The sequence below is a fragment of the Engystomops pustulosus genome, chromosome 6 (genome assembly GCF_040894005.1).
Source record: "Engystomops pustulosus chromosome 6, aEngPut4.maternal, whole genome shotgun sequence".
In the NCBI taxonomy this organism is placed as follows: domain Eukaryota; kingdom Metazoa; phylum Chordata; class Amphibia; order Anura; family Leptodactylidae; genus Engystomops; species Engystomops pustulosus.
In genome coordinates, this window is record NC_092416.1 from 181,811,724 (window position 1) to 182,100,081 (window position 288,358).

General features: G+C 49.6%; 2 protein-coding genes across 7 annotated transcripts; one reads left to right on the forward strand and one right to left on the reverse strand.

Moving 5' to 3' along the window:
- Window positions 1-26,746: 26,746 nt before the first annotated feature.
- METRNL (meteorin like, glial cell differentiation regulator) lies at window positions 26,747-37,457 on the reverse strand. Its single transcript, XM_072112655.1, has 4 exons — window positions 37,145-37,457; window positions 35,650-36,038; window positions 28,295-28,354; window positions 26,747-27,582 (listed from the first exon to the last, which is right to left on the reverse strand). The coding sequence occupies exons 1-4, from the start codon at window positions 37,240-37,242 to the stop codon at window positions 27,266-27,268; spliced, it is 864 nt and encodes a 287-aa protein (XP_071968756.1). The 5' UTR covers window positions 37,243-37,457; the 3' UTR covers window positions 26,747-27,265.
- A 10,814-nt stretch (window positions 37,458-48,271) lies between these two features.
- On the forward strand, window positions 48,272-237,763 carry B3GNTL1 (UDP-GlcNAc:betaGal beta-1,3-N-acetylglucosaminyltransferase like 1). Of its 6 annotated transcripts, none has more exons than XM_072112656.1 (14): window positions 48,272-48,348; window positions 48,469-48,523; window positions 52,087-52,203; window positions 52,330-52,429; window positions 59,566-59,630; window positions 77,463-77,528; window positions 100,950-101,045; window positions 187,146-187,241; window positions 191,084-191,208; window positions 211,495-211,630; window positions 230,857-230,925; window positions 234,053-234,127; window positions 237,352-237,455; window positions 237,552-237,763. In XM_072112656.1, the coding sequence occupies exons 2-13, from the start codon at window positions 48,473-48,475 to the stop codon at window positions 237,430-237,432; spliced, it is 1,077 nt and encodes a 358-aa protein (XP_071968757.1). In that variant the 5' UTR covers window positions 48,272-48,348; window positions 48,469-48,472; the 3' UTR covers window positions 237,433-237,455; window positions 237,552-237,763. The 6 variants fall into 6 exon arrangements, with proteins under 6 accessions (XP_071968757.1, XP_071968758.1, XP_071968760.1 ...); XM_072112657.1 differs by having other exon boundaries at window positions 48,315-48,339; XM_072112659.1 differs by lacking the exons at window positions 48,272-48,348; window positions 48,469-48,523; window positions 52,087-52,203; ... (2 more) ...; window positions 77,463-77,528; window positions 100,950-101,045 and adding an exon at window positions 118,211-118,285.
- The last annotated feature ends 50,595 nt before the right edge of the window (window positions 237,764-288,358 follow it).

Sequence of the window (288,358 nt, forward strand, 5' to 3'; positions counted from 1 at the left end):
TTTCCAGGAGGAGCACTCAGGCTGATGTCACTTGCCTTGATCTTCTGTGTTCCGGAGACCTTGCGGCTTCCCTGGGTCTTGGGGGTGGCAGCCGAGGTCACATCGCTGCGTCCTTGGCTCCGGGCAGATCTTCTTACACCCTCCGATTTGGCCGGTAACTGGCTTCTCCTGCCCCCCGCCGGCCTGGTCCGGGAGACAGGAGCCTGGGACTTTCCTGCAGGATTCATCCCACAGAACCCACTCCCTCCCTGGGGAGGAGAGAGCAGGCCTGGGTGGATGGAGATTGCTCCAGGTGGTGCAGGAGCTCAGCAGCACACAACCACACCCTTCAGTAGCTCACAGCAAAATGAGTCAGCACGAACTATTCTGCTGGTGCAGTCACTGTGTACATACATGACATTACTTATCCTGTACTGATCCTGAGTTACATCCTGTATTATACCCCAGAGCTGCACTCACTATTCTGCTGCTGGTGCAGTCACTGTGTACATACATGACATTACTTATCCTGTACTGATCCTGAGTTACATCCTGTATTATACTCCAGAGCTGCACTCACTATTCTGCTGCTGGTGCAGTCACTGTGTACATACATGACATTACTTATCCTGTACTGATCCTGAGTTACATCCTGTATTATACCACAGAGCTGCACTCACTATTCTGCTGCTGGTGCAGTCACTGTGTACATACATGACATTACTTATCCTGTACTGATCCTGAGTTACATCCTGTATTATACCCCAGAGCTACACTCACTATTCTGCTGGTGCAGTCACTGTGTACATACATGACATTACTTATCCTGTACTGATCCTGAGTTACATCCTGTATTATACTCCAGAGCTGCACTCACTATTCTGCTGCTGGTGCAGTCACTGTGTACATACATGACATTACTTATCCTGTACTGATCCTGAGTTACATCCTGTATTATACCCCAGAGCTGCACTCACTATTCTGCTGGTGCAGTCACTGTGTACATACATGACATTACTTATCCTGTACTGATCCTGAGTTACATCCTGTATTATACTCCAGAGCTGCACTCACTATTCTGCTGCTGGTGCAGTCACTGTGTACATACATGACATTACTTATCCTGTACTGATCCTGAGTTACATCCTGTAAATCTTTTATTTTATATATAAAAATGAAAAACATAACAATCATAAAAATAAATCAAGCCATAACTTCTGGCAAAATAAAACAATAATAATAATAATAACAAAACAATAATACAAACTAAAAGAGTCTTACGAAAATCTCCTGGCCCAGCCACACACACACCACACAATCAGCATTATAAAACAAAACCTTCACCCAATCCCACCACCTAATAATTTTTTATTTTTTTTTTTTAATAATTTTTTATAAATAATTTTTTTTTTTTTTTTATGAATAACTAAAGAATACACAAAAAAAGACATAAACAGGAAATAAAAACATTAAATATAACTAACTAAATCCCACGCCCATCACCCTCCCACCCAGACACTGGTCTAACGTCCAAAGTCCGCGCTATATAGTCCAGACCAGTGCCCAGGATCGTATAGTCCACATCCCGTCCACCCCCCTCCCAACCTAACACCCTAACATCAACACCCCAAAACCAACCAACCTATATACACAAGAACTATAACTACATAAATACACAATGTACACAAAATACAAACACATTAAACAAATCAACATAACAAATCCAAACCACATAAAGCCCAGGTTCGGCGCCTGCAAGCCCAACATCACTATAACCTCAGGACACAAAACAAAAATCTACAGTGCAACATCAGCCCAACACCAGGAGAGGAGATGACAGACTAAGGGACACTAAAGGAGAACCCCCTCCAAAGGAGAGAGGCCCTCCCCGTGCCCAGCCTCTCATACTCCAGAGAGCGCACCTTCACCAGGTCACCCAGAATGTTCCTAACCACCTCATCCACCGGGAGGATTTTACGCTGCGTCGACACTAAGCACCGTGCGTTCCACGTGTGGTACCTGACCACTAGACTGACTAGGAATAAAGTGCAGCGGTCCCGGCCACCCAGGCCTCTGAATGCTCCATAGGCCCACTCCGCATAGGAGAGACCGGCCAACCCGGGCCAATGGATGGAAGCGCCCACCCGGTTGTACACCTCTGTGTTAAAGGGGCACTGAAGCAGGAAGTGGTCCATGCTCTCCAGCAGGCCACCGCACCCCTCCCGGGGACAACCCCTTTCCTCAGAGCTCCTACACTTCAGATTGTCCCTCACACACAGCTTTCCATGGAAGCAGCGCCAAGTCACGTCCCAAAACTTCAAGGGGATCCTGATAGAATTCAAAAGACCTAAACCCACCCCCAGATCCCGACTTGGGCAATCCCTGAGGGCCAGAGGCTTCTGGAAACGGGCAAACAGAACCCTCTTGTCAAGGAGTTTCCTCGACATGGTCCTGATCTCCCACATTCCCAGACCCCACCGGCGAATCACCTTCAGAACCGGGGTAGCGTAAGCCGGAAGATGCCCATGTGGTGTACGGAGATCCTTCACTCGCCCTCCTGTCTCCCATTCCTGGAAGAAAGGCCGAATCCATCCCCTGCAGGAGTATACCCACGGAGGAGCCCTCTCTTTCCAGAGGTTGGCGATATTGATCTTAAGAAAGGTATTCACTAGGAACACCACAGGGTTGACCATACACAACCCTCCTTGTCTCCTCGTGCGGTAAGTAACCTCCCTCTTGATTAGGTTCAGCCTATTCCCCCATAACAGCTGGAAAAACAGACTGTACACTCGAGTCCAGAGGGGTTCTGGCAACATGCACACACTGCCCAGATATATCAGCAATGGGAGCAGGTAGGTTTTGATCAGATTAACCCTTTCTCTGAGGGTCAAAGACCAACCCTTCCACTGGTCTACCCTCTGAGCGGCGATCTTAAGCCTGCCGTCCCAGTTTTGCATGGGGTAATCCCCCTGGCCAAATTCGATGCCGAGAACTTTGGCAGAGTCCTGGGGCCCTGGAAGAGTGTCCGGGAGATCAAAGCCTGGATCCCCCTCTCCCAGCCAGAGACTCTCACACTTATCCCGGTTGATCTTGGACCCAGAAGCCTCTGAGTAGCGGTCAACCTCTGACATCACCCATTGCGCCTCCCCTCTCGAGGACACAAAAACAGTGACGTCATCGGCGTACGCTACCACCCTTAGAGTGGCTTCCGGTGCTGCCCGGTCCATCCCGACTCCCACCAACGGCCCACGATCAACCCTCCTAAGGAATGGGTCAATCGCGAACACGTACAGTAGTGGGCTCAGAGGACAACCCTGGCGAACACCAGACCCAACCTCAAAAGAGCGGCCAATCCAACCGTTCACAAGCGGGAAACTCTCTGCCCCTGCGTACAAAACTTTCAGCCAATTGACAAACCCACCCGGCAGGCCATACCTCAGAAGGACAGACCAGAGGTACTCGTGGTTAACCCGATCAAACGCTTTTGCCTGATCCAAGGACAGCAAGTACCCCTTCCAGTTACCAGCCCTGCCCTGCTCCACTGCCTCCCGGACACACAGCACAGCACTAAATGTACTGCGGCCTGGAACAGAGCAGTGCTGGGTCCCCGAAAGGAGCCGGGGCGCAAACTGCACCAGCCGATTAAACAGCACCTTTGCCAAAACCTTTCTGTCCGTATTGAGAAGCGCTATGGGACGCCAGTTCTCAATACGAGATCGGTCCTTACCCTTTGACAGGATGATCAGGGCAGACCTCCTCATTGACTTCGGCAGAGTGCCCGAGGAAAGACACTCATTGAATACCTCAGTCAAGAGGGGAACCAAGGCGTCCTTAAAGGTCTTATAAAACTCGGATGTTAGGCCATCCGGACCCGGCGATTTCTTGAGGGCGAGCCCTTCAATCGCCCGGCTGACTTCCTCTTCCCTGATCATCTCTGTCAAAACATCAAGAGAGGGGTCTACTCCTGGCTCAGGGACAGTTTCAGCCAGGAAAGCCGACATCACATCCCGATCTAGATCCTTCCTGCCCAAGAGGTGTGAGTAGAAGGATCTGACGACCTCCAGAATCCCTGATCTGGACCTTTTCAGGGATCCCGTACTGTCAACCAGTCCCGTGACAACTTTACCATTCACTGACATCTTACAGTTTCTGTAAGGGTCGGGCGAGCGGTATTTCCCGTAATCCCTCTCAAAAACCAAAGATGCGTGTCTATCGTACTGACACCTCTTCAGCAAGGATTTCACTCTGGAGATGTCCTCACGACTACCTCCAGTCGAGATGAGATGCTCGAGTTTCCTCCTCAGGCCCTGATACAGGCGGTACCTGTCCAGGCTCCTGAGGCTCGAGAGCTGGCGGAAGAATCTCGCCACCCTTTTCTTGAGCATCTCCCACCACTCTGACTTACAGCTACAAAGGCCCAGCAAAGGTACCTGGCTCTGAAGAAAGTCCTCAAAGGATTGTCTGATCTCCGCTTCCTCCAGGAGAGACGAATTGAGCTTCCAGTAGCCTCTTCCCATCCGGGGGGTCTCTGTAACATTCAGAGAAAACAAAATTAAACAGTGGTCGGAGAACTCCACCTCAACAACGGACACTGCTGAAGAAATGGCTTCCTCCTTTAAATAAAACCTGTCTATTCTAGACCTGCAGCTACCCCTATAATAGGTGAACCCCGCGTGGCCTGGGGTGTGCCGGATGTGGACATCCACCAGGCGAGCCTCACTGGCTATGCTATTAAGAGCGACGCTATCATAAGTCAGCTTGTCTCTGGAACCTCCCCTATCCTGGGACCTCGTGACAGCATTGAAGTCCCCTCCAAAGACCACCTGCCGACTTGTAAAAAGGTAGGGCTTGATCCTCATAAAGAGACACTTCCTGTCCCACTTGGACTGGGGACCATAGATGTTAATAAGACGAAGTTCTTGTCCCTTCATGAGGACATCCAGGATCAGGCACCTCCCCATTTCTAACTCAATAACTCGTCGGCATTCTACCGGTGCGGTAAAAAGGACCGCCACTCCGCTATACGGCTCGGCCGCAAGAGACCAATAGGAAGGCCCGTGTCTCCATTCCCTCTTAGCTTTAAACACGGCCGCCAAATCTGGCAGCCTGGTCTCCTGCAAAAATAAAATGTCGGCTTCAACACGGCCGAGAAAATCAAAGGCCGCAAATCTAGCCGCATCAGACTTAATGCTGGCGACATTAATGGACGCCAGTGTCAACGGAGTGGGTGCCGCCATCATGAGTGATTGAGTTAGACGGCTTTTTTCTTACTATTCCCCTTCCCTCTACTGTCCTCTGAAGATGATCCCCTTTCTTTTTTACTATCAGAATTGGGGCAGCTTCTCTTTAATGAAATTGTGGTGTCCATATTGTTATTGGCCCCCAAGGACCCACCCGGACCACCCTCTCCTTCGTCCTTGTCTCCTGACTCTGAGTCAGTCTCCCACTCTGAGGACCCAGCATCCCCAGAGGATAGAGACTCGGCGACCCCTGCAGGCTGCTCTGCCGCCACCTCCAGAACCCCACCCTCAGCCTCTCTTCCCGAGGAGGCGATCTCATCGAGGGTGAGGAACCGGTTGGAAAGCTCAACCAGAGGGGAGGAAGTTTTCCCTTCCTTAGGTACCTTAGATAGGCCGCGTCTTTTCTTTTTCTGCTTGCGCTTATTTTCTAGCCAAATCCTGTTATCCTCATCCATACTCTCATAATGGGAGGACGTGGAGGACATGGCACCTTTCTCGCGCTCCATCCTCCTGACCTCCTCATCCAACTCATCATCCCTCAGGGCCTCAGTAGCATGACCAGCCTCTGAGGAAGGACCAAGGGTCACCCCAGCAACCTGAGGCTTCCCCAGTTCTCTCCCTTTTTGTCTGGCTTCAAGCCGCCTCAACTGAGAAGGTGACTTATTCTTGCTTTTCTTCACAGGCCCCTCAGCTCCTCCACCTCTGCTGGTACCTTCCCCAGCAGAAGCAACCTCATGGCTCTCCTCCACTGGGGTCACAACCGCATTGGCAAAGGAGCGAGGACAACGGCTGAAAGGGTGACCGAGCTCACCACACAGGTTACACCTAATGTCCTTACAGGATGCAGCGAGATGACCTAGCCCACCACACAAAGCGCACTTCTGCACTTGGCAGCTGGCGCTAAAGTGGGTGGGGTCACCGCACCTGTGACAGACCTTCGGCTGCCCCTGGTAGAAAATCAGGATTCTGTCCCGCCCAAGAAAGGCTGAAGAGGGAATGTGGGCGACTGTGCCGCCTGAACACTTCAACTTCATCATGAAGGTCCAGGCTCCAGACCAAATGCCAAATTCATCACGGTTTTTCTGCGGTACCTGTACAACCTCACCATAACGACTGAGCCAAGTCATGATGTCCATGCAAGAAAGTGACTCATTACGGGTCAAAACGGTCACCTTCTTGACTGTGTTTTGGCGAGACACTGCTTGCACAGCAAAGTCTCGCCATGCGGGCTCGTTCTTTGCCAGCTCATAATTCGACCAGAAGAGCTCTAAGCCCTCCGGCCGAACAAAGCTGACATCGAACTCCAGAGTACCATAAGGATGTATCAGGGCAAAGATGTCACTAGCCCTGAAGTTCATCTTCAGGAGGAGCTCCACCACCCTTGACCTGGGTGGGCATGCGTCACTGCCCCTCCAGCGAAGACGAACCACATTCCTACGGGCAGCTCCGGGCCCGGTTGTGGGTAAAGACCATACAGTCTCCCCCCCCCTTTTCTCTTGGAAGGCTGCCAGGCCATGCCTGTCTGTCCAGAAGGACAGATCAACCTCTCTCCCCTCTACAGTGATTGACTTTTCCCCTCTCCTGAGAGCCTCCAGAAGACGCCTTTGCAAAACGCTGTTCCCAGAGCCAGGAGACAAGGAGTTAACCCCACTTGCCCCAGCGGTGACACTCGCATAGCTCCTTATGGGAGCGGCCACCACTGGGGGTGCAGATGGTCCAGCACTCTTACCAGGATCACCCCCCTCAGCACCATTCACCACCCCCACATTCACCACACTATGTAGAGTACTGCCTCGCTTCCTTGCATCACTCACACCAGCTGGGCCAGGAGGACCAGGGGTTGCCTCGGCGTCACTGGGCACTGGGGGTAGAGCCACCTCCATAGCTGATTCAGCCTGAGAAGAGGCAGCTCCAACCCCGATCTTACTTGTGCCCTCTGCCTCATTGGCATTAACCCCTTGTTGTCCAGCAGTTTTTATGATGTTTGAGCATCGCTGCTCGATTGGTGGTAGAGGCCTCTTGTCCTTACAGACTCCAGACAGTTTTTTTGCCCCTTTCATGTCTTCAGAGTTTGATGCACCAATACAGAATAACACTTTTCCTGCGACTTTCTCTGCAGGCTGCACGGGATGTTTGGGAGGCGCCGCACTACAAGCCCCAGCAGCCCCATCACGCTGCCGCTGCTCACCGGAGCAAGCAACAGCGCTAGGGGCCACAGGAGCCACCGCCACTGCCCCTGGCACTGGGCCACCCCCCCCTCCCACTGGGGGGCAGCGCACAGTACCAGGACCTGCCGGATCGCCCTCACTGTCCGGCCTTTCAGCCGATGCCTTCCCTGCACCATCCTTGCTACTACAAACAAGGCTGGTGCTCTGCGCCATGATGGAACGTGGCTTTGCAATCTCCCCGCACCCTGGCACCGAGTCCACTGCAGGATTCGTGCTGGGCTGGGCAACGGGGCCTACACGACAGGCTGGCACTGCTGCCCGCCCGGAGGAAACAGGGAGGGGACGAAACACCAGATTCACCTCCTGAGACGCCTTGATCTTCTTGGGTCTCTTCTTTCTCTTTAGGTCGTCATCTGGCATATCATCGCCGAAGGAGAAGTTCTGGAGGTGAACTGGGGACTCGAGCTGTCGGATCTGAGCCATTAGCGCCCCCCCCTGGCCGCTGTCATCACTTTCCTCCTCCAGGTTGGCAGAGCCGCAGCCTGATGGTAATGGCGCTTGCTCTGCAGGCAGCCTGTCGTGCGAGGCCTGCTGGTGTTGGCGCAGGCCACCAGACGGACACGGCTGGTCTTCCTCATCCTCCTCATCATCGCTATCATCCGCCTGGATCTCAAGCCCCTTTTGCTTTCTCAGCTTCTCCTGGCGCATATCATCAAACCGGGCGTCGTTTTCTAATTTCTCACGAAACGGACCGCTGTGCTCACGGATTAGATGACGCTTTTCTTCCAGAGCGGTGACCTCGGCTTTTAGTCTGTCTATGGTGTTAAGAAGATCAGACTTTTTCTTCTGTGTAGCCACCCCCGCTAGGGCCACGGTCTCCCTTATCTCCTCCTGGAGCCTCCTCAGCGCTTTTCCAGCTTCCTTGTACTCACGGAGGTGCTCAGCAATCCGGGAGCCATAGATGGAAGCAGACTCCCGGGCCTTAAGATCACCCCATGCTTTTTGCACACCTCCGTGAGCACCCAGCTTTCCAGCTGAACCACCCAGCTTTCCCGCACAGTCACTCAGCTTTCCAGGAGGAGCACTCAGGCTGATGTTACTTGCCTTAATATTCTGTGTTCCGGAGACCTTGCGGCTTCCCTGGGTCTTGGGGGTGGCAGCCGAGGTCACATCGCTGCGTCCTTGGCTCCGGGCAGATCTTCTCACGCCATCAGTTTTGGCCGGTAACTGGATTCTCCTGCCCCCCGCCGGCCTGGTCCGGGAGACAGGAGCCTGGGACTTTCCTGCAGGATTCATCCCACAGAACCCACTCCCTCCCTGGGGAGGAGAGAGCAGGCCTGGGTGGATTGGGTTTGCTCCAGGTGGTGCAGGAGCTCAGCTGAACACAACCACACCCGTCAGCAGTTCACAGCAGAATGATCCAGCACGAGCTATTCTGCTGCTGGTGCAGTCACTGTGTACATACATGACATTACTTATCCTGTACTGATCCTGAGTTACATCCTGTATTATACCCCAGAGCTGCACTCACTATTCTGCTGCTGGTGCAGTCACTGTGTACATACATGACATTACTTATCCTGTACTGATCCTGAGTTACACCCTGTATTATACCCCAGAGCTGCACTCACTATTCTGCTGCTGGTGCAGTCACTGTGTACATACATGACATTACTTATCCTGTACTGATCCTGAGTTACACCCTGTATTATACCCCAGACCTGTACTCACTATTCTGCTGCTGGTGTAGTCACTGTGTACATACATGACATTACTTATCCTGTACTGATCCTGAGTTACATCCTGTATTATACCCCAGAGCTGCACTCACTATTCTGCTGGTGCAGTCACTGTGTACATACATGACATTACTTATCCTGTACTGATCCTGAGTTACACCCTGTATTATACCCCAGACCTGCACTCACTATTCTGCTGCTGGTGTAGTCACTGTGTACATACATGACATTACTTATCCTGTACTGATCCTGAGTTACATCCTGTATTATACCCCAGAGCTGCACTCACTATTCTGCTGCTGGTGCAGTCACTGTGTACATACATGACATTACTTATCCTGTACTGATCCTGAGTTACACCCTGTATTATACCCCAGACCTGCAGTCACTATTCTGCTGCTGGTGCAGTCACTGTGTACATACATGACATTACTTATCCTGTACTGATCCTGAGTTACATCCTGTATTATACCCCAGAGCTGCACTCACTATTCTGCTGGTGCAGTCACTGTGTACATACATGACATTACTTATCCTGTACTGATCCTGAGTTACACCCTGTATTATACCCCAGACCTGCACTCACTATTCTGCTGCTGGTGTAGTCACTGTGTACATACATGACATTACTTATCCTGTACTGATCCTGAGTTACATCCTGTATTATACTCCAGAGCTGCACTCACTATTCTGCTGCTGGTGCAGTCACTGTGTACATACATGACATTACTTATCCTGTACTGATCCTGAGTTACACCCTGTATTATACCCCAGACCTGCACTCACTATTCTGCTGCTGGTGTAGTCACTGTGTACATACATGACATTACTTATCCTGTACTGATCCTGAGTTACATCCTGTATTATACTCTAGAGCTGCAGTCACTATTCTGCTGCTGGTGCAGTCACTGTGTACATACATGACATTACTTATCCTGTACTGATCCTGAGTTACATCCTGTATTATACTCTAGAGCTGCAGTCACTATTCTGCTGCTGGTGCAGTCACTGTGTACATACATGACATTACTTATCCTGTACTGATCCTGAGTTACATTGTGTATTATACTCCAGAGCTGCACTCACTATTCTGCTGCTGGTGCAGTCACTGTGTACATACATGACGTTACTTATCCTGTACTGATCCTGAGTTACAACCTGTATTATACCCCAGAGCTGCACTCACTATTCTGCTGCTGGTGCAGTCACTGTGTACATACATGACATTACTTATCCTGTACTGATCCTGAGTTACATCCTGTATTATACCCCAGAGCTGCACTCACTATTCTGCTGCTGGTGTAGTCACTGTGTACATACATGACATTACTTATCCTGTACTGATCCTGAGTTACATCCTGTATTATACTCCAGAGCTGCACTCACTATTCTGCTGGTGCAGTCACTGTACATACATGACATTACTTATCCTGTACTGATCCTGAGTTACATCCTGTATTATACCCCAGAGCTGCACTCACTATTCTGCTGCTGGTGCAGTCACTGTGTACATACATGACATTACTTATCCTGTACTGATCCTGAGTTACATCCTGTATTATACTCCAGAGCTGCACTCACTATTCTGCTGCTGGTGCAGTCACTGTGTACATACATGACATTACTTATCCTGTACTGATCCTGAGTTACATCCTGTATTATACCCCAGAGCTGCACTCACTATTCTGCTGGTGCAGTCACTGTGTACATACATGACATTACTTATCCTGTACTGATCCTGAGTTACATCCTGTATTATACTCCAGAGCTGCACTCACTATTCTGCTGCTGGTGCAGTCACTGTGTACATACATGACATTACTTATCCTGTACTGATCCTGAGTTACACCCTGTATTAAACCCCAGAGCTGCACTCACTATTCTGCTGCTGGTGCAGTTACTGTGTACATACATGACATTACTTATCCTGTACTGATCCTGAGTTACATCCTGTATTATACCCCAGACCTGCACTCACTATTCTGCTGCTGGTGTAGTCACTGTGTACATACATGACATTACTTATCCTGTACTGATCCTGAGTTACATCCTGTATTATACTCTAGAGCTGCAGTCACTATTCTGCTGCTGGTGCAGTCACTGTGTACATACATGACATTACTTATCCTGTACTGATCCTGAGTTACATCCTGTATTATACTCTAGAGCTGCAGTCACTATTCTGCTGCTGGTGCAGTCACTGTGTACATACATGACATTACTTATCCTGTACTGATCCTGAGTTACATTGTGTATTATACTCCAGAGCTGCACTCACTATTCTGCTGCTGGTGCAGTCACTGTGTACATACATGACGTTACTTATCCTGTACTGATCCTGAGTTACATCCTGTATTATACTCCAGAGCTGCACTCACTATTCTGCTGCTGGTGCAGTCACTGTGTACATACATGACGTTACTTATCCTGTACTGATCCTGAGTTACATCCTGTATTATACCCGAGAGCTGCACTCACTATTCTGCTGCTGGTGCAGTCACTGTGTACATACATGACATTACTTATCCTGTACTGATCCTGAGTTACATCCTGTATTATACCCGAGAGCTGCACTCACTATTCTGCTGCTGGTGCAGTCACTGTGTACATACATGACATTACTTATCCTGTACTGATCCTGAGTTACATCCTGTATTATACTTCAGAGCTGCACTCACTATTCTGCTGCTGGTGCAGTCACTGTGTACATACATGACATTACTTATCCTGTACTGATCCTGAGTTACATCCTGTATTATACCCCAGAGCTGCACTTACTATTCTGCTGCTGGTGCAGTCACTATCTACATACATGACATTACTTATCCTGTAATGATCCTGAGTTACATCCTGTGTTATACTCCAGAGCTGCACTCACTATTCTGCTGCTGGTGCAGTCGCTGTGTACATACATGACATTACTTATCCTGTACTGATCCCGAGTTACATCCTGTATTATACCCAGAGCTGCACTCACTATTCTGCTGCTGGTGCAGTCACTGTGTACATACATGACATTACTTATCCTGTACTGATCCTGAGTTACATCCTGTATTATACCCCAGAGCTGCACTCACTATTCTGCTGCTGGTGCAGTCACTGTGTACATACATGACATTACTTATCCTGTACTGATCCTGAGTTACACCCTGTATTATACCCCAGACCTGCACTCACTATTCTGCTGCTGGTGTAGTCACTGTGTACATACATGACATTACTTATCCTGTACTGATCCTGAGTTACATCCTGTATTATACCCCAGAGCTGCACTCACTATTCTGCTGCTGGTGCAGTCACTGTGTACATACATGACATTACTTATCCTGTACTGATCCTGAGTTACACCCTGTATTATACCCCAGACCTGCAGTCACTATTCTGCTGCTGGTGCAGTCACTGTGTACATACATGACATTACTTATCCTGTACTGATCCTGAGTTACATCCTGTATTATACCCCAGAGCTGCACTCACTATTCTGCTGGTGCAGTCACTGTGTACATACATGACATTACTTATCCTGTACTGATCCTGAGTTACACCCTGTATTATACCCCAGACCTGCACTCACTATTCTGCTGCTGGTGTAGTCACTGTGTACATACATGACATTACTTATCCTGTACTGATCCTGAGTTACATCCTGTATTATACTCCAGAGCTGCACTCACTATTCTGCTGCTGGTGCAGTCACTGTGTACATACATGACATTACTTATCCTGTACTGATCCTGAGTTACACCCTGTATTATACCCCAGACCTGCACTCACTATTCTGCTGCTGGTGTAGTCACTATGTACATACATGACATTACTTATCCTGTACTGATCCTGAGTTACATCCTGTATTATACTCTAGAGCTGCAGTCACTATTCTGCTGCTGGTGCAGTCACTGTGTACATACATGACATTACTTATCCTGTACTGATCCTGAGTTACATCCTGTATTATACTCTAGAGCTGCAGTCACTATTCTGCTGCTGGTGCAGTCACTGTGTACATACATGACATTACTTATCCTGTACTGATCCTGAGTTACATTGTGTATTATACTCCAGAGCTGCACTCACTATTCTGCTGCTGGTGCAGTCACTGTGTACATACATGACGTTACTTATCCTGTACTGATCCTGAGTTACATCCTGTATTATACCCCAGAGCTGCACTTACTATTCTGCTGCTGGTGCAGTCACTGTGTACATACATGACATTACTTATCCTGTACTGATCCTGAGTTACATTGTGTATTATACTCCAGAGCTGCACTCACTATTCTGCTGCTGGTGCAGTCACTGTGTACATACATGACATTACTTATCCTGTAATGATCCTGAGTTACATCCTGTGTTATACTCCAGAGCTGCACTCACTATTCTGCTGCTGGTGCAGTCGCTGTGTACATACATGACATTACTTATCCTGTACTGATCCCTAGTTACATCCTGTATTATACCCAGAGCTGCACTCACTATTCTGCTGCTGGTGCAGTCACTGTGTACATACATGACATTACTTATCCTGTACTGATCCTGAGTTACATCCTGTATTATACCCCAGAGCTGCACTCACTATTCTGCTGCTGGTGCAGTCACTGTGTACATACATGACATTACTTATCCTGTACTGATCCTGAGTTACATCCTGTATTATACCCCAGAGCTGCACTCACTATTCTGCTGCTGGTGCAGTCACTATGTACATACATGACATTACTTATCCTGTACTGATCCTGAGTTACATTGTGTATTATACTCCAGAGCTGCACTCACTATTCTGCTGCTGGTGCAGTCACTGTGTACATACATGACGTTACTTATCCTGTACTGATCCTGAGTTACACCCTGTATTATACCCCAGAGCTGCACTCACTATTCTGCTGCTGGTGCAGTCACTGTGTACATACATGACATTACTTATCCTGTACTGATCCTGAGTTACATCCTGTATTATACCCCAGAGCTGCACTCACTATTCTGCTGCTGGTGTAGTCACTGTGTACATACATGACATTACTTATCCTGTACTGATCCTGAGTTACATCCTGTATTATACTCCAGAGCTGCACTCACTATTCTGCTGGTGCAGTCACTGTACATACATGACATTACTTATCCTGTACTGATCCTGAGTTACATCCTGTATTATACCCCAGAGCTGCACTCACTATTCTGCTGCTGGTGCAGTCACTGTGTACATACATGACATTACTTATCCTGTACTGATCCTGAGTTACATCCTGTATTATACTCCAGAGCTGCACTCACTATTCTGCTGCTGGTGCAGTCACTGTGTACATACATGACATTACTTATCCTGTACTGATCCTGAGTTACATCCTGTATTATACCCCAGAGCTGCACTCACTATTCTGCTGGTGCAGTCACTGTGTACATACATGACATTACTTATCCTGTACTGATCCTGAGTTACATCCTGTATTATACTCCAGAGCTGCACTCACTATTCTGCTGCTGGTGCAGTCACTGTGTACATACATGACATTACTTATCCTGTACTGATCCTGAGTTACACCCTGTATTATACCCCAGAGCTGCACTCACTATTCTGCTGCTGGTGCAGTTACTGTGTACATACATGACATTACTTATCCTGTACTGATCCTGAGTTACATCCTGTATTATACCCCAGACCTGCACTCACTATTCTGCTGCTGGTGTAGTCACTGTGTACATACATGACATTACTTATCCTGTACTGATCCTGAGTTACATCCTGTATTATACTCTAGAGCTGCAGTCACTATTCTGCTGCTGGTGCAGTCACTGTGTACATACATGACATTACTTATCCTGTACTGATCCTGAGTTACATCCTGCATTATACTCTAGAGCTGCAGTCACTATTCTGCTGCTGGTGCAGTCACTGTGTACATACATGACATTACTTATCCTGTACTGATCCTGAGTTACATTGTGTATTATACTCCAGAGCTGCACTCACTATTCTGCTGCTGGTGCAGTCACTGTGTACATACATGACGTTACTTATCCTGTACTGATCCTGAGTTACATCCTGTATTATACTCCAGAGCTGCACTCACTATTCTGCTGCTGGTGCAGTCACTGTGTACATACATGACGTTACTTATCCTGTACTGATCCTGAGTTACATCCTGTATTATACCCGAGAGCTGCACTCACTATTCTGCTGCTGGTGCAGTCACTGTGTACATACATGACATTACTTATCCTGTACTGATCCTGAGTTACATCCTGTATTATACCCGAGAGCTGCACTCACTATTCTGCTGCTGGTGCAGTCACTGTGTACATACATGACATTACTTATCCTGTACTGATCCTGAGTTACATCCTGTATTATACTTCAGAGCTGCACTCACTATTCTGCTGCTGGTGCAGTCACTGTGTACATACATGACATTACTTATCCTGTACTGATCCTGAGTTACATCCTGTATTATACCCCAGAGCTGCACTTACTATTCTGCTGCTGGTGCAGTCACTATCTACATACATGACATTACTTATCCTGTAATGATCCTGAGTTACATCCTGTGTTATACTCCAGAGCTGCACTCACTATTCTGCTGCTGGTGCAGTCGCTGTGTACATACATGACATTACTTATCCTGTACTGATCCCGAGTTACATCCTGTATTATACCCAGAGCTGCACTCACTATTCTGCTGCTGGTGCAGTCACTGTGTACATACATGACATTACTTATCCTGTACTGATCCTGAGTTACATCCTGTATTATACCCCAGAGCTGCACTCACTATTCTGCTGCTGGTGCAGTCACTGTGTACATACATGACATTACTTATCCTGTACTGATCCTGAGTTACATCCTGTATTATACCCCAGAGCTGCACTCACTATTCTGCTGCTGGTGCAGTCACTATGTACATACATGACATTACTTATCCTGTACTGATCCTGAGTTACATCCTGCATTATACCCCAGAGCTGCACCCACTATTCTGCTGCTGGTGCAGTCACTGTGTACATACATGACATTACTTATCCTGTACTGATCCTGAGTTACATCCTGTATTATACCCCAGAGCTGCACTCACTATTCTGCTGCTGGTGCAGTCACTGTGTACATACATGACATTACTTATCCTGTACTGATCCTGAGTTACATCCTGTATTATACCCCAGAGCTGCACTCACTATTCTGCTGCTGGTGCAGTCACTGTGTACATACATGACATTACTTATCCTGTACTGATCCTGAGTTACATCCTGTATTATACCCCAGAGCTGCACTCACTATTCTGCTGGTGCAGTCACTGTGTACATACATGACATTACTTATCCTGTACTGATCCTGAGTTACATCCTGTATTATACTCCAGAGCTGCACTCACTATTCTGCTGCTGGTGCAGTCACTGTGTACATACATGACATTACTTATCCTGTACTGATCCTGAGTTGCACCCAGATTTTACACTTAACTACAATCAAAGCCTTATGGTCTAAGGTCGGACCACAATGTAGGGCCATGTGGTTGCCACATTCAGAGAAGACCCCATTTCCTCTGCACCATATAATATTCGGCCACTATGTACCACACAAACTATGAGGCTTTAATTGTCATAGCTCCCTGGCAGGAAAACAAACCATGTCGCCATTAACACCCAATCACAACGCAGGTCTCATTTTACCTGAGCAGTTTACAAAATGGAAGCTGCTCTGTTATTGGTAGCTATGGGCAACAGGACGAGTTTTTCCAGTGAGGCCTAGTATTGTATGTATAGGTGAATAATGGCGGACACACGGCCCCGGCCAGGTAGGATTTCACTCGATGGCGTCTTATAACACAGACTGTATTGATAGTTGGCCCCGGGTCTCTCCACACAGAGCCTCGATTCTCCATCATAATGAATCCGGCTCATTCCAGCCCCCAAAATATCCGTCCTTCATCACCAAATAATATCCAGACGCCGCCTGCGCCAGGTAATCAACATTAAATCTTGCTCCTTCAACAACTCATATTAGATTTTGGGAGGGGGTCAGACAACATTTACCCTTGTCCTGATAATGGGAGGACAAGGTGAGGGGGGGGGGGGGGCAGGGCGATGGCGGCCACAGTCACCGGAGCATGGCGTCCTACCTCAGACACGGCTGAGTGCTCGCGCCGGAGGCTGCCGTCACCTTGACATACCTCACAGGTCACCTGGATTGTAAGAGAGGTGACTAAAATACAGCAGAAAGGTACAAAATAGTAAAATACAACATACACAATATAATAGAGGGCAAAACATCACACAATATAATAGAGGGCAAAAACATAACACAATATAATAGAGGGCAAAAACATAACACAATATAATAGAGGGCAAAAACATCACACAATATAATAGAGGGCAAAAACATCACACAGTATAATAGAGGGCAAAAACATCACACAATATAATAGAGGGCAAAAACATCACACAATATAATACAGGGCAAAAACATCACACAATATAATACAGGGCAAAAACATCACACAATATAATAGAGGGCAAAAACATAACACAATATAATAGAGGGCAAAACATCACACAATATAATAGAGGGCAAAAACATCACACAATATAATAGAGGGCAAAAACATCACACAATATAATAGAGGGCAAAAACATCACACAGTATAATAGAGGGCAAAAACATCACACAATATAATAGAGGGCAAAAACATCACACAGTATAATAGAGGGCAAAAACATCACACAATATAATAGAGGGCAAAAACATCACACAATATAATAGAGGGCAAAAACATCACACAATATAATAGAGGGCAAAAACATCACACAATATAATAGAGGGCAAGAACATAACACAATATAATAGAGGGCAAAAACATCACACAGTATAATATAATGCAGCGTAATGTAATAGGATATAGTATAATAATAAAATACATCCCGGTATTATATGCTACATTATATATATAATAAATTAATTACCACAGTAGAACATTATGAAGATAACATTTACATAACATGGAGTATACAGATAATTTTAGAGATTCTCTACATTGGACCAACCCTTTTTGTTAGAAAGGTCCCTAATTACAAAGTTAGGGCAGGTAGCGATCAGCCGTAATCTTTAGGGACACCAGGAAGTAGCGTTTCCATTTCCCTACAGCACTCCCGCAGGTGAAAAGGAGTATTACACAGTGTTCATTCATATCAATGAGGGTTGTGGTCCTCCAGAGCAAGAAACTATGACCCTTGTACCCACTGTCAGAGCTGGGGGTCTTCATGTCCTGGGCTGATGTCATGCAGACTAGTCTCGGACGCCCCGTAGCAATCTGGGTAATTCCCTTTGTAGTTTTCAGGGCAGGAGCCCACTTTAACCCCCGCCATGTTCTGCCTCGGCTTGCCGCTTGGTATTTGTCCCTGATGTCATCTCCATGACCTATTTTTAGCCCCGGCTTTAATATCCGCCTGCCCTTTGGCTGCTGATAAGGCTGATGTCTGGACACAAAGGGCCCTTTATAGTGCGCCCAGCCGAGGGCCCGGCTACTGGGAGGTGGTGGTGGCCGGACGAGGTTTTACTAATTGCAGATAAGATGGGAGCAGTGCGGGAGGGGGTGATGTGCTGGTATGGAGGGGGGGAGGTGCACAGCTACAGGGAGAACAGGTAGATGGAAAGAGAGGGAGATGGGAGATAAGATCCTGCACCTGACTGACAGGAAGATGGAGGGAGAAGGCTGCTGCAGCGTATAGCAAGAGCAGCTGGTGGGCGGTATATATATACAGCCCTGAGTGATGTCACAGTACAGGTATAATACACACAGTGATGTCACAGTACAGGTATAATACACACAGTGATGTCACAGTACAGGGATAATACACACAGTGATGTCACAGTACAGGGATAATACACACAGTGATGTCACGGTACAGAGATAATACACACAGCGATGTCACGGTACAGGGATAATACACACAGTGATGTCACAGTACAGGGATAATACACACAGTGATGTCACAGTACAGGGATAATACACACAATGATGTCACAGTACAGGATAATACACACAGCGATGTCACAGTACAGGGGATAATACACACAGTGATGTCACAGTACAGGGATAATACACACAGTGATGTCACAGTACAGGGATAATACACATAGTGATGTCACAGTACAGGGATAATACACACAGTGATGTCGCAGTACAGGGATAATACACACAGTGATGTCGCAGTACAGACATAATACACACAGTGATGTCACAGTACAGACATAATACACACAGTGATGTCACAGTACAGGGATAATACACACAGTAATGTCGCAGTACAGGGATAATACACACAGTGATGTCACAGTACAGGGATAATACACACAGTGATGTCACAGTACAGGGATAATACACACATTGATGTCACAGTACAGGGATAATACACACAGTAATGTCGCAGTGCACATTTTCTTGTTAGTTTTCAAGAAATTGTGACATTTTGGGACGTTTGGATGGCTCTGTCCTGTACTAGAGGTCTGGCTGTTAGGTCTTTCCTCTGTGAATGGAGGGCGCTGCCTCTTGCAGGAGTTAAGCACGTGGCAAATTAGGAACAGTAGCCGTACACAGCACCTATTATTACAGAGAAACATCAGGCGCGCCGCACATCTGGGCCGCACTTCATAAATACTGACATCAGTAGCAGCCGCTCTGGAACACGTCCCGGGGATACATGAGGACCGGAGAAGTCATCATGGAGGCTAATCACGTTTTATGGTTGGAGGCCGGCTACATTCCTGGCCACCGCTTTGTTTTTCTGGCTGGAAAGTTTCAGTTTTCAAGGTATATATTTTTAGAGGATTACCATAAAGCGCAGCAACTCAGCCTCAGCTTTTTATGTGGAAAATATGATTGTGTGGTTAGTATGAAAGAGCCATAGTGTGCGGGGCACAGGGAGGCCGGGGCTGGGGGAGCACAAGATGGTCACGGCTGGATTTCTAGATTGGAGGGAATCAAACTTGCAGGACTTTATGGCCAGGTCTGTTTTCTAGGACCAAGGAACACAAAATGTACAGTTCTAGATGAGTGGGACATCCAATAGCCAGGTTTGGATTTTTTTTTAGGACCAAGAAACACAAGATGGAAGGTTCTAGATAGGAGGGCACCAAATGGCCAGGTCCGGTGTTCTAGGACCAAAGAAAACAAGATGGAGCATTCTAGATGAGAGGGCATCCAATGGCCGTGCCTGGTTTTCTAGCACCGAGGAACACAAAATGGAAAGTTCTAGATGAGTGAGGATACAATAGCCAGGTCTAGTTTTCTATGATGAAGGAACAGAAGATGGAACGTTCTAGATGAGTGGGCAACCAATAGCCAGGTCTGATTTTCTAGGAGCAAGGAGAACAAGATGGGAATGTTCTAGATTAGAGGGCATCCAATGGCGAGGTCTGTTCTTTTAGGACCAAATAGCCAGGTTTGGATTTTTTTTAGGACCAAGAAAAATAAGATGGAAGGTTCTAGATAGGAGGGTATCAAATGGCCAGGTCTGGTGTTCTGGGACCAAAAAAAACAAGGTGGAACATTCTAGATGAGAAGGCATCCAATGGGCAGGTTTGGTTTTCTAGGACCAAGAAACACAAGTTGGAAAGTTCTAGATGAGTGGGCATCCAACGGCCAGGTTTTGTTTTCTAGGATGAAGGAACAAGAGATGGAAAGTTCTAGATAAGAGGATAGCCAATGGCCAGGCCTGGTTTCTAGCACCAAGGAACACAAGGGACACAAGATGGAAAGTTTTAGATGAGTGAGCATCCAATGGCCAGGTCTGGTTTTCTAGGAACAAAGAACACACAATGAGGGAAAGTTCTTGATTATAGGGCAGTGGTGGCGAACCTATGGCACGGGTGCCAGAGGCGGCACTCAGAGCCCTTTTTGTGGGCACCCAGGCCTTCACCCCAGCGCACCAGACAGGACTCAAAGAATCTTCCTGCAGTTCCAAGCAACTTAAAAGACGCTGCTTTCAGTCCTATTTTGATACTTACTTCTCTACTTGAGACTGTAGGAAGAAGGAGAAATAGACAGGGCCAAATTCTCTGTGTACAGAGGGACTCTGGAAAGAAGCTAAAATGATGAAAATTGTCCATTTTTCTACTGTGTTGCTGTCCTCAGGAGGCCAATATGATTGAAAGTTGTTGAAAAGGGAGCAATAAGTTACTGCTTTAATTTTTGGGTGGCACCTCGCGGTAAATAAGCGGGGTTTTGGGTTACAGTTTGGGAACTCGGCCTCTAAAAGGTGCGCCATCACTGTTATAGGGTATCTAATGGCCAGGTCTGGTTTTTTAGGACTAAGGAACACTAGATGGGCAGGTCAGGGTTTCTAGCTTAGAAGGCACACACTTACCTGGTATCATTGTTTACAAGCTACTAGATAGCCAGACATAGGGGCACATTTACTAAGGCCATAATTTTTCCCATTTTGCGCTGAATTGCCCCGGGTTTTTGGTGCACGCGATCGGATTGTGGCGTATCGTCGCCGGCTTGCATGCGACACAAATCGGGGGGAGCGGACGTCGGACAACCCGACCGATTCGGACAAACCGCGGAATTTAAAAAGCAAATTGTGTCGAAAGATCAGCACTCACATGCACCAGGAAGAAGAAGGTGAACTCCGGCGGACCTCAGCGGGGGAAGCAACACATGCAGGAAATTGGACGCATGATCTTAGTGAATCGCAGCAGATCCGAATCCTCGCTGGACATTCCGGGTCGTCGGCGTCAACGGGACTGGTAAGTAAATGTGCCCCATAGTCTCCTACCATGCAGGACATATAAGGGCCAGATGTGGACCAAGCTTACATCAATGGTCAAACACGTTGCTAGCTTGCAGAGCAGGTCTTGCTTTCTAGCTTAGGGAGAATAAGATAGTTGCTTGCTTACAGACGCCAGACCATATATTAGGCCTAGTCTAGTCTGTAAACTTGTACAGCATACAATGGTCACAACAGGCACATCTTCTGCCCCATATAACATTGGGGTCAATGCGTCTCGTCTTGTAGGACTGTTGAAATACAAGAATATAAGACTATGGGTACTAGATGACCATGTCCTGCACACAACAGCACAACATGGCCATGTCTTGTCTCCAAGGCTTGGGGGAGGAGAAGGTTTTGCTGCAAGGTCTAGTGACTTCTTTCTAGCAGACAATGCGGTCAGCAGGTGGTTCATTCCTCCACTTCTCCGGCTTCCTCCATCCCTCCCCCTACACTTCATTCCTGAGGCCCAAAACCTGCGGAGGAAGATTAGTTGCCTCTCCACTCCAGTGACTGTTCACACACAATGACATTGTTACCATCATCCCTCTTTAATTACCCCAGAGAATCCTTGGTGATGGCAACAATGGGTTAAATCCGCTGTCATTGTGGACCTGCTCATATAGACAAGCACCTCGTTACCGGAGTCTGGGGGGTGACCCATGACGGGGGGATGCGTTACCAGAGTCTGGGGGTGACCCATGACAGGCAGAGGAGTTACCGGAGTCTGGGGGTGACCCATGACGGGCAGAGGCGTTATCGGAGTCTGGGGTTGATCCATGACGGGCAGAGGCATTACCGGAGTCTGGGGGTGACCCATAACGGGCAGAGGCGTTACCGGAGTCTGGGGGGTGACCCATACCAGGCAGAGGTGTTACCAGAGGCTGGGGGTGACCCATGACGGGCAGAGGCGTTACCGGAGTCTGGGGGTGACCCATAACGGGCAGAGGCGTTACCGGAGTCTGGGGGGTGACCCATGATGGGCAGAGGCGTTACCGGAGTCTGGGGGTGACCCATGACAGGCAGAGGTGTTACCGGAGTCTGGGGGTGACCCATGTCTGGCAGAGGCGTTACCGGAGTCTGGGGGTGACCCATGACGGGCAGAGGTGTTATCGGAGTCTGGGGGTGACCCATGACCGGCAGAGGCGTTACCGGAGTCTGGGGGTGACCCATGATGGGCAGAGGCGTTACCGGAGTCTGGGGGGTGACCCATGACGAGCAGAGGTGTTACCGGAGTCTGGGGGGTGACCCATGACGAGCAGAGGTGTTACCGGAGTCTGGGGGTGACCCATGATGGGCAGAAGCGTTACCGGAGTCTGGGGGTGACCCATGACGGGCAGAGGTGTTATCGGAGTCTGGGGGTGACCCATGACCGGCAGAGGTGTTACCGGATTCTGGGGGTGACCCATGATGGGCAGAGGCGTTACCGGAGTCTGGGGGTGACCCATGATGGGCAGAGGCGTTACCGGAGTCTGGGGGGGTGACCCATGCTGGGGCAGAGGCGTTACCGGAGTCTGGGGGGGTGACCCATGCTGGGGCAGAGGCGTTACCGGAGTCTGGGGGTGACCCATGATGGGCAGCGGCGTTACCGGAGTCTGGGGGTGACCCATGATGGGCAGAGGCGTTACCGGAGTCTGAGGGTGACCCATGACGGGCAGAAGCGTTGCCGGAGTCTGGGGGTGACCCATGACAGGCAGAGGCGTTACCGGAGTCTGGGGGGTGACCCATGATGGGCAGCGGCGTTACCGGAGTCTGGGGGGGTGACCCATGCTGGGGCAGAGGCGTTACCGGAGTCTGGGGGTGACCCATGACCGGCAGACGCGTTTCCGGAGTCTGGGGGGGACCCGTGATGGGCAGAGGCGTTACCGGAGTCTGGGGGTGACCCATGACGGGCAGAGGCGTTACCGGAGTCTGGGGGTGACCCATGATGGGCAGAGGCGTTACCGGAGTCTGGAGGGGTGACCCATGCCGGGCAGAGATGTTACCGGAGTCTGGGGGTGACCCATGATGGGAGGAGGCGTTACCGGAGTCTCGGGAGTGACCCATGACGGGCAGAGGAGTTACCGTAGTCTGGGGATGACCCATGAAGGGCAGAGGCGTTACCGGAGTCTGGGGGTGACCCATGACGGGCAGAGGAGTTACCGGAGTCTCGGGGGTGACCCATGACGGGCAGAGGCGTTACTGGAGTCTGGGGGGGTTACCCATGACGGGCAGAGGCGTTACCAGAGTCTCGGGGGTGACCCATGACAGACAGAGGCAGGGCCAAAGATACGTTGTGTACAAAATGTGACGAGATGGAACCAGAGCATGTGACCTCCCCCCTTAGAAATATCCCAAAATGAATACAGCCACAGGCAAGACCCCAAAGTACAAACGTAAGCGCCAGACCCATAACCACCAGTCCAGGGGATACGCACAACATGTCTGAAAAGATGTGTGAACAAGGCTCTACTTACACACAACCACAAACTACAGCCCCATACACACTCACAGTTATATACACATACAGAACCACAGCCACACACACACATGTACACACCACACACACAATCACATGTACACACACACACACACACACGTACACACCACACACACAATCACATGTACACATCCCAGCCTCACATACACACAATCACATGTACACACCACAGCCTCACACACAATCACATGTACACACCACAGTCACCCACACATAATCACATGTACACACCACAGTCACCCACACATAATCACATGTACACACCACAGCCTCACACACACAATCACATGTACACACCACAGCCTCACACACACACAATCACATGTACACACCACAGTCACCCACACATAATCACATGTACACACCACAGCCTCACACACATAATCACATGTACACACCACAGCCTCACACACAATCACATGTACACACCACAGCCACACACACACAATCACATGCACACACCACAGCCTCACACAAGGACATTCCCTGGCATATGAACTGTTATTCCTGGACCGATGTCACCAGACAATGGGGTCTTTCTTCGGGGCTGACATCACTGACAGGAAGAAGGCGTCCCGAGGTCTCAATTCTCTCATCTGTTCTCATTGATTTAGTGCGGATTAAAATGATTAACTGGAAATTAAGAAACGGCCACAGAGAAAGGACTTTGTATCCGGGCTGAAGGCTTGTGCGGACTCTCCTGCCGACCTTCCACCACCGGACACACGGGGCGCTGGACTTGGCAGCCATATTGTATAGCAATACAGCGTGCCTCACACCTCACAGTCATGGAGAAGGGTTTATGACTACCAAGCAGCTGCAATGTGTTTGTCTTCATGGAGAGGAAGCTATTTTACCCCCGGTAATGGCCCTTCTGCCCTTCCCCCAGCTTGGAGCTGGCTAATATCACACCCGTCTCTCACAGAAGGGCAGCACCATGACTTGGCACCTACTTACAACATGCTGTATGGGGGGGGGGGGGGTTGGGTGTTGAGACTCTCAAAGTACGCTGCCTAGTCTTGTATTAGAGAAACCTGACCAAGAGGCTGGTGGACACCCTACTGGCATTGAGCATGTGCCCCAGATGCTCTTCTGCATACAGTAGGATGTATGTATGTATGTATGTATGTATGTATGTATGTATGTATGTATGTATGGAGGCCAATCCACACAAACTGCAGTGCATAGACCAGCCACACCAGAAACATGTCAACCCTGGGCTCAGCCCAGGACTTGGGGTGGATCCACCAGAGAACCCAGGGAGATCTTACAAGGCATGAGATTGCAAAACCTTCAAAAGGGTCCCGACACAAGATAGCCCACCTGAAGTTGGCTTTCAGCCATGTGACCTGCCACCAGTCTCTATCATTTTTGAGTACTTTCATATATACTAGTCCTAATGTAGTACCTGGCATCTAGAAGGTCTACTGGGCCTCCAACACAAAGACTACATGTCTAAAAGTCTACTAAAAAAAAGTATGTATAAGTAACAATGGGTTACAACCCCAAGATTATCTGATTGGTAGGTAGGGGGGAGTAAAATTATGATAAATTAAGCATATTATTGCACCCTAGTGTATGGCAGACCCCTTAGGTCCACCCAAGCAAGAGTTACCTCTCCAAGTGGCCTCATATATGGGCACTGCCTCTCCAGACCAAGAAGTCACTATATGACAATGTATAGGATACCGGGAATCTTAAAATGATCATATTAAACTTTCAAAATGCTAAAGTCTGGCAAAATTACCAGGAATAACCTCAAGTAATTCCTCGGGGGAGGAGCTTTCTATAGCAGCCAATCAGATCACAGTTCTCATTTTCAAACTTTTTAACTGTCAACGTGAAGAATAGATTGGGATTAGTGGCCATGGGTAAAACTCCTCCCACTGTAATGGGAACGTAAAACCCGTGCTCCATCCAGAGGGGGGGTTACATTTAGTATACAAGAACTGCAATTTATCAAGACCGTTTTGTGCACACCTCCCGAGCCGTGCAAGGGGGCACCAGATCAATAAAGACTCCAGTGCTCCAGTTTGGATGAATCTGGCGCCCCCTGCACACTCCACAGGTAACTGCACTTATTTTAATAACTATGGCCCATTATGTACATGGGAAATCCCTTGTGATCGGGGAAGATCATTCCTCCTACAGTGGCCACTACAGGAGAAACTTGGTATTACATCACCCATTGGAAAACATTTACAGGACCCACCAACCTCTAACAAGGCAATTAAATTGACAACCTACATAGGCGGCCATATTTAACAATCATTCCTGAAAAGGGAAAAAAAAAATTTAAAAAAAAATTGACATAAGAAAAGACAACTAAAAACGTAACTTAAATTCCAGAGTATTTTATTTCACTGGAACATTAAAAAAAAAAAAAATCCCAACAATTCGTCAGCCTGTGCAAAATGGCAGACCACGATTGTACATTAGAAAAAAAATTTAATAAAAACCAAAAAAAAAATAAAATAAAAACAAAGATTCTCTTCAGTCATTTCTTTCATAAGAAACATTCTCAAAAGAAAATTTACACCGGAGCTTTTTACAAAGCATGTTATTAAAAAAAAACAAAAAAAAAAATAAAACTCAAACAACATTGTCCTCATTCGCGCCATTTGTACACATCCGCCCCCTCCCAGTCCGCTACATTTACACAGGGCAGTTTTTTTTTTATTCTTCTTAAGAATCCAGTCCAAAAAGTTAAAAAAATAATTTAAAGTTTTTCAGTAAGACTTGTGCAGCGCGGCTCGTACCTCCAACACGTTAGTGTAACAGTGTCCGCTGGTTTCTGCGGAGGACCCCCTCCCCTACAGTCCTGACCACAAGTGATAAATCCTTCTGTACTGATCATCGCTCAAGTCCCGATGTCCGAAATTAATGAGGCAGTGACGTCCTTCAGTCCGTGATGATGTGACAAGGGTTAAGTCCCTTATCCGTCGCGTCTTGATATATCCTTTGGAAGTCCCTATATCGGGGAGCGCATCCGAGTCGGGTCTCCCCAAAGTGCATCCGTCCGGTGAACAAGAAGTCCCCCGATCCAGCTTTGACGCCGCACTCCTGCGGGGTCCTTATATGTCCCTCCCAGCCCGGACCTTCTCTGCTCGGCTGAAATATCCTCGTCTTCTGTCTATAAAGTTTATCCACCGAAATATTGATGATCGATTCCTGCTGCTCGGGATCGGCCGTTACCTCCGAGATGGAACCTTTGACCACTGCAACGAAAAAAAGATCTATTGTTAATCCACTGACAGCAAGTACGCAAAATCAGCAAGAATTTTAAAGAAAATATGACACCCCCCAAATGCTTAACATCGAAGCCCTGATCATAAATTAAAAAAAATATATATTATAATTTAAATGTGGTATACAAAAAAAAAAAAAAAAAAAAAAAAAAGTATTAAAAAAAGTTTAAACATTTTTTTTTTCATTTTTTAGATTTTTTTTAAATACTTTTTTTGTATACCACAATGATAATTATATATTTTTTTTAATTTTTAATAAAAAAATCTATTAAAAAACATAAAATATTAATTTATAACATATTTAGATAATAAAATGGCATAAAAATATTCATTATAAAATAAAATAAAAAATTAGACAAAATAAAAAAACTTTTACATTTTATAAATTTTAATAAACCAAAACACTACAATAGAAAAAAAAAATTACAAAAAAGTAAATAAGAAAACTACAAAATATATTAAAAAAAAATATATTAATTTATAACATTAAGATAATAAAATGGCATAAAAATTTTCCATTATAAAATAAAAAAAAAATTTGACAAAATAAAAAAAAACTTTTATAATTTATAAATTTTAATAAACCAAAACACTACAAATCACAAAAATGTAAGTAAATAAGAAAACTACAAAATATATATAAAAAAATAAATAAATATTAAATGATATATAAAATCCTCACCAAAGTCGCTGATGCACACGGCTAGTAGGACCTCGGTGTCGCTGCACGGCCGGCAGGGATCTGGAGGGAAAAACAAACAGACACGATGAGAGGACGGGAAATAATGGCGCCTTTCATCACAACTTGCAGCTACAGCAAAAAATGTTCTTATTCCGCATTGTATTTCACAGCTCGGAGCGTGGAATTCTGGGGACAGAGGCGCAAAACAATCACAAGATTTGTAAAAAATTATTGATGCAAGTTATTTTTGCCCACGCCGGGCCCCAACACAAAATACGCATTGTAATATTACACAAACCGGAGCGGGACCGCAAAGATAACTACAGAAATAAAAAGGATCAAATATTATAGTGAACATTTTAAATTATTTTTTGCGTTATTCCTAAAAATTAAAAAAAAAAAAAATTTTTAAATAAATTTCAGATTATACCCTTAATAGATTAACACGAAAATTCCTCACAATATATTATATAAAAAATTATTGTATAAAGTATCCAGGCCAGACATGAGCTTGTTGTCACTTCCTATTCCCCACTATAATTTGGCACAGCGCAAGTAGGTAAAGATAAAGCAAATGAACAAAGCTCCGCCTCCCAAAGAGAGGTCAACTTAATACAATTTTTCCTAAAAAGTTTTTACTATGAAACAAAAAGATTGGGGGTTATTTATTACTCCTGAAATAATCGCTATTCCGTGTGAAACACCAGGAGTTGTGATTTCCCCCTCCCCCTACCTTTTACGGGTGTGTAGGGGGCGTGTCTGGCGGCGGAGGGGGCTGGACTGGGGCGTTCCAGCTCTGCACCAGCACACTTGCTATAGGCTGAACAGTCGTAGATAGAAGCGCAATTCTACACCAGGCTGACGACTAATAGACCTGTACAGGTGCAGCCACCCACTGGATACAGCGGAAGGCTCCATCTGGCGCGACAAAGGGGAGGGGATAATATTTATATGCAGTCCCCAGGTTACGTACAAGATAGGGCCCATAGGTTTGTTCTTAAGTTGAATTTGTATGCAAGTCGAAACTGTATATTTTATAATTGTAGAAAAAAAATATATATATGTGTGTAATATATATATTTTTTCGTAAATCCCCCCCCCCCCCCCCATTTCACTGTATTACATAGATGAATATCCGGGATGAGTGGAGTTGCCCTCTAAGCCTACGATTTATATAACATTACTCAATTCTTACATCCAAACACAGATTTATCCAGGGGCAAGAAAGTTTAATCTGAGAAAAAAATGTTTTATGCAAGTAAAATCGAGAGGATTATGTTGTGAAATCACGTAACTATTGCAGTCAGCTGACGATGGCCGGACCGCATTACACACAATGCGCCCGGTGCTCCGGCTGACGGCTCCGTGGCAGATGAGTCAAAAAGATTTTCAAAAAAATAAAATTTTTTGGGCGGAGGGCGTAGAGGCAGCCAGGGAAATATATTCATTGACTTTGGCTTTTTCTTTTTGCAGACTAGAGCAGGTTCCAGGAGCGGCAGGTCATGACTCGCAGCGCTTGTTGATCAATTAAGCGACAAGTGACTGAGCCTCGGGGGCTCCAAGCTCAACTTATTTGGAGTAATGCATCAAAATCTTAAGTTGTGTCAATAGAGGGCGGACTGAAGAGCCCCGGGGCCCGCTGTTATCCACTTGCCCTTCTAAAAAGTTCAACCATGCTAAAAATGAGGAGAAAAACACCTGTCGTGTGAGCACCGGAGGCGGCCATTTTGGGTGTAGAAGAATCCCGTGTGTTATAGTATGACCGATGGCTCGGCACCACAATAATGGGCTACCGAGACTATGCTGCCCCATTACTAGTAACCGGACCAGTATGACCGATGGCACCGCAGTAATGGGCTACCGAGACTATGCTGCACCATTACTAGTAACCGGACCAGTATGACCAATGGCACCGCAGGAATGGGCTACCTAGACTATGCTGCACCATTACTAGTAACCGGACCAGTATGACCGATGGCACCGCAGTAATGGGCTACCTAGACTATGCTGCACCATTACTAGTAACCGGACCAGTATGACCGATGGCACCGCAGTAATGGGCTACCTAGACTATGCTGCACCATTACTAGTAACCGGACCAGTATGACCGATGGCACCGCAGTAATGGGCTACCTAGACTATGCTGCACCATTACTAGTAACCGGACCAGTATGACCGATGGCACCGCAGGAATGGGCTACCGAGACTATGCTGCCCCATTACTAGTAACCGGACCAGTATGACCGATGGCACCGCAGTAATGGGCTACCTAGACTATGCTGCACCATTACTAGTAACCGGACCAGTATGACCGATGGCACCGCAGTAATGGGCTACCTAGACTATGCTGCACCATTACTAGTAACCGGACCAGTATGACCGATGGCACCGCAGTAATGGGCTACCTAGACTATGCTGCACCATTACTAGTAACCGGACCAGTATGACCGATGGCACCGCAGTAATGGGCTACCTAGACTATGCTGCACCATTACTAGTAACCGGACCAGTATGACCGATGGCACTGCAGTAATGGGCTACCGAGACTATGCTGCACCAGTACTAGTAACCGGACCAGTATGACCGATGGCACCGCAGTAATGGGCTACCTAGACTATGCTGCACCATTACTAGTAACCGGACCAGTAGGACCGATGGCACCGCAGTAATGGACTACCTAGACTATGCTGCACCATTACTAGTAACCGGACCAGTATGACCGATGGCACCGCAGTAATGGACTACCAAGACTATGCTGCCCCATTACTAGTAACCGGACCAGTATGACCGATGGCACCGCAGTAATGGGCTACCGAGACTATGCTGCCCCATTACTAGTAATCGGACCAGTATGACCGATGGCTAGGCACCGCAGTAATGGGCTACCGAGACTATGCTGCACCATTACTAGTAACCGGACCAGTATGACCGATGGCACCGCAGTAATGGGCTACCGAGACTATGCTGCCCCATTACTAGTAATCGGACCAGTATGACCAATGGCTAGGCACCGCAGTAATGGGCTACCGAGACTATGCTGCACCATTACTAGTAACCGGACCAGTAGGACCGATGGCACTGCAGTAATGGGCTACCTAGACTATGCTGCACCATTACTAGTAACCGGACCAGTATGACCGATGGCACTGCAGTAATGGGCTACCTAGACTATGCTGCCCCATTACTAGTAACCGGACCAGTATGACCGATGGCACCGCAGTAATGGGCTACCGAGACTATGCTGCCCCATTACTAGTAACCGGACCACAATCACCAAAATGTTAAACCTGGTCCGAGCCAAAAACAGTACTAAGAGAGTCAACAGATAATAAGACATGGCCACCCCTGGCGCAGATGGAAGAATCGCCCGCTTGCAAATAGGAAGACACTTGGAAGCAAAAAGGTTCACGTCGGAAAGGCGGCATGCAAATTTTCCCTGGAAGTGGCCAAAACCTCCACACGGGGTTATCCCAACAAGCATCTATTCATGGACACTGAAAAGAGCGGAGCTTTATTACATCTCCCGAAAGCTCAGGAGACCGTAACTCCACCACCGGCCGCATAATACCAGCATTGTGCCCATCAGCTGCCACAACCTACAGGGAAATTCTCTACAAACATCCCAAATGTATCCTCAGGTAACCTGAAGCAGCCTCCGTGTAGGCCTCTAATCACCGCTCAACCCAGGAGATGTAATTACAGCATTTTTCGCAACTTCCAGCTGCTACAAGAGACTTGGCCTCTGATCCTGGAGGTCGTCAGGAGGAACACGGCCGCTAGACCACACAGGGCAATGACTGTCCCATATTACAGAGCTGCACTCACTATTCTGCTGCTGGTGCAGTCACTGTGTACATACATGACATTACTTATCCTGTACTGATCCTGAGTTACATCCCGTATTATACCCCAGAGCTGCACTCACTATTCTGCTGCTGGTGCAGTCACTGTGTACATACATGACATTACTTATCCTGTACTGATCCTGAGTTACATCCTGTATTATACCCCAGAGCTGCACTCACTATTCTGCTGGTGGTGCAGTCACTGTGTACATACATGACATTACTTATCCTGTACTGATCCTGAGTTACATCCTGTATTATACCCCAGAGCTGCACTCACTATTCTGCTGCTGGTGCAGTCACTGTGTACATACATGACATTACTTATCCTGTACTGATCCTGAGTTACATCCTGTATTATACTCCAGAGCTGCACTCACTATTCTGCTGCTGGTGCAGTCACTGTGTACATACATGACATTACTTATCCTGTACTGATCCTGAGTTACATCCTGTATTATACCCCAGAGCTGCACTCACTATTCTGCTGCTGGTGCAGTCACTGTGTACATACATGACATTACTTATCCTGTACTGATCCTGAGTTACATCCTGTATTATACTTCAGAGCTGCACTCACTATTTGGCCTCTGGAATAGTGTCAGGGGTCACCCGACCCCAAATCCACATGGGTGCACATTGCACTGATCTTCTTTGACATGATGGGAGATGATGCGTTCAATGGTTCCTCTCTAGATGAAGAGTCACAACCCCAGGAACAGACAAGTCAGATTACACAGTACAGGAGGAGGGGGATTAGGGAAAAGCTGCAACTTGTCAGATTCCTCTAACACCAAAGGGGTATTGTGGCTTAACCCCAGCCGCCCCCCCTACAAGCACCTGACGGCTTAGGGCCATTGAAATCCTTAAGAGGGTGCAATTCATGGGCAGTCTACCAAAAAAATGGCCCCTTTTACTTTTAATCCGTGTGTGGTGGAGCCGGTTATAGACACAAAATGATGATCACACATTCCGACATCCTGGCAGAACCCCTGGGCGCAAGGGCGAACCGGGCAAAGAGGGCGAACCGGGCAAAGAGGGCGAGGTCTACAGGTGCAGGACAATTCTCTGCACAAAAAGGATAAAATGAAACATTCTAGAAACAAAATAAACAAACAACTTCAGCTCAAATGATTCTGATAAAAGCCCTGCAAAAGTGGAAGCAACGTGAAAACCTTCCTGCACATTATCCAATACACCGAGCTTCACCCCGCAGGACACTATGTGCACAATATACGAAACCAAATGGGGGGTATTAGGGGGCCGTCCCCTTGAGTTTCAGTGTTTGGTCTCTTTAACAGGACAATTGCAACAAAAAAAGGAAGGTAAATCCCCCTCTCTCTGCCCATACAATGACACAAAGAGACCACAAGGACGTCACATTGTATCCTAATTAATTACCACTACAGCCCACAATGGGGGATTAGCACCTATTCACTGGAGACCCCCCCGCCCCTCACTCCTGGGGGGGGTCATCACTCACTCTATAACACCCCCCCCCCCTAACCTAATCAAAATTTTCTCATTTTATAGCCCCTCGTTATAAATGTAATCTCAAAGAATTAATGACTTGTCACAAAGTGGAAGGAAATAGAAGATTCTTATCGAAGGACGTTGGCGACAACGACAACCGGCTCCTTCCAGATCTGCAAAAAAAAATACCCAGACCGCCCCCGGGGAGCGACACTCAAGATTTAATCAAGATAAGACTCCGGCTCCGATACTCACACTAAAGGGTCACTCACACTCATACACGGGGCATGCTGGGGCTTGTAGTGTGGAGGGGGAACACGTTACGAAGCCTCCTTTCTATGACAACTAGAGTACACCCAGACCTCGACATCAGATCCCAAGTGCTATAGGTCACCCCTAACAGTTATTACTTTGTAACAGATATTGTGCTTTTTTTTTGGGTGCAGTACATAATCATGACCCCCCCCCCCCCTCCCTAAAACTTTTTTTTTTTTTTGCATATTTTTTTTGTTCAGTGGGGTGCACTTCATAATCACTACCTATAGGGGAGGCCATTGCACTTTTATTTTTACATTAAAAAAATAATAATTTTTGGATTATTTTGCTCAGCTTTTCATATGCATTTGCGGTGCACTAAAAAATTTTTACAGAACTTTTTTTTTTAATACAATTTTTGGAATTTATAGATTTACAATTTAACTTTTCAGATGTAATTATTTTTCTTCTTCTTGCAGGTCAGAGTCCTTCGCACTTTGACCGCCTCCTGTTAAGGTGTCAAAGAAACTCAAGATCCCTAAATAAACTTTTTGTCACTTGGAGGGGGGAGGGGAGGGGGGTAGCACATTCCTGTTGACACTACTGGACCATAAAATCCTGTGTAAACCCTCATTGAGCCATTTCCTCAGGTAGGAAAATAAGCAACAGCAAATTTTCCACCATCAGGTTAATCAGTCACACAGTAATGCGTTACCAATACCAATCTGCTAAGGAAGTGCCCTGAGGGCTAAACTCCCCTCCCCCTAAATTTTTTAGATTATTACCTCCCCCCCCCCATCTGAACTTTTGTGCAAACAAATTTAAGATAAAAAAACAATCAAAATAATTAAATGTCACTGCATTTCCACAACTGGCCATCGGGGGCAGTGTTGCCAAAGCTAAAAATCCAGTAATCGTGATTGCACCGATTAGAACTTCAAATATAGGAATTTCAGGCTCAAGTTAAGAAAGTACCAACCAAAATGAGAAAATTAAAAAGTTAAAAACAATCCGAAGCAAACAAACAATCTCAACATCGCGACGGTGAACTTGTTCGAAAATGTCACTCCACGTCTACAACCAAGGGCGTGTCGCCCCAAGCAGGGATACACACCCCACTCGTTTTGTTTGGATTCTGCAAAAAATTACTACGACTCGGCTGAGTCAGTCACTCCCCCGACAGGTCCTGCCACACACTCATCTGCCAGAATAATCAACCTGCTGCGGGGACACACTACACTCACACTCCGCAAGCCCAAATTACTACCATTATGGTATTTGAAGACTGGGTGTAGGCCATGTTGTACACAGCATCAACAACAATTAAAGGGATCAGCAGAAAGTTAATGGTGCCAGTCATCAGCTTGTGGCCAATCAGAGGAGAGGGTTTTTATAAATAAGCCGATGACATCATCAGGATTAGTAAGAACATAATCAGGGGGTTCTACCATACGAGGCAATTACCATTATTGTCATATACCATGTATACAACCTATAGAAATGCACCCGTCCCAGCCAAATTAACCATTTAGTCACACCGCACGTCCTAGTCAACGAAAATGGTCATATAAGCAGCAAAAATAACCAAATATATATTAAAAAAACAAAAATTAAAAAAAAATTTCTGATTTCTTTAGGAGTTTCCACTAAAAAGTTCTTGCACAAAAACACCGATACAGGTTTTTCCAGCTTCCACACAGCGCCACCTAGTACAAGGCCAGGGTATTACACCTGCCAACTAAAAAGTGTCGTTCAACCGATTCTTCCAATTGAGATCCTTACCAGAAACTGCGTGCAAATCCGAGAGCGTCCTCTGGCTAATGAGTTCATACTGGAAGCCAGTGATTTTGCGGCTAATGTCCAAGCGGGGCGTCGCTTCGATAAACAAACTTCCTTCATCCAGGCCGAAGCAGTGGACTTTTTGGGGTTGGTGTTCCCCGTCCTGGACTAAAAGTTTCAGTTCTCCAGTTTTTTCCAAATAAATATTAGCTCCTTCGGAGCCTGTGAAAGGTTTGATACAAACAGTGAAGTGCTGCAAGCTGGAGGTGAAAGTGTTGGGGCGCAGATTGATGATGAGCGCCCCCGTGGGGTAAAGCCATTCCACAGAACCTTCCGAGCATCGCAGGTAGACTTGTTCCACGTCCTTCTTGTGGCTCTCGTGGGTCAGACCACTAGGGAGAAGGAAAAAAGGGAGAAACGTTACAGCTCTGAACCCAGGAGCTTGCATTCGAGATACAACACGCTCTGCAACCGCAACCAAGGGTTAAAATATGTGAGGCTTTTTCATGTTATTCCAATTTACCTGAAGGGAATATTAGGAGACTGTGATGTCACCTGCACAGAGTCTCACCTCCATTACCTTTAAGGTGGATAGAAAAATTTAACCTAAGGTACATGCCAAGGAGGTACTCCGCGCCTCACGCCTCAGTCACAACACGCAATATGTTCCAGCCAGAACTTTATCGTATACATATTATAGCTCAAAAAAGCTTACACACAAGCAAAGGGGACTCTGCCCCCCCCCCCCTTCTCCTGCACGTCCCCCCCAGGCTGTATACACACCAGCGCCCGCTGACCCCTGAATAAGAGCAGTCAATCAATCAATCTACCGTAATGACGGGTTTCACAACAAGGGGTTAACCAGAACTTTCAAATTCAAAAATATTTGTTACATTTACAAAACAGAAGTTTCAAAATGTAACAATTTGAAACATAAACAAAACCCTGTAACAGTCGCCGCCGCTCATCTCCATCACCGACTTCTGACTAATTTCTCAGAAAATGCCTCCCACTGCCCAAATCTAAGAGCGAGACTCAACCATAAGCCGCCCTTAAAGGAGCCACTCATTAAAGGTGGCAAACATCTGAGAGTCAGCTGCTGGCGTTTACTGCCGCACAGAACCTTTGCCTCCCATCAGCTGGAGGTCATAAACTACAGAGACGCCCGGTGTAGAGAGAAGGGTTAAATACCAGCACACACTTTAAAAGGGAACCTTAAAATTAAAAAAAAATTACAATTAGAAGAGAAAAAAAAGTTGCTCATGGAAATGCGACACCCAAAAAACACTCAAACAAAAAGTTTTTTTCCAAATCTCAAACTTCTCAAAAAGTTCACATGTCCATGCCAATGGGGGGGAAAAGTTTATTTTAAAAGGAGAAGGGGGTAGATGAAAGGGATGAAGTGCCACCTCCTCACACTGAGGGTCTGTCTACAGCTGAGACCCCTCTAAAAGGGGAGAGAAGGGGGGGATGCAAGGATTTAAGGGGGTCTTCTTACCTTCCTTTCCAATTGCACAGGTCACTGGAGTACTGCGCCCAGGTCCCACTGCCCAGGACCACCACCGTGAAGACGCTGAGCAGGACCCTCCTCAACATGATGCCAAGTCCCAGGGAAGAAAGGAGCAAAGAGTAAATCCAAAAACTGCACTAGGAGGCAAGAATCCAGGAGGGCAGGGGCATTGCCCAGGGCAGGAGAGCAGACTTTACCCAGGAGCTGCCCAGCTTCCTCTCCCCATCACTCAGGAGCAGCGGCAAAGCCTCCCTAGTATCACCCTTCTCCTGGCAGCAGCTGACTATACACTGAGCAGCTCCAACCTCAGCTCTCAGCACTGAGCCAACACACCCCGCCCATCAGAGGCGTGGCCAGGACACTGGGCGGAGTGGTTAAGATGTGGTCACAGCCGCCGCCTCCTCCTCAGCTCCTGGCACATTCCTCTGCTCAGAGGAAACACACTCAGCTCTGCTACAACTCAATCAGAGAGAAAAAGAACACCGCAGCCCAGTCCTATAGAGTACAGCCTGTGCAGGAATGCACTTACTGCCTGCCGAAGGAGAAATCCTTGAAGGGATGAAAAAATGACGGATTCAATAGTTCAGTCCAGGCTGAAATGTGCATTTTCTAAATAAAGTTTTTTTTTTTACTTTTTGGGCACAGTTCTATAGTAGAAGTTTGGGAGCCTGGGGGCCACAGCCATCCATTCCATACCCCAAGTTTGATATTGTCCTATAGAGCTAATAATAAGTGCAACCTCAAGCCCTGAAATCCTGAAAGCTGTATGAAGTTCTTCCAGGACCTTTGATGGTCCTCCAAAGGTCCTCATATGCCCCATGCATCACCTTACCCCGTCTATGCTTCATTCCAGGGTGATATCACAGTATAGAGAGTTTTTGGGGAACACAATGGTAACTTTTTCACTGCACTTTGTACTACAACACATGTTTCAATAAGTTTAGGCTAAAGAAAAAATTATTTTGGGAAGGCGGCAGAGGAAGTGATGACCATTTATTAGAAACAAAGCCCGCCATATGGGGCCCCCACCAGGTATCACCATAGCCGAAAGTGTCTGTGAATTGAGCACATCTCCCAATTAGTGTAATGTTATTGTCCACTGCAGAAGACCTTGGGCTGTTTACGGAGGAGACTCGAAGTTTCACCCGTTTTATAGACAACTAAAGTTTTTCATAAAATAAAGAAAAAAAAATCGAAAGAAAAAATCAAAAATATGATACGTAAAGAATGGAAGATACATCTGCCCCGTCGTCTACACTAGGAGTCGTCTACACAATGGTCAATAATTGAGAGTTTTCGGGAATAAGTAGAAATGACCAGATGGTCAACGTAGACATAAGTTCCGTAAAGTTTGTCGGAAAGTGGTGGGAGAAGAAGTGAAGCATGGTCGATGACGTCACGGGAGGGGTACAAGGCACACGTTACGAAACACTCGTAACGTTGGTTGACCTCTTCCACCGGTGACTTTCTACTGTAATGATTGTACAGAGTTTTGTGTAGGGGGGGATCTCTAAGGTTGATAGGACATCAACATCTCATGGGCCTTGAGACCTAAGATGATGACCATTCCATGCCGTAAGCGGTCAGTGGTGCCTTTAGCTCAGTTGACAAGGATGTGTCCACCAGTGTGACCACCGCCCATCTGGGATCCATGATGATCGGTGACCAATTCGCCCGAAAGGCCAAGCTTAATAATTACCAATCAAATCTAGATCAGGCCCTTCACAAAGCTTTAGGTAAACGTCTCTGCCCCTCTCTGTACACAAGTCATCATTGAACACTGTTTATTCAGGTGACTGGAGCTGGGGGACTGTTTATTTGTCTTGTAGAAGATGGATGGGGGGGAGGGGGGTAGGTAGTGGCCCCATAGATTGGAAAGAAATTTGAGAGGACCTAATCAGGAGAGTTGTCCATCAATGCCAGGCAAGAGATCTGAAGGTTAAAGAAAGGTTCTTCAGGGTCACGATGGACGAGATGAGGTCACCAGAAGAAACCCCTGCACTATATGTGTCTTATGGTCATAATCTACCATGTGATATACACAATATTAATATTTATGGGTCAGACACTGTTTCAAATAGGTGACACGGGAGCAGAAGAGCCATCAATAGCCAGTAATATTCTTGTACCTAGGAGGCAGTATTATAGTAGTTATATTCTTGTACATAGGGGGCAGTATTATAGTAGTTATATTCTTGTACATAGGGGGCAGTATTATAGTAGTTATATTCCTGTACATAGGGGGCAGTATTATAGTAGTTATATTCCTGTACATAGGGGGCAGTATTATAGTAGTTATATTCCTGTACATAGGGGGCAGTATTATAGTAGTTATATTCTTGTACATAGGGGGCAGTATTATAGTAGTTATATTCCTGTACATAGGGGGCAGTATTATAGTAGTTATATTCCTGTACATAGGGGGCAGTATTATAGTAGTTATATTCCTGTACATAGGGGGCAGTATTATAGTAGTTATATTCCTGTACATAGGGGGCAGTATTATAGTAGTTATATTCTTGTACATAGGGGGCAGTATTATAGTAGTTATATTCTTGTACCTAGGAGGCAGTATTATAGTAGTTATATTCCTGTACATAGGGGGCAGTATTATAGTAGTTATATTCCTGTACATAGGGGGCAGTATTATAGTAGTTATATTCTTGTACCTAGGGGGCAGTATTATAGTAGTTATATTCTTGTACATAGGGGGCAGTATTATAGTAGTTATATTCCTGTACATAGGGGGCAGTATTATAGTAGTTATATTCCTGTACATAGGGAGCAGTATTATAGTAGTTATATTCCTGTACATAGGGGGCAGTATTATAGTAGTTATATTCTTGTACATAGGGGGCAGTATTATAGTAGTTATATTCCTGTACATAGGGGGCAGTATTATAGTAGTTATATTCTTGTACATAGGGGCAGTATTATAGTAGATATATTCCTGTACATAGGGGCAGTATTATAGTAGTTATATTCTTGTACATAGGAGGCAGTATTATAGTAGTTATATTCCTGTACATAGGGGGCAGTATTATAGTAGTTATATTCCTGTACATAGGGGGCAGTATCATAGTAGTTATATTCTTATACTTGGGGGCAGTAATGTAGTCACTCTTTTCTCGTACACTATACATTAAACGGGTGACCGGTTCTATAACAGCTATAGGTTGAGCTGTCTTTATGTTTTCGTTACCTAATTATTGCTTTTCTAAGTCTTCACTTTGATAATGCTTACAAATATTCACAAAAAGCCATTGAAAAATGATTATGAACAATCCTGTTATCTGATCCGGGGCTGCAGTCTGAGCCTCACTGAGAGCTGAACATTAATTTCCTGCCTTGTGAGATGTCAGTTACGCCGGTGATAGAACAGATAGAGTCTTTTATCTCCATGAATAGCCTCTTGTCATATTGTTATTAGAAGTTTCTTCATATATTTTCTACTTACCCAGCTGGAAGTCAGGATCACTTATCCTCCAGCATCAAAGTGCTGTATCAGCATAATACACTCTATAGACTGTTAAAGGGGCACACAAATATTTTTGTCCAGTTAATAAGCAATTACAGATAACAAAATCTAATTATTTTTATGACAAGCAGTATTATAGTAGTTATATTCTTGTACATAGGGGGCAGTATTATAGTAGTTATATTCTTGTACATAGGGGGCAGTATTATAGTAGTTATATTCTTGTACATAGGGGGCAGTATTATAGTAGTTATATTCTTGTACATAGGGGGCAGTATTATAGTAGTTATATTCTTGTACATAGGGGGCAGTATTATAGTAGTTATATTCTTGTACATAGGGGCAGTATTATAGTAGTTATATTCTTGTACATAGGGGGCAGTATTATAGTAGTTATATTCCTGTACATAGGGGGCAGTATTATAGTAGTTATATTCTTGTACATAGGGACAGTATTGTGGTAGTTATATTCTTGTACATAGGGGGCAGTATTATAGTAGTTATATTCCTGTACATAGGGGGCAGTATAATAGTAGTTATATTCTTGTACATAGGGGCAGTATTATAGTAGTTATATTCTTGTACATAGGGGCAGTATTATAGTAGTTATATTCTTGTACATAGGGGGCAGTATTATAGTAGTTATATTCCTGTACATAGGGGGCAGTATTATAGTAGTTATATTCCTGTACATAGGGGCAGTATTATAGTAGTTATATTCTTGTACATAGGGGCAGTATTATAGTAGTTATATTCTTGTACATAGGGGCAGTATTATAGTAGTTATATTCTTGTACATAGGGGGCAGTATTATAGTAGGTAAAGTCTTGTACATAGGGGGCAGTATTATAGTAGTTATATTCTTGTACATAGGGGCAGTATTATAGTAGTTATATTCCTGTACATAGGGGGCGGTATTATAGTAGTTATATTCTTGTACATAGGGGCAGTATTATAGTAGTTATATTCTTGTACATAGGGGGCAGTATTATAGTAGTTATATTCTTGTACATAGGGGCAGTATTATAGTAGTTATATTCTTGTACATAGGGGCAGTATTATAGTAGTTATATTCTTGTACATAGGGGGCAGTATTATAGTAGATATATTCTTGTACATAGGGGCAGTATTATAGTAGTTATATTCCTGTACATAGGGGGCAGTATTATAGTAGTTATATTCTTGTACATAGGGGGCAGTATTATAGTAGTTATATTCCTGTACATAGGGGGCAGTATTATAGTAGTTATATTCCTGTACATAGGGGGCAGTATTATAGTAGTTATATTTTTGTACATAGGGTGCAGTATTATAAAAGTTATATTACTGTACATAGGGGGCAGTATTATAGTAGTTATATTCCTGTACATAGGGGCAGTATTATAGTAGTTATATTTCTGTACATAGGGGGTAGTATTATAGTAGTTATATTTCTGTACATAGGGGGCAGTATTATAGTAGTTATATTCCTGTACATAGGAGGCAGTATTATAGTAGTTATATTCCTGTACATAGGGGGCAGTATTATAGTAGTTATATTCTTGTACATAGGGGGCAGTATTATAGTAGTTATATCCCTGTACATAGGGGGCAGTATTATAGTAGTTATATTCCTGTACATAGGAGGCAGTATTATAGTAGTTATATTCTTGTACATAGGGGGGGGAGTATTATAGTAGTTATATTGTTGTACATAGGGGGCAGTATTATAGTAGTTATGTTCCTGTACATAGGGGGCAGTATTATAGTAGTTATATTGTTGTACATAGGGTGCAGTATTATAGTAGTTATATTGTTGTACATAGGGGGCAGTATTATAAAAGTTATATTACTGTACATAGGGGTAGTCAGATACTTGCAGTTTAGTATCAGTAGTTCTCGTGGCAGGATACTTAGCAAACATTTCCAACCTAAGAACTTCACAAACACCGCTGAAAGCTCTGGAGATATTTGCAGGAGCTTGTGGCAAACAATGTGACTTACCATGTTATGGCTGTAAACATTTTTACTCCGTACATAAATTACATACAATCTGTGTCCTATGGGCCTCCTGGAAGCCATTTTATTTTAGCCTGACAACCAGAAAGGGTTAATAAGACCCCCCCCCCCCCCCCCAGTCTTCCATCATATTGAGGTCTGCAGAGAGGCGCCTGCCTCTATTATTGTACTCCGCAGTCTCCTCATTTTATTTGGATTCTGGGTTTCGCAGTGACCAGGACTGTGAGGGGCGTTGTCCTCTGTGTGGACCAAAAATATGCCACCACCAAGGTGGTCCACGCCGATGGTCCTTTATAGAAACAGGAATGGGGGTGTTTGCTTGTTTTAGGCCGAGGTCTGTCTGAAGTCTTGTTGTGAGCCGAAACCTGCGCCGCAGTGTTCGCCCACGCTGACTGTATCTAATATATAGTATATGGCGTATCTACATGCATGATATGATTTTATACACCAGCTTAGAAGACAGTATCACACAGGAGACGATTAGATACACAACTTAGCAGTTTGTATCACACATGATAGGATTAGATACACAGCTCGGCAGTCAGTATCACATGTGATAGGATGAGATACACAGCTCAGCAGACAGTATCACACAGGATAGGACTAGATACACAGCTCAGCAGTTAGTATTGCACATGATAGGATTAGATACAAAGCTCAGCAGCCGGTATCACACGATAGGATTAGATACACAGCTCAGCACTTAGTATTGCGCATGATAGGATTAGATACAAAGCTCAGCAGACAGTATCACCCATGATAGGAATAGATACACAGCTCAGCAGTCAGTATCACACAGGATAGGATTAGATACACAGCTTAGCAGTCAGTGTCACACAGGATAGGATTAGATACACAGCTCAGTAGTCGGTATCACACGGGATAGGATTAGATACACAGCTCAGTAGACTGTATCACACAGGACAGAATTAGATACACAGCTCAGCAGTCAGTATCACACATGATAGGATTAGATACACAGCTCAGCAGTCAGTATCACACAGGATAGGATTAGATACACAGCTCAGCAGTCAGTATCACACAGGATAGGATTAGATACACAGCTCAGCAGACAGTATCACACAGGATAGGATTAGATACACAGCTCAGCAGTCAGTATCACACAGGATAGGATTAGATACACAGCTCTGCAGACAGTATCACACAGGATAGGATTAGATACACAGCTCAGTAGTCAGTATCACACAGGATAGGATTAGATACACAGCTCAGCAGTCAGTATCACACAGGATAGGATTAGATACACTGCTCAGTATCACACAGGATAGAATTAGATACACAGCTCAGCAGACAGTATCACACAGGATAGGATTAGATACACAGCTCAGCATACATGTGCTTGGATGTAGCAGGCAGGTTCCTCACATACTATATGATATACAATGGTTCCCTGCTCTATAATCTCTGGGGCTCTGCGGTAAATCTTCATTTCTCTCATGGTGTCAGATACAATCATTTCTATCATCTTCTTCATCTGTGGGAAATTGACCGTTTCCTCTCATATTTTTGCTATTACATAAATTAATGGCAATTTCTAAGGCTACATTCACACGAACGTATGGAGGACGTATATACGGCCGACGTATATGCGGCCAATATACGTCGCCCATACACTCCTATGGGCGCACGGCACCCTACGGGAGCGGTACGGTGCAGCACACGTGCGGCACCGTACCGTTCCGTACCCGGGAAAAAGATAGGACATGTCCTATCTTTTCCCGTAATACGGCACCGTGCGCCATAGGTTGCTATGGAGAGGGGCGGGGGTGAGCTGCGCTCACCTCCTCCTCCTCTCCCCGTACACTGCCGTTGCCCGCTACGGTACGGTACGGGCGGGCAACGGCAGTGTGAATATAGCCTAATAGTTTTGTCTTTTACTGTCAAACTAAAAACAGAGCAACACAATCAGAATCCAAGATGGCGGCCTCAGACATTCCCCCTCCTTCCCAAGTGTTATGGTGTGATAAACAATTTATTTCCCATATGTGGTGACACAGAGCGGCCATTGTTACTGGGGGAAGGTAAATAGAGTGCACACAATGGCAGCACTATCAGGACAGGGCCATCTTCCATTAGGTAATTAGTGATGAGGAGATTATGACACCACAATCAAAACAATGGCACCTTGAGGCCTAGGTGACAGCCTGAGGCCTACTAGACCTGTCCATCACCATGGTGATAATGGGGAATATATGTGATGTGGGTCAAGGTGAGGTAGAAATCGGGACCCCCAGATATCCTGAAGGTTTTTCGGTGGTCCTGCACTGGTCTTAAAGGGACCCACCTATATTTCGCCAGGTATTGCCTATAGAGGTTACAGCTCCTAAAACACCCTCCATATTGTCACCTCTATTTATCTCTATAAAACAACTGCCATCCTTTCAGACTACTTCATGCTTGTGTTCACACCTTCCTGTTGGCATGCGCATAGAAACGCAAGTAAACAGGAACGGGGAAGGGCTTCTATCTATCGCGTATGCGTTTCATCTGAAACCCACACGATCGGTAACAGGCACCTCGTGTGTGTGTGTGTGTGAATGAGGCCTTACAGATTGACTGTGTTTCATTTGAAAAGCATACATGATCAGGCCAAGTCCCTCCCTGTTAGGCCACGGTCACACGTACCGCTAAGCGTCCTTCATAACGCGATGCTAGCGCACAGGGGGAGGTCCTCGGCCCGAACGCACATGCGTTTCCAGGGAAACGCATGCCATTGTTAAGCCGATCGCATGCGTTTCTCTGGAAACGCATGTGCGTTCGGGCCGAGGACCTCCCCCTGTGCGCTAGCGTCGTGTTATGAACGGACGTCTAGCGGTACGTGTGACCGCGGCCTTAGGCCGGTGGCACACGTGGCGTTTTGAACCCGTTTTTAAGCAGTCTGTTAAAAAACCCATCAGTTTTTGACCAGTTTTACCAATTATTTTAATTAAAATGGGTCTAAAACCGATGCTTTTTCAAAAAATGCAAGCGGTTTTTTTTTTACGAACTGCTTAAAAACTGCCCAAAACGGGTTCAAAACGCCATTTGTGCCGCCGGCCTTAGGGGGAAGACACACATGGCGTTTTTGGGCCGATTTTACTAAGTGCGTTTTCAGATCGTTAAAAACGCATGCGTTAAAAAACGCATCCGTTTTTTAAAAACGCATGCGTTTTTTGAAAACGCATTCGTTTTTGTCAGTTTTTCCGAAATTGCGCAATGAAAAACGGACAAAAACGCATGCGTTTTCAAAAAACGCATGCGTTTTTAAAAAACAGATGCGTTTTTAACGATCTGAAAACGCACTTAGTAAAAACGGCCCAAAAACGCCATGTGTGTCTTCACCCTTAGGGCTTTCTTGCGTCTCTGAACGCAATCCCACTGGATCGTGTGGTCGCATCCTATACACTCTACTGTGGCAGTCACACATTGCGCTTTGGTTGCGTTTTCATTGCGTTTAAAACACATTACAACAGCTGTGGAGAGGCGATTTGCCTAATTACATTAATATTTACATTGATTAACATGTGTTAACAAAACGTGTGTGTTAACATATCGTTAACACATTAGTTAGCATTGAGTTTACAATGCGTTTTATAAACACAAATGTCAACAGTAATGTAATTATGCAAATAACCTCTCCTCATCTGTTGTAGTGCAATTTAGAATACAATGAAAACGCAACTGAAGCGCAGCGTGTGAACCGCCCCCCCCCCGAGGGCGCCTTCCCACGTGCCATTTTCATCGTGTTTGCTAACGCATCCAAAACGAAAGTGGGAGGGGGTATGGCCAAAACGCATATACGTTTGCAATAAAGTGCATGCGTTTCAGGCATTTTGGATGGGTTCGTCACTGATTGTGACTTCCACAGGGGTAAGTGGTCGTAAGTGATCAGTGACGAAACGTGTGGGTCTGTTTTCCCCCCTACCCTGCATCTTCCTACTCGCTGCCTGTCCATTCCAGCCCTGCACCATCTGGGTACTGTAGGACTTGTTTAACATATAGGCCGCGGTCACACGTACCGCTAGACGTCCATTCATAACGCGACGCTAGCACACAGGGGGAGGTCCTCGGCCCGAACGCAAATGCGTTTCCAGAGAAACGCATGCGTTCGGCTTAACAATCGCATGCGTTTCCCTGGAAACGCATGTGCGTTCGGGCCGAGGACCTCCCCCTATGCGCTAGCGTCGCGTTATGACGGACGCCTAGCGGTACGTGTGACCGCAGCCATACACTCAGCTTCACAAAGGCCAGGTTTAGATAAACAGCGCAGCAGCCAGTATCACACAGGATAGGATTAGATACACAGCTCATCAGACAGTATCACACAGGATAAGATTAGATACACAGCTCAGCAGACAGTATCACACAGGATAGGATTAGATACACAGCTCAGCAGACAGTATCACACAGGATAGGATTAGATACACAGCACAGCAGACTGTATCACACAGGAGAGGATTAGATACACAGCTCAGCAGACAGTATCACACAGGAGAGGATTAGATACACAGCTCATCAGACTGTATCACACAGGATAGGATCAGATACACAGCTCATCAGACAGTATCACACAGGATAGGATTAGATACACAGCTCAGCAGACTGTATCACACAGGATAGGATTAGATACACAGCTATGCAGACAGTATCACACAGGATAGGATTAGATACACAGCTCAGCAGACTGTATCACACAGGATAGGATTAGATACACAGCTATGCAGACAGTATCACACAGGAGAGGATTAGATACACAGCTCAGCAGACAGTATCACACAGGATGGGATTAGATACACAGCTCAGCAGACAGTATCACACAGGATGGGATTAGATACACAGCTCAGCAGTCAGTATCACACAGGATAGGATTAGATACACAGCTCAGCAGTCAGTATCACACAGGATAGGATTAGATACACAGCTCAGCAGTCAGTATCACACAGGAGAGGATTAGATACACAGCTCAGCAGACTGTATCACACATGATAGGATTAGATACACAGCTCAGCAGTCAGTATCACACAGGATAGGATTAGATACACAGCTCAGCAGACAGTATCACACAGGAGAGGATTATATACACAGCTCAGCAGACTGTATCACACAGGAGAGGATTAGATACACAGCTCAGCAGATAGTATAACACAGGATAGGATTAGATACACAGCTCAGCAGTCAGTATCACACAGGATAGGATTAGATACACAGCTCAGCAGTCAGTATCACACAGGATAGGATCAGATACACAGCTCAGCAGACAGTATCACACAGGATAGGATCAGATACACAGCTCAGCAGACAATATCAAACAGGATAGGATTAGATACACAGCTCAGCAGATAGTATAACACAGGATAGGATTAGATACACAGCTCAGCAGTCAGTATCACACATGATAGGATTAGATACACAGCTCAGCAGCCAGTATCACACAGGATAGGATTAGATACACAGCTCAGCAGACTGTATCACACAGGACAGGATTAGATACACAGCTCAGTTAAATAACTTGTATCCGGGGAAGAACAGGTTAACTTCCCGGTCACTCGCAAGTGATGTTGTGATCCGCAGCAGCTGTTAAATATAGACAGCTAGTTACACCAATGAGAAGTGAGAAGGCGGATGAGTAGAACCAATAAGACACAGGTCCCTCCCCCGGAAGTGTATTTAGTTTACAGAGGAGAAGAGAAGCACGTGGTTGTGTCAGGTATTTCAGGTGTGTGGCGGGAAGAGGGACAGACCATTACACGGGGGAGAGGGGGCGCTGCAGGGTGATGCCATGTATGTGTGACAGGTGGCACTTATGTATTATTAACCCTTTCCTTATTGCTTGCAGCCACATGACCTCGTCACCCCCTCCCCAGGATGGCGAGCAGACAGGGACAGACGTGGTAGGTGCCCCTCATCATCACGTGACTATTCCTGTCACCCCCCCCCCCCCAATAATAATAAAAAAAAAATATATATATATATTCTACATAACTCGTGTTTCCCCTGTACATCCACCAGCCGCTATCAGTGGGGCCATGTTGGGGTCATTCTAGGGGGTTCAGCTATGCGTGACCCCTTTATGACCTCCACAATTCGCAGTGATGAATTTCACTGAGATTTCAGGGTCTTTTCCCCAAAAGGTGTTTTCCCATGAAAGGAGTTCTCATATCTCAACCCCCTAGTGATGTCACACAATAAAGATCACCTTTAACCCCTTAGATTACACTGTTACTCAGTGTTATTGCTGTTTTAGCTCCTATCACTCCGTGATGGTCGGTGTAAGACTCCAGAGTGTGAGTGGGGACTCTCTGAGCAGACACTTCATGATTCCTCTGTGCTATGAGATGCTGTGTGCTGACAATGTGCTTACATTATCAGGGTACAGGTTTCAGCTACAATTTATTTTAGCTTCTGGACATTCACTAATATCTGACACATAGGAAGAGAGATGAGACAGATCAGAGATGATGAGATTCATGAGATGCCTATTACACACAATGACACTGTCATCTCTGCTATTCCACAACAAACTTCCTACTGTGCCTCCCCAGAACTTATCTGTCTGTAGCTGCTAGTTCTGCTTTGGCTGCTGCCCGCAGTTTGTGTGTCTGTAAGCTCCATCCCAGAGTGTAGGGGGCAGGGCTACAATGCAGGGGGTGGGGCTAGAGTGCAGGGGAGCAGAGACAGAGAAACTCCACTGCAGGCTTCACACAGAAATCCAAGACTTCCCCGATTAGAGAAAGTGTCGTTTTCTTATCCTGAGTATATATAAGAAATTTGTGGGAGGAAAACTCCTTTAAAGACAGAAACGGCTGATGGATAAGATTACATCCAAATCAGGCAGCATGGTCCAGCTACTCCTCCTCCTCTTCTCTCGGTGACCCGGCTCCTCCTCCTCTTCTTTTCCTTCGGTGGCCCGGCTCCTCCTCACTCTCTCTCTCTCTCGGTGGCCCGGCTCCTCCTCACTCTCTCTCTCTCTCGGTGGCCCGGCTCCTCCTCACTCTCTCTCGGTGGCCCGGCTCCTCCTCACTCTCACTCTCTCTCGGTGGCCCGGCTCCTCCTCACTCTCACTCTCTCTCGGTGGCCCGGCTCCTCCTCACTCTCACTCTCTCTCGGTGGCCCGGCTCCTCCTCACTCTCTCTCGGTGGCCCGGCTCCTCCTCACTCTCTCTCGGTGGCCCGGCTCCTCCTCACTCTCTCTCGGTGGCCCGGCTCCTCCTCACTCTCTCTCGGTGGCCCGGCTCCTCCTCACTCTCTCTCGGTGGCCCGGCTCCTCCTCCTTGTCTTCTCTCTCGGTGGCCCGGCTCCTCCTCCTTGTCTTCTCTCTCGGTGGCCCGGCTCCTCCTCCTTGTCTTCTCTCTCGGTGGCCCGGCTCCTCCTCCTTGTCTTCTCTCTCGGTGGCCCGGCTCCTCCTCCTTGTCTTCTCTCTCGGTGGCCCGGCTCCTCCTCCTTGTCTTCTCTCTCGGTGGCCCGGCTCCTCCTCCTTGTCTTCTCTCTCGGTGGCCCGGCTCCTCCTCCTTGTCTTCTCTCTCGGTGGCCCGGCTCCTCCTCCTTGTCTTCTCTCTCGGTGGCCCGGCTCCTCCTCCTTGTCTTCTCTCTCGGTGGCCCGGCTCCTCCTCCTTGTCTTCTCTCTCGGTGGCCCGGCTCCTCCTCCTTGTCTTCTCTCTCGGTGGCCCGGCTCCTCCTCCTCGTCTTCTCTCTCGGTGGCCCGGCTCCTCCTCCTCGTCTTCTCTCTCGGTGGCCCGGCTCCTCCTCCTCGTCTTCTCTCTCGGTGGCCCGGCTCCTCCTCCTCGTCTTCTCTCTCGGTGGCCCGGCTCCTCCTCCTCGTCTTCTCTCTCGGTGGCCCGGCTCCTCCTCCTCGTCTTCTCTCTCGGTGGCCCGGCTCCTCCTCCTCGTCTTCTCTCTCGGTGGCCCGGCTCCTCCTCCTCGTCTTCTCTCTCGGTGGCCCGGCTCCTCCTCCTCGTCTTCTCTCTCGGTGGCCCGGCTCCTCCTCCTCGTCTTCTCTCTCGGTGGCCCGGCTCCTCCTCCTCGTCTTCTCTCTCGGTGGCCCGGCTCCTCCTCCTCGTCTTCTCTCTCGGTGGCCCGGCTCCTCCTCCTCGTCTTCTCTCTCGGTGGCCCGGCTCCTCCTCCTCGTCTTCTCTCTCGGTGGCCCGGCTCCTCCTCCTCGTCTTCTCTCTCGGTGGCCCGGCTCCTCCTCCTCGTCTTCTCTCTCGGTGGCCCGGCTCCTCCTCCTCGTCTTCTCTCTCGGTGGCCCGGCTCCTCCTCCTCGTCTTCTCTCTCGGTGGCCCGGCTCCTCCTCCTCGTCTTCTCTCTCGGTGGCCCGGCTCCTCCTCCTCGTCTTCTCTCTCGGTGGCCCGGCTCCTCCTCCTCGTCTTCTCTCTCGGTGGCCCGGCTCCTCCTCCTCGTCTTCTCTCTCGGTGGCCCGGCTCCTCCTCCTCGTCTTCTCTCTCGGTGGCCCGGCTCCTCCTCCTCGTCTTCTCTCTCGGTGGCCCGGCTCCTCCTCCTCGTCTTCTCTCTCGGTGGCCCGGCTCCTCCTCCTCGTCTTCTCTCTCGGTGGCCCGGCTCCTCCTCCTCGTCTTCTCTCTCGGTGGCCCGGCTCCTCCTCCTCGTCTTCTCTCTCGGTGGCCCGGCTCCTCCTCCTCGTCTTCTCTCTCGGTGGCCCGGCTCCTCCTCCTCGTCTTCTCTCTCGGTGGCCCGGCTCCTCCTCCTCGTCTTCTCTCTCGGTGGCCCGGCTCCTCCTCCTCGTCTTCTCTCTCGGTGGCCCGGCTCCTCCTCCTCGTCTTCTCTCTCGGTGGCCCGGCTCCTCCTCCTCGTCTTCTCTCTCGGTGGCCCGGCTCCTCCTCCTCGTCTTCTCTCTCGGTGGCCCGGCTCCTCCTCCTCGTCTTCTCTCTCGGTGGCCCGGCTCCTCCTCCTCGTCTTCTCTCTCGGTGGCCCGGCTCCTCCTCCTCGTCTTCTCTCTCGGTGGCCCGGCTCCTCCTCCTCGTCTTCTCTCTCGGTGGCCCGGCTCCTCCTCCTCGTCTTCTCTCTCGGTGGCCCGGCTCCTCCTCCTCGTCTTCTCTCTCGGTGGCCCGGCTCCTCCTCCTCGTCTTCTCTCTCGGTGGCCCGGCTCCTCCTCCTCGTCTTCTCTCTCGGTGGCCCGGCTCCTCCTCCTCGTCTTCTCTCTCGGTGGCCCGGCTCCTCCTCCTCGTCTTCTCTCTCGGTGGCCCGGCTCCTCCTCCTCGTCTTCTCTCTCGGTGGCCCGGCTCCTCCTCCTCGTCTTCTCTCTCGGTGGCCCGGCTCCTCCTCCTCGTCTTCTCTCTCGGTGGCCCGGCTCCTCCTCCTCGTCTTCTCTCTCGGTGGCCCGGCTCCTCCTCCTCGTCTTCTCTCTCGGTGGCCCGGCTCCTCTTCCTCATGTGTATGACATTATGTTAATCCAATTTATGCCGTTGAGATTCTATCCATTTTTCTCTGTTATTGTATTTCAGTCGCTCATCGTCCCCGTGTATAACGCTGCGCTCTGGTTGGACGAGTGTCTGACCTCTGTCTTCCAGCAGGACTTTGGGGGATCCCTGGAAATCTCCATATACAATGATAGCAGCACAGTGAGTGTTACACAGATCCATCCTTACAGATTCATGGGGACTGAGATCCCAATATCCAGCACTTTCCACTTGTACATTGAAACAAAGCCGAATCCTACAAAGATAAAGTGTTATTCTTTATTACAGGACAATTCTATCTCCATTATACACCAATGGAAGCCGAAACTCCAGGAGAGAGGAATCCGGGTCATTGTGGGTGGCCATGACAGCGAGCGACCCCGAGGAGGTGAGAGACTACCCTGACTCCACCAGCAGAATAGTGAGTGCAGCTCTGGAGTATAATACAGGATGTAACTCAGGATCAGTACAGGATAAGTAATGTCATGTATGTACACAGTGACTGCACCAGCAGCAGAATAGTGAGTGCAGCTCTGGAGTATAATACAGGATGTAACTCAGGATCAGCACAGGATAAGTAATGTCATGTATGTACACAGTGACTGCACCAGCAGCAGAATAGTGAGTGCAGCTCTGGGGTATAATACAGGATGTAACTCAGGATCAGTACAGGATAAGTAATGTCATGTATGTACACAGTGACTGCACCAGCAGTAGAATAGTGAGTGCAGCTCTGGAGTATAATACAGGATGTAACTCAGGGTCAGTACAGGATAAGTAATGTCATGTATGTACACAGTGACTGCACCAGCAGCAGAATAGTGAGTGCAGCTCTGGAGTATAATACAGGATGTAACTCAGGATCAGTACAGGATAAGTAATGTCATGTATGTACACAGTGACTGCACCAGCAGCAGAATAGTGAGTGCAGCTCTGGAGTATAATACAGGATGTAACTCAGGATCAGTACAGGATAAGTAATGTCATGTATATACACAGTGACTGCACCAGCAGCAGAATAGTGAGTGCAGCTCTGGAGTATAATACAGGATGTAACTCAGGATCAGTACAGGATAAGTAATGTCATGTATGTACACAGTGACTGCACCAGCAGCAGAATAGTGAGTGCAGCTCTGGAGTATAATACAGGATGTAACTCAGGATCAGTACAGGATAAGTAATGTCATGTATGTACACAGTGACTGCACCAGCAGCAGAATAGTGAGTGCAGCTCTGGGGTATAATACAGGATGTAACTCAGGATCAGTACAGGATAAGTAATGTCATGTATGTACACAGTGACTGCACCAGCAGCAGAATAGTGAGTGCAGCTCTGGGGTATAATACAGGATGTAACTCAGGATCAGTACAGGATAAGTAATGTCATGTATGTACACAGTGACTGCACCAGCAGTAGAATAGTGAGTGCAGCTCTGGAGTATAATACAGGATGTAACTCAGGGTCAGTACAGGATAAGTAATGTCATGTATGTACACAGTGACTGCACCAGCAGCAGAATAGTGAGTGCAGCTCTGGAGTATACTGCAGTATAGGTAATGTTATGTACACTCGGTATTAACCCCTGCCTCCCCTGTGGCTCTGTGTAGTGGGTGTCAGTAGGTTACGTGGATGGGGATCAGACATAACACAGGGAGCAGCTGTTGGGCTCCTGATGCCAGATGAAACACAATACACAGTAAATCTTTGAGAGCTCTGTGTTGTGAGTGCGCTCGGGGCCCGCAGGGACACACATGGAGCGGTTTCACTTGTGTCCCGGGCAGCGGCTCCAGCCATTGGCTGCGGTGTGGATGTATTTGGCAGGAGTGGAGAGAAGTTCTGGCCGGGCTAATGCTCCGGTTATTGGGAAACATGGCGGCTCTGTCTGTGTCTGGCGCAGGTTATAGTCTGATGATGGGTCTCTAGACGGCGTGTGACCCGGGGCAAGCGCACCTGATAGTGGGGTATGTGATAGGGGACTCATTATACTACCTTACTGCATGCTGACTGTTACCCCGGCTCATCCGCTAATCTCCCCAACCCCATTCTAATGCCTTAAAGGGAACCTGTCACCAGGTTTCACCCCATTCAACTACCAACCTCCTCTGGTAAGAGATGAAATGTCCTTTCTAAAATTCCCTCTCTTATCTGTTTACCTAAAAAAAAAAAAAAATCTCTCCCAAAGTCAGGCAAATGTGACTCTTCTTCATTTTCACATGAGACGAGTCAAGTTTGGTGGTTGCAGGTGAAGTGTCACTTCAAAAGCCCCTATTTTGTGTTATGTAGCGCCCAGAAACATGATACTGTTGTCATATTAAAGATAAGGATTTAATCTTTCAGATCTCATGAAGATTGTGGTTCTTGGAGCTACAGAACTGGACAAACAGGCATTAAAAAAGCAGGTGGGAACTGGATCTTTATCTGCAGCTCACATTTCCAATGATGTGTTTATCTGCCCATATCTTTGGTGCTGTAGCTCACAAAGTCATGGGCCTGGTGTGATTTGAAAGATTGGATCCTTATCTTTTATATGACACCATGTTTCTAGGTTCTATAGAACAGACCATAGCGACGTTAGACGTTGCACTCCCCCTGATGCTCAAAAACTTGACTCATCTCAGGTAAAATATTCTTCTCTTCTCTTCTCTGCTCATTGTCGCATGACTTTGGAGGAGTTTTTTTTTTTTTACATAGGTAAACAGGTGAGATTTCACAAAAAAGAGGGAATTCTATACAAGATATTTCAACCCGACCTGAGGAGGCTGCTAATGGGGTAAATTTGGGCTCTTGCCTGATGATCCCCATGTGTTACGGATTGATGCATCAACCACATAAAGAGGTAGCGACCCGGTGGTCTCCATGCACAGAACCTCCGATCCATAAAGGGTAAAAACCAGGGAGGTCACAAGGTCAGTGACCTGGAGTGACCCAAAGACAAAGCGGTCAGATCACGGTGGGTTCACGACCCAGCAACAAGCAGAGGATTTGAGAATATTGAGAGAATTTCCATTCGTTGGCAGCAAGCAGAGGATATATTGAATATTATAGATTTTACACTTCATGTCCAGGATTGGAGGCCCCTGTGGCCACCCGCTCCTCAGTCCGATCCATAGGTTCCACCTTGTGCTGCTATTTTTGGCAGCCCCCACCCCGCACCCCTCTTATTTGGGGCTGTTCTTCCGCTTGCATTACTTCTGCATTCCTCCTGTAGTACCTCAGACGGCTCTACCCGGGGTTTGGGCTTATTTGAAACAAAAATATGCGTAAAGAAGGAGTCGCCGGGTAACGATCCGGGGTCCTCCTCATTCCAGCGGCGTACGGAATGTTTAATATCTGATGGAACGCGCATTACTGAGGCCGGAACCATAGCACTCACCGCTACACAAATCCACCTGGCACCCACACCGCCGATCTTTTTCCTTCCGCAAAATAAAAATAAGGAAATTTAACCGGAATATTTGAGAGCGGCACAGACTGATCCTGATCATTTACTTTATAACAAGAGAATTCGGCTGTTTGTTATGTGCAACACAGATGTCAGAGCCGCCGCCAGATGTGACCAGAGCTCAATAACCAGGCAGCAGCCCAAATATTATCACAGCGACCGTATCCCAGGAGGAGAACTGCCTGTATATTATCCTCCGCTACATCCTGTATTATACTCCAGAGCTGCACTCACTATTCTGCTGCTGGTGCAGTCACTGTGTACATACATGACATTACTTATCCTGTACTGATCCTGAGTTACATCCTGTATTATACCCCAGAGCTGCACTCACTATTCTGCTGCTGGTGCAGTCACTGTGTACATACATGACATTACTTATCCTGTACTGATCCTGAGTTACATCCTGTATTATACTCCAGAGCTGCACTCACTATTCTGCTGCTGGTGCAGTCACTGTGTACATACATGACATTACTTATCCTGTACTGATCCTGAGTTACATCCTGTATTATACCCCAGAGCTGCACTCACTATTCTGCTGCTGGTGCAGTCACTGTGTACATACATGACATTACTTATCCTGTACTGATCCTGAGTTACATCCTGTATTATACCCCAGAGCAGCACTCACTATTCTGCTGCTGGTGCAGTCACTGTGTACATACATGACATTACTTATCCTGTACTGATCCTGAGTTACATCCTGTATTATACCCCAGAGCTGCACTCACTATTCTGCTGCTGGTGCAGTCACTGTGTACATACATGACATTACTTATCCTGTACTGATCCTGAGTTACATCCTGTATTATACCCCAGAGCTGCACTCACTATTCTGCTGCTGGTGCAGTCACTATGTACATACATGACATTACTTATCCTGTACTGATCCTGAGTTACATCCTGTATTATACTCCAGAGCTGCACTCACTATTCTGCTGCTGGTGCAGTCACTGTGTACATACATGACATTACTTATCCTGTACTGATCCTGAGTTACATCCTGTATTATACCCCAGAGCTGCACTCACTATTCTGCTGCTGGTGCAGTCACTGTGTACATACATGACATTACTTATCCTGTACTGATCCTGAGTTACATCCTGTATTATACTCCAGAGCTGCACTCACTATTCTGCTGCTGGTGCAGTCACTGTGTACATACATGACATTACTTATCCTGTACTGATCCTGAGTTACATCCTGTATTATACTCCAGAGCTGCACTCACTATTCTGCTGCTGGTGCAGTCACTGTGTACATACATGACATTACTTATCCTGTACTGATCCTGAGTTACATCCTGTATTATACCCCAGAGCTGCACTCACTATTCTGCTGCTGGTGCAGTCACTGTGTACACACATGACATTACTTATCCTGTACTGATCCTGAGTTACATCCTGTATTATACCCCAGAGCTGCACCCACTAGCAGAATAGTGAGTGCAGCTCTGGAGTATAACACATTGGTGGTCTCTGTGTCCCCAGTATTACTCTCTATTCCTCCCTTGTGGTTACTTGTGTAGATCTGTAATGACCCTTGTCCTCCTACACGTGACATCACCTTCCCTTCCTGGTAATAACCCTGCGTGTACCCGGTATCGGTCCACCTCGGAGCCGTTATCTTCCTATCTCCCCTCCCCCAGCAGCAGCAGCTCCTGGTGACTCCCCTCGTCTCATCATATGATCTGCAGCTTCAGTCCTACAACTTTTATCTCTTTCATCATGTGAATGTCACAAGGAAGGCGGAAGATCGTATAGAAATTTAATTTCCTGGGATTAACCCTTTCCAAGTCATAAACCTCTTTTCATTCTTGAATAATCTGTTGTTCTGCGTTACTGAGAATGAATAAAGCAACGTGTCTACGTGGGGTCCCAGCGGTCGTCATTGTAGCAAAACCTCAGCTGCGAGAACCATAGGGTCTGATCTTGTCTTCAAATTCTGAATATGATCAGTGCTTCCATTCACTGTCAGGAAGCGGAGATCTTTAGAATGTTATGATAGAACTGAAGGGGACTTGTAGCAGTGTGAGAATGTGCATAGGATATGGCTAGGGGTCTGTGTAGGGGTGGGCTGGGGATAGGGGTTGCCCCCCACATTTGCTACTGACACATTGAACCAAATATAAGCTGTAAAAGTCTAAACAGATTCGGGAGTTTCCTTCATATCCGCTGGTTTTCCTATGGTCTGATCCGGCTTCTCCCTATAAATATACATCCTGGGAGGAATGCACACATCTCCCTTCATCTCCTCCATTCCCGGGATTTTATTTCCAGAAACAATTTTATTTTGTCGCAGTAGGAAATGAAAATGGGGGGGGGGAGCAATCAGGGGGTGCGACGCTCCGGACCCTGGGAAGAAGCTGCGTAGACTGTAGTATATGGCGGTGATATGCGGGCGGCCTCTGATTTCCCACTGTGGATGCCCCCAGGTGTAAGCAGGGGGGGCCGCCTAATAATAGCCATGTGCCGCTGTGCTGTAATACAGGCCAGATGCCTGGAAAAATTATAAAAATGATCATTTATTGGGTTTATTTTGGGCTACCTATCTGTGGCATTGCTTTTTTTTTTTTTTTTAAAGGGACTGTCCATTTTATGTTTAAATAAATCATGTCATCCAATACAGAGCGCCACATCCGCAGCATAGAAATAACTCGATATGACAATTCTGCTTCTTGCAGCCACCACTAGGGGGAGCCCTGGACCTGACTGCATACAATGATACAATTGAGTTCTAAGTATAATCTGTATACAGTAAGCTCCCTCTAGTGGTAGGAGAGGGGCAGAATGGTGTCTCCATTGCCGTGGGTTTTTGACCATTTTTTTAGAAAGGATTTAATTACCCCTGCATAGACATAACGCAATATAATTGTGTTTTTTTCAGCCACCACTAGGTGGAGCTCAGGAGCTGACTGCATACAGTGTTACAAATGAGTTCTGTGTGTAAGCTGTATACAGTGAGCTCCCTCTAGTGGTTGCTGCAGGCTTTTACTTTATACAGCGGTGGGATTAGAGCAGTAAGGTTTGTGCAGAGGGTCTCCATTCCCAGTTATTATAACAGCTACCATTTAATACTTAATTACCTGTGTTGGGGGCCGCTGCATAGACATAACTCAATTTAACAGTTCTGCATCTTCCAGCCACCACTAAGGGGAGCCCCCGGAACTGACCGCATACAATGTTACAGTTTAGTTCTATGTATAATCTGTATACGGTGAGCTCCCCCTAGTGGTGGCTGCAGACTAGTACTGTATACAGGGGTGTGAATGAAGCGGATTGGTGTCTCCTTTGCCTTGGTCATGTGATGGTTATTAGAGCAGCTTCCCTTTAACACTTCATTACCCCTGTAGGGGGCGCTGCAGGGGGTTTGTATGCTGGTCTTACTTTTCCCTAGGTCATAATTGTAGAGATGACTGCAATCATGCTCCAATATCTCAGAGCTGAATTTCAAATCCCTGAACTTCAGAGCTGAAATCTCCCAGCATTCCCTTCTGGTCTGATGTCTGCAGGTTGTCAGCCAACCTGCTGATGGTTTCCTATCTGCTCTCCAGAATGCGGTGACGTCACCATGGAGATAAACATGACATTGCTGTACAGTATAATCGCTGATAACCTGTAATAATCTATGAGGAGGAGGTCAGTCCTGCCCCTCTGGGAACCATTGCCCCTCTGGTAACACTCCTGTCGCAGGGGCAGGGGGGTATCTTGGGTAAATATTGACCCGTAAAATAATCCTGATAAGACGCTGATCCCAGATCCCGCTCCTGCCGGCTCAGGATCCGGCTCTTTCCCACACGTCTGCTGCAGATCCGCAGCGCTAATCTCCCAGGGACTCTGATGGTTTGTTACAATGTATCACACAGCGGATGTAACTGTAACAAACCCGCAGCTTCTTGGCGCAGTAGAGAAGCTTCTAATGGTCCTCATCCCGACCGTCCTGTGCGTCCTGGGATCATTGATTTGTACAGCGTCCTGGGATCATTGATTTGTACAGCGCTACGGAATATGATGGCGCTATATAAATAAAGATTATTATTCTAGACAGCGACGTCTCATCCGGTTTATGTTTCTTTTAGTCGGACATGCAAAGAATCAGGCGATTCACCAGAGCTCCGGCCGCTACCTGTGCTTCATGGATGCAGTGAGTATCTATCTCCTATCTATCTATCTCCTATCTATCTATCTCCTATCTATCTATCTCCTATCTATCTATCTATCTATCTATCTATCTCCTATCTATCTCCTATCTATCTCCTATCTATCTCCTATCTATCTCCTATCTATCTCCTATCTATCTCCTATCTATCTCCTATCTATCTCCTATCTATCTCCTATCTATCTCCTATCTATCTCCTATCTATCTCCTATCTATCTCCTATCTATCTCCTATCTATCTCCTATCTATCTCCTATCTATCTCCTATCTATCTCCTATCTATCTCCTATCTATCTCCTATCTATCTCCTATCTATCTCCTATCTATCTCCTATCTATCTCCTATCTATCTCCTATCTATCTCCTATCTATCTCCTATCTATCTCCTATCTATCTCCTATCTATCTCCTATCTATCTCCTATCTATCTCCTATCTATCTCCTATCTATCTCCTATCTATCTCCTATCTATCTCCTATCTATCTCCTATCTATCTCCTATCTATCTCCTATCTATCTCCTATCTATCTCCTATCTATCTCCTATCTATCTCCTATCTATCTCCTATCTATCTCCTATCTATCTCCTATCTATCTCCTATCTATCTCCTATCTATCTCCTATCTATCTCCTATCTATCTCCTATCTATCTCCTATCTATCTCCTATCTATCTCCTATCTATCTCCTATCTATCTCCTATCTATCTCCTATCTATCTCCTATCTATCTCCTATCTATCTCCTATCTATCTCCTATCTATCTCCTATCTATCTCCTATCTATCTCCTATCTATCTCCTATCTATCTCCTATCTATCTCCTATCTATCTCCTATCTATCTCCTATCTATCTCCTATCTATCTCCTATCTATCTCCTATCTATCTCCTATCTATCTCCTATCTATCTCTCTCTATCTATCTCCTATCTATCTCTCTATCTATCTATCTCCTATCTATCTCCTATCTATCTCCTATCTATCTATCTCCTATCTATCTCCTATCTATCTATCTCCTATCTATCTATCTCCTATCTATCTATCTCCTATCTATCTATCTCCTATCTATCTATCTCCTATCTATCTATCTCCTATCTATCTATCTCCTATCTATCTATCTCCTATCTATCTATCTCCTATCTATCTATCTCCTATCTATCTATCTCCTATCTATCTATCTCCTATCTATCTATCTCCTATCTATCTATCTCCTATCTATCTATCTCCTATCTATCTATCTCCTATCTATCTATCTCCTATCTATCTATCTCCTATCTATCTATCTCCTATCTATCTATCTCCTATCTATCTATCTCCTATCTATCTATCTCCTATCTATCTATCTCCTATCTATCTATCTCCTATCTATCTATCTCCTATCTATCTATCTCCTATCTATCTATCTCCTATCTATCTATCTCCTATCTATCTATCTCCTATCTATCTATCTCCTATCTATCTATCTCCTATCTATCTATCTCCTATCTATCTATCTCCTATCTATCTATCTCCTATCTATCTATCTCCTATCTATCTATCTCCTATCTATCTATCTCCTATCTATCTATCTCCTATCTATCTATCTCCTATCTATCTATCTCCTATCTATCTATCTCCTATCTATCTATCTCCTATCTATCTATCTCCTATCTATCTATCTCCTATCTATCTATCTCCTATCTATCTATCTCCTATCTATCTATCTATCTCCTATCTATCTATCTATCTCCTATCTATCTATCTATCTCCTATCTATCTATCTATCTCCTATCTATTCTATCTCCTATCTATCTATCTATCTCCTATCTATCTATCTCCTATCTATCTATCTCCTATCTATCTATCTATCTCCTATCTATCTATCTATCTCCTATCTATCTATCTATCTCCTATCTATCTATCTATCTCCTATCTATCTATCTATCTCCTATCTATCTATCTATCTCCTATCTATCTATCTATCTCCTATCTATCTATCTATCTCCTATCTATCTATCTATCTCCTATCTATCTATCTATCTCCTATCTATCTATCTATCTCCTATCTATCTATCTATCTCCTATCTATCTATCTATCTCCTATCTATCTATCTATCTCCTATCTATCTATCTATCTCCTATCTATCTATCTATCTCCTATCTATCTATCTATCTCCTATCTATCTATCTATCTCCTATCTATCTATCTATCTCCTATCTATCTATCTATCTCCTATCTATCTATCTATCTCCTATCTATCTATCTATCTCCTATCTATCTATCTATCTCCTATCTATCTATCTATCTCCTATCTATCTATCTATCTCCTATCTATCTATCTATCTCCTATCTATCTATCTATCTCCTATCTATCTATCTATCTCCTATCTATCTATCTATCTCCTATCTATCTATCTATCTCCTATCTATCTATCTATCTCCTATCTATCTATCTATCTCCTATCTATCTATCTCCTATCTATCTATCTATCTCCTATCTATCTATCTATCTCCTATCTATCTATCTCCTATCTATCTATCTCCTATCTATCTATCTCCTATCTATCTATCTCCTATCTATCTATCTCCTATCTATCTATCTCCTATCTATCTATCTCCTATCTATCTATCTCCTATCTATCTATCTCCTATCTATCTATCTCCTATCTATCTATCTCCTATCTATCTATCTCCTATCTATCTATCTCCTATCTATCTATCTCCTATCTATCTATCTCCTATCTATCTATCTCCTATCTATCTATCTCCTATCTATCTATCTCCTATCTATCTATCTCCTATCTATCTATCTCCTATCTATCTATCTCCTATCTATCTATCTCCTATCTATCTATCTCCTATCTATCTATCTCCTATCTATCTATCTCCTATCTATCTATCTCCTATCTATCTATCTCCTATCTATCTATCTCCTATCTATCTATCTCCTATCTATCTATCTCCTATCTATCTATCTCCTATCTATCTATCTCCTATCTATCTATCTCCTATCTATCTATCTCCTATCTATCTATCTCCTATCTATCTATCTCCTATCTATCTATCTCCTATCTATCTATCTCCTATCTATCTATCTCCTATCTATCTATCTCCTATCTATCTATCTCCTATCTATCTATCTCCTATCTATCTATCTCCTATCTATCTATCTCCTATCTATCTATCTCCTATCTATCTATCTCCTATCTATCTATCTCCTATCTATCTATCTCCTATCTATCTATCTCCTATCTATCTATCTCCTATCTATCTATCTCCTATCTATCTATCTCCTATCTATCTATCTCCTATCTATCTATCTCCTATCTATCTATCTCCTATCTATCTATCTCCTATCTATCTATCTCCTATCTATCTATCTCCTATCTATCTATCTCCTATCTATCTATCTCCTATCTATCTATCTCCTATCTATCTATCTCCTATCTATCTATCTCCTATCTATCTATCTCCTATCTATCTATCTCCTATCTATCTATCTCCTATCTATCTATCTCCTATCTATCTATCTCCTATCTATCTATCTCCTATCTATCTATCTCCTATCTATCTATCTCCTATCTATCTATCTCCTATCTATCTATCTCCTATCTATCTCCTATCTATCTCCTATCTATCTCCTATCTATCTCCTATCTATCTCCTATCTATCTCCTATCTATCTCCTATCTATCTCCTATCTATCTCCTATCTATCTCCTATCTATCTCCTATCTATCTCCTATCTATCTCCTATCTATCTCCTATCTATCTCCTATCTATCTCCTATCTATCTCCTATCTATCTCCTATCTATCTATCTATCAATCAATCATCTATCTATCTATCTCCTATCTATCTCCTATCTATCTCCTATCTATCTCCTATCTATCTCCTATCTATCTCCTATCTATCTCCTATCTATCTATCTATCAATCAATCATCTATCTATCTATCTCCTATCTATCTCCTATCTATCTCCTATCTATCTCCTATCTATCTCCTATCTATCTCCTATCTATCTCCTATCTATCTCCTATCTATCTCCTATCTATCTCCTATCTATCAATCAATCATCTATCTATCTATCTCCTATCTATCTCCTATCTATCTCCTATCTATCTCCTATCTATCTCCTATCTATCTCCTATCTATCTCCTATCTATCTATCTATCAATCAATCATCTATCTATCTATCTCCTATCTATCTCCTATCTATCTCCTATCTATCTCCTATCTATCTCCTATCTATCTCCTATCTATCTCCTATCTATCTCCTATCTATCTCCTATCTATCTCCTATCTATCTCCTATCTATCTATCTATCAATCAATCATCTATCTATCTATCTCCTATCTATCTCCTATCTATCTCCTATCTATCTCCTATCTATCTCCTATCTATCTCCTATCTATCTCCTATCTATCTCCTATCTATCTCCTATCTATCTCCTATCTATCTCCTATCTATCAATCAATCAATCAATCAATCATCTATCTATCTATCTCCTATCTATCTCCTATCTATCTATCAATCAATCATCTATCTATCTATCTCCTATCTATCTCCTATCTATCTATCAATCAATCATCTATCTATCTATCGATATAGATAGACAGTGAGTGTACGGTGATACTGCTAATCCCTGTATATGGAGGGAAAGATGAAGGTGTGAGAAGTCTTGGCCTTTCTTTCTTTTGTTCTTTTTCCTTCTCTCTATCTCTGTACGTTGTGTATGTGGAGGCTGCAGTCACCGTGGGAAAGCCGGGACATTGATGAGAAGTTGTTAAATACCTCAGCGAGTGTCTAGAAGTGACGGTGTAGTGACAGCGGAGGCCGTGTACACACATCACACGGGTACACAGAAGACCCCCATGTGCTGGAGCCTGCGGGGGCAACTACATGATGGGAGCATAGCGGCCTGCGGGGGCACTAGTCTAGCTTATATCTATCTATGTATCTCATATGTGTCTGTCTGTCTCTCATGTCTGTCTCTGTCTCGCTCTCTCACGTCTGTCTGTCTGTCTCGCTCTCTCTCTCATGTCTGTCTGTCTGTCTCGCTCTCTCTCTCATGTCTATCTGTCTGTCTCGCTCTCTCTCTCATGTCTATCTGTCTGTCTCGCTCTCTCTCTCATGTCTATCTGTCTGTCTCGCTCTCTCTCTCATGTCTATCTGTCTGTCTTGCTCTCTCACGTCTGTCTGTCTCGCTCTCTCTCTCATGTCTGTCTCTGTCTGTCTGTCTCGCTCTCTCTCTCATGTCTATCTGTCTGTCTCGCTCTCTCTCTCATGTCTATCTGTCTGTCTCGCTCTCTCATGTCTATCTGTCTGTCTCGCTCTCTCACGTCTGTCTGTCTCGCTCTCTCACGTCTGTCTGTCTCTCTCTCTCTCACGTCTGTCTGTCTCTCTCTCACGTGTATCTGTCTGTCTCGCTCTCTCATGTCTATCTGTCTGTCTTGCTCTCTCACGTCTGTCTGTCTGTCTCTCTCTCTCACGTCTGTCTGTCTCGCTCTCTCTCTCATGTCTATCTGTCTGTCTCGCTCTCTCTCTCTCATGTCTATCTGTCTGTCTCGCTCTCTCTCTCATGTCTATCTGTCTGTCTCGCTCTCTCTCTCATGTCTATCTGTCTGTCTTGCTCTCTCACGTCTGTCTGTCTGTCTTGCTCTCTCACGTCTGTCTGTCTCTCTCTCACGTCTGTCTGTCTTGCTCTCTCTCATGTCTATCTGTCTGTCTCGCTCTCTCTCATGTCTATCTGTCTGTCTCGCTCTCTCTCATGTCTATCTGTCTGTCTCGCTCTCTCTCATGTCTGTCTGTCTCGCTCTCTCTCTCATGTCTATCTGTCTCGCTCTCTCTCTCATGTCTATCTGTCTCGCTCTCTCTCGTCTATCTGTCTGTCTCTCTCTCTCTCGTCTATCTGTCTGTCTCGCTCTCTCACGTCTGTCTGTCTGTCTCGTTCTCTCTCTCATGTCTATCTGTCTCGTTCTCTCTCTCATGTCTATCTGTCTCGCTCTCTCTCATGTCTATCTGTCTCGCTCTCTCTCATGTCTATCTGTCTGTCTCGCTCTCTCTCATGTCTATCTGTCTGTCTCGCTCTCTCTCATGTCTATCTGTCTGTCTCGCTCTCTCTCATGTCTATCTGTCTCGCGCTCTCTCTCTCATGTCTATCTGTCTCGCTCTCTCTCGTCTATCTGTCTGTCTCTCTCTCTCTCGTCTATCTGTCTGTCTCGCTCTCTCACGTCTGTCTGTCTGTCTCGTTCTCTCTCTCATGTCTATCTGTCTCGTTCTCTCTCTCATGTCTATCTGTCTCGCTCTCTCTCATGTCTATCTGTCTGTCTCGCTCTCTCTCATGTCTATCTGTCTGTCTCGCTCTCTCTCATGTCTATCTGTCTGTCTCGCTCTCATGTCTATCTGTCTCGCTCTCTCTCTCATGTCTATCTGTCTCGCTCTCTCTCTCATGTCTATCTGTCTGTCTCGCTCTCTCTCATGTCTATCTGTCTGTCTCGCTCTCTCTCATGTCTATCTGTCTGTCTCGCTCTCTCTCATGTCTATCTGTCTGTCTCGCTCTCTCTCATGTCTATCTGTCTGTCTCGCTCTCTCACGTCTGTCTGTCTGTCTCGCTCTCTCACGTCTGTCTGTCTGTCTCGCTCTCTCACGTCTGTCTGTCTGTCTCGTTCTCTCTCGTCTGTCTGTCTGTCTCGTTCTCTCTCTCATGTCTGTCTGTCTCGTTCTCTCTCTCATGTCTGTCTGTCTCGTTCTCTCTCTCATGTCTGTCTGTCTCGTTCTCTCTCTCACGTCTGTCTGTCTCGTTCTCTCTCTCACGTCTGTCTGTCTCGTTCTCTCTCTCACGTCTGTCTGTCTCGTTCTCTCTCTCACGTCTGTCTGTCTCGTTCTCTCTCTCACGTCTGTCTGTCTCGTTCTCTCTCTCACGTCTGTCTGTCTCGTTCTCTCTCTCACGTCTGTCTGTCTCGTTCTCTCTCTCACGTCTGTCTGTCTCGTTCTCTCTCTCACGTCTGTCTGTCTCGTTCTCTCTCTCACGTCTGTCTGTCTCGTTCTCTCTCTCACGTCTGTCTGTCTCGTTCTCTCTCTCACGTCTGTCTGTCTCGTTCTCTCTCTCACGTCTGTCTGTCTCGTTCTCTCTCTCACGTCTGTCTGTCTGTCTCGCTGCTATATATTGACGCACTGCATGTAATATAAATCAGACTTGAATCCAGACTATTCCCCGGACTAGATTCAATAGTAGCAAACCCTCATCTGTGAGAAGTTTGTGTTCTTGTTTCCTATTGATATGATGTATATTGGAGGAGTTCTGTCTCAGAACAGCTCCGCTCTGTGTGTAGTGGCAGGTCCTGGTAACTGCACCCCACCTCATAGTGTCCCTGCACCCTCCTCTCTGCGGTTCCTGCCTCCCGGCTCAGCGCTTGATCGGCGGCCATCTTTATACCAGCGCCTCTTGTGTTTATATATTTCCGCCTCGCACCTTTCCAAGTCAAATATTTCTGGGTCCGGCTGGCGACCGACGCTGCGCTGGGCCCCGGGGGCTGTTTGCCTTGGCACCCGCTGCCGCTCTCACTTAGATGCCACTTATTCATTTCAACAGTTTTCACAGATAAAAAGTCACTTGTCTCCTCCCGAATTGTGAAAGAGAAGATCCCCCCCCCCCCCTTCTTCATCTGGTGGCACCGGAGGAACAACACAGCGGCCCCCGGGGCTAGAGAGATGGCGCGTTCCTCCGTATAACTGTCCACATCTCGGGCTGTGTTATTCTTCCTGCTTCCCTAAACGCGGGGGTTTGTTTTGTCCCCGGCACGCTGCGCAGGTTTTGTTGGTGTTGGCTGCCGCGCTTCCCTTTCATGGTACCAGTACCCCTCAGGCGTGTTACTCGCTTGTGAAATCCAAGATCCCTGACTTCTGTTTACGTCTGAAAGGTAGAAGGACCTGAATCCTGCCGCTAATGAAAAGAGTCTGTGCCGCCATCGGGTCCTCCCTCCACGAATCCTACATCTGGTCCTTGATATTCTGGGAATCCAACCTCAGGTGGCGGAAAAAAAACACACAGCAAGCTCTATGGGACTCTACCGAAAAATCGACAATTAAAATCTATCATGATAAACCAGGGATTCATAGATCAAGGGCACCGGGACTGTGGTTCCTGGATTGCTACACTAATCCCTACTCTGAGATCACTGCTGAAGTCTTTCCTTCTTAGTGTGGCTCTTTAATGCTCCAGATAAGAAAATTGCCATAACTTCTGCTGTTATAGAGGCGGTCCCACCTGCTGATGGTCAATGAATCGAGAAACTTGGATTTTTTTTACTCTCTGCTGCTACCGATCTTGCCTATATAATCAATAAGGGTAAACATAAAGGAAATCTATCATTAATATCAAACGTGGATAAACCAGGGGCACTTCCTCAATAGATCCAGGCACATGACTGTGGAAATCTTTTTATTTTATTATATTAATTAATTTTTTCCTTTAAGTGGGAGGGGAGAAGTGATCCTGCACAGTGTAACAGCTTGTGAAGGCAGTTCAGGGAGGAGCTCTGGTGGAGTCCTTCTGACTCATTAGCATAATTATAAAAGTTGATTTTAGAAGGAAGGTGGCCATGGATGACAAATCTAAGAAGATACCACAGTCATCTATAACTAAGGGTCCCAAGTTTATCATGATGGATTTTATGATATATTTCCTTTATGTCTAGTCTTATAGATTCTATAGGAAGTAAGATAAGAAGCAGCAGGGGGAAAAAAATCTTAATTTTTCAATTCATTGATCATCGGCAGGTGGGACCGCCTCTGTATTAGCAGAAGTTCTGGCAGTTTCCTGACATGGAGCATTCAGATTCAGTGCCAAGGAAGGAAGACAGCAGGAGTGATTATTACTGCCCATTAATCCGGGAAGGGTTAAAAGGCCAGTGTGTTAGTCAGGCACCTGGAAAAGCTGAGTGACAGCTCTATGACACCTATTGTAGTAGAGGATTACCTTCCAGCTGTCAGGCACATCTCTCAAAGGATCCAGTCATCCTTTCCTATGACCCGTCACTGCTGAGACAGCGCCGGCGGCCATGTTTTTTAGCGACGCAACTTTCTGAAGGGAAACTTTTGAACTTCACCGCCTTTCCCACTCCTCGCCCTATTGGTAGAAGTCAGAGCCGACCTCCTTGTCCTCCCGGGCACCTTCCACCCAGCTGCAGAATTCGGGACAGGGCCGTGAGACAAGACGAGATGCGTACAGTTCCTGCTCACGGCCGGGTGTGAATTGTTACGAGAGGAAGACACATGTTCAAGGAGACGGATCCTTCACATTCCACGGAAAATGTGCCACCGCCGCGTCAATCCTTCACTCCACATGGAGGATTTCTGCTCTAGTCAGGTCTAAAGCTGCACTAGGTGTGGGAACCTATGGATCGGTACATTGTGGGGGCTCACAGCTCTGACTGTCAACTGGGTGGAGCTAAATCAGTATCAGTTACATTTTGAAATTGAGTTGGGTAGAATGTGATAAATTGGTAACAAACTGTTGCAAAGTTACAAAAGTTTTTCTGTGGGGGAGGGGCAGGGGTGCAGACGCGTGACCGGTCGTGCGTCGCAGGGTCAGCAGCGCCGTCCCTTTAACTAGTTTACAAGTGCAGGAATAGCTGTCGGCTGATGGCAGCGCTGTGTCCAGCTCTACAGGAAGTTTTCTCCAGGTTTTTTTTTATGTTTGGCAGCCGACAGCGGAATTTTACTTTTTATTATGGTGTTTTCATTGGATTAATGCGCTTTCTGTGTTGTAATCGGACGGACGGAGGATGGGGATGGGAATTCTGGGCAGGATGATGATGAGGAGCTGCTGGGTTTTGCAGAGTTTGCAAAACCCACAGAGACATCTGTTCAGATGTAGCAGAGCTGAAGTGTTGGAGCAGTGTTTGTGCAGTGATATCTGATGGGAACAGTCTAGTCGCTCTCCCTCCAGGCTTATAACTGTGTGTGTATGAAAGAGTCGGCTCTGCTACATCAGACCGGACCCTGCCAGATACTTTATGTCCGCATGGGACCCCAAACAGCTCCTTTCTAAGTTTAGGATCCCAACCCACCTCCTAGTCCCTGTTGTCACCTCCTTTCTAAGTTTGGGGTCCCAGCCCACCTCCTAGTCCCTGTTGTCACCTCCTTTCTAAGTTTGGGGTCCCAGCCCACCTCCTAGTCCCTGTTGTCACCTCCTCCCTAAGTTTGGGGTCCCAGCCCACCTCCTCCCTAAGTTTGGGGTCCCAGCCCACCTCCTAGTCCCTGTTGTCACCTCCTTTCTATGTTTGGGGTCCCAGTCCACCTCCTAGTCCCTATGGTCACCTCCTTTCTAAGTTTGGGATCCCAGCCCACCTCCTAGTCCCTGTTGTCACCTCCTCCCTAAGTTTGGGGTCCCAGCCCACCTCCTCCCTAAGTTTGGGGTCCCAGCCCACCTCCTAGTCCCTGTTGTCACCTCCTTTCTATGTTTGGGGTCCCAGTCCACCTCCTAGTCCCTATGGTCACCTCCTTTCTAAGTTTGGGATCCCAGCCCACCTCCTAGTCCCTGTTGTCACCTCCTTCCTAGGTTTGGGGTCCCAGACCACCTCCTAGTCCCTGTTGTCACCTCCTTTCTAGGTTTGGGGTCCCAGCCCACCTCCTAGTCCCTGTTGTCACCTCCTTCCTAGGTTTGGGGTCCCAGCCCACCTCCTAGTCCCTGTTGTCACCTCCTTTCTAAGTTTGGGGTCCCAGTCCACCTCCTAGTCCCTGTTGTCACCTCCTTTCTAGGTTTGGGGTCCCAGCCCACCTCCTAGTCCCTGTTGTCACCTCACTTCTTGGTTTGGGGTCACTATCGCCTCTTCCTAAGCATTAGGGTTCCTGCCATCCACATCTAAGGTTTGGTTTCCCCTGTAGCACTTGGGGTCCCTGTTTCCCCCATGTGCCTGGGGATTTTAGGGTCCCTGCTATCTCCATGTGAGTTGCACTACGGAGTCCAGTTCCCAGGAGGCAGAATCTGGTTTTTCCACCTGCGTGATGCGGCTCCCGTCCTCCTGAACACACGACCATTGTGCGCTAATTACACTCTCTCCATTTATTTCATATAGTAACATCAAACAGCGGGAGAACAATACTCCACTCTGCTGCGGGTCACTGTGCCGCCCCCCCCCCAATCCTAATATATTATTTGGCTTCTGAAAGATTCCTAAACCACGGCTCAGTCTGACATCAGCGCCGCTGCCTGTTTACTGCATCTCAGAAGGTTTTCATAAAAATCTGCCTTCTGGTTCTTCCCCTTAAGACTTCCCGGTGCAGACTCAACAGGGCACAAGGTGTTCATGTTATCTTTGGCGCAGCCGGGACGGTTTTATTTATTCCGTTATTATTGGCATCAACACCCCAGTGTAATAAAGTAACTACTGATTAATGTAATGGGAAACTGGCTACTATACAACTACCTACTATATGTGAGAATATAACTACAGTACTATAATACTGCCCCTATGTACAGTAATATAACTACTATAATACTGCCCCCTATGTACAGTAATATAACTACTATAATACTGCCCCCTATGTACAAGAATATAACTACTATAATGCTGCCCCCTATGTACAGTAATATAACTACTATAATACTGCCCCTATGTACAAGAATATAACTACTATAATACTGCCCCTATGTACAGGAATATAACTACTATAATACTGCCCCTATGTACAGGAATATAACTACTATAATACTGCCCCCTATGTACAGGAATATAACTACTATAATACTACCCCCTATGTACAAGAATATTACTACTATAATACTGCCCCCTATGTACAAGAATATAACTACTATAATACTGCCCCCTATGTACAGGAATATAACTACTATAATACTGCCCCCTATGTACAAGAATATAACTACTATAATACTGCCCCTATGTACAAGAATATAACTACTATAATACTGCCCCTATGTACAGGAATATAACTACTATAATACTGCCCCCTATGTACAAGAATATAACTACTATAATACTGCCTCCTATGTACAAGATTATAACTACTATAATACTGCCTCCTATGTACAGGAATATAACTACTATAATACTGCCCCCTATATACAGGAATATAACTACTATAATACTGCCCCCTATGTACAAGAATATAACTACTATAATACTGCCCCCTATGTACAAGAATATAACTACTATAATACTGCCCCCTATGTACAGTAATATAACTACTATAATACTGCCCCCTATGTACAGTAATATAACTACTATAATACTGCCCCCTATGTACAGGAATATAACTACTATAATACTGCCCCCTATGTACAGGAATATAACTACTATAATACTGCCCCCTATGTACAAGAATATAACTACTATAATACTGCCCCCTATGTACAGGAATATAACTACTATAATACTGCCTCCTATGTACAAGAATATAACTACTATAATACTGCCCCCTATGTACAAGAATGTAACTACTATAATACTGCCCCCTATGTACAAGAATATAACTGCTATAATACTGCCCCCTATGAACAAGAATATAACTACTATAATACTGCCCCCTATGTACAAGAATATAACTACTATAATACTGCCCCCTATGTACAGGAATATAACTACTATAATACTGCCCCCTATGTACAAGAATATAACTACTATAATACTGCCCCCTATGTACAGGAATATAACTACTATAATACTGCCCCCTATGTACAGGAATATAACTACTATAATACTGCCCCCTATGTACAGGAATATAACTACTATAATACTGCCCCCTATGTACAGGAATATAACTACTATAATACCGCCCCCTATGTACAGGAATATAACTACTATAATACCGCCCCCTATGTACAGGAATATAACTACTATAATACCGCCCCCTATGTACAGGAATATAACTACTATAATACTGCCCCCTATGTACAGGAATATAACTACTATAATACTGCCCCCTATGTACAGGAATATAACTACTATAATACTGCCCCCTATGTACAGGAATATAACTACTATAATACTGCCCACTATGTACAGGAATATAACTACTATAATACTGCCCACTATGTACAGGAATATAACTACTATAATACTGCCCCCTATGTACAGGAATATAACTACTATAATACTGCCCCCTATGTACAGGAATATAACTACTATAATACTGCTCCTATGTACAAGAATATAACTACTATAATACTACCCCCTATGTACAGGAATATAACTACTATAATACTGCCCCCCTATGTACAAGAATATAACTACTATAATACTGCCCCCTATGTACAGGAATATAACTACTATAATACTGCTCCTATGTACAAGAATATAACTACTATAATACCGCCCCCTATGTACAAGAATATAACTACTATAATACTGCCCTCTATGTACAGGAATATAACTACTATAATACTGCCCCCTATGTACAGGAATATAACTACTATAATACTGCGCCCTATGTACAAGAATATAACTACTATAATACTGCCCCCTATGTACAGGAATATAACTACTATAATACTGCGCCCTATGTACAGGAATATAACTACTATAATACTACCCCCTATGTACAGGAATATAACTACTATAATACTGCCCCCTATTAGTTTTGGCCATATGGCGGATGTCCCAGTGTAACATTGATGTGAATTCTTGGCATGGTCTTCTCCTGCGTGGATCAGTGAGATAGTAGTTGGCTGCTTTGGAGAGACGCCTGTAGAGTTCCTATCTTGGCCTTGAGATGTATCCCATGTTGGAGCGCTGTGAGTGTGTGAGAGGGAGTGTAGCAGTCACATTCCCTTCTCTCTACAACCTTGAAACTCACTACTTGCCGGTGGTTTCCTGGATGTTCTCCTGTCTGTCCTCACCGCGGCTGCATCACCACCTTTCACATATCAAGGTCACCGGGCAGCCGCCTCCGCTCATCTGTGGCCGTGTTTGCGTCATATCCCGCCGGTCTTCTCCTGTGGGAGCCGCCATTGATGGGCAACAGACGAGTGACTCCTCAGATATTCTACGTGACTCCTCAGGACTTGGTCATTGCCGACTTTACAGGCAGGAGGCCGATGTTGATACAACTTCCCTTCTCCTTTTCTATTTTAACTTGTTGTTTTTTTGGTATCTAAACGGTATCGTAATTTGAAATGCTCCACTTATGTAAGGCGGAAAGTGACTTTGTAGCCACCAATGGTCCAACATTGCCCGCTGGTGGTCATTCAGATGCGGTTGAGTCTTCGTAGTCCTTGGAGTCTTGGTTACGCTCTTTGGTGGATGAGCAGTGGCCATGCAATTCTTGGTTGTCCATCGGGATTGGTGGCTTTGTTTCATGGTGGCCTATTTCTGGCTTTTTCTTATCCCATATGGTCCAGAGGGAGCCATGTATTTTCGGTGGCCATAAGTGCCCCCCATAATCTTCGGTGTGGTTCAGTATGAGGCCTGTAATCCTGATGACTTACAACGACCACCCTGTGGCCTAGCCATGGCTTCTTCTATCACTTTATTTTTGGTGGCCCAGTGGTGACCTTCTCATCTTCATTTCTCTAGTTGGAGCCTTTTTGTACTCACATGGACATTGTCCTTCCCAAATCCCAGGTGGTCAAGGGGTAGGTTGGCATTTCTCCCAGTTTTGGACGTTGCGGCCCTGTAGATTTAGTTAGGACTTTTGGGTTAGTGGATGACCATTCTTGTGTCTCTTTTAAAAAACATTCCGAATTTTTTAGGCTTGATCACCTCGGAAAGTCCCGGCCTGGACTTGTGGTTCATGATTCATTCCCACTTGGGGGCTTTTCGCTGAGTCATTCTTCTAATCATCCACCCAAGGACAGCTGCCGTACACCTTATGTAGTCCGTATGTAATGATCCTCCAGCCCAAGTCGTGACGGAACCAACTCCCCTCATATTTGTTGACCTTCCGATCAGTATTGATGAAGGACCTGTGTCCAAATCTTTCCCTGGTAGAGCGGAGGTGGAGCTCTAATTCATACATGACCGTGGTCAGGTACTCTCTGCCGCATCAGCTCTCTTTAACCCTCTCCTCCTCTGCCTCGTGTACTCTCTGCGGTAATCTTACCTTCTCCTTCCGGAACTGTGATCAAGATATTCCAATATTTCTGTCTTCAAAATGAGACCATTCTCTCCAGTGTCATATACAAGACTCCACATTCCACTTTTACTATAAATTATCCCCTCATAATTTTGGATCTTAGATTGATTGACTTCTTTATAAATATTGGTTGGAGTTGAGTTTTCTTTTATACAGAGCTCTGAGTCAAGTGATAAACTTCTCTCTGCCAGGAGCTGCCACTAGAGGGCGCTCAGTAGCTGACTGTATACAGATGTATCATTGAGTTCAGTGTGTGAACAGTATGCAGTCGTGCACTTGGGTTCCCCCTGGTGGTATGATCAGCTGTATTACTCCTCCATATGGTGGCCTCCTGACCCCCTAATAAATTAGTCCACTTATTGTTTTGCTACACTATTGTCCAATTTCTAGTTCTTTTTGGCAAGACTTCTGCTTTCTGTCAGTACATTTTTCTATAGGGGTAGGACCCCATATGACATCATGTTCCTTTGCGAGTCATCAATCATGGTCACCCAGGATCCTAAGCTCAGGTGGAGTTCCCCTTTAACACGAGCGCTCCCCTGGCCCGGTGTTGGCAGAGGCGAGCGGCCAGGCGGTGATGGCTGTCGTACAACATGTTGTTTTCTTCTTCTTCCTGACGATTCATTCCGTTCTGTGACTCAGAGGTTTTCAGACATCTGCAGATTTGATCCGGAGGAGTTATCCAGGGGTTTGGCGGGGTCCCACCGTCCCACCGCTCCCGGGCCAGAGGTCTGACTCACCAGCGTCCCGGGGGGCTCCAGCCCTCCACATCCTCCATCTTCCCTCCCTCTTGAGGTGTGGTGGGGAATGTTCTGATATGCAATTAGCAGCTAGACAGCCCGTTTCAGATACACTTCAGCTGCTGCAGAACCTCCTAATACACACTTCAGCTGCTGCAGAACCTCCTAATACACACCTCAGCTGCTACAGAACCTCCTAATACACACCTCAGCCGCTGCAGAACCTCATTATACACACCTCAGCCGCTGCAGAACCACATTATACACACCTCAGCTGCTACAGAACATCATTATACACACCTCAGCCGCTGCAGAACCTCATTATACACACCTCAGCCGCTGCAGGACCTCATTATACACACCTCAGCCGCTGCAGAATCTCCTAATACACACCTCAGCTGCTACAGAACCTCCTAATACACACCTCAGCCGCTGCAGAACCTCCTAATACACACCTCAGCTGCTACAGAACCTCCTAATACACACCTCAGCCGCTGCAGAACCTCCTAATACACACCTCAGCCGCTGCAGAACCTCCTAATACACACCTCAGCTGCTACAGAACCTCCTAATACACACCTCAGCCGCTGCAGAACCTCCTAATACACACCTCAGCCGCTGCAGAACCTCCTAATACACACCTCAGCCGCTGCAGAACCTCCTAATACATACCTCAGCCGCTGCAGAACCTCATTATACACACCTCAGCCGCTGCAGAACCTCATTATACACACCTCAGCCGCTGCAGAACCTCATTATACACACCTCAGCCGCTGCAGAACCTCCTAATACACACCTCAGCCGCTGCAGAACCTCCTAATACACACCTCAGCCGCTGCAGAACCTCCTAATACACACCTCAGCCGCTGCAGAACCTCCTAATACACACCTCAGCCGCTGCAGAACCTCATTATACACCCCTCAGCCACTGCAGAACATCATTATACACAACTCAGCCGCTGCAGAATCTCATTATACACACTTCAGCCGCTGCAGAACCTCCTAATACACACCTCAGCCGCTACAGAACCTCCTAATACACACCTGAGCTGCTGCAGAACCTCAGAATGCACACCTCAGCTGCTACAGAACCTCATCATACCATACATAATTGAATAACCGTTTCTTTGGGATTCTGGGAAAGCTGGGTTAGAAGCTTCATTGGTGGCCATATTGGTCTCCACCCAGCTTTCCCTGACACTGACAGTTACAGTAACTTTCTAGCAATGCCTCAGATGTAATTTCATCCGCTTAAGGCAGCGTTGACAAATCACTTAACCTTTGCCCTTGTGGTGGGCGACGTCACCGGGTGCTCGCTGCACCCCCAGGCCCCTGCCGCAGCAGCAGCTGACTCCTTCCCTCCACAAGAACATGGAACGCGTGCAGTTTTTTTTTTTCTGGTGAAAGTGAAAAAGTGAAAGTTTACAAGTCGGCGGTGACATGCATGAGGAGGCATGAACCCTCATTGTGGTTATAGGGGATGTGTGTACTGCACCAGGAGGAGCTGGATGAGCAGATCTTAATCACATGAACTTCTCACACTTTGGATGAGGACCGAGAGCCCTATGCTTCTCACAGCTGAGGGTTTGTTACAGTGTCCATCCTAAGTTTCACACTCACTACATGATTTTGGGATGGATTTTGCTGCAGGTCAGGTGCCCTGAGATGTAAAGCTTTAAATAAAGGACCATCCCTTTAAGAGCGGCGGCCGAGCCCGGCTCATAAACTGCACAAGGTCATAGGGAGATCAGGGCGCGACTTCCTCAAATCACTTCTGCATTTCTATCTTCTTATCTCCGCGTCCACCTCAGGGGGGCCCCTACATAACGGCAGGGATGAGCGTCACGTGGCACCGCTGCTCACCTGTAATAAAGTCTAATCATTCACCTCGTGCGAGATAAGAAACCTCTGCGCTAGCGGTGATGTGTCACAAGCCGTATGCTATAGCGCCCCCCATATGTATACACGTGTATCATGTGACTGATGACATCACACCCTTCTCTCTTCTCCCGCAGGATGATGTCATGATGCCGCAGAGAGTCCGGTTACAGTATGATGCGGCGCAGCGCTTCCCGAACAGTGTGAGTATTCCCAAATATACGGCGAATTCGAGCAGTCTGACAACCAATCCCAAGGCAACTTTCATTTTTCAGGAGGGGAATGTGAAAAAGAAAGCAGAGCTGTGATTGGTTGATATGCCCTGATGCGGATTAGTAAAACTAGGGGGTTTCCCGCTTGTTATTAGCAGGGACTGCGGCCACTCGGAGGAAAATGCGGGTCCTATTTCCCCTAATTGATGACTGTGCTACGGTTTATGAAAACGAGGGTAAAACTAAGTGTATCATCCATAGTGACCAATCACAAAGCAGCTTTCAATATCCCAGAAGTGAAAATAAGAATGAATGTCATGCTCTGATTGGTTGCTATGGGCCAGAAAAGACCCATAGCAACAGAATGGAAAACGAAAGTTGAGCCTTAATTGGCCAACCAATGACAGCGCAGCTTTAATGTCACCAGAGCAGAATGTGAAATGAGAACTGTGCTGTGATTGGTTGTTATGGGCAGCACAGGCCCAGCATGGTGGTCCGGGAACCTGTCCAATGTTTTGGGGGGGAATGGGGGCCGTCAGGCTGTGAACAGCAGGTGCCATGCAGTAGGAGACCCAAAATTGCCCGACACCGAGCGTGAAAATACCTCAGTGCATTCCTGACCAGCAGAGATAACACTCAGCTATTTTTATGTGAAATCGCCTGCACATTGTCACGACACTGCATCCCCTGCTCAATGGGGTCACCAATTCACCTTCAGCCTCAGGCTTGAGGCCTGGAACAAGTATATTACTGGCCTCCTCCATAGAGGACATGCCATGACAGTGCCCAGCTAGTCGTGCACCCAGAGTCCGCTGGTTCTTCAGCACCGTTGTGGTTCTGTATGGCACGTGGTCCGGCTGTGTGTGTCCTATGTACCACGGTATACAGCAATTCACAACAACAATGGTGACAGAACAGTGGATGGCTCCAGGGAATACAATGTCAGAGCCGCAGTATAGACTGACACATTGAGGTGTCACCCAGAAGCCATAGAAAGATGATAGATCAGTCCATGCAATAAGTATAGCAGGGTTTGTGTGATAGCGGGTGACATGGGGGAGTGGGTTACAGCAGCTGGCACAGCAGGGGTTAACCAGGAACAATGTGGTTGAGTTGGTTTTGGAGGAAATGACAATAGAAGACGCCCGCATCTCTGCAGACGGCGGCCATCGCTCGTCACTCTCCCCCGTCCTACACGTATCAGACGTGCGGGGCACAGTGCAAAACTTTGGCGCTCTAAACGCTATTGGCCAGTGCTGGTCACGTGACTTCCGATTATTGCCTCGGGCGTTACATGCCCTTGTCGTGTCTGCCGAATACTGTGTCATCTACAGGGGAACCCCGTCCTCCCCCCAGCACAGAGACACACGAGGATACGGAGCGCTCTCATCTCTGTACTACACGTTCCCCCTCCTAGTCTTATCTCTGTTGTCCGCTCACTCACTTCCTTCTCTGTCGCCTGCTCTCACACTCTTTCTCCTCTGTCTTGTCACTCTCGCTCTCTTTCTTTATTGCTTGGTTTTGGGTTGCTCTCTTTGTTTCCATATGCTGTCTCTTCATGTATCTCCTCTTCTCTCCTAGTGTTGCTCTCTTTCTCTTCCCTGCTGTCTCTTCCCAGTGGTGCTCTCTTCCCTGCTTTCTCTTCCCAGTGGTGCTCTCTTCCCTGCTGTCTCTTCCCAGTGGTGCTCTCTTCCCTGCTTTCTCTTCCCAGTGGCGCTCTCTTCCCTGCTGTCTCTTCCCAGTGGCGCTCTCTTCCCTGCTGTCTCTCTCAGTGGCGCTCTCTTTATCGCCGTCTCTGTGCACTTGCTCTCTCTTCCTCTTCCCTGCTGTCTCTGAATGCTCTTGCTCTCTTCCTTGCCATCCCTGTGCACTGTCTCTCTTGCTCTCTTCCTTGCCGTCTCTGAGTGTTGGCGCTCTCTCTCTATTCCTCGCTGTCTCTGTGCATCAGCGCTCCCTTCTTCTTCCCCGCGGTCTCTGTGTGGCAGCGCTCTGGCTGTGTGCGCTCTTCCCTGCTGTCTCTGAGTGCTCTCGCTCTCTTCCCCGCTGTCTCTGTGTGGCAGCTCTCTGGCTGTGTGTGTTCTTCCCTGCTGTCTCTGAGCGCTCTCGCTCTCTTCCCCGCTGTCTCTGTGCAGCAGCGCTCTTTTTCTCTTCCCCGCTGTCTCTGTGCAGCAGCGCTCTTTTCCTCTTCCCCGCGGTCTCTGTGCGGCGGCGCTCTGGCTGTGTGCGCTCTTCCCTGCTGTCTCTGTGCAGCAGCGCTCTCTTCCTCTTCCCTGCTGTCTCTGTGTGGCGGCGCTCTGGCTGTGTGCGCTCTTCCCCGCTGTCTCTGTGCAGCAGCGCTCTTTTCCTCTTCCCTGCTGTCTCTGTGCGGCGTCGCTCTGGCTGTATGCGCTCTCTTCCCTGCTGTCTCTGTGCAGCAGCGCTCTCTTCCTCTTCCCCGCTGTCTCTGTGCAGCAGCGCTCTTTTCCTCTTCCCTGCTGTCTCTGTGCGGCGTCGCTCTGGCTGTGTGCGCTCTTCCCTGCTGTCTCTGTGCAGCAGCGCTCTCTTCCTCTTCCCCGCTGTCTCTGTGCACCAGTGCTCTCTTCCTCTTCCCCGCAGTCTCTGTGCGGCGGCGCTCTGGCTGTGTGCGCTCTTCCCCGCTGTCTCTGAGCGCTCTCGCTCTCTTCCCCGCTGTCTCTGTGCGGCGGCGCTCTGGCTGTGTGCGCTCTTCCCACTGTCTCTGAGCGCTCTCGCTCTCTTCCCCGCTGTCTCTGAGCGCTCTCGCTCTCTTCCCCGCTGTCTCTGAGCGCTCTCGCTCTCTTCCCCGCTGTCTCTGTGCGGCGGCGCTCTGGCTGTGTGCGCTCTTCTTGTCACGGGAGGCTAATTCGGATCCCTGAGCGCTGCACAATACCGTTTGGATACAGCACAAAAGTTAATTTTCTGCCCGGCCACAATTGTGTCCTCTAATTACACTGCAGGAATCTTGGCAAGTGCGGATCCTGTGCGTGGGAATCGGGCCCTAATTGGGAGCGCTGCAGCTTTTAACTCTTCGCTGGACAATACAAAACATTGAATTGGAATTCAGACATTCATAAAATTCCGGCGGATCCTCAGACTGATTGCACGGTGTACGGCGTCCTGCACAGATTGGTCACAGCGTCCCCAGAGTACCAATCTAGCTGTATAAGAAGTATCCGTACAGAGCAGACATTACCAATCAATCCTGCAGAGCGCCCGCAGACATTACTAATCATACGGGCAGGCCCGTTTGTAACCTTGAATGTATCCTGTCTATTCAGTCCAGACTAGGCCTATCACAGGCATGACCAATCCATAGCAGAGCGAGCTCCTCTTTCTACAACACAGACATTATCAATCAATCCTGCTGAGCGCTCCCAGACATTACTAATCATACAGACAGGCCCGGTTGTAACCTTGAATGTATCCTGTCTGTTCAGTCCACACTAGCCCTATCACAGGCATGGCCAATCCATAACAGAGCAAGCTCCTCCTTCTACAAGAAAGACATTACCAATCAATCACGCTCTGTTTGCGCTACACGTAGGCCGCATTTTGACCTCCCCTTTAAACGCCCTGCCCGTGTTTTTCGCGCAGCAGTGAGCATTGCTGACACACCAGAGAAAACGCATTGTCCTTGTGCACAGACATGAGCAGACATAACACGAGCCGATGTGTCGCCCGTCCGCTGCGCGTCATTGTTATCCTGTCACATCAGTAATCACAGCCACAAATTCCTCGCACCGGTCTGACCGGTCACATGACTGCGGCGCGGCGTCTGCTCTTTACACTACACACCTGTCACTCGGGGGTTATTTTTAGAGAGATTTGGGTATGAATAGTATGAAAATGGCGCCAATAGGCTCCGCCCACTATTACTCCTCTATACGATCATGTCATATCAGCGGCAGCGTGGTGTCTCCAGGTCTTGTAGGCTCAGTAGGACCCACTAAAAGTGAGTCCAGAAGCAATAGACAGTGACAGCCCCTCCCACTGGACTCTTATCTCTCATCATGGACAACCCCTTTAAGAAAAAAGATGACTACTTTCTTCCCAAGAGCCACACATGTCCATCCACATCAATCTGCCTGAGCTGCACTACTAAGCACAACCAGCAGACAAAGGTAGTGCTGTTTCGGGAATAAATTGGATATATTTATCTTGGACAACCCCTTTAAGGAGTGACCCATCTTGTCTCTTTTGATTGGTTGATATTGCTTACAGAAAGGAGACATTACTGTGAAATGAAATGACTTCTCACTGTTGTAGTACCCGTCCTGTTGTGGATGATGAGACTAATCCTAAAATCTGGACATCCCCTTTAAGGAGGAGAGCCTGTCACTGAGCGTTAGAGACCAATAAGCCTCTTTTATGTAGTGTCTTATTAGTTTGTATGACCAGGATTATGAATGTAACTAATGTCCTCTGCGGATGATGATGACGCGACGACTCCTGGAATCTGGATAATCCCTTTAAGGAAAGGAGTGTGTCATGTGACCTGTCTAAGCTCTCACGATTGGATGAGATTTTAGCCTTTGTTGCACGTTTATCACTTTGTGTGGCAGACATAACTAATCACTGTCTGGGTGTGTCTTATGCCACTCCCCCTGGAATCTGGACACACCCTTTAAGGAGGCGAGTGTGTCACGTGACCTCTCTTGGCTGTTTTGATTGGATGAGATGTTAGCTGTTGTGGTTATGGGTTTGAGATGAGTCCTCCTGCCTGGGGTAGTCCTCCAGCTATGAGTGTTATGTCACACACCAGGCGGCCCGGCGAGGCCTGGGACACCTGAATAATCAGCACCTCCTGAGGCCTCGGCCGCTCACTAGTGCAGCCTCTGATCTCCTCTCACTCCAGGAACCAGATTGATTGATTATTATTATGATTTAATTTTTGTTTCCCACATTCTCTCAACGGTGCAGCCCCTAGTTTCAGGCCTGTAACCTGTAGGCGGCACAGTGACTCAGTGGTTAGCATTACAGCCTTGCAGCACGGTGGCTCCATGGTTAGCACTGCAGCCTTGCAGCACGGTGGCTCAGTGGTTAGCACTACAGCCTTGCAGCATGGTGGCTCAGTGGTTAGCACTACAGCCTTGCAGCATGGTGGCTCCATGGTTAGCACTACAGCCTTGCAGCATGGTGGCTCAGTGGTTAGCACTACAGCCTTGCAGCATGGTGGCTCAGTGGTTAGCACTACAGCCTTGCAGCATGTTGGCTCAGTGGTTAGCACTACAGCCTTGCAGCATGGTGGCTCCGTGGTTAGCACTACAGCCTTGCAGCATGGCGGCTCCGTGGTTAGCACTACAGCCTTGCAGCATGGCGGCTCCGTGGTTAGCACTACAGCGTTGCAGCATGGTGGCTCCGTGGTTAGCACTATATCCTTGCAGCATGGTGGCTCAGTGGTTAGCACTACAGCCTTGCAGCATGGTGGCTCAGTGTTTAGCACTACAGCCTTGCAGCATGGTGGCTCAGTGGTTAGCACTACAGCCTTGCAGCACGGTGGCTCCATGGTTAGCACTACAGCCTTGCAGCACGGTGGCTCCATGGTTAGCACTACAGCCTTTCAGCATGGTGGCTTAGTGGTTAGCACTACAGCCTTTCAGCATGGTGGCTCCATGGTTAGCACTACAGCCTTTCAGCATGGTGGCTTAGTGGTTAGCACTACAGCCTTGCAGCATGGTGGCTCAGTGGTTAGCACTACAGCCTTGCATCATGGTGGCTTAGTGGTTAGCACTACAGCCTTGCAGCGCTGGGGTCCTGGGTACAAGTCCCAGGGACAACATCTGCAAAAAGTTTGTATGTTCTCTCCGTGTTTGTGTGGGTTTCCTCCGGGTCCTCCGGTTTCCTCCCATACTCCATACTGGTAGGAAGGTTAGATTGTGAGCCCCATTGGTGGCAGGGACCGATTTGGCAAACTTTGTGCAGCGCTGCGTAATCTGTGTGCGCTATATACATAAAGGAATTATTATTATTAAAATAATCATATCGTAGAAATAAGATTTTTTATTTTTTTTTTTAAACTATTCTCTTTTTCAGATTTTCTCAGTAGTGCAGTCTCAGGCTTCAGGCGTGTGACTTAAAGAGGACCTGTCACCCTCGAAAACGGCACTAGTAAGCAGCTCCTAGTGCTACAGCATGTGCCGCAGTGTTACACTACTAGCGTCATCGGAAACCTCTGATAACGCTAACAAACACCGCTGCGCTGTACACTGGAAACGCCGGACCACTCTCAAAGCGGTCCGGCATATTCATGAGGGGGCGGGATTAGGGGCGGTGACTGCCACATGATGTTCAGCAGTCACCACCAGCCTATGGAGTGAGCGGGGCGGTCCGGGGAAGAAGCAGCGCCTCGGAAAACTAGAAGCAAAAATTTTTAAAAAATTTTGGAATTTTTTTTTTCCTCCGCTCCTCTCAGTAGAGCAGCCTGAGGTTTGGGACCTGTAAAAGATATTACAGATGTGTTTTCGGGATCTGTTTTGCTAGTGATTGCTCCGGCGTCTCTCCCCGGATTCTCGCAGTGGTGCGTCCGATCTTTTTTTAGGGCCGTCTTCCCGAGCTGTTGTGATGAAGACGACTTGTTGTTACGGGATTTCCCCCTCCGAGGAGACGTCCTCCTGTTTTTCTTGTCGCGGGTCCAGGTTTTTTCGTCTCATCGTTGCGCCGGACAGGAAAGGTGTTGCGGTTACGCCTTGCACTACATGGCTTGTGCTGTGTATACTCGGCCGTGGCCCCCCGTGTCTCCCCTTCCTCTCCTGCTGCCGGACGCTTCCAGGGGAAGTCATTCCCTCCAGGGATCAAAGACTGTCCGGCCGGCCGCCATTGTCATGTAGTGCTGCCACGCTCCGAGGGCCTGAGGCACAGTAATACTTCCCTCATAGGTCTTGGCCTAATAGCAGCAGGACTATAGATTAATATTCCAGGATTGTAGCTTCACTATAATACAAGTGCACTGGGGTGTGTCCTCACACTGCTGTGCTCTGTTCTTTCTGCAGCCAGTGTTTTGTATCGTCCCTGGCGAGATGTATAAGCACAGCTATGTATGTGGTGTTAGTGGCAGCAGGACTGTGATATATGGATTTATAGTTCAGGGTTGTAGCTTCTCTAAGTGCACTGATGGTGTGTCCTCACACTGCTGTGCTCCCTGTACTCTCTGTAGCCGGTGTTGGGTATTATCCGTGGAGAGATGTGTAATCCTACAATTATTTGTGGTGGTTGTGGCAGCAGGACTGTGGAATATGGATTTATATTCCAGGATTGCAGCTTCTCAAAGTGCACTGGTGGTGTGTCCCTCACACCGCTGTGCTCTGTGCAGCCAGTGTTGTGTATTGTCCCTGGAGAGTTTTTAAATCATACCTGTGTGTATGTTGTTAGTAGCAGCAGGACTTTGATATATGTTATATTCCAGACCTGGAGCTTCTCCAAGTGCATTGGGAATGTGTCCTCACACTGCTGTGCTCTGTGCAGCCAGTGATGGGTATTGTCCCTACAATCATACCTGTGTGTATGTTTTTAGTAGCAGCAGGACTGTGATACATGGATTTATATTCCTGGGCCTGGAGCTTCTCCAAGTGCACTGGGGATGAGTCCTCACACTGCTGTGCTCTGTGCAGCCAGTGTCCCTGGAGAGATGTGTAATCATACATTTGTGTAAGTTGTTAGTAGCAGCAGGACTGTGATATATGGATTTATATTCCTGGATTGTAGCTTTTTCCAAGTCTACTGATGGTGTATCCTCACACTGCTGTGCTCTGTGCATTTGGGAACAAATTGGGAATCCTTTCAACTTTTTACCTTTTAGGAAAGCTATCAGTGTGTGGTTCTTCGTACGCCCCTTGTCCTTAGTTTATTTACGTGAATGTATGCATTTTGTATGGAATGTTCCTGAAACATTTGGGCAGGGGGTGTGAATACTTTCTGCCCCCCCCCCCCCTCTGTGATGCTGGGACTGATAGCGTGAGGCTGGAGGATAATCCTAGGACATGAATGTGTAATGTATGCGACTGATCTCGCCATCACGACAACGGGGCAGCTGTCGCTTTACAGCCCGCCGCTTATCCGGGGAGAATCGTGAAGAAGAGGGAGCGCCGGCGCGGTCACAGGGCACCCCAGGAGGGGTCCGTGCCTGGCAGCGCATCTCCCCCCTGGCACCGCGCCACGCCAGCAGCTTACAGACCTCAACCGCACCAATAGTAATCAGAGCGGAATCCCCCCCCCTCCTCCCTAATTAACTGACCCCCCCCCTCTCGCCTCTAATTAAAGCCACTTAACATTCAGAGGCGTTTGTCGCCAGGCTGAGCCGCCACTTGTTGGCGTGACATCACAATGCCCCCCCGCCCTCGTTCTCAATCTGTCACGGCGGCCGCTATTGTCCGATGATGTCACCCGCTGCCGCCTTATCTGTCTGCAACGCGTAAAAGCCATCGGGTGCGATGTGGAGGTCTGTGAGCCCCCCAATCCCATCCCCAAGTTATCACAGGTACAAGACATGAGCGCCCCACAAAGACCACACTCAGGGGATTGGAGACGTTGCAGAAGCTATGGGGGCACTATAACTAGTATGGGGGCACTATAACTAGTATGGGGGCACTATAACTCTGACTACTATGGGATGGGCACTATGAATATTATGGGGGGGCACTTTGGCTGCTGTGTCTGGGGGGGGCACCCTGGCCTCTATGTGGGGGGCTCTCTGGCCGCTATGTGGGGGGCGGGGGGGAACTCTGGCCCCTATGGGTGGGACTCTCTGTGTGCACCTTGTAGTAATGGTTACACTGTGTACATGTAAGTACTACACAGCTGCCAGTAGATACATTTATACAATGACAATGGCGGATGTGGCCCCGGGAATACTAGGGCCCCTCCGTCCTGCACCCTCATCTCTGGCACTGCTGAAATTTTCACATATACTTTCAATTCCTCCCGGTTTTCTACATCTCTGCTTGCTGTCATTCAGCTGTCCCAAGTGTCAGGCTTAGATACACACTCCTCACGTGCTTAGATACAGTGATGCGCTGTGGTTAATGTGCCTGGTTATTGTAGACCCCCCCGCCGGGATACTGGGGTGACCCCTGTGTATAATAAAAGGTGATAAAAAGAGACAAAGAGGAAGAGTCACATCCAGAAATAGGAAGGAAGCGCCGGCGAGGTGTAGTAACATCTCATGTGGTGTATGAACCAGGGTCAGGGGGTCACACACTGCAACAACACTGCATGTACTATATACACAGGGGGGGTCACACACTGCACCAACACTGCATGTATTATACACACACAGGGGGTCACACACTGCACCAACACTGCATATACTATACACACAGGGGGTCACACACTGCACCAACACTGCATATACTATACACACAGGGGGTCACACACTGCACCGACACTGCATGTACTATACACACAGGGGGTCACACACTGCAACAACACTGCATGTACTATACACACAGGGGGTCACACACTGCACCAACACTGCATGTACTATACACACAGGGGGTCACACACTGCACCAACACTGCATATACTATATACACAGGGGGGTCACACACTGCACCAACACTGCATGTACTATACATACAGGGGGGGTCACACACTGCACCAACACTGCATGTACTATACACACAGGGGGTCACACACTGCACCAACACTGCATATACTATATACACAGTGGGGGTCACACACTGCACCAACACTGCATATACTATACACACAGGGGGGGTCACACACTGCACCAACACTGCATGTACTGTACACACAGGGGGTCACACACTGCACCAACACTGCATGTACTATATACACAGGGGGGGTCACACACTGCACCAACACTGCATGTACTATACACACAGGGGGTCACACACTGCACCAACACTGCATGTACTATACACACAGGGGGTCACACACTGCACCAACACTGCATATACTATACACACCGGGGGTCACACACTGCACCAACACTGCATGTACTATATACACAGGGGGTCACACACTGCACCAACACTGCATGTACTATATACACAGGGGGGGTCACACACTGCACCAACACTGCATGTACTATATACACAGGGGGGGTCACACACTGCACCAACACTGCATGTACTATACACACAGGGGGTCACACACTGCAACAACACTGCATGTACTATACACACAGGGGGTCACACACTGCACCAACACTGCATGTACTATACACACAGGGGGTCACACACTGCACCAACACTGCATATACTATACACACCGGGGGTCACACACTGCACCAACACTGCATGTACTATATACACAGGGGGTCACACACTGCACCAACACTGCATGTACTATACACACAGGGGGGTCACACACTGCACCAACACTGCATGTACTATACACACAGGGGGTCACACACTGCACCAACACTGCATGTACTATACACACAGGGGGTCACACACTGCACCAACACTGCATATACTATACACACAGGGGGTCACACACTGCACCAACACTGCATGTACTATACACACAGGGGGTCACACACTGCACCAACACTGCATATACTATACACACCGGGGGTCACACACTGCACCAACACTGCATGTACTATATACACAGGGGGTCACACACTGCACCAACACTGCATGTACTATATACACAGGGGGGGTCACACACTGCACCAACACTGCATGTACTATATACACAGGGGGGGTCACACACTGCACCAACACTGCATGTACTATACACACAGGGGGTCACACACTGCACCAACACTGCATGTACTATACACACAGGGGGTCACACACTGCACCAACACTGCATGTACTATACACACCGGGGGTCACACACTGCACCAACACTGCATATACTATACACACCGGGGGTCACACACTGCACCAACACTGCATGTACTATATACACAGGGGGTCACACACTGCACCAACACTGCATGTACTATACACACAGGGGGTCACACACTGCACCAACACTGCATGTACTATATACACAGGGGGGTCACACACTGCACCAACACTGCATGTACTATACATACAGGGGGGGTCACACACTGCACCAACACTGCATGTACTATATACACAGGGGGGTCACACACTGCACCAACACTGCATGTACTATATACACAGGGGGTCACACACTGCACCAACACTGCATGTACTATACACACAGGGGGTCACACACTGCACCAACACTGCATATACTATATACACAGGGGGTCACACACTGCACCAACACTGCATGTACTATACACACAGGGGGTCACACACTGCACCAACACTGCATGTACTATATACACAGGGGGGGTCACACACTGCACCAACACTGCATGTACTATATACACAGGGGGGTCACACACTGCACCAACACTGCATGTACTATATACACAGGGGGGGTCACACACTGCACCAACACTGCATGTACTATACACACAGGGGGGTCACACACTGCACCAACACTGCATGTACTATATACACAGGGGGGTCACACACTGCACCAACACTGCATGTACTATATACACAGGGGGGTCACACACTGCACCAACACTGCATGTACTATATACACTCACCGGCCACTTTATTAGGTCCACCTGTCCAACTGCTCGTTAACACTTAATTTCTAATCAGCCAATCACATGGCGGCAGTGCATTTAGGCATGTAGACATGGTCAAGACAATCTCCTGCAGTTCTCCCGAGCATCAGTATGGGGAAGAAAGGTGATTTGTGGCCTGTGAACGTGGCATGGTTGTTGGTGCCAGAAGGGCTGGTCTGAGTATTTCAGAAACTGCTGATCTACTGGGATTTTCACGCACAACCATCTCTAGGGTTTACAGAGAATGGTCCAAAAAAGAAAAAACCTCCAGTGAGCGGCAGTTCTGTGGGCGGAAATGCCTTGTTGATGCCAGAGGTCAGAGGAGAATGGGCAGACTGGTTCCAGCTGATAGAAAGGCAACAGTGACTCAAATCGCCACCCGTTACACCCAAGGTAGGCAGAAGAGCATCTCTGAATGCACAGTACGTCCAACTTTGAGGCAGATGGGCTACAGCAGCAGAAGACCACACCGGGTGCCACTCCTTTCAGCTAAGAACAGGAAACTGAGGCTACAATTTGCACAAGCTCATCGAAATTGGACAGTAGAAGATTGGAAAAACGTTGCCTGGTCTGATGAGTCTCGATTTCTGCTGCGACATTCGGATGGTAGGGTCAGAATTTGGCGTCAACAACATGAAAGCATGGATCCATCCTGCCTTGTATCAGCGGTTCAGGCTGGTGGTGGTGGTGTCATGGATCCATCCTGCCTTGTATCAGCGGGTCAGGCTGGTGCTGGTGGTGTCATGGATCCATCCTGCCTTGTATCAGCGGCTCAGGCTGGTGGTGGTGGTGTCATGGATCCATCCTGCCTTGTATCAGCGGCTCAGGCTGGTGGTGGTGGTGTCATGGATCCATCCTGCCTTGTATCAGCGGGTCAGGCTGGTGGTGGGGGTGTCATGGATCCATCCTGCCTTGTATCAGCGGGTCAGGCTGGTGGTGCTGGTGTCATGGATCCATCCTGCCTTGTATCAGCGGCTCAGGCTGGTGGTGGTGGTGTCATGGATCCATCCTGCCTTGTATCAGCGGCTCAGGCTGGTGGTGGTGGTGTCATGGATCCATCCTGCCTTGTATCAGCGGCTCAGGCTGGTGGTGGTGGTGTCATGGATCCATCCTGCCTTGTATCAGTGGGTCAGGCTGGTGGTGGTGTCATGGATCCATCCTGCCTTGTATCAGTGGGTCAGGCTGGTGGTGGTGTCATGGATCCATCCTGCCTTGTATCAGCGGGTCAGGCTGGTGGTGCTGGTGTCATGGATCCATCCTGCCTTGTATCAGCGGCTCAGGCTGGTGGTGGTGGTGTCATGGATCCATCCTGCCTTGTATCAGCGGGTCAGGCTGGTGGTGGTGGTGTCATGGATCCATCCTGCCTTGTATCAGCGGGTCAGGCTGGTGGTGGTGGTGTCATGGACCCATCCTGCCTTGTATCAGCGGCTCAGGCTGGTGGTGGTGGTGTCATGGATCCATCCTGCCTTGTATCAGCGACTCAGGCTGGTGGTGGTGGTGTCATGGATCCATCCTGCCTTGTATCAGCGGGTCAGGCTGGTGGTGGTGGTGTCATGGATCCATCCTGCCTTGTATCAGCGGGTCAGGCTGGTGGTGCTGGTGTCATGGATCCATCCTGCCTTGTATCAGCGGCTCAGGCTGGTGGTGCTGGTGTCATGGATCCATCCTGCCTTGTATCAGCAGGTCAGGCTGGTGGTGGTGGTGTCATGGATCCATCCTGCCTTGTATCAGCGGGTCAGGCTGGTGGTGGTGGTGTCATGGATCCATCCTGCCTTGTATCAGCGGCTCAGGCTGGTGGTGGTGGTGTCATGGATCCATCCTGCCTTGTATCAGCGGCTCAGGCTGGTGGTGGTGGTGTCATGGATCCATCCTGCCTTGTATCAGCGGCTCAGGCTGGTGGTGGTGGTGTCATGGATCCATCCTGCCTTGTATCAGCGGGTCAGGCTGGTGGTGCTGGTGTCATGGATCCATCCTGCCTTGTATCAGCGGGTCAGGCTGGTGGTGGTGGTGTCATGGATCCATCCTGCCTTGTATCAGCGGGTCAGGCTGGTGGTGGTGGTGTCATGGATCCATCCTGCCTTGTATCAGCGGGTCAGGCTGGTGGTGCTGGTGTCATGGATCCATCCTGCCTTGTATCAGCGGGTCAGGCTGGTGGTGGTGGTGTCATGGATCCATCCTGCCTTGTATCAGCGGCTCAGGCTGGTGGTGGTGGTGTCATGGATCCATCCTGCCTTGTATCAGCGGCTCAGGCTGGTGGTGGTGGTGTCATGGATCCATCCTGCCTTGTATCAGCGGGTCAGGCTGGTGGTGGTGGTGTCATGGATCCATCCTGCCTTGTATCAGCGGGTCAGGCTGGTGGTGCTGGTGTCATGGATCCATCCTGCCTTGTATCAGCGGCTCAGGCTGGTGCTGGTGGTGTCATGGATCCATCCTGCCTTGTATCAGCGGCTCAGGCTGGTGGTGGTGGTGTCATGGATCCATCCTGCCTTGTATCAGCGGGTCAGGCTGGTGGTGGTGGTGTCATGGATCCATCCTGCCTTGTATCAGCGGGTCAGGCTGGTGCTGGTGTCATGGATCCATCCTGCCTTGTATCAGCGGGTCAGGCTGGTGGTGGTGGTGTCATGGATCCATCCTGCCTTGTATCAGCGGGTCAGGCTGGTGCTGGTGGTGTCATGGATCCATCCTGCCTTGTATCAGCGGGTCAGGCTGGTGGTGGTGTCATGGATCCATCCTGCCTTGTATCAGCGGCTCAGGCTGGTGGTGGTGGTGTCATGGATCCATCCTGCCTTGTATCAGCGGCTCAGGCTGGTGGTGGTGGTGTCATGGATCCATCCTGCCTTGTATCAGCGGCTCAGGCTGGTGCTGGTGGTGTCATGGATCCATCCTGCCTTGTATCAGCGGGTCAGGCTGGTGGTGCTGGTGTCATGGATCCATCCTGCCTTGTATCAGCGGCTCAGGCTGGTGCTGGTGGTGTCATGGATCCATCCTGCCTTGTATCAGCGGCTCAGGCTGGTGGTGGGGGTGTCATGGATCCATCCTGCCTTGTATCAGCGGGTCAGGCTGGTGGTGGTGGTGTCATGGATCCATCCTGCCTTGTATCAGCGGCTCAGGCTGGTGGTGCTGGTGTCATGGATCCATCCTGCCTTGTATCAGCGGCTCAGGCTGGTGGTGCTGGTGTCATGGATCCATCCTGCCTTGTATCAGCGGCTCAGGCTGGTGGTGCTGGTGTCATGGATCCATCCTGCCTTGTATCAGCGGGTCAGGCTGGTGGTGATGGTGTCATGGATCCATCCTGCCTTGTATCAGCGGCTCAGGCTGGTGGTGCTGGTGTCATGGATCCATCCTGCCTTGTATCAGCGGGTCAGGCTGGTGGTGATGGTGTCATGGATCCATCCTGCCTTGTATCAGCGGCTCAGGCTGGTGGTGCTGGTGTCATGGATCCATCCTGCCTTGTATCAGCGGCTCAGGCTGGTGGTGCTGGTGTCATGGATCCATCCTGCCTTGTATCAGCGGGTCAGGCTGGTGCTGGTGGTGTCATGGATCCATCCTGCCTTGTATCAGCGGCTCAGGCTGGTGGTGGTGGTGTCATGGATCCATCCTGCCTTGTATCAGCGGCTCAGGCTGGTGCTGGTGGTGTCATGGATCCATCCTGCCTTGTATCAGCGGGTCAGGCTGGTGGTGGTGGTGTCATAGATCCATCCTGCCTTGTATCAGCGGCTCAGGCTGGTGGTGGTGGTGTCATGGATCCATCCTGCCTTGTATCAGCGGGTCAGGCTGGTGGTGGTGGTGTCATGGATCCATCCTGCCTTGTATCAGCGGCTCAGGCTGGTGGTGGTGGTGTCATGGATCCATCCTGCCTTGTATCAGCGGGTCAGGCTGGTGGTGCTGGTGTCATGGATCCATCCTGCCTTGTATCAGCGGGTCAGGCTGGTGCTGGTGGTGTCATGGATCCATCCTGCCTTGTATCAGCGGGTCAGGCTGGTGGTGGTGGTGCCATGGATCCATCCTGCCTTGTATCAGGGTCAGGCTGGTGGTGCTGGTGTCATGGATCCATCCTGCCTTGTATCAGCGGCTCAGGCTGGTGGTGGTGGTGTCATGGATCCATCCTGCCTTGTATCAGCGGCTCAGGCTGGTGGTGGTGGTGTCATGGATCCATCCTGCCTTGTATCAGCGGCTCAGGCTGGTGGTGTCATGGATCCATCCTGCCTTGTATCAGCGGGTCAGGCTGGTGGTGGTGGTGTCATGGATCCATCCTGCCTTGTATCAGCGGCTCAGGCTGGTGGTGCTGGTGTCATGGATCCATCCTGCCTTGTATCAGCGGCTCAGGCTGGTGGTGGTGGTGGTGTCATGGATCCATCCTGCCTTGTATCAGCGGGTCAGGCTGGTGGTGGTGGTGTCATGGATCCATCCTGCCTTGTATCAGCGGCTCAGGCTGGTGGTGTCATGGATCCATCCTGCCTTGTATCAGCGGGTCAGGCTGGTGGTGGTGGTGTCATGGATCCATCCTGCCTTGTATCAGCGGCTCAGGCTGGTGGTGGTGGTGTCATGGATCCATCCTGCCTTGTATCAGCGGGTCAGGCTGGTGGTGGTGGTGTCATGGATCCATCCTGCCTTGTATCAGCGGGTCAGGCTGGTGGTGGTGGTGTCATGGATCCATCCTGCCTTGTATCAGCGGGTCAGGCTGGTGCTGGTGGTGTCATGGATCCATCCTGCCTTGTATCAGCGGCTCAGGCTGGTGCTGGTGGTGTCATGGATCCATCCTGCCTTGTATCAGCGGGTCAGGCTGGTGGTGGTGGTGTCATGGATCCATCCTGCCTTGTATCAGCGGCTCAGGCTGGTGGTGCTGGTGTCATGGATCCATCCTGCCTTGTATCAGCGGCTCAGGCTGGTGGTGCTGGTGTCATGGATCCATCCTGCCTTGTATCAGCGGCTCAGGCTGGTGGTGGTGGTGTCATGGATCCATCCTGCCTTGTATCAGCGGGTCAGGCTGGTGGTGGTGGTGTCATGGATCCATCCTGCCTTGTATCAGCGGCTCAGGCTGGTGGTGGTGTCATGGATCCATCCTGCCTTGTATCAGCGGCTCAGGCTGGTGCTGGTGGTGTCATGGATCCATCCTGCCTTGTATCAGTGGCTCAGGCTGGTGGTGCTGGTGTCATGGATCCATCCTGCCTTGTATCAGCGGCTCAGGCTGGTGGTGGTGGTGTCATGGATCCATCCTGCCTTGTATCAGCGGGTCAGGCTGGTGGTGCTGGTGTCATGGATCCATCCTGCCTTGTATCAGCGGCTCAGGCTGGTGGTGCTGGTGTCATGGATCCATCCTGCCTTGTATCAACGCTTCAGGCTGGTGGTGGTGGTGTCATGGATCCATCCTGCCTTGTATCAGCGGCTCAGGCTGGTGGTGGTGGTGTCATGGATCCATCCTGCCTTGTATCAGCGGCTCAGGCTGGTGGTGGTGGTGTCATGGATCCATCCTGCCTTGTATCAGCGGCTCAGGCTGGTGGTGGTGGTGTCATGGATCCATCCTGCCTTGTATCAGCGGGTCAGGCTGGTGGTGGTGGTGTCATGGATCCATCCTGCCTTGTATCAGCGGGTCAGGCTGGTGGTGGTGGTGTCATGGATCCATCCTGCCTTGTATCAGCGGCTCAGGCTGGTGGTGGTGGTGTCATGGATCCATCCTGCCTTGTATCAGCGGGTCAGGCTGGTGGTGGTGGTGTCATGGATCCATCCTGCCTTGTATCAGCGGGTCAGGCTGGTGGTGCTGGTGTCATGGATCCATCCTGCCTTGTATCAGCGGCTCAGGCTGGTGGTGGTGGTGTCATGGATCCATCCTGCCTTGTATCAGCGGCTCAGGCTGGTGGTGCTGGTGCCATGGATCCATCCTGCCTTGTATCAGCGGGTCAGGCTGGTGGTGCTGGTGTCATGGATCCATCCTGCCTTGTATCAGCGGCTCAGGCTGGTGGTGGTGGTGTCATGGATCCATCCTGCCTTGTATCAGCGGGTCAGGCTGGTGGTGCTGGTGTCATGGATCCATCCTGCCTTGTATCAGCGGCTCAGGCTGGTGGTGGTGGTGTCATGGATCCATCCTGCCTTGTATCAGCGGCTCAGGCTGGTGGTGGTGGTGTCATGGATCCATCCTGCCTTGTATCAGCGGGTCAGGCTGGTGGTGGTGGTGTCATGGATCCATCCTGCCTTGTATCAGCGGGTCAGGCTGGTGGTGCTGGTGTCATGGATCCATCCTGCCTTGTATCAGCGGCTCAGGCTGGTGGTGGTGGTGTCATGGATCCATCCTGCCTTGTATCAGCGGGTCAGGCTGGTGGTGGTGGTGTCATGGATCCATCCTGCCTTGTATCAGCGGGTCAGGCTGGTGGTGCTGGTGTCATGGATCCATCCTGCCTTGTATCAGCGGCTCAGGCTGGTGGTGGTGGTGTCATGGATCCATCCTGCCTTGTATCAGCGGCTCAGGCTGGTGGTGGTGGTGTCATGGATCCATCCTGCCTTGTATCAGCGGCTCAGGCTGGTGGTGGTGGTGTCATGGATCCCTCCTGCCTTGTATCAGCGGCTCAGGCTGGTGGTGGTGGTGTCATGGATCCATCCTGCCTTGTATCAGCGGGTCAGGCTGGTGGTGGTGTCATGGATCCATCCTGCCTTGTATCAGCGGCTCAGGCTGGTGGTGGTGGTGTCATGGATCCATCCTGCCTTGTATCAGCGGCTCAGGCTGGTGGTGGTGTCATGGATCCATCCTGCCTTGTATCAGCGGGTCAGGCTGGTGGTGGTGGTGTCATGGATCCCTCCTGCCTTGTATCAGCGGGTCAGGCTGGTGGTGGTGGTGTCATGGATCCATCCTGCCTTGTATCAGCGGGTCAGGCTGGTGGTGCTGGTGTCATGGATCCATCCTGCCTTGTATCAGCGGCTCAGGCTGGTGGTGCTGGTGTCATGGATCCATCCTGCCTTGTATCAGCGGCTCAGGCTGGTGGTGGTGGTGTCATGGATCCCTCCTGCCTTGTATCAGCGGCTCAGGCTGGTGGTGCTGGTGTCATGGATCCATCCTGCCTTGTATCAGCGGCTCAGGCTGGTGGTGCTGGTGTCATGGATCCGTCCTGCCTTGTATCAGCGGCTCAGGCTGGTGGTGGTGGTGTCATGGATCCGTCCTGCCTTGTATCAGCGTGTCAGGCTGGTGGTGCTGGTGTCATGGATCCATCCTGCCTTGTATCAGCGGCTCAGGCTGGTGGTGGTGGTGTCATGGATCCATCCTGCCTTGTATCAGCGGCTCAGGCTGGTGCTGGTGTCATGGATCCATCCTGCCTTGTATCAGCGGCTCAGGCTGGTGGTGGTGGTGTCATGGATCCATCCTGCCTTGTATCAGCGGCTCAGGCTGGTGGTGGTGGTGTCATGGATCCATCCTGCCTTGTATCAGCGGCTCAGGCTGGTGGTGGTGGTGTCATGGATCCATCCTGCCTTGTATCAGCGGGTCAGGCTGGTGGTGCTGGTGTCATGGATCCATCCTGCCTTGTATCAGCGGGTCAGGCTGGTGGTGCTGGTGTCATGGATCCGTCCTGCCTTGTATCAGCGGCTCAGGCTGGTGGTGCTGGTGTCATGGATCCATCCTGCCTTGTATCAGCGGCTCAGGCTGGTGGTGCTGGTGTCATGGATCCGTCCTGCCTTGTATCAGCGGCTCAGGCTGGTGGTGGTGGTGTCATGGATCCGTCCTGCCTTGTATCAGCGTGTCAGGCTGGTGGTGCTGGTGTCATGGATCCATCCTGCCTTGTATCAGCGGCTCAGGCTGGTGGTGGTGGTGTCATGGATCCATCCTGCCTTGTATCAGCGGCTCAGGCTGGTGCTGGTGTCATGGATCCATCCTGCCTTGTATCAGCGGCTCAGGCTGGTGGTGGTGGTGTCATGGATCCATCCTGCCTTGTATCAGCGGCTCAGGCTGGTGGTGGTGGTGTCATGGATCCATCCTGCCTTGTATCAGCGGCTCAGGCTGGTGGTGGTGGTGTCATGGATCCATCCTGCCTTGTATCAGCGGGTCAGGCTGGTGGTGCTGGTGTCATGGATCCATCCTGCCTTGTATCAGCGGGTCAGGCTGGTGGTGCTGGTGTCATGGATCCGTCCTGCCTTGTATCAGCTGGTCAGGCTGGTGGTGGTGGTGTCATGGATCCATCCTGCCTTGTATCAGCGGGTCAGGCTGGTGGTGGTGGTGTCATGGATCCATCCTGCCTTGTATCAGCGGGTCAGGCTGGTGGTGCTGGTGTCATGGATCCATCCTGCCTTGTATCAGCGGGTCAGGCTGGTGGTGGTGTCATGGATCCATCCTGCCTTGTATCAGCGGGTCAGGCTGGTGGTGGTGGTGTCATGGATCCATCCTGCCTTGTATCAGCGGGTCAGGCTGGTGGTGCTGGTGTCATGGATCCATCCTGCCTTGTATCAGCGGGTCAGGCTGGTGGTGCTGGTGTCATGGATCCATCCTGCCTTGTATCAGCGGGTCAGGCTGGTGGTGGTGGTGTCATGGATCCATCCTGCCTTGTATCAGCGGCTCAGGCTGGTGGTGCTGGTGTCATGGATCCGTCCTGCCTTGTATCAGCGGTTCAGGCTGGTGGTGGTGGTGTCATGGTGTGGGGAATATTTTCTTGGCACTCTTTGGGCCCCTTGGTACAACGCCACAGCCTACCTGAGTATTGTTGCTGCCCATGTCCATCCCTTTATGAGCACAATGTACCCTGTAACATCTGATGGCTACTTTCAGCAGGATAATGCGCCATGTCATAAAGCTGGAATCATCTCAGACTGGTTTCTTGAACATGACAATGAGGTCACTGGACACAAATGGCCTCCACAGTCACCAGATCTCAATCCAATAGAGCATCTTTGGGATGTGGTGGAACGGGAGATTCGCATCATGGATGTGCAGCCGACAAATCTGCGGCAACTGTGTGATGCCATCATGTCACTATGGACCAAAATCTCTGAGGAGCTTCCAGCACCTTGTTGTATCTATGCCACGAAGAATTGAGGCAGTTCTGAAGGCAAAAGGGGGTCCAACCCGTTACTAGCATGGTGGACCTAATAAAGTGGCCGGTGAGTGTACACACACTGTAACAACACTGCATGTACTATACACACCGGGGGTGACACACTGCACATACATACCCCGCTACATACATGTCCCCCTATCCCTGCGTCTCCTCCGCACATCTGTCCTCCATTCCTCATATTTAATTACAATCCAATTATCAGCGGGCGTAGTATGAGGAGGAGGAGGAGGAGGAGGAAGGAAATTTTAATGACAGATATAAATTCCTGGGGTTTGGGAGCCGCGTGTCACTGAGGGACAGTAATGTCACCCACCGCGCTGGTGACGGCTCTTAAAGAGACGGTGCACTATATCATCTCTATCATACGCTCACCTGGGGGTCTGACCCCTGGGCGGGGGCTGAGGTGTTATGGGAACACGTAGCCTTCAGTCATCAGTCGCCCCCTCCTAATTCCATTAGGCCAGTAATGGTGGGGGTCAGCTGTCACTACGGGCAGATTATCCACTTAAAGGGATCTCTAGAGACTATCCTGGTGTGGACAGAACTTTACTACAAGTGTTATGTGCTATTTGGGGGGGCACGGGCTGTGCAAAGAGTTTGACCCCCCCCCCCCACCAATCTGAGGGTTTGTTACATTTGTATCCAGTCTAGAATGTCCCCTATGAGCTAAATGGGTTGATACATCTCACCTGCACTGATACATTGTAACAGACTGGAGGGAAATACCTGCTGCTGATTTGTTCACTTTACAAACAATGGATAGTTTTGTAGCAAAAACTCCTCCAAATTTTACCCCATTAAACTAGTAGCCCCCGCAAGTCAGGGATGACCCCAGGAATTCCCTCATTTAGGTTAAATCTCACCCATTTACCTATAAAAAAAAATCTGCTCCAAATTCATGTGACAGTGAGCAGAGAAGAGTCAGATTTTGTCTGAGATGAGTCAAGTTCAGAGGCTGCAGAGAGAGGGTCACTTCAGACGGCCCTTTCTTCTGTTCTATAGCACCTACAGACATGCTGCTGATGTCTTATTAAAGATAAGTGTCTTATATCATCAGGCTTGTGGCTCTGTGAGCAAAATAGAAGAAATACAATTAGATAGATGGGAATTGGTTCTTTATCTGCAGCTCATATTCTCAACTATGTTTTTAACTGTAGCTCACAGAACCACAGTTCTGGTGTGTTCTGAACGATGAGATCCTTATCTTTAATATGACGCCAGCTCTGCGTTTGTAGGTGCTATGGAACTGAAGATGGATTCGTCTGAAGTGCACTGCCCTTGCAACCAATAAACTTGATTCATCTCGGGTAAAATATGACTCTTCTGTGCTCACTGTCACACTCTCACGTCTGTGCTCACTGAGCTATACTGTCACTGCTGGAACATGTTGCTGTGTGGAACATTGAGAGCTCCATTATATCATTGGGCACTTTATATCATGTGAACAGGGAGATGTCATCTAAGGTTTTTTTTTTATATTTGCAACCTCTACCCCATGTATATATCTGATCACATGAAATCCCAGCAAGAAGTATGGGGAGGAGTAGAAATCCATGGAGGCTGCTGTGATTTCATGTGATCAGATATATACATGGGGAAGAGGTTGCAAATATAACAGGACCTTAGATGACATCACCCTGGTGAGAAGAGGCACGGGACATGGGGAGGAGTAGATGGGAGGGGCTGGCCGAACAGGACACGCCCCCTCTGATGCTAGATAATATAACATAAAGTTGATTTATGGGGATCTGAGGGAAACAATTTTGTAGCTAAAAGAAGGGTTAATAGGTCTCTATGGGAACCGGTCACTAGCTGTATTTGTGAAAATGTGGTGACAGGTTCCCTTTAAGCTTCTGGATGTAGATAATATTTCCGTTCACTATATAATTATCTGGAGTATTAGGGCACCTCCAGACCCCCGTGAGACCCTCCATCTGTCCCAGGTCCTGTATTTATGCTGAAGCATGTAAAGTTTATTATTGTGTGATGTCCTGGGGGCGGAGCTACACAGTGCAGGGGCGGAGCTATGCAGGGGGCTGTATGGGTCCAGAGCTCACAGAATATCCCACTGCTCACATTCCTACATGAATAGTTTAAGGTTCATAAATTATAATAGTCTTTCACCCTTATGGGGGGAGGGGATGAGGCGCGGGGGGGGGGGGGGGGGGGTTATTTTGTGTCATTTCTTACATTCCTCTGCACACACGCATCACATCGTCCCTGTCATTACTCACTGTCATGGCTTATCCTCCTGTCCACACCACAGCTACATTTCCTGAATACCTTCTGAATTAACCCTAACATCTTCATATACATCTAAGATTATGCTCCAGAGCTGTACTCACTATTCTGCTGCTGGTGCAATAACTGCATTATATTCCAGAGCTGCGCTCACTATTCTTCTGCTGGTGCAATAACTGCATTATCCTCCAGAGCTGCGCTCACTATTCTTCTGCTGGTGCAATAACTGCATTATACTCCAGAGCTGCACTCACTATTCTGCTGCTGGTGCAATAACTGCATTATACTCCAGAGCTGCACTCACTATTCTGCTGCTGGTGCAATAACTGCATTATACTCCAGAGCTGCACTCACTATTCTGCTGGTGCAATAACTGCATTATACTCCAGAGCTGCACTCACTATTCTGCTGCTGGTGCAATAACTGCATTATATACTCCAGAGCTGCACTCACTATTCTGCTGCTGGTGCAGTTACTGCATTATACTCCAGAGCTGCACTCACTATTCTGCTGCTGGTGCAGTTACTGCATTACACTCCAGAGCTGCACTTATTTTCCCCCTTGCTTCTCTCCCTGCAGATAATTGGATGTCGGGTGAGGCGGGAGCCGGAGAACGCTACAGAACGTTACACGCGATGGATAAACAGTCTGACGCCAGATCAGCTCCTCACTCAGGTGATGTCTCTTAAAGGGTAACTCTAGTAATGAGCTGTAAATTTCAGGTTAAGCCATCTTTTAATATTCTTTGTATTTCAAGGTCTCTGCTGCCCTAATCCTTTCCACAGCTGCGTGTTTGTTACAATGTATGGGCTTAGACATGAGATATTCCCTGCCTGGTGTTAGGTGTGCCAGGCTCATGTGTGTCCGGTTAGCCTCACATCATAAACCACCTCCTTTCCCCCCTCAATATCGGAATTTTTCTGTGAAAATCCAGTTTTTCCCACCATCTTCCCTCAGCGCAGACCATGGGAAATCGTGCAACCCTACCTCTCCTGCCTTTACCATTAGCGGCCCTCCCAATCCCCTTTAAATGTCCCCCGGATTAAGCGTTACAGGTCGGGGACAGGTGCAGGGCTTGCGGTCGGGTCTCAGCCTTTGAAGCCGGTGTAGTCCCTCCTGTGGGGGGGCCGAGCCCCCTCCTCTGCAGCCCCTGGGTCCACATGTTGCTGTCCGTCTAGCCCCGGCATCTGTACTGTGGGCAGACTCCTCATTAATGCCCGGTGTAGGGGGGGCGCTTACATCTGGATGGGGGGAGGGCAGGTCTAATGTATAGAGATGTATCAAGTTTTCCAGATTAAATGAGGGGCCGACAGGTCATACCGGGACCCCCGGGCCTTTCATCCTATACCAAAATATAGGAGCCAGGATCCACATATTCCACAAAATATTACCGTACACTTTTATTTGCCTTGAAACATTGTAGCAAACTATCAGGCAGGTGAGATTTAAAGAGGACCTGTCAGCAGATTTTGACCCCCCCCCCCCCTGTGTAATAATGTCTGCTGATAAAGGGTTACAAGTCCTCCCCATATCACCTAAAATTAGCTGCCAGTGGGGTGCTGAACCTTCATTACAGATGTTTTTTCTGATATGCAAATGAGCTTTTCTGACTCATGTCTGGTGTTTATGACTCATCTCTCTCAGGCTGGCAGTGAGCCACGCCCCATTATTGTGACGGACAGCTCTGTGTCTCTTTATATCACAGCACTGCCTCCTTGTACTTAGGGACCGTCTGCTAATATATAACTACAGACATATAAAGCTTTATGTACAGATGGGGAATATTGTGTCAATTTTTTTTTATATAGTACATTCATGACATGTGCCTAGTGACATCACCGCAGGTCATTTAGCCTTCTAACAATAGCAAATTGTACACCATGTATGTGCTTACATGAAATCACAGCAGCCTCCATGGAGGAAGGAGAGGAGTAGAAGTCGGCTGTGACTTCATGTGGTCAGATACATGCATGGGGTGCAGTTTGTAAAGAGGCTAAAGGACCTGAGATGATGTCACTCTGGTCACATGACATGAACTTTGACCAGTAAGGAGGCATAAGGCATGGGGAGGATTAGATGGGAGGGGCTGATGAGCAGGACACGCCCCCCACTGATGCCAGGTAAGATAAAAGGTGATTTATATGGATACAATTTTTAGCTAAAAGAAGGGGGGTCAGTCAGTTATAGAGCTCTATAGGCGGTATATGTGCAAATGTGCTGACAGGTTCCCTATAAGCTGAGGAGGTTTCTGGACTAGATACAGATTTAACAAACGTATCAAGAGCTGTCATCAGACAGCCTATACTTAGGCTAACCTTCTGTGATCATATTAGTGGCTCCTGTACTCGCTGCAGCATTGGGCCCTCTTCATGCATCCAGGCTCTGATAGGTCCATATGGTAGTGTCTAGTACATCAGCACATCGCTGCCCCCGGTTGTGGATTGGGTTATCTTTAGGGTTGAATTGGGAGTCTGGCCTCCCTTGATCAGCAGAAGTAAGTGGTCCGTGTACTCGCTGCAGCATTGGGCCCTCTTCATGCATCCAGGCTCTGATGCTTACATATGCTTGTGTCTAGCACAGCTGCACAACCTTGCCAGAACTAGGTCGGGATTGGGTTGTCTTCCGGGTTGTCCTGAGGTCTGACCTCCATTGATCCATAGAATGAAGGGGTACCTGTACTCGCTGCAGCATGGAGCTCCTTCATTTGCCATTCAGGCTGAGCATAGCCATAGCTAACCAAGGGTGACTTTATCTTCAGGATTAATTGAGGTTCTGACCTTTTAATGTTCAGAAGAGTGAATGGATCCCTGTACTCGCTGCAGCATGGAGCCCCTTCAGTATCTTACACAAGGTTCTTCCTGGTATAGCAGCAGAGCATAGTCACACCTAGCCAAGGGTAACTTTATCTATAGGTCCCTGTACTCTCTGCAGCATGGATCCACTTTGTCTTTTTACATAGGCTCTGCAGTGTGAGAGACTTTTTCTGGTAGAGCAGCACATCCCCATAGAAATAAGATGTGGATTGGATATATTTTAGATGCATTGCAGGTCTCCCCTGCACTGATTGGCAGAATGGAGAAGTTCTTTACTCGCTGCAGCATGGAGCCCTCTTCATGCATCCAGGCTAAGCTATGGTTGTGTCTAGTACAGCAGAACAACACTGCAAAAATTAGGTCAGGATTGGGTTTTCTTCAGGGTTGAATCCCAGAATCAAGGGATCCCTGTACTCGCTGCAGCATGTACCCCATTCATTGAGCATTATAGACATGCCTTTTCCTGGTATAAACACACATACTTTTCTTTTAAGGACTGATTGTAGTGAAGAATGAATGGATCCCTGTACTTGCTGCAGCATGGAGCATGGCTCTTTCTGGTATAGCAGGACAGCATAGCCACGGCTAGCTTATCGTTAGGATTGAACAGGTTTTGGCCTTCACAGATCAGTAGAAATAATGGTTATCTGTACTCGCTGCAGCATGGGGCCCCTTTGTTGTGTATCTAGGCTCTGCAGTGACAACAAATCTTCCCGGTAGAGTTAGAAGTAGGTAAGGATTGGCCATATCTTTTAAAATATGATGCAAGCCGCGCCTTTACTGATTGGTAGAAGTCCTTTACTCCCTGCAGCATGGAGCCCTCTTCTTTCTACCTTCAGCTTGAGCAGCATACACATGGTTCCTGTGCAATATATTGGATCCGGATTTTTAAAATTCTCTTGGGGGGGGGGGGGGGGGGGGGGGAGGTTACCAATATTGATTGGCAGAATAAAGGGGTCCTGTACTCGCTGCAGCATGGAGCCTCTTCATTGTGTATCCAGGCTCTGCAGTGTTCATAGAACTTCTTGGTTGTAAGGATTGGCCTAGGGGATTGCAGTTGACAAAATTGATTTTTCACCGGCAAGGGTCCCTGTACTCTCTGCAGCATGGAGTAAACTTGGATGTTCTGACTCACTGGCAGCAAGCAGTGATATTGAGGATGGTGAAACATTGTAACAAAGCACATGAGACGCTTACATGGAGCAGATTAGTGGCTACAGCTCACTGGATGCACAAACCCTCAGATATTGGGATAATCCGCTCATGATGGGTATGATTGTAAAGTAGAAAGTTTCCATTCACTGACCGCAAGCAGATATTTTTAAAAATGATGAATCACAAGAGCAAAATCTATTAGAAAGTTGCAGGATGACTCGTCTGTGTATATGAGAGGTTCATGAAGTCATTGATGACTGATAGCGAAACCCCCGCAATGTGGTCAGTGCCAGGAACAGGCAGGGTTTCTGCAGAAGGGCACGGTGTGGGGGGGGGGGGGGGGGGGGAGGGGGCGGCGAGGCGGGTACCGGGGGGGGGGCTGGGGGGGCACTGGCAGATAAGACGAGATATGCAAATGTCAGAGAGGGAGGCGGAGGGTGCTGCGTATATGTACATGCGGGCGGTCAGAGTGCTCCTCCTAGATTCATAACCTGATCTGTGTCATGTGTTATGCAGAAGTTCTGTTACAATGTAACTTGTGGAGTGTGAAGCATCATGAGGCCAGGCCCTCATTTATACTAAAGACCTGGATACATAGTGAAGGGGCTCCATGCTGCAGCGAGTACAGGACCCCCCTTTTGCTTCTGTTTAGTGAAGGTCAAACCCTTCGACTGTCATGAAGGTCCGTGCTAAGGATACTTACCTGCTACTGCCAGTGCTGTGTCATGTGTACACTGCTGACCCAGGGGGCTCCATGCTGCAGCGAGTACAGGACCCCCTTTTATTCTTCTGTTTAGTGAAGATCAAACCCCTGATTTGTTGTACAGACACCTACCTACCACTTGTGGTGTGGAGCTGCTATTCCAGTAAGAGTCATGTGTACTCTGAGGATCCAGGGGGCTCCATGCTGCAGCGAGTACAGGACATGATCCCCCACACTCCTGCAGTTCCACCTGCTCCTAGAATCCCAATGTATCATAGAGGAGATTTGCTACAATGTAACATGTGTGAAGTGTAACACTGCCGGCGGTGCCTCCTGGAGCCCCTGCCCTAGTTTCTCAGGCCCCTATATCACACCCCGGGTTTGGAGAGGACTCCGCACTTGGCCCAGTGCCAGGGGGTGAACTGGGGAAGATTTTTGGCAAAAACACTTTGTGCTAGGAGCGGCAGCGCGCCAGCGGATGGATTAACTAGTTCACTGCTGGGGTTAGACAATGGCCAAGGAGTGAGTCGGACAGATGGGGGGCGCCCCTAATGTCTGTACCTATATAACAGGCAGATACATGGGGAGTCACTGCAGGGGACAATACTGGAGGGCTATGGATATGGGGTCGGCAGGCTGGAGGGCTATGGATATGGGGTCGGCAGGCTGGAGGGCTATGGATATGGGGTCGGCAGGCTGGAGGGCTATGGATATGGGGTCAGCAGGCTGGAGGGCTATGGATATGGGGTCAGCAGGCTGGAGGGCTATGGATATGGGGTCAGCAGGCTGGAGGGCTATGGATATGGGGTCGGCAGGCTGGAGGGCTATGGATATGGGGTCAGCAGGCTGGAGGGCTATGGATATGGGGTCAGCAGGCTGGAGGGCTATGGATATGGGGTCAGCAGGCTGGAGGGCTATGGATATGGGGTCAGCAGGCTGGAGGGCTATGGATATGGGGTCAGCAGGCTGGAGGGCTATGGATATGGGGTCAGCAGGCTGGAGGGCTATGGATATGGGGTCGGCAGGCTGGAGGGCTATGGATATGGGGTCGGCAGGCTGGAGGGCTATGGATATGGGGTCAGCAGGCCGGAGGGCTATGGATATGGGGTCAGCAGGCCGGAGGGCTATGGATATGGGGTCAGCAGGCTGGAGGGCTATGGATATGGGGTCAGCAGGCTGGAGGGCTATAGATATGGGGTCAGCAGGCTGGAGGGCTATGGATATGGGACCAGCAGGCTGGAGGGCTATGGATATGGGGTCAGCAGGCTGGAGGGCTATAGATATGGGGTCAGCAGGCTGGAGGGCTATAGATATGGGGTCAGCAGGCCGGAGGGCTATGGATATGGGGTCAGCAGGCCGGAGGGCTATGGATATGGGGTCAGCAGGCCGGAGGGCTATGGATATGGGGTCAGCAGGCTGGAGGGCTATGGATATGGGGTCAGCAGGCTGGAGGGCTATGGATATGGGGTCAGCAGGCTGGAGGGCTATGGATATGGGGTCAGCAGGCTGGAGGGCTATGGATATGGGGTCAGCAGGCTGGAGGGCTAAGGATATGGGGTCGGCAGGCTGGAGGGCTATAGATATGGGGTCAGCAGGCTGGAGGGCTATGGATATGGGACCAGCAGGCTGGAGGGCTATGGATATGGGGTCAGCAGGCTGGAGGGCTATGGATATGGGGTCAGCAGGCTGGAGGGCTATGGATATAGGACCAGCAGGCTGGAGGGCTATGGATATGGGGTCGGCAGGCTGGAGGGCTATAGATATGGGGTCAGCAGGCCGGAGGGCTATGGATATGGGGTCAGCAGGCTGGAGGGCTATGGATATAGGACCAGCAGGCTGGAGGGCTATGGATATGGGGTCACCAGGCTGGAGGGCTATAGATATGGGGTCAGCAGGCCGGAGGGCTATGGATATGGGGTCGGCAGGCTGGAGGGCTATGGATATGGGGTCGGCAGGCTGGAGGGCTATGGATATGGGGTCGGCAGGCTGGAGGGCTATGGATATGGGGTCGGCAGGCTGGAGGGCTATGGATATGGGGTCGGCAGGCTGGAGGGCTATGGATATGGGGTCAGCAGGCTGGAGGGCTATGGATATGGGGTCAGCAGGCTGGAGGGCTATGGATATGGGGTCAGCAGGCTGGAGGGCTATGGATATGGGGTCAGCAGGCTGGAGGGCTATGGATATGGGGTCAGCAGGCTGGAGGGCTATGGATATGGGGTCAGCAGGCTGGAGGGCTATGGATATGGGGTCAGCAGGCTGGAGGGCTATGGATATGGGGTCGGCAGGCTGGAGGGCTATGGATATGGGGTCGGCAGGCTGGAGGGCTATGGATATGGGGTCGGCAGGCCGGAGGGCTATGGATATGGGGTCAGCAGGCCGGAGGGCTATGGATATGGGGTCAGCAGGCTGGAGGGCTATGGATATGGGACCAGCAGGCTGGAGGGCTATGGATATGGGGTCAGCAGGCTGGAGGGCTATGGATATGGGGTCAGCAGGCTGGAGGGCTATGGATATAGGACCAGCAGGCTGGAGGGCTATGGATATGGGGTCGGCAGGCTGGAGGGCTATGGATATGGGGTCGGCAGGCTGGAGGGCTATGGATATGGGGTCAGCAGGCCGGAGGGCTATGGATATGGGGTCAGCAGGCCGGAGGGCTATGGATATGGGACCAGCAGGCTGGAGGGCTATGGATATGGGACCAGCAGGCTGGAGGGCTATGGATATGGGGTCAGCAGGCTGGAGGGCTATGGATATGGGGTCAGCAGGCTGGAGGGCTATGGATATAGGACCAGCAGGCTGGAGGGCTATGGATATGGGGTCGGCAGGCTGGAGGGCTATAGATATGGGGTCAGCAGGCCGGAGGGCTATGGATATGGGGTCAGCAGGCTGGAGGGCTATGGATATAGGACCAGCAGGCTGGAGGGCTATGGATATGGGGTCACCAGGCTGGAGGGCTATAGATATGGGGTCAGCAGGCCGGAGGGCTATGGATATGGGGTCGGCAGGCTGGAGGGCTATGGATATGGGGTCGGCAGGCTGGAGGGCTATGGATATGGGGTCGGCAGGCTGGAGGGCTATGGATATGGGGTCGGCAGGCTGGAGGGCTATGGATATGGGGTCAGCAGGCTGGAGGGCTATGGATATGGGGTCAGCAGGCTGGAGGGCTATGGATATGGGGTCAGCAGGCTGGAGGGCTATGGATATGGGGTCAGCAGGCTGGAGGGCTATGGATATGGGGTCAGCAGGCTGGAGGGCTATGGATATGGGGTCAGCAGGCTGGAGGGCTATGGATATGGGGTCAGCAGGCTGGAGGGCTATGGATATGGGGTCGGCAGGCTGGAGGGCTATGGATATGGGGTCGGCAGGCTGGAGGGCTATGGATATGGGGTCAGCAGGCCGGAGGGCTATGGATATGGGGTCAGCAGGCCGGAGGGCTATGGATATGGGGTCAGCAGGCTGGAGGGCTATGGATATGGGGTCAGCAGGCTGGAGGGCTATGGATATGGGGTCAGCAGGCTGGAGGGCTATGGATATGGGACCAGCAGGCTGGAGGGCTATGGATATGGGGTCAGCAGGCTGGAGGGCTATAGATATGGGGTCAGCAGGCTGGAGGGCTATAGATATGGGGTCAGCAGGCCGGAGGGCTATGGATATGGGGTCAGCAGGCCGGAGGGCTATGGATATGGGGTCAGCAGGCCGGAGGGCTATGGATATGGGGTCAGCAGGCTGGAGGGCTATGGATATGGGGTCAGCAGGCTGGAGGGCTATGGATATGGGGTCAGCAGGCTGGAGGGCTATGGATATGGGGTCAGCAGGCTGGAGGGCTATGGATATGGGGTCAGCAGGCTGGAGGGCTATGGATATGGGGTCAGCAGGCTGGAGGGCTAAGGATATGGGGTCGGCAGGCTGGAGGGCTATAGATATGGGGTCAGCAGGCTGGAGGGCTATGGATATGGGACCAGCAGGCTGGAGGGCTATGGATATGGGGTCAGCAGGCTGGAGGGCTATGGATATGGGGTCAGCAGGCTGGAGGGCTATGGATATAGGACCAGCAGGCTGGAGGGCTATGGATATGGGGTCGGCAGGCTGGAGGGCTATAGATATGGGGTCAGCAGGCTGGAGGGCTATAGATATGGGGTCAGCAGGCTGGAGGGCTATGGATATGGGGTCAGCAGGCTGGAGGGCTAAGGATATGGGGTCGGCAGGCTGGAGGGCTATGGATATGGGGTCAGCAGGCTGGAGGGCTATAGATATGGGGTCAGCAGGCTGGAGGGCTATGGATATGGGGTCAGCAGGCTGGAGGGCTATGGATATGGGGTCAGCAGGCTGGAGGGCTATGGATATAGGACCAGCAGGCTGGAGGGCTATGGATATGGGGTCGGCAGGCTGGAGGGCTATGGATATGGGGTCAGCAGGCTGGAGGGCTATGGATATGGGGTCAGCAGGCTGGAGGGCTATGGATATAGGACCAGCAGGCTGGAGGGCTATGGATATGGGGTCAGCAGGCTGGAGGGCTATAGATATGGGGTCGGCAGGCTGGAGGGCTATGGATATGGGGTCGGCAGGCTGGAGGGCTATAGATATGGGGTCAGCAGGCTGGAGGGCTATAGATATGGGGTCAGCAGGCTGGAGGGCTATAGATATGGGGTCAGCAGGCTGGAGGGCTATGGATATGGGGTCAGCAGGCTGGAGGGCTATGGATATGGGGTCAGCAGGCTGGAGGGCTATAGATATGGGGTCACCAGGCTGGAGGGCTATAGATATGGGGTCAGCAGGCTGGAGGGCTATGGATATGGGGTCAGCAGGCTGGAGGGCTATGGATATGGGGTCAGCAGGCTGGAGGGCTATGGATATGGGGTCAGCAGGCTGGAGGGCTATGGATAAGGGGTCAGCAGGCTGGTGGATATTGGGCCAGTCTTGAAGCATCCAGTCCGGACCCTCACGCTGCCCTCTCTGCTTCCTGTTTGTATCTGCCCCTGTTTATTACAGGGTTAATATATTATTTTCGGCAGAAGGACCCGGCGCTCGCCTGACGTGCAGCCGCTTAATGTTTCCTCCTCCTCAGACCCAGGAATCCACAGATGTTGCATTTCTGATCTTGAGACATCTCGTCTGAGGGTCCGAAACCCACCGAGACGTCCGAGATGATGAGATGAGAGGACGCAGGGTCATAGACGAGGATAATTACATACAGTATGGGATGTGTGTAGTGCAGCCTTCATCTATTACAATATCTCTGCTTGCTGTCAGTACCTGCACACAGCTGAGAGTTTGTTACTATTGTATCCATTACAATCTTGTTTTGATACATGGTAATGAGGCCCAGTGCTCATCTGTCCAGACTGGGGAAAAGAGAGATAATTGCATCACACGGATACATACTACCAGCACCGTGTGGCGGTAGAGAAACAGATGTATGGCGGTATTATGGGTGTATAATATGGGCACTGTATGACAGTATACAGGCAGTGTATGGCGATATTACATTAGTATAATGTGGGCTCTGTATGACAGTATACAGGCAGTGTATGGTGGTATAATATTAGGATAATGTGGGCAGTGTATGGCAGTATACAGGTAGTGTATGGCGGTATAATATTAGGATAATGTGGGCTCTGTATGACAGTATACAGGCAGTGTATGGTGGTATAATATTAGGATAATGTGGGCAGTGTATGACAGTATACAGGCAGTGTATGGTGGTATAATATTAGGATAATGTGGGCAGTGTATGGCAGTATACAGGCAGTGTATGGCGGTATTACATTAGTATAATGTGGGCAGCGTATGGCAGTATACAGGTAGTGTATGGCTGTATTACATTAGTATAATGTGGGCAGTGTATGGCAGTATACAGGTAGTGTATGGCGGTATTACATTAGTATAATGTGGGCACTGTATGGCAGTATACATGTAGTGTATGGCAGTATTACATTAGTATAATGATGGCAGTGTATGGCAGTATACAGGTAGTGTATGGCGGTATTACATTAGTATAATGATGGCAGTGTATGGCAGTATACAGGTAGTGTATGGCAGTATTACATTAGTATAATGATGGCAGTGTATGGCAGTATACGGGTAGTGTATGGCAGTATTATATTAGTATAATGATGGCAGTGTATGGCAGTATACAGGTAGTGTATGGCTGTATTACATTAGTATAATGTGGGCAGTGTATGGCAGTATACAGGTAGTGTATGGCGGTATTACATTAGTATAATGTGGGCACTGTATGGCAGTATACATGTAGTGTATGGCAGTATTACATTAGTATAATGATGGCAGTGTATGGCAGTATACAGGTAGTGTATGGCGGTATTACATTAGTATAATGATGGCAGTGTATGGCAGTATACAGGTAGTGTATGGCGGTATTACATTAGTATAATGATGGCAGTGTATGGCAGTATACAGGTAGTGTATGGCAGTATTACATTAGTATAATGATGGCAGTGTATGGCAGTATACGGGTAGTGTATGGCAGTATTATATTAGTATAATGATGGCAGTGTATGGCAGTATACAGGTAGTGTATGGCGATATTATATTAGTATAATGTGTGCAATGTATGGCAGTATTATACACAGCCCTGAGCTCTGCGCCCTCCATGACGCGGGGGGTAACAATGGCGCAGCGTCGGGTCCTGTACATGTGTGCGGAGGCTCCCGGCTCATCCCTTTAAGTAAACAGAAGGATCTCAGCTCTTCAGGATAAATGAGGCGCGTCGCTTTTCATCTTCATAGAGGAAATGTGCCGAGTGCTGCTGAATAACGAGGACATCCGCAACGCGGCCCCGGAGTGCGGGGACAATCACACAAGATGAGACGCCACAGACATTCCTATCCACCACCCCCCGAACACCTGCACCCTCACCCCCACCATTATAGGGGCACCTGGGCACAAACTTTTGGCTCTATAATGTGCAAGTCATAAAAGTACAAATGCCACACAGTGCACACAGTGCTGAATAGTATATGGACACAGTGTGGCGGTATTCAGGGGCTGTATGGCTGTAGTATATGGACACAGTGTGGCGGTATTCAGGCGCTGTATGGCTGTAGTATATGGACACAGTGTGGTGGTATTCAGGCGCTGTATGGCTGTAGTATATGGACACAGTGTGGCGGTATTCAGGGGCTGTATGGCTGTAGTATATGGACACAGTGTGGTGGTATTCAGGAGCTGTATGGCTGTAGTACATGGACACAGTGTGGTGGTATTCAGGAGCTGTATGGCTGTAGTATATGGACACAGTGTGGCGGTATTCAGGGGCTGTATGGCTGTAGTACATTGACACAGTGTGGCGGTATTCAGGCGCTGTATGGCTGTAGTATATGGACACAGTGTGGCGGTATCCAGGGGCTGTATGGCTGTAGTATATGGACACAGTGTGGCGGTATTCAGGCGCTGTATGGCTGTAGTATATGGACACAGTGTGGCGGTATTCAGGCGCTGTATGGCTGTAGTATATGGGCACAGTGTGGCGGTATCCAGGGGCTGTATGGCTGTAGTATATGGACACAGTGTGGCGGTATTCAGGCGCTGTATGGCTGTAGTATATGGACACAGTGTGGGGGTATTCAGGCGCTGTATGGCTGTAGTACATTGACACAGTGTGGCGGTATTCAGGAGCTGTATGGCTGTAGTATATGGACACAGTGTGGCGGTATTCAGGCGCTGTATGGCTGTAGTATATGGACACAGTGTGGGGGTATTCAGGCGCTGTATGGCTGTAGTATATGGACACAGTGTGGCGGTATTCAGGCGCTGTATGGCTGTAGTATATGGACACAGTGTGGCGGTATTCAGGCGCTGTATGGCTGTAGTATATGGACACAGTGTGGTGGTATTCAGGCGCTGTATGGCTGTAGTATATGGACACAGTGTGGCGGTATTCAGGCGCTGTATGGCTGTAGTATATGGACACAGTGTGGCGGTATTCAGGCGCTGTATGGCTGTAGTATATGGACACAGTGTGGCGGTATTCAGGCGCTGTATGGCTGTAGTATATGGACACAGTGTGGTGGTATTCAGGGGCTGTATGGCTGTAGTACATTGACACAGTGTGGCGGTATTCAGGCGCTGTATGGCTGTAGTATATGGACACAGTGTGGCGGTATTCAGGGGCTGTATGGCTGTAGTACATTGACACAGTGTGGCGGTATTCAGGAGCTGTATGGCTGTAGTATATGGACACAGTGTGGCGGTATTCAGGCGCTGTATGGCTGTAGTACATGGACACAGTGTGGCGGTATTCAGGCGCTGTATGGCTGTAGTATATGGACACAGTGTGGCGGTATTCAGGCGCTGTATGGCTGTAGTATATGGACACAGTGTGGCGGTATTCAGGCGCTGTATGGCTGTAGTATATGGACACAGTGTGGCGGTATTCAGGAGCTGCATGGCTGTAGTATATGGACACAGTGTGGCGGTATTCAGGCGCTGTATGGCTGTAGTATATGGGCACAGTGTGGTGGTATTCAGGGGGTGTATGGCTGTAGTATATGGACACAGTGTGGCGGTATTCAGGCGCTGTATGGCTGTAGTATATGGACACAGTGTGGTGGTATTCAGGGGCTGCATGGCTGTAGTACATGGACACAGTGTGGTGGTATTCAGGCGCTGTATGGCTGTAGTATATGGACACAGTGTGGCGGTATTCAGGAGCTGTATGGCTGTAGTATATGGACACAGTGTGGTGGTATTCAGGGGCTGTATGGCTGTAGTATATGGACACAGTGTGGCGGTATTCAGGGGCTGTATGGCTGTAGTACATGGACACAGTGTGGCGGTATTCAGGCGCTGTATGGCTGTAGTATATGGACACAGTGTGGCGGTATTCAGGCGCTGTATGGCTGTAGTATATGGACACAGTGTGGGGGTATTCAGGCGCTGTATGGCTGTAGTACATTGACACAGTGTGGCGGTATTCAGGAGCTGTATGGCTGTAGTATATGGACACAGTGTGGCGGTATTCAGGCGCTGTATGGCTGTAGTATATGGACACAGTGTGGGGGTATTCAGGCGCTGTATGGCTGTAGTATATGGACACAGTGTGGCGGTATTCAGGCGCTGTATGGCTGTAATATATGGACACAGTGTGGCGGTATTCAGGCGCTGTATGGCTGTAGTACATGGACACAGTGTGGTGGTATTCATGTGCTGTATGATTGTAGTATATGGACACAGTGTGGCGGTATTCAGGCGCTGTATGGCTGTAGTATATGGACACAGTGTGGTGGTATTCAGGCGCTGTATGGCTGTAGTATATGGACACAGTGTGGCGGTATTCAGGCGCTGTATGGCTGTAGTATATGGACACAGTGTGGTGGTATTCAGGCGCTGTATGGCTGTAGTATATGGACACAGTGTGGCGGTATTCAGGCGCTGTATGGCTGTAGTATATGGACACAGTGTGGCGGTATTCAGGCGCTGTATGGCTGTAGTATATGGACACAGTGTGGCGGTATTCAGGCGCTGTATGGCTGTAGTATATGGACACAGTGTGGTGGTATTCAGGCGCTGTATGGCTTTAGTATATGGACACAGTGTGGTGGTATTCAGGCGCTGTATGGCTGTAGTATATGGACACAGTGTGGTGGTATTCAGGCGCTGTATGGCTGTAGTATATGGACACAGTGTGGCGGTATTCAGGCGCTGTATGGCTGTAGTATATGGACACAGTGTGGCGGTATTCAGGCGCTGTATGGCTGTAGTATATGGACACAGTTTGGTGGTATTCAGGGGCTGTATGGCTGTAGTATATGGACACAGTGTGGCGGTATTCAGGCGCTGTATGGCTGTAGTATATGGACACAGTGTGGCGGTATTCAGGCGCTGTATGGCTGTAGTATATGGACACAGTGTGGCGGTATTCATGCGCTGTATGGCTGTAGTATATGGACACCGTGTGGGGGTATTCAGGCGCTGTATGGCTGTAGTATATGGACACAGTGTGGCGGTTTTCAGGGGCTGTATGGCTTTAGTATATGGACACAGTTTGGTGGTATTCAGGGGCTGTATGGCTGTAGTATATGGACACAGTGTGGCGGTATTCATGTGCTGTATGGCTGTACTTTATATGGACACAGTGTGGCGGTATTCATGTGCTATATGATTGTAGTATATGGACACAGTGTGGCAGTATTCATGTGCTGTATGGCTGTAGTATATGGACACAGTTTGGTGGTATTCAGGGGCTGTATGGCTGTAATATATGGACACAGTGTGGCGGTATTCAGGGCCTGTATGGCTGTAGTATATGGACACAGTGTGGTGGTATTCAGGGGCTGTATGGCTGTAGTATATGGACACAGTGTGGCGGTATTCAGGCGCTGTATGGCTGTAGTATATGGACACAGTGTGGCGGTATTCAGGCGCTGTATGGCTGTAGTATATGGACACAGTGTGGCGGTATTCAGGCGCTGTATGGCTGTAGTATATGGGCACAGTGTGGCGGTATTCAGGCGCTGTATGGCTGTAGTATATGGACACAGTGTGGCGGTATTCAGGCGCTGTATGGCTGTAGTATATGGACACAGTTTGGTGGTATTCAGGGGCTGTATGGCTGTAGTATATGGACACAGTGTGGCGGTATTCAGGGGCTGTATGGCTGTAGTATATGGACACAGTGTGGCGGTATTCAGGGGCTGTATGGCTGTAGTACATGGACACAGTGTGGCGGTATTCATGTGCTGTATGGCTGTAGTACATGGACACAGTGTGGCGGTATTCAGGCGCTGTATGGCTGTAGTATATGGACACAGTGTGGTGGTATTCAGGCGCTGTATGGCTGTAGTATATGGACACAGTGTGGCGGTATTCAGGCGCTGTATGGCTGTAGTATATGGACACAGTGTGGCGGTATTCAGGCGCTGTATGGCTGTAGTATATGGACACAGTGTGGCGGTATTTAGGCGCTGTATGGCTGTAGTATATGGACACAGTGTGGCGGTATTCAGGCGCTGTATGGCTGTAGTATATGGACACAGTGTGGCGGTATTCAGGAGCTGCATGGCTGTAGTACATGGACACAGTGTGGTGGTATTCAGGCGCTGTACGGCTGTAGTATATGGACACAGTGTGGCGGTATTCATGTGTTATATGATTGTAGTATATGGACACAGTGTGGCAGTATTCATGTGCTGTATGGCTGTAGTATATGGACACAGTGTGGCAGTATTCATGTGCTGTATGGCTGTAGTATATGGACACAGTGTGGCGGTATTCAGGGGCTGTATGGCTGTAGTATATGGACACAGTGTGGCGGTATTCAGGCGCTGTATGGCTGTAGTATATGGACACAGTGTGGCGGTATTCAGGGGCTGTATGGCTGTAGTATATGGACACAGTGTGGCGGTATTCAGGCGCTGTATGGCTGTAGTATATGGACACAGTTTGGTGGTATTCAGGGGCTGTATGGCTGTAGTATATGGACACAGTGTGGCGGTATTCAGGGGCTGTATGGCTGTAGTACATGGACACAGTGTGGCGGTATTCAGGGGCTGTATGGCTGTAGTATATGGACACAGTGTGGCGGTATTCAGGTGCTGTATGGCTGTAGTATATGGACACAGTGTGGCGGTATTCAGGCGCTGTATGGCTGTAGTATATGGACACAGTGTGGTGGTATTCAGGCGCTGTATGGCTGTAGTATATGGACACAGTGTGGCGGTATTCAGGGGCTGTATGGCTGTAGTACATGGACACAGTGTGGCGGTATTCAGGCGCTGTACGGCTGTAGTATATGGGCACAGTGTGGCGGTATTCAGGCGCTGTACGGCTGTAGTATATGGACACAGTGTGGCGGTATTCAGGGGCTGTATGGCTGTAGTATATGGACACAGTGTGGCGGTATTCATGTGCTGTATGATTGTAGTATATGGACACAGTGTGGCGGTATTCATGTGCTGTATGATTGTAGTATATGGACACAGTGTGGCGGTATTCATGTGCTGTATGATTGTGGTATATGGACACAGTGTGGAGGTATTCAGGGGCTGTATGGCTGTAGTATATGGACACAGTGTGGCGGTATTCAGGGGCTGTATGGCTGTAGTATATGGACACAGTGTGGCGGTATTCAGGGGCTGTATGGCTGTAGTATATGGACACAGTGTGGTGGTATTCAGGCGCTGTATGGCTGTAGTATATGGACACAGTGTGGCGGTATTCAGGCGCTGTATGGCTGTAGTATATGGACACAGTGTGGTGGTATTCAGGGGCTGTATGGCTGTAGTATATGGACACAGTGTGGCGGTATTCAGGCGCTGTATGGCTGTAGTATATGGACACAATGTGGCGGTATTCAGGCGCTGTATGGCTGTAGTATATGGACACAGTGTGGCGGTATTCAGGGGCTGTACGGCTGTAGTATATGGACACAGTGTGGCGGTATTCAGGCGCTGTATGGCTGTAGTATATGGACACAGTGTGGCGGTATTCAGGCGCTGTATGGCTGTAGTATATGGACACAGTGTGGCTGTATTCAGGCGCTGTATGGCTGTAGTATATGGACACAGTGTGGCGGTATTCAGGCGCTGTATGGCTGTAGTATATGGACACAGTGTGGCGGTATTCAGGGGCTGTATGGCTGTAGTATATGGACACAGTGTGGCGGTATTCAGGGGCTGTATGGCTGTAGTATATGGACACAGTGTGGCGGTATTCAGGCGCTGTATGGCTGTAGTATATGGACACAGTGTGGCGGTATTCAGGCGCTGTATGGCTGTAGTATATGGACACAGTGTGGCGGTATTCAGGGGCTGTATGGCTGTAGTATATGGGCACAGTGTGGTGGTATTTGGGTGCTCTAGGACACGCTTATTTGGCTGCTTACACCCCTGTGTTGTCCCGGATCCTCCCCAGACTTGATTCCATAACATTTCGGGAGCTTGGTTGTGACCCGTGAGTGTAGTACGGACCCCTGGCCACGGTCTGGCGCTCAGTTTTGGTAGCGTGTGCGATCTCGGCAGCGGCTGCTTCCTCTGAGGACGGGGCCCCTGTGTGTATTTAGTTTTATCCTGACCCATCTGATCTCTGTGCAGCAGATGTTGACAATTACCAGAGAACAGAGGCGGCTCTGTGGTCGGCCGGCGCTGTCTGCCGCACGTGCGCCGGCTCAGGCTCAAGGCGGTAACTGCTTCCTGTCAGCACGGGACCCGCACACGGCTGCACCGTCACCCCGACAGCCTTCTAATATACAGGAAACAATGGACGCCACATTAACCCCTTCAGCCTGGGTAACTTCTGACTCATGAAACAGGAGCCTCAGGATGAACACCTCTGTGTATCCTTCCCCTAGAGGAAGCTGGGTGGTCTCCTCATAGCTGTTAGGAGACATCTTGGATGAAGCCACTTGACTTGTGAGGTTCAAAGGTCAACCAAAGCCTGAGGTCAAATGTCTCTGTTCTACGAGGTCGTCCACACTTAAAGGAGCGGGTCATTAGCAGCCGCTGTGTCATCCATCCTCATTGACTTTAATGACGGGTTACTTGTGAAACTTTATGGAGAACTTTTACCCTTGTCTCACATCGCATCCTAATCGGCTTCCAACTGCGCTGTCTGTGTACATGTCAGTATTTACTGCATTTCTAGTGTTATGTTCATGAAGCAGGAGGCCCAGGATGAGCAGCAGTGAAGACTTGCTGTACCATACTGAGCCTTACTATAGCGAAGAACCAGGGCTCCCCCTCCTATGTGCGTGACAAGTGATAAATCTGTCCTTCCTGTGCACAGAGTTGCCCCATAGTCTTATTTTGGGGTAAGGAAGTTTTTTCAGCTGTTTTGTCAAAAAGAGGAAGAATCGTCTCTACTGCGTTTTTTTTACTTAAATTACTTGATGATGGAAAGTCCCTCGCCGATAAATCCGGGGAGTCTCCACACATATTACTGTGGAACAGGACAGGCACACGCTGACACTTGGGGGCAGGACAGGGACACGCTGACACTTGGGGGCAGGACAGGGACACGCTGACACTTGGGGGACAGGACAGGGACACGCTGACACTTGGGGGACAGGACAGGGACACGCTGACACTTGGGGGGGGACAGGACAGGGACACGCTGACACTTGGGGGACAGGACAGGGACACGCTGACACTTGGGGGACAGGACAGGGACACGCTGACACTTGGGGGACAGGACAGGGACACGCTGACACTTGGGGGGACAGGACAGGGACACGCTGACACTTGGGGGACAGGACGGGGACACGCTGACACTTGGGGGACAGGACAGGGACACGCTGACACTTGGGGGGACAGGACAGGGACACGCTGACACTTGGGGGGACAGGACAGGGACACGCTGACACTTGGGGGACAGGACAGGGACACGCTGACACTTGGGGGACAGGACGGGGACACGCTGACACTTGGGGGGACAGGACGGGGACACGCTGACACTTGGGGGACAGGACAGGGACACGCTGACACTTGGGGGACAGGACGGGGACACGCTGACACTTGGGGGGACAGGACGGGGACACGCTGACACTTGGGGGACAGGACGGGGACACGCTGACACTTGGGGGGACAGGACAGGGACGCGCTGACACTTGGGGGACAGGACAGGGACACGCTGACACTTGGAGGACAGGACAGGGACACGCTGACACTTGGGGGACAGGACGGGGACACGCTGACACTTGGGGGACTGGACGGGGACACGCTGACACTTGGGGGACAGGACGGGGACACGCTGACACTTGGGGGGGACAGGACAGGGACACGCTGACACTTGGGGGACAGGACAGGGACACGCTGACACTTGGGGGGACAGGACAGGGACACGCTGACACTTGGGGGGGGGCAGGACAGGGACGCGCTGACACTTGGGGGACAGGACAGGGACACGCTGACACTTGGGGGGGGCAGGACAGGGACACGCTGACACTTGGGGGGGGCAGGACAGGGACACGCTGACACTTGGGGGGGACAGGACAGGGACACGCTGACACTTGGGGGGACAGGACAGGGACACGCTGACACTTGGGGGACAGGGACACGCTGACACTTGGGGGGACAGGACAGGGACACGCCGACACTTGGGGGGACAGGACAGGGACACGCCGACACTTGAGGACAGAAGGTTTATGACTAGTGCAGAATCTGATGATATTTTATAAGAAGCAGATCATGTAAAACCTTGACCTTAGAAGAAGGAAATGGAGAAATGAACTGGGCAGGACATTGGATGACTTTGAGAGGCCTCAGGGCTTAAGCACCATAGTAAGACATAAGGCCCCATGATAGTTGGGTCATATACATGTTTAGGGGCTCTTTATAAGGATGGAACCTCCTTTGTCCATCTTGTTCCCCTTGTGCCATTACCATTTGATCCCCAGGACTCCTAGTGGCATTGGTGGGCAACTCACAGGTGCATGGAGATTAGTCCTAGTGTTATAGGAGACCCTACAGATCTTTGAAGTCCAACCTACAGCTTTGTGGTCTTCATGTGAGAAGTCTAATCGGAAGGCACCTTATGGGCCCCAGCAAATTTATGTTTGTGTAAATTCCCAGAAGAAATAAAGGACGCCAGAGGAAAAGAAGTTTATGAAGCACCTTGTGAGGGACACCAAGAGTGGGACACCCCTCCAACATGAATGGGTGCACCAAATACTAGGTTCCGAGGTCCACCAAAGACTAAATGAAGAGGTACGACATACACGATGCCAAGTGAAGGTCCATCATCTTCACAAAGAGTTAAACTGATGAACAGACAAAAAAAAGTTACAACAAAGATTAAACTCAAAAGAACAGCAAAGACTCAATCAAAATGTCCACCACTCTAAAGATCACACAAAGACCACATCAAGGCATAAGCCAAGGACTACATCAAGATGTCCACCAAGAGCCACACCATGAAGTCCACCACCTTAAAGATCACACAAAGAGTTTAACCAAAGACCACTTCAAGTGATAAGCCAACAAATAAACCAAGATGTTCACCATGAGCTACACCAAGATGTCCACCATGAGCTACACCAAGATGTCCACCATGGGCTACACCAAGATGTCCACCTTGAGCTACACCAAGATGTCCACCATGGACTACACCAAGATGTCCACCTTGAGCTACACCAAGATGTCCACCTTGAGCTACACCAAGATGTCCACCATGGACTACACCAAGATGTCCACCGTGAGCTACACCAAGATGTTCACCGTGAGCTACACCAAGATGTCCACCGTGGGCTACACCAAGATGTCCACCGTGGGCTACACCAAGATGTCCACCGTGGGCTACACCAAGATGTCCACCGTGGGCTACACCAAGATGTCCACCGTGGGCTACACCAAGATGTCCACCGTGGGCTACACCAAGATGTCCACCGTGGGCTACACCAAGATGTCCACCGTGGGCTACACCAAGATGTCCACCGTGGGCTACACCAAGATGTCCACCGTGGGCTACACCAAGATGTCCACCGTGGGCTACACCAAGATGTCCACCGTGGGCTACACCAAGATGTCCACCGTGGGCTACACCAAGATGTCCACCGTGGGCTACACCAAGATGTCCACCGTGGGCTACACCAAGATGTCCACCGTGGGCTACACCAAGATGTCCACCGTGGGCTACACCAAGATGTCCACCGTGGGCTACACCAAGATGTCCACCGTGGGCTACACCAAGATGTCCACCGTGGGCTACACCAAGATGTCCACCGTGGGCTACACCAAGATGTCCACCGTGGGCTACACCAAGACACTACAACAGCTACACCAAGACTTCCACCAAGGGCTACATCAAGATACTACACCAAGATGTCCACCATGGGCTACACCAAGATGTCCACCGTGGGCTACACCAAGATGCCCACCGTGGGCTACACCAAGACACTACAACAGCTACACCAAGACTTCCACCAAGGGCTACATCAAGATACTACACCAAGATGTCCACCATGGGCTACACCAAGATGTCCACCATGGGCGACACCAAGATGTCCACCATGGGCGACACCAAGATGCTATACCAAGATGTCCACCATGGGCTACACCAAGATGCTATACCAAGATGTCCACCATGGGCTACACCAAGATGCTATACCAAGATGTCCACCATGGGCTACACCAAGATGCTATACCAAGATGTCCACCATGGGCTACACCAAGATGCTATACCAAGATGTCCACCAACAGCTACACCAAGACGTCCACCAAGGGCTACATCAAGATACTATACCAAGATGTACACTAAGGGCTACTCCAAGATGTCCACCATTCCAAAGACCATGCACAGAGATCCACCAAGGGATAAATCATGCCGTTTAGTGCCCCAAAAGTATCACTTATTGTGTGACGTGTTCCTGCCCTCAGTTTCTATACATTGGTGACTTGGCACAGTCCGGGAGGGGTGAGGAGAGGAGGGCGAGCGGGCGGCGGGCAGTGCGGAGCAGGAATTACTCACAGCTCTATAAATAAGTCCCTGCAATTCCTTCTCTAACAGAACTACACTTGTTCTCCGAGGGGCCAAGTGTGACGGCGTGTGCAAGGGTTAAACCCCCCAGCCCCAGACATGACCCCTCACAGGTACCACAGGGGACACCGCAACGTATGGAGAACATGTCATCTATATTCTACCAGATATCATGTGTGATACTGCCTGCTCAGCTGTGTATCTAATCCTGTCCTGTGTGATACTGCCTGCTGAGCTGTGTATCTAATCCTATCCTGTGTGATACTGTCTGCTGAGCTGTGTATCTAATCCTGTCCTGTGTGATACTGCCTGCTGAGCTTTGTATCTAATCCTGTCCTGTGTGATACTGACTGCTGAGCTGTGTATCTAATCCTATCCTGTGTGATACTGACTGCTGAGCTGTGTATCTAATCCTATCCTGTGTGATACAGTCTGCTGAGCTGTGTATCTAATCCTGTCCTGTGTGATACTGACTGCTGAGCTGTGTATCTAATCCTATCCTGTGTGATACTGACTGCTGAGCTGTGTATCTAATCCTATCCTGTGTGATACTGACTGCTGAGCTGTGTATCTAATCCTATCCTGTGTGATACTGACTACTGAGCTGTGTATCTAATCCTGTCCTGTGTGATACTGACTGCTGAGCTGTGTATCTAATCCTATCCTGTGTGATACTGACTGCTGAGCTGTGTATCTAATCCTATCCTGTGTGATACTGACTGCTGAGCTGTGTATCTAATCCTATCCTGTGTGATACTGACTACTGAGCTGTGTATCTAATCCTATCATGTGTGATACTGACTGCTGAGCTGTGTATCTAATCCTGTCCTGTGTGATACTGACTGCTGAGCTGTGTATCTAATCCTATCCTGTGTGATACAGTCTGCTGAGCTGTGTATCTAATCCTATCCTGTGTGATACTGACTGCTGAGCTGTGTATCTAATCCTATCCTGTGTGATACAGTCTGCTGAGCTGTGTATCTAATCCTATCCTGTGTGATACTGCCTGCTGAGCTGTGTATCTAATCCTATCATGTGTGATACTGCCTGCTGAGCTGTGTATCTAATCCTATCCTGTGTGATACTGCCTGCTGAGCTGTGTATCTAATCCTATCCTGTGTGATACTGACTGCTGAGCTGTGTATCTAATCCTATGATGTGTGATACAGTCTGCTGAGCTGTGTATCTAATCCTATGATGTGTGATACTGACTACTGAGCTGTGTATCTAATCCTATCCTGTGTGATACTGACTGCTGAGCTGTGTATCTAATCCTATGATGTGTGATACAGTCTGCTGAGCTGTGTATCTAATCCTATGATGTGTGATACTGACTGCTGAGCTGTGTATCTAATCCTATCCTGTGTGATACTGACTGCTGAGCTGTGTATCTAATCCTATCCTGTGTGATACTGACTACTGAGCTGTGTATCTAATCCTATCATGTGTGATACTGACTGCTGAGCTGTGTATCTAACCCTGTCCTGTGTGATACTGACTGCTGAGCTGTGTATCTAATCCTATCCTGTGTGATACTGACTGCTGAGCTGTGTATCTAATCTTATCCTGTGTGATACAGTCTGCTGAGCTGTGTATCTAATCCTGTCCTGTGTGATACTGCCTGCTGAGCTGTGTATCTAATCCTGTCCTGTGTGATACTGACTGCTGAGCTGTGTATCTAATCCTATCCTGTGTGATACTGACTGCTGAGCTGTGTATCTAATCCTATCCTGTGTGATACTGACTGCTGAGCTGTGTATCTAATCCTATCCTGTGTGATACTGACTACTGAGCTGTGTATCTAATCCTATCATGTGTGATACTGACTGCTGAGCTGTGTATCTAATCCTGTCCTGTGTGATACTGACTGCTGAGCTGTGTATCTAATCCTATCCTGTGTGATACAGTCTGCTGAGCTGTGTATCTAATACTATCCTGTGTGATACTGTCTGCTGAGCAGTGTATCTAATCCTATCCTGTGTGATACAGTCTGTTGAGCTGTGTATCTAATCCTATCCTGTGTGATACTGACTGCTGAGCTGTGTATCTAATCCTATCCTGTGTGATACTGACTGCTGAGCTGTGTATCTAATCCTATCCTGTGTGATACAGTCTGCTGAGCTGTGTATCTAATCCTATCCTGTGTGATACTGCCTGCTGAGCTGTGTATCTAATCCTATCATGTGTGATACTGCCTGCTGAGCTGTGTATCTAATCCTATCCTGTGTGATACTGCCTGCTGAGCTGTGTATCTAATCCTATCCTGTGTGATACTGACTGCTGAGCTGTGTATCTAATCCTATGATGTGTGATACAGTCTGCTGAGCTGTGTATCTAATCCTATGATGTGTGATACTGACTACTGAGCTGTGTATCTAATCCTATCCTGTGTGATACTGACTGCTGAGCTGTGTATCTAATCCTATGATGTGTGATACAGTCTGCTGAGCTGTGTATCTAATCCTATGATGTGTGATACTGACTGCTGAGCTGTGTATCTAATCCTATCCTGTGTGATACTGACTGCTGAGCTGTGTATCTAATCCTATCCTGTGTGATACTGACTACTGAGCTGTGTATCTAATCCTATCATGTGTGATACTGACTGCTGAGCTGTGTATCTAACCCTGTCCTGTGTGATACTGACTGCTGAGCTGTGTATCTAATCCTATCCTGTGTGATACTGACTGCTGAGCTGTGTATCTAATCTTATCCTGTGTGATACAGTCTGCTGAGCTGTGTATCTAATCCTATCCTGTGTGATACTGCCTGCTGAGCTGTGTATCTAATCCTATCCTGTGTGATACTGACTGCTGAGCTGTGTATCTAATCTTATCCTGTGTGATAGTCTGCTGAGCTGTGTATCTAATCCTATCCTGTGTGATACTGCCTGCTGAGCTGTGTATCTAATCCTATCCTGTGTGATACTGCCTGCTGAGCTGTGTATCTAATCCTATCCTGTGTGATACTGACTGCTGAGCTGTGTATCTAATCCTATCCTGTGTGATACTTACTGCTGAGCTGTGTATCTAATCCTCTCCTGTGTGATACTGCTGAGCTGTGTATCTAATCCTCTCCTGTGTGATAGTCTGCTGAGCTGTGTATCTAATCCTATCCTGTGTGATACTGACTACTGAGCTGTGTATCTAATCCTATCCTGTGTGATACTGACTGCTGAGCTGTGTATCTAATCCTATCCTGTGTGATACTGACTACTGAGCTGTGTATCTAATCCTATCCTGTGTGATACTGGCTGCTGAACTGTGTATCTAATCCTATCCTGTGTGATACAGTCTGCTGAGCTGTGTATCTAATCCTATCCTGTGTGATACTGGCTGCTGAACTGTGTATCTAATCCTACCCTGTGTGATACTGACTGCTGAGCTGTGTATCTAATCCTATCCTGTGTGATACTGACTGCTGAGCTGTGTATCTAATCCTATCCTGTGTGATACAGTCTGCTGAGCCGTGTATCTAATACCATCCTGTGTGATACTGACTGCTGAGCTGTGTATCTAATCCAATCCTGTGTGATACAGTCTGCTGAGCCGTGTATCTAATACCATCCTGTGTGATACTGACTGCTGAGCTGTGTATCTAATCCTATCCTGTGTGATAGTGACTGCTGAGCAGTGTATCTAATCCAATCCTGTGTGATACTGACTGCTGAGCTGTGTATCTAATCCTATCCTGTGTGATACTGACTGCTGAGCTGTGTATCTAATCCTATCCTGTGTGATACAGTCTGCTGAGCTGTGTATCTAATCCTATCCTGTGTGATACTGACTGCTGAGCAGTGTATCTAATCCAATCCTGTGTGATACTGACTGCTGAGCTGTGTATCTAATCCTATCCTGTGTGATACAGTCTGCTGAGCTGTGTATCTAATCCTATCCTGTGTGATACAGTCTGCTGAGCTGTGTATCTAATCCTATCCTGTGTGATACTGACTGCTGAGCTGTGTATCTAATCCTATCCTGTGTGATACTGTCTGCTGAGCTGTGTATTTAGGCCTATCATGAGTGATACAGTCTGTATGACAATAGCCCTTGAGGATTCTGGGAGTATGGATGATGTTTGTGGGGGTGCGGTGCCTGGATCCTCTGGTTCCGGTCCAGTTGTGCTCTGACCCTCTGGAGTGTATTCCAGGCTCCGCCATTGTGAAAGTGAAAGCGGAGGATGGAGCGGATGCGCGGGGGGCGCTATATCTGCCATCACCACAAGGAGAACTTCCTGCACGCACGACAATGGGCTCTGCTGCGGCCGCCGCTGCGTTAACCCTTTATGGTCATATTGTAGCGATTCGGGGAAGTTCTCTGTATTATATACATGGCGCCATTTACCTGTACGGTGTCACATGTGGCCCGTATGGGGAGTGTAACGGAACCAGTGTCTTGTAATAGCACTAGCTAGTATGCCCCCTATGTATGAATCGTTCCATCCAGTGAAACCCACCCATATGGTGCCAGGCATCGGGTGGTCTTCCTGTGCAAAGTCAGCCATAGATTGGACTACACGGTGCCGGTCATAGAGTGGTCTATATACACGGTGCCAGTCATAGAGTGGTCTATATACACGGTGCCGGTCATAGAGTGGTCTATATACACGGTGCCGGTCATAGAGTGGTCTATATACACGGTGCCGGTCATAGAGTGGTCTATATACACGGTGCCGGTCATAGAGTGGTCTATATACACGGTGCCGGTCATAGAGTGGTCTATATACACGGTGCCGGTCATAGAGTGGTCTATATACACGGTGCCGGTCATAGAGTGGTCTATATACACGGTGCCGGTCATAGAGTGGTCTATATACACGGTGCCGGTCATAGAGTGGTCTATATACACGGTGCCGGTCATAGAGTGGTCTATATACACGGTGCCGGTCATAGAGTGGTCTATATACACGGTGCCGGTCATAGAGTGGTCTATATACACGGTGCCGGTCATAGAGTGGTCTATATACACGGTGCCAGTCATAGAGTGGTCTATATACACGGTGCCGGTCATAGAGTGGTCTATATACACGGTGCCAGTCATAGAGTGGTCTATATACACGGTGCCGGTCATAGAGTGGTCTATATACACGGTGCCAGTCATAGAGTGGTCTATATACACGGTGCCGGTCATAGAGTGGTCTATATACACGGTGCCGGTCATAGAGTGGTCTATATACACGGTGCCGGTCATAGAGTGGTCTATATACACGGTGCCGGTCATAGAGTGGTCTATATACACGGTGCCGGTCATAGAGTGGTCTATATACACGGTGCCGGTCATAGAGTGGACTCCTGTAATACTCTGTGCTGCTGACCACGCTGCTCTTTGTATAAAAACATTCTCCTTAAACCCTCTGTTCTGCGATAATATCTGGGCCTGGAATCTCATGACGTGAAGCGTAGGGTGTGACAAAGTGTCATGAACTAAGATGAGAATCTTCTGTGCCGTTTCCTGTATTAAACTGACTCCTCCATCTATACACATAGAAGAGTCACGCGCTGATCATCTTCTCCTACATCCGGCTCGGTGGTTTCTAATTAATTTTAATTTCCTTTCAAAAGTTTTTTGATTGACAAGGTCTTCCCACCCCCATGATGAATTTCCAACCACTGTCTTAAAGGGGTTTCTTCTAGCTCACACATCCTCTAAGGTTTCCCTTTAAGGTAATTTAATGGTAGAGCACTTATGAGGCCCCCCTCCTATTATAATCATTCTGATAAAATAGGGCTCTCTACCCCAGAGAACAGAAATTCAATAAAACTATTTGAAGTTTATTCATTTCCACAGGCACAGATAATTTCTGTTCCTCATGGGTGGGTCTAGAAATAAGACCGCCCACATTCACCCTTCACTTAGATAAAGTATACAGGGGTTCAGAGAAATCTACTAATTGTGTCTTTCCTCTACAATGAAGAGAATAAATATAAAGTATTTATGGTTCTCCTTGGTGCTACCTGTTCCGCATGGGTGGGCCATTCAAAGAGGCCGCCCACATTCAGACCTTTTCTGCATTCATTTTGTCTAGAACAACCTTGTAAACCTCTCTGTAATTTTAGAGGTATCATAATGTTTAAACTGGGATCTGCATATTGGGGAAATTCCAAAATCTAAGGAACCCCAGGAACACATTCATATCATTAGAGTATTACTTGTGTTTCTTAGCTAATTCCTGTTCCGCAGCGGTGTGCCTATTTATGACACTGCCAAATTCAGCTTTGCTTTACTTTGTTGACTATGCTACTCCCACACTCTTACACACTCCTGTTCTACAACGCAAGAGCATTTTAAAGGGGTTTACTGGAACTTGAAAAACATGGTTGCTCCTCATGGGCGGGTTTAGTAGTAGAACCTCCCACATTCAACTTTTCCCAGTCTTTTTTTTTTTTTAAAAAAGGATGTACCGGCCAGATTTTTAAAGTTTCCATTTTGGCCTTAGTTCTGGACCTGGATGTATATTTTTTCACCTTACTCCCGTGCATACTTTTTGGGGGGTAAGGAATTAGAACCGCAACCATTTTTAGGTCGTCCCAAAAAGTTATGTATCACTCCACGTAGTATATTTATCCGTCAGCCACATGCCCTGTATGAGCCCCGGTCACGTAGCTGTAGTAAACTACTACCAGGCGCCTGACCGATGCAAGTTTTCTTCTGACCGAAGCAGAAACTGTTGTTCTTTTCCCTCACCCAAAAACATCTCCTTACACAATTTGTGTTTTCCGGCTTTTGCTGATTCGGCAGTGACTCAGTGCTGTTGGCTAAGAGCTGAACTTTTCATTTCTTGCAAGGCGGCATGACCGAGAAACCCCAAAAAAAACAAACAACTCTTGCAGAAAACCAATGTCTAAATCTACTTATTAAAGGGATCCCCAAGTTTTATGGGGCTCTGTCGATGTATAATGAATAGTTCTGCAACATTCTAACAGACTTTGTATTTCAAGATCTCTGCTTGCTGTTGGTGAAAACTCAGGATCCACCTATGCAAGATAAAAATATGGAATATTTTGGAAGGAAGGTTACGCCCCTGAGGTTCTCAAAACTGCCTATTAGTACTCCATCAACCATTGTGTGCTCCAGAAGTCATCTTGAACAATGACAGCTGTATTCCGGATTATCCGGAGTGTATAAAGTTCTGGACAAGTACCAGATCAAACGAGTCTAGATTATCAGATGAGTACCGCCTATGAGGAACAAATCATTGCCTTTAAGTGCTCAATTGTCTAGTGTTTGCTCCAGTGATCGCTCCAGTGATCACCATTGATGATGAGATTTTTATTCAATATTCTGTAGTGTATAAAAATCTGGACTGGTGCCATATCAGCAGATTCTAGATTATCGGATCCGATTCTTAATTATCCGAATTTTAAAGTAACGCCCACGAGGATCTCATAATTGCCTAGTATCGCTACAGTGTCTGATTTTGAGCTGTAGGGATCATCTAGGAATATGAGAATTTTATTTCAATTTAATTGGAGTATAAGGAGGTCCGGCCAGATATCAGATTCTGAATTATCAGACAGACAAGGTAACGCCCACGAGGATCTCACATTGCCGATCAGTGCTGATTTGTCTAGTGTTTACTCTGGATTTCTTCTTTGATGATAAGAGTTGTAATTCAAATTATCCGGAGTGTGTAAAGATCTGGTGAGGTGGCAGATTATCAGAATGATGCTGAGAGTTGTAGTCCGGATCGTTGGATTTGCTTCTCTATACTTCCCGGCTTACAGTGATGTGTGACGTCTGCGCATTGTGAAACCAGCGCTGGTACGTAGGACGGGTGACTGGGTGATACAGGAAGGATATGGGTCAGGTCTGAGGTACGGGAAGAGCAGTAATGACTACACGCGGACGCACCGCACCACGCGCCAGGCAATCTGCGGTCACTGCGGAGGAAATGTGCAACACCTGACACCCATTACAGGGGGGTTTCCGCTGGCATGATGTATTCAGAGAGGTGGAGAGCCCCTTTAAATCAAGTGTCTGGGGGAGAGGTTTAGACAGCTCGCAGTAAGAGTACTAGATATTGTACTGTCCTGGGATCAGTGAATAACTTGTAACGTGGGGACCCCCGATAGGCAGATGCTTCCTCTTCCGGAGTTTATTGCGGAGAACTCCCATAATATTTATCCATTATACACCGAACAAGAGGGGGGTCCCAGCCGCTGGGACTGAGAATGTGGGGTCCCGAGTACAGAGTGGTCCTGCAAGGTCCCCAGTACAGAGTGATCCTGCGGGATACCGAGTACAGAGTGGTCCTGCGAGGTCCCCAGTAATGTGTCTGCCTACGGGGTCCCATGTACGCGGCCATCCTATGGGCCCCTGAGTCCACCTCCATTTCTGGGGATTTGGGGAAAGTGTGTGACGCAGCGATTGTGCCCCGTGGCTTCCCCCCCCCCAGTGTCGTGCCTGCTATACATTACCCAGGATGCCCTGCTCACATGACACCGTGTCCCTAATTGATTCTGTGATGACATCATTAGCGCTCAGTCACCAGAGGGAGAAGCGCTGGTTCTGTCACACTCATCTTAATGGAGCAGCCGGCCACATGACAGCCGGACCCCCGGGGCAGGACGCTGCGGTACAGAACACAGCGGAGCATGTCATTGGCTCATGACTCCCTCATTACCCAACGTGGATGTTAATAATTTTACTAAATTTCCTCTCCTGATGTTGACGATTAAATCTGATTGTCGGGAGCCAAGATTTCCTCATTTTCGGCGTCTCAGGGGGTCCCTGATCCTGGCTCCGCACTTCAGAAACTTTCTTATTGACTTCAGACTGGATCTCTTGTGTCGCACGGCGCCCCGCGGTGGCGCAGGACCGATCCTGCAGGGTGGGCTCGGGCACGGGGGTCTGCAATCAATTCCTGTAGACTCGGGATATGGCGGCCAACTGTGCGTGGGGTCACGTCTGGATTAGGATGAGACAGAAAGATTCTCCGACAGGAATGGGTGGCTGGTGTATGTATAGTGGGACATATGGCGGCACAGCAGGGCCAGGGTCCGGGGGGCAGGTATCAGTGATCAATTATACGTTCCATATAGTGCACGAGTAATACCGCCATACACTCTGAAAAGTGACCAGATAACATCACCAGACGGTGCACTAATACTCCCATACAGTGCTCAGATATGGTTATACTATGTGGTTTTATTAATAACCAAGTTTTATCGTATTCCGCGTTGTTAGTTTGAGGTAGTGCATTCCAGAGAATAGGTGCAGCTCCGGAGAAGTCCTGGAGACCCCAGTGGGGGGGGGGGTTGAATTAAGAAGGAAATTGATCTTAGAAGTATTGAAGTATGAATACCATCTCACAGTATATAAATAATACCGTCATATGGTGTCCTTTCTTTACAATGTTCTTTACCGTTCTCAGACTGTGCACAGATAATAGTCCAATATTGTGATCAAATATCCGTCCCAAACTGTGCCATATGCACAGCACCTAACATTGAATGAATAATACTGCCATGTGGTGCTGATGAATACCACCATACGGTGTCCTAGTAACACACAGAGCAACAATGAGACAACACTGCCATACCATCTCACACTGTGTAAATAATACCGCCATATGGTGCTCATGAATACTACTATATGGTGTCCTAGTAACACACAGAGCAATGATGAGATAACATTGCCAGACTGTGTGCACAAATAATACTGCCATACCATCTCACACTATGTAAATAATACCGCCATATGGTATCAAGCAGTGGTAGATCTAGTGAGTATCCTCTGGCAGGAGCCGCGCTGACGCCCGCAGTTACATGTCGGGGTCATTTTTGGGTGGAGTCTCCCTTTTACGTTTTGGATGTTTGGCAGAAAAAGTTTTCCAAAAGTTTTCGGGAGAGATGCAGCGCTATGAACTGTGTGCCGGTCCCACGGGGAGGACTGCGCCACCTTTAAGGGGGGGGGGGGGGGTCAAATACCATAAGTCTAGTAATGAAAGGGAGAAAACATAAAAAAAATTCCAGTTTTCTTAACCCTGAGACAACAGTCTCTTTATGGTGGGATCCGGATACGACCCCCCCTCCCCCTGCAGAGCGGCGAGGGAGACCCCTGACAGACGCAGCCGTGTGCGGAGCCTGACACCCTACAATAAACCAGACCCTGTTATTCCTCAGACCTGGGGGGCGCCGCTCAGGATTACACTAATCTAAATTCACAAAATATTTGGCAGCAGCAACGATCCAATCACGGAGACCCCTGAATTTTTATTGTATTGCATCACATAACTGATGGAAATACCAGGCACGGCCTGTGGACGGGTGGGGGGCGCTGTGTCTTATTAACTAATGGCCAAGAACTTTATAGAGTGGACCATATAGAGAGATGTGTAATCAGACCGCCGTGTGTGGTGTTAGTAGCAGCAGGACTGTGATATAAGGATTTATATTACAGGTTTGTAGCTTCTCTAAGTGCATTAAGGGCTCTCTCCTCACACTGCTGTGCTCTCTGCAGCCAGTCTTAGCTATTGTATTCTGGGTTATCATACATTACCAGCTGAAATGTAAAAAAAATTGGTTTTATATATCAGGATTGTAGCTTGTCCCATCCTCACACTGCTGTGCTCCTCGCTCTCTGCATTGAACTTTTCCACAGCCCCCTCCACTCTTAGTGAATATTGTAGTATTCAACCAGAAGCTGTCTGTAGTTTTCAGTCAAAGCAGGATAAAGGGGCTGTGAAAGAGCTCAATGCACAGAGCACAGCAGTGTGAGGACACACCCCCAGTGCACTTGGAGAAGTTACAATCGAGGAATATAAATCCATATATCACAGTCCTGCTGCTACTAACAACATACACAAAGGTCGGATTACACATCTCTCCAGAGACGATGCATAACAATGGCTGCACAGAGCACAGCAGTGTGAGGACATGAAGAAGCTACAATCCTGGAATATAAATATATGGTATATAATATTACAGTCCTGCTGCTACTAACAACATACACAAAGGTATCATTACACATATATCCCAGGACAATAGCTGATGCAGGCACAGAGAGAACAGGGCACAGCAGTGTGAGGACATGCCCCCAATACAGTTCTGTGATTAAAAAAAAAAATTACACATTTCACAGTTCTGCTGCTACTATTATCATGCTCAAAGTTGCTATGATAACCCGAGGACTTAAAGGATGAGTACTCCATCACTTCACAAGGCTGGAGCGCCCCTTTTAGTAACGTAACAATAATACATCCATACTGGTCCCTGTAGCTCATCTCCTTGTGATTGGCTCCTGTGTGTGAGCCCTGAGAAGTAATGGCGCCCCCTCTGCCCCTCCCCCCTGACATGATTTATGACTCTCGGCAGAGACGTGTTTATTTGTGGTCCCGTGTCACTATAATTGTCGCCTGGTAATTATAATGTAACATTATCGGGGGCCGCGGCTCTGCTCAGTGTCAGCTGCCGGGGGGGGGGGGGGGGGGGGCCGTGTTTATCCTCAGAGCGGGGACATCCATCTTCTCTCGTGGCTCTGAATTATTTTAAAGGTTTTTGCGCTCCCTTCCCCCTGCGCCCCCCCCCCCCTATCTACAATTTGTGGGTAGTTAAAGGGTAACTCCACCTAAAAGGCAAAAAGTTCACATCAGACAGAGGTCAGTTCCTATACAGGACTGTAGTCTGACTATCCCTGGTGATCGGGGGCACCCGAAGGGAGACTCCCACCCCTATACTGCACCTCGTACCTCACCCCCCTTTTTTAAAGGGGTTGAATATAAGGAATTCCCTTTAATTAGAGGCCGACTCTCATTGGCTAGTAGAGAGAGTGACTTTATAGTAACTGATGATCCAGTGTGTGACATCACCACAATAATCAGTGACATCATAAGTGGGAGCTGAGCTGTCACCCTAGCAGTGAATGACATCACAGCAGCGAGTGACATCATCATACTAATAAGTGAGGGCATAGCCCTGGCCGTGGTCAGTGAATGACATCAGAGCAATCGGTGACATCACCCATAATAAGTGCCATCACGTAAGACGTGAATGACATCAGAGCAGAGTGTGACATCATACTAAGTGAGGGCATAGTCATCAAAGCCCTGAGTGACCTCACAAGAATGAATGACATCACAGTAATTAGAACAGTGAGTGACATCACAGTAATTAGCTGTGACATCATAGCTGGCAGTTTCTAGGTTTCCCTCTTAGGATTGGATTGTGGCTCCATACATGTTACATAAGATGTTGTTCGTCTACATACGGTTGAGATTATGACATCATCAATGATTATGATACAGCATCACCCCCCCCCCCCCGGGAAACGTAGGGGCCCAAATAAGCCCCGCACCCCCTACACTGCCGGCTATAGATGACATCTCGTCATGAAGAAGCAATGAGCGATGTGCCTTCCCCTTCCCGGCAGCCTCCTGACGCTGTGTAGACGGCCTTGTTGTCCTTTGATCTTCTGGGACCCCTGGCCCGGCTCCAGCGCAGAGCGGTGACTGTCGGGGGGGGGGGGGGATTTCCCCCCACATATAAATATGTATTTCCTGGCTCGCGTCTGTCTCTGCTTCAGATGTGTGATGGCAGCTGGGAGATGATCTCTCCGGGTCATTGTCTTGATGTCTTGTTTTCTCCACAAGGCGCTGACAATTCGGGATCATCTCGTGGTGACAAATACTTCAGTCATGGAGGAGGATTTCCTCGAGTGGCCATTACTAATGCGAGTAATGAGTTAGAGACTTAGGTTTTTTGGCTTTTCTTGTAGTCTAGTCTACTACGACCCAGTACATGGTCACCAGTTGTCCCCACGTCACTCGAAATTCAGGCTACAAGCCATAAGGTTCTGTAGAACTTGTCCAGATGGACTTGACTTCCTCGTGAAGACCACCCATCCGCTCCATCCATCACTACAGACTACAGCCTGGAGATGTCTTTTCCTTGGGCTACATTATGGTTGTCTCCTTAGATCCCACCTAGATAGTCACCTTAGTGTCGTGCCTACAGTTATAGTAGTGAAGGACCTGCATCCCTTGTTGTAGGACCACCCCAACAAGTTCAAACCTTAAGGACCCCCCTACCTTTGATTACAGACCAAATGTCCAGGTCAAACCTTCGTCATGCCAGCTGGCCATTTTCTTCGAGAAGACCTCCTTCCTAGTAGACCAAGTTTTTAGGCAACTTTTGGTGGCTATCTCAAGAAGGTCTAATTCTCAGAAGAAGACTCCCTACTTCAAACTTGTCACATATGTCATATGTAGCAGACATTACCAAAATTAACCGGAGACGAGAACATCACTGGCAGTGGCACCCCCTTATCCAGACCCAAGACTGATTGTTCCATATGGCCATCATCTTAGAGGAGACCACCCTCGTAGAGCACCAGTATTCCAGATACTTTCTATGTGGTCATATTACATCTGTGAGGGTCCTGGAGATGAGGACATCACTGGCACCATCTTACCTTGACCAGATTTCTATTCCAACATTCATTGGGTCCACTGGCAATGATCCTACCGGAGACCATCCTCGTAGAGGACCACTTTTCGATGATATTTTTGGTGGTCATCTCAATGACATTTAACCCTTGGAAAATGACTCTTCTATCGATAAGCTTAATCTTTACTTGAAGGATTTTTCCACTTTTGTAGAAGACCACTATTTGAGGCAGTTGGAGTCATCACAAGTAGGTTTCTTTCTTGAAGGATGACTCTGCCGTCGATTAGTTCTTACTTAAAAGATTTCTCCACTTTGCAAACTTCTTTAAAACTCCGTTATGTATGATATATTTGAGAGGCTTGGAGACAAAATGACCACCTACTCTTTTTATGCCTCTTGGCCATCGTCTTTGAGAAGGCCATCCTCGTAGAAGACCACTATTCCAGTAATTTGAGGGTGGCCATCTCAAAGAAATGTAATTCTCAGACAATGGGGCAGATTTACTTACCCGGTCCCGGCGCGATCCCGCTGCGCGTTGTCTGGTGAGGATTCGGGTCCGGCGCGATTCACTAAGACCGTGCTTCCGAGTTCCTTCCTGTGTCGCTGCTGCGCTGAGGTCCGCTGGAGTTCACCTTCTTCTTCCTGGTGCATGTAAGTGCTGATCTTGCGACGCATTTCCTTTTTTAAATTACGCGGTTTGTCCGAATCCGTCGGTTGTCCAACGACCACACCCCCCGATTGCAAGCCGGCGCCGATGCACCAAAATCCGATCATGTGCGCCAAAAACCGGGAGCAATTCAGTGCAAAACGGAAATATTCAGGAAACCCGACAGAATCGCGGTCCGCGGACCCTAAGCAAATGTGCCCCAGTGACTCAATTCATTCAGTCTGGACTTCACTTCTGGAAAGACCCGGAGTCCTTGGTTCTGGAGACAAGAACATCACGAGCATTGTGACCACCTCAGACAAGATATTTGGTGACAGGTTGTGCCTGCCAGATGGCATCTTCTGAGAAGACCACCTTAGGAGACTACTACTCAAGGAGTCATCCCAAATAGGTTTCCTTCTCGAAAAATGATACGTTGCGGCTTTCTCTGTCTTGTAAAGTCTATTACACATGACAAGTGTGAAGGTCCTGGGGACGGGTCCATCCTGGCCGAGCTTTATGACTTGACTCTCGGGGGACGTGTTCCTACTATGGTGGCTTTTGACCATAATCTCACAGTCAACTCAGTGACCCGTCGTGAAGGTCCTACAGAGACATCTAAACATGACTGATGTGTATGGACAGGGGTAATGGTCCCGGCCAATTAGTAGCTGGCACTAAGGGACCCGGGGACACAAACACTGGGAGCCAAGGTCATGACCCTGACATTCGCATTACACATAGTATGATTGTTATGTCAGGGGGGAGGGGTTTAGGGGATTGTGGGGGGTCACTACTTCCTCCCTACCCCCCCCATCCCAAGGAGTAATTAACCCCTCAGAGAATGGGGCCACACACAAAAGTGATGAACATTAAAATAGAGATATTAGTAAACACGTCCCAGACTTTATCCCCACAGCTGCAGCTCTCGTTACAGTGTCTCACCGACCGAAACACAGCAACAGCATCACATGTGTCTCGTTGTGAACATTGTAGCAAACCTTCTGCTGTGTGCACAGGACTGGGTCAGGGTTTGCCTGCAGCCAGCGGGTAATTAATGATGATGTGAGAGAAGCCTGAGAATAGGTGGTGATACATTGTGGCTGCTCCTGGGTGGTTACATTGTATCTAAACTTAGAGAAGTCAATGTCACCGCCGTTCCCACTGCTGGGGTTTTACTTGGACGCACAGTTTTGCCGTCTGTCTGTGAATGAAGGCTTTGTCCTGAGGCGTGTGACCCGAGACCAGGTCCTCCAACACTCGTCACATTGTCCTCCCATAGTCCTATCCTGTAATGTCACTACTCCACCACGTATGTGTCACACTGTCCTCCATATCATAGGATGCCCAGGTTATACCGGCTGTACATATATCATTATATACAGGAGATCCCCAGGTTATACCGGCTGTACATATATCATTATATACAGGAGATCCCCAGGTTATACCGGCTGTACATATATCATTATATACAGGAGATCCCCAGGTTATACCGGCTGTACATATATCATTATATACAGGAGATCCCCAGGTTATACCGGCTGTACATATATCATTATATACAGGAGATCCCCAGGTTATACCAGCTGTACATATATCATTATATACAGGAGATCCCCAGGTTATACCGGCTGTACATATATCATTATATACAGGAGATCCCCAGGTTATACCGGCTGTACATATATCATTATATACAGGAGATCCCCAGGTTATACCGGCTGTACATATATCATTATATACAGGAGATCCCCAGGTTATACCGGCTGTACATATATCATTATATACAGGAGATCTCCAGGTTATACCGGCTGTACATATATCATTATATACAGGAGATCCCCAGGTTATACCAGCTGTACATATATCATTATATACAGGAGATCCCCAGGTTATACCGGCTGTACATATATCATTATATACAGGAGATCCCCAGGTTATACCGGCTGTACATATATCATTATATACAGGAGATCTCCAGGTTATACCGGCTGTACATATATCATTATATACAGGAGATCCCCAGGTTATACCAGCTGTACATATATCATTATATACAGGAGATCCCCAGGTTATACCGGCTGTATATATATCATTATATACAGGAGATCCCCAGGTTATACCGGCTGTACATATATCATTATATACAGGAGATCCCCAGGTTATACCGGCTGTACATATATCATTATATACAGGAGATCCCCAGGTTATACCGGCTGTATATATATCATTATATACAGGAGATCCCCAGGTTATACCGGCTGTACATATATCATTATATACAGGAGATCCCCAGGTTATAGCGGCTGTACATATATCATTATATACAGGAGATCCCCAGGTTATACCGGCTGTACATATATCATTATATACAGGAGATCCCCAGGTTATACCGGCTGTACATATATCATTATATACAGGAGATCCCCAGGTTATACCAGCTGTACATATATCATTATATACAGGAGATCTCCAGGTTATACCGGCTGTACATATATCATTATATACAGGGGATCCCCAGGTTATACCGGCTGTACATATATCATTATATACAGGAGATCCCCAGGTTATACCGGCTGTACATATATCATTATATACAGGAGATCCCCAGGTTATACCGGCTGTACATATATCATTATATACAGGAGATCCCCAGGTTATACAGCTGTACATATATCATTATATACAGGAGATCCCCAGGTTATACCGGCTGTACATATATCATTATATACAGGAGATCCCCAGGTTATACCGGCTGTACATATATCATTATATACAGGAGATCCCCAGGTTATACCGGCTGTACATATATCATTATATACAGGAGATCCCCAGGTTATACCGGCTGTACATATATCATTATATACAGGAGATCCCCAAGTTATACCGGCTGTACATATATCATTATATACAGGAGATCCCCAGGTTATACCGGCTGTACATATATCATTATATACAGGAGATCCCCAGGTTATAGCGGCTGTACATATACCATTATATACAGGAGATCCCCAGGTTATAGCGGCTGTACATATATCATTATATACAGGAGATCCCCAGGTTATACCGGCTGTACATATATCATTATATACAGGAGATCCCCAGGTTATAGCGGCTGTACATATATCATTATATACAGGAGATCCCCAGGTTATACCGGCTGTACATATATCATTATATGCAGGAGATCCCCAGGTTATACCGGCTGTACATATATCATTATATACAGGAGATCCCCAGGTTATAGCGGCTGTACATATATCATTATATACAGGAGATCCCCAGGTTATAGCGGCTGTACATATATCATTATATACAGGAGATCCCCAGGTTATACCGGCTGTACATATATCATTATATACAGGAGATCCCCAGGTTATACCGGCTGTACATATATCATTATATACAGGAGATCCCCAGGTTATAGCGGCTGTACATATATCATTATATACAGGAGATCCCCAGGTTATAGCGGCTGTACATATATCATTATATACAGGAGATCCCCAGGTTATACCGGCTGTACATATATCATTATATACAGGAGATCCCCAGGTTATACCGGCTGTACATATATCATTATATACAGGAGATCCCCAGGTTATACCGGCTGTACATATATCATTATATACAGGAGATCCCCAGGTTATACCGGCTGTACATATATCATTATATACAGGAGATCCCCAGGTTATACCGGCTGTACATATATCATTATATACAGGGGATACCCAGGTTATACCGGCTGTACATATATCATTATATACAGGAGATCCCCAGGTTATACCGGCTGTACATATATCATTATATACAGGAGATCCCCAGGTTATACCGGCTGTACATATATCATTATATACAGGAGATCCCCAGGTTATACCGGCTGTACATATATCATTATATACAGGAGATCTCCAGGTTATACCGGCTGTACATATATCATTATATACAGGAGATCCCCAGGTTATACCGGCTGTACATATATCATTATATACAGGAGATCCCCAGGTTATACCGGCTGTACATATATCATTATATACAGGAGATCCCCAGGTTATACCGGCTGTACATATATCATTATATACAGGAGATCCCCAGGTTATACCGGCTGTACATATATCATTATATACAGGAGATCCCCAGGTTATAGCGGCTGTACATATATCATTATATACAGGAGATCCCCAGGTTATAGCGGCTGTACATATATCATTATATACAGGAGATCCCCAGGTTATACCAGCAGTACATATATCATTATATACAGGAGATCCCCAGGTTATACCGGCTGTACATATATCATTATATACAGGAGATCCCCAGGTTATACCGGCTGTAAATATATCATTATATACAGGAGATCCCCAGGTTATACCAGCTGTACATATATCATTATATACAGGAGATCCCCAGGTTATAGCGGCTGTACATATATCATTATATACAGGAGATCCCCAGGTTATAGCGGCTGTACATATATCATTATATACAGGAGATCCCCAGGTTATACCAGCAGTACATATATCATTATATACAGGAGATCCCCAGGTTATACCGGCTGTACATATATCATTATATACAGGAGATCCCCAGGTTATACCGGCTGTACATATATCATTATATACAGGAGATCCCCAGGTTATACCGGCTGTACATATATCATTATATACAGGAGATCCCCAGGTTATACCGGCTGTACATATATCATTATATACAGGAGATCCCCAGGTTATACCGGCTGTACATATATCATTATATACAGGAGATCCCCAGGTTATACCGGCTGTACATATATCATTATATACAGGGGATACCCAGGTAATACCGGCTGTACATATATCATTATATACAGGAGATCCCCAGGTTATACCGGCTGTACATATATCATTATATACAGGAGATCCCCAGGTTATACCGGCTGTACATATATCATTATATACAGGAGATCCCCAGGTTATACCGGCTGTACATATATCATTATATACAGGAGATCCCCAGGTTATACCGGCTGCACATATATCATTATATACAGGAGATCCCCAGGTTATACCGGCTGTACATACATCATTATATACAGGAGATCCCCAGGTTATACCAGCTGTACATATATCATTATATACAGGAGATCCCCAGGTTATACCGGCTGTACATATATCATTATATACAGGAGATCTCCAGGTTATAGCGGCTGTACATATATCATTATATACAGGAGATCCCCAGGTAATACCGGCTGTACATATATCATTATATACAGGAGATCTCCAGGTTATAGCGGCTGTACATATATCATTATATACAGGAGATCCCCAGGTTATACCGGCTGTACATATATCATTATATACAGGAGATCCCCAGGTTATACCGGCTGTACATATATCATTATATACAGGAGATCCCCAGGTTATACCGGCTGTACATATATCATTATATACAGGAGATCCCCAGGTTATAGCGGCTGTACATATATCATTATATACAGGAGATCCCCAGGTTATAGCGGCTGTACATATATCATTATATACAGGAGATCCCCAGGTTATACCGGCTGTACATATATCATTATATATAGGAGATCCCCAGGTTATACCGGCTGTACATATATCATTATATACAGGAGATCCCCAGGTTATACCAGCTGTACATATATCATTATATACAGGAGATCCCCAGGTTATACCGGCTGTACATATATCACTATACACAGGAGATCCCCAGGTTATACCGGCTGTACATATATCATTATATACAGGAGATCCCCAGGTTATACCAGCTGTACATATATCATTATATACAGGAGATCCCCAGGTTATAGCGGCTGTATATTACAGGCCGGTCTCTTCTGCCCCATGTGTTTGGACATGAGGACACGGCTGGAGGATTCTCCCGGATGCCCCCGCACCCCCTCCCCCTGCTCAATCCTTCATAGATTTTTGGACGTTTTCCAAAGTTTGGGTAAAATGTTGTTGGCGCTTTGTGTCGGGCTTTTCCGGTTGCTGAACCAGCGACTCACAAAGCGCAGAATAGAAGTGAAGATCCCTGAGCGGAATCTCAATGCTCCTGGATTCAGCAGCAGATTGCGGGGCCTTGTGTTTGTCACAGGACTCAGACAGTTTGTCTATTTTGTCGCCTGCCAGAAAGTGATGTCATCGGAACACAATTGATAAAGGTTGTGGGGGGGCGACATGTGACCCGCGGCATCTGCCGACTCCGAGGAGACTTGTCAGATACCGGAGAGTTACTGGAGGATGGGGGGACAAACCGCACTGCATGTTACCCCCAAGTATCAGTATCTCTGTGTCCTGTCCCCCCAACTATCAGCGTGTCCCTGTCCTGTCCTCCTAGTGTCAGCGTGTCCCTGTCCTGTCCTCCTAGTGTCAGCGTGTCCCTGTCCTGTCCTCCAAGTGTCAGCGTGTCCCTGTCCTGTCCCCCCAAGTGTCAGCGTGTCCCTGTCCTGTGCCCCCAAGTGTCAGCGTGTCCCTGTCCTGTCCTCCTAGTGTCAGCGTGTCCCTGTCCTGTCCTCCTAGTGTCAGCGTGTCCCTGTCCTGTCCTCCAAGTGTCAGCGTGTCCCTGTCCTGTCCTCCAAGTGTCAGCGTATCCCTGTCCTGTCCCCCCAAGTGTCAGCGTGTCCCTGTCCTGTCCCCCCAAGTGTCAGCGTGTCCCTGTCCTGTCCCCCCAAGTGTCAGCGTGTCCCTGTCCTGTCCCCCAAGTGTCAGCGTGTCCCTGTCCTGTCCCCAAGTGTCAGCGTGTCCCTGTCCTGTCCCCCCAAGTGTCAGCGTGTCCCTGTCCTGTCCCCCCAAGTGTCAGCGTGTCCCTGTCCTGTCCCCCAAGTGTCAGCGTGTCCCTGTCCTGTCCCCCCAAGTGTCAGCGTGTCCCTGTCCTGTCCCCCCAAGTGTCAGCGTGTCCCTGTCCTGTCCCCCAAGTGTCAGCGTGTCCCTGTCCTGTCCCCCATATGTCATCGTATCCCTGCCCTGTCCCCCATATGTCATCGTGTCCCTGCCCTGTCCCCCCAAGTGTCAGCGTGTCCCTGTCCTGTCCCCCCAAGTGTCAGCGTGTCCCTGTCCTGTCCCCCAAGTGTCAGCGTGTCCCTGTCCTGTCCCCCAAGTGTCAGCGTGTCCCTGTCCTGTCCCCCAAGTGTCAGCGTGTCCCTATCCTGTCCCCCAAGTGTCAGCGTGTCCCTGTCCTGTCCCCCCAAGTGTCAGCGTGTCCCTGTCTTGTCCCCCCAAGTGTCAGCGTGTCCCTGTCCTGTCCCCCAAGTGTCAGCGTGTCCCTGTCCTGTCCCCCAAGTGTCAGCGTGTCCCTGTCCTGTCCCCCAAGTGTCAGCGTGTCCCTGTCCTGTCCCCCAAGTGTCAGCGTGTCCCTGTCCTGTCCCCCAAGTGTCAGCGTGTCCCTGTCCTGTGCCCCAAGTGTCAGCGTGTCCCTGTCCTGTCCCCCAAGTGTCAGCGTGTCCCTGTCCTGTCCCCCCAAGTGTCAGCGTGTCCCTGTCCTGTCCCCCAAGAGTCAGCGTGTCCCTGTCCTGTCCCCCAAGTGTCAGCGTGTCCCTGTCCTGTCCCCCCAAGTGTCAGCGTGTCCCTGTCCTGTCCCCCAAGTGTCAGCGTGTCCCTGTCCTGTCCCCCAAGTGTCAGCGTGTCCCTGTCCTGTCCCCCAAGTGTCAGCGTGTCCCTGTCCTGTCCCCCAAGTGTCAGCGTGTCCCTGTCCTGTCCCCCAAGTGTCAGCGTGTCCCTGTTCTGTCCCCCAAGTGTCAGCGTGTCCCTGTCCTGTCCCCCAAGTGTCAACGTGTCCCTGTCCTGTCCCCCCAAGTGTCAGCGTGTCCCTGTCCTGTCCCCCCAAGTCTCAGCGTGTCCCTATCCTGTCCCCCAAGTGTCAGCGTGTCCCTATCCTGTCCCCCAAGTGTCAGCGTGTCCCTGTCCCCCCAAGTGTCAGCGTGTCCCTGTCCTGTCCCCCAAGTGTCAGCGTGTCCTTGTCCTGTCCCCAAGTGTCAGCGTGTCCCTGTCCTGTCCCCCCAAGTGTCAGCGTGTCCCTGTCCTGTCCCCCCAAGTGTCAGCGTATCTCTCTCCTGTCCCAAGTGTCAGCGTGTCCCTGTCCTGTCCCCCAAGTGTCAGCGTGTCCCTGTCCTGTCCCCCCAAGTGTCAGCGTGTCCCTGTCCTGTCCCCCAAGTGTCAGCGTGTCCTTGTCCTGTCCCCAAGTGTCAGCGTGTCCCTGTCCTGTCCCCCCAAGTGTCAGCGTGTCCCTGTCCTGTCCCCCCAAGTGTCAGCGTATCTCTCTCCTGTCCCAAGTGTCAGCGTGTCCCTGTCCTGTCCCCCAAGTGTCAGCGTGTCCCTGTCCTGTCCCCCCAAGTGTCAGCGTGTCCCTGTCCTGTCCCCCAAGTGTCAGCGTGTCCTTGTCCTGTCCCCAAGTGTCAGCGTGTCCCTGTCCTGTCCCCCCAAGTGTCAGCGTGTCCCTGTCCTGTCCCCCCCAAGTGTCAGCGTGTCCCTGTCCTGTCCCCCATGTGTCAGCATGTCCCTGTCCCCCAAGTGTCAGCGTGTCCCCGTCCTGTCCCCCAAGTGTCACCGTGTCCCTGTCCTGTCCCCCAAGTGTCAGCGTGTCCCTGTCCTGTCCCCCAAGTGTCAGCGTGTCCCTGTCCTGTCCCCCCAAGTGTCAGCGTGTCCCTGTCCTGTCCCCCAAGTGTCAGCGTGTCCTTGTCCTGTCCCCAAGTGTCAGCGTGTCCCTGTCCTGTCCCCCCAAGTGTCAGCGTGTCCCTGTTCTGTCCCTCCAAGTGTCAGCGTGTCCCTGTCCTGTCCCCCCAAGTGTCAGCGTGTCCCTGTCCTGTCCCCCCAAGTGTCAGCGTGTCCCTGTCCTGTCCCCCCAAGTGTCAGCGTGTCCCTGTTCTGTCCCCCAAGTGTCAGCGTGTCCCTGTCCTGTCCCCCAAGTGTCAGCGTGTCCCTGTCCTGTCCCCCAAGTGTCAGCGTGTCCCTGTCCTGTACCCCCCAAGTGTCAGCGTGTCCCTGTCCTGTACCCCCCAAGTGTCAGCATGTCCCTGTCCTGTCCCCCCCAAGTGTCAGCGTGTCCCTCTCCTGTCCCAAGTGTCAGCGTGTCCCTGTCCTGTCCCCCAAGTGTCAGCGTGTCCCTGTTCTGTCCCCCAAGTGTCAGCGTGTCCCTCTCCTGTCCCAAGTGTCAGCGTGTCCCTGTCCCGTCCCCCAAGTGTCAGCATGTCCCTGTTCTGTCCCCCAAGTGTCAGCGTGTCCCTGTCCTGTCCCCCAAGTGTCAGCGTGTCCCTGTTCTGTCCCCCAAGTGTCAGCGTGTCCCTCTCCTGTCCCAAGTGTCAGCGTGTCCCTCTCCTGTCCCAAGTGTCAGCGTGTCCCTGTCCCGTCCCCCAAGTGTCATTGTGCCCCTGTATGAGCAGTCACTCAGTCACCAGCACTTCTTGTACCCGAGCTCACACTGTACCCCGTTTATTCCTCTAGTTCGCCAGGTCACACTGTACCCCTCACTTTGCGTTCACAAGTCTGCGCTACCACCAACACTTTATGTACGTTTGCTTTTATTGTCACTACTTATACATGAGGTCACACCATCACCACCACTTCTCCTATACAGGTCGCCCTAACTCCACCACGTCCTGTACATTTGGACACACTGCTTTTTGTATATGAGGTCACACGTCACCTCTGCTCTTGCACAGTGTCACGGATACTCTGCGGGAATGTTTGTAGATCCCTCACAGATGAGAGAAGATGATGATGGAGCCACCACACAGAACCTCTACCACTAATGACAGTGATAATATCACCTCCCTCGGAGTAGCGCGCCATTGTCACCATCATTCCCGTAAGTGGCACCTGTCTGCTCGCCCGGATTGGCTGGCGCTAATTTCAGGGCTGACGTGAAGTCATTCGTTCCCCCCCCCATGTTCCTCCTCAGGTGAACAAAGCTGATTGTGTCATGTTGACTGAAGCTTCTCGGGGCGACTTGTCAGGACAGGACAGGATTGTCCTCCGTCTCTCGTCCGCTGACAGCTCATGTCATGGCCGGCTAATGAAGGATCCCCGTAATCCTATAACAGATGGCGATGAACATGGGCCCCATACAGCGCCGCACCTGTACCACCGCTCCGAGGGCAGCGTCCATCACCGCCTCTTATCAGGCCGGCACCCCAGCTGGCCAGACCGAAATTACAAAACCGGCAATCATCCGATAGACGGATCGTGTATTAGAGGATCCGATGAAAACCCGTAGTCCCGGGATGGCGCTGTGCCGGTCCAGGACACTGGCGGAGTACTGACACCCTGCAGGCAGGAGGACGGTCCTTGCTATGTTTTGGAGCTCAGTTAGGAATGTGAAGTGTTAATCTAGTTGTGCTTCCCCTTTAAATTTTTATTCGTGGGCGAAGTAAGGGAGGGAGGTTCTGCAGGGATCTGTGTGAGGTGTGAGTGTTATAATCATTGCAGTGTAATAACAGTGTTTACAGGGTTATCATCGCGGGTGGATCCAGCAGGACGCTAATCCACCTGAAAGCACCTGACATCATTGTGATCACGGATGAGATAATCTGCGGCGCTGCCTCTATAGAGCCCGTACAGGGAGGGACCACTAAATATATTATATGATCATTTATATCGGGCAACTTCTTTCTATGTATTGGCTTGTATAAGAAGTGAAATTCTAAGCATGGGTGGGGCTTCCTGTTGTTTGACAGCCCCTGAGGAACTGAACAGTATACTGTGTATTATATGCTGGGTAAGTAGCTTTCTTCTATTTACTGTACATGCCATAGGTCACTCTAGAACCACAATGCTCTTCTTTGTATGGATAAGAAGTGAAATTCTAAGCATGGGTGGGGCTTCCTGTTGTTTGACAGCCCCTGAGGATCTGAACAGTATACTGTGTATTATATGATGGATTATTTGGGTAGCTTTCTTCCACTTACTGTACATATCTTAGTTCACTCTAGGACCACAATGATCTTCAGACAAGGGTCTGAACATTATATTCTTTTACACAATGGATTATTTGGGAAGCTTTCTTCTATTTACAGACTATAGGCCTCCCCAGGACCACAGTTCTCTTCTTTATATAGATAAGATGTGAAATTCTAAGCATGGGCGGGGCATTCTTATTTGTGGGTGGACAGGGACAGCCCCTGAGGGGTAATTAATTTTATTGATCATTAGAAAATGTATTCTTTTGGGCAGCTTGCTTGTATATACATGTTTATGGTCACCATAGAGTTACTATGCTCCTCTGTATATGGATGACAAATTAAATTCTGAGGGCGAGGTGGGTTTCCTGTTTTGTGGACAGTCTATAGCAGTTCCTTAGGATCTATACATTTAATTGTGTACTTTATAGTGGATTATTTTGGGAAGCTTCAGTCTATTGGCACTCTTCTTGGTATTGAAGGATCACACTGCTTTACTTTATAGAGATAAGAAGTAGAAATTCTAAGCATGGGTGGAGCTTCCTGTTGTGTGACAACCCCCACGGATCTGAACATCATACTGTGTATTATTTAATGGCTTATTCAGGTAGCTGTCTTCTATTTGAAGACCATAGGCCAATCAAGGACCACAATGCTTTTCTTCATAATAACCGAAATTCTATGCATGACCAGGACTTCCGGTTTTGTGGGTGGGCAGTTACAGTCCCTGAGGCTCAAAACATTTTATTGAATATTATAAAATGTATTTGGGCAGCTTAATTGTATGTACAGGTTCCTCATCACTATAGAGTTGCTAGGCTCCACTGTATATGAACGATAAAATTAAATTCTGGGTGTGGATTGGTTTTCCTGTTTTGTGGGCGGGCAGTAACAGCCCCTAAGGATCTATAAATTATAGTGTGTAATATATATATATATATATATATATATATATATATATTGGATTGTTTTGCAAAGCTTCAGTCTTTTTACAGTCTGTTTGCATGTTGGACCACGTTCCTCTACTTTATAGGGATAAAAAGTAGAAATTCTAAGCATGGGTGGGGCTTCCTGTTTTCTAGGAACATTAGACCGTGCTTTATATATTTAGGTAGCTTTCTTCTATTTACAGGCTGTAGGACAGACGAAGACCACAGTTCTCTTGATTATAAGGATAAGAAGTGAAATTCTAAGTATGGGAGGGGTTTCCTGTTTTTTCGCTGGGGAAGTAACAGCCCTTGAGGATCAATGGATTTTATTGAACATTATAAGATGTATTATTTTGGGCAGCTTTCTTACATGTACACATTTCTGGACATTATAGAGTTGTTATGCTCTTCTGTATATGGGTGAAGAATTAAATTCTGAGTGTAGGTTGAGTTTCCTGTTTTATGGGCGGGCAATAACAGCCCCTGAGGATCTACAAATTATATTGTTTTATATATATAGTGGATTATTTTGGAAAACTTCAGTTTATTTGCATTTTTCTTCCCCAGGCAGGGTCACATTGCTATATTTTATAGGAATAACAATTGGAAATATTAAGCATGGGTGGTGCTACCCGTTGTGTCACAACCCCTAAGGATCTGAACATTATACTGTGTATTATATAGGTTATCTGGGTGGATTTCTTCTCTTTACAGACGGTAAGCAATTCCAGGACCACAATGCTCTTCTTTATAAGGTTAGGAAGTGAAATTTTAAGCATGGGTACGACTTTCTGTTTTGTGGACGGGCAGTGACAGCCCCTGAGGATCAATACATTTTACTGAATGTAATAAAATGTATTATTTTGGGCAGCTTTTTTGTATGTACATGTTTTTTGTCACTTTAGAGTTACTATTCTCCTCTGTATATGGATAGGGAATTCAATTCTGGGTGTGGGTTTTCTGTTTTGTGGGGGGGCTAATAACAGCCCCTGAGATCTATAAATTATATATATGTAATATATAGTGGATTATTTTGGAAAGCTTCAGTTTGTTGGCACTCTACTTTACAATGCAGGCTCACGTTGCTCTAATTCATTGGGATAAAAAGTAGAAATCTGGAGCATGGGTGGGGCTTGCTATTGTGTGTCAGCCCCTGAGGATCTGAACTTTATACTGTGTATTATATAATAGCTTGTTTGGTTAGTTTTTTTTTTGCTCTTCTTTATAATGATAAGAATTGAAATTCTAAGCATGTGTGCGGCTAACTGTTGTGTGGCTTTACAATGAATGCCCACAAGGATCCCAGAAAATAATTGGGAAGTTACTACTTCTGTAAGTTTTTTGGCAGGTTTTGTCAATGTACAGGCTTCCTGTAACTACAGGTTAATATTGCTATGCTAAGTTAAATTCAAGCATGGGTGGGGCTTCCTGTTGATTGGATGGGTACTATCAGCCCCTGAGGATCCCAGAAACTGAAGGTGATATTTCTTTCTAAAATCAGGGTATAATATAATGGATTATTAAGGATATCATCCATCAATGCACATGTTTATAGCAAATCAAGGACCACAATGCTCTAAAGCATGGGTGGAGCTTCATGGTTTGTGACAACCCCTGAGGATTGCTGAAAATAATATTGTTGATAATAACATATATGATATCACGTCCAGGTGAAGGCTATTCACAGTTTCATATCCCAATAATTGATATAATGTAACGCCAAAATCTATTGGGCGTCTGATCGCTCCTTAAAGGGGAAGTGCACTTAATATCGCACTTTATATCATCTACTTGCATATTTTTACATGTTAGTAGAATCGAATTTTATTTAAGTTGTTCAGGCAGCTTTTATTTTTATTTATGAGCCTCTAAACACTGGGTGACAACTTATTCAGCAGCTTTAAACGGTGGCAACATCGGTAGTCACCCAACTTTTCTGAGAATAATTTTGCCTTTCAGTCCTTTTTCCTATTGTTCTGCCTTTTATAGTCTAATCCCATCTCTCAAGTATTTACACACTTAAAGGGATGATGATTTTCCCCTCCCACCCCCTGGAGTGCCCCCTTTCCTTGACATTACTCAGCGCGCACACGACACAGGGGGAGGGCCGGGGACCTTTAAGTGAATGATGGACGTTTTGGAGTCCGACCAAATGCAGCTTTAAGCAAATTGCTGCGCAGCCAGAGCCAAGTTTGTGTATAGATAAAGCAATCAGACGATAACATGCGTCCGGGTCTAATGTAACCGAGCGGCAGGAGCGGACGGAGCGCCAGAAGAAAGACGCCATTCACTGCGCCCCCGACGCGCAGGTGGAAAACGTCCGCTGAAAGGAAATAGATTGTGCCATTCACTGCGCGCTCAACACATCAATCATTGCAATTGGGACCGGAACGCATGAAATAAATGCCCTTCCCCCCGTCTTGATGCGATGACACACAAGAGGGTGAGATTTTATGTTCATCCCCTTTAATTGCTGCTTTACCTGTGTAAGTGTCAGTCTACACTGTCGCTCTGGAATTCCATTCTCTCCTGTTCATACACAGAGATTACAGATGTATATGAAGGGATAATTGCATTGTGCAGTGTGTCAGTCTTCACCGCAGCTCTGCCATTCTATTCATTTCTAGTCTCAATTCACACATACACTTATGGGGGTCTACTGATTACATAGGGACTGCCACCCAACTTTCCCCAGCCCTGAATAGTATGTGCAGCAATATATGCGCCTTGTGTGTCAGTGTTCACTGCACTTCTGGCTTTCTATTCATACACATGGATATGTATTTCTAGTCTCAATACACATATACGTGTGTCTTTACTGCAGTTCTGATATATTCATGAACCAGGGAGCTCAGGATGAACAAGGCCTGCTTCCCCATTCTTAGTTTCCTTGGTGCCGCCTCCCCCCGGGTCTCGGATCACCTCCCGACCTGCCAGGACCCGCAGCCCCTCTCTTCTCAGGAAGATGATACCCCTGGAGATTTTTGGCAGGTGCTGTGAACTATTGAACCTGCTCAGTCATCAGCGGGAGATGAGCCCCAAGTGCTACACGGGGGAGGCTGTATATGGCAGTATTATAGGGTACCATGTAGTGTTATTAGGGATCTATATGGCAGTATTATAGGGGAATATTAGGGAACTATATGGCAGTATTATAGGGTATTATTAGGGGACTATATGGCAGTATTATAGGGTATTATTAGGGAACTATATGGCAGTATTATTAGGGGACTATATGGCAGTATTATTAGGGGACTATATGGCAGTATTATAAGTATTATTAGGGGACTATATGGAAGTATTATAGGGTAGTATTAGGGAACTATATGGCAGTATTATAGGGTATTATTAGGGAACTATATGGCAGTATTATAGGGTATTATTAGGGGACTATATGGCAGTATTATAGGGTATTATTAGGGGACTATATGGCAGTATTATAGGGTATTATTAGGGAACTACACTCACCGGCCACTTTATTAGGTACACCATGCTAGTAACGGGTTGGACCCCCTTTTGCCTTCAGAACTGCCTCAATTCTTCGTGGCATAGATACAACAAGGTGCTGGAAGCTCCTCAGAGATTTTGCTCCATAGTGACATGATGGCATCACACAGTTGCCGCAGATTTGTCGGCTGCACATCCATGATGCGAATCTCCCGTTCCAACACATCCCAAAGATGCTCTATTGGATTGAGATCTGGTGACTGTGGAGGCCATTTGTGTCCAGTGACCTCATTGTCATGTTCAAGAAACCAGTCTGAGATGATTCCAGCTTTATGACATGGCGCATTATCCTGCTGAAAGTAGCCATCAGATGTTACAGGGTACATTGTGCTCATAAAGGGATGGACATGGTCAGCAACAATACTCAGGTAGGCTGTGGCGTTGTACCAAGGGGCCCAAAGACACCATGACACCACCACCACCAGCCTGACCCGCTGATACAAGGCAGGATGGATCCATGACACCACCAGCACCAGCCTGAGCCGCTGATACAAGGCAGGATGGATCCATGACACCACCACCACCAGCCTGAACCGCTGATACAAGGCAGGATGGATCCATGACACCACCACCACCAGCCTGACCCGCTGATACAAGGCAGGAAGGATCCATGACACCCCCACCACCAGCCTGAGCCGCTGATACAAGGCAGGATGGATCCATGACACCACCACCAGCCTGACCCGCTGATACAAGGCAGGATGGATCCATGACACCACCACCACCAGCCTGACCCGCTGATACAAGGCAGGATGGATCCATGACACCACCACCAGCAGCCTGACCCGCTGATACAAGGCAGGATGGATCCATGACACCACCAGCCTGAGCCGCTGATACAAGGCAGGATGGATCCATGACACCACCAGCCTGAGCCGCTGATACAAGGCAGGATGGATCCATGACACCACCACCACCAGCCTGAGCCGCTGATACAAGGCAGGATGGATCCATGACACCACCAGCCTGAGCCGCTGATACAAGGCAGGATGGATCCATGACACCACCAGCCTGAGCCGCTGATACAAGGCAGGATGGATCCATGACACCCCCACCACCAGCCTGAGCCGCTGATACAAGGCAGGATGGATCCATGACACCACCAGCCTGAGCCGCTGATACAAGGCAGGATGGATCCATGACACCACCACCACCAGCCTGAGCCGCTGATACAAGGCAGGATGGATCCATGACACCACCACCACCAGCCTGACCCGCTGATACAAGGCAGGATGGATCCATGACACCACCACCACCAGCCTGACCCGCTGATACAAGGCAGGATGGATCCATGACACCACCACCACCAGCCTGACCCGCTGATACAAGGCAGGATGGATCCATGACACCACCACCAGCCTGAGCCGCTGATACAAGGCAGGATGGATCCATGACACCACCACCACCAGCCTGAGCCGCTGATACAAGGCAGGATGGATCCATGACACCGCCACCACCAGCCTGACCCGCTGATACAAGGCAGGATGGACCCATGACACCACCACCACCAGCCTGACCCGCTGATACAAGGCAGGATGGACCCATGACACCACCACCAGCCTGACCCGCTGATACAAGGCAGGATGGATCCATGACACCACCACCACCAGCCTGACCCGCTGATACAAGGCAGGATGGATCCATGACACCACCACCACCAGCCTGACCCGCTGATACAAGGCAGGATGGATCCATGACACCACCACCACCAGCCTGACCCGCTGATACAAGGCAGGATGGATCCATGACACCACCACCACCAGCCTGACCCGGGGATACAAGGCAGGATGGATCCATGACACCACCACCACCAGCCTGAGCCGCTGATACAAGGCAGGATGGATCCATGACACCACCACCACCAGCCTGAGCCGCTGATACAAGGCAGGATGGATCCATGACACCACCACCACCAGCCTGACCCGCTGATACAAGGCAGGATGGATCCATGACACCACCACCACCAGCCTGAGCCGCTGATACAAGGCAGGATGGATCCATGACACCACCACCACCAGCCTGACCCGCTGATACAAGGCAGGATGGATCCATGACACCAGCACCACCAGCCTGAGCCGCTGATACAAGGCAGGATGGATCCATGACACCACCACCACCAGCCTGACCCGCTGATACAAGGCAGGATGGATCCATGACACCACCACCACCAGCCTGACCCGCTGATACAAGGCAGGATGGATCCATGACACCACCACCACCAGCCTGACCCGCTGATACAAGGCAGGATGGATCCATGACACCACCACCACCAGCCTGACCCGCTGATACAAGGCAGGATGGATCCATGACACCACCACCACCAGCCTGAGCCGCTGATACAAGGCAGGATGGATCCATGACACCACCACCACCAGCCTGAGCCGCTGATACAAGGCAGGATGGATCCATGACACCAGCACCACCAGCCTGACCCGCTGATACAAGGCAGGATGGATCCATGACACCACCACCACCAGCCTGAGCCGCTGATACAAGGCAGGATGGATCCATGACACCACCACCACCAGCCTGACCCGCTGATACAAGGCAGGATGGATCCATGACACCACCACCACCAGCCTGAGCCGCTGATACAAGGCAGGATGGATCCATGACACCACCACCACCAGCCTGACCCGCTGATACAAGGCAGGATGGATCCATGACACCACCACCACCAGCCTGACCCGCTGATACAAGGCAGGATGGATCCATGACACCACCACCACCAGCCTGACCCGCTGATACAAGGCAGGATGGATCCATGACACCACCACCACCAGCCTGACCCGGGGATACAAGGCAGGATGGATCCATGACACCACCACCACCAGCCTGAGCCGCTGATACAAGGCAGGATGGATCCATGACACCACCACCACCAGCCTGAGCCGCTGATACAAGGCAGGATGGATCCATGACACCACCACCACCAGCCTGACCCGCTGATACAAGGCAGGATGGATCCATGACACCACCACCACCAGCCTGAGCCGCTGATACAAGGCAGGATGGATCCATGACACCACCACCACCAGCCTGACCCGCTGATACAAGGCAGGATGGATCCATGACACCAGCACCACCAGCCTGAGCCGCTGATACAAGGCAGGATGGATCCATGACACCACCACCACCAGCCTGACCCGCTGATACAAGGCAGGATGGATCCATGACACCACCACCACCAGCCTGACCCGCTGATACAAGGCAGGATGGATCCATGACACCACCACCACCAGCCTGACCCGCTGATACAAGGCAGGATGGATCCATGACACCACCACCACCAGCCTGACCCGCTGATACAAGGCAGGATGGATCCATGACACCACCACCACCAGCCTGAGCCGCTGATACAAGGCAGGATGGATCCATGACACCACCACCACCAGCCTGAGCCGCTGATACAAGGCAGGATGGATCCATGACACCAGCACCACCAGCCTGACCCGCTGATACAAGGCAGGATGGATCCATGACACCACCACCACCAGCCTGAGCCGCTGATACAAGGCAGGATGGATCCATGACACCACCACCACCAGCCTGACCCGCTGATACAAGGCAGGATGGATCCATGACACCACCACCACCAGCCTGAGCCGCTGATACAAGGCAGGATGGATCCATGACACCACCACCAGCAGCCTGACCCGCTGATACAAGGCAGGATGGATCCATGACACCACCACCACCAGCCTGAGCCGCTGATACAAGGCAGGATGGATCCATGACACCACCAGCACCAGCCTGACCGCTGATACAAGGCAGGATGGATCCATGACACCACCACCACCAGCCTGAGCCGCTGATACAAGGCAGGATGGATCCATGACACCACCAGCACCAGCCTGACCGCTGATACAAGGCAGGATGGATCCATGACACCACCACCACCAGCCTGAGCCGCTGATACAAGGCAGGATGGATCCATGACACCACCACCACCAGCCTGACCGCTGATACAAGGCAGGATGGATCCATGACACCACCACCACCAGCCTGACCCGCTGATACAAGGCAGGATGGATCCATGACACCACCACCACCAGCCTGACCCGCTGATACAAGGCAGGATGGATCCATGACACCACCACCACCAGCCTGACCCGCTGATACAAGGCAGGATGGATCCATGACACCACCACCACCAGCCTGACCGCTGATACAAGGCAGGATGGATCCATGACACCACCCCCACCAGCCTGACCCGCTGATACAAGGCAGGATGGATCCATGACACCACCACCACCAGCCTGAGCCGCTGATACAAGGCAGGATGGATCCATGACACCACCACCACCAGCCTGAGCCGCTGATACAAGGCAGGATGGATCCATGACACCACCACCACCAGCCTGACCGCTGATACAAGGCAGGATGGATCCATGACACCACCACCACCAGCCTGACCGCTGATACAAGGCAGGATGGATCCATGACACCACCACCAGCCTGACCCACTGATACAAGGCAGGATGGATCCATGACACCACCACCACCAGCCTGACCCGCTGATACAAGGCAGGATGGATCCATGACACCACCACCAGCCTGACCCGCTGATACAAGGCAGGATGGATCCATGACACCACCACCACCAGCCTGACCCGGTGATACAAGGCAGGATGGATCCATGATACCACCACCACCAGCCTGAGCCGCTGATACAAGGCAGGATGGATCCATGACACCACCACCACCAGCCTGAGCCGCTGATACAAGGCAGGATGGATCCATGACACCACCACCACCAGCCTGACCCGCTGATACAAGGCAGGATGGATCCATGACACCATCACCACCAGCCTGAGCCGCTGATACAAGGCAGGATGGATCCATGACACCAGCACCACCAGCCTGACCCGCTGATACAAGGCAGGATGGATCCATGACACCACCACCACCAGCCTGACCCGCTGATACAAGGCAGGATGGATCCATGACACCAGCACCACCAGCCTGACCCGCTGATACAAGGCAGGATGGATCCATGACACCAGCACCACCAGCCTGACCCGCTGATACAAGGCAGGATGGATCCATGACACCACCACCACCAGCCTGACCCGCTGATACAAGGCAGGATGGATCCATGACACCAGCACCACCAGCCTGACCCGCTGATACAAGGCAGGATGGATCCATGACACCAGCACCACCAGCCTGAGCCGCTGATACAAGGCAGGATGGATCCATGACACCACCAGCACCAGCCTGACCCGCTGATACAAGGCAGGATGGATCCATGACACCACCACCACCAGCCTGAGCCGCTGATACAAGGCAGGATGGATCCATGACACCAGCACCACCAGCCTGAGCCGCTGATACAAGGCAGGATGGATCCATGACACCACCAGCACCAGCCTGACCCGCTGATACAAGGCAGGATGGATCCATGACACCAGCACCACCAGCCTGACCCGCTGATACAAGGCAGGATGGATCCATGACACCACCACCACCAGCCTGAGCCGCTGATACAAGGCAGGATGGATCCATGACACCACCACCACCAGCCTGACCCGCTGATACAAGGCAGGATGGATCCATGACACCAGCACCACCAGCCTGAGCCGCTGATACAAGGCAGGATGGATCCATGACACCACCACCACCAGCCTGAGCCGCTGATACAAGGCAGGATGGATCCATGACACCACCACCACCAGCCTGAGCCGCTGATACAAGGCAGGATGGATCCATGACATCACCACCACCAGCCTGAGCCGCTGATACAAGGCAGGATGGATCCATGACACCAGCACCACCAGCCTGACCCCCTGATACAAGGCAGGATGGCTCCATGACACCACCACCACCAGCCTGACCCGCTGATACAAGGCAGGATGGATCCATGACACCAGCACCACCAGCCTGAGCCGCTGATACAAGGCAGGATGGATCCATGACACCACCACCACCAGCCTGAGCCGCTGATACAAGGCAGGATGGATCCATGACACCACCACCACCAGCCTGACCCGCTGATACAAGGCAGGATGGATCCATGACACCACCACCACCAGCCTGACCCGCTGATACAAGGCAGGATGGATCCATGACACCACCACCACCAGCCTGACCCGTTGATACAAGGCAGGATGGATCCATGACACCACCACCACCAGCCTGAGCCGCTGATACAAGGCAGGATGGATCCATGACACCACCACCACCAGCCTGAGCCGCTGATACAAGGCAGGATGGATCCATGACACCACCACCACCAGCCTGAGCCGCTGATACAAGGCAGGATGGATCCATGACACCAGCACCACCAGCCTGACCCGCTGATACAAGGCAGGATGGATCCATGACACCACCACCACCAGCCTGACCCGCTGATACAAGGCAGGATGGATCCATGACACCAGCACCACCAGCCTGAGCCGCTGATACAAGGCAGGATGGATCCATGACACCACCACCACCAGCCTGACCCGCTGATACAAGGCAGGATGGATCCATGACACCACCACCACCAGCCTGACCCGCTGATACAAGGCAGGATGGATCCATGACACCACCACCACCAGCCTGACCCGCTGATACAAGGCAGGATGGATCCATGACACCACCACCACCAGCCTGACCCGCTGATACAAGGCAGGATGGATCCATGACACCACCACCACCAGCCTGAGCCGCTGATACAAGGCAGGAGGGATCCATGACACCACCACCACCAGCCTGAGCCGCTGATACAAGGCAGGATGGATCCATGACACCACCACCACCAGCCTGACCCGCTGATACAAGGCAGGATGGATCCATGACACCAGCACCACCAGCCTGACCCGCTGATACAAGGCAGGATGGATCCATGACACCACCACCACCAGCCTGACCCGCTGATACAAGGCAGGATGGATCCATGACACCACCACCACCAGCCTGAGCCGCTGATACAAGGCAGGATGGATCCATGACACCACCACCACCAGCCTGAGCCGCTGATACAAGGCAGGATGGATCCATGACACCACCACCACCAGCCTGAGCCGCTGATACAAGGCAGGATGGATCCATGACACCACCACCACCAGCCTGACCCGCTGATACAAGGCAGGATGGATCCATGACACCAGCACCAGCAGCCTGACCCGCTGATACAAGGCAGGATGGATCCATGACACCACCACCACCAGCCTGACCCGCTGATACAAGGCAGGATGGATCCATGACACCAGCACCACCAGCCTGACCCGCTGATACAAGGCAGGATGGATCCATGACACCACCACCACCAGCCTGACCCGCTGATACAAGGCAGGATGGATCCATGACACCAGCACCCCCAGCCTGACCCGCTGATACAAGGCAGGATGGATCCATGACACCACCACCACCAGCCTGACCCGCTGATACAAGGCAGGATGGATCCATGACACCACCACCACCAGCCTGAGCCGCTGATACAAGGCAGGATGGATCCATGACACCACCACCACCAGCCTGACCCGCTGATACAAGGCAGGATGGATCCATGACACCACCACCACCAGCCTGAGCCGCTGATACAAGGCAGGATGGATCCATGACACCACCACCACCAGCCTGAGCCGCTGATACAAGGCAGGATGGATCCATGACACCCCCACCACCAGCCTGACCCGCTGATACAAGGCAGGATGGATCCATGACCCCACCACCACCAGCCTGAGCCGCTGATACAAGGCAGGATGGATCCATGACACCACCACCACCTGCCTGAGCCGCTGATACAAGGCAGGATGGATCCATGACACCACCACCACCAGCCTGACCCGCTGATACAAGGCAGGATGGATCCATGACACCACCACCACCAGCCTGAGCCGCTGATACAAGGCAGGATGGATCCATGACACCACCACCACCTGCCTGAGCCGCTGATACAAGGCAGGATGGATCCATGACCCCACCACCACCAGCCTGAGCCGCTGATACAAGGCAGGATGGATCCATGACACCACCACCAGCCTGAGCCGCTGATACAAGGCAGGATGGATCCATGACACCACCACCACCAGCCTGAGCCGCTGATACAAGGCAGGATGGATCCATGACACCACCACCACCAGCCTGACCCGCTGATACAAGGCAGGATGGATCCATGACACCACCACCACCAGCCTGACCCGCTGATACAAGGCAGGATGGATCCATGACACCACCACCACCAGCCTGACCCGCTGATACAAGGCAGGATGGATCCATGACACCACCACCAGCCTGAGCCGCTGATACAAGGCAGGATGGATCCATGACACCACCACCACCAGCCTGACCCGCTGATACAAGGCAGGATGGATCCATGACACCACCACCACCAGCCTGACCCGCTGATACAAGGCAGGATGGATCCATGACACCACCACCACCAGCCTGACCCGCTGTTACAAGGCAGGATGGATCCATGACACCACCACCACCAGCCTGAGCCGCTGATACAAGGCAGGATGGATCCATGACACCACCACCACCAGCCTGAGCCGCTGATACAAGGCAGGATGGATCCATGACACCACCACCACCAGCCTGACCCGCTGATACAAGGCAGGATGGATCCATGACACCACCACCACCAGCCTGAGCCGCTGATACAAGGCAGGATGGACCCATGACACCACCACCACCAGCCTGACCCGCTGATACAAGGCAGGATGGATCCATGACACCACCACCACCAGCCTGAACCGCTGATACAAGGCAGGATGGATCCATGACACCACCACCACCAGCCTGACCCGCTGATACAAGGCAGGATGGATCCATGACACCACCAGCACCAGCCTGACCCGCTGATACAAGGCAGGATGGATCCATGACACCACCACCACCAGCCTGAGCCGCTGATACAAGGCAGGATGGATCCATGACACCACCACCACCAGCCTGACCCGCTGATACAAGGCAGGATGGATCCATGACACCACCACCACCAGCCTGAGCCGCTGATACAAGGCAGGATGGATCCATGACACCACCACCACCAGCCTGAGCCGCTGATACAAGGCAGGATGGAGCCATGACACCACCACCACCAGCCTGAGCCGCTGATACAAGGCAGGATGGATCCATGACACCACCACCACCAGCCTGACCCACTGATACAAGGCAGGATGGATCCATGACACCACCACCACCAGCCTGAGCCGCTGATACAAGGCAGGATGGATCCATGACACCACCAGCACCAGCCTGACCCGCTGATACAAGGCAGGATGGATCCATGACACCACCACCACCAGCCTGAGCCGCTGATACAAGGCAGGATGGATCCATGACACCACCACCACCAGCCTGACCCGCTGATACAAGGCAGGATGGATCCATGACACCAGCACCACCAGCCTGACCCGCTGATACAAGGCAGGATGGATCCATGACACCAGCACCACCAGCCTGAGCCGCTGATACAAGGCAGGATGGATCCATGACACCAACAGCACCAGCCTGACCTGCTGATACAAGGCAGGATGGATCCATGACACCACCACCAGCCTGAGCCGCTGATACAAGGCAGGATGGATCCATGACACCACCACCACCAGCCTGACCCGCTGATACAAGGCAGGATGGATCCATGACACCACCACCACCAGCCTGAGCCGCTGATACAAGGCAGGATGGATCCATGACACCACCACCACCAGCCTGAGCCGCTGATACAAGGCAGGATGGATCCATGACACCACCACCACCAGCCTGACCCGCTGATACAAGGCAGGATGGATCCATGACACCAGCACCACCAGCCTGACCCGCTGATACAAGGCAGGATGGATCCATGACACCACCACCACCAGCCTGAGCCGCTGATACAAGGCAGGATGGATCCATGACACCACCACCACCAGCCTGACCCGCTGATACAAGGCAGGATGGATCCATGACACCACCACCACCAGCCTGACCCGCTGATACAAGGCAGGATGGATCCATGACACCACCACCACCAGCCTGACCCGCTGATACAAGGCAGGATGGATCCATGACACCACCACCACCAGCCTGACCCGCTGATACAAGGCAGGATGGATCCATGACACCCCCACCACCAGCCTGACCCGCTGATACAAGGCAGGATGGATCCATGACACCACCACCACCAGCCTGACCCGCTGATACAAGGCAGGATGGATCCATGACACCACCACCACCAGCCTGACCCGCTGATACAAGGCAGGATGGATCCATGACACCACCACCACCAGCCTGAGCCGCTGATACAAGGCAGGATGGATCCATGACACCACCAGCACCAGCCTGACCCGCTGATACAAGGCAGGATGGATCCATGACACCACCACCACCAGCCTGACCCGCTGATACAAGGCAGGATGGATCCATGACACCACCACCACCAGCCTGACCCGCTGATACAAGGCAGGATGGATCCATGACACCACCACCACCAGCCTGAACCGCTGATACAAGGCAGGATGGATCCATGACACCACCACCACCAGCCTGACCCGCTGATACAAGGCAGGATGGATCCATGACACCACCACCACCAGCCTGAGCCGCTGATACAAGGCAGGATGGATCCATGACACCACCACCACCAGCCTGACCCGCTGATACAAGGCAGGATGGATCCATGACACCACCAGCACCAGCCTGAGCCGCTGATACAAGGCAGGATGGATCCATGACACCACCACCACCAGCCTGACCCGCTGATACAAGGCAGGATGGATCCATGACACCAGCACCAGCCTGAGCCGCTGATACAAGGCAGGATGGATCCATGACACCAGCACCAGCCTGACCCGCTGATACAAGGCAGGATGGATCCATGACACCAGCACCAGCCTGACCCGCTGATACAAGGCAGGATGGATCCATGACACCAGCACCAGCCTGAGCCGCTGATACAAGGCAGGATGGATCCATGACACCACCACCACCAGCCTGACCCGCTGATACAAGGCAGGATGGATCCATGACACCAGCACCACCAGCCTGACCCGCTGATACAAGGCAGGATGGATCCATGACACCACCACCACCAGCCTGAGCCGCTGATACAAGGCAGGATGGATCCATGACACCACCACCACCAGCCTGAGCCGCTGATACAAGGCAGGGTGGATCCATGACACCACCACCACCAGCCTGACCCGCTGATACAAGGCAGGATGGATCCATGACACCAGCACCAGCCTGAGCCGCTGATACAAGGCAGGATGGATCCATGACACCACCACCACCAGCCTGACCCGCTGATACAAGGCAGGATGGATCCATGACACCAGCACCACCAGCCTGACCCGCTGATACAAGGCAGGATGGATCCATGACACCTCCACCACCAGCCTGAGCCGCTGATACAAGGCAGGATGGATCCATGACACCACCACCACCAGCCTGAGCCGCTGATACAAGGCAGGATGGATCCATGACACCACCACCAGCCTGAGCCGCTGATACAAGGCAGGATGGATCCATGACACCACCACCACCAGCCTGAGCCGCTGATACAAGGCAGGATGGATCCATGACACCACCACCACCAGCCTGACCCGCTGATACAAGGCAGGATGGATCCATGACACCACCACCACCAGCCTGACCCGCTGATACAAGGCAGGATGGATCCATGACACCACCACCACCAGCCTGAGCCGCTGATACAAGGCAGGATGGATCCATGACACCACCACCACCAGCCTGACCCGCTGATACAAGGCAGGATGGATCCATGACACCACCAGCACCAGCCTGAGCCGCTGATACAAGGCAGGATGGATCCATGACACCACCACCACCAGCCTGACCCGCTGATACAAGGCAGGATGGATCCATGACACCAGCACCAGCCTGAGCCGCTGATACAAGGCAGGATGGATCCATGACACCAGCACCAGCCTGACCCGCTGATACAAGGCAGGATGGATCCATGACACCAGCACCAGCCTGACCCGCTGATACAAGGCAGGATGGATCCATGACACCAGCACCAGCCTGAGCCGCTGATACAAGGCAGGATGGATCCATGACACCACCACCACCAGCCTGACCCGCTGATACAAGGCAGGATGGATCCATGACACCACCACCACCAGCCTGACCCGCTGATACAAGGCAGGATGGATCCATGACACCAGCACCACCAGCCTGACCCGCTGATACAAGGCAGGATGGATCCATGACACCACCACCACCAGCCTGAGCCGCTGATACAAGGCAGGATGGATCCATGACACCACCACCACCAGCCTGACCCGCTGATACAAGGCAGGATGGATCCATGACACCACCACCACCAGCCTGACCCGCTGATACAAGGCAGGATGGATCCATGACACCACCACCACCAGCCTGAGCCGCTGATACAAGGCAGGATGGATCCATGACACCACCACCACCAGCCTGAGCCGCTGATACAAGGCAGGATGGATCCATGACACCACCACCACCAGCCTGAGCCGCTGATACAAGGCAGGATGGATCCATGACACCACCACCACCAGCCTGAGCCGCTGATACAAGGCAGGATGGATCCATGACACCACCACCACCAGCCTGAGCCGCTGATACAAGGCAGGATGGATCCATGACACCACCACCAGCCTGACCCACTGATACAAGGCAGGATGGATCCATGACACCAGCACCACCAGCCTGACCCGCTGATACAAGGCAGGATGGATCCATGACACCCCCACCACCAGCCTGAGCCGCTGATACAAGGCAGGATGGATCCATGACACCACCACCACCAGCCTGAGCCGCTGATACAAGGCAGGATGGATCCATGACACCACCACCACCAGCCTGAGCCGCTGATACAAGGCAGGATGGATCCATGACACCACCACCAGCCTGACCCGCTGATACAAGGCAGGATGGATCCATGACACCACCACCACCAGCCTGAGCCGCTGATACAAGGCAGGATGGATCCATGACACCACCACCACCAGCCTGAGCCGCTGATACAAGGCAGGATGGATCCATGACACCACCACCACCAGCCTGACCCGCTGATACAAGGCAGGATGGATCCATGACACCTCCACCACCAGCCTGAGCCGCTGATACAAGGCAGGATGGATCCATGACACCACCACCACCAGCCTGAGCCGCTGATACAAGGCAGGATGGATCCATGACACCACCACCACCAGCCTGACCCGCTGATACAAGGCAGGATGGATCCATGACACCTCCACCACCAGCCTGAGCCGCTGATACAAGGCAGGATGGATCCATGACACCACCACCACCAGCCTGACCCGCTGATACAAGGCAGGATGGATCCATGACACCACCACCACCAGCCTGAGCCGCTGATACAAGGCAGGATGGATCCATGACACCACCAGCACCAGCCTGACCCGCTGATACAAGGCAGGATGGATCCATGACACCACCACCACCAGCCTGACCCGCTGATACAAGGCAGGATGGATCCATGACACCACCACCACCTGCCTGACCCGCTGATACAAGGCAGGATGGATCCATGACACCACCACCACCAGCCTGACCCGCTGATACAAGGCAGGATGGATCCATGACACCAGCACCAGCTGCCTGACCCGCTGATACAAGGCAGGATGGATCCATGCTTTCATGTTGTTGACGCCAAATTCTGACCCTACCATCCGAATGTCGCAGCAGAAATCGAGACTCATCAGACCAGGCAACGTTTTTCCAATCTTCTACTGTCCAATTTCGATGAGCTTGTGCAAATTGTAGCCTCAGTTTCCTGTTCTTAGCTGAAAGGAGTGGCACCCGGTGTGGTCTTCTGCTGCTGTAGCCCATCTGCCTCAAAGTTGGACGTACTGTGCGTTCAGAGATGCTCTTCTGCCTACCTTGGCTGTAACGGGTGGCGATTTGAGTCACTGTTGCCTTTCTATCAGCTCGAACCAGTCTGCCCATTCTCCTCTGACCTCTGGCATCAACAAGGCATTTCCGCCCACAGAACTGCCGCTCACTGGAGGTGTTTTCTTTTTCGGACCATTCTCTGTAAACCCTAGAGATGGTTGTGCGTGAAAATCCCAGTAGATCAGCAGTTTCTGAAATACTCAGACCAGCCCTTCTGGCACCAACAACCATGCCACGTTCAAAGGCCTCAAATCACCTTTCTTCCCCATACTGATGCTCGGGAGATCTGCAGGAGATTGTCTTGACCATGTCTACATGCCTAAATGCACTGAGTTGCCGCCATGTGATTGGCTGATTAGAAATTAAGTGTTAACGAGCAGTTGGACAGGTGTACCTAATAAAGTGGCCGGTGAGTCTATATGGCAGTATTATAGGGTATCATTAGGGAACTATATGGCAGTATTATAGGGTATAAGTAGGGAACTATATGGCAGTATTATAGGGTATTATTAGGGAACTATATGGCAGTATTATAGGGTATTATTAGGGAACTATATGGCAGTATTATAGGGTATTATTAGGGACTATATGGCAGTATTATAGGGTATTATTAGGGTACTATATGGCAGTATTATAGGGTATTATTAGGGTACTATATAGCAGTATTATATTGTATTATTTGACCTGCGTGTGGTGTGTTTATGAGGTTAGGATTAGGGTGTATTATTTAGGCTCTGGGTGCTCCTCCTATTAGCTGGGCAGTAGATGGCGGTATTATGGGAGCACTATATGGCGGTGATGTCTGATCCCCTGTGAGTCGGTGGCAGCTGCCGCCTCGTGTTCTGCTAAGTGGCGGCTTTCATCAAATCCTCGGAAAACCAAAACACATTCTGGGGAAGTAATGTGAAGCGGCAGAGGCCCCGCCCCCTTGTCAGAGATGAATTACCTGTGGTGTGTGCACATGGACCAATATCTGATTAACCATCACCGCTCGTTAACCATTCAGTCACCAGGAGAGTTTGTAATGAGGTTCCATACCTATAAATGTAAAGGTAAATCTTTTGGAAATACAGGATGTGCAGATCCAAGGAATTCTCTCCCGGTGTGAACCATGTGATCCACTTACAGGATCTCTGCTTGCTTACAGTGAATGGAATCAGGGGCTGATGACTGGTCATAATCTCACAGCTGCACAGATGTTATAGTAGGACATGGCCAGCAATACTAGACACGTGCTTGCAGTCAGTGAATGGAAATACTGCACAAATCCCTTACTTCCCTCAGCTGAAGGTCTGTTACAGTTGTATCCACTTCTGGCAGCCACATATAGATAAAGCAGTTTCTCATACTTTTAGTGTTTCTAGTTTTCACCATTTTCAAAATCTCTGCTTGCTGTCAGTAAGACTTTACTGTTTTCACCCTATATACCCTATTTACTTTTTTGAGCACTATATGACACTATTATAGGGGCGGTATTATTTTGGCATTACATGACACTATTATAGGGGCGGTATTATTTCTGCACTATATGACACTATTATAGGGGCGGTATTATTTCGGCACTATATGACACTATTATAGGGGCGGTATTATTTCGGCACTATATGACACTATTATAGGGGCGGTATTATTTCGGCACTATATGACACTATTATAGGGACGGTATTATTTGGGCACTATATGACACTATTATAGGGGCGGTATTATTTCTGCACTATATGACACTATTATAGGGGCGGTATTATTTCGGCATTATATGACACTATTATAGGGACGGTATTATTTGGGCACTATTTGACACTATTATATGAGCGGTATAATTTCAGCACTATATGACACTATTATAGGGGCGGTATTATTTGAGCACTATTTGACACTATTATATGAGCGGTATTATTTCAGCACTATATGACACTATTATAGGGACGGTATTATTTGGGCACTATATGACACTATTATAGGGGCGGTATTATTTCGGCACTATATGACACTATTATAGGGACGGTATTATTTGAGCACTATTTGACACTATTATATGAGCGGTATTATTTCAGCACTATATGACACTATTATAGGGACGGTATTATTTGGGCACTATATGACACTATTATAGGGGCGGTATTATTTGAGCACTATTTGACACTATTATATGAGCGGTATTATTTCAGCACTATATGACACTATTATAGGGACGGTATTATTTGGGCACTATATGACACTATTATAGGGGCGGTATTATTTCGGCACTATATGACACTATTATAGGGGCGGTAATATTTCGGCACTATATGACACTATTATAGGGGCGGTATTATTTCGGCACTATATGACACTATTATAGGGGCGGTAATATTTCGGCACTATATGACACTATTATAGGGGCGGTAATATTTCGGCACTATATGACACTATTATAGGGGCGGTATTATTTCGGCACTTTATGACACTATTATAGGGGCGGTATTATTTCGGCACTATATGACACTATTATAGGGGCGGTATTATTTCGGCACTATATGACACTATTATAGGGGCGGTAATATTTCGGCACTATATGACACTATTATAGGGGCGGTAATATTTCGGTACTATATGACACTATTATAGGGGCGGTATTATTTCGGCACTATATGACACTATTATAGGGGCGGTAATATTTCGGCACTATATGACACTATTATAGGGGCGGTATTATTTCGGCACTATATGACACTATTATAGGGGCGGTATTATTTCGGCACTATATGACACTATTATAGCGGCGGTATTATGTTGTACCATGTGGTCCTATTAGTAGGACATGGCTTGGTGGTATAATGCAGGCCCTGTGTGGTCCTAGGACTGTATTTGGCGGTATTATTTAGGTTGTATGTGTCATTGTTACTAATGTTTCATTACTGCGGTAGTGTTTGTGCACTGTAGAGCACTGTAGTGGCAGCAGTATATGGCGGTATTATTTCAGCTCTGTGACAGTGTGGCTACGGTGCGGAGGAGAAGGTGCGCCCCCTAGAGTCCTGTGCATCCCCCTTCACAGAACGCTGGTATAACATGTGTCAGTTTGTTACAGTGTATCAGTGCAGATAAATGTGATTCTGACTGTAGAATGCACTGGATGCACCTGTAACAGAACCTCAGCTCAGTTGCGGAGCCTCTTCCCTGGTAGCGGTGGTGCCCACGTTCTCATGGGAAACCGTACGGGAGGCAGCGCAGCAGAGGCCCCTCCATTGTCCGCGCCCCACAAGCTGATAATGAATGGCGTAAGATCCCGTGAGATCTGTCCAGCGGTGCGTTTCCAGCACAATGTACCAGCCAGGGATTCTGTGAGCCGGGTGATAAATCACGCCTGGGAACAGCGATCTTATCAGGGGCCGCTGTCAGAGGATCGAGGGGGGGGGCGGGGGAAGCCGAAATTACACGCTACACACCTGAGAGACAGGTGATGTGCAGGGACCTGCCGATTCCCACGCTACACACTGCTGAGGGTTTGTTACACTTGTATCCAGTCCACGCAGTCTGTATTGCACTTAGATGGCCAAGACTTAAAGGGGTATTCCAGTGATTGCAACTTCTGAATAGGGGCGACCGCAAGATGTGGGGGTCGGACCCATCATGTACCCCCTGCATGGTGATAAGTGTCACTGCTCATACACTCACTTCTGTAGTCCCATAGAGACAAATGGAGGCTGCAGGAGTGGAAAACCCCTTTAAATTTCATGCCCGATCCAGTAATTCCTGGCCCCTCCCCCTGTGCACCAATAAAATAACACTTCTCATGCTACAACATCCATCCCTGTGCACATTAATATAGAAGAGTCCTTGAAGGGTTAAACTAGTGGGTGCTGAGACTGACTGCTATACTGGGGTGCCCCCCGCCAGACCCCTTGCTGTCACCATCCCTCGCCAGGCTACACAGACGGTGTAGGGGTCATTGTATGTGGTAATCTTTTTATATTTGTTATCCATGGCCTCCTTTCTTCTAAATGTAACTTTTAATATTATGCTAATGAACCTGGAGGGCTCTGAGGGGGTGTTACCAGAGCCCCTCTGTGTGGTAGCTTCATAAGCTGTAACACTGTGCCCCCCCCCCCACACACACACACTGCTTTCTCAGCCCTTACCCCTTCGCCTGATGTAGTCTCACACAGTGAGAGGGACAGTGTAACAGTCTCTGAAGCTATAGCATGGCAGTTATTTAATGGATGTGACACTAAAGGATCTTTTCTTGTGTAAAACACAAAGTAATAAAGATATTTCCTGGAGAAGTTTCTGTTGTACAACGTGCGGAGGGGATCAGTAATTCCCTGGATTATACATCCATTAGCCCATCACTCTAATCCCAGCGCCTGCCCTGTGTTTATATTCTTATCAGCTGGGAGGCGGAGCCACAGCAGGTCACGACCCCATTAACACTGGTCCAGGGAGCATTAATCCAGGTGGATCCAGGTCCTATTACTCCAACATCTCCCACTATATCCCCAGCTGTGCTCATCCGTCACCCCGAGCACTAACCGCTATAATATACCAAGTATATACATGTACACAGGGGGCAGTATTATAGTAGTTATATTCCTGTACATAGGGGGCAGTATTATAGTAGTTATATTCCTGTACATAGGGGGCAGTATTATAGTAGTTATATTCTTGTACATAGGGGGCAGTATTATAGTAGTTATATGCTTGTACACAGGGGGCAGTATTATAGTAGTTATATTCCTGTACATAGGGGCAGTATTATAGTAGTTATATTCCTGTACATAGGGGGCAGTATTATAGTAGTTATATTCCTGTACATAGGGGATAGTATTATAGTAGTTATATTCTTGTACATAGGGGGCAGTATTATAGTAGTTATATTCTTGTACATAGGGGGCAGTATTATAGTAGTTATATTCCTGTACATAGGGGGCAGTATTATAGTAGTTATATTCTTGTACATAGGGGGCAGTATTATAGTAGTTATATTCCTGTACATAGGGGGCAGTATTATAGTAGTTATATTCTTGTACATAGGGAGCAGTATTATAGTAGTTATATTCCTGTACATAGGGGGCAGTATTATAGTAGTTATATTCTTGTACATAGTGGACAGTATTATAGTAGTTATATTCTTGTTTATAGGGGGCAGTATTATAGTAGTTACATTCCTGTACATAGGGGGCAGTATTATAGTAGTTATATTCTTGTACATAGGGAGAAGTATTATAGTAGTTATATTCCTGTACATAGGGGGCAGTATTATAGTAGTTATATTCTTGTACATAGGGGACAGTATTATAGTAGTTATATTCCTGTACATAGGGGCAGTATTATAGTAGTTATATTCCTGTACATAGGGGGCAGTATTATAGTAGTTATATTCTTGTACATAGGGGGCAGTATTATAGTAGTTATATTCTTGTACATAGGGGGCAGTATTATAGTAGGTATATTCTTGTACATAGGGGGCAGTATTATAGTAGGTATATTCTTGTACATAGGGGGCAGTATTATAGCAGTTATATTCCTGTACATAGGGGACAGTATTATAGTAGTTATATTCTTGTATATAGGGAGCTGTATTATAGTAGTTATATTCTTGTACATAGGGGGCAGTATTATAGTAGGTATATTCTTGTACATAGGGGGCAGTATTATAGTAGTTATATTCCTGTACATAGGGGGCAGTATTATAGTAGTTATATTCCTGTACATAGGGGGCAGTATTATAGTAGTTATTTTCTTGTACATAGGGGCAGTATTATAGTAGTTATATTCTTGTACATAGGGGGCAGTATTATAGTAGTTATATTCTTATACACAGGGGGCAGTATTATAGTAGTTATATTCGTATACATAGGGGGAAGTATTATAGTAGTTATATTCCTGTACATAGGGGGCAGTATTATAGTAGTTATATTCCTGTACATAGGGGGCAGTATTATAGTAGTTATATTCTTGAACATAGGGGCAGTATTATAGTAGTTATATTCCTGTACATAGGGGGCAGTATTATAGTAGTTATATTCTTGAACATAGGGGCAGTATTATAGTAGTTATATTCTTGTACATAGGGGGCAGTATTATAGTAGTTATATTCCTGTACATAGGGGCAGTATTATAGTAGTTATATTCTTGTACATAGGGGGCAGTATTATAGTAGTTATATTCTTGTACATAGGAGGCAGTATTATAGTAGTTATATTCATGTACATAGGGGGCAGTATTATAGTAGATATATTCTTGTACATAGGGGGCAGCATTATAGTAGTTATATTCTTGTACATAGGGGTCAGTATTATAGTAGTTATATCCCTGTACATAGGGGGCAGTATTATAGTAGTTATATTCTTGTACATAGGGGGCAGTATTATAGTAGTTATATTCTTGAACATAGGGGCAGTATTATAGTAGTTATATTCTTGTACATAGGGGGCAGTATTATAGTAGTTATATTCATGTACATAGGGGGCAGTATTATAGTAGTTACATTCTTGTACATAGAGGGCAGTATTATAGTAGTAATATTCTTGTACATAGGGGGCAGTATTATAGTAGTTATATTCCTGTACATAGGGGACAGTATTATAGTAGTTATATTCTTGTACATAGGAGGCAGTATTATAGTAGTTATATTCCTGTACATAGGGGGCAGTATTATAGTAGTTGTATTCTTGTACATAGGAGGCAGTATTATAGTAGTTATATTCCTGTACATAGGGGGCAGTAATATAGTAGTTATATTCCTGTACATAGGGGGCAGTATTATTGTAGTTATATTCTTGTACATAGGAGGCAGTATTATAGTAGTTATATTCCTGTACATAGGGGGCAGTATTATTGTAGTTATATCCTTGTACATAGGAGGCAGTATTATAGTAGTTATATTCCTGTACATAGGGGGCAGTATTATAGTAGTTATATTCTTGTACATAGGAGGCAGTATTATAGTAGTTATATTCTTGTACATAGGGGGCAGTATTATAGTAGTTATATTCTTGTACATAGGGGGCAGTATTATAGTAGTTATATTCTTGTACATAGGGGGCAGTATTATAGTAGTTATATTCCTGTACATAGGTGGCAGTATTATAGTAGTTATATTCTTGTATATAGGGGGCAGTATTATAGTAGTTATATTCTTGTACATAGGGGCAGTATTATAGTAGTTATATTCTTGTACATAGGGGGTAGTATTATAGTAGTTATATTCTTGTACATAGGGGGCAGTATTATAGTAGTAATATTCCTGTACATAGGGGGTAGTATTATAGTAGTTATATTCCTGTACATAGGGGCAGTATTATAGTAGTTATATTCCTGTAGATAGGGGGCAGTATTATAGTATTCTTGTATTTGTGTTAGCCTTTCTCCCTTCCTCCTGTGTATTATGTGCAGGGTTTGGCGGTATAACACGCTGTGGCTTGCTGTCACACCTCTGGTGGTAATTGTGCTTGTGTTCTGGGACAGGAAGAGAATAGAATTGATAAGACAATGGTTGATGTGACGGCTGATTAGATGTGTATAATATGTGCGCCGCTCGCACCTTCTCCTTCCTGGTGACATTGTTGTCTTTGTTATTGGTGACATGTAGGTTCTTGTAGAGGTCGGACTCTCTCTATTGGACTGTGCTGGGGTGTAATGGGTCCGGGATTAAATATCAGTATATCAGGATATACCTGTATCCTGAGGACTGCACCTTATATATGATCCTAGACCTCCATGACCTGATAACCTGGGGATCTCCTGTATATAATGATATATATACAGCCGGTATAACCTGGGGATCTCCTGTATATAATGATATATGTACAGCTGGTATAACCTGGTGGTCTCCTGTATATAATGATATATGTACAGCCGGTATAACCTGGGGATCTCCTGTATATAATGATATATGTACAGCTGATATAACCTGGGGATCTCCTGTATATAATGATATATGTACAGCCGGTATAACCTGGGGATCTCCTGTATATAATGATATATATACAGCCGGTATAACCTGGAGATCTCCTGTATATAATGATATATGTACAGCCGGTATAACCTGGGGATCTCCTGTATATAATGATATATGTACAGCCGGTATAACCTGGGGATCCCCTGTATATAATGATATATGTACAGCTGGTATAACCTGGGGTTCTCCTGTATATAATGATATATGTACAGCCGCTATAACCTGGGGATCTCCTGTATATAATGATATATGTACAGCCGGTATAACCTGGGGATCTCCTGTATATAGTGATATATGTACAGCCGATATAACCTGGGGATCTCCTGTATATAATGATATATGTACAGCCGGTATAACCTGGGGATCTCCTGTATATAATGATATATGTACAGCCGGTATAACCTGGGGATCTCCTGTATATAATGATATATGTACAGCCGGTATAACCTGGGGATCTCCTGTATATAGTGATATATGTACAGCCGGTATAACCTGGGGATCTCCTGTATATAATGATATATGTACAGCCGGTATAACCTGGGGATCTCCTGTATATAATGATATAAGTACAGCCGGTATAACCTGGGGATCTCCTGTATATAATGATATATGTACAGCCGGTATAACCTGGGGATCTCCTGTATATAATGATATATGTACAGCCGCTATAACCTGGGGATCTCCTGTATATAATGATATATGTACAGCTGGTATAACCTGGGGATCTCCTGTATATAATGATATATGTACTGCCGGTATAACCTGGGGATCTCCTGTATATAATGATATATGTACAGCCGGTATAACCTGGGGATCTCCTGTATATAATGATATATGTACAGCCGGTATAACCTGGGGATCTCCTGTATATAATGATATATGTACAGCCGGTATAACCTGGGGATCTCCTGTATATAGTGATATATGTACAGCCGGTATAACCTGGGGATCTCCTGTATATAATGATATATGTACAGCCGGTATAGCCTGGGGATCTCCTGTATATAATGATATAAGTACAGCCGGTATAACCTGGGGATCTCCTGTATATAATGATATATGTACAGCCGGTATAACCTGGGGATCTCCTGTATATAATGATATATGTACAGCCGGTATAACCTGGGCGTCTCCTGTATATAATGATATATGTACAGCCGGTATAACCTGGGGATCTCCTGTATATAATGATATATGTACAGCCGGTATAACCTGGGCGTCTCCTGTATATAATGATATATGTACAGCCGGTATAACCTGGGGATCTCCTGTATATAATGATATATGTACAGCCGGTATAACCTGGGGATCTCCTGTATATAATGATATATGTACAGCCGGTATAACCTGGGCGTCTCCTGTATATAATGATATATGTACAGCCGGTATAACCTGGGGATCTCCTGTATATAATGATATATGTACAGCCGGTATAACCTGGGGATCTCCTGTATATAATGATATATGTACAGCCGGTATAACCTGGGGATCTCCTGTATATAATGATATATGTACAGCCGGTATAACCTGGGGATCTCCTGTATATAATGATATATGTACAGCCGGTATAACCTGGGGATCTCCTGTATATAATGATATATGTACAGCCGGTATAACCTGGGGATCTCCTGTACATAATGATATATGTACAGCCGGTATAACCTGGGGATCTCCTGTATATAATGATATATGTACAGCTGGTATAACCTGGGGATCTCCTGTATATAATGATATATGTACAGCTGGTATAACCTGGGGATCTCCTGTATACAATGATATATGTACAGCCGGTATAACCTGGGGATCTCCTGTATATAATGATATATGTACAGCCGGTATAACCTGGGGATCTCCTGTATATAATGATATATGTACAGCCGGTATAACCTGGGGATCTCCTGTATATAATGATATATGTACAGCCGGTATAACCTGGGGATCTCCTGTATATAATGATACATGTACAGCCGGTATAACCTGGGGATCTCCTGTATATAATGATATATGTACAGCTGGTATAACCTGGGGATCTCCTGTATATAATGATATATGTACAGCCGGTATAACCTGGGGATCTCCTGTATATAATGATATATGTACAGCCGGTATAACCTGGGGATCTCCTGTATATAATGATATATGTACAGCCGGTATAACCTGTGGATCTCCTGTATATAATGATATATGTACAGCCGGTATAACCTGGGGATCTCCTGTATATAATGATATATGTACAGCCGGTATAACCTGGGGATCTCCTGTATATAATTATATATGTACAGCCGGTATAACCTGGGGATCTCCTGTATATAATGATATATGTACAGCCGGTATAACCTGGGGATCTCCTGTATATAATGATATATGTACAGCCGGTATAACCTGGAGATCTCCTGTATATAATGATATATGTACTGCTGGTATAACCTGGGGATCTCCTGTATATAATGATATATGTACAGCCGGTATAACCTGGGGATCTCCTGTATATAGTGATATATGTACAGCCGGTATAACCTGGGGATCCCCTGTATATAATGATATATGTACAGCTGGTATAACCTGGGGATCTCCTGTATATAATGATATATGTACAGCCGGTATAACCTGGGGATCTCCTGTATATAGTGATATATGTACAGCCGGTATAACCTGGGGATCTCCTGTATATAATGATATATGTACAGCCGGTATAACCTGGGGATCTCCTGTATATAATGATATATGTACAGCCGGTATAACCTGGGGATCTCCTGTATATAATGATATATGTACAGCCGGTATAACCTGGGGATCTCCTGTATATAATGATATATGTACAGCCGGTATAACCTGGGGATCCCCTGTATATAATGATATATGTACAGCCGGTATAACCTGGGGATCTCCTGTATATAATGATATATGTACAGCCGGTATAACCTGGGGATCTCCTGTATATAATGATATATGTACAGCCGGTATAACCTGGGGATCTCCTGTATATAATGATATATGTACAGCCGGTATAACCTGGGGATCTCCTGTATATAATGATATATGTACAGCCGGTATAACCTGGGGATCTCCTGTATATAATGATATATGTACAGCCGGTATAACCTGGGGATCTCCTGTATATAATGATATATGTACAGCCGGTATAACCTGGGGATCTCCTGTATATAATGATATATGTACAGCCGGTATAACCTGGGGATCTTCTGTATATAATGATATATGTACAGCTGGTATAACCTGGGGATCTCCTGTATATAATGATATATGTACAGCCGGTATAACCTGGGGATCTCCTGTATATAATGATATATGTACAGCCGGTATAACCTGGGGATCTCCTGTATATAATGATATATGTACAGCCGGTATAACCTGGGGATCTCCTGTATATAATGATATATGTACAGCCGGTATAACCTGGGGATCTCCTGTATATAATGATATATGTACAGCTGGTATAACCTGGGGATCTCCTGTATATAATGATATATGTACAGCCGGTATAACCTGGGGATCTCCTGTATATAATGATATATGTACAGCCGGTATAACCTGGGGATCTCCTGTATATAATGATATATGTACAGCCGGTATAACCTGGGGATCTCCTGTATATAATGATATATGTACAGCCGGTATAACCTGGGGATCCCCTGTATATAATGATATATGTACAGCAGGTATAACCTGGGGATCTCCTGTATATAATGATATATGTACAGCCGGTATAACCTGGGGATCTCCTGTATATAATGATATATGTACAGCTGGTATAACCTGGGGATCTCCTGTATATAATGATATATGTACAGCCGGTATAACCTGGGGATCTCCTGTATATAATGATATATGTACAGCCGGTATAACCTGGGGATCTCCTGTATATAATGATATATGTACAGCCGGTATAACCTGGGGATCTCCTTTATATAATGATATATGTACAGCCGGTATAACCTGGGGATCTCCTGTATATAATGATATATGTACAGCCGGTATAACCTGGGGATCTCCTGTATATAATGATATATGTACAGCCGGTATAACCTGGGGATCTCCTGTATATAATGATATATGTACAGCCGGTATAACCTGGGGATCTCCTGTATATAATGATATATGTACAGCCGGTATAACCAGGGGATCTCCTGTATACAATGATATATGTACAGCCGGTATAACCTGGGGATCTCCTGTATATAATGATATATGTACAGCCGGTATAACCTGGGGATCTCCTGTATATAATGATATATGTACAGCTGGTATAACCTGGGGGATCTCCTGTATATAATGATATATGTACAGCTGGTATAACCTGGGGATCTCCTGTATATAATGATATATGTACAGCCGGTATAACCTGGGGATCTCCTGTATATAATGATATATGTACAGCCGGTATAACCTGGGGATCTCCTGTATATAATGATATATGTACAGCTGGTATAACCTGGGGATCTCCTGTATATAATGATATATGTACAGCTGGTATAACCTGGGGATCTCCTGTATATAATGATATATGTACAGCCGGTATAACCTGGGGATCTCCTGTATATAATGATATATGTACAGCCGGTATAACCTGGGGATCTCCTGTGTATAGTGATATATGTACAGTTGGTATAACCAGGGGATCTCCTGTATATAATGATATATGTACAGCTGGTATAACCTGGGTATCTCGTGTATATAGGGATATTTGTACAGCTGGTATAACCTGGGGATCTCCTGTATATAATGATATATGTACAGCCGGTATAACCTGGGGATCTCCTGTATATAATGATATATGTACAGCCGGTATAACCTTGGGATCTCCTGTATATAATGATATATGTACAGCCGCTATAACCTGGGGATCTCCTGCATATAATGATATATGTACAGCTGGTATAACCTGGGGATCTCCTGTATATAATGATATATGTACAGCCGGTATAACCTGGGGATCTCCTGTATATAGTGATATATGTACAGCTGGTATAACCTGGGGATCTCCTGTATATAATGATATATGTACAGCAGGTATAACCTGGGGATCTCCTGTATATAATGATATATGTACAGCCGGTATAACCTGGGGATCTCCTGTATATAATGATATATGTACAGCCGGTATAACCTGGGGATCTCCTGTATATAATGATATATGTACAGCTGGTATAACCTGGGGATCTCCTGTATATAATGATATATGTACAGCCGGTATAACCTGGGGATCTCCTGTATATAATGATATATGTACAGCTGGTATAACCTGGGGATCTCCTGTATATAGTGATATATGTACAGCTGGTATAACCTGGGGATCTCCTGTATATAATGATATATGTACAGCAGGTATAACCTGGGGATCTCCTGTATATAATGATATATGTACAGCTGGTATAACCTGGGGATCTCCTGTATATAATGATATATGTACAGCCGGTATAACCTGGGGATCTCCTGTATATAATGATATATGTACAGCCGGTATAACCTGGGGATCTCCTGTATATAATGATATATGTACAGCCGTTATAACCTGGAGATCTCCTGTATATAATGATATATGTACAGCCGGTATAACCTGGGGATCTCCTGTATATAATGATATATGTACAGCTGGTATAACCTGGGGATCTCCTGTATATAATGATATATGTATAGCTGGTATAACCTGGGTATCTCGTGTATATAGGGATATATGTACAGCTGGTATATGTCACACATCTTGTATATAGCAGTATGTGTTGTGCTTTCTCAGTGTTTGCCCGTTTTCTTCATCTTTCAGGACGGTTTCCATCACGTAGTAATAACATTCATAAAACAATCTCTGGTTTTCATCATGGAATCTGTAATATACAAAGAACATTATTAATAGGCACCAAGAATTTTGCAACAATTCTGACAGAAAGTTGATTTTCACCCCAGTCATTGGGAAAATATTTGGCTTCCTCTGGCGTCTCTGTGAATGGTCGAGTTGCAACATCACCTGGAATCCTGTGAGGCCCCTCATGTGCGTCCTAATTTTTCTCGAATTTCCTCATTTTTTTACTAGGAAACTGGAGACCACACTGATATCACCACCATATCTTCTGCTGCTGATCTTGTTACTCAACCTTCTTCAGAGCTGGTTATCATTCTGAGGAATCTCCAGTCATGGTTGGTGTTTGAGGTTGATGTTGAGCCACCAAGTTGTGATACCTCTCGGAAAACCTTCCTTCTCTCGGACAATTTCTGCTCTTGTTCTTGAGTTGTCTTCTCGCATGTTCTTCTACGCTTCCTACTTGGTCCTGGTTCATATGGAGGTATCATCCCTAGGTATCTGCAGTTGACCACCTACTCCAGACTTTCCATAGATGTTCTCCTATTTTTCTCTATGGGTGGTCCTACCAGAGACATTTCTCCATCGCCATGGGTCAAGAGAAACGTCGTTCCCACCATCTACTTTGACTTTGACTGTGAGGTTGCCCTTACAGTCCTTACCCTAGATGTCCGGAATTTTCCATCAGATATATTCCGAATCTTCTCCAGTGTCACGAGTCTTCCGAATCTTTGACCTACTAGAGGCTGATCACCTATCTACTGGGTAGGTGGGTCTGCTGATGCTTTTTATAGTTGTTCCCGTCCTCCACCAGCTTTTCGAGGTTCACCATCGACCAAAAGCACCAAAACTTTCTTGTGAACCATGATCTAACTCTAAATGTTAGATGGTGGTTGGCCCAATCCAGAACCAGAAAGTGTGTTGAAGAGGATGAACCAAAATTTGCCCTTACAAGTTAGTAACACTCCTCAAAAACAGTAGAGGAGTCTTCAACCAAAATTATCTGAGACCAATGCAAACTTTGGGACCAATTGTCTCGTGGTCCTTTATCTTGAACTTCAGGGAACGGACTGTGGTGGTCGAAGCATCTCTTCATTCTCTTACACCAAATTTTTGGAATTTTTTTGTTATGTCCCTCATCATGATCCTGTGATCTTTATGTTGATGATGACTTCTATTCTGGAGATACCTCCTCCAGGGCTCGTTTCAGGGCTTCTTCTTCCTCGGTCTCAACCGTTTTCTCATGATCAAAGACTCATCCACTCTTTTCCTCGAGACAGAAGGTTTTCTTTAGTTAGATATTTTTTTGGTGTTTTCTATTCAGTCCTTGTTCGTACAAAAGCTTTTACTGGTTTGTTTTTCATCACAGTCTTGGACTGTTTTGGACCAGTCAAAATTTTTTAATTTGATATCTTGGTCTGGAACTTGCCCTTCTATGATGGTTGATGTTTCTCCTGCACCTAATGTGAGAAGATCTACCCACGCGTTTTACACGTTCTCCTCCATTAAGTTTTTAGTCTTTTTCACAGTGAGATGTGTCATTCGCTAACGTGCTTCTTAGAGAACCTCCACCAATAATAGGTTCTCAAAAGTCCCAGATCTTTATCTTGCTCACTTTTTATAGCTTCTACCTAGTCATAGTTACTTCTGAAACCTCAGTTCTTTCCAGTTTGGGTGAAGACTCGTTTGCTGTTGAAGATTAAAATGTGTAATTTTGAAACTCTTAATGTCTAATCACAATAATCAATCGACTCTTTGTCTTGAACGTGTCCTACAGTGGTGGTTTAGACAGTTTTCCATTCTCCTAATGTATGGATTTTTATATCCACCCATGCGTTTCACAGGTTCTTCTCCGTCATGTTTCTCAAGGAATCTTTGGTCTTGATAATTTGCTCTTCATTGATTTCTGTACACCCTGAGGTAACCTTCTACTTAGACACCCAATGGATATTGGACACCAAATCTGTTTTTAAGTCCTTAAGTTCCGAAGCTTCTACTTGATCATGAGTCACACGGAAACCATGTTTATGGTCATAGAATTATCTGCTGCTTTTGATTTAGATTAGTCCTCCAGGACTTCTCTCTTTGAGAGCCGTGTACTCCTGATCTTGACCGCTCTGGTCATTGAGGCCTCTTTCCATTTGGTCTTGTCTTTCCTCCAGACAGCAGATTTTCTCAGACTTCTTCGTCAGACTATTTTTGTGTTTTGTATGGCGCGTCATTCGCGTTTCACAGCTTCTACTTGTTTCATACCGAGGCCTCAGTCTTTTCGGTCTTCTGCTGTTTTAGATTAAGTGTTTTGCAAGACCAAATTTTTACAACCGCAGTCAAGATCTTCATTTGGGAACAGTCGACACTTGGTCTTGGCCTGCCGTGGTGATGGAGGCAAATTTCCAGTTTCCGACACCCAATGTGTGGATTTTTTTTGTAGACTCCCACGCCTTTTAGTGATTCTCAAGGAAGAAAATTTCAGAAATCTGTGCGGTCAAAATCTTTGTTGGTCAGCGGTTAGTTTTTGACCTTGATCTCGAGCGATGCTCACTTTGGTGTTGAGACACTTCTCCGTTCACCAGCACAAGATTTTCTGTGTGTTCTCACGTATCCCGTTAATTCTCCTCCGTTATAGACTTTCATCCTTAAAAATCTCTATACACAGGTGCCATATTATCTTTCGCACCACAGCCATCACCTGACTCACCGCTATCTCTAGTTTGGTGACAAAACCGATCAACCAGATCTTCCACCAGAGACACGTTTGGGTGCTTTGTCATGTCTCGTTGGTGGTAAGCCCGCCGCCTGTGCTTGCTCATCCTCGGTGAGTAATGATCCCTATAATCCCCGTCTATAATTAGGTATGATGAGCGGTAACGTTACACCGGGTGTAACAGAAGTCTGAGCACACATTGAGAACAATGCATGTGCGGTGGAGGCCTGTGTTTACCCGCCATTGTCTATGCGTCTACCTGTAACGGAGATTACACCTACTACTATATCCGTGTGATGTCCCGGATCCGTCACGCCAATATGATTATCACTTGACTTGATGTTTGTGTTGTGGATAAGTCTCCAGCTGTGTGACCACCATGACCAGCCCAGATCCTCCATGTATTTATCTCATTATCTATCCATCATATATCTGGGCTGATATCATGTGGTCTCCACCCGATATCTCCAGCTTCTCAAGGGGCGGCCACTCTTTGTTGTGGTCTCCACACAGTGTTTCCAGCTTCTCGAGGGGCGGCCACTCTTTGTTGTGGTCTCTACACGGTGTCTCCATCTTCTCGAGGGGCGGCCACTCTTTGTTGTGGTCTCCACACGGTGTCTCCATCTTCTCGAGGGGCGGCCACTCTTTGTTGTGGTCTCTACACGGAGTCTCCATCTTCTCGAGGGGCAGCCACTCTTTGTTGTGGTCTCCACACGGTGTCTCCATCTTCTCGAGGGGCGGCCACTCTTTGTTGTGGTCTCTACACGGTGTCTCCATCTTCTCGAGGGGCGGCCACTCTTTGTTGTGGTCTCTACACGGTGTCTCCATCTTCTCGAGGGGCGGCCACTCTTTGTTGTGGTCTCCACACGGTGTCTCCATCTTCTCGAGGGGCGGCCACTCTTTGTTGTGGTCTCCACACGATATCTCCAGCTTCTCGAGGTGCGGCCACTCTTTGTTGTGGTCTCCCCACGATATCTCCATCTTCTCGAGGGGCGGCCACTCTTTGTGGTGGTCTCCACACGGTGTCTCCAACTTCTCGAGGGGCAGACACTCTTTGTTGTGGTCTCCACACGGTGTCTCCAACTTCTCGAGGGGCAGACACTCTTTGTTGTGGTTTTTGGGTCACTTGATTTTAGAGACTTTCAGATTCAGGATTAGGATCTTGATGGTAAAGCTGTAACCTCGAAGCTACTCACCTGATCTCCGTAAATGTTGATTCATCATCGTGTATAATCCGGCTCCTTCTATCCAGACAGACCGGTCCTACAAGTTCTTGGAGAAATCATAAGATGAGGAGACCACACACGTTATATCAGATACTATGATGATGCCAGATGTAGGAATTCATGGAACCAGGAATTGTTCATCTACGGACCTGTGAGGCCTAAGTTTAGATTGCATAGGAACCTTTTCTAGGTGACCATTGTTGGACCTGAAGCCATGATGCACTTGATCCAGGGTTGTTCCACTCTCGTAGTCTATCCCCTGGTCATCTCCTGTCATCGATGTCTTACTATGACTTACACTACCCAGAAGTAGCCCCTGAGGTCCTTTGTATGGGGCAGGAAGCTTTGTGACGCCCCCTAGAGGTAAGACCCAGTGTCTGATCAGTCATTGCCGGATCTACCTGATGAGTTCTGCAGAAATAAGACGCAGGGTTGCGGTATTATATTTTCGGATAGAAGTGTAGGGTTATATATGATTTCTGTCTTCTGGATGATTGTTTTGCTCCCGGGGATTCCCTTACATTGACGTGATGTCTCCCAGATCAGGGGAGGTCAGGGGTCACCGATCAGGACCGCCGACACCCTGAGATCGATGGGATCCAAATATTTGTCCGTCTACTCTCTGCCTCTGTGTAAAGACTGAGGGGCTGTGACTGTGAGTGCAGGAGATAGAGGGGGGTCGCAGGTCACATCTTATCATGCAGGGGGGGGGTCGCAGGTCACATCTTATCATGCAGGGGGGGAGGTGGCAGGTTACATCTTATCATGCAGGGGGGGGGGGTGGCTAGACTCCTGTGTGTCAGTCCTCACTGTCACTCCGTCATTCTATTCCCATCTCTCATCAGGATCCACACGCTGCCACCTAGTGGCCCCTTCACTGTGATAATCCCAGAAATTACGAGGTTTGAATATTTTTCCGATTCTGAATCCGCACGATCCGAGTGGAGCCTCCAGACTTGGACCCGCTCAGATTTCAAGGGCCGGTACATGATTATTGCTGCAGGACGGCAGCACTTTGTACTTTGGGCTCCCCGTCCATAGCCGCCTGTTAATGAGTAGTGGATGTGGCCTCTGCACCCCGGGCCCAGGATATGGCGGTATTATAATGTCGCTAGATGTTTACGGGTTGAAGATCCGAAGGCTTTCTGATGCCTTTAAGAAGAAGAACCTGCGGTTCTGGAGGAGGTTCGGGGAGGTAGGTTTATGGCTCCTGTAGGGTTAACTCTTCTCTCCTATAGACAGGGAAGTGCGGAGGAGGGGAGCGTCTGCTGAGTAATCTCCCGGATCCATGGGAGAGACGCCCGGGACCCCCCAAACCATGGAAACTACTTCACCTTCAGAAAGTCCCTGGCGGCCCGAGACCCTGCCAGAGAGCCCCAGAGAGGAGCCCCCACCAAATATTCATCTCTGTCATGTCTTTGGTGTATATAAGTTTGTTTGCTACAATGTATCAGTGCAGATAAAATGTATAATTGTGGCAAACCCTCAGCTGTGATCATTACAGGGAGTGGAAATGTTACCCAGTCACTGACAGTAAGCAGAGATATTGAAAACACTAGTCATATCATTTACTATGGCAACATACAGGATCTTTCCATATATCATAAATGTGCCCCCCTATATGAGAGACCCCCCCCCCCCCCAGAACTGGAGCGATATAAGAGACGCCCTTCCTTTAGAACTGGTGCAATGTAAAAGACCCCCATGTGGAGTGATATAAGATATAAAAGACCCCCCCAGAACTGGAGCGGTATAAGGGACCCCCCTTCCAGCTGGAATGATAAGGCCCCCCATCTGTAGTGATAGAAACCCACCCCCAGCTGGAGCGATATATTGTGGGGGGGGGGGGGGGGGCCTCCCACGTGGAGTGATATAAGAGACCCCCCTCATGGAGTTATATATGAGACCCCCCATGAACTGGAGCGATATAAGGACCCCCCTCCCAGCTGAAATGATATAAGCCCCCCTCCCCACATGGAGTGATGTTATAGCTTTTCAGTCGGGGGAGGACATCGCTGATAAGGAGGAGATTCCTGCCAGATCCGGGGGAATAAACTGAGACTTTGGCATCGGGGGAGAGAGAGGACACGTCAGGAGATTGTGTGACACGTTACATGTGCTGCCGCCATGTGCATCCACTCATCCACAGCAGCACAGAGTGTATCAGGAGAGCGCATGCTGTTGGTGTAGAGGGTGACAGGCTGAGATCTGCTTAGTGTCCACAGCAGCACAGAGTGTTTGAGGAGCCATTACTCCAGGTAGCGGGCAGGTGACAGCCCGGCTGTACACTGAGGTGTGATGATGAAGTGACGGCCTCTCGTTTTGTGTACGCAGCATGTCCCAGCAGGTCGCGGGATAATCTCCGGGGGCTAATTACTGCGGAGGATTAGTGTGGGGACGAGCGGGTGACACCCGTGGGTGAGTGACGGCTGGCAGAGTGAGGAACCTGCTGCCCGGGGGGACAAGTCTCGTCTTGACGTCTTATTCCTGTTTTCTCACATATTTCATTCGCCGCCGTTAAGTGTCACATCTGGGACGTCCATTAATCTGTACGGGCGAGACTGGCACCACAGGGTGAGAGGCGCCCTCTACTGTCTCATTACTGCCCTCAGCCGGGACAGGGCAGCAGAGCCGGTCTCCACCGTGTAAATGAAGGATGTGAAGGGCACACACATGGTAGCTGGGCACACGGCTCTGGCGTGTCACACGTGGTAGCTGGGCACACGGCTCTGGCGTGTCACACGTGGTAGCTGGGCACACAGGCTCTGGCGTGTCACTCGTGGTAGCTGGGCACACGGCTCTGGCGTGTCACACACGTAGCTGGGCACACTGGCTCTGGCGTGTCACACGTGGTAGCTGGGCACACGGCTCTGGCGTGTCACACACATGGTAGCTGGGCACACTGGCTCTGGCGTGTCACACGTGGTAGCTGGACACACAGGCTCTGGCGTGTCACACGTGGTAGCTGGGCACACAGGCTCTGGCGTGTCACACGTGGTAGCTGGGCACACTGGCTCTGGCGTGTCACACGTGGTAGCTGGGTACACAGGCTCTGGCGTGTCACACGTGGTAGCTGGGCACACAGGCTCTGGCGTGTCACACGTGGTAGCTGGGCACACGGGCTCTGGTGTGTCACACACATGGTAACTGGGTACACAGGCTCTGGTGTGTCACACACGTGGTAACTGGGTACACAGGCTCTGGTGTGTCACACACGTGGTAACTGGGTACACAGGCTCTGGTGTGTCACACACGTGGTAACTGGGTACACGGGCTCTGGTGTGTCACACACGTGGTAGCTGGGCACACGGGCTCTGGTGTGTCACACACGTGGTAGCTGGGCACACGGGCTCTGGCGTGTCACACACGTGGTAGCTGGGCTACTACTACTGCGCCTGCAATCTTCCTGAGTTGTACTGTGCAGACAAGGAGAAGGACAGCGTCACCAGATCCCTTTCCCACCTTGTCCTGTCACCTTACACCCTGTTCTCACATTCATCACGTCTCTCTGATATTTGACAAGTTCCCGCAGTGACGTTTCGCATGTCGGGAGAAGCCTCCGTGTTGATTTTGGGGGCGCGTTTTCCCACGATGTGTCTGGTATGAATGGAGGGGTCACCCTGATACCCCCCTCGTGCCCGCCCCTACACCAGGTGACCTCCCGCACATCACTGACTGGTGGTAAACACACAGAGGGGGGTCTATACAGGTCCCTCACCACCCAACTCTCCTGGAGCCCTGAACGTCCCAGTGATGTAAGCAGAATATTCCTGACTGTCCCTCCCGTGTGTCTCCTGCAGGTGTTCACCTCTCATGGACCCACCGTCATCATGCCCACCTGGTTCTGCTCCAGAGAGTGGTTCTGCTACGTGGGGCAGTTTGTAGAAGATGGACAGGTAAGTCCTATAGATCATGTGTATCTCTATATATGGAGAGGATGTGGTTCACGCTGGTTCCTCCGCTTTGTGCAATTCTCTCTCCCAGATATGATAAGCAGGGTCTGACATCACAGGGAACGGGCCAGGAGGGTGCGGGGGGTCAGTGCGGCTCAGGTCATGGCGTCTGCCTGGGAATACGGTGTATCTCAGCGGCTGTATCCCACCTCTCTCCGGGGTTAGTGGGACGCGAGGGGGCGGCTTTCTTATTTCTTGGCTCTGGAGAGAGGAAATGTAATTTGAGTTTTATCAAAAGAGAAAACGATCGACTTCAGGTCTTTAGAGAAACGGTTCATAAACCGACGCCAGACGTTCCCACACGAGCGCCCACCATCGCCTCAGACCCCCACATTGTCTGCAGCCTGGGAAAGTGGTGGGGGGAGGGGGTGGAGACTCAGCCTTCCTGAACTTCCAGTTTGGAGATGAACTCTGTGACCCGGGGGCGAGGATCTGACGAATTGCCCCATAAACTCTACAAAAAGTTGAAAGCGGGTGAATTAGGGCAGCGCATACCACATAGCATAGCACCTATACATTATACTCACAGCTATACATTCTACCCACACATATACACTCACCGGCCACTTTATTAGGTCCACCTGTCCAACTGCTTGTTAACACTTACTTTCTAATCAGCCAATCACATGGCGGCAGTGCATTTAGGCATGTAGACATGGTCAAGACAATCTCCTGCAGTTCTCCCGAGCATCAGTATGGGGAAGAAAGGTGATTTGTGGCCTTTGAACGTGGCATGGTTGTTGGTGCCAGAAGGGCTGGTCTGAGTATTTCAGAACTACTGGGATTTTCACGCACAACCATCTCTAGGGTTTACAGAGAATGGTCCGAAAAAGAAAAAACATCCAGTGAGCGGCAGTTCTGTGGGCGGAAATGCCTTGTTGATGCCAGAGGTCAGAGGAGAATGGGCAGACTGGTTCGAGCTGATAGAAAGGCAACAGTGACTCAAATCGCCACCCGTTACAACCAAGGTAGGCAGAAGAGCATCTCTGAACGCACAGTACATCCAACTATGAGGCAGATGGGCTACAGCAGCAGAAGACCACACCGGGTGCCACTCCTTTCAGCTAAGAACAGGAAACTGAGGCTACAATTTGCACAAGCTCATCGAAATTGGACAGTAGAAGATTGGAAAAACGTTGCCTGGTCTGATGAGTCTCGATTTCTGCTGCGACATTCGGATGGTAGGGTCAGAATTTGGCGTCAACAACATGAAAGCATGGATCCATCCTGCCTTGTATCAGCGGGTCAGGCTGGTGGTGGTGGTGTCATGGATCCATCCTGCCTTGTATCAGCGGGTCAGGCTGGTGGTGGTGGTGTCATGGATCCATCCTGCCTTGTATCAGCGGCTCAGGCTGGTGGTGGTGGTGTCATGGATCCATCCTGCCTTGTATCAGCGGGTCAGGCTGGTGGTGCTGGTGTCATGGATCCATCCTGCCTTGTATCAGCGGGTCAGGCTGGTGGTGGTGGTGTCATGGATCCATCCTGCCTTGTATCACCGGCTCAGGCTGGTGGTGGTGGTGTCATGGATCCATCCTGCCTTGTATCAGCGGGTCAGGCTGGTGGTGGTGGTGTCATGGATCCATCCTGCCTTGTATCAGCGGGTCAGGCTGGTGCTGGTGGTGTCATGGATCCATCCTGCCTTGTATCAGCGGGTCAGGCTGGTGGTGGTGGTGTCATGGATCCATCCTGCCTTGTATCACCGGGTCAGGCTGGTGGTGGTGGTGTCATGGATCCATCCTGCCTTGTATCAGCGGCTCAGGCTGGTGGTGGTGGTGTCATGGATCCATCCTGCCTTGTATCAGCGGGTCAGGCTGGTGGTGGTGTCATGGATCCATCCTGCCTTGTATCAGCGGTTCAGGCTGGTGGTGCTGGTGTCATGGATCCATCCTGCCTTGTATCAGCGGGTCAGGCTGGTGCTGGTGGTGTCATGGATCCATCCTGCCTTGTATCAGCGGGTCAGGCTGGTGGTGCTGGTGTCATGGATCCATCCTGCCTTGTATCAGCGGGTCAGGCTGGTGGTGGTGGTGTCATGGATCCATCCTGCCTTGTATCAGCGGCTCAGGCTGGTGGTGGTGGTGTCATGGATCCATCCTGCCTTGTATCAGCGGGTCAGGCTGGTGGTGGTGGTGTCATGGATCCATTCTGCCTTGTATCAGCGGGTCAGGCTGGTGGTGGTGGTGTCATGGATCCATCCTGCCTTGTATCAGCGGCTCAGGCTGGTGGTGGTGGTGTCATGGATCCATCCTGCCTTGTATCAGCGGCTCAGGCTGCTGGTGGTGGTGTCATGGATCCATCCTGCCTTGTATCAGCGGGTCAGGCTGGTGGTGGTGGTGTCATGGATCCATCCTGCCTTGTATCAGCGGGTCAGGCTGGTGGTGCTGGTGTCATGGATCCATCCTGCCTTGTATCAGCGGCTCAGGCTGGTGGTGGTGGTGTCATGGATCCATCCTGCCTTGTATCAGCGGCTCAGGCTGGTGGTGGTGGTGTCATGGATCCATCCTGCCTTGTATCAGCGGGTCAGGCTGGTGGTGGTGTCATGGATCCATCCTGCCTTGTATCAGCGGGTCAGGCTGGTGGTGGTGGTGTCATGGATCCATCCTGCCTTGTATCAGCGGGTCAGGCTGGTGGTGGTGGTGTCATGGATCCATCCTGCCTTGTATCAGCGGGTCAGGCTGGTGGTGGTGGTGTCATGGATCCATCCTGCCTTGTATCAGCGGGTCAGGCTGGTGGTGGTGGTGTGATGGATCCATCCTGCCTTGTATCAGCGGGTCAGGCTGGTGGTGCTGGTGTCATGGATCCATCCTGCCTTGTATCAGCGGGTCAGGCTGGTGGTGGTGGTGTCATGGATCCATCCTGCCTTGTATCAGCGGGTCAGGCTGGTGCTGGTGGTGTCATGGATCCATCCTGCCTTGTATCAGCGGGTCAGGCTGGTGCTGGTGGTGTCATGGATCCATCCTGCCTTGTATCAGCGGGTCAGGCTGGTGGTGCTGGTGTCATGGATCCATCCTGCCTTGTATCAGCGGGTCAGGCTGGTGGTGCTGGTGTCATGGATCCATCCTGCCTTGTATCAGCGGTTCAGGCTGGTGGTGGTGGTGTCATGGTGTCTTTGGGCCCCTTGGTACAACGCCACAGCCTACCTGAGTATTGTTGCTGACCATGTCCATCCCTTTATGAGCACAATGTACCCTGTAACATCTGATGGCTACTTTCAGCAGGATAATGCGCCAGGTCATAAAGCTGGAAGCATCTCAGACTGGTTTCTTGAACATGACAATGAGCTCACTGTACTCAAATGGCCTCCACAGTCACCAGATCTCAATCCAATAGAGCATCTTTGGGATGTGGTGGAACGGGAGATTCGCATCATGGATGTGCAGCCGACAAATCTGCGGCAACTGTGTGATGCCATCATGTCACTATGGAGCAAAATCTCTGAGGAGCTTCCAGCACCTTGTTGTATCTATGCCACGAAGAATTGAGGCAGTTCTGAAGGCAAAAGGGGGTCCAACCCGTTACTAGCATGGTGTACCTAATAAAGTGAGTTTACATAGCATCCACACCTACACATTGTACTCACACCTATACATTATATCTGCACCTTTACCTTCTACCCACACATAAACATTGTCCTTGCACCTATATAATGTACCCGCACATTTAGATTGTATCTGCACCTATACATTATACTCACAACTATACATCATCTATACATTGTACTGTCACCCATACATTGCCCCTATACATGCAAAGGCTGCAGTCTGTAATCTTCTGTGTCTCATTTTTAGGGGACCCCCGAGGATCAACTCTTCTTCTATGATCACCTCCGGAAAGGCGGCGGAGTACATCGTGTAGATGAATGTCTCCTGCAATACCGTTACCACCAGCACGCGACCACACATAGTATATCAGAGTGAGTGTAATATACCGCCACACTGTGCTGTGTATACTGCCCCCATACACAGCGAGCTGCCATGTCTTGTGTGTCCTGACACCTTTCTATCATAGCCAGCAGTGGTCAGGGGTCAGCATGGGCGCTCTGACCCCTCTGTGACTACACCCCCCATACACAGTGAGCTGCCATGTCCTGTGTGTCCTGACACCTTTCTATCATAGCCAGCAGTGGTCAGGGGTCAGCATGGGCGCTCTGACCCCTCTGTGACTACACCCCCCATACACAGTGAGCTGCCATGCCCTGTGTGTCCTGACACCTTTCTATCATAGCCCGCAGTGGTCAGGGGTCAGCATGGGCGCTCTGACCCCTCTGTGACTACACCCCCCATACACAGCGAGCTGCCATGTCCTGTGTGTCCTGACACCTTTCTATCATAGCCAGCAGTGGTCAGGGGTCAGCATGGGTGCTCTGACCCCTCTGTGACTACACCCCCCATACACAGTGAGCTGCCATGTCCTGTGTGTCCTGACACCTTTCTATCATAGCCAGCAGTGGTCAGGGGTCAGCATGGGTGCTCTGACCCCTCTGTGACTACACCCCCCATACACAGTGAGCTGCCATGTCCTGTGTGTCCTGACACCTTTCTATCATAGCCAGCAGTGGTCAGGGGTCAGCATGGGTGCTTTGACCCCTCTGTGACTACACCCCCCATACACAGCGAGCTGCCATGCCCTGTGTGTCCTGACACCTTTCTATCATAGCCAGCAGTGGTCAGGGGTCAGCATGGGTGCTCTGACCCCTCTGTGACTACACCCCCCATACACAGTGAGCTGCCATGTCCTGTGTGTCCTGACACCTTTCTATCATAGCCAGCAGTGGTCAGGGGTCAGCATGGGTGCTTTGACCCCTCTGTGACTACACCCCCCATACACAGCGAGCTGCCATGCCCTGTGTGTCCTGACACCTTTCTATCATAGCCAGCAGTGGTCAGGGGTCAGCATGGATGCTCTGACGTCTCTGTGACTATACCCCCCCATACACAGCGAGCTGCCATGTTCTGTGTGTCCTGACACCTTTCTATCATAGCCAGCAGTGGTCAGGGGTCAGCATGGATGCTCTGACGTCTCTGTGACTACACCCCCCATACACAGCGAGCTGCCATGTCCTGTGTGTCCTGACACCTTTCTATCATAGCCAGCAGTGGTCAGGGGTCAGCATGGGTGCTCTGACCCCTCTGTGACTACACCCCCCATACACAGCGAGCTGCCATGTCCTGTGTGTCCTGACACCTTTCTATCATAGCCAGCAGTGGTCAGGGGTCAGCATGGGTGCTCTGACCCCTCTGTGACTACACCCCCCATACACAGCGAGCTGCCATGTCCTGTGTGTCCTGACACCTTTCTATCATAGCCAGCAGTGGTCAGGGGTCAGCATGGGCGCTCTGACCCCTCTGTGACTACACCCCCCATACACAGCGAGCTGCCATGTCCTGTGTGTCCTGACACCTTTCTATCATAGCCAGCAGTGGTCAGGGGTCAGCATGGGTGCTCTGACCCCTCTGTGACTACACCCCCCATACACAGTGAGCTGCCATGTCCTGTGTGTCCTGACACCTTTCTATCATAGCCAGCAGTGGTCAGGGGTCAGCATGGATGCTCTGACGTCTCTGTGACTATACCCCCCCATACACAGCGAGCTGCCATGTTCTGTGTGTCCTGACACCTTTCTATCATAGCCAGCAGTGGTCAGGGGTCAGCATGGATGCTCTGACGTCTCTGTGACTACACCCCCCATACACAGCGAGCTGCCATGTCCTGTGTGTCCTGACACCTTTCTATCATAGCCAGCAGTGGTCAGGGGTCAGCATGGGTGCTCTGACCCCTCTGTGACTACACCCCCCATACACAGCGAGCTGCCATGTCCTGTGTGTCCTGACACCTTTCTATCATAGCCAGCAGTGGTCAGGGGTCAGCATGGGTGCTCTGACCCCTCTGTGACTACACCCCCCATACACAGCGAGCTGCCATGTCCTGTGTGTCCTGACACCTTTCTATCATAGCCAGCAGTGGTCATGGGTCAGCATGGGCGCTCTGACCCCTCTGTGACTACACCCCCCATACACAGCGAGCTGCCATGTCCTGTGTGTCCTGACACCTTTCTATCATAGCCAGCAGTGGTCAGGGGTCAGCATGGGCGCTCTGACCCCTCTGTGACTACACCCCCATACACAGCGAGCTGCCATGTCCTGTGTGTCCTGACACCTTTCTATCATAGCCAGCAGTGGTCAGGGGTCAGCATGGGCGCTCTGACCCCTCTGTGACTACATCCCCCATACACAGCGAGCTGCCATGTCCTGTGTGTCCTGACACCTTTCTATCATAGCCAGCAGTGGTCAGGGGTCAGCATGGGTGCTCTGACCCCTCTGTGACTACATCCCCCATACACAGCAAGCTGCCATGTCCTGTGTGTCCTGACACCTTTCTATCATAGCCAGCAGTGGTCAGGGGTCAGCATGGGCGCTCTGACCCCTCTGTGACTACACCCCCCATACACAGCGAGCTTCCATGTCCTGTGTGTCCTGACACCTTTCTATCATAGCCAGCAGTGGCCAGGGGTCAGCATGGGCGCTCTGACCCCTCTGTGACTACACCCCCCATACACAGCGAGCTGCCATGTCCTGTGTGTCCTGACACCTTTCTATCATAGCCAGCAGTGGTCAGGGGTCAGTATGGGCGCTCTGACCCCTCTGTGACTACACCCCCCATACACAGTGAGCTGCCATGCCCTGTGTGTCCTGACACCTTTCTATCATAGCCAGCAGTGGTCAGGGGTCAGCATGGGCGCTCTGACCCCTCTATGACTACACCCCCCATACACAGCGAGCTGCCATGTTCTGTGTGTCCTGACACCTTTCTATCATAGCCAGCAGTGGTCAGGGGTCAGCATGGATGCTCTGACGTCTCTGTGACTACACCCCCCATACACAGCGAGCTGCCATATCCTGTGTGTCCTGACACCTTTCTATCATAGCCAGCAGTGGTCAGGGGTCAGCATGGGCGCTCTGACCTCTCTGTGACTACACCCCCCATATACAGCGAGCTGCCATGTCCTGTGTGTCCTGACACCTTTCTATCATAGCCAGCAGTGGTCAGGAGTCAGCATGGGCGCTCTGACCCCTCTGTGACTACACCCCCCATACACAGCGAGCTGCCATGTCCTGTGTGTCCTGACACCTTTCTATCATAGCCAGCAGTGGTCAGGGGTCAGCATGGGTGCTCTGACCTCTCTGTGACTACACCCCCCATATACAGCGAGCTGCCATGTCCTGTGTGTCCTGACACCTTTCTATCATAGCCAGCAGTGGTCAGGGGTCAGCATGGACGCTCTGACCTCTCTGTGACTACACCCCCATACACAGCGAGCTGCCATGTCCTGTGTGTCCTGACACCTTTCTATCATAGCCAGCAGTGGTCAGGGGTCAGCATGGGTGCTCTGACCTCTCTGTGACTACATCCCCCATGCACAGCGAGCTGCCATGTCCTGTGTGTCCTGACACCTTTCTATCATAGCCAGCAGTGGTCAGGGGTCAGCATGGGCGCTCTGACCCCTCTGTGACTACATCCCCCATACACAGCGAGCTGCCATGTCCTGTGTGTCCTGACACCTTTCTATCATAGCCAGCAGTGGTCAGGGGTCAGCATGGGTTCTCTGACCCCTCTGTGACTACATCCCCCATACACAGCGAGCTGCCATGTCCTGTGTGTCCTGACACCTTTCTATCATAGCCAGCAGTGGTCAGGGGTCAGCATGGGCGCTCTGACCCCTCTGTGACTACACCCCCCATACACAGCGAGCTGCCATGTCCTGTGTGTCCTGACACCTTTCTATCATAGCCAGCAGTGGCCAGGGGTCAGCATGGGCGCTCTGACCTCTCTGTGACTACACCCCCCATACACAGCGAGCTGCCATGTCCTGTGTGTCCTGACACCTTTCTATCATAGCCAGCAGTGGTCAGGGGTCAGCATGGGTGCTCTGACCCCTCTGTGACTACACCCCCCATACACAGTGAGCTGCCATGTCCTGTGTGTCCTGACACCTTTCTATCATAGCCAGCAGTGGTCAGGGGTCAGCATGGGCGCTCTGACCCCTCTGTGACTACACCCCCCATACACAGCGAGCTGCCATGTCCTGTGTGTCCTGACACCTTTCTATCATAGCCAGCAGTGGTCAGGGGTCAGCATGGGCGCTCTGACCCCTCAGGGACTACACCCCCCATACACAGCGAGCTGCCATGTCCTGTGTGTCCTGACACCTTTCTATCATAGCCAGCAGTGGTCAGGGGTCAGCATGGGTGCTCTGACCTCTCTGTGACTACACCCCCCATACACAGCGAGCTGCCATGTCCTGTGTCCTGACACCTTTCTATCATAGCCAGCAGTGGTCAGGGGTCAGCATGGGTGCTCTGACCTCTCTGTGACTACACCCCCCATACACAGCCAGCTGCCATGTCCTGTGTGTCATGCCACCTTCCTATCATAGCCAGCAGTGGTCAGGGGTCAGCATGGGCGCTCTGACCTCTCTGTGACTACACCCCCTATACACAGCGAGCTGCCATGTCCTGTGTCCTGACACCTTTCTATCATAGCCAGCAGTGGTCAGGGGTCAGCATGGGCGCTCTGACCCCTCTGTGACTACACCCCCCATACACAGCGAGCTGCCATGTCCTGTGTGTCCTGACACCTTTCTATCATAGCCAGCAGTGGTCAGGGGTCAGCATGGGCGCTCTGACCCCTCTGTGACTACACCCCCCATACACAGCAAGCTGCCATGTCCTGTGTGTCCTGACACCTTTCTATCATAGCCAGCAGTGGTCAGGGGTCAGCATGGGCGCTCTGACCCCTCTGTGACTACACCCCCATACACAGCGAGCTGCCATGTCCTGTATGTCCTGACACCTTTCTATCATAGCCAGCAGTGGTCAGCATGGGTGCTCTGACCCCTCTGTGACTACACCCCCCATACACAGCGAGCTGCCATGTCCTGTGTGTCCTGACACCTTTCTATCATAGCCAGCAGTGGTCAGGGGTCAGCATGGGCGCTCTGACCTCTCTGTGACTACACCCCCTATACACAGCGAGCTGCCATGTCCTGTGTGTCCTGACACCTTTCTATCATAGCCAGCAGTGGTCAGGGTTCAGCATGGGCGCTCTGACCCCTCAGGGACTACACCCCCATACACAGCGAGCTGCCATGTCCTGTGTGTCCTGACACCTTTCTATCATAGCCAGAAGTGGTCAGGGGTCAGCATGGGCGCTCTGACCCCTCTGTGACTACATCCCTCATACACAGCGAGCTGCCATGTCCTGTGTGTCCTGACACCTTTCTATCATAGCCAGCAGTGCTCAGGGGTCAGCATGGGCGCTCTGACCCCTCTGTGACTACACCCCCCATACACAGCGAGCTGCCATGTCCTGTGTGTCCTGACACCTTTCTATCATAGCCAGCAGTGGTCAGGGGTCAGCATGGGCGCTATGACCCCTCTGTGACTACACCCCCCATACACAGCGAGCTGCCATGTCCTGTGTGTCCTAACACCTTTCTATCATAGCCAGCAGTGGTCAGGGGTCAGCATGGGCGCTCTGACCCCTCTGTGACTACACCCCCCATACACAGCGAGCTGCCATGTCCTGTGTGTCCTGACACCTTTCTATCATAGCCAGCAGTGGTCAGGGGTCAGCATGGGCGCTCTGACCTCTCTGTGACTACACCCCCTATACACAGCGAGCTGCCATGTCCTGTGTGTCCTGACACCTTTCTATCATAGCCAGCAGTGGTCAGGGGTCAGCATGGGCGCTCTGACCCCTCTGTGACTACACCCCCCATACACAGCGAGCTGCCATGTCCTGTGTGTCCTGACACCTTTCTATCATAGCCAGCAGTGGTCAGGGGTCAGCATGGGCGCTCTGACCCCTCTGTGACTACACCCCCCATACACAGCGAGCTGCCATGTCCTGTGTGTCCTGACACCTTTCTATCATAGCCAGCAGTGGTCAGGGGTCAGCATGGGCGCTCTGACCCCTCTGTGACTACACCCCCCATACACAGCGAGCTGCCATGTCCTGTGTGTCCTGACACCTTTCTATCATAGCCAGCAGTGGTCAGGGGTCAGCATGGGCGCTCTGACCCCTCTGTGACTACACCCCCCATACACAGCGAGCTGCCATGTCCTGTGTGTCCTGACACCTTTCTATCATAGCCAGCAGTGGTCAGGGGTCAGCATGGGTGCTCTGACCCCTCTGTGACTACACCCCCTATACACAGCGAGCTGCCATGTCCTGTGTGTCCTGACACCTTTCTATCATAGCCAGCAGTGGTCAGGGGTCAGAATGGGCGCTCTGACCCCTCTGTGACTACAACCCCCATACACAGCGAGCTGCCATGTCCTGTGTGTCCTGACACCTTTCTATCATAGCCAGCAGTGGTCATGGGTCAGCATGGGCGCTCTGACCCCTCTGTGACTACACCCCCCATACACAGCGAGCTGCCATGTCCTGTGTGTCCTGACACCTTTCTATCATAGCCAGCAGTGGTCAGGGGTCAGCATAGGCGCTCTGACCCCTCTGTGACTACACCCCCCATATACAGCGAGCTGCCATGTCCTGTGTGTCCTGACACCTTTCTATCATAGCCAGCAGTGGTCAGGGGTCAGCATGGGTGCTCTGACCCCTCTGTGAATACACCCCCCATACACAGCGAGCTGCCATGTCCTGTGTGTCCTGACACCTTTCTATCATAGCCAGCAGTGGTCAGGGGTCAGCATGGGCGCTCTGACCCCTCTGTGACTACACCCCCCATACACAGCAAGCTGCCATGTCCTGTGTGTCCTAACACCTTTTTATCATAGCCAGCAGTGGTCAGGGGTCAGCATGGGCGCTCTGACCCCTCAGTGACTACACCCCCCATACACAGCGAGCTGCCATGTCCTGTGTGTCCTGACACCTTTCTATCATAGCCAGCAGTGGTCAGGGGTCAGCATGGGCGCTCTGACCCCTCTGTGACTACACCCCCCATACACAGCAAGCTGCCATGTCCTGTGTGTCCTGACACCTTTCTATCATAGCCAGCAGTGGTCAGGGGTCAGAATGGGCGCTCTGACCCCTCTGTGACTACACCCCCCATACACAGCGAGCTGCCATGTCCTGTGTGTCCTGACACCTTTCTATCATAGCCAGCAGTGCTCTGGGGTCAGCATGGGCGCTCTGACCCCTCTGTGACTACACCCCCCCATACACAGCGAGCTGCCATGTCCTGTGTGTCCTGACACCTTTCTATCATAGCCAGCAGTGGTCAGGGGTCAGCATGGGCGCTCTGACCCCTCTGTGACTACACCCCCCATACACAGCGAGCTGCCATGTCCTGTGTGTCCTGACACCTTTCTATCATAGCCAGCAGTGGTCAGGGGTCAGCATGGGCGCTCTGACCCCTCTGTGACTACACCCCCCATACACAGCAAGCTGCCATGTCCTGTGTGTCCTGACACCTTTCTATCATAGCCAGCAGTGGTCAGGGGTCAGCATGGGCGCTCTGACCCCTCTGTGACTACACCCCCATACACAGCGAGCTGCCATGTCCTGTATGTCCTGACACCTTTCTATCATAGCCAGCAGTGGTCAGCATGGGTGCTCTGACCCCTCTGTGACTACACCCCCCATACACAGCGAGCTGCCATGTCCTGTGTGTCCTGACACCTTTCTATCATAGCCAGCAGTGGTCAGGGGTCAGCATGGGCGCTCTGACCTCTCTGTGACTACACCCCCTATACACAGCGAGCTGCCATGTCCTGTGTGTCCTGACACCTTTCTATCATAGCCAGAAGTGGTCAGGGGTCAGCATGGGCGCTCTGACCCCTCTGTGACTACATCCCTCATACACAGCGAGCTGCCATGTCCTGTGTGTCCTGACACCTTTCTATCATAGCCAGCAGTGCTCAGGGGTCAGCATGGGCGCTCTGACCCCTCTGTGACTACACCCCCCATACACAGCGAGCTGCCATGTCCTGTGTGTCCTGACACCTTTCTATCATAGCCAGCAGTGGTCAGGGGTCAGCATGGGCGCTATGACCCCTCTGTGACTACACCCCCCATACACAGCGAGCTGCCATGTCCTGTGTGTCCTAACACCTTTCTATCATAGCCAGCAGTGGTCAGGGGTCAGCATGGGCGCTCTGACCCCTCTGTGACTACACCCCCCATACACAGCGAGCTGCCATGTCCTGTGTGTCCTGACACCTTTCTATCATAGCCAGCAGTGGTCAGGGGTCAGCATGGGCGCTCTGACCTCTCTGTGACTACACCCCCTATACACAGCGAGCTGCCATGTCCTGTGTGTCCTGACACCTTTCTATCATAGCCAGCAGTGGTCAGGGGTCAGCATGGGCGCTCTGACCCCTCTGTGACTACACCCCCCATACACAGCGAGCTGCCATGTCCTGTGTGTCCTGACACCTTTCTATCATAGCCAGCAGTGGTCAGGGGTCAGCATGGGCGCTCTGACCCCTCTGTGACTACACCCCCCATACACAGCGAGCTGCCATGTCCTGTGTGTCCTGACACCTTTCTATCATAGCCAGCAGTGGTCAGGGGTCAGCATGGGCGCTCTGACCCCTCTGTGACTACACCCCCCATACACAGCGAGCTGCCATGTCCTGTGTGTCCTGACACCTTTCTATCATAGCCAGCAGTGGTCAGGGGTCAGCATGGGCGCTCTGACCCCTCTGTGACTACACCCCCCATACACAGCGAGCTGCCATGTCCTGTGTGTCCTGACACCTTTCTATCATAGCCAGCAGTGGTCAGGGGTCAGCATGGGCGCTCTGACCCCTCTGTGACTACACCCCCTATACACAGCGAGCTGCCATGTCCTGTGTGTCCTGACACCTTTCTATCATAGCCAGCAGTGGTCAGGGGTCAGAATGGGCGCTCTGACCCCTCTGTGACTACAACCCCCATACACAGCGAGCTGCCATGTCCTGTGTGTCCTGACACCTTTCTATCATAGCCAGCAGTGGTCATGGGTCAGCATGGGCGCTCTGACCCCTCTGTGACTACACCCCCCATACACAGCGAGCTGCCATGTCCTGTGTGTCCTGACACCTTTCTATCATAGCCAGCAGTGGTCAGGGGTCAGCATAGGCGCTCTGACCCCTCTGTGACTACACCCCCCATATACAGCGAGCTGCCATGTCCTGTGTGTCCTGACACCTTTCTATCATAGCCAGCAGTGGTCAGGGGTCAGCATGGGTGCTCTGACCCCTCTGTGAATACACCCCCCATACACAGCGAGCTGCCATGTCCTGTGTGTCCTGACACCTTTCTATCATAGCCAGCAGTGGTCAGGGGTCAGCATGGGCGCTCTGACCCCTCTGTGACTACACCCCCCATACACAGCAAGCTGCCATGTCCTGTGTGTCCTAACACCTTTTTATCATAGCCAGCAGTGGTCAGGGGTCAGCATGGGCGCTCTGACCCCTCTGTGACTACACCCCCCATACACAGCAAGCTGCCATGTCCTGTGTGTCCTGACACCTTTCTATCATAGCCAGCAGTGGTCAGGGGTCCAGGGGTCAGCATGGGCGCTCTGACCCCTCTGTGACTACACCCCCCATACACAGCGGGCTGCCATGTGCTGTGTGTCCTGACACCTTTCTATCATAGCCAGCAGTGGTCAGGGGTCAGCATGGGCGCTCTGACCCCTCTGTGACTACACCCCCTATACACAGCGAGCTGCCATGTCCTGTGTGTCCTGACACCTTTCTATCATAGCCAGCAGTGGTCAGGGGTCAGCATGGGCGCTCTGACCCCTCTGTGACTACACCCCCCATACACAGCGAGCTGCCATGTCCTGTGTGTCCTGACACCTTTCTATCATAGCCAGCAGTGGTCAGGGGTCAGCATGGGCGCTCTGACCCCTCTGTGACTACACCCCCCATACACAGTTAGCTGCCATGTCCTGTGTGTCCTGACACCTTTCTATCATAGCCAGCAGTGGTCAGGGGTCAGCATGGGCGCTCTGACCCCTCTGTGACTACACCCCCCATATACAGCGAGTTGCCATGTCCTGTGTGTCCTGACACCTTTCTATCATAGCCAGCAGTGGTCAGGGGTCAGCATGGGTGCTCTGACCCCTCTGTGACTACACCCCCCATACACAGCGAGCTGCCATGTCCTGTGTGTCCTGACACCTTTCTATCATAGCCAGCAGTGGTCAGGGGTCAGCATGGGCGCTCTGACCCCTCTGTGACTACACCCCCCATACACAGCAAGCTGCCATGTCCTGTGTGTCCTAACACCTTTCTATCATAGCCAGCAGTGGTCAGGGGTCAGAATGGGCGCTCTGACCCCTCTGTGACTACACCCCCCATACACAGCGAGCTGCCATGTCCTGTGTGTCCTGACACCTTTCTATCATAGCCAGCAGTGCTCTGGGGTCAGCATGGGCGCTCTGACCCCTCTGTGACTACACCCCCCCATACACAGCGAGCTGCCATGTCCTGTGTGTCCTGACACCTTTCTATCATAGCCAGCAGTGGTCAGGGGTCAGCATGGGCGCTCTGACCCCTCTGTGACTACACCCCCCATACACAGCGAGCTGCCATGCCCTGTGTGTCCTGACACCTTTCTATCATAGCCAGCAGTGGTCAGGGGTCAGCATGGGTGCTCTGACCCCTCTTTGACTACACCCCTCATACACAGCAAGCTGCCATGTCCTGTGTGTCCTGACACCTTTCTATCATAGCCAGCAGTGGTCAGGGGTCAGCATGGGCGCTCTGACCCCTCTGTGACTACACCCCCCCATACACAGCGAGCTGCCATGTCCTGTGTGTCCTGACACCTTTCTATCATAGCCAGCAGTGGTCAGGGGTCAGCATGGGCGCTCTGACCCCTCAGGGACTACACCCCCCATACACAGCGAGCTGCCATGTCCTGTGTGTCCTGACACCTTTCTATCATAGCCAGCAGTGGTCAGGGGTCAGCATGGGTGCTCTGACCCCTCTGTGACTACACCCCCCATACACAGCAAGCTGCCATGTCCTGTGTGTCCTGACACCTTTCTATCATAGCCAGCAGTGGTCAGGGCTCAGCATGGGCGGTTTGACCCCTCTGTGACTACACCCCCCCATACACAGCGAGCTGCCATGTCCTGTGTGTCCTGACACCTTTCTATCATAGCCAGCAGTGGTCAGGGGTCAGCATGGGCGCTCTGACCCCTCTGTGACTACACCCCCCATACACAGCAAGCTGCCATGTCCTGTGTGTCCTGACACCTTTCTATCATAGCCAGCAGTGCTCAGGGGTCAGCATGGGCGCTCTGACCCCTCTGTGACTACACCCCCCATACACAGCGAGCTGCCATGTCCTGTGTGCTCTGACCCCTCTGTGACTACACCCCCCATACACAGCGAGCTGCCATGTCCTGTGTGACTACACCCCCCATACACAGCGAGCTGCCATGTCCTGTGTGTCCTGACACCTTTCTATCATAGCCAGCAGTGGTCAGGGGTCAGCATGGGCGCTCTGACCCCTCTGTGACTACACCCCCCATACACAGCGAGCTGCCATGTCCTGTGTGTCCTGACACCTTTCTATCATAGCCAGCAGTGGTCAGGGGTCAGCATGGGCGCTCTGACCCCTCTGTGACTACACCCCCCATACACAGCGAGCTGCCATGTCCTGTGTGTCCTGACACCTTTCTATCATATCCAGCAGTGGTCAGGGGTCAGCATGGGCGCTCTGACCTCTCTGTGACTACACCCCCCATACACAGCGAGCTGCCATGTCCTGTGTGTCCTGACACCTTTCTATCATAGCCAGCAGTGGTCAGGGGTCCAGGGGTCAGCATGGGCGCTCTGACCCCTCTGTGACTACACCCCCCATACACAGCGAGCTGCCATGTCCTGTGTGTCCTGACACCTTTCTATCATAGCCAGCAGTGGTCAGGGGTCAGCATGGGCGCTCTGACCCCTCTGTGACTACACCCCCCATACACAGCAAGCTGCCATGTCCTGTGTGTCCTGACACCTTTCTATCATAGCCAGCAGTGGTCAGGGGTCAGCATGGGCGCTCTGACCTCTCTGTGACTACACCCCCCATACACAGCGAGCTGCCATGTCCTGTGTGTCCTGACACCTTTCTATCATAGCCAGCAGTGGTCAGGGGTCAGCATGGGCGCTCTGACCCCTCTGTGACTACACCCCCCATACACAGCAAGCTGCCATGTCCTGTGTGTCCTGACACCTTTCTATCATAGCCAGCAGTGGTCAGGGGTCAGCATAGGCGCTCTGACCCCTCTGTGACTACACCCCCCATACACAGTGAGCTGCCATGTCCTGTGTGTCCTGACACCTTTCTATCATAGCCAGCAGTGGTCAGGGGTCCGCATGGGTGCTCTGACCCATCTCTGACTACACCCCCCATACACAGCGAGCTGCCATGTCCTGTGTCCTGACACCTTTCTATCATAGCTAGCAGTGCTCAGGGGTCAGCATGGGCGCTCTGACCCCTCTGTGACTACACCCCCCATACACAGCGAGCTGCCATGTCCTGTGTGTCCTGACACCTTTCTATCATAGCCAGCAGTGGTCAGGGGCCAGCATGGGCGCTCTGACCCCTCTGTGACTACACCCCCCATACACAGCGAGCTGCCATGTCCTGTGTGTCCTGACACCTTTCTATCATAGCCAGCAGTGGTCAGGGGCCAGCATGGGCGCTCTGACCCCTCTGTGACTACACCCCCCATACACAGCGAGCTGCCATGTCCTGTGTGTCCTGACACCTTTCTATCATAGCTAGCAGTGCTCAGGGGTCAGCATGGGCGCTCTGACCCCTCTGTGACTACACCCCCATACACAGCGAGCTGCCATGTCCTGTGTGTCCTGACACCTTTCTATCATAGCCAGCAGTGGTCAGGGGTCAGCATGGGCGCTCTGACCCCTCTGTGACTACACCCCCCATACACAGCGAGCTGCCATGTCCTGTGTGTCCTGACACCTTTCTATCATAGCCAGCAGTGGTCAGGGGTCAGCATGGGCGCTCTGACCCCTCTGTGACTACACCCCCCATACACAGCGAGCTGCCATGTCCTGTGTGTCCTGACACCTTTCTATCATATCCAGCAGTGGTCAGGGGTCAGCATGGGCGCTCTGACCTCTCTGTGACTACACCCCCCATACACAGCGAGCTGCCATGTCCTGTGTGTCCTGACACCTTTCTATCATAGCCAGCAGTGGTCAGGGGTCCAGGGGTCAGCATGGGCGCTCTGACCCCTCTGTGACTACACCCCCCATACACAGCGAGCTGCCATGTCCTGTGTGTCCTGACACCTTTCTATCATAGCCAGCAGTGGTCAGGGGTCAGCATGGGCGCTCTGACCCCTCTGTGACTACACCCCCCATACACAGCAAGCTGCCATGTCCTGTGTGTCCTGACACCTTTCTATCATAGCCAGCAGTGGTCAGGGGTCAGCATGGGCGCTCTGACCTCTCTGTGACTACACCCCCCATACACAGCGAGCTGCCATGTCCTGTGTGTCCTGACACCTTTCTATCATAGCCAGCAGTGGTCAGGGGTCAGCATGGGCGCTCTGACCCCTCTGTGACTACACCCCCCATACACAGCAAGCTGCCATGTCCTGTGTGTCCTGACACCTTTCTATCATAGCCAGCAGTGGTCAGGGGTCAGCATAGGCGCTCTGACCCCTCTGTGACTACACCCCCCATACACAGTGAGCTGCCATGTCCTGTGTGTCCTGACACCTTTCTATCATAGCCAGCAGTGGTCAGGGGTCAGCATGGGTGCTCTGACCCATCTCTGACTACACCCCCCATACACAGCGAGCTGCCATGTCCTGTGTCCTGACACATTTCTGTCATAGCTGGCAGTGCTCAGGGGTCAGCATGGGCGCTCTGACCCCTCTGTGACTACACCCCCCATACACAGCGAGCTGCCATGTCCTGTGTGTCCTGACACCTTTCTATCATAGCCAGCAGTGGTCAGGGGCCAGCATGGGCGCTCTGACCCCTCTGTGACTACACCCCCCATACACAGCGAGCTTCTATGTCCTGTGTGCCCTGACACCTTTCTATCATAGCCAGCAGTGGTCAGGGGTCAGCATGGGCGCTCTGACCCCTCTGTGACTACACCCCCCATACACAGCGAGCTGCCATGTCCTGTGTGTCCTGACACCTTTCTATCATAGCCAGCAGTGGTCAGGGGCCAGCATGGGCGCTCTGACCCCTCTGTGACTACACCCCCCATACACAGCGTGCTGACATGTCCTGTGTGTCCTGACACCTTTCTATCATAGCCAGCAGTGGTCAGGGGTCAGCATGGGCGCTCTGACCCCTCTGTGACTACACCCCCCATACACAGCGAGCTGCCATGTCCTGTGTGTCCTGACACCTTTCTATCATAGCCAGCAGTGGTCAGGGGTCAGCATGGGCGCTCTGACCCCTCTGTGACTACACCCCCCATACACAGCGAGCTGCCATGTCCTGTGTGTCCTGACCACTTTCTATCATAGCCAGCAGTGGTCAGGGGTCAGCATGGGTGCTCTGATCTCTCTGTGACTACACCCCCCATACACAGCGAGCTGCCATGTCCTGTGTGTCCTGACACCTTTCTATCATAGCCAGCAGTGGTCAGGGGTCAGCATGGGTGCTCTGACCCCTCTGTGACTACACCCCCTATACACAGCGAGCTGCCATGTCCTGTGTGTCCTGACACCTTTCTATCATAGCCAGCAGTGGTCAGGGGTCAGCATGGGCGCTCTGACCCCTCTGTGACTACACGCCCCATACACAGCGAGCTGCCATGTCCTGTGTGTCCTGACACCTTTCTATCATAGCCAGCAGTGGTCACGGGTTAGCATGGGGGCTCTGACCCCTCTGTGACTACACCCCCCATACACAGCGAGCTGCCATGTCCTGTGTGTCCTGACACCTTTCTATCATAGCCAGCAGTGGTCAGGGGTCAGCATGGGCGCTCTGACCCCTCTGTGACTACACCCCCCATACACAGCGAGCTGCCATGTCCTGTGTGTCCTGACACCTTTCTATCATAGCCAGAAGAGGTCAGAGGTCAGCATGGGCACCCTGACCCCTCTGTGATGTCCTTGTACGTCTCCTCCGGTCTCTGCAGGATGTGGACGGTAGCGTTATGTGTCACTTTTACACGTTGGACCCTGTGGGAGCTCAGGCTTCATCCTCCATCTGTACAGGACTCCACTCTGCTGCCAAGTATAACATCCTCTGCTCCGGGGGGCGGATGAATCCGGCTTAATTTTAGCTTATTTCAGTCCTTTCTGTTTCTGGGGGACGTGTCATGTGCCACTCACGACGTGACACGGACACGGATTATCATGCGATTTGCTGGATTATATTTGTTTAGGCCTACGACATAGTGTAAACAATGACTGTCACTGTTTTCCCTAGCAACCAATCACAGAGAAGCTTTCATGTTTCAGATGTACATAAAAAAATGAAAGTCCTTCTGTGATTGGTCGGTGTGGACCTGGTTTTAGGATGGATCGCTGAGCGTGTTGGGGCGTCCTCTGGCAGGTCACAGGAGATGGATATTGGGAGAAGAGCGCTGGGGGCAGTTTCACACACTCCGTGCACCACGTCACATGACTCTGCTATAACCTGCCTCGTATTAACTCATTCACTGCTGAGCAAAACCCCAAGAGCATTTGGCTCCTGTAAGAGCACAAGTAGCACCCCCTGCCAGGTATTTGGTCTCCATCCCCAGCTCGTCCTGAGTAACTACAGCTCCCAGCAGGACAGACAACAGCCTGGACCACGGGAGGCTGGAGGACAACAAGACCCAGCATAGCTTTGTCACCATTCATTGCTGTGTGTATGAGCATGCTGGTATGTGTAGTCCGGCAGCAGGGGGCGCCACACGTGAAGCTCCCGTCACTGATGTTTGTGTCTATTGGTTGTTTAGTGACGACGTCTCGTTGCATAATTTCACTACAACAAATAAGTCAGACAACACAAAGAAGCGAGAGACGGATCCGGACCACAGCGACCGATATGTCTGCTGCAGAACTACACGTAATGACATCACCTGCTGCAGAACTACACCTAATGACTTCACCTGCTGCAGAACTACACGTAATGACTTCACCTGCTGCAGAACTACTGGAGAGATGACATCATCACCTGCTGCAGAACTACTGGAGAGATGACATCATCACCTGCTGCAGAACTACTGGAGAGATGACATCATCACCTGCTGCAGAACTACTGGAGAGATGACATCATCACCTGCTGGGGAACTACTGGAGAGATGACATCATCACCTGCTGCAGAACTACTGGAGAGATGACATCATCACCTGCTGCAGAACTACTGGAGAGATGACATCATCACCTGCTGGGGAACTACTGGAGAGATGACATCATCACCTGCTGCAGAACTACTGGAGAGATGACATCATCACCTGCTGCAGAACTACTGGAGAGATGACATCATCACCTGCTGCAGAACTACTGGAGAGATGACATCATCACCTGCTGGGGAAGTACTGGAGAGATGACATCATCACCTGCTGCAGAACTACTGGAGAGATGACATCATCACCTGCTGCAGAACTACTGGAGAGATGACATCATCACCTGCTGTGGAATTACTGGAGAGATGACATCATCACCTGCTGGGGAATTACTGGAGATATGACATCATCACCTGCTGCAGAACTACTGGAGAGATGACATCATCACCTGCTGCAGAACTACTGGAGAGATGACGTCATCACCTGCTGCGGGACTACTGGAGAGATGACATCATCACCTGCTGCGGAACTACTAGAGAGATGACATCATCACCTGCTGCAGAACTACTGGAGAGATGACATCATCACCTGCTGCGGAACTACTGGAGAGATGACATCATCACCTGCTGCGGAACTACTGGAGAGATGACATCATTACCTGCTGGGGAACTACTGGAGAGATGACATCATCACCTGCTGCAGAACTACTGGAGAGATGACATCATCACCTGCTGGGTAACTACTGGAGATATGACATCATCACCTGCTGCAGAAATACTGGAGAGATGACATCATCACCTGCTGCAGAACTACTGGAGAGATGACATCATCACCTGCTGCAGAACTACTGGAGAGATTACATCATCACCTGCTGGGGAACTACTGGAGAGATGACATCATCACCTGCTGGGGAACTACTGGAGAGATTACATCATCACCTGCTGGGGAACTACTGGAGAGATGACATCATCACCTGCTGCAGAACTACTGGAGAGATGACATCATCACCTGCTGCAGAACTACTGGAGAGATGACATCATCACCTGCTGCAGAACTACTGGAGATATGACATCATCACCTGCTGCAGAACTACTGGAGAGATGACATCTGAAACTTCTCTGCTTGCAGTCAGTGAATGACACCGCACTGATACACTGTAACGCACTTTTGGATCTCTCTTACTACTTTTGTGCCACTTTATGGGCGGGGGCGGTGGAGCCCTGGCAGAGGCCCCCAGCGTGGGATGGCAGCTTCCTCCTGCTACCTACAACCCAACGGAAGGTTCCCACACTGTAACAAAACAGCGCTGCGAGGCGTCTTCCCTGTACGCGGCGGCGGCGGCGTGTTCATACGCCTCGCTCTGCACCTGTCCTGGCTCTGACTATGGGAACCTGTTTCCTTGGCTTTCCCTGCGTTGGAATCCCAGGTCTGAGCCCCGGGGGTGGGGAGAAGAGGGCGAGCTGATGTTCCTGGCAGCGGGCACGCCGCAGCAGAGGATTCTGGGAGTGTGCCTGCAGCACCCATCTTACCTGCTGCAAGGTGAACTTTGTGGCCGGATACATCATCCCCCGTATACCAAGGTAATTACCAACATCCCAGGGGTAAAACCACCGCTACCTGTGACTACTGTGGGAATGTAGAGGGGATGTTAGAGCCTAACGCCGGACCCCCACTACATACACATAATAATAAAGTATATAACGGATGACATGTCACTTATATGTCTGTTCTGGTCCTGATCCAAGGGTTTAGGCCGGGAGTGAACATTTATTACTCCGAGGGCCTCATTGTCCTACTGCGCAGTGTGACAATATGGCCGCCTCAGTAACCAGCACCCTAGGAGCACCAACAACCAGAGCACAGCACAAAATGATAGATACCACAGCACCAAAGACCCCCAGAGCGTAATACTACTAATACTGGAGACCCCAGAGCGTAATACTACTAATACTGGAGACCCCAGAGCGTAATACTACTAATACTGGAGACCCCAGAGAATAATACTACTAATAGTGGAGACCCCAGAGCATAATATTACTAATACTGGAGACCCCAGAGCGTAATATTACTAATACTGGAGACCCCAGAGCATAATATTACTAATACTGGAGACCCCAGAGCATAATATTACTAATACTGGAGACCCCAGAGCATAATGCTACTAATACTGGAGACCACAGAGCATAATACTACTAATACTGGAGACCCCAGAGCATAATGTTACTAATACTGGAGACCCCAGAGCATAATGCTACTAATACTGGAGACCCCAGAGCATAATGCTACTAATACTGGAGACCCCAGAGCATAATACTACTAATACTGGAGACCCCAGAGAATAATACTACTAATAGTGGAGATCCCAGAGCGTAATACGACTAATACTGGAGACCCCAGAGCGTAATACTACTAATACTGGAGACCCCAGAGCGTAATACTACTAATACTGGAGACCCCAGAGAATAATACTACTAATAGTGGAGATCCCAGAGCGTAATACGACTAATACTGGAGACCCCAGAGCGTAATACTACTAATACTGGAGACCAAAGAGAATAATACTACTAATAGTGGATACCCCAGAGCGTAATACTACTAATACTGGAGACCCCAGAGCGTAATACGACTAATACTGGAGACCCCAGAGCGTAATACGACTAATACTGGAGACCCCAGAGCGTAATACTACTAATACTGGAGACCCCAGAGCGTAATACTACTAATACTGGAGACCCCAGAGCGTAATACGACTAATACTGGAGACCCCAGAGAATAATACTACTAATACTGGAGACCCCAGAGCGTAATACGACTAATACTGGAGACCCCAGAGAATAATACTACTAATAGTGGAGACCCCAGAGCGTAATACGACTAATACTGGAGACCCCAGAGCGTAATACGACTAATACTGGAGACCCCAGAGAATAATACTACTAATAGTGGATACCCCGGAGCGTAATACTACTAATACTGGAGACCCCAGAGCATAATACTACTAATAGTGGATACCCCAGAGTGTAGTACTACTAATACTGGAGACCCCAGAGCAGAAAACTACTAATACTGGAGACCCCAGAGCGTAATACTACTAATAGTGGATACCCCGGAGCGTAATACTACTAATACTGGAGACCCCAGAGCAGAAAACTACTTATACTGGAAACACCTGGAGCATAAAACCACTAATACTGGAGACCCCAGAGCAGAAGTTCTGTGCAGCGTTTTCTTACTGTCAATTGTTTCTTAAAGACAATTGAGCTTTCTGATACTACAGACAAGTACTCTGCTGGCGCCAGCACCCTGCCTCTGCCGTGCAGCCCAGGTGAGTAGCCTCTGTAAGCCGCTCTGGGCCCGAGCACTTGCCCGCGTATGCTGGGTGCTGGCACTTCTGTAGATATTTCTGTAATGAGTTGCGGCTGCATTTCCCTCCCCAGGGTTTACACTCCAGTCAATAACTTTTCCCAGTTTTCTTGTTTGTGAGCTTCGGCTTATACTCGGGTATGTACAGTATGAAATAGAAAAAGGGGTATTAGAAGTGTCCAGAAAATGGGGGGCTGCAGGAAATGGCACATTATATGGGTTGGGGTTATGGAGTATTTGCGGAACAGAGGGGGCGCTGTTTCTGTTCCCTACTTTCTCCAGAGGAGGCGCTATTCCCCCCCAGTACATGTGACCTGTCAGGTATGAGGCGTCGGGTGCTGACTCAGCAGCCTCCCCCCCACCCCCCCACCCCCCCCCCCCCACCCCGGGGCGCGGATCTCAGTTGTAGTTTCTTGGAATTCAGATTTTATGAATGTAACGAGTCGCTCATTGTAGATACACAAATCACTGACATCGCTGCACAGAATACACAGCCGTCCCCTTTAAAGGGGGCCAGGAGCCCCAGGATCAGGGTCTTAAAGGGGAAGTCTGGTGGCCGGGGTGGTAGCTGTACTTTATATATGTAATGTCCCTGTGCTCCTCTTCCCAGGGAGACGATCTGGAGGAATCGGGTGCAGTTCCTCGAGGAGCGGGTCCTCCAGCGCTGGGGGTCATTCACCATCTGGAACGCCGGGAAACAGGGGCGCAAGCTCTACCGCAGCCTGACACCCCAAAACAGGGACAAGGTAAGCGCTGGGGTCACAGCCAGGCCAAGGGCAATTCCACCAAAATATCTCCACACACAGGGGATGTCCCGGGACTTCCAGGAATCATGTAGCAGAGGTGACACAGCCCCTGCAGGTAATGCAGCGCAGTGCAGCCCGACAGCACCGGCCTCATGAGACGCAGCCCTCTACTCATTTCCCAGCTTGTCAGCAGCCGTGATGTATGACCCCTCACATACACTCAGCCCTTGTATTCCCACAGGATCAGTCACTCCTGAAATACTCTGCACTGCAGGTGGGATCTGCACCGCTTACTCTGTGACCCCCAGGATCCGCACAGTCCTCTCCTACAGGGTCCTGAAACACTCTGTGCTGCTCTTACCATTATGTTACTCCACTAGAGCAGCGCTCCCTTCTCCTGAAACACTCTGTGCTGCTGGGGTACTCTGCTCCCTATGGGCATTACCTACCACCAGACCACTGCACACATGTCTCCTGCCCCTAAGACTCCATGTCCTACTTGTCCCATCACATGTTCTGCCTCTCATCTACTCCTGCCCCTCTTATCTCTGGTGACCTCCTAGTTGCCCCTCTTATCTTTGGTGCCCTCCTAGTTGCCCCTCTTATCTCTGGTGCCCTCCTATTTGCCCCTCTTATCTCTGGTGCCCTCTTAGTTTCCCCCTCCTAGTTGCCCCTCTTATCTCTGGTGCCCTCCTAGTTGCCCCCTCCTAGTTGCCCCTCTTATCTCTGGTGCCCTCCTAGTTGCCCCCTCCTATTTGCCCCTCTTATCTCTGGTGCCCTCCTAGTTGCCCCTCTTATCTCTGGTGACCTCCTTGTTGCCCCCTCCTCCCTGCCCCTCTTATCTCTGGTGCCCTCCTAGTTGCCCCCTCCTACTTGCCCCTCTTATCTCTGGTGCCCTCCTTGTTGCCCCCTCCTCCCTGCCCCTCTTATCTCTGGTGCCCTCCTAGTTGCCCCTCTTATCTCTGGTGCCCTCCTAGTTGCCCCCTGCTCTCCTGCCCCTCTTATCTCTGGTGCCCTTCTAGTTGCCCCTCTTATCTCTAGTGACCTCCTTGTTGCCCCCTCCTCCCTGCCCCTCTTATCTCTGGTGACCTCCTTGTTGCCCCCTCCTCCCTGCCCCTCTTATCTCTGGTGCCCTCCTAGTTGCCCCTCTTATCTCGGGTGCCCTCCTAGTTGCCCCCTCCTCCCTGCCCCTCTTATCTGTGGTGCCCTCCTAGTTGCCCCCTCCTATTTGCCCCTCTTATCCCTGGTGCCCTCCTAGTTGCCCCTTTTATCTGTGGTGCCCTCCTAGTTGCCCCCTGGTGCCTCTATAGGGTGGCTGGAGCTGATGTATAGGTATGACCACTCCTATCCCCCCCGCTGGTCCGATCTGCTTCCAATTAGCGCTGCGCCGATCTCTCCGTTCCCTCCCGATGACCTTTTCCTAACGTTTTCTTTGGCAAATCTCCGGCACAGACGCCTTTCATCGAGGTTCTAGTGAACATGGCGGCTCTGGGTATTCTTACCTCTGCCCTAAATCCCTGGGATCGGCTCCTAAACCTCGGGGTCTGGAGGCAGGGACCCCCTTACATCCAGCACAGGTGACTGAAGGGGTTACAGGACATGTGGGATCCACAGAGGAGCAGCTGCAGGACATCTGTGGCGCGATGTGCTGCGGACCGCCGGATAATAAAACATGGAGATTTAGTGGTGGATTTGGGGTCTTGTTAACATTTCGAGGGCTGAGGATGAGCAGACGCCTCCATCCATGGTCCACGAGGATGGAAACCAAATGTTATAGGGAGAAACACCCAGGAAATCAGAGACAACCCTGGAGAAAGGAAGTTCACACATTCAGAGTTATTGACAGAGACTAGCTCTGCATGGGAGCAGCTTCAGACTGACAGAGATCATCCTCCTAGGTGGAGCTTCAGAGTGATTGACAGGGATCATCCTCATGGGAGGAGCTTCAGATTGATTGACAGGGATCATCCTTATTGGAGGAGCTTCAGAGTGATTGACAGGGATCATCCTCAGGGGAGGAGCTTTAGACTGATTGACAGGGATCATCCTCATGGGAGGAGCTTCAGAGTGATTGACAGGGATCATCCTCATGGGAGGAGCTTCAGAGTGATTGACAGGGATCATCCTCATGGGAGGAGCTTTAGACTGATTGACGGATCATCCTCGTGGGAGGAGCTTCAGAGTGATTGACACGGATCATCCTCATGAGAGGAGCTTCAGAGTGATTGACAGGGATCAACCTTCTGGGCGGAGCTTCAGAGTGATTGACAGGGATCATCCTCCTGGGTGGAGCTTCAGAGTGATTGACAGGGATCATCCTTCTGGGTGGAGCTTCAGAGTGATTGATAGGGATCAGAGTATTTTTCTATTAGGGATCAGAGGCTCTGCAGGACGTAGCGGTGCTGAAAGTGTTAATCCCTGTCTCCGCTCCGCAGTCATGACACTAAATCCAAAAATAATGAATATCCCTGGGAAATGCGGCTGATGATAGAAGCAGGAGCCGGCGATCAGGTGAGGAATCACTTACATTACATCAGCGCAAACTCGTCCTCCAGATTGTTACCCGCGTGTCACCATAGCAACCGTGTCCACACAACGCGATTTACAGGCTCCGGACCACCGGATACAGGAGCCGCGGAGGAAGCAGCGTATCCAACCTGTATCACCCACAGCTGCTCCCAGACTGTATCACACAGGAGAGGATTAGATACACAGCTCAGCAGTATCACACAGGAGACGATTAGATACACAGCTCAGCAGTATCACACAGGATAGGATTAGATACACAGCTCAGCAGTATCACACAGGATAGGATTAGATACACAGCTCAGCAGACTGTATCACACAGGATAGGATTAGATACACAGCTCAGCAGTCAGTATCACACAGGATAGGATTAGATACACTGCTCAGCAGACAGTATCACACAGGATAGGATTAGATGCACAGCTCAGCAGACTGTATCACACAGGAGAGGATTAGATACACAGCTCAGCAGTATCACACAGGAGAGGATTAGATACACAGCTCAGCAGTATCACACAGGAGAGGATTAGATACACAGCTCAGCAGTATCACACAGGAGAGGATTAGATACACAGCTCAGCAGTATCACACAGGAGAGGATTAGATACACAGCTCAGCAGTATCACACAGGATAGGATTAGATACACAGCTCAGCAGACTGTATCACACAGGATAGGATTAGATACACAGCTCAGCAGACTGTATCACACAGGATAGGATTAAATACACAGCTCAGCAGTCAGTATCACACAGGATAGGATTAGATACACAGCTCAGCAGTCAGTATCACACAGGATAGGATTAGATACACAGCTCAGCAGACAGTATCACACAGGATAAGATTAGATACACAGCTCAGCAGTCAGTATCACACAGGATAGGATTAGATACACAGCTCAGCAGTCAGTATCACACAGGATAGGATTAGATACACAGCTCTGCAGTCAGTATCACACAGGATAGGATTAGATACACAGCTCAGCAGTCAGTATCACACAGGATGGGATTAGATACACAGCTCAGCAGACAGTATCACACAGGATGGGATTAGATACACAGCTCAGCAGTCAGTATCACACAGGATGGGATTAGATACACAGCTCAGCAGACAGTATCACACAGGATAGGATTAGATACACAGCTCAGCAGTCAGTATCACACAGGATAGGATTAGATACACAGCTCAGCAGACAGTATCACACAGGATAGGATTAGATACACAGCTCAGCAGTCAGTATCACACAGGATAGGATTAGATACACAGCTCAGCAGTCAGTATCACACAGGATAGGATTAGATACACAGCTCTGCAGTCAGTATCACACAGGATAGGATTAGATACACAGCTCAGCAGTCAGTATCACACATGGTAGGATTAGATACACAGCTCAGTAGTCAGTATCACACAGGACAGGATTAGATACACAGCTCAGCAGTATCACACATGATAAGATTAGATACACAGCTCAGCATACAGTATCACACAGGATAGGATTAGATACACAACTCAGCAGTCAGTATCACACAGGATAGGATTAGATACACAGCTCAGCAGACAGTATCACACAGGATAGGATTAGATACACGGCTCAGCAGACAGTATCACACAGGATAGGATTAGATACACAACTCAGCAGACAGTATCACACAGGATCGGATTAGATACACAGCTCTGCAGTCAGTATCACACAGGATAGGATTAGATACACTGCTCAGCAGACAGTATCACACAGGATAGGATTAGATACACAGCTCAGCAGTCAGTATCACACAGGATAGGATTAGATACACATCTCAGCAGTCAGTATCACACAGGATAGGATTAGATACACAGCTCAGCAGACAGTATCACACAGGATAGGATTAGATACACAGCTCAGCAGTCAGTATCACACAGGATAGGATTAGATACCCAGCTCAGCAGTCAGTATCACACAGGAGAGGATTAGATACACAGCTCAGCAGTATCACACAGGATAGGATTAGATACACAGCTCAGCAGACTATCACACAGGATAGGATTATATACACAGCTCAGCAGACAGTATCACACAGGATAGGATTAGATACACAGCTCAGCAGACTGTATCACACAGGATAGGATTAGATACACAGCTCAGCAGTCAGTATCACACAGGATATGATTAGATACACAGCTCAGCAGACAGTATCACACAGGATCGGATTAGATACACAACTCAGCAGACAGTATCACACAGGATAGGATTAGATACACAGCTCAGCAGACAGTATCACACAGGATAGGATTAGATACACAGCTCAGCAGACAGTATCACACAGGATAGGATTAGATACACAGCTCAGCAGACAGTATCACACAGGATAGGATTAGATACACAGCTCAGCATAGAGTATCACACATGATAGGATTAGATACACAGCTCAGCAGACTGTATCTCACAGGATAGGATTAGATACACGGCTCGGCAGACAGTATCACACAGGATAGGATTAGATACACAGCTCAGCAGACAGTATCACACAGGAGAGGATTAGATACACAGCTCAGCAGACAGTATCACACAGGAGAGGATTAGATACACAGCTCAGCAGACGGTATCCCACAGGATAGGATTAGATACACGGCTCGGCCTGTGTCTGCTCCCTGTATGTAGCAGTATAAATAAACATGTGCAGGACGCGGATGTGGAGGTGGCGGCTGTGACGTGTCGCTGCTTCTCTCCTGCCAGACACAAGACTCACTGACTGCAGGGAAAACAAATAGACAAGATCCACAACACTGCTACATGTGTCTGATAGACCACCCACCGCCCCGGAGCATGGGGGTCCTCACCACTCACTGCAGAATAGTGAGTGCAGCTCTGGAGTATAATACAGGATGTATATCTCCCCTCTGTATAGTGACCTCCACAGCAGGACTGTCACCACTACATTATATGTGTTATACCCAGAGCTGCACTCACTATTCTGCTGCTGGTGCAGTCACTGTGTACATACATGACATTACTTATCCTGTACTGATCCTGAGTTACATCCTGTATTATACCCCAGAGCTGCACTCACTATTCTGCTGGTGCAGTCACTGTACATACATGACATTACTTATCCTGTACTGATCCTGAGTTACATCCTGTATTATACTCCAGAGCTGCACTCACTATTCTGCTGCTGGTGCAGTCACTGTGCACATACATGACATTACTTATCCTGTACTGATCCTGAGTTACATCCTGTATTATACTCCAGAGCTGCACTCACTATTCTGCTGCTGGTGCAGTCACTGTGTACATACAAGACATTACTTATCCTGTACTGATCCTGAGTTACATCCTGTATTATACCCCAGAGCTGCACTCACTATTCTGCTGCTGGTGCAGTCACTGTGTACATACATGACATTACTTATCCTGTACTGATCCTGAGTTACATCCTGTATTATACCCCAGAGCTGCACTCACTATTCTGCTGGTGCAGTCACTGTGTACATACATGACATTACTTATCCTGTACTGATCCTGAGTTACATCCTGTATTATACACCAGAGCTGCACTCACTATTCTGCTGCTGGTGCAATCACTGTGTACATACATGACATTACTTATCCTGTACTGATCCTGAGTTACATCCTGTATTATACCCCAGAGCTGCACTCACTATTCTGCTGGTGCAGTCACTGTGTACATACATGACATTACTTATCCTGTACTGATCCTGAGTTACACCCTGTATTATACTCCAGAGCTGCACTCACTATTCTGCTGGTGCAGTCACTGTGTACATACATGACATTACTTATCCTGTACTGATCCTGAGTTACATCCTGTATTATACTCCAGAGCTGCACTCACTATTCTGCTGCTGGTGCCATCACTGTGTACATACATGACATTACTTATCCTGTACTGATCCTGAGTTACACCCTGTATTATACTCCAGAGCTGCACTCACTATTCTGCTGCTGGTGCAGTCACTGTGTATATACATGACATTACTGATCCTGTACTGATCCTGAGTTACATCCTGTATTATACTCCAGAGCTGCACTCACTATTCTGCTGCTGGTGCAGTCACTGTGTACATACACGACATTACTTATCCTGTACTGATCCCGAGTTACATCCTGTATTATACTCCAGAGCTGCACTCACTATTCTGCTGCTGGTGCAGTCACTGTGTACATACATGACATTACTTATCCTGTACTGATCCTGAGTTACGTCCTGTATTATACCCCAGAGCTGCACTCACTATTCTGCTGGTGCAGTCACTGTGTACATACATGACATTACTTATCCTGTACATACATGACATTACTTATCCTGTACTGATCCTGAGTTACACCCTGTATTATACTCCAGAGCTGCACTCACTATTCTGCTGCTGGTGCCATCACTGTGTACATACATGACATTACTTATCCTGTACTGATCCTGAGTTACACCCTGTATTATACTCCAGAGCTGCACTCACTATTCTGCTGCTGGTGCAGTCACTGTGTATATACATGACATTACTGATCCTGTACTGATCCTGAGTTACATCCTGTATTATACTCCAGAGCTGCACTCACTATTCTGCTGCTGGTGCAGTCACTGTGTACATACATGACATTACTTATCCTGTACTGATCCTGAGTTACATCCTGTATTATACTCCAGAGCTGCACTCACTATTCTGCTGCTGGTGCAGTCACTGTGTACATACATGACATTACTTATCCTGTACTGATCCCGAGTTACATCCTGTATTATACTCCAGAGCTGCACTCACTATTCTGCTGCTGGTGCAGTCACTGTGTACATACATGACATTACTTATCCTGTACTGATCCTGAGTTACATCCTGTATTATACTCCAGAGCTGCACTCACTATTCTGCTGCTGGTGCAGTCACTGTGTACATACATGACATTACTTATCCTGTACTGATCCTGAGTTACATCCTGCATTATACTCCAGAGCTGCACTCACTATTCTGCTGCTGGTGCAGTCACTGTGTACATACATGACATTACTTATCCTGTACTGATCCTGAGTTACGTCCTGTATTATACTCCAGAGCTGCACTCACTATTCTGCTGCTGGTGCAGTCACTGTGTACATACATGACATTACTTATCCTGTACTGATCCTGAGTTACGTCCTGTATTATACTCCAGAGCTGCACTCACTATTCTGCTGCTGGTGCAGTCACTGTGTACATACATGACATTACTTATCCTGTACTGATCCTGAGTTACGTCCTGTATTATACTCCAGAGCTGCACTCACTATTCTGCTGCTGGTGCAGTCACTGTGTACATACATGACATTACTTATCCTGTACTGATCCTGAGTTACGTCCTGTATTATACTCCAGAGCTGCACTCACTATTCTGCTGCTGGTGCAGTCACTGTGTACATACATGACATTACTTATCCTGTACTGATCCTGAGTTACGTCCTGTATTATACTCCAGAGCTGCACTCACTATTCTGCTGCTGGTGCAGTCACTGTGTACATACATGACATTACTTATCCTGTACTGATCCTGAGTTACATCCTGTATTATACTCCAGAGCTGCACTCACTATTCTGCTGGTGCAGTCACTGTGTATATACATGACATTACTTATCCTGTACTGATCCTGAGTTACATCCTGTAGATCTTTTATTTTATATAAAAATAAAAAACATAACAATACAAACCAAACATAAAATATAATATATACATATATACAATATCTTACCTGCTGGTCCAGCCACATTCACTCCTAGCAAAAACAATAATTTAAAATACACCAAAAATAAATAAAAACCAAATATCACAACCCCCACCCAACCGATTGTCACATCCTCAACCAAACCAATAAACAATAAGACAAGCCACACCCACAAATAAAACATAAATGACTATAAATATACATAAACCCACCCCACACCCTCTAATAACAAACCACCCCACACAGATCACATCCCACACCCATATTTTTTTTTATTTATTTTTTTTAAATATATATAATAACAAACACAGAATTCACATAACACTACATTAAACTAAATCCCTCGCCCGCACCCTCCCCTTCCCCCCAGACACTGGTCTAACGTCCAAAGCTTGCGTTAAGTAGTCCAGACCAGTGCCCAGGGTCATAGAGTCCAAGGTCAGTTCATAAATCCCAAAATCCCACCACCATCACCCCCCTCCCAACCTAACACTATGTCCCAAACCCCACTATATACAATATATACAATTTATACACTGATTACAACATAACATAAAGAAAACAGAATACAAATAAAACCTGAACAACATAAATCCAAACCACATAAAGCCCAGGTTCGGCGCCTGCAAGCCCCTACATCACTACACGCTCAGATACAAAACAAAAATCTACTGTGCAGCATCAGCCCAACACCAGGAGCGGAGATGACAGACTAAGGGACACTAAAGGAGAACCCCCTCCAAAGGAGAGAGGCCCTCCCCGTGCCCAGCCTCTCATACTCCAGAGAGCGCACCTTCACCAGGTCACCCAGAATGTTCCTAACCACCTCATCCAGCGGGAGGATTTTACGCTGCGTCGAAACTAAACACCGTGCGTTCCACGTGTGGTACCTGACCACTAGACTGACTAGGAATAACGTGCATCGGTCCCGGCCACCCAGGCCTCTGAATGCTCCATAGGCCCACTCCGCATAGGAGAGACCGGCCAACCCGGGCCAATGGATGGAAGCGCCCACCCGGTTGTACACCTCTGTGATAAAGGGGCACTGAAGCAGGAAGTGGTCCATGCTCTCCAGCAGGCCACCGCACTCCTCCCGGGGACAACCCCTTTCCTCAGAGCTCCTACACTTCAGATTGTCCCTCACACACAGCTTTCCATGGAAGCAGCGCCAAGTCACGTCCCAAAACTTCAAGGGGATCCTGATGGAATTCAATAAACTCAAACCCCCCCCCAGATCCCGACTTGGGCAATCCCTGAGGGCCAGAGGCTTCTGGAAATGGGTCAACAGAACCCTCTTGTCAAGGAGTTTCCTCGACATGGTCCTGATCTCCCACATTCCCAGACCCCACCGGCGAATCACCTTCAGAACCGGGGTAGCGTAAGCCGGAAGATGCCCATGCGGTGTACGGAGATCCTTCACTCGCCCTCCTGTCTCCCATTCCTGGAAGAAAGGCCGAAACCATCCCCTGCAGGAGTATACCCACGGAGGAGCCCTCTCTTTCCAGAGGTTTGCAACATTGATCTTAAGAAAGGTATTCACTAGGAACACCACAGGGTTGACCATACACAACCCTCCTTGTCTCCTCGTGCGGTAAGTAACCTCCCTCTTGATAAGGTTCAGCCTATTCCCCCATAACAGCTGGAAGAACAGACTGTAGACCCGAGTCCAGAGGGGCTCTGGCAACATGCACACACTGCCCAGATATATCAGCAATGGGAGCAGGTAAGTTTTAATCAGGTGAACCCTTTCTCTGAGGGTCAAAGACCAACCCTTCCACTGGTCCACCCTCTGAGCGGCGATCTTAAGCCTGCCGTCCCAGTTTTGCATGGGGTAATCCCCCTGGCCAAATTCGATGCCGAGAACTTTGGCAGAGTCTTGGGGCCCTGGAAGAGTGTCCGGGAGATCAAAGCCCGGACCTCCCTCTCCCAGCCAGAGACTCTCACACTTATCCCGGTTGATCTTGGACCCAGAAGCCTCTGAGTAGCGGTCAACCTCTGACATCACCCATTGCGCCTCCCCTCCCGAGGACACGAAAACGGTGACATCATCGGCATACGCTACCACCCTTAGAGTGGCTTCCGGTGCTGCCCGATCCATCCCGACTCCCACCAACGGCCCACGATCAACCCTCCTAAGGAATGGGTCAATCGCGAACACGTATAAAAGTGGGCTCAGAGGACAACCCTGGCGAACACCAGACCCGACCTCAAAAGAGCGGCCAATCCAACCGTTCACAAGCGGGAAACTCTCTGCCCCTGCATACAAAACCTTTAGCCAATTGACAAACTCCCCCGGCAGGCCATACCTCAGAAGGACAGACCAGAGGTACTCGTGGTTAACCCGATCAAACGCTTTTGCCTGATCCAAGGACAGCAAGTACCCCTTCCAGTTACCAGCCCTGCCCTGCTCCACTGCCTCCCGAACACAAAGCACAGCACTAAATGTACTGCGGCCTGGAACAGAGCAGTGCTGGGTCCCCGAAAGGAGCCGGGGCGCAAACTGCACCAGCCGATTAAACAGCACCTTTGCCAAAACCTTCCTGTCCGTATTGAGAAGCGCTATGGGACGCCAGTTCTCAACACGAGATCGGTCCTTACCCTTTGACAGGATGATCAGGGCAGACATCCTCATTGACTTCGGCAGAGCGCCCGAGGAAAGACACTCATTGAATACCTCAGTCAAGAGGGGAACCAAGGCGTCCTTAAAGGTCTTATAAAACTCAGATGTTAAGCCATCCGGGCCGGGCGATTTCTTGAGGGCGAGCCCTTCAATCGCCCGGCTGACTTCCTCTTCCCTGATCATCTCTGTCAAAACATCAAGAGAGGGGTCTACTCCTGGCTCAGGGACAGTTTCAGCCAGGAAACCCGACATCACATCCCGATCTAGATCCTTCCTGCCCAAGAGGTGCGAGTAGAAGGATCTGACGACCTCCAGGATCCCTGATCTGGACCTTTTCAGGGATCCCGTACTGTCAACCAGTCCCGTGACAACTTTACCATTCACTGACATCTTGCAGTTTCTGTAAGGGTCGGGCGAGCGGTATTTCCCGTAATCCCTCTCAAAAACCAAAGATGCGTGTCTATCGTACTGACACCTCTTCAGCAAGGATTTCACTCTGGAGATGTCCTCACGACTACCCCCAGTCGAGACGAGATGCTCGAGTTTCCTCCTCAGGCCCTGATACAGGCGGTACCTGTCCAGGCTCCTGAGGCTCGAGAGCTGGCGGAAGAATCTCGCCACCCTTTTCTTGAGCATCTCCCACCACTCTGACTTACTGCTACAAAGGCCCAGCAATGGTACCTGGCTCTGAAGAAAGTCCTCAAAGGATTGTCTGATCTCCGCTTCTTCCAGGAGAGACGAATTGAGCTTCCAGTAGCCTCTTCCCATCCGGGGGTCTCTGTAACATTCAGAGAAAACAAAATTAGACAGTGGTCGGAGAACTCCACCTCAACAACGGACACTGCTGAAGAGATGGCTTCCTCCTTTAAATAAAACCTGTCTATTCTAGACCTGCAGCTACCCCTATAATAGGTGAACCCCGCGTGGCCTGGGGTGTGCCGGATGTGGACATCCACCAGGCGAGCCTCACTAGCTATGCTATTAAGAGCGACGCTATCATAAGTCAGCTTGTCTCTGGAACCTCCCCTATCCTGGGACCTCGTGACAGCATTGAAGTCCCCTCCAAAGACCACCTGCCGACTTGTAAAAAGGTAGGGCTTGATCCTCATAAAGAGACACTTCCTGTCCCACTTGGACTGGGGACCATAGATGTTAATTAGGCGAAGTTCTTGTCCCTTCATGAGGACATCCAGGATCAGGCACCTCCCCATTTCTAACTCAATAACTCGTCGGCATTCTACCGGTGCGGTAAAAAGTACCGCCACTCCGCTATACGGCTCGGCCGCAAGAGACCAATAGGAAGGCCCGTGTCTCCATTCCCTCTTAGCTTTAAACACGGCCGCCAAATCTGGCAGCCTGGTCTCCTGCAAAAATAAAATGTCGGCTTCAACACGGCCAAGAAAATCAAAGGCCGCAAATCTAGCCGCATCAGACTTAATGCTGGCGACATTAATGGACGCCAGCGTCAACGGAGTGGGTGCCGCCATCATGAGTGATTGAGTTAGACGGCTTTCTTTTTACCCATCTTACCACCACCCTCGGGAAATGAACACCCCCTTTTTAGACATATTGTGGTGTCCATCTCCCGCACCTCTGATGCTTCAGGGGCAGATCCAGGACCTGCCCCCTCATCCTCGTCTCCAGACTCTGGGCCAGTCTCCCCTCCTGAGGACCCTGACTCCCCAGGGGGAGACTCGGCACCCCCTGCAGGCTCCGCCACCTCTGGCCCTTCACCCTCAGCCCCTCCATCGGCAGGAGAGGCTCCATCCAGGGCCAGGAATCGATTTGAAAGTTCGACCAGCGGGGGGTCGGTTGCACCTTCCTTGGGTACCTTAGTCAGGGAGGGAGAAGATCTTACACCTCCCTTCTTTTTACCCTTTTTCTTCTTTTTGGCGCCACGCTTACGCTTTTCCACTAGCCACGCCCTATTATCCTCGTCCATACTCTCATAATGGGAGGAGTCTGAGGACGTGGCACCTTCCTCTCTCTCGATCCTCCTGACCTCCTCATCCAGTACATCATCCCCTGGGGCCTCAGCGACAGGTGTGGTCTCCAGGATAGCGCCAGAGGTTGTCCCAGCAGCCCGAGACTCCCCCCGCTCTCTCTCCTGTTGACGCTTCTCTAGACGCCTTAGCTGGGCAGGCGTCTTTTTCCTGTCTTTCTTCCCTGGCCCCTCCATTCCTCCGCCTCTGCTAGTCCCCTCCCCAGCAGATTCAGCCTCATGGCTTTCATCCGCTGAGGTTGAGCCCGCATTAGCGAAGGAAAGAGGACAACGACTGTACGGGTGACCGAGATCACCACACAGGTTACACCTAATCTGCCCTGTACAGGATGCAGCGAGATGGCCGACACCCCCACACAACGCACACTTCTGCACGGTGCAGTTTGCGCTGAAATGTGTGGGGTCACCGCACCTGTGACACAGCTTAGGCTGCCCCCGGTAGAAGATCAGGATACGATCCCTCCCCAGGAAGGCTGATGAAGGGATGTGGGCGACTGAGTTACCTGAACGCCTCAACTTTACCATGAAGGTCCAGGCCCCTGACCAGATACCATACTCATCTCGATTTTTCTCGGGTAATCCCAGTACCTCTCCATAACGATTCATCCAGGTCATGATGTCAAAGCAAGATAGTGATTCGTTACGGGTAAGAACAGTCACTTTCTTGAGTTCGCTCTGGCGGGACACTGCTTGCACAGCAAAGTCCCGCCACTCGGGCTCGTTGTATCTCAGCTCATAGTTGGACCAGAAGAGCTCAAGCCCCTCCGGCCGAACAAAGCTGATATCAAACTCAGATGTACCATAGGGATGGATCAAGGCAAAGATGTCAGCCGCCTTGAAGTCCATCTTCAGCAGCAGCTCAACTACCCGTGCCCGAGGGGGACACACATCACTGCCACGCCACCGAAGACGGACCACATTCCTACGGTTAGCACCCGGCCCGGTTGTCGGGAGCGACCATGATGTCTCCCTGCCTCTTTGCTCTCGGAAGGCAGACAGGCCGTGCCTCTCTATCCAAAACGACAAATCAACCTCCTGCCCCGCTACATTGATCGTCCTTTCTCCCTTCTGTAAGGCCTGCAGGAGGCGCCGTTGCAAAAAGCCGTCCCCAGAGCCCAGAGACGAGGATGACGGAACCCTACTTCCCCCAGCAGCGACACTGGCATAGCTCTTAATAGGGGCCGCCACTGGGGGAGCAACCGGACCAACCCCTGCACCCACCACATTAACACTACCCACCTGCATGTTACACTCAGCCGCGCCACTCACACCACCAGTCACTCCATCACCCACCCCCAAAGCTGGCAAAGATTCAGCACCACTCACACCATTCACATTATCCACCACAACATTACTGACTCCATTCACACTGGCTGGACCAGCAACAACATCAGGGGACATGACCACCTCCGCATCTTCAGGCACAAGGGACGGGGGTCTCCCCGCAGCGCATCGCCCAGAGGGAACCCCAACTTGTGTCACACTTGTGCCCTCCGCATCATCGGTAGCAGATGTTATTTTACTTTTCTTAGGGGAAGGTAAGAGTCGCCGCTGATCTTTGGCCGGTGTGAGGCGCCGCTGATCCCCACCTTCCTCAGCACTCGTCTGCAGACTATCTCCAACACCGACACAAAACAGGACTTTAGGTTTAGGTTTGGGAGGTTCGGAGCCCTCAGCCTCAGCGACCCCTCCACGCTGCCGCCGCCCCATAACCAAGTGATCAGCGGCAACAGAATGAAGAGGCGCCAAGGCACCGGAAGCTGCCACCAGTGCCGGGCTATCCCCCCCTCCCACTGGGGGACGCACCACAGCACTGGATTTGGATGGTATCGCCACTGCCGAGCCGCCCTTACTGTCCGGCCTTGCGGCCGATGCCTCCCCTGCTCCCCCACTGTTACCACAAACAGAGACGGAGCCCATTGCCACATCAGATGTCACACCTGTAATCTCCCCGCTCCCTGGCACTGAGTCCACTGCAGGACCCGCGCTGGGCTGGGTAACGGGGCTCGCACAGTGAGCTGACCCTGCGGCCGACTCGGGTTTTACGGGGGGGGGGCTGTAGACTAGACTCACCACTTCCACGGATTTGGTCTTCTTCTTTCGTGGTTTGCTGCCCCCCGGTGCATCCTCCGGCAGATCGTCTCCAAAAGTAAAGTCCTGGAGGTGCACAGGGGACTCGAGCCGTCTGATCTCCTCCATCAGCGCCCCTCCCTGGTGGCTGTCACTATCTTCACCCGGGCCGGCAGAACCGCAGGCAGATGACATAGCCGCTTGTCCTGCAGGGGGCCCACTGTACGGCACCGGGCTTTCCTCCTCCGTCTGACTCTCAGGCCCCATCAGCCGCCTCTGCTTTTCCTCCTCCATCTCCCGGAACCGCTCATCATTAAGAATTTTTTCTTTAAACGGACCGCTCCTCTCCAGCAGGTAAGCCTTCCTCTCCTCCAAGGCCTGGATGTTAGTCTGGAGCCTGGAAATCTCTGCCATAATCTGCTCCTTCTTCCTCTTTGGGGCAGAGCTTGCCCTGGCATGGGCGCACCTGAGCTCCTCCCGCAGTCTCCTCACCGTCTTGCTGGCTTCTTCGTACTCAGAGAGGTGGCCCAGAGCCCGGGAGGCATAGGTGGAAATAGACTCCCGGGTCCTCAGCATTCCCCAGCCCTCTTCACTGAGGTCAGCCTCACCTCCCTGAGCACTCAGCTTTCCCGCAGTATCCAGCTTTTCCTTGGTACCCAGCTTTCCCGAGGTATCCAGCTTTCCTGGGGTTTTGGTGCTTTTTGAAGCCTTAGCTGGCCTGGGGGTACTTGGAGCAGCATTGCTGCTGTTCCTTGCAGATCTTCTTACCCCCAAGGCTTCTGCAGCGCTGGCCGGTTCCTGGCTACCCCTGCCTCCCGCCGGCCTAGACCGGGAAGCAGGAGCCTGGGACTTGCAGCCCTGGCTCATGCCTGGAAACCCACTCCCTCCCTGGGAGAGGAGAGAGCAGGCCCCAGGTGGAGGTGGTTTTCCCTGGAGCTCAGGAGCAGCAGCAGCACACAGCCTCTCACAGCAACAGACAGCTAACGAGCTAACGAGCTCCAGAGCTGCACTCACTATCTGCTGCTGGTGCAGCCACTGTGTACATACATGACATTACTTATCCTGTACTGATCCTGAGTTACATCCTGTATTATACTCCAGAGCTGCACTCACTATTCTGCTGCTGGTGCAGTCACTGTGTACATACATGACATTACTTATCCTGTACTGATCCTGAGTTACATCCTGTATTATACCCCAGAGCTGCACTCACTATTCTGCTGCTGGTGCAGTCACTGTGTACATACATGACATTACTTATCCTGTACTGATCCTGAGTTACATCCTGTATTATACCCCAGAGCTGCACTCACTATTCTCCTGCTGGTGCAGTCACTGTGTACATACATGACATTACTTATCCTGTACTGATCCTGAGTTACATCCAGTATTATACTCCAGAGCTGCACTCACTATTCTGCTGCTGGTGCAGTCACTGTGTACATACATGACATTACTTATCCTGTACTGATCCTGAGTTACATCCTGTATTATACTCCAGAGCTGCACTCACTATTCTGCTGCTGGTGCAGTCACTGTGTACATACATGACATTACTTATCCTGTACTGATCCTGAGTTACATCCTGTATTATACCCCAGAGCTGCACTCATTATTCTGCTGCTGGTGCAGTCACTGTGTACATACATGACATTACTTATCCTGTACTGATCCTGCGTTACATCCTGTATTATACTCCAGAGCTGCACTCACTATTCTGCTGCTGGTGCAGTCACTGTGTACATACATGACATTACTTATCCTGTACTGATCCTGAGTTACATCCTGTATTATACTCCAGAGCTGCACTCACTATTCTGCTGCTGGTGCAGTCACTGTGTACATACATGACATTACTTATCCTGTACTGATCCTGAGTCACATCCTGTATTATACCCCAGAGCTGCCCTCACTATTCTGCTGCTGGTGCAGTCACTGTGTACATACATGACATTACTTATCCTGTACTGATCCTGAGTTACATCCTGTATTATACCCCAGAGCTGCACTCACTATTCTGCTGCTGGTGCAGTCACTGTGTACATACATGACATTACTTATCCTGTACTGATCCTGAGTTACATCCTGTATTATACTCCAGAGCTGCACTCACTATTCTGCTGCTGGTGCAGTCACTGTGTACATACATGACATTACTTATCCTGTACTGATCCTGAGTTACATCCAGTATTATACCCCAGAGCTGCACTCACTATTCTGCTGCTGGTGCAGTTACTGTGTACATACATGACATTACTTATCCTGTACTGATCCTGAGTTACACCCTGTATTATACTCCAGAGCTGCACTCACTATTCTGCTGCTGGTACAGTCACTGTGTACATACATGACATTACTTATCCTGTACTGATCCTGAGTTACATCCTGTATTATACCCCAGAGCTGCACTCACTATTCTGCTGCTGGTGCAGTCACTGTGTACATGCATGACATTACTTATCCTGTACTGATCCTGAGTTACATCCTGTATTATACTCCAGAGCTGCACTCACTATCTGCTGCTGGTGCAGTCACTGTGTACATACATGACATTACTTATCCTGTACTGATCCTGAGTTACATCCTGTATTATACTCCAGAGCTGCACTCACTATTCTGCTGCTGGTGCAGTCACTGTGTACATACATGACATTACTTATCCTGTACTGATCCTGAGTTACATCCAGTATTATACCCCAGAGCTGCACTCACTATTCTGCTGCTGGTGCAGTTACTGTGTACATACATGACATTACTTATCCTGTACTGATCCTGAGTTACACCCTGTATTATACTCCAGAGCTGCACTCACTATTCTGCTGCTGGTACAGTCACTGTGTACATACATGACATTACTTATCCTGTACTGATCCTGAGTTACATGCTGTATTATACCCCAGAGCTGCACTCACTATTCTGCTGCTGGTGCAGTCACTGTGTACATACATGACATTACTTATCCTGTACTGATCCTGAGTTACATCCTGTATTATACTCCAGAGCTGCACTCACTATTCTGCTGCTGGTGCAGTCACTGTGTACATACATGACATTACTTATCCTGTACTGATCCTGAGTTACATCCTGTATTATACTCCAGAGCTGCACTCACTATTCTGCTGCTGGTGCAGTCACTGTGTACATACATGACATTACTTATCCTGTACTGATCCTGAGTTACATCCTGTATTATACTCCAGAGCTGCACTCACTATTCTGCTGCTGGTGCAGTCACTGTGTACATACATGACATTACTTATCCTGTACTGATCCTGAGTTACATCCTGTATTATACCCCAGAGCTGCACTCACTATTCTGCTGCTGGTGCAGTCACTGTGTACATACATGACATTACTTATCCTGTACTGATCCTGAGTTACATCCTGTATTATACTCCAGAGCTGCACTCACTATTCTGCTGCTGGTGCAGTCACTGTGTACATACATGACATTACTTATCCTGTACTGATCCTGAGTTACATCCTGTATTATACCCCAGAGCTGCACTCACTATTCTGCTGCTGGTGCAGTCACTGTGTACATGCATGACATTACTTATCCTGTACTGATCCTGAGTTACATCCTGTATTATACTCCAGAGCTGCACTCACTATTCTGCTGCTGGTGCAGTCACTGTGTACATACATGACATTACTTATCCTGTACTGATCCTGAGTTACATCCTGTATTATACCCCAGAGCTGCAATCACTATTCTGCTGCTGGTACAGTCACTGTGTACATACATGACATTACTTATCCTGTACTGATCCTGAGTTACATGCTGTATTATACCCCAGAGCTGCACTCACTATTCTGCTGCTGGTGCAGTCACTGTGTACATACATGACATTACTTATCCTGTACTGATCCTGAGTTACATCCTGTATTATACCCCAGAGCTGCACTCACTATTCTGCTGCTGGTGCAGTCACTGTGTACATACATGACATTACTTATCCTGTACTGATCCTGAGTTACATCCTGCATTATACTCCAGAGCTGCACTCACTATTCTGCTGCTGGTGCAGTCACTGTGTACATACATGACATTACTTATCCTGTACTGATCCTGAGTTACATCCTGTATTATACCCCAGAGCTGCACTCACTATTCTGCTGCTGGTGCAGTCACTGTGTACATACATGACATTACTTATCCTGTACTGATCCTGAGTTACATCCTGTATTATACCCCAGAGCTGCACTCACTATTCTGCTACTGGTGCAGTCGCTGTGTGCATACATTATGTACATGACAGCGCCCCCTGTTGGTCTGGAGGGGATATAACATTGTAATGTTGGTTTTTGTGTCTTTTTCAGGTCGTTGCATTTTGTGATGTTGACGCGAATAAAATTTCCAAAGGTTTCTACACATTTGAAGAATCTGAGGTGAGAGAAGGGAGATTACACCCCAGGCCTGGCAGGACTACAACTCCCAGCATCCTCCTCTTTACTGCTTGCACCCAGTATTTCAGGGAGTCCTTCCAGCCATGAGGCGGATTGTGTTGTGTCCCGGCTCGTACATTGTGGGGTCTCCTCCTCGCCCCCCACTGATCTGCTGACCCCGGGTCACTCCTGACCACTCGGCTCTCGTGTGTCTCACATATCTACAGGGGGCGCTGTATGTGGCACGTCATAGGCTTATGTGTTAGGTGAAGCCTTTGCAGATTGTTTCCGGTGCTTTGGGTGTGACTGGAGGAATCTGCCATCTGTATGTAGTTACATAACTTCTTCCCATCATCCCTCGAGGGTTTCCCCCCCACAACCCCCATATTGAGCCACTTTCCTCAGACGGCAGCGACCGCATCTCTCCACATGGATGTTCTGGTATAAAATACACAGTAATCAGTGTGAGCGCGGCCGCAGTGTAAAGCATGGTGGAGATATAACCTGCAGACACTCGCTGAGACCCCTGTGTGTGGTGAGTGCGGCCACAGTGTAAAGCATGGTGGAGAGGCACTCGCTGAGGCCCCTGTGTGCGGTGAGTGCGGCCGCAGTGTAAAGCATGGTGGAGAGGCACTCGCTGAGGCCCCTGTGTGCGGTGAGCGCGGCCGCAGTGTAAAGCATGGTGGAGATATAACCTGCAGACACTCGCTGAGACCCCTGTGTGTGGTGAGCGCGGCCGCAGTGTACAGCATGGTGGAGATATAACCAGCAGACACTCGCTGAGACCCCTGTGTGTGGTGAGGAAACACTGATGGTGTGAGCGCGGCTGCAGTGTAAAGCATGGTGGAGATATAACCAGCAGACACTCGCTGAGGCTCCTGTGTGCGGTGAGCGCGGCCGCAGTGTAAAGCATGGTGGAGAGACACTCCCTGAGGCTCCTGTGTGCGGTGAGCGCGGCCGCTGTGTAAAGCATGGTGGAGAGACACTCGCTGAGGCTCCTGTGTGCGGTGAGTGCGGCCGCAGTGTAAAGCATGGTGGAGAGACACTCGCTGAGGCTCCTGTGTGCGGTGAGTGCGGCCGCAGTGTAAAGCATGGTGGAGAGACACTCGCTGAGGCTCCTGTGTGCGGTGAGTGCGGCCGCAGTGTAAAGCATGGTGGAGAGACACTCGCTGAGGCTCCTGTGTGCGGTGAGTGCGGCCGCAGTGTAAAGCATGGTGGAGAGACACTCGCTGAGGCTCCTGTGTGCGGTGAGTGCGGCCGCAGTGTAAAGCATGGTGGAGAGACACTCGCTGAGTCTCCTGTGTGCGGTGAGCACGGCCGCAGTGTAAAGCATGGTGGAGAGACACTCGCTGAGGCTCCTGTGTGCGGCCGCAGTGTAAAGCATGGTGGAGAGACACTCGCTGAGGCTCCTGTGTGCGGTGAGTGCGGCCGCAGTGTAAAGCATGGTGGAGAGACACTCGCTGAGGCTCCTGTGTGCGGTGAGTGCGGCCGCAGTGTAAAGCATGGTGGAGAGACACTCGCTGAGGCTCCTGTGTGCGGTGAGTGCGGCCGCAGTGTAAAGCATGGTGGAGAGACACTCACTGAGGCTCCTGTGTGCGGTGAGTGCGGCCGCAGTGTAAAGCATGGTGGAGAGACACTCGCTGAGGCTCCTGTGTGCGGTGAGTGCGGCCGCAGTGTAAAGCATGGTGGAGAGACACTCGCTGAGGCTCCTGTGTGCGGTGAGTGCGGCTGCAGTGTAAAGCATGGTGGAGAGACACTCGCTGAGGCTCCTGTGTGCGGTGAGTGTGGCCGCAGTGTAAAGCATGGTGGAGAGACACTCGCTGAGGCTCCTGTGTGCGGTGAGTGTGGCCGCAGTGTAAAGCATGGTGGAGAGACACTCGCTGAGGCCCCTGTGTGCGGTGAGTGTGGCCGCAGTGTAAAGCATGGTGGAGAGACACTCGCTGAGGCTCCTGTGTGCGGTGAGTGCGGCCGCAGTGTAAAGCATGGTGGAGAGACACTCGCTGAGGCTCCTGTGTGCGGTGAGTGCGGCCGCAGTGTAAAGCATGGTGGAGAGACACTCGCTGAGGCTCCTGTGTGCGGTGAGCGCGGCCGCTGTGTAAAGCATGGTGGAGAGACACTCGCTGAGGCTCCTGTGTGCGGTGAGTGCGGCCGCAGTGTAAAGCATGGTGGAGAGACACTCGCTGAGACCCCTGTGTGCGGTGAGTGCGGCCGCAGTGTAAAGCATGGTGGAGAGACACTCGCTGAGGCTCCTGTGTGCGGTGAGTGCGGCCGCAGTGTAAAGCATGGTGGAGAGACACTCGCTGAGACCCCTGTGTGTGGTGAGCGCGGCCGCAGTGTACAGCATGGTGGAGATATAACCAGCAGACACTCGCTGAGGCTCCTGTGTGCGGTGAGTGCGGCCGCAGTGTAAAGCATGGTGGAGAGACACTCGCTGAGGCTCCTGTGTGCGGTGAGTGCGGCCGCAGTGTAAAGCATGGTGGAGAGACACTCGCTGAGGCTCCTGTGTGCGGTGAGTGCGGCCGCAGTGTAAAGCATGGTGGAGAGACACTCGCTGAGGCTCCTGTGTGCAGTGAGTGCGGCCGCAGTGTAAAGCATGGTGGAGAGACACTCGCTGAGGCTCCTGTGTGCAGTGAGTGCGGCCGCAGTGTAAAGCATGGTGGAGAGACACTCGCTGAGGCTCCTGTGTGCGGTGAGCGCGGCCGCAGTGTAAAGCATGGTGGAGAGACACTCGCTGAGGCTCCTGTGTGCGGTGAGCGCGGCTGCAGTGTAAAGCATGGTGGAGAGACACTCGCTGAGGCTCCTGTGTGCGGTGAGCGCGGCCGCAGTGTAAAGCATGGTGGAGAGACACTCGCTGAGGCTCCTGTGTGCAGTGAGTGCGGCCGCAGTGTAAAGCATGGTGGAGAGACACTCGCTGAGGCTCCTGTGTGCGGTGAGTGCGGCCGCAGTGTAAAGCATGATGGAGAGACACTCGCTGAGGCTCCTGTGTGCGGTGAGTGCGGCCGCAGTGTAAAGCATGGTGGAGAGACACTCGCTGAGGCCCCTGTGTGCGGTGAGCGTGGCCGCAGTGTAAAGCATGGTGGTAGAATCTTCTGTAACCATCCGTGTTATCTTGTGTAATTCTCTCTTACAGAAACGCCCCAAACCCCGCGTCCCGGTGCTGCACTACACAGAAGCCGGACCCCCCTTCATCATCTGCGTCAAACTGGTGAGTGCTCATGTGCAGAGCGGCTGACAACACCGAGGCAATAGAGTGAGGGGTGCAGGGTCTGCAACACAAGGGTTAACCCTTAAAGGTGCTGGCAGGACTAATCCCAGACCCCGCGGTGATGGCGGCAGAGGCGATAGATGTGGTCGGGAAGCCCTAAAAATAGTTTACAACAAAGACTCAGCAGATGTGCATCCCCGAAGCCACATGAGAGGGGGGGGTCCGCCCTGCACCCCGTCACCACCGCCCCCCCACATCTTACACCCCCTCACCACCGCCCCCCCACATCTTACACCCCCTCACCACCGCCCCCCCACATCTTACACCCCCTCACCACCGCCCCCCCACATCTTACACCCCCTCACCACCGCCCCCCCACATCTTACACCCCCTCACCACCGCCCCCCCACATCTTACACCCCCTCACCACCGCTCCCCCACATCTTACACCCCCTCACCACCGCTCCCCCACATCTTACACCCCCTCACCACCGCCCCCCCACATCTTACACCCCATCCCCCCAGGCACGGTCACGCTCCCTGCGCGCTCCTCTCCTGTGGTCGCATTGATGTGTGGGTGGATCACCAGCAGGGGGCGGCCTGGGGGACGGGGGGGGGGTGGAGACCTTATCGCACCCTCATGTTTATTGCTCCAGGATATAGAAAATTACACATTTTGCCATGTGGGAAAAAAGGAGAAAAAAAATGTAACTTGTTTGTCTCCATGGTAACAGACTACAGACACCTCCTGCGTAGTCAGATCCTGCGGTCAGGCATGTACTGCTGTGATGTGGGGGCCTCCATATATTCTGCCGCTCTGATTGAAGCGCCAAAGGGTTAATTCCCCCCTCTCCCTGAGATCCTGCCCGGCCCCCCCCCCCCAGGACCTGACAGGAGGAGGGTTTGTTACAGTGTATCAGTCAGTTCTGTTCTCCTCTCTCCCCCCCAGGACCTGACAGGAGGAGGGTTTGTTACAGTGTATCAGTCAGTTCTGTTCTCCTCTCTCCCCGCCAGGACCTGACAGGAGGAGGGTTTGTTACAGTGTATCAGTCAGTTCTGTTCTCCTCTCGCCCCGGCAGGACCTGACAGGAGGAGGGTTTGTTACAGTGTATCAGTCAGTTCTGTTCTCCTCTCGCCCCGGCAGGACCTGACAGGAGGAGGGTTTGCTACAGTGTATCAGTCAGTTCTGTTCTCCTCTCTCCCCGCCAGGACCTGACAGGAGGAGGGTTTGTTACAGTGTATCAGTCAGTTCTGTTCTCCTCTCTCCCCGCCAGGACCTGACAGGAGGAGGGTTTGTTACAGTGTATCAGTCAGTTCTGTTCTCCTCTCTCCCCGCCAGGACCTGACAGGAGGAGGGTTTGTTACAGTGTATCAGTCAGTTCTGTTCTCCTCTCTCCCCGCCAGGACCTGACAGGAGGAGGGTTTGTTACAGTGTATCAGTCAGTTCTGTTCTCCTCTCTCCCCGCCAGGACCTGACAGGAGGAGGGTTTGTTACAGTGTATCAGTCAGTTCTGTTCTCCTCTCTCCCCGCCAGGACCTGACAGGAGGAGGGTTTGTTACAGTGTATCAGTCAGTTCTGTTCTCCTCTCGCCCCGGCAGGACCTGACAGGAGGAGGGTTTGTTACAGTGTATCAGTCAGTTCTGTTCTCCTCTCGCCCCGGCAGGACCTGACAGGAGGAGGGTTTGCTACAGTGTATCAGTCAGTTCTGTTCTCCTCTCTCCCCGCCAGGACCTGACAGGAGGAGGGTTTGTTACAGTGTATCAGTCAGTTCTGTTCTCCTCTCTCCCCGCCAGGACCTGACAGGAGGAGGGTTTGTTACAGTGTATCAGTCAGTTCTGTTCTCCTCTCTCCCCGCCAGGACCTGACAGGAGGAGGGTTTGTTACAGTGTATCAGTCAGTTCTGTTCTCCTCTCGCCCCGGCAGGACCTGACAGGAGGAGGGTTTGTTACAGTGTATCAGTCAGTTCTGTTCTCCTCTCGCCCCGGCAGGACCTGACAGGAGGAGGGTTTGCTACAGTGTATCAGTCAGTTCTGTTCTCCTCTCTCCCCGCCAGGACCTGACAGGAGGAGGGTTTGTTACAGTGTATCAGTCAGTTCTGTTCTCCTCTCTCCCCGCCAGGACCTGACAGGAGGAGGGTTTGTTACAGTGTATCAGTCAGTTCTGTTCTCCTCTCTCCCCGCCAGGACCTGACAGGAGGAGGGTTTGCTACAGTGTATCAGTCAGTTCTGTTCTCCTCTCTCCCCGCCAGGACCTGACAGGAGGAGGGTTTGTTACAGTGTATCAGTCAGTTCTGTTCTCCTCTCTCCCCGCCAGGACCTGACAGGAGGAGGGTTTGTTACAGTGTATCAGTCAGTTCTGTTCTCCTCTCTCCCCGCCAGGACCTGACAGGAGGAGGGTTTGTTACAGTGTATCAGTCAGTTCTGTTCTCCTCTCGCCCCGGCAGGACCTGACAGGAGGAGGGTTTGTTACAGTGTATCAGTCAGTTCTGTTCTCCTCTCGCCCCGGCAGGACCTGACAGGAGGAGGGTTTGCTACAGTGTATCAGTCAGTTCTGTTCTCCTCTCTCCCCGCCAGGACCTGACAGGAGGAGGGTTTGTTACAGTGTATCAGTCAGTTCTGTTCTCCTCTCTCCCCGCCAGGACCTGACAGGAGGAGGGTTTGTTACAGTGTATCAGTCAGTTCTGTTCTCCTCTCTCCCCGCCAGGACCTGACAGGAGGAGGGTTTGTTACAGTGTATCAGTCAGTTCTGTTCTCCTCTCTCCCCGCCAGGACCTGACAGGAGGAGGGTTTGTTACAGTGTATCAGTCAGTTCTGTTCTCCTCTCGCCCCGGCAGGACCTGACAGGAGGAGGGTTTGTTACAGTGTATCAGTCAGTTCTGTTCTCCTCTCGCCCCGGCAGGACCTGACAGGAGGAGGGTTTGCTACAGTGTATCAGTCAGTTCTGTTCTCCTCTCTCCCCGCCAGGACCTGACAGGAGGAGGGTTTGTTACAGTGTATCAGTCAGTTCTGTTCTCCTCTCTCCCCGCCAGGACCTGACAGGAGGAGGGTTTGTTACAGTGTATCAGTCAGCTCTGTTCTCCTCTCTCCCCGCCAGGACCTGACAGGAGGAGGGTTTGTTACAGTGTATCAGTCAGATCTGTTCTCCTCTCGCCCCGGCAGGACCTGACAGGAGGAGGGTTTGTTACAGTGTATCAGTCAGTTCTGTTCTCCTCTCTCCCCGCCAGGACCTGACAGGAGGAGGGTTTGAGGACAATCTGCGATCTCTGAACCTGAAGGAGGGAGAAGATTATTATCACTTCAGCTGAGGCGCAGGTCCTATAATCTCCAGGTGCGTCTTTATAATGGTTACATGTGATTCTGGATGTGCCGGGGCCCCATGATGCAGGACGCTCGGGGCCCCTCTTAGCAGCTCTTTGTCTTCCAGGGTCTTATTCCTATGAGAAGGACGAGATGCAATAAATAAAAGCTCCGCATGACACAGCAGGAGGTGACCTGGGGGCCCCCATGTGGAGGGGCCCCGGCGCAGGAAGCGACTGCAGGACCTGAGGACTATGAGCTGACTGCAGCTGCCAGAGTTACTGTGACCGTGTATTTTATAATATCCAGAGATCAATAAAGTTGTTTTACTAATGGTAAGAGGTCACCCTTGATTTGTTTTGTTACAATGTGTTCCAAGCTTCAATGTCTCTGCTTGCTGTCAGTGAGTGGGAACATCCTGGTTTACATCCAGAGGCTGAGAACAAATTCTGACCTGATACTGGAGGTGCTGAGCCCCTGTGCACGATGCAGGAGCCTCCCATAATACATTCTACTTATTATTGATGTTTCAGTACCTCTGCTTACTGTCAGCGAGTGGTCATTTTGCTGCTTTCATCTGGAAGTTGAAAATTAAGCCTGACCTAATACCAGCCGTGTTCAGGTGTCGTAATGTGTCACTGCTGATCCCGGATACACAGTGAATGGGCTCCATGCTGCAGCGAGTACAGGACCTTTTATTTATAACCACCTGATCAATCCTGTACATAGCCAGTGGCAGAGCAGTGCCAAGAGGAGCCATGTAAGGTCTGCTGAGGCTGGATAGAGAATGGTGGGCCTATGCTGCAGAGAGTACAGGACCACCTGATCAATCCTGTATACAGCCAGTGGCAGAGCAGTGCCAAGAGGAGCCATGTAAGGTCTGCTGAGGCTGGATGGAGAATGGTGGGCCTATGCTGCAGAGAGTACAGGACCCCTTCACTCTACAGGTCCTTAGGGTTCAGACCCATCCTGACCTCGTTCTAGTGGGGTTGTCCTGATATATAAGCAGGTGAACACAATACGGACCCTATGCTGCAGCGAGTACAGGAGTCCCTTCATAATGGCCAATCAGCTAAGGTCAAATTAATCCTAAATATAGGTCAATCCTGATATATCACTGGTGGCACTGAGCTGCCGTATCAGAAGTAGTCCCCATGCTGCAGCGAGCACAGGAACCCCTTAATGCCCCCATCAGTTAAGGTCAGACTTCAGATCGATCCTAAAGATAGACCAATCCTGACCTATTTCTATCAGTAGGAGACATTTGTCCAGGAAAGTTTAGTTACATAATGAAGGAGGCTCCATGCTGCAGCGAGTACAGAGACTCCTACATTTTGCTTATTGTTGGTTTTTCAGTACCTCTGATTGCTTTCGGTGAGCGGTAACTTTGCTGACCTAATACCATCTGTTGTCAGTAATGTGTCCACTGCTGAGCCTGGATATACAATGACTGGGCTCTATGCTGCAGCGAGTACAGGGGCCCCTTCATTCTAAAAATTCAGTGAAGGTCAGACCCCCTGAGCGATCCTGAAGGTAGCTACCTGTAGCAATGCTGTACCAGGAGTCTGGATACAAGGTGAAGGAGGCTCCATGCTGCAGCGAGTACAGGGATACTTAGATTGTTACAATTTCTTTAGAATTGTATCCATTCCAGACAGCGCTCAGCATCTGATTGTTACAATGTATCGGCTGAACTCTTAGATGATGTGATGTGACTGTATTACGCTCTTATGATGGCTATCCTGACACCAGACGTTATCGGTGGTCACGTCCCGGGGGCTCCCCAGTGATGTGGATGAGATGTGAAGCGTCAGCACTTCTCCTGTAAACACGTCTCTGCGCAGTCAGCGAGATCTCGCCCCGTACTAAGAGGAGATGGGATCAAACACCAACCAAGTCATGTAGTAATTCACTGCAGGTGTCAGGACAATAAACAGGCGGAGATGGTGATCATACACTGCCCCCCGCTGGCCACCACCAGGACTGCGCCACCTGCAGGGAGCGCTGTATCCAGTCTAGACACATGGTAACAAACTATCAGCACAATACAGTTTGTTTAGCAGATGTGACATAGTTTCCATTCACAAAAGCAAGCAGAGATCCTGAAAAAACACAAAGGAAATGGTAAATCCGCCCCCACAGGTAGGACAGTGGTGCAGCTCCCGATGCAGAGGGTGTTGTAGGGGAGTCTGTGGGGGGCTCAGTAATACATTCCTGGCAGATAAGAGCACACTGACATCTGCATCACATCAGCCGCGCAGCACCCTGCGCTATTAACCCCTGCTCTCCCACACCAGGGGACGCCTCCTCTCACCTGTACACCGGGGGGGACGCCTCCTCTCACCTGTACACCGGGGGGGGCGTCTCCTCTCACCTGTACACCGGGGGGGGCGTCTCCTCTCACCTGTACACCGGGGGGGGCGTCTCCTCTCACCTGTACACCGGGGGGGACACCTCCTCTCACCTGTACACCGGGGGGGACGCCTCCTCTCACCTGTACACCGGGGGGGACGCCTCCTCTCACCTGTACACCGGGGGGGACACCTCCTCTCACCTGTACACCGGGGGGGACGCCTCCTCTCACCTGTACACCGGGGGGGACGCCTCCTCTCACCTGTACACCGGGGGGGACGCCTCCTCTCACCTGTACACCGGGGGGGACGCCTCCTCTCACCTGTACACCGGGGGGGGACACCTCCTCTCACCTGTACACCGGGAGGGGACACCTCCTCTCACCTGTACACCGGGGGGGACGCCTCCTCTCACCTGTACACCGGGGGGGACGCCTCCTCTCACCTGTACACCGGGGGGGACGCCTCCTCTCACCTGTACACCGGGGGGGACGCCTCCTCTCACCTGTACACCGGGGGGGACGCCTCCTCTCACCTGTACACCGGGGGGGACGCCTCCTCTCACCTGTACACCGGGGGGGGGAAACCTCCTCTCACCTGTACACCGGGGGGGGGGGCGCCTCCTCTCACCTGTACCCCGGGGGGGGACGCCTCCTCTCACCTGTACACCGGGGGGGGGGAACGCCTCCTCTCACCTGTACCCCGGGGGGGGGGGGGGGACGCCTCCTCTCACCTGTACCCCGGGGGGGGGGACGCCTCCTCTCACCTGTACACCGGGGGGGCGTCTCCTCTCACCTGTACACCGGGGGGGACCCCTCCTCTCACCTGTACACCGGGGGGGGCGTCTCCTCTCACCTGTACACCGGGGGGGGCGTCTCCTCTCACCTGTACACCGGGGGGGGCGTCTCCTCTCACCTGTACACCGGGGGGGACACCTCCTCTCACCTGTACACCGGGGGGACGCCTCCTCTCACCTGTACACTGGGGGGGACGTCTCCTCTCACCTGTACACCGGGGGGGGACGCCTCCTCTCACCTGTACACCGGGGGGGACACCTCCTCTCACCTGTACACCGGGGGGACGCCTCCTCTCACCTGTACACTGGGGGGGACGTCTCCTCTCACCTGTACACCGGGGGGGGACGCCTCCTCTCACCTGTACACCGGGGGGGGCGTCTCCTCTCACCTGTACACCGGGGGGACGCCTCCTCTCACCTGTACCCCGGGGGGGGGGGGGCGCCTCCTCTCCTGTTACCCTGATGAATCTGTGTTTCCTGGTAACCTTTAGCTATGGGTGATGCAGGGTGATACGTTACAGTTTTGATTCCGTTTGTATCCAAGCGCCTGCGATCGGCAATCAGCGCCCGGCGTCTTGTATTGTGCAAACGCATAAACCATCGGCCGCCCCAGTTCACTTTTAGGGCGATGTCACACATGGCGTTTTTAGGCAGTTTTGGGGCTGTTTTTAGTTTTTGTCTAGTTTTCTGAATTTGCGCAATTAAAAACTGACAAAAACACATGCGGTTTTTAAAAGCGGCCCAAAAACGCCGTGTGTGATACAAAACCGAATCAAAACTCTAACGTGTGGCATCGCCCTGAGGCTGAAGAGGTTTCAATTACTTGTCTTTACTACTTGTCACAGCGGGGGATTTGTTACAGTTGTATCCAGTCTAGACAATTGTCCATGAGCTGCAGTCGCCCGCAGTCAAATCTGTTTTCACTGTCCTCATCGTTTTACTACAGTTCATGGAAAATCCAACCATCTGGATCCCAGAAGACGGTTTAGACCCGATACAACTGTAACAAACCCTCAGCCACGAGGTGACTATTACATCCATGTTATGTAACGCCTGGTGATATATGACCTTAGGGGGGTGAGGATGATGGGTGTTGTGATGACATTGCTCAGTACCTCTCATCGTCCAGCGGGGGAGTAGTAGTCATGGTGATGTGTGACTGTGTGTCTCCTCCATGCTTTACACTGCCGCTCTGCTCTATATGTACACATCACACACAGTGGATAAGCCTGACCCCGGCAGTGACGAGCGCAGGAGGCGCAGGGCGCTGTTCAGACAAGTATCAGCATTTTACAGCAGGTGTCACTAAGGAAATGCTCCTGGAAGCGGCTGCCATTGTAACAGAGCTGCAGCTGTCATCAGCGCACTGTGCGGATAATCCGGGTTTTGTCTAGGGAGGAGGAATGAGGACATCATGTCACATGATGATAACAGCAGACAATAGCTGCCAGGTGCAGGACTACAGCTCCCAGCATGCCCATACGCCTGCACATTCCTTGTACGGAGCGTCAGGTACCGCCACCCGGACAATTAACAGCTCCGGCACAACCTCAACATTGTATAATCAGTTCTCTTAGACCTCTGCTTGATGTCAGTGAGTAGATATATAACTTGTTTCCTCTAACAAGTAAGTAAGTCTGTAACACATCCTGCCAAACAGCTGTCCTCACACTGCTGTGCTCTGTGCGTTCTGCAGTGGGGTTAGGTATTATCTCTAGAGAGATGTGTAAGTAGCAGCTGAACTGTGATATATGGATTCATATTCCCGGATTGTAGCTTCTCCAAATGCACTGGGGGGAGGGGGTGTCCTCACACTGCTGTGCTCTGTGCAGCCAATGTTAGGTATTATTTCTGGAGAGATGTGTAATCAGAAATTTGTGTTTGTTGTTTGTAGCAGCAGGACTGTGAAGCATGGATATATATTCCAGGACTGTACTGTGTCCTCACACTGCTGTGCCCTGTGTTCTCTTCATTAAAAATTGTTCCAGTGCCCTGCCCCCGGCATAAACAATAGGGTTCAGTTTAGATACTACAATAGAGGGAAGGGGGGGGGGTAAAATACAGAATGCAGATGATTGGACGGGACATGTCCTCACACTGCTGTGGTCTGTCCTCTGTGAATTAGCTGCTCCATTATCCCTCAGTGTAGTGATTGCAGCGGTATCCAACCACATGCATGCTACATCTTTAACTTGAAGGGGAAGGACGGTGGAGATGTTCTAAGTACAGAGCACAGCAGTGTGAGGACACGCACCCAGTGTTACAATCCTGTAATATATACATCCATATATCACAGTACTGCTTCTACTAACTACATACAAAGAGGTCTGATTACACATCTCTCCAGGGACAATACATAACACTGGCTGCTCAGAGCACAGCAGTGTGAGGACATGCCTTCAGACCACCTGTAGAGAGGACACATTGCCAGTGCACTTAGAGAAGCTACAATCCTGGAATATAAATCCATATATCACAGTCCTGCTGCTACTTACACCATACACAAATGATTACACCTCTCTCCAGGGAAAATACCTAACACTGGCTACAGGAAGCACAGAGCACAGCAGTGTGAGGACACGCCCCAGTGCCCTTGGAAAAGCTACAATCCTGTAATATAAATCCATATATCACAGTCCTGCTGCTACTAACATCATACACAGCAGTCCGATTACACATCTCTCTAGGGGAAGCACAGAGCACAGCAGTGTGAGGAAACGTCCTCAGCCCATGACTCATACAGAAACAGATAACGTAGGTAACTAGAATTGTACTCTATGCAGGGTATTGGGAAAGCTGGGTGCTGATCTGTATGGCCTCCTGTATTGCTGCAGGTTGTATACAGGAGCTCCCGGCTGTGAGTAATAATCGGATTTGAAAGTTGCGCACCCCCGGCTCCTCACCCCCCCCCCCCCCCCCCCCCCATAGATTGAGTGTGAGGTTTGGGGTCGGCGTGGTGCCGGGGTGAGGGGGGGGCACAGATTTTAAATGAATCCGACATGTCAGATCCAAACACAGAGGAGCGAAACAAAGAGGCCACTCGAGCGGCCACATCTGGACTCCATTGAGTAAGCGGATCCAGATGAGGTGCTGATTGCCCCCGCTCTGTGGTTCCTGCCAATTCCAGGCCAGAAGGGGGGGGGGGGGAGGGGAGGCGGAGAGAGACCCCCAGTCCACACTATGGGGTCAGGCCGACACCTCTGTATCTGTGACACCAACACAACTTTATCCCCATATAAATCTGATACAATGAAACGAGGTGATGAAACGGCAAAGCAGACGTCAGGCGCCCCCTTATTTATGGAGTAACAGGTGCTGGGGGCTCCTGTGGGTACAGGAGGCGGGCACATCCCGCACTGAAACAGGAGGTACAGGATGAACAAAAGAGTTCAGAGAGTACTGCGGCACATTATAGGAAGATCTGCAGCATAAAGGGAACCTGTCAGCAGGTGTGGCCATACAGACTGCAGACAGCGTTATGTATTGTCCCTGGAGAGAGGTGTAATCAAATCTTTGTCTATGTTGTTAGTAGCAGCAGGACTGTGATATATGGATTTATATTCCAGGATTGTAGCTTCTGCAACTGCACTGAGGAGTGAGTCCTCACACTGCTGTGCTCTGTGTTGTGTATAGTCCTGGGAAATATGTGTAATCAGACATTTGCTTATGTTGTTGGTAGCAGCTGGACTGTGAAATATATAAATTTATATTACAGGATTGTAGCTTCTCCAAGTGCCCTGGGGGTGTGTCCCTACACTGCTGTGCTCTGTGCTCTCTGCCCCAGGATTAGCTATTCCCCCAGGAGAATTATGTAATCATATTTTTGTGTATGTTGTTAGTAGCAGCAGGACTGTGAAATATGGCTTTACATTTCAGGATTGTATCTTCTCCAACTGCGCTGAGGGTTCTGTCCTCACACTGCTGTGCTCTGTGTATGGAGCTGTACAGCACTTCTTCTGAGTGACTTCTGTGTTATTGAGCCAGATGCATGGAAGCTTTTGCATAGGCTGGGAAGAAGTTCCTTACAGATTGCACATGTTTCCAGAGACAGTAACTGACATTGGCTGCACAGAGCACAGCAGTGTAAGGACACAACCCTAGTGCACTTGAAGGAGCTACAACCCTGGTATATAGATCCATATATCACAGTCCTGCTGCTACTAACATGACCAAAGGTCTGATTACACATCTCTCCAGAAACATTAACAAACACTGGCTGCAGAGAGCACAGCAGTGTGAGGACATGCCGCCAGAGAATTTGGATAAGCAACAATCCTGGAATATAAATCCATATATCACAGTCCTGCTGCTACTAACCACACACACAACAGTATGATTACACATATCTCCAGGAATAATACCTTGAACTGTCTGCAGAGAGCACAGCAGTGTGAGGATACACTTGTTACTCCTTTTATGAATGGAGCACAAATACTTGGAGGGGGGCGGGAGGCAGCGCGTCACCCCATAGATATGCTATTATAAGTATGGGGAGCTGTCAATAAAGTTTAGTGAAAAGAGCACTATACATACTTGCCAGCCCGGTACACCCCAGGAACACATTACCAGCTAGTAATAGCTGAGACCAGACTGTGGGGGCACCCCGGCCCCTGTACCCCCAGATTTACCTTCTATAACTTATATTCCAGACAAGTCTCTGGATGGAAGTCAGAACTTTACTTCCCCGAGACTGGGCCAGAAATCTCAGGTCGTGTAATAAAATCCTATATTCTGCCTCGGCGCCAAAACCCATCCATCATTTTTTCCTTCTCTTCCACTGCTGGAGACTCCGTATAGCACGAAGAATGAAGAGATGAAAGGTGCCGGGGGGTCACATGGTTCATCACATGATGCATTATGGGAAACAGAACCTCAACATAAGCCCACGATGTAGAGTGGGGAGTCGGGACTCTACTAGGGGGGAGATACATGGCCGCCATCCACGACCACAGCCGGCCAGACTGGATCAGTAACAATCCTGGATCCTTCTCAATGTGGGGCCACAATCCAGGAACCCAGACTCTGCGAGGCCCTGACTCTAATACCAATATCTCAGAAGTTATTTGGCCGATGTCTTCATTTTCCACTGAGATCTTCGAATAAATATGTGAGTAGTGTGGGTCAGGTCCAGCAAGTGCACTCAGAGAACATAGATGAAGAGTCTACCCTTCACAACATGGAGGTTAGGAGCGTTTCATCACATGTCCATCAGATGGCTTTGGAGTAAAGATCATGAATTATGTGGTGGACAAATGGTAGTGTGAGGAGCAGGAGAAGAGGTGGGAAATGGTAGTGTGAGGAGCAGGAGAAGAGGAGGGAAATGGTAGTGTGAGGAGCAGGAGAAGAGGAGGGAAATGGTAGTGTGAGGAGCAGGAGAAGAGGAGGGAAATGGTAGTGTGAGGAGCAGGAGAAGAGGAGGGAAATGGTAGTGTGAGGAGCAGGAGAAGAGGAGGGAAATGGTAGTGTGAGGAGCAGGAGAAGAGGAGGGAAATGGTAGTGTGAGGAGCAGGAGAAGAGGTGGGAAATGGTAGTGTGAGGAACAGGAGAAGAGGTGGGAAATGGTAGTGTGAGGAGCAGGAGAAGAGGAGGGAAATGGTAGTGTGAGGAACAGGAGAAGAGGTGGGAAATGGTAGTGTGAGGAGCAGGAGAAGAAGTAGGAAATGGTAGTGTGAGGAACAGGAGAAGAGGAGGGAAATGGTAGTGTGAGGAGCAGGAGAAGAGGAGGGAAATGGTAGTGTGAGGAGCAGGAGAAGAGGAGGGAAATTGTAGTGTGAGGAGCAGGAGAAGAGGAGGGAAATGGTAGTGTGAGGAGAAGGAGAAGAGGAGGGAAATGGTAGTGTGAGGAGCAGGAGAAGAGGAGGGAAATGGTAGTGTGAGGAGCAGGAGAAGAGGAGGGAAATGGTAGTGTGAGGAGAAGGAGAAGAGGAGGGAAATGGTAGTGTGAGGAGCAGGAGAAGAGGAGGGAAATGGTAGTGTGAGGAGCAGGAGAAGAGGAGGGAAATGGTAGTGTGAGGAGCAGGAGAAGAGGAGGGAAATGGTAGTGTGAGGAGAAGGAGAAGAGGAGGGAAATGGTAGTGTGAGGAGCAGGAGAAGAGGAGGGAAATGGTAGTGTGAGGAGCAGGAGAAGAAGTAGGAAATAGTAGTGTGAGGAGCAGGAGAAGAGGTGGGAAATGGTAGTGTGAGGAGCAGGAGAAGAGGAGGGAAATGGTAGTGTGGGGAGCAGGAGAAGAAGTAGGAAATGGTAGTGTGAGGAGCAGAAGAGGTGGGAAATGGTAGTGTGAGCAGCAGGAGAAGAGGAGGGAAATGGTAGTGTGAGGAGCAGGAGAAGAGGTGGGAAATGGTAGTGTGAGGAGCAGGGGAAGAGGTGGGAAATGGTAGTGTGAGGAGCAGAAGAGGAGGGAAATGGTAGTGTGAGGAGCTGGAGAAGAGGTGGGAAATGGTAGTGTGAGGAGCAGGAGAAGAGGTGGGAAATGGTAGTGTGAGGAGCAGGAGAAGAGGAGGGAAATGGTAGTGTGAGGAGCAGGAGAAGAGGTGGGAAATGGTAGTGTGAGGAGCAGGAGAAGAAGTAGGAAATGGTAGTGTGAGGAACAGGAGAAGAGGAGGGAAATGGTAGTGTGAGGAACAGGAGAAGAGGAGGGAAATGGTAGTGTGAGGAGCAGGAGAAGAGGAGGGAAATGGTAGTGTGAGGAGCAGGAGAAGAGGAGGGAAATGGTAGTGTGAGGAGAAGGAGAAGAGGAGGGAAATGGTAGTGTGAGGAGCAGGGGAAGAGGTGGGAAATGGTAGTGTGAGGAGCAGGAGAAGAGGAGGGAAATGGTAGTGTGAGGAGCAGAAGAGGAGGGAAATAGTAGTGTGAGGAGCAGGAGAAGAAGTAGGAAATGGTAGTGTGAGGAGCAGGAGAAAAGGAGGAAAATGGTAGTGTGAGGAGCAGAATAGGAGGGAAATGGTAGTGTGAGGAGCAGGAGAAGAGGAGGGAAATGGTAGTGTGAGGAGCAGGAGAAGAGGAGGGAAATGGTAGTGTGAGGAGCAGAAGAGGAGGGAAATGGTAGTGTGAGGAGCAGGAGAAGAGGAGGGAAATGGTAGTGTGAGGAGCAGGAGAAGAGGAGGGAAATTGTAGTGTGAGCAGCAGGAGAAGAGGAGGGAAATAGTAGTGTGAGGAGCAGGAGAAGAGGAGAGAAATTGTAGCGTGTGGAGCAGGAGAAGAGGTGGGAAATGGTAGTGTGAGGAGCAGGAGAAGAAGTAGGAAATGGTAGTGTGAGGAGCAGGAGAAGAGGAGGGAAATGGTAGTGTGAGGAACAGGAGAAGAGGAGGGAAATGGTAGTGTGAGGAGCAGGAGAAGAGGAGGGAAATGGTAGTGTGAGGAACAGGAGAAGAGGAGGGAAATGGTAGTGTGAGGAGCAGGAGAAGAGGAGGGAAATGGTAGTGTGAGGAGCAGGAGAAGAGGAGGGAAATGGTAGTGTGAGGAGAAGGAGAAGAGGAGGGAAATGGTAGTGTGAGGAGCAGGGGAAGAGGTGGGAAATGGTAGTGTGAGGAGCAGGGGAAGAGGTGGGAAATGGTAGTGTGAGGAGCAGGAGAAGAGGTGGGAAATGGTAGTGTGAGGAGCTGAAGAGGAGGGAAATGGTAGTGTGAGGAGCAGGAGAAGAGGAGGGAAATGGTAGTGTGAGGAGCTGAAGAGGAGGGAAATGGTAGTGTGAGGAGCAGGAGAAGAGGAGGGAAATGGTAGTGTGAGGAGAAGGAGAAGAGGAGGGAAATGGTAGTGTGAGGAGCAGGAGAAGAGGAGGGAAATGGTAGTGTGAGGAGAAGGAGAAGAGGAGGGAAATGGTAGTGTGAGGAGCAGGAGAAGAGGAGGGAAATGGTAGTGTGAGGAGCAGGAGAAGAAGTAGGAAATAGTAGTGTGAGGAGCAGGAGAAGAGGTGGGAAATGGTAGTGTTAGGAGCAGGAGAAGAGGAGGGAAATGGTAGTGTGAGGAGCAGGAGAAGAAGTAGGAAATGGTAGTGTGAGGAGCAGAAGAGGTGGGAAATGGTAGTGTGAGCAGCAGGAGAAGAGGAGGGAAATGGTAGTGTGAGGAGCAGGAGAAGAGGTGGGAAATGGTAGTGTGAGGAGCAGGAGAAGAGGAGGGAAATGGTAGTGTGAGGAGCAGGAGAAGAAGTAGGAAATGGTAGTGTGAGGAGCAGAAGAGGTGGGAAATGGTAGTGTGAGGAGCAGGAGAAGAGGAGGGAAATGGTAGTGTGAGGAGCAGGAGAAGAGGAGGGAAATGGTAGTGTGAGGAGCAGGGGAAGAGGTGGGAAATGGTAGTGTGAGGAGCAGAAGAGGTGGGAAATGGTAGTGTGAGGAGCAGAAGAGGTGGGAAATGGTAGTGTGAGGAGCAGAAGAGGAGGGAAATGGTAGTGTGAGGAGCAGGAGAAGAGGTGGGAAATGGTAGTGTGAGGAGCAGGAGAAGAGGAGGGAAATGGTAGTGCGAGAAGCAGGAGAAGAGGAGGGAAATGGTAGTGTGAGGAGCAGGGGAAGAGGTGGGAAATGGTAGTGTGAGGAGCAGGAGAAAAGGTGGGAAATGGTAGTGTGAGAAGCAGGAGAAGAGGAGGGAAATGGCAGTGTGAGGAGCAGAAGAGGAGGGAAATGGTAGTGTGAGGAGCTGGAGAAGAGGTGGGAAATGGTAGTGTGAGGAGCAGGAGAAGAGGTGGGAAATGGTAGTGTGAGGAGCAGGAGAAGAGGTGGGAAATGGTAGTGTGAGGAGCAGGAGAAGAAGTAGGAAATGGTAGTGTGAGGAACAGGAGAAGAGGAGGGAAATGGTAGTGTGAGGAACAGGAGAAGAGGAGGGAAATGGTAGTGTGAGGAGCAGGAGAAGAGGAGGGAAATGGTAGTGTGAGGAGCAGGAGAAGAGGAGGGAAATGGTAGTGTGAGGAGAAGGAGAAGAGGAGGGAAATGGTAGTGTGAGGAGCAGGGAAAGAGGTGGGAAATGGTAGTGTGAGGAGCAGGAGAAGAGGAGGGAAATGGTAGTGTGAGGAGCAGAAGAGGAGGGAAATAGTAGTGTGAGGAGCAGGAGAAGAAGTAGGAAATGGTAGTGTGAGGAGCAGGAGAAAAGGAGGAAAATGGTAGTGTGAGGAGCAGAATAGGAGGGAAATGGTAGTGTGAGGAGCAGGAGAAGAGGAGGGAAATGGTAGTGTGAGGAGCAGGAGAAGAGGAGGGAAATGGTAGTTTGAGGAGCAGAAGAGGAGGGAAATGGTAGTGTGAGGAGCAGGAGAAGAGGAGGGAAATGGTAGTGTGAGGAGCAGGAGAAGAGGAGGGAAATGGTAGTGTGAGGAGCAGGAGAAGAGGAGGGAAATTGTAGTGTGAGGAGCAGGAGAAGAGGAGGGAAATAGTAGTGTGAGGAGCAGGAGAAGAGGAGAGAAATTGTAGCGTGTGGAGCAGGAGAAGAGGTGGGAAATGGTAGTGTGAGGAGCAGGAGAAGAAGTAGGAAATGGTAGTGTGAGGAGCAGGAGAAGAGGAGGGAAATGGTAGTGTGAGGAGCAGGAGAAGAGGAGGGAAATGGTAGTGTGAGGAGCAGGAGAAGAGGATGGAAATGGTAGTGTGAGGAGAAGGAGAAGAGGAGGGAAATGGTAGTGTGAGGAGCAGGAGAAGAGGTGGGAAATGGTAGTGTGAGGAGCAGGAGAAGAGGTGGGAAATGGTAGTGTGAGGAGCAGGAGAAGAGGAGGGAAATGGTAGTGTGAGGAGCAGAAGAGGAGGGAAATGGTAGTGTGAGGAGCAGGTTAAGAGGTGGGAAATGGTAGTGTGAGGAGCAGGAGAAGAGGTGGAAAATGGTAGTGTGAGGAGCAGGAGAAGAGGTGGGAAATGGTAGTGTGAGGAGCAGGAGAAGAGGAGGGAAATGGTAGTGTGAGGAGCAGAAGAGGAGGGAAATGGTAGTGTGAGGAGCAGGAGAAGAGGTGGGAAATGGTAGTGTGAGGAGCAGGAGAAGAGGAGGGAAATGGTAGTGTGAGGAACAGGAGAAGAGGAGGGAAATGGTAGTGTGAGGAGCAGGAGAAGAGGAGGGAAATGGTAGTGTGAGGAGCAGGAGAAGAGGAGGGAAATGGTAGTGTGAGGAGCAGGAGAAGAGGTGGGAAATGGTAGTGTGAGGAGCAGGAGAAGAGGAGGGAAATGGTAGTGTGAGGAGCAGGAGAAGAGAAGGGAAATGGTAGTGTGAGGAGAAGGAGAAGAGGAGGGAAATGGTAGTGTGAGGAGCAGGGGAAGAGGTGGGAAATGGTAGTGTGAGGAACAGGAGAAGAGGTGGGAAATGGTAGTGTGAGGAGCTGAAGAGGAGGGAAATGGTAGTGTGAGGAACAGGAGAAGAGGTGGGAAATGGTAGTGTGAGGAGAAGGAGAAGAGGAGGGAAATGGTAGTGTGAGGAGCAGGAGAAGAGGTGGGAAATGGTAGTGTGAGGAGCAAAAGAGGAGGGAAATGGTAGTGTGAGGAGCAGGAGAAGAGGAGGGAAATGGTAGTGTGAGGAGCAGAAGAGGAGGGAAATGGTAGTGTGAGGAGCAGAAGAGGTGGGAAATGGTAGTGTGAGGAGCAGAAGAGGTGGGAAATGGTAGTGTGAGGAGCAGAAGAGGAGGGAAATGGTAGTGTGAGGAGAAGAGGAGGGAAATGGTAGTGTGAGGAGCAGGAGAAGAGGAGGGAAATGGTAGTGTGAGGAGCAGGAGAAGAGGTGGGAAATGGTAGTGTGAGGAGCAGAAGAGGAGGGAAATGGTAGTGTGAGGAGCAGGAGAAGAGGAGGGAAATGGTAGTGTGAGGAGCAGAAGAGGAGAGAAATGGTAGTGTGAGGAGCAGGAGAAGAGGAGGGGAATGGTAGTGTGAGGAGCAGGGGAAGAGGAGGGAAATGGTAGTGTGAGGAGCAGGAGAAGAGGAGGGAAATGGTAGTGTGAGGAGCAGAAGAGGAGTGAAATGGTAGTGTGAGGAGCAGGAGAAGAGGAGGGAAATGGTAGTGTGAGGAGCAGGAGAAGAGGAGGGAAATGGTAGTGTGAGGAGCAGGAGAAGAGGTGGGAAATGGCAGTGTGAGGAGCAGAAGAGGAGGGAAATGGTAGTGTGAGGAGCAGGAGAAGAGGAGGGAAATGGTAGTGTGAGGAGCAGGAGAAGAGGAGGGAAATGGTAGTGTGAGGAGCAGAAGAGGAGGGAAATGGTAGTGTGAGGAGCAGGAGAAGAGGAGGGAAATGGTAGTGTGAGGAGCAGGGGAAGAGGAGGGAAATGGTAGTGTGAGGAGCAGGAAAAGAGGAGGGAAATGGTAGTGTGAGGAGCAGGAGAAGAGGAGGGAAATAGTAGTTTGAGGAGCAGAAGAGGAGGGAAATGGTAGTGTGAGGAGCAGGAGAAGAGGAGGGAAATGGTAGTGTGAGGAGCAGGAGAAGAGGTGGGAAATGGTAGTGTGAGGAGCAGAAGAGGAGGGAAATGGTAGTGTGAGGAGCAGAATAGGAGGGAAATGGTAGTGTGAGGAGCAGGAGAAGAGGAGGGAAATGGTAGTGTGAGGAGCAGGAGAAGAGGAGGGAAATGGTAGTGTGAGGAGCAGAAGAGGAGGGAAATGGTAGTGTGAGGAGCAGGAGAAGAGGAGGGAAATGGTAGTGTGAGGAGCAGGAGAAGAGGAGGGAAATGGTAGTGTGAGGAGCAGGAGAAGAGGAGGGAAATTGTAGTGTGAGGAGCAGGAGAAGAGGAGGGAAATAGTAGTGTGAGGAGCAGGAGAAGAGGAGAGAAATTGTAGCGTGTGGAGCAGGAGAAGAGGTGGGAAATGGTAGTGTGAGGAGCAGGAGAAGAAGTAGGAAATGGTAGTGTGAGGAGCAGGAGAAGAGGAGGGAAATGGTAGTGTGAGGAGCAGGAGAAGAGGAGGGAAATGGTAGTGTGAGGAGCAGGAGAAGAGGATGGAAATGGTAGTGTGAGGAGAAGGAGAAGAGGAGGGAAATGGTAGTGTGAGGAGCAGGAGAAGAGGAGGGAAATGGTAGTGTGAGGAGCAGGGGAAGAGGTGGGAAATGGTAGTGTGAGGAGCAGGAGAAGAGGAGGGAAATGGTAGTGTGAGGAGCAGAAGAGGAGGGAAATGGTAGTGTGAGGAGCAGGAGAAGAGGTGGGAAATGGTAGTGTGAGGAGCAGGAGAAGAGGTGGGAAATGGTAGTGTGAGGAGCAGGAGAAGAGGAGGGAAATGGTAGTGTGAGGAGCAGAAGAGGAGGGAAATGGTAGTGTGAGGAGCAGGTTAAGAGGTGGGAAATGGTAGTGTGAGGAGCAGGAGAAGAGGTGGAAAATGGTAGTGTGAGGAGCAGGAGAAGAGGTGGGAAATGGTAGTGTGAGGAGCAGGAGAAGAGGAGGGAAATGGTAGTGTGAGGAGCAGAAGAGGAGGGAAATGGTAGTGTGAGGAGCAGGAGAAGAGGTGGGAAATGGTAGTGTGAGGAGCAGGAGAAGAGGAGGGAAATGGTAGTGTGAGGAGCAGGAGAAGAGAAGGGAAATGGTAGTGTGAGGAGAAGGAGAAGAGGAGGGAAATGGTAGTGTGAGGAGCAGGGGAAGAGGTGGGAAATGGTAGTGTGAGGAACAGGAGAAGAGGTGGGAAATGGTAGTGTGAGGAGCTGAAGAGGAGGGAAATGGTAGTGTGAGGAACAGGAGAAGAGGTGGGAAATGGTAGTGTGAGGAGAAGGAGAAGAGGAGGGAAATGGTAGTGTGAGGAGCAGGAGAAGAGGTGGGAAATGGTAGTGTGAGGAGCAAAAGAGGAGGGAAATGGTAGTGTGAGGAGCAGGAGAAGAGGAGGGAAATGGTAGTGTGAGGAGCAGAAGAGGAGGGAAATGGTAGTGTGAGGAGCAGAAGAGGTGGGAAATGGTAGTGTGAGGAGCAGAAGAGGTGGGAAATGGTAGTGTGAGGAGCAGAAGAGGAGGGAAATGGTAGTGTGAGGAGAAGAGGAGGGAAATGGTAGTGTGAGGAGCAGGAGAAGAGGAGGGAAATGGTAGTGTGAGGAGCAGGAGAAGAGGTGGGAAATGGTAGTGTGAGGAGCAGAAGAGGAGGGAAATGGTAGTGTGAGGAGCAGGAGAAGAGGAGGGAAATGGTAGTGTGAGGAGCAGAAGAGGAGAGAAATGGTAGTGTGAGGAGCAGGAGAAGAGGAGGGGAATGGTAGTGTGAGGAGCAGGGGAAGAGGAGGGAAATGGTAGTGTGAGGAGCAGGAGAAGAGGAGGGAAATGGTAGTGTGAGGAGCAGAAGAGGAGTGAAATGGTAGTGTGAGGAGCAGGAGAAGAGGAGGGAAATGGTAGTGTGAGGAGCAGGAGAAGAGGAGGGAAATGGTAGTGTGAGGAGCAGGAGAAGAGGTGGGAAATGGCAGTGTGAGGAGCAGAAGAGGAGGGAAATGGTAGTGTGAGGAGCAGGAGAAGAGGAGGGAAATGGTAGTGTGAGGAGCAGGAGAAGAGGAGGGAAATGGTAGTGTGAGGAGCAGAAGAGGAGGGAAATGGTAGTGTGAGGAGCAGGAGAAGAGGAGGGAAATGGTAGTGTGAGGAGCAGGGGAAGAGGAGGGAAATGGTAGTGTGAGGAGCAGGAAAAGAGGAGGGAAATGGTAGTGTGAGGAGCAGGAGAAGAGGAGGGAAATAGTAGTTTGAGGAGCAGAAGAGGAGGGAAATGGTAGTGTGAGGAGCAGGAGAAGAGGAGGGAAATGGTAGTGTGAGGAGCAGGAGAAGAGGTGGGAAATGGTAGTGTGAGGAGCAGAAGAGGAGGGAAATGGTAGTGTGAGGAGCAGAAGAGGAGGGAAATGGTAGTGTGAGGAGCAGGAGAAGAGGAGGGAAATGGTAGTGTGAGGAGCAGGAGAAAAGGAGGGAAATGGTAGTGTGAGGAGCAGGAGAAGAGGAGGGAAATGGTAGTGTGAGGAGCAGGAGAAGAGGAGGGAAATGGTAGTGTGAGGAGCCGGAGTAGAGGAGGGAAATGGTAGTGTGAGGAGCAGGAGAAGAGGAGGGAAATGATAGTGTGAGGAGCAGGAGAAGAGGTGGGAAATGGTAGTGTGAGGAGCCGGAGAAGAGGAGGGAAATGGTAGTGTGAGGAGCAGGAGAAGAGGTGGGAAATGGTAGTGTGAGGAGCCGGAGAAGAGGAGGGAAATGGTAGTGTGAGGAGCAGAAGAAGAGGAGGAAATGGCAATGTGAGGAGCAGGAGAAGAGGAGGGAAATGGTAGTGTGAGGAGCAGGAGAAGAGGTGGGAAATGGTAGTGTGAGGAGCAGGAGAAGAGGAGGGAAATGGTAGTGTGAGGAGCAGGAGAAGAGGAGGGAAATGGTAGTGTGAGGAGCAGAAGAGGAGGGAAATGGTAGTGTGAGGAGCAGGAGAAGAGGAGGGAAATGGTAGTGTGAGGAGCAGGAGAAGAGGAGGGAAATGGTAGTGTGAGGAGCAGGAGAAGAGGAGGGAAATGGTAGTGTGAGGAGCCGGAGAAGAGGAGGGAAATGGTAGTGTGAGGAGAAGGAGAAGAGGAGGGAAATGGTAGTGTGAGGAGCAGGAGAAGAGGAGGGAAATGGTAGTGTGAGGAGCAGGGGAAGAGGTGGGAAATGGTAGTGTGAGGAGCAGGAGAAGAGGAGGGAAATGGTAGTGTGAGGAGCAGGGGAAGAGGTGGGAAATGGTAGTGTGAGGAGCTGAAGAGGAGGGAAATGGTAGTGTGAGGAGCAGGAGAAGAGAAGGGAAATGGTAGTGTGAGGAGCTGAAGAGGAGGGAAATGGTAGTGTGAGGAGCAGGAGAAGAGGAGGGAAATGGTAGTGTGAGGAGAAGGAGAAGAGGAGGGAAATGGTAGTGTGAGGAGCAGGAGAAGAGGAGGGAAATGGTAGTGTGAGGAGCTGAAGAGGAGGGAAATGGTAGTGTGAGGAGCAGGAGAAGAGGAGGGAAATGGTAGTGTGAGGAGAAGGAGAAGAGGAGGGAAATGGTAGTGTGAGGAGCAGGAGAAGAGGAGGGAAATGGTAGTGTGAGGAGAAGGAGAAGAGGAGGGAAATGGTAGTGTGAGGAGAAGGAGAAGAGGAGGGAAATGGTAGTGTGAGGAGAAGGAGAAGAGGAGGGAAATGGTAGTGTGAGGAGCAGGGGAAGAGGTGGGAAATGGTAGTGTGAGGAGCAGGAGAAGAGGAGGGAAATAGTAGTGTGAGGAGCAGGAGAAGAAGTAGGAAATGGTAGTGTGAGGAGCAGGAGAAAAGGAGGAAAATGGTAGGGTGAGGAGCAGAATAGGAGGGAAATGGTAGTGTGAGGAGCAGGAGAAGAGGAGGGAAATGGTAGTGTGAGGAGCAGGAGAAGAGGAGGGAAATGGTAGTGTGAGGAGCAGAAGAGGAGGGAAATGGTAGTGTGAGGAGCAGGAGAAGAGGAGGGAAATGGTAGTGTGAGGAGCAGGAGAAGAGGAGGGAAATGGTAGTGTGAGGAGCAGGAGAAGAGGAGGGAAATTGTAGTGTAAGCAGCAGGAGAAGAGGAGGGAAATAGTTGTGTGAGGAGCAGGAGAAGAGGAGAGAAATTGTAGCGTGTGGAGCAGGAGAAGAGGTGGGAAATGGTAGTGTGAGGAGCAGGAGAAGAAGTAGGAAATGGTAGTGTGAGGAGCAGGAGAAGAGGAGGGAAATGGTAGTGTGAGGAACAGGAGAAGAGGAGGGAAATGGTAGTGTGAGGAGCAGGAGAAGAGGAGGGAAATGGTAGTGTGAGGAGCAGGAGAAGAGGAGGGAAATGGTAGTGTGAGGAGAAGGAGAAGAGGAGGGAAATGGTAGTGTGAGGAGCAGGAGAAGAGGAGGGAAATGGTAGTGTGAGGAGCAGGGGAAGAGGTGGGAAATGGTAGTGTGAGGAGCAGGAGAAGAGGAGGGAAATGGTAGTGTGAGGAGCAGGGGAAGAGGTGGGAAATGGTAGTGTGAGGAGCAGGAGAAGAGGTGGGAAATGGTAGTGTGAGGAGCTGAAGAGGAGGGAAATGGTAGTGTGAGGAGCAGGAGAAGAGGAGGGAAATGGTAGTGTGAGGAGCTGAAGAGGAGGGAAATGGTAGTGTGAGGAGCAGGAGAAGAGGAGGGAAATGGTAGTGTGAGGAGCAGGGGAAGAGGTGGGAAATGGTAGTGTGAGGAACAGGAGAAGAAGTAGGAAATGGTAGTGTGAGGAGAAGGAGAAGAGGAGGGAAATGGTAGTGTGAGGAGCAGGAAAAGAGGTGGGAAATGGTAGTGTGAGGAGCAGAAGAGGAGGGAAATGGTAGTGTGAGGAGCAGGAGAAGAGGAGGGAAATGGTAGTGTGAGGAGCAGGAGAAGAGGAGGGAAATGGTAGTGTGAGGAGCAGGAAAAGAGGAGGGAAATGGTAGTGTGAGAAGCAGGAGAAGAGGAGGGAAATGGTAGTGTGAGGAGCAGAAGAGGAGGGAAATGGTAGTGTGAGGAGCAGGAGAAGAGGAGGGAAATGGTAGTGTGAGGAGCAGGAGAAGAGGTGGGAAATGGTAGTGTGAGGAGCAGAAGAGGAGGGAAATGGTAGTGTGAGGAGCAGAAGAGGAGTGAAATGGTAGTGTGAGGAGCAGGAGAAGAGGAGGGAAATGGTAGTGTGAGGAGCAGGAGAAGAGGAGGGAAATGGTAGTGTGAGGAGCAGGAGAAGAGGTGGGAAATGGTAGTGTGAGGAACAGGAGAAGAGGAGGGAAATGGTAGTGTGAGGAGCAGGAGAAGAGGTGGGAAATGGTAGTGTGAGGAGCAGGAGAAGAGGAGGGAAATGGTAGTGTGAGGAGCAGGAGAAGAGGAGGGAAATGGTAGTGTGAGGAGCAGAAGAGGAGGGAAATGGTAGTGTGAGGAGCAGGAGAAGAGGAGGGAAATGGTAGTGTGAGGAGCAGGGGACGAGGAGGGAAATGGTAGTGTGAGGAGCAGGAAAAGAGGAGGGAAATGGTAGTGTGAGGAGCAGGAGAAGAGGAGGGAAATAGTAGTGTGAGGAGCAGAAGAGGAGGGAAATGGTAGTGTGAGGAGCAGGAGAAGAGGAGGGAAATGGTAGTGTGAGGAGCAGGAGAAGAGGTGGGAAATGGTAGTGTGAGGAGCAGAAGAGGAGGGAAATGGTAGTGTGAGGAGCAGAAGAGGAGGGAAATGGTAGTGTGAGGAGCAGGAGAAGAGGAGGGAAATGGTAGTGTGAGGAACAGGAGAAGAGGTGGGAAATGGTAGTGTGAGGAGCAGGAGAAGAAGTAGGAAATGGTAGTGTGAGGAAAAGGAGAAGAGGAGGGAAATGGTAGTGTGAGGAGCAGGAGAAGAGGAGGGAAATGGTAGTGTGAGGAGCAGGAGAAGAAGTAGGAAATAGTAGTGTGAGGAGCAGGAGAAGAGGTGGGAAATGGTAGTGTGAGGAGCAGGAGAAGAGGAGGGAAATGGTAGTGTGAGGAGCAGGAGAAGAAGTAGGAAATGGTAGTGTGAGGAGCAGAAGAGGTGGGAAATGGTAGTGTGAGCAGCAGGAGAAGAGGAGGGAAATGGTAGTGTGAGGAGCAGGAGAAGAGGTGGGAAATGGTAGTGTGAGGAGCAGGAGAAGAGGAGGGAAATGGTAGTGTGAGGAGCAGGAGAAGAAGTAGGAAATGGTAGTGTGAGGAGCAGAAGAGGTGGGAAATGGTAGTGTGAGGAGCAGGAGAAGAGGAGGGAAATGGTAGTGTGAGGAGCAGGAGAAGAGGAGGGAAATGGTAGTGTGAGGAGCAGGAGAAGAAGTAGGAAATAGTAGTGTGAGGAGCAGGAGAAGAGGAGGGAAATGGTAGTGTGAGGAGCAGGAGAAGAGGTGGGAAATGGTAGTGTGAGGAGCAGGAGAAGAGGAGGGAAATGGTAGTGTGAGGAGCAGGAGAAGAGGAGGGAAATGGTAGTGTGAGGAGCAGAAGAGGAGGGAAATGGTAGTGTGAGGAGCAGGAGAAGAGGAGGGAAATGGTAGTGTGAGGAGCAGGAGAAGAGGAGGGAAATGGTAGTGTGAGGAGCCGGAGAAGAGGAGGGAAATGGTAGTGTGAGGAGCAGGAGAAGAGGAGGGAAATGGTAGTGTGAGGAGCAGGAGAAGAGGAGGGAAATGGTAGTGTGAGGAACAGGAGAAGAGGAGGGAAATGGTAGTGTGAGGAGCAGGAGAAGAGGAGGGAAATGGTAGTGTGAGGAGCAGGAGAAGAGGAGGGAAATGGTAGTGTGAGGAGCAGGAGAAGAGGAGGGAAATGGTAGTGTGAGGAGCAGGAGAAGAGGAGGGAAATGGTAGTGTGAGGAGCAGGAGAAGAGGAGGGAAATGGTAGTGTGAGGAACAGGAGAAGAGGAGGGAAATGGTAGTGTGAGGAGCAGGAGAAGAGGTGGGAAATGGTAGTGTGAGGAGCAGGAGAAGAGGAGGGAAATGGTAGTGTGAGGAGCAGGAGAAGAGGAGGGAAATTGTAGTGTGAGCAGCAGGAGAAGAGGAGGGAAATAGTAGTGTGAGGAGCAGGAGAAGAGGAGAGAAATTGTAGCGTGTGGAGCAGGAGAAGAGGTGGGAAATGGTAGTGTGAGGAGCAGGACAAGAAGTAGGAAATGGTAGTGTGAGGAGCAGGAGAAGAGGAGGGAAATGGTAGTGTGAGGAACAGGAGAAGAGGAGGGAAATGGTAGTGCGAGGAGCAGGAGAAGAGGAGGGAAATGGTAGTGTGAGGAGCAGGAGAAGAGGAGGGAAATGGTAGTGTGAGGAGAAGGAGAAGAGGATGGAAATGGTAGTGTGAGGAGCAGGGGAAGAGGTGGGAAATGGTAGTGTGAGGAGCAGGAGAAGAGGAGGGAAATGGTAGTGTGAGGAGCAGGAGAAGAGGTGGGAAATGGTAGTGTGAGGAGCTGAAGAGGAGGGAAATGGTAGTGTGAGGAACAGGAGAAGAAGTAGGAAATGGTAGTGTGAGGAGAAGGAGAAGAGGAGGGAAACGGTAGTGTGAGGAGCAGGAGAATAGGAGGGAAATGGTAGTGTGAGGAGCAGGAGAAGAGGAGGGAAATGGTAGTGTGAGGAGCAGGAGAAGAGGAGGGAAATGGTAGTGTGAGGAGCAGGAGAAGAGGAGGGAAATGGTAGTGTGAGGAGCAGGAAAAGAGGAGGGAAATGGTAGTGTGAGGAGCAGGAGAAGAGGAGGGAAATGGTAGTGTGAGGAGCAGGAGAAGAGGAGGGAAATGGTAGTGTGAGGAGCAGAAGAGGAGGGAAATGGTAGTGTGAGGAGCAGGAGAAGAGGAGGGAAATGGTAGTGTGAGGAGCAGGAGAAGAGGTGGGAAATGGTACTGTGAGGAGCAGAAGAGGAGGGAAATGGTAGTGTGAGGAGCAGAAGAGGAGTGAAATGGTAGTGTGAGGAGCAGGAGAAGAGGAGGGAAATGGTAGTGTGAGGAGCAGGAGAAGAGGAGGGAAATGGTAGTGTGAGGAGCAGGAGAAGAGGAGGGAAATGGTAGTGTGAGGAGCCGGAGAAGAGGAGGGAAATGGTAGTGTGAGGAGCAGGAGAAGAGGAGGGAAATGGTAGTGTGAGGAGCAGGAGAAGAGGTGGGAAATGGTAGTGTGAGGAACAGGAGAAGAGGAGGGAAATGGTAGTGTGAGGAGCAGGAGAAGAGTTGGGAAATGGTAGTGTGAGGAGCAGGAGAAGAGGAGGGAAATGGTAGTGTGAGGAGCAGGAGAAGAGGAGGGAAATTGTAGTGTGAGCAGCAGGAGAAGAGGAGGGAAATAGTAGTGTGAGGAGCAGGAGAAGAGGAGAGAAATTGTAGCAAGAGGAGCAGGAGAAGAGGTGGGAAATGGTAGTGTGAGGAGCAGGAGAAGAAGTAGGAAATGGTAGTGTGAGGAAAAGGAGAAGAGGTGGGAAATGGTAGTGTGAGGAGCAGGAGAAGAGGAGGGAAATGGTAGTGTGAGGAGCAGGAGAAGAAGTAGGAAATGGTAGTGTGAGGAGCAGAAGAGGTGGGAAATGGTAGTGTGAGCAGCAGGAGAAGAGGAGGGAAATGGTAGTGTGAGGAGCAGGAGAAGAGGTGGGAAATGGTAGTGTGAGGAGCAGGAGAAGAGGAGGGAAATGGTAGTGTGAGGAGCAGGAGAAGAAGTAGGAAATGGTAGTGTGAGGAGCAGAAGAGGTGGGAAATGGTAGTGTGAGGAGCAGGAGAAGAGGAGGGAAATGGTAGTGTGAGGAGCAGGAGAAGAGGAGGGAAATGGTAGTGTGAGGAGCAGGAGAAGAGGAGGGAAATGGTAGTGTGAGGAGCAGGAGAAGAGGAGGGAAATGGTAGTGTGAGGAGCAGGGGAAGAGGTGGGAAATGGTAGTGTGAGGAGCAGAAGAGGTGGGAAATGGTAGTGTGAGGAGCAGAAGAGGTGGGAAATGGTAGTGTGAGGAGCAGAAGAGGAGGGAAATGGTAGTGTGAGGAGCAGGAGAAGAGGTGGGAAATGGTAGTGTGAGGAGCAGGAGAAGAGGAGGGAAATGGTAGTGCGAGAAGCAGGAGAAGAGGAGGGAAATGGTAGTGTGAGGAGCAGGGGAAGAGGTGGGAAATGGTAGTGTGAGGAGCAGGAGAAGAGGTGGGAAATGGTAGTGTGAGGAGCAGGAGAAGAGGAGGGAAATGGTAGTGTGAGGAGCAGAAGAGGAGGGAAATGGTAGTGTGAGGAGCTGGAGAAGGGAAATGGTAGTGTGAGGAGCTGGAGAAGAGGTGGGAAATGGTAGTGTGAGGAGCAGGAGAAGAGGTGGGAAATGGTAGTGTGAGGAGCAGGAGAAGAGGTGGGAAATGGTAGTGTGAGGAGCAGGAGAAGAAGTAGGAAATGGTAGTGTGAGGAACAGGAGAAGAGGAGGGAAATGGTAGTGTGAGGAACAGGAGAAGAGGAGGGAAATGGTAGTGTGAGGAGCAGGAGAAGAGGAGGGAAATGGTAGTGTGAGGAGCAGGAGAAGAGGAGGGAAATGGTAGTGTGAGGAGAAGGAGAAGAGGAGGGAAATGGTAGTGTGAGGAGCAGGGGAAGAGGTGGGAAATGGTAGTGTGAGGAGCAGGAGAAGAGGAGGGAAATGGTAGTGTGAGGAGCAGAAGAGGAGGGAAATGGTAGTGTGAGGAGCAGGAGAAGAGGAGGGAAATGGTAGTGTGAGGAGCAGGAGAAGAGGAGGGAAATGGTAGTGTGAGGAGCAGAAGAGGAGGGAAATGGTAGTGTGAGGAGCAGGAGAAGAGGAGGGAAATGGTAGTGTGAGGAGCAGGGGAAGAGGTGGGAAATGGTAGTGTGAGGAGCAGGAGAAAAGGAGGAAAATGGTAGTGTGAGGAGCAGAATAGGAGGGAAATGGTAGTGTGAGGAGCAGGAGAAGAGGAGGGAAATGGTAGTGTGAGGAGCAGGAGAAGAGGAGGGAAATGGTAGTGTGAGGAGCAGAAGAGGAGGGAAATGGTAGTGTGAGGAGCAGGAGAAGAGGAGGGAAATGGTAGTGTGAGGAGCAGGAGAAGAGGAGGGAAATGGTAGTGTGAGGAGCAGGAGAAGAGGAGGGAAATTGTAGTGTGAGCAGCAGGAGAAGAGGAGGGAAATAGTAGTGTGAGGAGCAGGAGAAGAGGAGAGAAATTGTAGCGTGTGGAGCAGGAGAAGAGGTGGGAAATGGTAGTGTGAGGAGCAGGAGAAGAAGTAGGAAATGGTAGTGTGAGGAGCAGGAGAAGAGGAGGGAAATGGTAGTGTGAGGAACAGGAGAAGAGGAGGGAAATGGTAGTGTGAGGAGCAGGAGAAGAGGAGGGAAATGGTAGTGTGAGGAGCAGGAGAAGAGGAGGGAAATGGTAGTGTGAGGAGAAGGAGAAGAGGAGGGAAATGGTAGTGTGAGGAGCAGGAGAAGAGGAGGGAAATGGTAGTGTGAGGAGCAGGGGAAGAGGTGGGAAATGGTAGTGTGAGGAGCAGGAGAAGAGGAGGGAAATGGTAGTGTGAGGAGCAGGGGAAGAGGTGGGAAATGGTAGTGTGAGGAGCAGGAGAAAAGGAGGAAAATGGTAGTGTGAGGAGCAGAATAGGAGGGAAATGGTAGTGTGAGGAGCAGGAGAAGAGGAGGGAAATGGTAGTGTGAGGAGCAGGAGAAGAGGAGGGAAATGGTAGTGTGAGGAGCAGAAGAGGAGGGAAATGGTAGTGTGAGGAGCAGGAGAAGAGGAGGGAAATGGTAGTGTGAGGAGCAGGGGAAGAGGTGGGAAATGGTAGTGTGAGGAGCAGGAGAAGAGGAGGGAAATGGTAGTGTGAGGAGCAGGGGAAGAGGTGGGAAATGGTAGTGTGAGGAGCAGGAGAAGAGGTGGGAAATGGTAGTGTGAGGAGCTGAAGAGGAGGGAAATGGTAGTGTGAGGAGCAGGAGAAGAGGAGGGAAATGGTAGTGTGAGGAGCTGAAGAGGAGGGAAATGGTAGTGTGAGGAGCAGGAGAAGAGGAGGGAAATGGTAGTGTGAGGAGCAGGGGAAGAGGTGGGAAATGGTAGTGTGAGGAACAGGAGAAGAAGTAGGAAATGGTAGTGTGAGGAGAAGGAGAAGAGGAGGGAAATGGTAGTGTGAGGAGCAGGAGAAGAGGTGGGAAATGGTAGTGTGAGGAGCAGGAGAAGAGGTGGGAAATGGTAGTGTGAGGAGAAGGAGAAGAGGGGGGAAATAGTAGTGTGAGGAGCAGGGGAAGAGGCGGGAAATGGTAGTGTGAGGAGCAGAAGAGGAGGGAAATGGTAGTGTGAGGAGGAGAAGAGGAGGGAAATTGTAGTGTGAGGAGCAGGAGAAGAGGAGGGAAATGGTAGTGTGAGGAGCAGAGGAAGAGGCGGGAAATGGTAGTGTGAGGAGGAGGGGAAGAGGCGGGAAATGGTAGTGTGAGGAGCAGGAGAAGAGGAGGGAAATGGTAGTGTGAGGAGCAGAAGAGGAGGGAAATGGTAGTGTGAGGAGCAGGAGAAGAGGAGGGAAATGGTAGTGTGAGGAGCAGGAGAAGAGGAGGGAAATGGTAGTGTGAGGAGCAGGAGAAGAGGAGGGAAATGGTAGTGTGAGGAGCAGAAGAGGAGGGAAATGGTAGTGTGAGGAGGAGAAGAGGAGGGAAATGGTAGTGTGAGGAGCAGGAGAAGAGGAGGGAAATGGTAGTGTGAGAAGCAGGAGAAGAGGTGGGAAATGGTAGTGTAAGGTGCAGAAGAGGAGGGAAATGGTAGTGTGAGGAGCAGGAGAAGAGGTGGGAAATGGTAGTGTGAGGAGCAGAAGAGGAGGGAAATGGTAGTGTGAGGAGCAAGAGAAGAGGAGGGAAATGCTAGTGTGAGGAGCAGGGGAAGAGGAGGGAAATGGTAGTGTGAGGAGCAGGAAAAGAGGTGGGAAATGGTAGTGTGAGGAGCAGAAGAGGAGGGAAATGGTAGTGTGAGGAGCAGGAGAAGAGGAGGGAAATGGTAGTGTGAGGAGCAGGAGAAGAGGAGGGAAATGGTAGTGTGAGGAGCAGGAAAAGAGGAGGGAAATGGTAGTGTGAGAAGCAGGAGAAGAGGAGGGAAATGGTAGTGTGAGGAGCAGAAGAGGAGGGAAATGGTAGTGTGAGGAGCAGGAGAAGAGGAGGGAAATGGTAGTGTGAGAAGCAGGAGAAGAGGTGGGAAATGGTAGTGTGAGGAGCAGAAGAGGAGGGAAATGGTAGTGTGAGGAGCAGAAGAGGAGTGAAATGGTAGTGTGAGGAGCAGGAGAAGAGGAGGGAAATGGTAGTGTGAGGAGCAGGAGAAGAGGAGGGAAATGGTAGTGTGAGGAGCAGGAGAAGAGGTGGGAAATGGTAGTGTGAGAACCAGGAGAAGAGGAGGGAAATGGTAGTGTGAGGAGCAGGAGAAGAGGTGGGAAATGGTAGTGTGAGGAGCAGGAGAAGAGGAGGGAAATGGTAGTGTGAGGAGCAGGAGAAGAGGAGGGAAATTGTAGTGTGAGCAGCAGGAGAAGAGGAGGGAAATAGTAGTGTGAGGAACAGGAGAAGAGGAGGGAAATGGTAGTGTGAGGAGCAGGGGAAGAGGTGGGAAATGGTAGTGTGAGGAGCAGGAGAAGAGGTGGGAAATGGTAGTGTGAGGAGCAGGAGAAGAGGAGGGAAATGGTAGTGTGAGGAGCAGAAGAGGAGGGAAATGGTAGTGTGAGGAGCAGGAGAAGAGGTGGGAAATGGTAGTGTGAGGAGCAGGAGAAGAGGTGGGAAATGGTAGTGTGAGGAGCAGGAGAAGAAGTAGGAAATGGTAGTGTGAGGAACAGGAGAAGAGGAGGGAAATGGTAGTGTGAGGAGCAGGAGAAGAGGAGGGAAATGGTAGTGTGAGGAGCAGGAGAAGAGGAGGGAAATGGTAGTGTGAGGAGCAGGAGAAGAGGTGGGACATGGTAGTGTAAGGAGCAGGAGAAGAGGAGGGAAATGGTAGTGTGAGGAGAAGGAGAAGAGAAGGGAAATGGTAGTGTGAGGAGCAGGATAAGAGGAGGGAAATGGTAGTGTGAGGAGCAGGAGAAGAGGAGGGAAATGGTAGTGTGAGGAGCAGGAGAAGAGGAGGGAAATGGTAGTGTGAGGAGCCGGAGAAGAGGAGGGAAATGGTAGTGTGAGGAGCCGGAGAAGAGGAGGGAAATGGTAGTGTGAGGAGCAGGAGAAGAGGAGGGAAATGGTAGTGTGAGGAGCAGGAGAAGAGGTGGGAAATGGTAGTGTGAGGAACAGGAGAAGAGGAGGGAAATGGTAGTGTGAGGAGCAGGAGAAGAGGTGGGAAATGGTAGTGTGAGGAGCAGGAGAAGAGGAGGGAAATGGTAGTGTGAGGAGCAGGAGAAGAGGAGGGAAATTGTAGTGTGAGCAGCAGGAGAAGAGGAGGAGGGAAATAGTAGTGTGAGGAGCAGGAGAAGAGGAGAGAAATTGTAGCGTGAGGAGCAGGAGAAGAGGTGGGAAATGGTAGTGTGAGGAGCAGGAGAAGAAGTAGGAAATGGTAGTGTGAGGAACAGGAGAAGAGGAGGGAAATGGTAGTGTGAGGAGCAGGAGAAGAGGAGGGAAATGGTAGTGTGAGGAGCAGGAGAAGAGGAGGGAAATGGTAGTGTGAGGAGCAGGAGAAGAGGTGGGAAATGGTAGAGTGAGGAGCAGGAGAAGAGGAGGGAAATGGTAGTGTGAGGAGCAGAAGAGGAGGGAAATGGTAGTGTGAGGAGCAGAAGAGGAGGGAAATGGTAGTGTGAGGAGCAGAAGAGGAGGGAAATGGTAGTGTGAGGAGCAGAAGAGGAGGGAAATGGTAGTGTGAGGAGCAGGAGAAGAGGAGGGAAATGGTAGTGTGAGGAGCAGGAGAAGAGGAGGGAAATGGTAGTGTGAGGAGCAGGAAAAGAGGAGGGAAATGGTAGTGTGAGAAGCAGGAGAAGAGGAGGGAAATGGTAGTGTGAGGAGCAGAAGAGGAGGGAAATGGTAGTGTGAGGAGCAGGAGAAGAGGAGGGAAATGGTAGTGTGAGGAGCAGGAAGAGAGGTGGGAAATGGTAGTGTGAGGAGCAGGAGAAGAGGAGGGAAATGGTAGTGTGAGGAGCAGAAGAGGAGTGAAATGGTAGTGTGAGGAGCAGGAGAAGAGGAGGGAAATGGTAGTGTGAGGAGCAGGAGAAGAGGAGGGAAATGGTAGTGTGAGGAGCAGGAGAAGAGGTGGGAAATGGTAGTGTGAGGAACAGGAGAAGAGGAGGGAAATGGTAGTGTGAGGAGCAGGAGAAGAGGTGGGAAATGGTAGTGTGAGGAGCAGGAGAAGAGGAGGGAAATGGTAGTGTGAGGAGCAGGAGAAGAGGAGGGAAATTGTAGTGTGAGCAGCAGGAGAAGAGGAGGGAAATAGTAGTGTGAGGAACAGGAGAAGAGGAGGGAAATGGTAGTGTGAGGAGCAGGGGAAGAGGTGGGAAATGGTAGTGTGAGGAGCAGGAGAAGAGGAGGGAAATGGTAGTGTGAGGAGCAGAAGAGGAGGGAAATGGTAGTGTGAGGAGCAGGAGAAGAGGTGGGAAATGGTAGTGTGAGGAGCAGGAGAAGAGGTGGGAAATGGTAGTGTGAGGAGCAGGAGAAGAAGTAGGAAATGGTAGTGTGAGGAACAGGAGAAGAGGAGGGAAATGGTAGTGTGAGGAGCAGGAGAAGAGGAGGGAAATGGTAGTGTGAGGAGCAGGAGAAGAGGAGGGAAATGGTAGTGTGAGGAGCAGGAGAAGAGGTGGGAAATGGTAGTGTAAGGAGCAGGAGAAGAGGAGGGAAATGGTAGTGTGAGGAGCAGGAGAAGAGAAGGGAAATGGTAGTGTGAGGAGAAGGAGAAGAGGAGGGAAATGGTAGTGTGAGGAGCAGGGGAAGAGGTGGGAAATGGTAGTGTGAGGAACAGGAGAAGAAGTAGGAAATGGTAGTGTGAGGAGAAGGAGAAGAGGAGGGAAATGGTAGTGTGAGGAGCAGGAGAAGAGGTGGGAAATGGTAGTGTGAGGAGCAAAAGAGGAGGGAAATGGTAGTGTGAGGAGGAGAAGAGGAGGGAAATGGTAGTGTGAGGAGCAGGAGAAGAGGAGGGAAATGGTAGTGTGAGGAGCAGGGGAAGAGGCGGGAAATGGTAGTGTGAGGAGCCGGAGAAGAGGAGGGAAATGGTAGTGTGAGGAGCCGGAGAAGAGGTGGGAAATGGTAGTGTGAGGTGCAGAAGAGGAGGGAAATGGTAGTGTGAGGAGCAGGAGAAGAGGTGGGAAATGGTAGTGTGAGGAGCAGAAGAGGAGGGAAATGGTAGTGTGAGGAGCAAGAGAAGAGGAGGGAAATGGTAGTGTGAGGAGCAGGGGAAGAGGAGGGAAATGGTAGTGTGAGGAGCAGGAAAAGAGGTGGGAAATGGTAGTGTGAGGAGCAGAAGAGGAGGGAAATGGTAGTGTGAGGAGCAGGAGAATAGGAGGGAAATGGTAGTGTGAGGAGCAGGAGAAGAGGAGGGAAATGGTAGTGTGAGGAGCAGGAAAAGAGGAGGGAAATGGTAGTGTGAGGAGCAGGAGAAGAGGTGGGAAATGGTACTGTGAGGAGCAGAAGAGGAGGGAAATGGTAGTGTGAGGAGCAGAAGAGGAGTGAAATGGTAGTGTGAGGAGCAGGAGAAGAGGAGGGAAATGGTAGTGTGAGGAGCAGGAGAAGAGGAGGGAAATGGTAGTGTGAGGAGCAGGAGAAGAGGAGGGAAATGGTAGTGTGAGGAGCCGGAGAAGAGGAGGGAAATGGTAGTGTGAGGAGCAGGAGAAGAGGAGGGAAATGGTAGTGTGAGGAGCAGGAGAAGAGGTGGGAAATGGTAGTGTGAGGAACAGGAGAAGAGGAGGGAAATGGTAGTGTGAGGAGCAGGAGAAGAGGTGGGAAATGGTAGTGTGAGGAGCAGGAGAAGAGGAGGGAAATGGTAGTGTGAGGAGCAGGAGAAGAGGAGGGAAATTGTAGTGTGAGCAGCAGGAGAAGAGGAGGAGGGAAATAGTAGTGTGAGGAGCAGGAGAAGAGGAGAGAAATTGTAGCGTGAGGAGCAGGAGAAGAGGTGGGAAATGGTAGTGTGAGGAGCAGGAGAAGAAGTAGGAAATGGTAGTGTGAGGAACAGGAGAAGAGGAGGGAAATGGTAGTGTGAGGAGCAGGAGAAGAGGAGGGAAATGGTAGTGTGAGGAGCAGGAGAAGAGGAGGGAAATGGTAGTGTGAGGAGCAGGAGAAGAGGTGGGAAATGGTAGAGTGAGGAGCAGGAGAAGAGGAGGGAAATGGTAGTGTGAGGAGCAGGAGAAGAGGAGGGAAATGGTAGTGTGAGGAGCAGGAGAAGAGGTGGGAAATGGTAGTGTGAGGAGCTGAAGAGGAGGGAAATGGTAGTGTGAGGAACAGGAGAAGAAGTAGGAAATGGTAGTGTGAGGAGCAGGAGAAGAGGAGGGAAATGGTAGTGTGAGGAGAAGGAGAAGAGGAGGGAAATGGTAGTGTGAGGAGCAGGAGAAGAGGTGGGAAATGGTAGTGTGAGGAGCAGAAGAGGAGGGAAATGGTAGTGTGAGGAGCAGAAGAGGTGGGAAATGGTAGTGTGAGGAGCAGAAGAGGTGGGAAATGGTAGTGTGAGGAGCAGAAGAGGAGGGAAATGGTAGTGTGAGGAGAAGAGGAGGGAAATGGTAGTGTGAGGAGCAGGAGAAGAGGAGGGAAATGGTAGTGTGAGGAGCAGGAGAAGAGGTGGGAAATGGTAGTGTGAGGAGCAGAAGAGGAGGGAAATGGTAGTGTGAGGAGCAGGAGAAGAGGAGGGAAATGGTAGTGTGAGGAGCAGAAGAGGAGGGAAATGGTAGTGTGAGGAGCAGGAGAAGAGGAGGGGAATGGTAGTGTGAGGAGCAGGGGAAGAGGAGGGAAATGGTAGTGTGAGGAGCAGGAAAAGAGGTGGGAAATGGTAGTGTGAGGAGCAGGAGAAGAGGTGGGAAATGGTAGTGTGAGGAGCAGAAGAGGAGGGAAATGGTAGTGTGAGGAGCAGGAGAAGAGGAGGGAAATGGTAGTGTGAGGAGCAGGAGAAGAGGAGGAAAATGGTAGTGTGAGGAGCAAAAGAGGAGGGAAATGGTAGTGTGAGGAGCAGGAGAAGAGGAGGGAAATGGTAGTGTGAGGAGCAGGGGAAGAGGAGGGAAATGGTAGTGTGATGAGCAGGAAAAGAGGAGGGAAATGGTAGTGTGAGGAGCAGGAGAAGAGGAGGGAAATGGAAGTGTGAGGAGCAGAAGAGGAGGGAAATGGTAGTGTGAGGAGCAGGAGAAGAGGAGGGAAATGGTAGTGTGAGGAGCAGGAGAAGAGGTGGGAAATGGTAGTGTGAGGAGCAGAAGAGGAGGGAAATGGTAGTGTGAGGAGCAGAAGAGGAGGGAAATGGTAGTGTGAGGAGCAGGAGAAGAGGAGGGAAATGGTAGTGTGAGGAGCAGGAGAAGAGGAGGGAAATGGTAGTGTGAGGATCAGGAGAAGAGGAGGGAAATGGTAGTGTGAGGAGCCGGAGTAGAGGAGGGAAATGGTAGTGTGAGGAGCAGGAGAAGAGGAGGGAAATGGTAGTGTGAGGAGCAGGAGAAGAGGAGGGAAATGATAGTGTGAGGAGCAGGAGAAGAGGTGGGAAATGGTAGTGTGAGGAGCCGGAGAAGAGGAGGGAAATGGTAGTGTGAGGAGCAGGAGAAGAGGTGGGAAATGGTAGTGTGAGGAGCCGGAGAAGAGGAGGGAAATGGTAGTGTGAGGAGCAGAAGAAGAGGAGGGAAATGGCAATGTGAGGAGCAGGAGAAGAGGAGGGAAATGGTAGTGTGAGGAGCAGGAGAAGAGGTGGGAAATGGTAGTGTGAGGAGCAGGAGAAGAGGAGGGAAATTGTAGTGTGAGCAGCAGGAGAAGAGGAGGGAAATAGTAGTGTGAGGAGCAGGAGAAGAGGAGAGAAATTGTAGCGTGAGGAGCAGGAGAAGAGGTGGGAAATGGTAGTGTGAGGAGCAGGAGAAGAGGCTGGAAATGGTAGTGTGAGGAACAGGAGAAGAGGTGGGAAATGGTAGTGTGAGGAGCAGGAGAAGAAGTAGGAAATAGTAGTGTGAGGAGCAGGAGAAGAAGTAGGAAATAGTAGTGTGAGGAGCAGGAGAAGAGGAGGGAAATGGTAGTGTGAGGAGCAGGAGAAGAGGTGGGAAATGGTAGTGTGAGGAGCAGGAGAAGAGGAGGGAAATGGTAGTGTGAGGAGCAGGAGAAAAGGTGGGAAATGGTAGTGTGAGGAGCAGGAGAAGAGGTGGGAAATGGTAGTGAGATACTCACAAGATGGATAAGGCATAGCCACAGTAAGATAGAGAGAAGAACAGATGTTAGCAAGATCTCTGGAGGATAGGTGAAGTATCAACGAAGAGCTGTAGAGACCTGGCTTGGCTTTTAGAGAAGGTGGTGTTCCTATGGTGTGGGAATCACATTAGATGGTTCCTGGATGGTTGGAAAAATCAATTCTGGGATGCCCTCTATGGAATTTAAAAAAATAAGGTTAGTGATGGTGTTAAGATGGATGATCAAGGCCAACTTTAGGTAATAGGTGGATGGGTCAAGGCTATTGTTGGCAAGTTAGAAGAGGAAGCATCTGGTTTTAGGGAAATGGAACAAGACTGTTAGGGAAAGATGCAACAAAATAAGGAGGAGATGTTGAAGACTAGTAGGGGAACTAGTGAAGGATCTCCCGTGAATAATATTCAAGATGGGTTTTAGTAGGAAAGGTGAAGGGTTTTGGGTTGATGGGTATGGGCTGGTAATCAGGTGTTAGGAGAAGAGCTGAAGCGTAAGGAATTGGGTGGAAGAGTCCAGCTTAATGCTGGAGTGTTAGTGGTTGAGGTGATAGGGTCAAAACTGCAAAAAAGGTGACAGGAGCAGAGAAGAAAGGCATAGGATAGATGGGCAGGACTAGTGCTGGGGTGTTACCAGAGGTCACCAGGATTTGGATGGACTTGTGAAGGTCTGACTTTAATTTTGGATTTATGGAGCCACATCAGAAAGACTTCTCCATTTCACATGTGAGGGCATGTATGGAGCCGCCATATCACGTGTGTGTGCTTGAGCTCCCCCGATATCACGCCCCAGAGGTATGTAAGACGGTGGGGAAATAAAAAAAACAGCGCTACCGGACAAGATGTTCCCACATGAAAGAGCGGCAGAGTACGATTACCACAGGGCATCAAGTTTCATGCCAGCGCGTCGTGTTCTTCTGGATGAGGAATATTTCATTTGGTGGAGATTACTCAGAACATAACACATATTACTCCTGACACAGCGAGAGGTCATCCAGCGGCAGCCAGAGCGGGATCCAAGCCCAGAGCACGCTCATATCCCAAACCCCCTCCTGCCCGGCCATGATGGCTCATCCAGCTTGTATCGAGACACAGGGTAGACCATAAGCTCCGGGTCCGTCAGAAGCTATAAGTCTCAGCTTCAGTCTCCATCTCCTATTGCACCAGATGTTGTCATGCACTTGGGTTACACATGTTAACAATTCACCCCTGTGTCTGGCGGTCATGCTCCATGGACGGCCATTGTTATTGTTCACCTCAATCCAGGGAGCCGGTGACTTAAAGGGGAATTCAATTCCAACTAACAAGGATGCACCTGACCTCATCATGCATTCGGTGACATCATCAGATACTTCACATGTAAATATATCAATAGACCTGGAACCAATGACGTCATAAGACATGAATACCTAAGCGGTCCTTCTCCACCTCCCACTCAGAAAGATTTAATGTCAATCACAACTTATCACGGAGATCTGCAGTTGTCACCCGTCGTGTGATCTCACAGGTTCTAGAACCTCATGGAGTCAGCAATGAATTGGCTTCAGACATGAGGATTTCAGATGAGAAATAATTTATTCAGAGACCCCTTTATTATTGCACAGCCACCGGAATTATTCAAAGGAATTTCATCCCAGCCATATTCTATATCAAACCCTTACGAGTCCGGATCACTGGTGCAGTGTGACCTCGCCCTGTGTAACCAACACCCAGTAATGCTGGATATTAACTCAGCAGGATATAGAAAGAGGAGCCAGAAATATGAGCAGTGGATGATATCCTCAAGTACCGTGACCCTGGATGTTGAAATATTGTAAAGATTGACTGCACCAGCAGCAGAATAGTGAGTGCAGCTCTGGAGTATAATACAGGATGTAACTCAGGATCAGTACAGGATAAGTAATGTCATGTATGTACACAGTGACTGCACCAGCAGCAGAATAGTGAGTGCAGCTCTGGGGTATAATACAGGATGTAACTCAGGATCAGTACAGGATAAGTAATGTCATGTATGTACACAGTGACTGCACCAGCAGCAGAATAGTGAGTGCAGCTCTGGAGTATAATACAGGATGTAAGTCAGGATCAGTACAGGATAAGTAATGTCATGTATGTACACAGTGACTGCACCAGCAGCAGAATAGTGAGTGCAGTTCTGGAGTATAATACAGGATGTAACTCAGGATCAGTACAGGATAAGTAATGTCATGTATGTACACAGTGACTGCACCAGCAGCAGAACAGTGAGTGCAGCTCTGGAGTATAATACAGGATGTAACTCAGGATCAGTACAGGATAAGTAATGTCATGTATGTACACAGTATCATAGTATCATAGTATATAAGGCTGGAAGGAGACGCAAGTCCATCAAGTCCAACCTTCAAGAATTAAATAAATGTTTTATCCCCATAACCCGTGATATTTTTTCTCTCCAGAAAGTCATCCAGGCCTCTCTTGAACATGTACATAGAGTCGGCCATAACAACCTCCTGCGGCAGAGAGTTCCATAGTCTCACTGCTCTTACAGTAAAGAACCTTTGTCTATGGTGATGGTAAAATCGCCTCTCCTCTAGGCGTAGAGGATGCCCCCTTGTCCTGGTCACAGGCCGAGGTATAAAAAGATCTTTGGAGAGATCCTTGTACTGTCCGTTCAGGTATTTGTACATTGTAATGAGGTCTCCCCTCAGTCGTCTTTTTTCTAAACTGAATAATCCCAAATTTTGTAATCTGTCAGTGTATTCTAATCCCCCCATTCCCCTAATAATCCTGGTTGCTCTCCTCTGCACCCGTTCCAGCTCTATTATATCCTTTTTATACACTGGTGCCCAAAACTGTACACAATATTCCATGTGTGGTCTGACCAGGGATTTGTATAAGGGCAAAACTATGTCTTTATCATGAGAATCTATTCCTCTCTTGATACATCCCATTATTTTATTTGCTTTAGCAGCAGCCGCCTGGCTCTGGTCACTAAAATTAAGTTTACCATCCACCAATACCCCCAAGTCCTTTTCAGCTTCAGTTTTACTAAGTAATTGACCGTTTAGAACATAATTATACTTTTTGTTTCCGTGGCCCAAGTGCATAACTTTACATTTATCTACATTAAACCTCATCAACCATTTCTCTGCCCATCCCTCAAGCTTCCACAAATCCCTCTGTAATGCTAAACTATCGACCTCAGTATTTATTACTTTACACAGCTTAGTATCATCTGCAAATATTGAAACTTGACTGTGTAAACCCACTACAAGGTCATTAATAAAAATATTAAAAAGAAGTGGCCCCAATACTGACCCCTGTGGCACTCCACTGGTAACATCAACCCAATCTGAGAATGTGCCATTAATGACGACCCTCTGTTTTCTATCACTAAGCCAATTACTTACCCAGATACACAGATTTTCTCCTATTCCCAGCAGTCTCATTTTATATACCAACCTTTTATGTGGCACGGTGTCAAATGCCTTTGAGAAGTCCAGATATACAACATCCACAGCGTCCCCCAGATCCAGTCTTGAACTTACCTCCTCGTAGAAACCAATCAGATTAGTCTGACAGGACCGATCTCTCATAAACCCATGCTGACGCTGGGTTATAAGGTTGTGCACAGTGAGATACTCCAGGATAGCATCTCTAATAAACCCCTCAAATATTTTCCCCACCACAGCAGTTAGACTTACGGGTCTGTAGTTTCCAGGATCGCTATTTGATCCTTTTTTGTATATTGGTACCACATTTGCTATTCGCCATTCCTGTGGAACATAACCAGTCCTCAGTGAATCTTCAAATATTAAAAATAACGGTCTGTCTATCACCGTACATAATTCATGCAGAACCCGGGGGTGTATGCCATCTGGCCCCGGTGATTTATCTATCTTAGTGGTTGCGAGGCGGCGCCGTACCTCTTCCTGGGTTAAACTGTTGACATTATAAAAAGAATTAACATTATTCCTCATTGTGTCTTCCACCAGGGGATTTTCCTGGGTAAAGACAGTTGAGAAGGCGACATTCAGTAGATTGGCCCTTTCCTCGTCTCCTTCCACCATGACCCCCATGTTATTTCTAAGGGGACCCACACTCTCTGTTTTTAGTTTCTTATCATTTATGTACTTGAAAAATAATTTGGGATTATTTTTGCTCTCCCTGGCAATATTTCTCTCAGTCTCTATTTTTGCGGCCTTTATCTGCTTTTTACAGGATTTATTTTTCTCTCTATAATCCTGTAATGCCTCATCACTACCTTCACGTTTTAGCACCTTAAACGCCTTATCTTTCTCGCTTATTGCTTTCCTTACAAGACTAGTTAGCCACATAGGGTTTTTCTTGTTCCTTTTATGCTTTTTCCCATAAGGTATGTGTTTCTCACAGGACTTTTTCAGAATATATGAGAAAAAGTCCCATTTTTGGGGGGGGCTTTTGTCCTTGAGAGCATTATCCCAGTCTATGCCTTTAAGGTCTTCCCTTAGTTGCTGAAAATTTGCCCTCCTGAAGTTTAGAGTGTTGGTTGCCCCTTCACTAACGCTCTTAGTAAAGCGTAATACAAAATCAATGATATTATGATCACTATTCCCCAGGTTCCCCCCAACCTGTAGTTTTGATACCCTATCAGGTCTGTTGGTAAGGATAAGGTCCAGCAGTGCCCCCCCTCTTGTTGGCTCCAGGACTAGTTGCGACAGGTAATTGTCTTTTGTTGTTGACAAGAACCTGCTACCTTTGAAGGACCTGCAGGTTTCTGCCCCCCAGTCAATATCTGGGTAATTGAAGTCCCCCATGATAAGTACTTCACCATGCTTTGAAGCCGCATCCATTTCACTTATCAGCATTTCCTCTGTTGCCTCCATTATATTTGGAGCCTTATAACAAACCCCTAGTAATATTTTATTATTCTTTTTCCCTCCTCTTATCTCCACCCATAGGGACTCCACATTTGCGTTACTGATGTCATCTCGCAGGACGGGCTTGAGGCAAGAATTCACATATAAACAAACCCCTCCCCCTTTTTTATTTATACGATCCTTTCTAAAAAGACTATAACCATCTATAGTAACAGCCCAGTCATAGCTACTGTCCAGCCATGTCTCGCTGATACCCACTATATCATATTTCCGCTCCAACATCAAGAGTTCCAGTTCCTCCATTTTGTTTGTGAGGCTTCTGGCATTTGTGTACATACACTTTATATGGTTTTCCCTGTCCATATTCCTTTTGTCCTTATTCCCCAATCTCATTCCAGCCCCCCTTCCCCCCCCATGGACTATGGCTCTTCCCAGCTCTCTATGTACACCGTCTATTTGCCCTGCACAAGTGTAATTGCCCTCCCCCCAGGTCTCTAGTTTAAACACTCCTCCAACCTTCTAGCCATTTTTTCCCCTAAAACAGCGGCCCCCTCCCCATTGAGGTGCAGCCCATCCCTACTGTAGAGCCTGTAGCCCACAGAAAAGTCATCCCAGTTCTCCATGAACCCAAACCCCTCCTTCCTACACCAACTTTTGAGCCACTTATTTACCTCCTTGATCTCCCGCTGCCTTTCTGGTGTGGCACGTGGTACAGGCAGTATTTCGGAGAAAATTACCTTTGAGGTCCTTGCCCTGAGCTTATGGCCTAAATCTCTGAAATCATTTTTAAGGACCTTCCACCTACCTGTTACTTTGTCATTAGTGCCAATGTGGACCATGACCGCTGGTTCCTCACCAGCCCCTCCCAGTAATCCGTCAACCCGATCCGCAACATGCCGAACCCGAGCACCCGGCAAACAACACACTGTTCGGTATGCACGGTCTTTGTGACAGATTGCCCTGTGTGTTCCCCTAATAATGGAATCTCCCACTACCAGCACCTGTCTGACCTTGCCTGTGCTCCCATTACCCTTCTTACTGGAGCAGACATTCCCCTGGTTGCTAGCGGCCACGTCTTTCTGCAGCATTGCTACCCCAGAGCTGATATCCCCCTCATCCGCTAGCCTGGCAAACTTATTGGGGTGCACCAGATCAGGACTAGACTCTCTACAACTCTTCCCTCTACCCCGCCTTCTACATGTTACCCAACTAGCTGCCCCCTCATTCTGCACCTCCATACTTCCCTCCCCACAACCATCTTCCCCAGAGAGTTTGTGCTCCAGGAGCAGCAAACTTCGTTCCATATTATCAATTGCCCGCAGCCTTGAAACTTGCTCATTTAGATCCAGAATCTGGGCTTCCAGATGAGCAATTTTCACACACCCCACACAGCAGTATTCCCCCTCGAACGGCTGTTCAAGGAAAGCATACATGGCACAGGATGTACACCGTGTAGCAATGCCACTTATGGAGTCCATTATTCTAATGGGGATTACAATAGAAATATGCACAGAAAGAAGAATTTACAGTCAAAGTAACACAAAACACAGCAGTTACCTGCTAAAGCCCCTCAAACTTAAGTCCCTTAAACCTAAGTCACACTTAAGATACTGCACACACTTGGGATCAATGCACACTCGCTGCCAAGCTCACAGACTCGCTTTGCTAATGCTTTTTTTAAAGTTATCGGCCACAAAAATCTGCAGAGCTCACTGCACAAGATCTGGCTGCAAACCACCAAACAAACTGACCACAGAAGTATATAAAGGCTGCTAATTAGATAGCCACACCCCACTATTAATTAGGCAGCACCTGTGACTATACTGTCTAGATAAGCAAGGTGAATGCCTCCCTATACCCCCCACACAATATACAGATTATGCAAGTAAAATACCTTCAGATCTACTTGGTTGCAATAAAAAACACACAATGAATATCAGGAAATAAAAATGTAGATGCACTTATCTATTTGTTGCAGGATCCAAAACGTACTCCTTCCCTTAAACCTAAGTCACACTTATGACACTGCACACACTTGGGATCAATGCACACTCGCTGCCAAGCTCATACACTCGCTTTGCTAATGCTTTTTTTTAAAGTTATCGGCCACAAAAATCTGCAGAGCTCACTGCACAAGATCTGGCTGCAAACCACCAAACAAACTGACCACAGAAGTATATAAAGGCTGCTAATTAGATAGCCACACCCCACTATTAATTAGGCAGCACCTGTGACTATACTGTCTAGATAAGCAAGGTGAATGCCTCCCTATACCCCCCACACAATATACAGATTATGCAAGTAAAATACCTTTAGATCTACTTGGTTGCAATAAAAAACACACAATGAATATCAGGAAATAAAAATGTAGATGCACTTATCTATTTGTTGCAGGATCCAAAACGTACTCCTTCCCTTAAACCTAAGTCACACTTATGACACTGCACACACTTGGGATCAATGCACACTCGCTGCCAAGCTCATACACTCGCTTTGCTAATGCTTTTTTTTAAAGTTATCGGCCACAAAAATCTGCAGAGCTCACTGCACAAGATCTGGCTGCACCAGCAGCAGAATAGTGAGTGCAGCTCTGGAGTATAATACAGGATGTAACTCAGGATCAGTACAAGATAAGTAATGTCATGTATGTACACAGTGACTGCACCAGCAGCAGAATAGTGAGTGCAGTTCTGGAGTATAATACAGGATGTAACTCAGGATCAGTACAGGATAAGTAATGTCATGTATGTACACAGTGACTGCACCAGCAGCAGAATAGTGAGTGCAGCTCTGGGGGTATAATACAGGATGTAACTCAGGATCAGTACAGGATAAGTAATGTCATGTATGTACACAGTGACTGCACCAGCAGCAGAATAGTGAGTGCAGCTCTGGGGGTATAATACAGGATGTAACTCAGGATCAGTACAGGATAAGTAATGTCATGTATGTACACAGTGACTGCACCAGCAGCAGATAGTGAGTGCATCTCTGGTGTTGCTCATCAGCTCGTTAGCTGTCTGTTGCTGTGAGAGGCTGTGTGCTGCTGCTGCTCCTGAGCTCCAGGGAAAACCACCTCCACCTGGGGCCTGCTCTCTCCTCTCCCAGGGAGGGAGTGGGTTTTCAGGCATGAGCCAGGGCAGCAAGTCCCAGGCTCCTGCTTCCCGGTCTAGGCCGGCGGGAGGCAGGGGTAGCCAGGAACCGGCCAGCGCTGCGGAAGCCTTGGGGGTGAGAAGATCTGCAAGGAACAGCAGCAATGCTGCTCCAAGTACCCACAGGCCAGCTAAGGCTTCAAAAAGCAGCAAGACCTCAGAAAAGATGAATACCTCAGGAAAGCTGGATACCTCGGGAAAGCTGGATACCTCGGGAAAGCTGGATACCTCGGGAAAGCTGGGTACTTCGGAAAAGCTGGATACCGCAGGAAAGCTGAGTGCTCAGAGAGGTGAGGCTGACCTCAGTGAAGAGGGCTGGGGAATGCTGAGGACCCGGGAGTCTATTTCCAGCTATGCCTCCCGGGCTCTGGGCCACCTCTCTGAGTACGAAGAAGCCAGCAAGACGGTGAGGAGACTGCGGGAGGAGCTCAGGTGCGCCCATGCCAGGGCAAGCTCTGCCCCAAAGAGGAAGAAGGAGCAGATTATGGCAGAGATTTCCAGGCTCCAGACTAACATCCAGGCCTTGGAAGAGAGGAAGGCTTACCTGCTGGAGAGGAGCGGGCCGTTTAAAGAAAAGATCCTTAATGATGAGAGATTCCGGGAGATGGAGGAGGAAAAACAGAGGCGGCTGATGGGGCTTCAGCCTGAGAGTCAGATGGAGGAGGAAAGTTCGGTACCGTGCAGTGGGCCCCCTGCAGGACAAGCGGCTATGTCATCTGGCTGCGGTTCTGCCGGCCCGGGTGAGGATAGTGACAGCCACCAGGGAGGGGCGCTGATGGAGGAGATCCGACGGCTCGAGTCCCCTGTGCACCTCCAGGACTTTACTTTTGGAGACGATCTGCCGGAGGATGCACCGGGGGGCAGCAAACCACGAAAGAAGAAGACCAAATCCGTGGAAGTGGTGAGTCTAGTCTACAGCCCCCTCCCCGTAAAACCCGAGTCGGCCGCAGGGTCAGCTCACTGTGCGAGCCCCGTTACCCAGCCCAGCACGGGTCCTGCAGTGGACTCAGTGCCAGGGAGCGGGGAGATTACAGGTGTGACATCTGATGTGGCGATGGGCTCCGTCTCTGTTTGTGGTAACAGTGGGGGAGCAGGGGAGGCATCGGCCGCGAGGCCGGACAGTAAGGGCGGCTCGGCAGTGGCGATACCATCGAAATCCAGTGCTGTGGTGCGTCCCCCAGTGGGAGGGGGGGATAGCCCGGCACTGGTGGCAGCTTCCGGTGCCTCGGCGCCTCTTCATGCTGTTGCCGCTGATCACTTGATTATGGAGCGGCGGCAGCGTGGAGGGGTCGCTGAGGCTGAGGGCTCCGGACCTCCCAAACCTAAAGTCCTATTATGTGTTGGTGTTGGAGACAGTCTGCAGAGGAGTGCTGAGGAAGGTGGGGATCAGCGGTGCCACATACCAGCCAAAGATCAGCGGCGACTCCTACCTTCCTCTAAGAAAAGTAAAATAACATCTGCTACCGATGATGCGGAGGGCACAAGTGTGACACAAGTTGGGGTCCCCTCTGGGCGATGCGCTGCGGGGGGACCCCCGTCCCTTGTGCCTGAAGATGCGGAGGTGGTCTTGTCTGCTAATGTTGTTGCTGGTCCAGCCAGTGTGAGTGGAGTCAGTAATGTTGTGGTGGATAATGTGAATGGTGTGAGTGGTGGAGAATCTTTTCCAGCTTTGGGGGTGGGTGATGGAGGGACTGGTGGTGTGAGTGGCGCGGCTGAGTGTAACATGCAGGTGGGTAGTGTTAATGTGGTGGGTGCAGGGGTTGGTCCGGTTGCTCCCCCAGTGGCGGCCCCTATTAAGAGCTATGCCAGTGTCGCTGCTGGGGGACGTAGGGTTCCATCATCCTCGTCTCTGGGCTCTGGGGACGGCTTTTTGCAACGGCGCCTCCTGCAGGCCTTACAGAAGGGAGAAAGGACGATCAATGTAGCGGGGCAGGAGGTTGATTTGTCGTTTTGGATAGAGAGGCACGGCCTGTCTGCCTTCCGAGAGCAAAGAGGCAGGGAGACATCATGGTCGCTCCCGACAACCGGGCCGGGTGCTAACCGTAGGAATGTGGTCCGTCTTCGGTGGCGTGGCAGTGATGTGTGTCCCCCTCGGGCACGGGTAGTTGAGCTGCTGCTGAAGATGGACTTCAAGGCGGCTGACATCTTTGCCTTGATCCATCCCTATGGTACATCTGAGTTTGATGTCAGCTTTGTTCGGCCGGAGGGGCTTGAGCTCTTCTGGTCCAACTATGAGCTGAGATACAACGAGCCCGAGTGGCGGGACTTTGCTGTGCAAGCAGTGTCCCGCCAGAGCGAGGTCAAGAAAGTGACCGTTCTTACCCGTAACGAATCACTATCTTGCTTTGACATCATGACCTGGATGAATCGTTATGGAGAGGTACTGGGAGTACCCGAGAAAAATCGTGACGAGTATGGTATCTGGTCAGGGGCCTGGACCTTCATGGTGAAGTTGAGGCGTTCAGGTAACTCAGTCGCCCACATCCCTTCATCAGCCTTCCTGGGGAGGGATCGGATCCTGATCTTCTACCGGGGGCAGCCTAAGCTGTGTCACAGGTGCGGTGACCCCACACATTTCAGCGCAAACTGCACGGTGCAGAAGTGTGCGTTGTGTGGGGGTGTCGGCCATCTCGCTGCATCCTGTACAGGGCAGATTAGGTGTAACCTGTGTGGTGATCTCGGTCACCCGTACAGTCGTTGTCCTCTTTCCTTCGCTAATGCGGGCTCAGCCTCAGCGGATGAAAGCCATGAGGCTGAATCTGCTGGGGAGGGGACTAGCAGAGGTGGAGGAATGGAGGGGCCAGGGAAGAAAGACAGGAAAAAGACGCCTGCCCAGCTAAGGCGTCTAGAGAAGCGTCAACAGGAGAGAGAGCGGGGGGAGTCTCGGGCTGCTGGGACAACCTCTGGCGCTCTCCTAGAGACCACACCTGTCGCTGAGGCCCCAGGGGAGGATGTACTGGATGAGGAGGTCAGGAGGATCGAGAGAGAGGAAGGTGCCACGTCCTCAGACTCCTCCCATTATGAGAGTATGGACGAGGATAATAGGGCGTGGCTAGAGGAAAAGCGTAAGCGTGGCGCCAAAAAGAAGAAAAAGGGTAAAAAGAAGGGAGGTGTAAGATCTTCTCCCTCCCTGACTAAGGTACCCAAGGAAGGTGCAACCGACCCCCCGCTGGTCGAACTTTCAAATCGATTCCTGGCCCTGGATGGAGCGCCTCCTGCCGATGGAGGGGCTGAGGGTGAAGGGCCAGAGGTGGCGGAGCCTGCAGGAGGTGCCGAGTCTCCCCCTGGGGAGTCAGGGTCCTCAGGAGGGGAGACTGGCCCAGAGTCTGGAGACGAGGATGAGGGGGCAGGTCCTGGATCTGCCCCTGAAGCATCAGAGATGCGGGAGATGGACACCACAATATGTCTAAAAAGGGGGTGTTCATTTCCCGAGGGTGGTGGTAAGATGGGTAAAAAGAAAGCCGTCTAACTCAATCACTCATGATGGCGGCACCCACTCCGTTGACGCTGGCGTCCATTAATGTCGCCAGCATTAAGTCTGATGCGGCTAGATTTGCGGCCTTTGATTTTCTAGGCCGTGTTGAAGCCGACATTTTATTTTTGCAGGAGACCAGGCTGCCAGATTTGGCGGCCGTGTTTAAAGCTAAGAGGGAATGGAGACACGGGCCTTCCTATTGGTCTCTTGCGGCCGAGCCGTATAGCGGAGTGGCGGTACTTTTTACCGCACCGGTAGAATGCCGACGAGTTATTGAGTTAGAAATGGGGAGGTGCCTGATCCTGGATGTCCTCATGAAGGGACAAGAACTTCGTCTTATTAACATCTATGGTCCCCAGTCCAAGTGGGACAGGAAGTGTCTCTTTATGAGGATCAAGCCCTACCTTTTTACAAGTCGGCAGGTGGTCTTTGGAGGGGACTTCAATGCTGTCACGAGGTCCCAGGATAGGGGAGGTTCCAGAGACAAGCTGACTTATGATAGCGTCGCTCTTAATAGCATAGCTAGTGAGGCTCGCCTGGTGGATGTCCACATCCGGCACACCCCAGGCCACGCGGGGTTCACCTATTATAGGGGTAGCTGCAGGTCTAGAATAGACAGGTTTTATTTAAAGGAGGAAGCCATCTCTTCAGCAGTGTCCGTTGTTGAGGTGGAGTTCTCCGACCACTGTTTAATTTTGTCTTCTCTGAATGTTACAGAGACCCCCCGGATGGGAAGAGGCTACTGGAAGCTCAATTCGTCTCTCCTGGAGGAAGCGGAGATAAGACAATCCTTTGAGGACTTTCTTCAGAGCCAGGTACCATTGCTGGGCCTTTGTAGCAGTAAGTCAGAGTGGTGGGAGATGCTCAAGAAAAGGGTGGCGAGATTCTTCCGCCAGCTCTCGAGCCTCAGGAGCCTGGACAGGTACCGCCTGTATCAGGGCCTGAGGAGGAAACTCGAGCATCTCGTCTCGACTGGAGGTAGTCGTGAGGACATCTCCAGAGTGAAATCCTTGCTGAAGAGGTGTCAGTACGATAGACACGCATCTTTGGTTTTTGAGAGGGATTACGGGAAATACCGCTCGCCCGACCCTTACAGAAACTGCAAGATGTCAGTGAATGGTAAAGTTGTCACGGGACTGGTTGACAGTACGGGATCCCTGAAAAGGTCCAGATCAGGGATCCTGGAGGTCGTCAGATCCTTCTACTCGCACCTCTTGGGCAGGAAGGATCTAGATCGGGATGCGATGTCGGCTTTCCTGGCTGAAACTGTCCCTGAGCCAGGAGTAGACCCCTCTCTCAAGAAATCGCCAGGCCCGGATGGCTTAACATCTGAGTTTTATAAGACCTTTAAGGACGCCTTGGTTCCCCTCTTGACTGAGGTATTCAATGAGTGTCTTTCCTCGGGCGCTCTGCCGAAGTCAATGAGGAGGTCTGCCCTGATCATCCTGTCAAAGGGTAAGGACCGATCTCGTATTGAGAACTGGCGTCCCATAGCACTTCTCAATACGGACAGAAAGGTTTTGGCAAAGGTGCTGTTTAATCGGCTGGTGCAGTTTGCGCCCCGGCTCCTTTCGGGGACCCAGCACTGCTCTGTTCCAGGCCGCAGTACATTTAGTGCTGTGCTTTGTGTCCGGGAGGCAGTGGAGCAGGGCAGGGCTGGTAACTGGAAGGGGTACTTGCTGTCCTTGGATCAGGCAAAAGCGTTTGATCGGGTTAACCACGAGTACCTCTGGTCTGTCCTTCTGAGGTATGGCCTGCCGGGTGGGTTTGTCAATTGGCTAAAGGTTTTGTACGCAGGGGCAGAGAGTTTCCCGCTTGTGAACGGTTGGATTGGCCGCTCTTTTGAGGTCGGGTCTGGTGTTCGCCAGGGTTGTCCTCTGAGCCCACTTTTATACGTGTTCGCGATTGACCCATTCCTTAGGAGGGTTGATCGTGGGCCGTTGGTGGGAGTCGGGATGGATCGGGCAGCACCGGAAGCCACTCTAAGGGTGGTAGCGTATGCTGATGATGTCACCGTTTTCGTGTCCTCGGGAGGGGAGGCGCAATGGGTGATGTCAGAGGTTGACCGCTACTCAGAGGTTTCTGGGTCCAAGATCAACCGGGATAAGTGTGAGAGTCTCTGGCTGGGAGAGGGGGATCCAGGCTTTGATCTCCCGGAAACTCTTCCAGGGCCCCAGGACTCCGCCAAAGTTCTCGGCATCGAATTCGGCCAGGGGGATTACCCCATGCAAAATTGGGATGGCAGGCTTAAGATCGCCACTCAGAAGGTGGACCAGTGGAAGGGTTGGTCTTTGACCCTCAGAGAAAGGGTTAATCTGATCAAAACTTACCTGCTCCCGTTACTGATTTATCTGGGCAGTGTGTGCATGTTGCCAGAACCCCTCTGGACTCGGGTCTACAGTCTGTTCTTCCAGCTGTTATGGGGGAATAGGCTGAACCTTATCAAGAGGGAGGTTACTTACCGCACGAGGAGACAAGGAGGGTTGTGTATGGTCAACCCTGTGGTGTTCCTAGTGAATACCTTTCTTAAGATCAATGTAGCAAACCTCTGGAAAGAGAGGGCTCCTCCGTGGGTATACTCCTGCAGGGGATGGTTTCGGCCTTTCTTCCAGGAATGGGAGACAGGAGGACAAGTGAAGGATCTCCGTACACCGCATGGGCATCTTCCGGCTTACGCTACCCCGGTTCTGAAGGTGATTTGCCGGTGGGGTCTGGGAATGTGGGAGATCAGGACCTTGTCGAGGAAAGTCCTTGACAAGAGGGTTCTGTTGACCCATTTCCAGAAGCCTCTGGCCCTCAGGGATTGCCCAAGTCGGGATCTGGGGGTGGGTTTGAGTTTATTGAATTCCATCAGGATCCCCTTGAAGTTTTGGGACGTGACTTGGCGCTGCTTCCATGGAAAGCTGTGTGTGAGGGACAATCTGAAGTGTAGGAGCTCTGAGGAAAGGGGTTGTCCCCGGGAGGAGTGCGGTGGTCTGCTGGAGAGCATGGACCACTTCCTGCTTCAGTGCCCCTTTAACACAGAGGTGTACAATCGGGTGGGCGCTTCCATCCATTGGCCCGGGTTGGCCGGTCTCTCCTATGCGGAGTGGGCCTATGGAGCATTCAGAGGCCTGGGTGGCCGGGACCGCTGCACGTTATTCTTAGTTAGTCTAGTGGTCAGGTACCACACGTGGAACGCACGGTGTTTAGTTTCGACGCAGCGTAAAATCCTCCCGGTGGATGAGGTGGTTAGGAACATTCTGGGTGACCTGGTGAAGGTGCGCTCTCTGGAGTATGAGAGGCTGGGCACGGGGAGGGCCTCTCTCCTTTGGAGGGGGTTCTCCTTTAGTGTCCCTTAGTCTGTCATCTCCTCTCCTGGTGTTGGGCTGATGCTGACACTGTAGATTTTTGTTTTGTGTTCTGAGGTTATAGTGATGTAGGGCTTGCAGGCGCCGAACCTGGGCTTTATGTGGTTTGTATTTATGTTGTTTAGACTTTATTTGTATTCTGTTTTCTTTGTTATGTTGTAAATACTGTATATATTGTATATAGTGTATATAGTGGGGTTTGGGACATAGTGTTAGGTTGGGAGGGGGGTGATGGTGGTGGGACTTATGAACTGACCTGGGCACTGGTCTGGACTACTTAACGCAAACTTTGGACGTTAGACCAGTGTCTGGGGGGAAGGGGAGGGTGCGGGCGAGGGATTTAGTTTAGTGTAGTGTTATGTGTATTCTGTGTTTGTTATTATATATATATTTAAAAAAATAAATAAATAAAAGAAAAAAAAAATGGGTGTGGGGTGGTTTGTTATTAGAGGGTGCGGGGTGGGTTTATGTATATTTATAGTCATTTATGTTTAATTGTGGGTGTGGCTTGTCTTATTGTTTATTGGTTTGGTTGAGGGTGTGACAATCGGTTGGGTGGGGGTTGTGGTATTTGGTGTTTATTCATTTTGGTGTATTGTAAGTTATTATTTTTGCTAGGTATGAATGGGGCTGGACCAGCAGGTAATATATTGTATATATTGTATATATTGTATATTATGTTTGGTTTGTGTTATGTTTTTTTACTTTTATATAAAATAAAAGATCTACAGGATGTAACTCAGGATCAGTACAGGATAAGTAATGTCATTTATGTACACAGTGACTGCACCAGCAGCAGAATAGTGAGTGCAGCTCTGGAGTATAATACAGGATGTAACTCAGGATCGTACAGGATAAGTAATGTCATGTATGTACACAGTTACTGCACCAGCAGCAGAATAGTGAGTGCAGCTCTGGGGTATAATACAGGATGTAACTCAGGATCAGTACAGGATAAGTAATGTCATGTATGTACACAGTGACTGCACCAGCAGCAGAATAGTGAGTGCAGCTCTGGAGTATAATACAGGATGTAACTCAGGATCAGTACAGGATAAGTAATGCCATGTATGTACACAGTGACTGCACCACCAGCAGAATAGTGAGTGCTGCTCTGGGGTATAATACAGGATGTAACTCAGGATCAGTACAGGATAAGTAATGTCATGTATGTACACAGTGACTGCACCAGCAGCAGAATAGTGTGTGCAGCTCTGGAGTATAATACAGGATTTTGTACACAATTGTGACTCTTAGTTATTAGATACTAGGTGGATTCCTCTGTGCAGTCTCACATGACCAAGAAAACATAAACAGCCGATGCCGGTGCGGATGACTTCCTGCGCTGGGCCTAGGTGTGGCGCTGTCAGTCACCTCTGTGACATTCCTGCAGTCAGACACCTGCCCGGGGCTCTGCTCTAACACCATAACAGTGATGTGACCAGCCCTTACATCGCTATGTCAGGACATACCAGTCTTTTTACAAAACCAATAGCAAATCTACCAAGGCATGTGTCACCAACAAATTGGATCTGGGAAAGCTGGGTGACAGTTCATCCAGGAGCGGATCTGAAAACTCATACTAGTTATGTCTTTTTTTGTAATTTAGGTTTTTTTGTTTGGACAATGCTGCCACCTTGTGGTGTGTTTCCAGCATGCGATATCCCCAGATAACATGTAGGACTTTTCTTCTGACAATGGAATCACCATAAAGCATTGTTTTAGATCAAAGTATTAAACCTAATCATTTGATAGCATGAATATCGCTCCTCCCCCCTTCTTAAAGTATACGGGTAGTAGAAATGTTACGAGCCTGAGACAACTGCTCCTCGGAGGAAGCCATGGCACAGGAACCTGAATCTATATCAAACATATCAACAGAGCAGCATAAAACATATGACAGTCATCAGTTATAATAATTGCAACAAGAAAAAGGTTATTGATTATATTTATTGTATATTCTCTGTAAAAAAAAAAAATAAAGGATTAGACGACATCTTCCTTTACCTGTGACTGCAGGAAGGGAGCCGCTAGAGATTTGATGGCCCCTGACTTGCTAATTTTGTGCCCCTACAGTATGCAAATATAGTCACAGTGACCCCACTGTAGCCAATATAGTAACTGTGCTCCAACAGTATCCAATATAGTAACAATGCCCCCACAGTAGCCAATATAGTAACAATGCCCCCACAGTAGCCAATATAGTAACAGTGCATCCACAGTAGCCAATACAGTAACGGCGCTTCCACAGTAGCCAATAAAGTAACAATTCCCCCACAGTAGCCAATATAGTAACAGTGCTCCCACAGTAGCCAATATAGTAACAGTACTTCCACAGTAGCCAATATAGTAACAGTGCTCCCACAGTAGCCAATATAGTAACAGTGCTCCCACAGTAGCCAATATAGTAACAGTGCTTCCACAGTAGCCAATATAGTAACTGTGCTCCAACAGTAGCCAATATGGCAACATGGTCCACACAGTAGACAATATAGTAACGTTGGTTTCATAGTAGCCAATATAGTAACAGTGCTTCAACAGTAGCCAATACATTCACTGGGCCCCCACAGTAGTTAATAAAGTTACAGGGTCCCAACAGTAGCCATTATAGTAATAGTGTTCCCACAGTAGCAAGTTTAGGAACTGGCGTGGCCAGAGTAGCCGATTTAGTCACTTCTACCCATATTTTTGGAAAAAATTCTCACACCATTAATCTGTAACACCAGGTCATTCTTACTAAATACCCCTGCATTTCTCGTGGAGATTTGTCGGCTGCACATCCATGATGCGAATCTCCCGTTCCACCACATCCCAAAGATGCTCTATTGGATTGAGATCTGGTGACTGCGGAGGCCATTTGTGTCCAGTGACCTCATTGTCATGTTCAAGAAACCAGTCTGAGATGATTCCAGCTTTATGACATGGCGCATTATCCTGCTGAAAGTAGCCATCAGATGTTACAGGGTACATTGTGGTCATAAAGGGATGGACATGGGCAGCAACAATACTCAGGTAGGCTGTGGCGTTGTACCAAGGGGCCCAAGGAGTGCCAAGAAAATATTCCCCACACCATGACACCACCACCACCAGCCTGACCCGCTGATACAAGGCAGGATGGATCCGTGCTTTCATGTTGTTGACGCCAAATTCTGACCCTACCATCCGAATGTCGCAGCAGAAATCGAGACTCATCAGACCAGGCAACGTTTTTCCAATCTTCTACTGTCCAATTTCGATGAGCTTGTGCAAATTGTAGCCTCAGTTTCCTGTTCTTAGCTGAAACGAGTGGCACCCGGTGTGGTCTTCTGCTGCTGTAGCCCATCTGCCTCAAAGTTCGACGTACTGTGCGTTCAGAGATCAGCTCGAACCAGTCTGCCCATTCTCCTCTGACCTCTGGCATCAACAAGGCATTTCCGCCCATAGAACTGCCGCTCACTGGATGTTTTTTCTTTTTCGGACCATTCTCT

What these genes read in the sequence shown, in the direction of transcription:
- METRNL (XM_072112655.1), bottom strand. Translation starts at nt 37,242, where the DNA reads ATGTTGAGGAGGGTCCTGCTCAGCGTCTTCACGGTGGTGGTCCTGGGC. An exon ending in GGATTTGCACGCAGTTTCTG is followed by an intron (nt 28,355 to 35,649) that starts GTAAGGATCTCA and finishes TTTTCCCTCCAG; the next exon opens with ATCCCTGCCGGCCGTGCAGC. An exon ending in CGTGTGCATCAGCGACTTTG is followed by an intron (nt 27,583 to 28,294) that starts GTGAGGATTTTA and finishes TTTTCGTTGCAG; the next exon opens with TGGTCAAAGGTTCCATCTCG.
- B3GNTL1 (XM_072112656.1), top strand. Translation starts at nt 48,473, where the DNA reads ATGACCTCGTCACCCCCTCCCCAGGATGGCGAGCAGACAGGGACAGAC. An exon ending in CGCAGCGCTTCCCGAACAGT is followed by an intron (nt 77,529 to 100,949) that starts GTGAGTATTCCC and finishes CTCTCCCTGCAG; the next exon opens with ATAATTGGATGTCGGGTGAG. An exon ending in ACACATTTGAAGAATCTGAG is followed by an intron (nt 230,926 to 234,052) that starts GTGAGAGAAGGG and finishes TCTCTCTTACAG; the next exon opens with AAACGCCCCAAACCCCGCGT.